The 272,903-nt window shown below is 49.1% G+C and overlaps 2 protein-coding genes across 3 annotated transcripts; both read left to right on the top strand.

Annotated features, from left to right (window-relative positions):
- Window positions 1-5,811: 5,811 nt before the first annotated feature.
- On the top strand, window positions 5,812-14,515 carry LOC144139668 (serpin A3-7-like). The gene is made up of 5 exons (XM_077671959.1): window positions 5,812-6,095; window positions 6,615-6,870; window positions 9,430-9,624; window positions 11,068-11,216; window positions 14,086-14,515. Exons 1-5 carry the CDS (start codon window positions 5,812-5,814, stop codon window positions 14,513-14,515), a joined length of 1,314 nt encoding a protein of 437 aa, XP_077528085.1.
- An 82,362-nt stretch (window positions 14,516-96,877) lies between these two features.
- Window positions 96,878-221,440, top strand: LOC144138158 (uncharacterized). Of its 2 annotated transcripts, XM_077670300.1 has the most exons (48): window positions 96,878-97,119; window positions 98,702-98,806; window positions 100,124-100,197; window positions 100,726-100,822; window positions 103,882-103,985; window positions 105,101-105,265; window positions 107,152-107,325; window positions 107,893-108,118; window positions 112,109-112,302; window positions 117,130-117,300; window positions 119,180-119,328; window positions 120,944-121,045; window positions 122,513-122,681; window positions 125,145-125,314; window positions 126,667-126,889; window positions 127,997-128,137; window positions 128,713-128,796; window positions 134,072-134,272; window positions 135,805-135,847; window positions 136,704-136,769; window positions 138,839-138,976; window positions 141,148-141,245; window positions 141,939-142,073; window positions 144,237-144,311; window positions 145,847-146,047; window positions 148,584-148,856; window positions 151,563-151,885; window positions 154,698-155,010; window positions 158,930-159,139; window positions 162,928-163,030; window positions 163,864-163,956; window positions 164,421-164,554; window positions 167,754-167,815; window positions 169,663-169,895; window positions 176,851-177,012; window positions 178,635-178,739; window positions 183,876-183,960; window positions 184,367-184,470; window positions 184,885-185,000; window positions 188,287-188,346; window positions 195,590-195,710; window positions 202,874-203,091; window positions 204,295-204,398; window positions 204,779-204,873; window positions 205,685-205,874; window positions 209,110-209,279; window positions 212,408-212,542; window positions 220,204-221,439. In XM_077670300.1, exons 1-48 carry the CDS (start codon window positions 96,975-96,977, stop codon window positions 220,641-220,643), a joined length of 7,299 nt encoding a protein of 2,432 aa, XP_077526426.1. In that variant the 5' UTR covers window positions 96,878-96,974; the 3' UTR covers window positions 220,644-221,439. The 2 variants fall into 2 exon arrangements, with proteins under 2 accessions (XP_077526426.1, XP_077526428.1); XM_077670302.1 differs by lacking the exon at window positions 120,944-121,045 and having other exon boundaries at window positions 220,204-221,440.
- The last annotated feature ends 51,463 nt before the right edge of the window (window positions 221,441-272,903 follow it).

Here is a 272,903-nt window from a genome sequence, read left to right as displayed (position 1 = left end):
CCTTTGTGTGCGTACATGTTTACATTCTGCTATCAGTGTGAATTTAGAGGGCAGACGGGGACGGTAGCAAAGAATAGATCCTCCTGGTCGAGTCGCAGATTCCCTGCGCCTTCTCAGTCCGCCTATAGCAGACGAGAAGCTGTAGCGACAGCTGAAAACTGAGTAGACTCATCCATCCTAAGAAAACTTTGTTGGCGTAGGGCAGCACTTGTGAGTACGTCAACGAAGATCGCATCAGTATAGTATATCTACTCGGAGACAAGAGATCAAACTTTATATTTGAAGCAGCCCACGTCCGGGGGGGACGTATTGCGCCGCATTAAGAAATCTGTGGGCCGGGGCTGACTGCCTTCTTGGAGCCCTAATGAAGAAGGCGATGATAATGATGATCACTGGATCGAGAATTTGAAGTTTTCGAAGCTCACATGTGTTACGCTTGCTGAAGCGGAAAATATACATAACTTTTATGTGTTCGAGAAACTTGTTTCCTGGTTTCATTATCTATTTTTTGATGAGCATTATCTGTTGTAAACGTTGGTCTGCGTTAGTCGCGAGTAACCAAAAATTCACTAGTAATTAAAGTGTCGCATCGGCACACAGCATACGCCAAAGTGCACAAGACCATTTTCTTCAAAACGAAAACACTTCATTAAACATTCCATCTTCAAGTTTTAAATGCACAAAATTCAACAAAACTTATATACAGTTACAACCTTGGAACATTTAAATAACCATAGGAATCATATACAATAACGGCAATTTTAAATCAATGTTTGCGTTGAATACAAGACGGAAAACCTTCACGGTTGGACTCAGACTTCACCACTTGTAACAGGAGAAACAATGACTTCCGTGTGTGCATTGATCAAAAACAAGTAAATGAGAGAAACTAGCGCTGTGCTAAAGCATGAACAAACTTCACGTTTCAAACGTCATCTTGAAGCTTTTCAAACTCGCAAATTCTCAAATTGCTTCATCAAAAGAGGCATCTCTCAGCAGGTCTTTTTAATGGACATGATTGCTAAAAAATGCAACTGCCCCTTGCCCAAAGGAGAGCGCAAGCAGCTTTTATTAAGGACATATTTGAAAAGGAGCGCTCGATCTCACAGTTCGTTACAGGAATGCTTAGTTACTATAACTTATTATAACAGCAACGGAGACATTTGGAATAAAAGGGTGTAATATCTTTTAGATGCGACTGCATCTCATTCACTCGCCTTGTCCCTCCATACGGCGTTGTTGTTGTCCGTCCACACCCCTCCCCCATTCTCCTCGCCGCGCGAGCTGCGCTCTCCGCTGCTCACCCTCTCTCCTTTCCGATAGCGAACACTCTCTCGCGAGGGGCATTGGATTGGATTCGATTGGCTTGGCTTGGCTTGGCTTGGAATAAAGTGGATTGTGTTGGCTTGTGTTGCATCATAGCCGCGCCACGTTGCGTCGTAGCCGCGGTCGTTCCAGCACCGGCGTTCCGATTTCGGGCACGTGCATAGACTTGATCTTCGCTGCAAATTGCACGGTGGTCCCGTTACTTCACCATCCACTACCCGTACACTTCAGCGACCACAAGGCCATCATCGTTAACGTTACGCCACGTGTTAAATAAAGAATACATCATACGCGTTCCCCACACGTTTCACGCAATTAGAGAATCAACCCAACGGAAACACCAAGTGAACCCCCAAGATGCGTCGCATCTCCACAGGGTTCCCTTCGCGGAAAGGTGGGGTAATTTTTGTTCTATAACATTTTTTTAGTTGGCGTCTCGCGCTTGTGTCCTCACACCTGCAACTCCAGTAAAAAAAAACTCGACCAATTCAGTGGAAAAAGACAAGTCGAGATTACACCATATATGCTTCCAATAATCGACTAGCTTTATTGAAAAAAAAAAAATCTCATCGCAAAGAACTTCTTGAGAATCGCTATATACTGAACTTTATTGCGAGGACTGGTGCACCGGGATTTCAGAGCCCGGATGACGCTTTTCTAAAAAGAGCCATGAAGATAAAAAAAATTCCGGGCCACCTCCACTCACGTGAAACCCGGGGAGGGGCCAAGCATGCAGTGTATAAGTGCATTGTTGGCGCCTTGGCGTTTTTGCCAACAGAGATGAAACCGTTGGGGGGCGCAGGTATACAGCTTTGCTGTGAAAGTCTCTTGTCTTTGAAGCACAACGAAGCGCTCCAGCGCGAGGCGTAAACGAGTGCCGTGATGTTTTTAGATCGCGTTACGTTCTATCGCGAGGTGTTTTAGTACCGTGACTACATGGGACGACGATTACGACGACGACAGGAGATGCCAACAGCCCCAGCCCCTAAGGGGCTTCGTCCCTAATACAACTTGGTTCAGTTTGGAAGAACTAGCCTTTGGTAATAACTCAGCTCCACTCCAGCCACGAAAGACGTGTTTTAACAACAACAAAAAAAAAATGCACGGATGATTGAACAACTTTAAAATTTTGCTTGTTCAGTGACGTGATACGGGCAGGAGTGGCGTAATATGGTTCAACACTAAAAACACAGTTATTAGCGTGCTGAATTCACGCCGGCATTCACGTGATCCAGTCAAACATAATCAGGGCCCCACTGCAATCGCTGAGGAGGAGGAGGAATAAACGGGCCTCAAAAAAAATTCCCCGCATTTCCCCGAGGGGAAGAATGTGAAAGTGCGAATGCAGGAGTTGAATTTGCGTGGTTCGGTAATGTTCGCGAAAGAGAGATCACACACACACACACACAACTACAAAGAAAGGAAGAAAGGTGCATTTATTCACAGACACCTATTTGTGTTGTCGTTGTACTTGATTGCTAGAGCGGATCTCAGCTTTGAAATTTCGTGTCAGTACTCCTTTAAGCGGGTGCATTAGCCCTTCTCACGCCCGATTCCTGGCCAATCCCCCACGTGGGTATGTGCCATGTCAGCGGCCAGGCAGCGCGCGCCCATCTCCCCCCGTTGCTAGGGAAGACGAGGAGCGCGCGCACCCGCAGCTATGCGGACTACGGCGGCGGACGATTCAGGCTCGCTTAAGAAGTGCATTCGCACTTAAAACAGTCCGCCCTGGGGAAGAGTCCTCGTTCCAGGACCCCTTGAGTCCGTCCGACTTCTTGGGCTCTCTGCACCAGCCAAAGCTGGTCGTCAGGGTCCGAGCTGGACAGTGCTCTCTCCCAGTGCTCAGGGGAGGGGAAGGGCAGGGGGGGGGGGGGGTTCTTATCACAGCCCCACATGATGTCATGCTTGATGACGATGGATTAAGCGACAGCCGCCAATCGCGCAATCAAGATGACGTCACAGAGAAATTGTCGGAAAGTGACCGGGGAGTAGGAACTGCGTCGCATGTTTTGTCTTGATTATTCCTTCGAGGTTTGCAATAAAACGGGTATAATTGCTGTAGGGGCAAAACAGTATTTTATTGTTATAGGGGCGAAACGGTCTTTTTATTTGCCAAACTTGTATTTTGTTTTTATTATCCCTTTAGGTTTTACATTGAACGTCTCTTGAGCTTAAGTAGTTTTACATGTAAATTCTGCCCTAACCCGTGTAATTTTTTTTTCATACGATCTTGGGGTAGGCATAAAACTCCGCCCTCGATCTCGCCTTTATCCACCGCACTTCTCCTTCCTGAGCTGTGACAGAACCTGACTTACAGCTCCGGCTTGGATGCTCGGCAACTCCTGGTGTCGATCGAGGGCTGAGACAGCACGGTCATCCCGTGGTCTCCTGGACTGAGGAATCACCCTCGCATCACCAGGCTCACAATAAAGTTTTTGAACAACAACAACAATAAATTTAAAATTTTAAGAAAGTGCTCAGCCTTTGGCGCACAATTTAATACACGAAACGTATAAAGTTTTAATGTTTTTTTTTTCAAGTATTAAACAACTGCGACAACAGTGAGTCATTAAGGAACACCGGATCAACTGTGTAACCAAACTGAATATGTCCTTATGGTTCCGTCGCTTTTGTATAGTATCGGCATCGCTCAGCGCTAACAGCGTAAGCACTCTTGCCCTCTTTAACTGGCGACACTTTTTCAAGGTTCTCCCTTCTCGCGTTAAAACTAATTGTTGTACCTTATCGTCACCCATGATACTGATATGAACAATGTAATTCCAGCCCGCTATACAACGGCATTTCAAGAATGGCGGAAGAAAGATAAATCTCAGGTTTATCGCAGAAGCATTCATGGCCGCACAAGTCAAGCGGCAGACAACACTAAAACAACATTGTAACCACTGGCGGATCCAGAGGGGGGGTCCGGATGTCCTGACCCCCTCCCCCCCCCCTCAATTTTGGAATTTATAACCCCAAGAAGCTGACCCCTAAGGTCGTAGAAAAAGTCTAGTTCATTAATTTTTTTTGTATTATTTGTATTTCGGGTTTTCCGAAATTTCGGCGAATAAAAAAGGCTACTATCTTCCCACTCCTTATCTTCACCGTCATCATCATCATCACCACTGACAGAAGCTGACCCCCCCCCCCCCCCTCAGAAAAAAAATTGGATCCGCCCCATATTGTAACGCGTTTGTGTTACCTGAGTGAACCGAAATAGTCACTATCGTTGAATCATTTAAGTAATACCCTGCGACACCCTGCACAGAAAATTGTGTTGCAGATTTTTCTCGGTACCCCCGGCCTTTTTTTATCATTTTCGACCATCGATGGGACTCATGAGAAACCCCAAACGCATGAAACAGCATGAGAACCCGAGTTCGTTTCCAGTGAGTGGGGGAAAAAGCGTAGGGCACGTCAGACAGAGGGTGCGTTACAATTTCCCCTTTAGACGATTTCGTTGTCGTCTTCGCGCTCCGTTCCAATTCGAACGAAGCAGTCAACGAAGACTGATTAGGGTGCGTTCCAATTTGCTCTTTAGACGGCTTCGTTGCCGTGTTCGCGGACAGTCCGCCATGTTAAGCCCCGTTCCAATTCGAACGAAGAAGACTGCTTCGAAGAAGTCAGCAACGATGCAGACTACCTTCCTGTCTAAACTACTAAGCGACGCCAGCGTCGAGCGACACCTTTTTGTGTTAATGTATGTGACAAATCAACTTGTTATTTTATTGAAATATTTAGTTTAGTTTACTAGTGGTGAACACGCTTTTGTTTAGTTTTTAAATTACATAATGCCTGTAATAATAACGGTAATATTATTTACGAAACCTGCATCTTGCGTTGCTCAACATTTCTGCTACGAGGCTGTCGTCTGTGTTGGTGGCTGCCATCATAGAGTTTGCTGACATAGAGTTGGCTACGTTCCAATTCGCGGACAGCTTCGTTCAAATTTGAACGGGGCTTAACATGGCGGACCGTCCACGAAGACGGCAACGAAGCCGTCTAAAGGGTAAATTGGAACGCACCCGGTGTTGCGTTTGGGACTGCGCGGACCGCGGCGCCGTTCCAGTTTTATTCCTTTGGCCGTCTAGTTAGACTGCTCCGTAAGCTCCGCGATTGGGAAAGCAGCCATAATGTATGCTATGCACTGATGATGACAGTGGTAGCTAGGTACCCATGGTGAGGATTGAACAAAGTTAAGGCGTAGAATTTCTCCCTTACTAATGATTGTGCTCATGATGCCTTCGATAAAAATGGCACTACGAACACTACGTGCACAGAGTTACCGAACACTTCAGTAGCCCTTGTGGAATGACGTCGGCCTTTCAGTAACGTCAAACCTAGAATGGTTTCGTACCTTCTGCACAACAAACTTGAAGAAGGTGAGGAAGAAGAAGGAGCTGCCACGCGACAGCGTCTGCGAGCGAGCGTGAGCACGCGACAAAAAAAGCGCAGGACGGAGCAGGTCGCAGCTTGCCGAGAACCATGGACAACGCTCCTCCGGCCATCACGTTGCTGGGCTGCCACATGTTCCGCAACCTGTTCGCCCAGTGCCCCAACGACAACGTGCTCGTGTCGCCGCACTCGGCCATGATCGTGGTGTCGCTGCTCATGGCCGGCGCCCAGCGCACCACCGAGCGCGAGATGGCCGAGGCCCTGAAGGTCAAGCTGCCGCAGTTCCACACCGCCATGCGCCGCATACTCGTCTTCGCGCCCTTCGGCAGCCCGCCGCCCGAAGAGGAGGACACCGTCTTCCGGATGGCCAACAGGTATACAGTGCGCCGCATGCACGGAGGAGGAGGCCATCGTGTCTCATACGTGCGCTCATTGAGAAGGTAGCCACAGTGCCGCGGTGGAAAACGTGCTCTGTGAGAAACAAGCCGGGGAAAGGTGTCACGGCACCGACATCATCAAGCTGAAAAGATAAAGGGGGAGAGAGAGAGAGAGAATAACGTTTAATCGCGATGTTACCGCGGAGACAAAAACGCTACTTTATGAGCAAGGTTGATACCATGACTGCAGTTCCGCCCTGGTATAAGTGAACCAATTTGGCCACCCGGCTGATCCTCTACGAAACAAGAACCAGGTCTGCCGTTTCTCCTGTGTTCGTTGTACTGGCGTCATTTCCGTGACGGATATGACTTGAAATCTTGCTGTATCCCGGCACAAAACACTTTCGCGTTAAAACCCTCGCGGAGCGCAGCGCGGTAGGAAAGCGCGTGACAGCGCGTGAGTAGGAGGAGAGCGCTGATCACGGGGGTCACGCGACGGCTGGGCCCCGCACGCAGGATTCTCGTCAACAGCAGCCTGTCGGTGAGCGACTCGTTCCGCAAGATCGGCCAGCGAGTGTACCGCACGCTGGTGACGCCGGCCAACTTCGCCCGGCGCGCGGCCGAGGAGCGCCGCCTGCTGAACACGTGGGCCGAGTCCATCACGGGCATCAAGAATATGATCCCGCCCGACTGCCCGCTGGACGCCGACACGCGCATCGTGCTGCTCGGCGCCGCCGCCCTGGACACGCTGTGGAAGTTCCCCTTTCCCAAGGTCTGTTGGTTCACGCCAAGGTCTCTCTCTCTCTCTCCCTCTCTCTCTCTCTCTCTCTCTGTCTGTCTCTCTCTCTCTCTCTGTCTGTCTCTCTCTCTCTCTCTCTCTCTCTCTCTCTCTCTGTCTCTTTCTGTCTCTCTCTCTCTCTGTCTGTCTCCCTGTCTCTCCCTCTGTCTCTCTCTCTGTCTCTCTCCCCCCCCTCTCTCTCTCTCTCTCTCTCTGTCTCTCTCTCTCTGTCTCTCTCTCTGTCTCTCTGTCTCTCTCTCTCCCTCTCTCTCTTTCTCTCTGTCCTTCTCTCTCTCTCTTTTTCTCTCTCTCTCTCTGTCTGTCTCTCTCCCTCTCTCTCTCTCTCTCTCTCTGTCTATCTCTCTCTCTCTCTCTCTCTCTCTCTCTCTCTCTCTCTGACTGCGGCCTTCTGATCTCGACCCTCTACGCCCACAGTCTTGTTCCTTCCATTGCATGCAGCAGCCTCCATCCCGCCTTTCAAATTGCACTCGTGCAGTCCCCTTACTTGCTCTGAGCTTTTCATATGCGCGCCCCAACCCAGTTTTGAGTTGAAAGTACAGTTGAACCTCGTTATAACGAACACTGATATAGCGAATTATCGGCTATAGCGAACAAAATACACACTTTGGTTGGTCACGCTTTATTTCAATGAGTAGGGTGGCGAGTTGGGCGAGTTGGTGTACTTGCATCTTGGGGAACAGCGCGAACTAACAGGGACACAAAAAGAAAGAAGTGGGCAGGACTAGATTATTTCAATGACACTTACTCTTTTATAACGAAACTGGAACCGTGAGAGCCGATCGCGATATCGTATATAACGAAAAAATATTTGACCGTGAGGCTAAGAACCTACTTAAAAAAAGAAACGGTAGTCCGCAACTGCAGAACTATAAAGTGCCTTTTGTTCGTAAACGCTAAGGAAAACTTCATCCTGCTTAGTGCTGTGTCGCCAACAGACGAAGATCACATCCTTCTTCAAATAAATAAGGCCGCAGGCCTGTTTTGTAAAGTGAACTATGTTCTGTTGTATTTTCACGTACTCTTCCGGTTCATTGAGCTAGAAATATAACAAGGAGAAAGGTAAGGGTTACCTTGTTTATAGTGGGTTCGAAGCCTTAAAAATGCATTTTTGAATCAAGTATTTTTGCGTGAACCGGATTGTCGATTCGGTATAGCCGATATTTACCTTTACTGTTCCGACGAATATCGGTTATAACGAACTAATTTGCTGTCCCGACACTGCTTCGTTGTAACGAGGTTCGACTGTATTCTACAGGTGCTTGCTGTAGAAGACTACATAGCTTGCAGCAAGCGCTCTTGCCCAGGTCGAGCTCCCTTCTCTCTGCTCATTAAAGTGTCCATGTTTGGTGCCTGTATTTTCGCGCTAACGTTGTCATCCTATCTTTAGTTTTCTCACCAATTCCTAATCAATCTCACCTTGTGAGCATTTCCTTATCATTTGCAGAGGCGACAGCCTCGGGCAACGGCGTCACCTCGAAACTCTAAATCGTCGGCGCTTCACCGTATACCTGCAGCGCCGTTATCCGCTCACTGCTGCATTTCAAATCTCGCGCCTCCGCAGTGCTCGCGCGCCGCCTGCCTGAAACTGCGCCAGCGGAAGTTCTGTTCTTTTTGTGCTTGGTTTAATTTCGTATGCTGGAGCTATTTTGCGTCATTTCGAATGCGTTATTTTTTTTCTTGCGCGGCTGGAGCCTTTCTGCGTCATTTCGAACGCGCCATTTTTTTCTTGCGCGGCTGGCTCGAGCCTTTCTGCGTCATTTCGAACGCGCCATTTTTACTCTTGCGCGGCCGCTTTTTAAGCTTACTATCGTAAAAGTCAACCCAACGAGCGTTCCTAGTTTATGAACGCGGGGGCTGCCTGTTATATACACAGATTTTGCCTAAAATGTACCCGCAGTTTCCTTTGCTCTAAACAACGGGGAGATGTATGACAAGCGCCAGCGGTTTACTATGCTCGAACGGCTATATCTATTAAACCGCGTGGTTTTCGAAGCCTGAGCGTGACCCCCTGACCACGGTACGTCAGACTCCACTTCGGTCCGTTACATCGCTGCGCAGCCTGAATCCGGCGCCGTTAGCGAGCAATACAACGACAAAGCGAGCCCATAAAGTGTTCTGCACTTAAAAAAAAAAACTTGTGCCTTGTCCCTGATGCTGGGCATGTGAGACAACAGTATTTTCAACCGAGGCAGTCAGTTGAGCAGTGGGAGGGGAACTGAACAACGCCGATGGCGAGAACCAGTGCAAGCGCGAAGGTGGCTGCGAGGTCCAACAAGGTCCTGGAAAAGGGGAGGAGGGTGATTCATTTTTAAAAGAATGAAGAAGAAACGGGCTAGGAATATGATTGAACACCTCAGGGGGTCGGTTCCCTGCATTTCACTCAGTACGGGGTGGAAGTAGTGGGATAAATAAGATAGGCTAGAGAAAAGCAAAGATGAGGAAAGAGTATAGAAGAGTCTCGCAAATGAACCGCCATTGCGCGCGCTGTGTGCTGCTGCTGTGTAACGTGCTCGTGCCGCAATTCGCACGCAGGTGCCGATGCGGCGCCCCTTCGGCAGCTGGCCGTCCGTGCCCACGATGGGCGTGACGGCCACGCTGGGCTACGCGTGCATCGAGGACCTGGGCGTGCGTGCGCTGAACGTGCCCTTCTCGTGCGATGCGTACACGGCCACCATCATGCTGCCCACGGGAAAGCTCGAGGACCTCTGCGCAAACCTCACGCCCGAGGCAAGACACGTATATATAGCTTGTATTTACTAGCGAGGCACGCATGCAGGCAACCATGTGAGTGCGCCGTCACTGGTTACGTCGGGCTCCGCGGGATGGCGGTGCTTGTCCGTGCTAAGCGCATGATTTGTGTTGGACGTTGCAAACTCTACCCCACCGAACGCGACGCCAATGTGAGTAATATAAGTAACATCTATGTTGACCCCACTGTTTTTGAGAATCGGGTTGAGACGGAGCAGACGACACACGCCGCTGTTTTTTTCTTCTTCGGCTTGCGGGCGTAGTGGCACAAGCCGCGCCATGTCTGTGGCCGTTTTCAGTGTTGCCGAGCGTATAAATTGACAGCTAAACTTTTCAATGAATACCGCCTATACTGCTGCAGGGGCAGGCTGCTATGTTGATTACCGTACACGCCAAGGCCTGCCACTGTGGAATGCACCTTCGGCTAAGAATGTATTAACGTTATGTGGTGACGTCATGGCGTTATAAACACTCGGCCTGTTCGATATCGCTCCTGGACTCGTCACAGGTATAATCCGAAGACTCCCGCATAACATGCCGAACAGTCCGCGATGAGTCCGGAGCCAATAACAGAAAGGTCTCGTGGCCGCGTTTACTCAACTGCGATGGAAGCGCAGCGAGCCCAGGGGCGGTATTCTCGTAACTGTCCCTTTTGAAAACGTCCCTGTTGAGTCCCTTTCATCGTGACGTACTTCCGGTTAAGCAATGGGCGTTGGCAGTAGATTTGCCGCGCTTGCGTTACGCCACTTCCGGTTGTTTGCTTTCAGCCAATCAGGGCTCGCCAAAAGGGACACTTTTGAAAGGGACGCAAAAGGGACAAAACTCGAGAATACCGCCCCAGTTTCGGTCACGTCGACGTATACATGGCACACTGCGGCACGGAAGTCGCGGCGTAGTCCCAACTTCGGCAGGCTCGGGCGCTTATGTCGCTCCTGCGCTTCTGTCGTTGCTATCACGACCAGTGTCGACGCGGAATGCGTGCTGACGTCGCCTCGGTCATTTCTTCACTTGTGCCTGGGGGCGCTGCATTCCGTCCGCGAGAGATTTCGCGATTGCGTGGGGTCCCCAGTGTATACGCAAGCACAAATAACTTCATTCAAGGAAAACGCGCCGTTTTTTGGCCAAAACAGGTTTCCAGCGGCTGCCGACGTCGGCAAACGGAGAGCGGCACGGCACGGTGCCGCTAGTGTGCACGTGCCTTTAGTAAGCCGTTTTACTCTCGGGTACTATCTCACGGTCGCAGCCGAGTGGGCAAGACTCCGTTGATCTACCAGACACAGGCTGGAATCGTGCCAGTGCCGGTGGTTCCTGTTCTTTATACTGTTATATTATTGAGTTTTGTGAACCGCCGGAATCGAAGAATTGCTGAACAGCTCCACTGTTAAAAGCGAGCCTCCGTGCACTGCGGGTCGTCCCACGCAGGTCCTGACGCGCGTGTTCGACGCCGTCAAGGAGCGCCAGAAGGTGCGGCTCGAGCTGCCTCGCTTCTCCGCAACCTTCGAGGCCGAGCTCACCGATGTCCTGCAGAAGCTTGGCATCCGCGAAGTCTTTACCGACGGGGCAAACCTAAGGTAACTGCCGGACTCCTCCACCCGTACTTGTCCCGAGAGAAATCAACTTATCGCAGGACTGTACGTCTACAGCGGTGCCATGATAGGTGTTTAGAGAGAGGAAACGGGCGTCTTGAGTTAGGGAGACCTCTGAGCTCAATTGAAGAGAAAGAAATGGAGTCGTGCTCTGTGCGCACTTTAACAAACTGTGATTCATTACTTTGTCACAAAAATCGGTAAAAGACGAAAGTGCTATGAAATCTACAGCTGAGCATGATTTTCGGGTAGGCGGCAGTCTTGTGGGTGCGCTTGGCGACCGACGTCTTGCTGGCGGGTCGTTTCGGCAAAAATGTACTCGCCTCATTTCTGTGACGGACATGACGTCACGAAAATCTTGCTGTATCCCGGTACAAAACACTTTCGTGATAAAATATAAAACCCGCAAATGAACAACCCTAAGTATTACGTAATCTTTAGTACTAAAGGTTGCTTCCCCGCAAGAAGACCGTGTGTGCAGGGGTACACCCTTTACAGGCCGCTTGCTTCGTTTTACTGGCGTCACTTCCGTGACGGATATGACGTACGCGAAATTTTCGTGAATCCCGGAATAAAACTTTCGTGTTAAAAAAGCCAGCTAACGGGTAGTAACGGGCTGTATTCGTTACGTTACTAATTCGTTACGAACCTAGCATTCCATTCCTGTCCCTCTTCGGTCAGTCCCGATGATGGCGATTGCGTCGTCGCACAGCGCCCTCTCTCGGTGGCCACAACTGGCACCACTCTCATGAAGTAAAGGGAATACCGACAACTCTATGGAAGGGTAAGCTGAGGAAATTAGGACGCAGATAATCGACTGGGTCAGTGCTAAACAGGAGCAGTTGGAAGTCAGTGGGAGAGGTTAAACAAGCTGATTATGATAACTGGCGCAATCGACAGGATAGTGTGACTGCACACGTTCAACAGTGCTTGTCTCTGCGCTGGTATATAAGAATTTTTTTTCGTAGCAGTTATACCGTTTTCATCGTCGTATCCGTGATTAGTGCAGAAATGTGTGGAATGCTCGCTTCTCGAACGCGCAGTTATTTGGTTGACTAGAAAGTCAATTCTAATGGCAAGTAAGTATTTACGGAACTGCACCACAGTAACAAAACTTGTATTATACACAAATTTAAATTTAGTGGCTTAAAGTAAATGATAGGACGGGCTATGCGGTGCATCGGAACTAAGAAAAACCTTACGGCTGGGCGCTTTTTCAGATGCGATGCATTTATCGGGTGCGACTTCAAAATGTACGATATCTCATGCTGCGATGCCATTAAAAGTCGCTTGCATTTAACATGACGTGATGTGGTCTGGAAATATGTAATGTCATGAGGTCTTCACAGCATTATGCGGCACTTAAAGGGGCCCTAAATAGGGTGGCGAAGGTATAAGGCTTCGAGCTTTCACCTTTTCCTCGCACCCGAAGCGCTGCGATGCTGCGTGCTGATAAGCACGAGCAAAACAACCTAGAGGCACTTGTCAGGGCTGAGAACATATTGAGTAGCGCAAAGAAACACACAAGAAAAAAAAAAAGGACACGGGACAGGGACAAAAAAGAAGACACGGGACCGGCGTTTGTAGCGCCTGTCCCGTGTCCTCTTTTTTGTGTGTGTGTTTCTTTGCGCTACTCAGTATGGTGTCACACCAAAACCACCACGCCCAGCAACAAGTCCTCCTGAACTTGTCAGGGCGCTTGCGCTCCGATCGAGGTACGCGCAACGATTGGCTGCTCTCAGTGGTTCGTCCGGCGTTTTATTTTTCTACCAGCCGGCGAGCGTGCTCCGCCTACTGCTGGCTGCGTGGCACTGCTTTTCGCATTGGCCACGCTAGCAATTTCACGTCAGTTTTCGCAAAAAAGGCTTAGGGTCGCCCCAGTTAATGGGTCCCCGCTTTATGAAGCCGTGCCGACGACGATCGCCAGTCCAATCTTTCAGCGCACTACCCCCTTTCACGAATTTGTAACCTGATTTTCAGCTAGAGTCCGGATCTGGCGGGGGGCGAAGAGTTTTAGCTGCCGCGGTGTGTGCCGGTTCGTGCGCGGTCCATGTCCACCGGGACGGCAGATGGTTACCGCGGCCACGTGCGTAGCCTTTCTGGCTGCAGAAGACTCTATGTGCTTGTAAACGATGCATTATATCAACAAACTCAGCTAAGGTCGTGTGACGGATAACGACGATCGACATTCGTGTCGATCGTGTCGCTCTCGTAAAAGCCGCCCCCGCGGCCGAAACCACCTGTGGCTTCTCATAGAGCCGTTAACACTGATTGCTGCAGCATTTGCAATGGAGCCCGCCAACAGCGGAGCCGTAGTCATCAGCGCGAGCTGCGCCGTAGAGCCTACGTCAAAGCTCCGTTGAATGGTACGCCAAGACTTCACATGTAACCAAAGAAAGAAAAGAGCGCTTATCTAGCGATAGCGCGCTTGAAATCGCGGCCTGAACTATTATTGGGCCCGTGAGGTTGCTTGAACAGTTACCCTTCTCGCTGGCAGGTCTGCTGGCATCGTCAGGTCTTAGTGTGTATCACTATAAGGAAAGTTCTGTGTCTTCTGAGCTTCAATGGTAATTATAAGGACGATTATACTCCTGCTTGAAAGATCGTCCGTAGCCTGCGTACCGCAATAAGCACACCGTCCCAGTGAAATTGATCTGACGTAACTAGTTACGTCATTTCTAGCGTCTGATCATTTAATTGCTGCGTATATCGGCGCAGTCAGATTTTCCTATTTTATTTTTTCGCGCCCTTTTCTGCCCCCCCCCCCCCTTCCCGGACACTTCCGCAAGGCCCAAATGGCACTTGGCGCAATGAAGCTAGAAGCACCTCACGAGAGCGGGCAATGGTCTCGCAGGACCGTGACGACCACCACGCCAGTGAGCCTGACGTGGGTGTTGCACAAAGTCCAGCTGGGTGTCCACGAGGGCATCACGCCCACGATTCCGCTGCCCGCCACCTCGGCCGCTTCTACCAGCGGGGCCACGGGCGGCTCCAGCAGCGCCCCGGGTGGCTCCAGCAGCACCCCGGGTGGTGCCAGCAGCGCCCCGGTTGGCGCCAGCAGCGCCCCAGGCGGCTCTGTTAGCTCGGTCGCCTCGAGCGGTTCTGCGACCGCCGCCGACAAGAGCGCTGCCGAGGGCTCGTCGGCAGCGGAAGGCGAGGCCTCGACGGCGGCTCCGGCCGACGTGGTCGTCGAGTTCCTGGTCAACAAGCCGTTCGTGCTGTGCGTGCGGAAGAACGACATCCTCGTGCTGCTGGCCAGCATTCAGAGAGTGCATGTGCCCTGACCCAGCTGCATGGCGCTGCTCGGGTCGGTGGGGAGGCAACGAGGTATGCTGGCTGTTCTAACAGAGAAGCTGTTTAGCAATTCGTTGGTTCCTGCGATTCACAGAACTCAGTATAACAATGTAAAATCACTGGCATCGGCATCGGCAGAATTATAACGTCTATCTGCTAGATCAAACAGAGTAAGCCCTCATTGACACTGCCGTCACCTTCTCCGTCACGGCACCGTCACGTCAAAAAAACGCGACGGAGACGTAAACGGAGTAAGGTTCTTATACTGCATGTAGCTCTCCGGCAGAGTACATGGTCGTCTGCCTAGTGATCAGTTTAGCCTAGAATTGATTGTGATTAATCTGAAAACTAAAGAAAATGGCTTAGATTTTTACGTGTGCTCACTCTTCGTTAAATTTAGCCGTAAAAATTTGTTTTCTTATTGGCTGGTATACCACGGGCGTGGTCCCGTCACGTTGACGGAACGGAAACGTATGAGCTCGGCTTCCCGTCACCGTCGCACCGTTTTCGGCGAGAAATCGCCCGAGAAACCGTCGCCCATGACGGAAGACGGTGCCGTGACGGTGGCGTGACGGGGTGAAAAACGGCTGTGTGAATGAGGACTAACCCCCCGTATTCTGAGTCCCTCCTCCACTCGAGCCTCCGCTCGAGAGGACCCTTGAAAGCGAGTTTCGGTTTCATAAACTAACCTCCACTCGACTGGCTCCTCCAACGGAGGAGCCGCTCGGCGATTTGGAGGAGCCGCTCACGATTTGGAGGAGCAACTCCAAGGTGTCGTCTGTGCTACCTTGAAGCAGCCCTCCAGTACTATTTTCAAGATGGCCGCCTACGCTCCTCTCGGTTCGAGCCGGCTGTGCTCGCTCGCCTCTTTTCCGGAGCATGTATCCCGCATTGACGAGGCATATAATGAAGGTTCAGGGGATTTCCGCACCGTGAATTTGCCATGTCAGCGCATAAGGTACGGGCTGAATACGCTTGAGCACTTCAGCAAGGGCGAATTCGTGTCGCGGTGCCTCTTTACCAAATCGGTCACTGCTGGAGCGGCCGAGGTGGCTGCCGAGCCAAACGCCGAGCTGCCGAGCCAAACGCCAGCAACCGCGGCCACCCACTGCTCCCTGCGTTCCGGCTGCTGGCTACGTTGCGATGTTATGGCGCCGGGACATTTCAAGTTGTGATGGGTGCCTTCGTCAACGTTTCGCCGCCGACAAGCCGCGTCGTCAGGCGTTGGTTGGAACTCGTAATTCGAAGCGTTGTGATGTTTTCTGCGACGGCGGGCGAGCTCCGAGATACGTGTGCGGACTTGTCTTTATCCTCGCAATGACAAGGTTGTCGCTGTCATGTACCGAAAGTCATCGCTCTGTAATGAAGGTGTCCCACTAACCTATGACACGGCTACCGTAAGCTGCTTACAGTGCCTATGAAGCAGACGATCGCCGTAGGGAAGCGTGCGAGCGTGTCGTCTGCTCCAAAGCCCAGTTTTCTTTTTTTATTTTTGCTTCGAGCCGCCTGCGCTGCGAGGCTCCGCCCCTCTCAAAGTGCCCGTCGCTTTGTGCTCGCCTGCTACGCGCTTGCGTGCTGTCGAAGGGGGACATTTCTACCGGGTTCACCGTGGTGCCTGTAAAACTACACACGCACTACTTTGTAATTTGAACATTATGTCGGCTTTGAGCTGCCGATAGAGGCGTGAGCTGAAAAGAACAAATAATTAGGCGCTCACTGTGTCGGCAATTCCGGTCTATGATATGCGCTCGTCACACATGGAAGCAAACCGCCAGCCCTTCCGCTGACATATCGTTATCTTGACTGTCATCCGGAGGGGGGGCCCTGAAACTTATAGTAATCGATAGGATCAGAAAGAACACGAGACACAACGGGATACGTGAAGACATGGAGCAGCGTGCACAAAAACAAAACAGATTTATCGTCTGCTACCGAAGTGTGTGTGCAGTGTGGCCAGACCAGAAAACAGTTATTTCTAGTTGTGTCCACCTGGTTCATGTTATTTTCGTGCTCCTCTCAACCATAGAAACTATTATTTCTTAAAACACCGGTATAATTACTTAACAAAAAATAAAAACATTAAAAAGTTATACTTCTTAAGCGTACTTTCATGTCTTGAATAAAAAAAATTGCAATAACCTCGCCACCAGATGCCTTTCGCTGCTCCTCCAAAAGTGCGATCTCGAGGGTGCTTCCAAACGAAGGATTTCCTCGGAGGGTCGGCGTCACCACGTTTATGAAATGCGTGGAGACCTCGAGTGGAGGTGTTGCCCTATCCTCCACTCGACGGAGTGGAGGAAGCACTTTGAGTGGAGGAGGGATTCAGAATACGGGGGTTACGTTAGAGTCAGTCGTCTTACCCACTCGGCTACTACCGTGAGAGGAATCACGCCACCCGCTCGACACAGAACATGTGATAGGGTACACGTTGCACCTGCGGGCGCCTAGTTTAGGTGTGCGCGTTCCGTTCATTCGTTCTGCTTCCGCGATTTGCTTCTTCGCCGTCATAGCAACAATAGAGTTATAGCAGACCGGAGAACCGGTCCCCGTACGGTGCCCGGTAGGCGACCGGCGCTACTGCGCGTGCGCAGTGTCGAAAAAACTGGTTGTGCGCATGGGCAGATGTACCAGGTACCATACCGGGACCGCTTCTCCGGTCTGCTATAACTCTCTAATGAGGGAATAAAGGTCGTTGCTACAGCGAAGAAGCAAATCGGCTGCAATCGCGGACTTAAACCGTCGTGATGGTCGTGGAGGTTGCGTACAGCTTCGATACCTTCAAATCGTACGCTTTAGTGGGAGCTTCCTTCAATTTTTCGATGCGAAGAAACGCCTTTGGTAATGGGAACATCCCTCAAGGCTAGATTTATCCGCTGTCAGAGGAGAAATTTGCCTCGTATCAACCGCAGTGTTGACTGCCTCTTGTTCTTCTGTGTCTACACTGTAGATGACTTACATACTATATTTCCAATGATAAACACCTTGAAAGGACCTGATCCTTTGCACAGTTAAACAGAAAGGCTTCAACCCCTACATCGCTTTATTTTTCTTTGCACGGCCATCGTAGATTGTCACTTCGAGTAGGACGTTGGATACCTGGTGGATTGCTGAGAACAACGTAGTAGTCATTGCGCTGCATGCAGTGTGTGAAAAAAAACTATACAAACTTTGATGCAACAAGTAATCCCTCATGTAAAATAAACTTCTTGAAATTCTAAATAGTTCAAAGTAAGTTGCAGGTAATTCTGCGGGTGATGGAAAACAGTGCAACCCATTTAAAGACAGTTATCGTAGATGAATCCTACCTCCAATTTTAGTCCCATTGAAAGGCGATGACTACGTGGATTTATTTTGAGGCAAGAAGATTAGGCAGTCTGCCGCGAAACTTAAGCGGGCAATATCTTTCTCATTTGTCACCGCCTCCTCACTTTCCAGGCTCTTCCTTCGGCGCGGGCCACGTTCATCAAGAATCACCTATCATCGGACCAAAGCTCACATCACGCCCTTTCTGATGGGCGTGATGTGACCACGAGCCTCCATTGACTGCCTCATGTGCACGGTCGGCTCGTGACGTCGTTGGTTTCGGTGGCTCTGCAGTGGATCAGGGTCACTCGTAGCGCACACACGCTGTAGAGGCCCGTGGCGTCACATTAGGGCTGGCAACAACCGACACGGCCACGTCGACGGTGTGTGAATGGGCGACGCTTGAACTACGCGGTTTTCGGCCCTTGGGGGTGATGAAGTGACTCTTGTTTGGTCTCGTTGTTAGTGGAAGATGGGAACATCATAGCCGTATTTTCGTATTATTTGTGTGGCTTGATTAAACGATGCGTTTCCTCCGATTATCGCCTCCTCGTTGGAACGTCCATGACGTCGGTGAGGGAGGTCCTTGTGGCGAAAATTTTAGGCTTAAGCAGACGCCAATTATTTTGTCAAATTTTGCTTCATTTGCGAATTGCAAATGGTCGGCCACGATCTTGTGCGTGCTCCTGTAATTTATCCATCCACCGGAGGTAGGCCATTCTTAATTAGCAAGGACGTTAAAGCTACAAATTTCGGTGGAAGATTTTTTCGTGGGTATACCGAACAAAGCGGCAGTGAGCAGGTGAACCGTCAGTCCTCACTTATTTACTGAACATTGCTAAGAAAATTGTGTGCTTGCACGTTTTGTTGTCACATAGGCGTCACACCCCCCTCAAACTGTGGTCGATAATGGGAATGAATGCGACTGTGTTTATCACAAGGTATGCGGGTAAAACATGAGTGAGTTGTGAATAGAAATGCAGCATGTTTCAAAACGCCAAAGCTTTATACGTTGTTACTTCGTAAAGCTAAACCTGTAGTGCAGAGCACGTGTTACCGTTTTGTGGCATTTTTAGCTTCATATTTCGCTTTCACCGACAGTCCTCCTCGGACGGCTTGGTGACGTCAGCTGCGGTGACGTAATTTTTGTTCAAGTATTTTGGCTGGAATACTATCAAGGGTGTTTTCTGTTGCCAAGCAACGCTTTATTCGTGCGCGAGTTAAGGTGGAGTACGGTAAATACGTCGTCCCGTTCAGAGCCAGTTCGTGGCGCTTGATCTGCGACTTTCTCGAGCAAATAAAAATTTAAAACCAGGCTTGAATTTTGTTTTGTATGTAATGTAGTGTTTTGCAAGTTTTTTGTGGCGAATAAATTTTCCCCCATTGATCCCTGTTCGAAGGTGCTGAAAAAAGCTGTAGAAAATGTCCACAGTTATTGCTCAATTTAAATTGCAATACATTAAGGGCAGATGAGAGAGAGAGCGAGCTAGAGAACAAACTTTATTTCCGCAGGACCTAAGTCCAGGTCCTAGCTTGAGTGTTCAATTCACGGGGTCCACGTAGTACTCCAGAATGTCCGTGCGGATCCGGTGCACGTGTTTGTAGAGAGCTTCCTGGGCAGCCTGGATGTTTACTGTCGGCGGGGGAGACAACCAGAGCTTCCAGGAGGTGATGGAGGCGAGGGATGGGTCAAGTGATGGCGGGGTGCAGTCCCAATAAGAATGAGGGATGGATGGGTAGGAAGAACAGGTGGGACAGTAAGGATGACCAGGGCGCCGATAGATGCGGTGAAGAATGTGATGGGAGGGCAGTGAAGAGGTTTGAGCTGGCCGAATGAGGCACGCAGCCTCACGAGTTAGACGGGAGGAGGAGGAGGAGGAGGAAAAACTTTATTGTGAGCCAGGTGATGTGGGAGTGGCTCCTCAGTCCAGGAGACCATGGGACGACCTTGCTGTCTCAGCCCTGGACACCAGGAGTTGCTGTGCATCCAAGCTGGCGCTGGTCGTCAGGTTCTCCCACAGCTCAGGAAGGGGAAGGGAAGTGGGTAAAGGAGGGAGGGCTGGGTTGTGTGCGCACCCCAAGATCATGTGTATGAGGGTACATGGGTTAGGGCAGAATTTACATGTGGCAGAGTATTGGGTGGGGTACATCCGATGTAGCCAAGTTGGGTGAGGAAAGGTGTTTGTTTGAAGCCTCCGGAGTATTACTTCTTCTGTTTTAGTAAGATGTGGGTGAGGAGGGGGAAAATGTTGTCTTGATGTGCGGTAATGTTGGGTGATGTCTTGAAATGTGAGCAGGGGAACGAGACTTGGTGGTTCCTCAGAGGCCTGGGAGGAGAGTTCGCAGGCTTGTCTATGGGCAAAATTATTGCCCGTTAGTGAGGAGTGTCCCGGGGTCCACACAATGTCGATCTTCCTGTTGGGGGCGTGTTGAGCCAGGAGGTTCCACGTAGTTGAGGCCACGTAACCGGATAAAAAGCTGCGACAGACGGCTTGACAGTCAGTAATTAGAATTGTGGCGGGTGTTTGAGTGATGGCGAGGGCCACAGCAAATTCTTCCGCGGCCCAGGTAGATGTGGTCTTGATTGAGGCGCAGGTGATGATCTTGTCTTTAGTGGTTGCTACGGCTAAGTAATGGGACGGATTGGAGTAAGGGCTGGCATCTGTGTACAAAACGTTAGGATTTTTTCCGTAGATTCGTTCTTGGGCTTGGCTACGGGCGTGTCGACGACCGGAGTGCAAAGTGGGATGCATATTTTTGGGAAGAGGGCGGACACGAATGGATTGACGCCAATTATGGGGAAGAGGTTTTCTGTCTGTGGTTTGAGGAATTGACATTTTGAGCTCCTGTAAAAGTGCCAGTCCTGTTGGTGTTTGAGTTAGACGGAGACGTTGACTGGAAAGATGACCTTCGATGAGTTCCGTGACCGAGTTGTGAATGCCTAATTGGAGCAGTTTAGTTGTCGCGGTGGACATAGGAAGGTTAAGAGCTTTCTTTATAGCTTTGCGGATGAGGCGATCAATGGCTTCCGTGTCACTTTTGCTGAGAGTGAGGTAGGGGGCGATGTAGATGACCCGTGATATGAGGAAGGCGCGGATAAGGCGGAGAAGGTCTTCCTCCTTCATGCCGCGATGACGATTGGAGATGCGACGAAGCATGTGGGTAATTTGAGTGAATACTGTGTTGAGCTTGAATAATGTCTGATCGTTCCGTGTATTGGCCTGGATTGTAACACCAAGTATCTTGAGTGAAGGTCTGGGACGTATAAGCTGACCATCGAGGGTAATTTGAACTGATTCTTTGTTGGGTGCAGGTGGACTTTTCCGTACAATGATGAGGTCAGATTTTTGAGGGGAACACCGAAGGCCAATTGATGAGGCATATTGGTTTACAGTGTCAGTGGCTTTTTGAAGGGTATCTTGAATTTCACCTAAAGAACCCGTGTCAGTCCAAATGGTAATATCATCCGCATACAGTGCGTGATGAACACGGGGGATGGCTTTAAGCTGACGAGGGAGGTCTAGGAGAGCGATATTAAAAAGCAAAGGTGAAAGAACAGAACCTTGAGGAGTGCCTCGATCTCCTAGAGTGATGGGATCAGATTTCACATCGCCTGCTTTGAGGATCGCCTGTCGGTGGGTGAGAAAATCGGCAATGTAGGAGTAGGTACGCAAGCCGCAACCTGTTTCGTTGAGACGGGAGAGGATGGCAGAATGAGAGACGTTATCGAAGGCTCCCTTTAAGTCCAATGCAAGAATTGCACGAGGTGAATTTCGGGAGGCTGGTATAAGAATTTCTTCCTTTATGCGAAGAAGGATGTCTTGAGTGCACAGATGTTTTCGAAAACCATACATTGTATTTGGGATGAGATCCTTGGCTTCTAGGTAGGGTTGTAGACGTCGGAGTAACATGCGCTCCACTAATTTACCCACACAAGATGTTAAAGAAATAGGACGAAGGTTGTCCAGATGGGGGGACTTGTTAGGCTTCGGGATAAAGCGGATCTCTGCTGTTTTCCATTGTGGGGGAAGTTTTCCAGATTTCCAATGGGCGTTAATATGCTGCAGAAGTTGTTCCATTGAGGCGTCATCCAAGTTGGCTAAAAGACGATAGGTAACATGATCCGGGCCCGGGGTGCTGTTTTTGTTGCATTCGGAAAGAGATGTTCGGAGTTCGTAAAATTGAAAATCTCGATCAAGGTCCGGATTTGGCTGGCCTGTGTAGGGAGGGGGAGTGAAATTTCTGGCTGTGTGGAGGTATTTATTTTCCAAGGAACGCATGAGTGCTTCAGAAGAGCCATTGAAAGAATGAAGAGTTTGGGTCAATGCTCGATGAGCAGCGCTCCTATTGGTTTGGGGGTCGATGAGATGCCGGAGCAGGTGCCAAGTTCTTTTGGTTGTCAGAGTACCTTGGAGGCTGTCACACAGCTGTAACCAATTTTCTTTGGAAAGGTGGTTGGCGTACTCTGTTGCTTGTTGATTTAGAAGAGCGATTCGGAGACGCAGTTTGCGGTTGTGCCGCTGTCGCTTCCAGCGCTTGGTGAGGCTCCGTCGTGCCTCCCAAAGCCTCAAGAGTTTCGGGTCGACATCAGGGGTGTGGTAGGTGATAGCCACGGTTTTGGTTGTTGAGTGTACAGTTTGAAGTAAATCATCAATCCATGCTGATAGGGGCTGACTGGGGTCAATAGGTTTGGAAGAATTTGCTTTTCTGAAGGCGTCCCAGTTGGTAAGGCGTGCCACCCCCAGCTGAGCATTGTACATGTGGTTTTTAATTGTTATTAGTATAAGCTCGTGATCAGATCCAAGGTTTTCCTGCGGGAGAAACCAGGAGACGTCTAGGGAGCCCAAAAGAAATGAAAGATCCGGGGTAGTATCCCTCGTGACGCTTGTACCAGTGCGGGTTGGTGAATTGGGTTGGTTGAGCAGCAGTAGATTAAGGTCGTCGATAACATTGGCCAGAATGGAGCCCCGCAGGTTTTTGTAGTGGTAACCCCAGTTAGGATGAGCGGCATTGAAATCTCCTAAAATAAAAAGAGGTCTATTTCTGGCGATTTTGATGGCATCATTGATCGTGGCTTTAATGTCGGGTGACTTTTGGGTAGGACGACAATATATGTTGAGTATAAATACGCTGGACTTGGCTCTGGTGGACGGGGACAGAAGCTCCAGGAGGGTGTGGTTACATCCGTGCTGTGGTGTGATGTGATGAACGGCTGATGCGGCCTTATTGACAAAGGTTAAATTTGGGTAGGTGTCGATTGATCCATACGATATGTACCCAGGTAATGTTATGCACGTGTTGGCCTCTTGAACGGCTATAACAACTGGTTTTTGGTCGAGGGTGCAGATGAATTGATGGAGAGCTGCTCTTTTTGTTTGATGCCTCTACAATTCCACTGAAGTATGGTGGTTAAGCTAGCTTGACGCCGTGTCCCTGGCATCCGGGAGGGGGGAGGAGAGGGCTGCATCGGAGTTACGGGCGTAAGGGAGAGCTCGTCCGTGAGCGCGAGTCACGTTTTTACTGGGGCGTTCGGTGCGAGGAGTGCTGAGGTCATAGGTGTGGTCTGGGGGAGATGTGGTCGGGTTGTGAATGCTGATTTCATTTCGGAGGGAACATTGATCAGCCCGTAGAGATTGGAGTTCTTGTTGAAGGCTCTGATTTTCTAGGCGGATGAGTTGAATTTCTTGAGTTATTCCACTTAGCTGGTTTGTGAGCTGGGAGAGCATATCATGAATTTGGGGAAGGGCCATTGATTCTGATTCTTTGGGAGGAGAACTGGGGGGTGGGTACAGGGTACGTGATAGGCATTGGGCGTGTAATTGGACCGAGGTAATTGGAGAATGATGGGAGAGGCCTTTGCCCTGCAGTGGGCGTAGATAGGCTGGTGATGATGATGCGTTAAAGGGGTCGTAAAGAGAAAATGCATTAGCCTTTGCTTAATTTTGTCTGCTTGAACAACCTTTGAAGAACATAAATCCGAAATATTTTTCCAATTGCTTCTGGAGTTTAGGAGCGACTTTGAAATGCTTGTTTTGAGGCGCATCGCCAGCATCGCAAGCGACCATGCGCGGATCGCTGGTCGGCAGCGCAACTAGCAGTGATGTCATGTTAAGAACGTTCAAGATTTAAACACTCTATATAATATTTTGTAAATCTGTGAACCCGATATTTTAAAAACAATGCGTCCTTTACTCCTTGTCATAAACAGTTTTCTATCGACGTGACCGGTGGCGCGACCGCTTTAGTTGTCTGGCAACCATTGTAGCAGAACTCGGACCCACTGGCTGTTTGTACGGTTTGTATTGAGTTTCCCTGCTGAAGTTCACATTGTGTTGCCGAATTCTCTTCGGAATCTTACCTTTTTCTTTCTCAAACGATCGACCCAAAACCGCCCAAGCAAAAAAAAAAAAAAAAAAAAAATGAAGTGCCCCGCTTGCGACTTGAACTTCCGGCCGCCGGGCCTGCATTGACGTCAGGCAATTCACCCACTCGACCACAGACGACAAAAGCGCGTGCGGCCGAAAACTGCGGCATAAAAGCCCACTGTGTATTTGTAATCCTGCACTCTGGTTTGTTTCTCTAATCAACCCGGAGCTTTATACTGCCAACTTACTGTTAAAAGCTTCTACAATAATTAGGCCATAGGGAAGCATATAAAATTAACAAAACAACGCTAATTGTTTATTGCCGGAAAGCAATCGAACAAAGGGATGGTGGGACTTGGCGACGTGCTGTATCACTGCTTCTCGCTAGTTATTTCTGCGCTTGAAGAGCAAAAATGAGTTGATTTTTAACCGGGGCACTTATCATCTACATCGCTCAACCGAATAACACTGAAATGCATTCGTCTACTTCAATAAAACCCATTATGAACGTAAACAGGCCCCATTGTTTACGCGGTGTGTGACTGATATGCCCTTTGTGAAAACCCGTTGCGTATATGCAGAGTTGGCTTTTCTGCCTCAAAGTTGGCTTTCCTGCAGTGTGTTTTTCCGACACCGCCACAAGTGAGACACACAAAGCTTCGCTTTAAAAGATCGCTGCGCAAGGAAATTCAAGCGAAGCTTTCTTTGTCCCACTGATGGATGTGGCGCAACCAAAGTGCACTGCAGGTATAAGCCAACTGTACACAATATCAGGGCTCATGACGACTATGGCAACACAAAACGCTTCCCGCGGTCGAAATCGAACCAGGGCCTTCACGTTATAAAGCCTATACCTACCCTATTGCACCATCATCGCTTTTACGAGAACTTAACAGCCATTTCCCGACTGGTTGGATTTTGCAGATGCGTTGACTGCACAAAAGTGTTGACCAACTGACAAAGCCAAGCTGGAGTGACGGCCAGTAGCTTTATGTCAGTGTTTGTCGTACCATTTGCAGCGTTTGGTTATTTTTATGTTGTACATGTGTGTCGAAGGCCGGCAATAAAAAAAAATGCCCCATCATCACATTCGGGTCGCTCGTTCAGCATTTAGTTTGGGTTCGTTGCGTGGGCGCTGGCTTTGGACTTTGGCTGGTTGAAGGGCAGTTAGCAGATTGGATTTCGGACTTTTTGGCTTGACTCAGTGGGCACGGAGAAAGATTTGCGTTGTAGCCATCTTTCTCCAGAGAAAAATCTGTGATTTTTTTGTGCTTTCGTCTATTTCATAGCCTGAAGGCTAAGTGGATACGAAGCGAATTCTACCCCGGATATAGTCTAGCAAGAAACGGTATTTATTTATTTATTTATTTATTTATTTATTTATTTATTTATTTATTTATTTATTTATTTATTTATTTATTTATTTATTTATTTATTTATTTATTTATTTATTTATTTATTTCGAGTTTTTGCCGCGCGGCATATGAGAGGCGGCTTAAAGATGGGCGGTGAGAAGAAAGTAGGAAGTCAAGAGAAAGCGAAGAAAGTAGAGAGAAAGGGGCTGCCAAGAGCACAGATGGTCCCGAAACCGGTAGGTTTTCGAGTCTACAGGTATGCATGCAGTCCAGTGGCGTGCCGAAAGCCCATCAGCGACCTGCAGTATTTATTTTCCTGCACCCAGCGGTTGTAGTTATCCGGTTTATCCCACCGGAGACCAACCTTTCTGAGCGCATCGTCTCGAGCTGTCCATGTTCCCGCGCACGTCCACAAAAGATGCTTGCATCAGCTTCAACCGCCGGAGACGGACACTTGGGACACGATCCTGGGTCGTCTTGTGAGTGCCCCCAAGTCCAAGTGACGGAAGGTGTGAGGGCCACTTCAGCCCGAAGCCTCCCGAGAGAAACTTCCTCCACCCGGGAAAATGTAGGTGGCAGGGAGCAGACACATGGCGGAATTAAGGCACGTGTGTCCCTTCTCAGGAGAGATTTCCGGGCTAAAAAACGGGAGCACGGATCACAAGGAAGGGGGCTAGGGGAGGATTCAGGGGGGGGAAGAAGAGTTGGAATTATGGTCCGCTAATTGATTCAGTAGATTCTGACCATGCCCCTGTACCCAATGTACACGGATCGTTAATTAGCTCTGATGTTCTGTGGATGCTGTGAATCTGCTGGCAGATCAGAGGTGTCTTCTTTACTTGCTGAGCGAGTTTGTGTATATATGCAACTCCGTGATGTTATGGAGTGCACTTGCAGCATTGACTGCGTCATGTGCAGCCTGGAGCTCCAGTAGCAGTGGGTCCGGAGTGTCGGTAGTGTAACAGCGCGAGCCTTTGATTTCCGGGTGCGTGGCACTGACGAAAACAGTCCGTCCACCGTCCGGCAGAAGAGCTGCGTCTGTGTACAGTACGCAGTGGCCTTCAGGGACTGTGGTATCGGAGGTTGGCGCTGGCTGGTCACGGCGACGAAGCTTCGTCGTCTTATTGGTTGTCATTGTCGTGTACCGCCATGGTGGGAGAACGTCTAAGGTTGAAGTGACAGGGGGCTCGTGACAAAAATGTGAATGAAGCGCTACGACCATTAGAATATGCAAACGCTTGAGCTTCCTTCCTTCTTCACGCTGGTTTATAAGCTCCGTTATAGTATTGAGCTGGGCGTGTTCCTGTAAGATGGGTATCGGGGTAAAACGAGGAAGTGCCGTGATGGTGCGCATGGCTTCTCTGTTTATAGCCTCAAGTTGCGCCCATTGTTACATGGTAAGTCTGTGAAATTGTGGCTGGTAGAGTAGGCACGGCTGGAGAACAGCACGTACGAGTCTTCTAGCCACCTCCGTGCGGGCTCCTCCACTACGCGTTGCAATCCGGCCGATCAAGTGCAAGGTTGTCGAGGAGTCCTTCCGTGCCTTTCGGAGCCAGTGAATACCAGAACCCGACTGGTGGATCAGAAGTCCGAGCACCCGCAGCTCTTCTTTGGCTGGTATGGCAGCTGAACCAATTTTAAGTTAAAAGTTAGCCATGGAGGCTAACATCCTTCCTGCCTTATTAGCCACTTGTACGCAGCACGACTTCTCAGCTGAAATTTCAATACCGACTGATTCCGCAAAGGCATGAATAACATCTAGGGCTTGCTGGAGATGACGGAACTGTAAACCGAGGTCGCGGTTTGTGGACCACAGTGTGACATCATCTGCGTAGATGAGAAATCTCACGAAAGGGATGTCTTGTAACTTCCATGCCAAGGGTGCAAATGCGATGTTGAAGAGCAGCGGTGCTAACACGGAACCTTGCGGTACCCCACGATTCGATGTAAACAGGCCGACCGGCTTCCCATCCACTCGTACAGAGAACGCCCTTGAGCACAGGAAGGAGTGTACCACTTTGGATACATGAAGTAGAATCCCTAAGGACTCCATGTTTCGAAGTATTGTCCTGTGGTCCACATTGTCATAGGCCTTGGAAATGTCGGTGGCCACCACGTGTCCGCACAAGATGGCTGTGGGGTGAAACATGCACGATGTCCATCCTCTGTACCTAGGTGCGGTCTAAAGCCAATCTGAGCAGGATGGTATTTCCTGTTGTGCTCCAGCCACCAGGATAATCGAGTGGCCACTATTCGCTCAAATATCTTGCATATTGTCGGTGTCAAAGAAATAGGTCTTAGTGCATTAATACCCGTGGGTGGTTTTTCCAGTTTGGGGATAGGCACTACCACGGAGTGTTTCCACTCGGGTGGAATGGCACCTTTCGCCCACACATCATTCAACGAACGGAGTAGTGCATCCAAGGCCTCCCCCTCCAAGCTCTTGAACAGCTCATACGGGATTTCATCATACCCTGGAGAAGAGTGCTGTTGGTTCTTCAATGGCCACGATAAGCTCGGCCATCGTAAACGGTTCGGTTATACCCGATTCGTCCAGTACCACAGCCGACGGAGGGGCGGCCGGAGGTTGTTGGTGGTTGGGAAAGAAACTCACGGCCGCTCTGTCCGCGAACTCCTCTGGGCTGATGTTGAGAGCCAGGCGAATGCTAGCTGATGGGTCAGCCAGGCTGCCACTCCTCTCCACGGCTTGGAAGGTCCGCCATAAGGCATTGTTTCCAGTGCCAGAGCCAAGGCCAGAGCACCAGTCATGCCAACGGTGATGTGACAACTGCTTATCGTAGCGTCGCGCTTGTGCCGCGATACGGTTTGCCGTGACACGAGCTTTGAGTTGCGTCGGGTGGCGATTAGCAAAAATCTCTGCTCGGCGACGCTCTGCCCAAAGTTTAAGGAGGTGCATATCGCGCTTCGGTTGATCCTTGTTCACGGTGGTATGTATAGTGCAGTTGGTGACTACGGACTGCAGCGTAGAACTTAGGTTCTTGGCAGTTAGTGAAGAAGCTCGTTCGTCAGAGCGGACTTCGTCCCAGTGAACAATTCTGACCTGGCGATGAAGTTTTTGTAACTTCTTTGTGTGCAAGCCAATCAATATTGGAGAATGGTCGCTCTCCCAAGCGTCTGGTTCCGGATTCAAAGAGGGATTCCCGGGGCCAAGCCACCACGTAAGGTCCGGAGCATGAGACCGAGTTGAAGGGATGATAGGTACGGCGGGAATGTTCAGTAAGGAAAAGTTCATGCTCGTGAAGGTGTCATGAACCTGTACTCCTCTCTTGGAGTCTTGCTCGTAGCCTATAAAGAGTGGGGGGCGTTGAAGTCTCCCCCTACGAGTATGGGAGTGCCTGGGTACATAGCCCTGAGGTGGTGGAGCCAACCCAGGTTAAGACGCGCTCTGCATGGCCTCCCATAAAAGGACACGAAAAGAAGTAATGTAAACTGCGGCCACCTCTTGCTGTTGGTTGCACCATTTCTAAAGATCGATTGGTGTTTGAGGAACACTACTGACAATGTATATTGCCGCTTTTCCAGGTGCATTGCCAGTGCGATTATCCGGGATGGAACGACTATGCTAACCAATGAAGTGAGGGAAAGGGCACAACTTGTTTGACTCCTGGAAAAGGAGCGCCCACACATGAAGTTTACCAGAGGGAATTTTGGTTTTTAGTTCTCCGAATTTGTTCGAAAGGCCTCTGCAGTTCCATTGCAGGATGAGAGGTTGATGGCTTGAAGGACATTTAGCCATGGTATAAGCTAGCTTGTATAAGTTGGGTCAGCTTGGATAGGGTTTCAAGTATAACTGTCCAGATGGCTGTATCATTGGGGGTTGTCTCCTGAGCATTGACTCGCATCCGTAAAGGCACGTTTTGCGAACCTTGAAGTGCATGAATTGCAGCCCGTTCTTTACAGCGACCAGCTACGCGTGCCCTCCTTTGGCGGAGGGTCTCAAGCTGCTTAGATAGTTGGGCTATTTGAGCATCCAGGTCTTCATCTACCAAAACAGATTCAGTCAACTCCCAGTTATCATTGGGCGTATGTTTAGGAGGTCTGTGCTTTTTAGGATCGGGCTTCCTCAGACTCTCCGAATACGAAACACCTATTGAAACAGGTTCCTCAAGATCTTCAACAGCAGAGCACTCGATGGTTTCCGGGACCTTGAAGCGATTGTTTAATGTAACCCTCACTGAATTGTTTTCCCGACGGCGAGCGCGGGCTGTGGCGCGCTGGTTAGTCGGGCACTTTGTCGACGTTATTTCGTGGTCATCAGCCTTGCAAAGCCCGCAACGATAGCGTGGCTTGCCATCGGCATTTATTCTCTCTGGGTCTACAGTTGCCTTCGGACAGATGTTTTGCTGTTGACCCAGTTTAAAGCATCTGTAGCAATACATGACTCGTGGCCGATAAGGCTTTGGGTGCAGTACACAGTCATTGTAGTAGAACCTTTCCGGTATAGTAGAAGAACCTTGTACGGACTAGGTAAGTCCTGCTTCTACCCATACTCCGGACATCCAGAACCTCATGTGTGGGGGACCTCAATTTGCGTAGAATGGTCGCAGGGGAGTCATTTCGGTCAAGGTCGTACAGGACGCAGCGCTGCACATTATGCCCAGAGGCAAAGTAAGAGTGCACTGTCACGGTACCATCGCTGGATATTGGTATGCTGGTAATACCACAGACCTTGTTAGCGTCATCCAGGCTGGCAAGGTGGACGGTTATTGTGTTGGACACCTTATGGATCACGAACCCCTGATATCCCTGGGTGCCCAGGCACCGGTCTATCACTTGAACTAATTTAACGGTGACATCAAACTGGTGGTCGGTTTAATATGAACCCCGAATGAGCGGTCGGGGGGGTGGGATTGGGTAAACAGCGGTACGAGAGCTGCTGCAAGGAGGAGCGGGTGCGGTGGAAGCACCTGGGGTGGCCCTCACCTTCTTAGTGGGCGGTGTATCCTGTGCGGGGACCGTTGCGTCCTTTGCGCAGGGTGCTGGCACTTCACTTCCAGGCACAGAAGAATCATAGTCCATCTCCTGGGTATGTTCGGATGAGGTGGCAGGCTGTTGAACCACGGGGTATCCCATCACTGGTTCCTGTTGTTGGGTCAACTGGGTGCCAGAACAGCTTGGCTGGTTTAGTGACGCTGAAGCTTGCGTGCAGAGGGCGGCCGATGTGTAGTGTAGCGTCCATTGCTGCCGTCACCGGTGAGCCATCCGGGATGAGGGCATGCCCGGCCACACTAGGCCTAACCGCCGGGCCAGGTCTTCGCCGACGCCGATGGGGCGGAGGCGAATTTTTGGCGTCGTCAGTCGGTACACGGGACGGAAGCGTTCGCCTGGTGAGCTGATTGGTCCTGTACGGACGAAATTTCTGTTTAGAGCGAGAGAAAACTGTGGAAGCCGAAGTAGCCACGTCTGCCGAGGTGGAGCTTCTTCTTCTTCATCGGAATAATCATCAGTGAAAATGTCTTATTGAATAACGAGGTCAAAGTGGGCCCGGGGCCAGAGAATTAAAGTTTTTTCTTATTGTTTTTTTCTTTGGGGTGGAAAGTTGCACAGTGGGCGATCCGAGGGGCGACAGAGGGCACTGTACACTAAGGTCTAATGGTTAGTAGATTGAAAGGATGGTGAAGTGCGGCGTCGTATGCCGCGACTTGCTTCTGACGATGGGAAAGTCTCCAGGGCATGTTCTAGGTCGTTAATCACGTCTGCTAGTGAATCAAAGGGCTGCGAGGTCATTGGGAGATGTTTTCTTAATCCTTACTTCGAAACGTGCGGAGTTGGAAAGTTTTGCAACACTTTCCTTCGCACTCGCTGCTAGCAGCAAAGTACAGTGCACCCCACGTTTTTCTTCCAATGTTATAAAAAAACATGCCGGGATCTCCGATCAACGAATTTGTGTTTCCAAGAAATACTGCAATTTTTAGACCCATTCTTCCGAATCTCCGGGAGTAGCGGCTATAATCCGGTAAGAAGTGTGCGAATTTAGTTAACGGGCTTTTGTGTGAAAGTGTGGGCGAATAATACAGGCTTCAGTCAGCAGTAAACACAGAAATATCGCTATAAACTTTACTAATTATGTATTATAAAGCAAGTAGCTTGGTACAACCACCACTGTAAAGTCAGAAACACTTTACTGTTATTTCAATTTCTACCTACGCCATCGCACAGTGACCGCAGCGATTCAAGGTTGCGGGATTATGTTAGTTTAATGTACGTACCTCTGGCTCCAGATCTGATTATGCGTACTTGGCTGGCAAAACGTCGCTGCTTGGAATGAAAGACAGCTGCAGCGTCGTGAATTCAATGTAGCGGTAGTTTAGCCGAAAATAAAGCATATGCAAGGTAGTCGTACTTGCCCTCATATTAAAAACACTCAGCATTACATGGTGGACGAATGATTCTCAAGCCTCGCGCCATTACCCTGAAAACCCCGAAACATGGCAATCATCGAAAGGGGTCACTGCCCATAAGTGGTCAATGCAGACGTTGATGTAACGCTTTGTTCATGCAAAACGGTCCGGTAATTTGTTTGTCGAATATCACCTTCAGTCATATGCCAATAAAAATAAGAAAAATCAAAGCCCCTTTCTTGAGAGCATAATCGCTAAAACGAAAATCTTTCTCACATGGACCCTGAGTCAAAAGTTCAAACTGCTTCTATTGTGTCGGAAGGGCGCAATTGGATTGTCATCGGCTTCATAACGCGAGCGACCCAGGGTCGATACCCACCACGGGAAGCGTTTTTTTTTTTTTTTCTTGAGGCGCTTGATGTCCCTTGCTGGGTACCCATTGTGCAAGTTCGCTGTCGTGCAGTGCGTTTTGGGCGCAATAATGATGGCTTATCGGCATGATCGTTTTGTAAAAACCATTGCGTAAAATTCGCATTCTTGCTGTACGGTTTTCTCGGACATTGACGAAGTCAGTGAAGCATGAAATCTTGGGTTCAATAGATAAAATAACGCAATTCCAAGCCATCTGACAGTGCGTAGCATCCTTTGCAGATTATAGTGGTGGTGTACGAAGGTTTGTACCCTCCAATGTAAAACCATAAAAATCAACGGAAGAAGTATGACGCACGACGCCACGTGGCAATGGGCACGTGCACATTGGTTGCCTTGAACATGTATACGGTGAAGGCTTCGGCAGGCATCATTCGGATATTTGTCTGCCCAGAATTTTGAGCCCCGGACTACAACCATAATGAACAACCACAATGGACAGTCACCCTCTAATTTTACTTAACTCTTTCGTTACGGCGGAAAAACGGCCGATTTTAAGTGCTTCCACAAAACGTTTTTTTTCTCTTGAGCTACTGGACACACGTAATCTTGCTATGCATGAAATTGTAGCTTATAGATTGCTCTTCCAAACACAAAGCATCAGTTTTGTTAAAAGTACAATTACTTACAGTTTATTTGTCAAGTAATCAGAAAAAAGCCCCCAAGAAAAGTATACTAAAAATACAAATCGGCACTTTCACCGAGACTAAAAATTATTTCAGGTATTTTAAGATATACAAATTGTTCCTACGTTCCTTGGCTATGATTCAATATATAAATCAACAGTCTACACCAAGTTTTGGATTTTTGAGGGCCCGTCAACCTAGCGCAACTGACGGCTGTGCCACGCCGCGAGGGCACTCAAGGGTGAGTGAGTCTATGTAAAATGTGCATCCAAGTACCGTACTTACCTGATTCTAACGCGCACTTTTTTTCCGGAAAAATAGGTCGAAAAATCACATGCGCGTTAGAATCGGATACGAAACCGAAACCGAAACAGCGAAAATTTCGTCCCACCCATCACCATCGCCATGTCAAGATGGCGCGGAAGCTTTTAGCACTTTTAGCAACAATTTTTCGCACGCAGGAAGCATAGGCGCCTAGGCTTTTCCATCGGAGTTCATACAAATAGTCAGATCGTTCCACTTGCGCGCTTGATAACAGCAATGGCAGCAGCGGCTCTCACGTGTTCAAAACGAGCGGTCGGCTGAAGCGTGCGCCTCTGGAGAAGCTCGCGGGATGGGCGTGTGAGGCGTGGGCCACGATCCCATCGACCATGGTTGAACGTTCGTTCAGAAGTGTGACATCGCGAACGTGCTTGACGGCACCGAGGACGAGATCTTGTGGTCAGCGGAGAGCGACGAGGAGTGAGATGAGTGAGATTACTTCGGGAAATAAATCACCCGTTTCTATCGCATTTGTTTTTCTTGCTCACACAGTTCCATGCGCGTTACAATCGGAGGTGCAAGTTTTTTCGGTTTTTTGTCAGGAAAATTGGGTGCGCGTTAGAATCAGGTAAGTACGGTATACTCTTTTGTGACCTCGCACAAAATCCTTATCAGTTCGGTGGTAAAAAACAAGAAAAAGAAATCGAGCGCTCTCGACAAGCATCGCACCTGAACCCTGCAGCGCTAATCTGACACGAGCGCAAGGTTATCTTGAAGGTGATAGCGCGATACGGCGCGGTGCATTTGGCAAAATATCCCGCCCGTACGTTCTCGAGACCCTAAACACAAAATCAAAACCGCAGTCGTCAGATAAGAAGCACGTTTTGTTTATAAATACAGCGCGGAGTCACAACGAAATTACCTGCCAGCGCTTGTTGAAGTTCGAGGCACCTGAACCGGAGCTTCGTCTTCCTAACTGAAATCTGAAGATCCCACATCATTGCTTGATCCCTCACTGCTGCTGGAATCAGAAAAATCGACAGCAGGAGCAGCCGAAGTGCTTGCTACAGCAGTCCGACTTTGCGGAGCGCGGCGCGAACCGAACGCCATTTTTCCTCCTCCTCCCCTCCCCCTTCGGTTCAAATTACTCTTGCTACGCCGCCACCACACGAGACACATAAACAAACGAAACCGAAATTGAAAGAGACGTTGCCAATGAACACACCAGATGGCGATAGTTGTCTGTGGAGCGCGGGTTTCAGATTTTGCGGGAGATTTAAAATCATCGGACGCCGGCTTCCGATCGCCTATGGCGCCGTCGTGAAAGAGTTAAGGTTTGAGCCCGAGTAACCTTTCTCTAATCAAGAATGGCGTTGATGCCTGTGGACTTGATTTCGGTCATACATATGTCGACAACCCCTGGTCGTCCTCGGGCATCACAAGTTTCTTTCTCTAAGGGCCGCTAAGACGTTTCCAATGAAGTGCTTCACAGGGTTTTCCTTTATAAGGCAACGCCACAGCAACCACCGTGACAGCGTGGCTAGACATCATGACAGCAAACGAGCAACGGCGACGAGGCGGGACCCTAAAGCGCTCTGCACTTAAAACTTCCAAGTCGTCATGGCAGAAGGAACAGCAGGCGTAATTCACGTTTATGTAGCTGAATAAATTTGAGACGCTAAACAACGGGGACCAGAAGAAGCACGTAGACACAGACAAGGTCTCCGTTGTTTAGCGCCTCCAATTTATTCAGTATGTTCAACCAACTAGCCCTGATCAGGCTTTTGCTACTTAATATTTCTTCTACATTGGGCTCTTTCCAACTACGTGTGTCAACCTCATCGCTTCGACGTCCTGCCAATCACGCATCCTATCACACTACCTCAAGCAAGGGATTGTGCCTCCAGAGGTTCGGGTCATTTGTTGCAGCTATGGCTTGGAGTCGTCCTGGGGACACGCGAAGAAGATCAAGGTCCCCGTTGTTTAGCGCCTCAAATTTATTCAGTATGTTCAACCAACTAGCCCTGATCAGGCTTATGTGGCTGATTTTGCTATCGCCAGCAACGATGAGCACCTAAAGCATATGTTTAAAAACCGAAGGCACTGTGCTATGATGGCCAGCGTTTTAGATAGAAATTCGCACCTCAACAAGCCGACTTGATATGGAATAAATGTGTACCAATCAAATTATCTTTACTCGGCGTCATCATGACCGAGTTTCTCAATTTTATTGGAGTGTGGATTTTACGAAAGGCTTGACAGCCCCCCCCCCTTCCCCCCCGGCGATAAAAGAACAATCCCGGGCCATCTCAACTAACGTAAAACCTGGGGAGGGGCGAAGCATGCAGTGTATAAGTGTATTCTTGGCGCCTTGGCGTGTTTGCCAACGGATATGAAACCATCGGGGGGTAGAAGTATATATCTTTGCTGTAAAAAATATCTTCTCTTTAAAGCACGAAGTCCTCTGGCACGACGCGTAAGCGTGTTTCCGTGTGTTTTAGTGCCGTTGCTACATGAGACCACGATTACGACGACGACGGGAGACGCCAACAGCCCCGGCCCCTGGGGGCTTCGCCCCTAAAACGGCTCTGAAATGAACGCCGTTTCGTTCGGTGTGGCTTCTATGAATAGTTACGTCACTTGAGCCCACACCCACTTCGCTGTGTGCGCTCTGCTGCACTAGAACTTCCTTGGCTTATACCTTTTAAGTTTTATTTCAAGACGCTTAATAATTTGCTGCCGACTTGATTCAAAACAATCTTTTATCAACGAGAACAAGCATGGATTTGAAAATTCCTTCACACTTTAGAACAGTGCAAACAAATCTGGCCTTGCATTGAGAAAATAGAGTCATTTGAAGCCCAAATCTGCAAGAAATCAGCGCCGTAATCTGGCAACACTGGATAACGATTGCGGGAGTATCGTTTCCCGCAGGTACTATCTCTGTACATGGAGTTTGCCACCTATATAAAAGCTTCATACAATAATCCTATGCGAATGAAATATTTAAAAAGCGGGAAACTGGGCGGCATCCTTTTATCCACAGTCCCCCCTTCCCCCCCCCCCCCCCCAAAAAAAAAAAAAAAAAAAATTATGCGCTACTCCGGCAGGCTAAGAGGACCAGTCATCCGCGCCCACGGATCCACTGACACCGTCCGTGTCAAAGCGCTCGCGATTTCGCGTCTGACTTGTCACCAGCCAGCGCCGGGAGCAGCGCCACCTGAATTCATCCCTGCGAGTATTCAGCACGACCGGGCATTCAGCGACCTCGCATAGAACGGGCCGCCTGCTCGACCGCGCATGGATTCAAAGCGCACCGCTGCTGAAACTGATCCGGCCTATCTCTCTGCAAGCACAACCGGCTTCCGCGACGTATACGCGGGCCTCCAGACGGACCACTGCGGGAAGGGAAGTCGGTTTTTTGCGAGTATTGTCATCGTGCCTATTCTTGACTATACGCACTGTATTCTATTTGCCGAAAGGAAGCGGGTACAAGAGGGCAGCGGGGAGTTATAAATGGCGGGTGGTGTTTGGAAACGTCACCGACTGCCTGTCATTCAGCTAAAACTCAAGTTATAGCAGAGCGGTAGACGACCGACGCTACTGCGCATGCGCAGAGGCGGAAAAACTCGTTGTGCGCATGCGCAGGTGTACCGGGTACCGTACCGGGACCGGGTCTCCACTCTGCTATAACTCGAGTTTTAGCTGAACCGTTTTTCACGGTCCGCTCCACTCCGATAGCAAGCGGGAGCGCCATTGCGCATGCGCGGCGCTCCCGCTGGCCGCCGGTACCGGAACAGGCCGTCCAAAACGGTTAACTAAAACCATCTGATAGAGAGCCCGCCTGTTCCGTTAGTACCGTGTTGCTTCCTTACTAAACATTTCTTTTACAGAGTCAGCACACGCGACATCCTCATAGAAGTGCTAAGCCTAACTTGACACTGGTTCCTTTACGACAGGAATATAACCTGAATGATGTGTGACAATTGAAGTGTGGTGACGACTGCAACTATGTCTCGCCATGACGCGGCAGCTTACGCCAGTATAAAAAGGCTGTTACGACGGGAATCGAAACATTTGAAACAGACTTCGGATATCCGTGTCACTCTGTTTCACCTAAGAGGAATGTCGGCATCTCTGCGCAAGCAAGTGCCTAATCTGCGTGGCATTGGCAATTAGGCCTGTATTCAAGTAGCTTCCAATTTTGTTGCGTCAATTTCTATTCTAGAGTTGATTTTTAGCAGTAAAAGTGTACTAAATTGAAAGTATCGTTTTCATCCAATTTTTATTTTAATCGGTTCCTCACTTGTTGGCAACTTTTGTTTTGTCTACATTGACACCCGAATGAACAGGGCTCAAGTTAGAGCTCCACAGTACGAGGGTTCGCCCATACATACGTGAAGTTTGAGCAGCTGCGATGTTCCGATATGTCAGGAGTCGGCGACCTGCCGACCGCGGGGCAGTATTATGCAGCCCCCTGCCCGACGTCAGAACCCCGCCCTTTCTGCAAGCCGACATCGCAGTTTGGACCTCAAATGCGGTTATAGAAGAACAAAGAAAGATCGTTTCCAGTTGGCATTGCCCCCCATCTTCACAAATGGTTAGATGACGTCTTCACTTCCTTTCTTTGCACAGCTCCAAAAAAGGCTATCACACTTCAAACTTCAAGCTTCAACCGCCAAAAATAAATGTTTCCGCGAGGCTCGCACTAAACCTGCACGTCGGGTGGGGTTGGGGGGAAATGCAGTACGTCAAGTTGAAGCGCGAACCAATAACGTGAACTGCGTCTAGTTTTTGGCGTATTTGAAAAAAATTTGTGGCAGTGACTCAGTGAGGTTTGTTTCACACGCACCGATCTTGCAGACGAGCCCCCTCTTTTTATGCTTTTAACTTAGGTTGCTTGTAACCTGTTTTTGTTTTTGTAATCTTGTAAGTTTTTTTAACACGAAAGTGTTTTATTCCCGGATACACAAATATTTCACTGACGTCATATTCGTCACGGAAATCACGCCAGTACAACGGAGAAAGCGGCCTGTAAAGGGTGCACCCCTGCGCACAGGGTCTTCCTGCGGGGAAGCAACCCTTATGAGTGAAGCTTAAGCGCAAATTGACACAGGGACGAGAAAGGGAAATGACACCGGCGCTTTCTCGTACCCGTTTCAGTTTGCGCATAAGTTTCACTCATGAATGTTCACCAACTAGCTCGGCTCTCCATTTTGCTTTAGCGACCTTTAGTACTAAAAAGTGCGTTATACTTAGGGTTGTTTGTTTTCGGGTTTTATATTTTAACGCGAAAGTGTTTTATGCCGGGATACACCAAGACTTCACTGACGTCATATCCGTCACAGAAATGACGCCAGCACACCTTTGCAGAAGCGACCCGCCAGCAGGACGTCGCTCGCCAAGCACACCCACAAGACAGGCGCCGACCCGCAAATCATGCTCAGCTGCAGATTTCGCTGCACATTTCACTTTCGTGTTTTACCGATTCCTATGACAGAGAAATCAACCACAGTTTTTTTTTGCTCGTAACCTACGTTCGTCAATTGCAACCTGGTGACATGCCTGCTGAAAATAAATATGATTTCTATTCCAGTTTTGTGCATTATTGTCGATTCGCCGAATGTTTTCTTTTTGCTTGAAACCCCCCTCCCCCCTGCTTCCGTTTTCACGCAACTCGGCCCTCACCCTCTTATGTTTGCCGATCCCAGTAATATTTTATTGCGTGAGAAATAGACGCGGAATTTGGGGACAGTTTTCTCCGTCAATCGCGGATGTATGTTGTTATGCGTGAGAAATAGACGAGGAATTTGGGGAAAATTTTCCCCCGTCAATGGCGGAGAGAGCCACTCAAGATCAGAGAAAGAGCGGACCATAGCATCGCGGCTTTCCCGCCCGACGCACGGTTTATTCCCAAAGCACCGTAAAATGGAGTTTTGTGAAGTGTAGGACGGAGTAAGCAGCAAGGGAGAAGGAATTAAAATGGTTAAGACTGGCGGAAAAAGACAGCAGCGACAGGCAGCCAATGTCGGTGCTAAAGCGAGCGCAGGCATAACCACCGAGAAAGTTGAAATGCCAGGCACGGTTGGCGTGGGGTGCGAGGGGCATGCGACAAAATCCCGGGACATCTCCACTGACATGAAACCTGGGGAGTGGCGAAACATGCAGTGCATGGGTGCATTTAAAGATCTTCAGTCTCTCTTTTGCTACACGGTGCGCGCTGATTGGGAGCCGGAGAAGCGCCGGTGGTACGAGCAATCGCGCGCTTGCTGAGGCGGTGGCGCCCTCTCTTGCGTTGAACCGGATTTAAGCAATTAAACGAGACAGACTGGCCATAAGTTGTCTTCGTGTCACATGCGGCAGCATGCTAAGGAGTAGGCTTTACAGGATGAAACGTGGCGTTTGAAACCAATATCGAGATGGAATTTAACATATTTATGCTTTTAATGAAATTCAATCCTGAATATTCCTGTATAATAAATTAGTTTAAATCATGTTAATTCATTTAAACCGGTTTTATTTTTTTACCATCGTTTGACAACTTGATTTCCCGTGACGACATGAGACGACGGCAGGAGACGCCAACAGCCCAAGCCCCTTAGGTGCTTCGCCCCTAAAACGCGGTGTTGCGGGCTTGTACAGCCGGAGAAAGGCGGGCTCATTGGGCGGAGCTTCAAGTTCCCAAGGGAGATGGGTGAGATGTTCGCTCATTCATTAAAGGAGTACTGACACGAAAATTTTATGTCCCACTTTTATTGCTTTTACCGATGCTTAATGGTCTGTTGAACCTGAAACAGCACTTTAAATACTTCAGCGCGCGATAATTCATTACATTGAACGGCCTGAAAATCGTTTGTTTCAAATTCCCACGCTTTCATCCCGAAAGACGCATATGACAGAATCTCGGCATGTCCTCACCGCTTTGTGCGGACGTCAAAACACTGCGGAGGACGGTGGGGGCGTTGTTTCGACCACGCCGCCGCCGGAGCTGAACGGCTGAGCTGCCTGAAGGTGCTAGGCCTACCATTGTAAAGGAAATTCGATGAACGCTTTCAATAAAAGTCTTGATGGCGACTTCTATTGCGATTCCGGGCTATATTATCGCTTCCTTTCCCGTGTGTGGAAGTTTGTTTTTTCGAACAGTGCCTTTCTGGGAAGCAGTTATGCCTGTAGCTCTGGCTACGTGCACCCGTTTGTGAACGCGCCGGCGTCCGCCCGCCGCTCGCGGGGCCGCGCGTGTGAAGTGACGTCACGAGTTTCTGACGAGCGCTGCCGCGTCACTTCTTTTGGCTACCCCGGGATGATGTCACGCTGATGTCCATTTGCTGAGTGCCGCTCCGCGCGCTGTTCCGTCGGCGCGATAAATGAGATCCAATTAAAGTATGTTCTTCGCGTCGCAGGCCGCTCATATTTCAGCCACGGTATTCTGCTGAGCAAAGTAAGCGACGTGTGCAATAATATTAACGCCGAAAATTGGGGTCAGTACTCCTTAAGATCGATCAATCAATCTTTCAGTAATTCTTTTGACAAATTTTCGACGAGATCACTGTAAATTTGCTTGTTTTAGGCCGACGGGCAAATAAGAAAGCAAAATTTTTACTCTTACTTCCCCTTTTTACAAATTTGAAACACAGGACATTCCCAAATATCCCCAAACACGAAATAACCGCTCCTTCTAGTCAACCGTACAGTTTTCGTCTTACAAAAAGTAAGGCTCCCAGAGACGATTTGTTCGCAAGATTCTCTTTCGTACTCAAGACTTAATTACAGCAGACATGACCAAAACTAGGCCGATACTGGGCAGGCGACGAATTTCCAAGCTTTACAGGTGCGCTTGTTAATTAACACCCTTGACAGGACTCTTTTTGCAACCCGTCAAGGTGGCCCGGTGGTAAAAGCGTTGTGCCGCATCGCGGAAGGTTACTGGTTCGATCCAGTCCGTGGCGGTCTTTTTCAGATAAAGGCGAGAAACAAAAACGCCCGTGTGTCGATATTTCGGCACAGGTTAAAAAATCCCCACAGGGTAGGGTACAAAGCATTTTTATGCGCAGCGTGCATTATGCGCGGCCTTTCGCAGGCCATGACGGCCTGATTATTCACCTGTCTACCCATCTGTATTTCTAAAGCTATCGCTTTTTTACATAGTTTGTGGGAAAGCGCGTAGACACGCGGACACTTTTTCATTGGGGTTTCTTGTTCTTGGCTCATAGGACGTAATGTCTCGTCTCTTTTCGTGTCGCTTTTCTTCTCGTTACAAGTCACTTTTTCTTGCGTCGAAAGAAGTATACAGCCTCGATCTGTCACATACCTCCGCTTAGAAAAAAACTGCGCATAGTTTTGGCCTAACAGTGAAATAAAATTGTGTTATAAAGCTCGCCACAGTACACTAAGTATGTAACAGGTGCATGCGACATTTCGTGGAACCACTGAAGGGTTCTCGCGCATTTAGCTTCTGTCGCTGCCAAGTTCTTTGCACTGAGTTGCAGCCTGAACGATAAACTCACAGAAAAGTTTCCTGAAGCCAACTTTTGCGTTTTCTGCCAAGCCGAGCAGAGTGCGAGGTCAGAAATTTTCCCGCAATGTAATTAGCGAGACCTCCATCCGTACGTGGTCCCATCAGTCGTAATGTATCACGGAACATGCACACTGTTGGCCGAAGCACCCTCGCTCTGTGTTCTTTTGCGTCTACGGGCGGCGCGTTTCAATAAAGACCCTCTTCCAGACAATGGTGCAAACGAACGGTCCCGGCAGACCTATCACTCCCCTGTGCTTTTCGTGCAATTAAGCAAGTGCCGACTCTTTTGCTCTTGCCTCCTTTCAGCCCGCCGCAGCTTTTACCTAATCACGGCGAACGGTTCTTTTCTCCCCATTTCGAAATCAAGTTAGTCGGATTCGCGGTGAGCGATTTTCCGACGTGGCCTGCGGTGAGAAAAACAGAACTCCCAGGCCAATAATTACCCTTTTCGGCCGTATTGACTCGTACTCAGTGGCGCCTATGGTGGCAGCGTCCTCATACTCGGCGCAAAAAGGGCGAAAACGCACTCTGCTCGTTCCGCATCGTCTGCTTACTTGGATATCACCCGTGGCACTTGCGCAAAGCGCCGGATGATGAGGTTCATTCGACGCTTCACTGCATTTGATGGCAAAGACGGACAATCAGAGGTGTATGGGGACTATAATTGCTGCTAATTAGATTAGCAAGATTCATAAACGTCATTGTGACCGCTTATTTCAGCTTCGTATAATTTTGTTATTCTTGAGTTTGCTAACTGTGCGGCTCCAATAGGCGTCTGCTGGGAAGTTTAGGCACTAACAGAATATTTTTGGTGCGATAAAAGTTTTTGGTTCTAAATTTTGTGGGAAATTTATCGTTGATCATTTAGAGCCATGTGTGATGACAAGACTAATGAAGAAAGAAATAATATTCCCACCTGTACTGGATGTGTACTCTTAGAGTAAATCTCGCAACACAAATTCTCGGCCTGTGTGTGCATGTGTGTGTGTGTGTGTGTGTGTGTGTGTGTGTGTGTGTGTGTGTGTGTGTGAGAGAGAGAGAGAGAGAGAGAAAGAGAGAGAGAGAGAGAGAGAGAGAGAGAGAGAGAGAGAGAGAGAGAGAGAGAGAGAGGGACAGGGATTTACCTTTATGTCCCTTACGTCAAGCTTATCTATATCTATTACTGAGGCGGTGCGAGGACATCGCACAGTATGCCTAGGTTTCATGTGAGGAGGGGAGAGGGGGAAAGGGGAAGTGAGGGAAGATTGGGGAACTTGCCAATACACCCTTCTTTCAGGGAGAGGCTTGTTGCGGTTGACTGCGAACGGAAAAGATTGACTTTGCAAAAGTAAAGCCCTTGTATCGCGGCACCACCCTTCCACAAGGAATTTTGTTGCCAAGAATACCTGACTGGAGGCTTTTTGTACAGACCCCCACGACCAAGGTAATTAAGGCCTTGGCCAGTTTCTAAATGAAAGCGAAAGACATACATTCATACCTATAGAAGAAAGTCCTGCCAAGAAAAGAGGTCTCCAATTTTCATTTTGCATTTCTCTGAGGATTACTGCCATATCGGCGCAGAATAGTCTAATATCATGTTATCATGTCTTAGTAATTACAGAAATATGGTTGCATGCAGATGTTCAAAATTCGGAAGTCGTGCCCTCTACTTATAAGCTTATTCGTAAGGATAGGGAATCATGAAGTGGGAAAAAGCTATCGCCGTTCAAAACAATATTGCTTTCACTCTTTTCGATGGCATTAGTGCCCACGAAAGTGTACAGTGCAAACAAATTTTTTGGCAGAACTATACTTCTGGGTGGCGCATACAGACCCCCTGATACTTCGAACGAATATTTAGAAGCCATGTACGACTATCTTGCAGAAAGACATAAAAAGAAGGAGACGCCGACAACAAGAGCAAATAAAACAATGACATTTCGGCCCCCCGAACGGGAGCCTTGTTCGCACTAAAAGCTGAGAAAAAAAGCAGAGTTTATGTAGGCTGAAGCACGGGACCTAAACACCTTGCGTAGGCAAGGGAGAGATAGCCGGCGGTGAGGCTCAGAGTGCTTTTCGCCGTCTGTACCATTACGAATTGCATTGCTCTCCTCCTCCTCATCATCATCATCATAAGTGCAGATGGAGCGTAGAGGTAAAGCATCCGCCTCGCGTGCAGAAGGACCGTGATTCGAATCCCGGTGGCGGACAACTCCCACCGGATTTTTAAAAAAAATCCGCGTATTGATGGAGTTGCAGAATGGGCTTGGGGTGCGGCCTGACCCCGGCGACCATTGCCGGTAACGCATTCCCTCACCAGAGCAGGATTGGCCACCCTAATGTAGTAACGGCCACAACCTCCCATGAATACACCAATTAATTCATTGCTCTGCTGAGCACTAAAACGCCGGTTCGATTCCCAGCCGCGGCGGCTGCTTTTCTGATGGAGGCAAAAAACGAAAACGCCCGTGTGTACGTGATCTCGGCGCACGTTAAATATCCCCAGGTGGTAAAAATTAACCCGGAGCCCTCCACAACGGTGCACTTCATCGCCTGCGTTGCATCGGCGCGTTAAACATTACAATCAATCAATCAATCAATCAATCAATCAATCAATCAATCAATCAATCAATCAATCAATCAATATGGATTCCAGATGCAGCCTAGAGGCGAAGTCTTTCTCGGTGGCGACAGCACGCGCCTTGCCCCAGTCTAGACGATGGTTAGACGATCTCATGGTTATACGATATCGCATGTTCCGCAAGGGTATTAACGGACACTTTCTCTTCTTTACGTCATTACAACGCCTTTTTTAACCGTCTTTAGAAATTTCCAGATTGCCCTATGTATTCTCGATAGACTGGGGCAAGGCACGTGTTGTCGCCACTGAGAAGGACTTCGCCTCTACAGTTTCCTGAAAACCGTAGTTACAGTAGCATTGGTTCCTCGTCGCTCTGTGTGCGGGAAGGAGCGGGCCACGCTGGCCCACATCCTAAAAGACTGCATAAGCGCGAACAATGCCAACAACGCCGACGTTCTCCCGCCCCACACAGAGGAGGCGAAGAGATCCAACGACTACGACGTGCAACGCAAGGCCGTCCAGCAGATTCTAGCGGCGGTCGAGAGGCAGCGACCGGACGGGCCGGAGGCAGAAAGGGGGAACCCGAGTACGCCGAAGACCACCGGGAGCGACTCTCGCCGCTAAGAAGACGTCCGGCCTCGTCGACCCAAGACTCCAGCCGATGAGGGTGGAGTAGGGGTTACTGCAGGAAGCTTAATAAAGTTGTTCTCTCTCTCTCTCTCTCGTCGCTCTGTATGGAAACAGGCATCACTTAGTGAGCATTGTGTTGGACGTAGTCGGTGATATAACGCCTCTAGCCGGCCCGGAAGTGTATCTGCCAGCTTCATCTTGAGCTCAGGGCAGAGTTCGCAGTACAAGTATTTTATCTGTTTTCACTACGCCCTTGTGACAACGGAGGAAATCTTTTAAAGCGAAAGCTTTCTTAGTGTGGCCGATGGCGTCCTGCCCAAAAACTGATGAATTTCCCCATAGACCGGTTGGTCGACTGAAAAGCTCTGATAAGATCTGTAGACACACTGCGCGTGCGCGAAATCGGGCTTCCAGTGTGCCAAAACGGTTACTTGAAAATGGCAAAAAAAGGAACGGTTGTAGATGAGACAATACAGTCATGGATCACGGAGAAAGAGCACAATTCTAATAATTAAGATAGTCCCTTTATTTTCCATCGGAAATTGATGGGTGGGAGTCCAAGAATTGCACGTTTAAAGGGGAAAGGTTATAATGAAGCGACAAAAAGTACAAGTATTACAAGTTGATAAAAAAAAAAAAAAACAGCGCCGACGCAAACCGCTATTGTGCAGCTGAACTCGACCGCTACTTACGTAATCGGCATTGATTGTTTGTGACTTCATGTGCTCATTGAATGAGACCTCCGCCTTATCCGCGTCTACTTTTTAGACTCTTTAAACGCCGCACACAGGCTTCCAGCAGCCGACACGGGAGCCGAGCTGGTTGGCCCGCCTTTGACGTGCTGCGGGGAGGGGCGGGATATAATAGCTACGTCGGGAGGCAAACAAATACCGGCGGGGGAGAGCGCGGGGAGTGTGCAGCGGCCGTAGCAAGCAAAATGCCCGTGAGGGGAAGGGGGTGGCTCGCTTTCAAATGGGAGAAGGGTGTTGGCGGGAGTCGGGGCGACTGAGAGGTGGGTGGCGGTGGTGGATGGGTGAGGGTTGATCGCGTTTCCCCCGCAGTCAAATGCTCCAATAAGTTTAGGGCCTCCGTTGCAATGCGCGCGCCCTTCGCGTGGGGACGACTTCATTGCCTGTCTGTCCCGGCACCTCGCCGGCTTCGCCGTGACTGACACGCGCGACGGAGTCCCGTCGTAGTGCGTACAGGACATGGAATCATCGCCCGCAAGGACGTGAGTTTTTTTCCTGACGTGGACACCCTACTTCTTTATTTTGCTTCCTCGCTCTTCATTGCATTGCATTGCATTGATTGATTGATTGATTGATTGATTGATTGATTGATTGATTGATTGATTGATTGATTGTAGGGTTTAACGCGCCGACGCAACGCAGGCGATGAGGCACGCTGTAGTGGAGGGCTCCGGATTAGTTTTGACCACCTGGGGATCTTTAACGTGCGCCGAAATCTCGAACACACGGCGTTTTTGCGTTTCGCCTCCATCAGAAAAGCGGCCGCCGTGGCCGGGAATCGAACCCACGTCCTCGTGCTCAGCAGCGCAACGCCTTAGCCCCTGAGCCACGGCGGCGGGTCCTCATTGTCTTGGCTGACCATAATAAGCACACGCCTGTGTAGATGTAGAATCAATCGCTATTGTACGCTTATTTGCTAAGTGTAGTAACATTTGCGGTTTTAAATGGGCAGCATCAAGCATTCGAGGCAGGGCTCGTTGATTTGCGCCCAATTACTATGCTCGCTTTTAGAGCGACTCTTCTTTGGTCGTAAGTGGGTAATGTAGTTACGTTGGGGTTTTACGCACATATATGCTCACGGGCTTTGAGACGCGCCGTAGTGGGTAGTTACGCCTTACTTTGGAACAGGGTTCCCCTAAAGGGGTATTCACACGAGAGAGAAATCCGCCGTTTCGCTCCTAGGAGTGCGCACCACGTGACCCCTACGTCACGGTTTCTCTCCGGCGCACCGCCTCCGATGGGAGATCGGAGCTTCTGCTCGCGAGCTACAAACCCTCCGACGCTCCGCGGCGGAGGCGGCGGGATTTCGTCTGCTCGTCGGGCAGCTGGCCGCGACTGAAGTTCTAGAGCGGTTGCAGGCACTTTATTTTTATCGCTTCTTAATACATTGGACGCGAAAATGCGTGGTGCACATGACAGGCGCACTGAGGGAGCCGCGTATACCACCAGCACGGGCGCTTGGCGAGCGGCGGCCGCGGCTGCGAAGTGGCGCAGGCCGGCGCCGGTAGCTCGAGCGACAGCTTGTTATTGCTCCCCAAGGCGCAAACAAAGCTGCGTATACGAGAAATGGGGTAATGATGTGATGGAAAGTTGCTTTAAAAATCGTCACCTGAGCCGCTTGCCAGAGCGGCGATCGAATATTCGCCGCAGTGTTAAGCCAGTATGCGGGCCTGTAGGTGGGCCGGTCGGCTGCTATTACGTCGCGCGCCGTTCTCTCCGCGCGGCAGCACCTGCATCGCGTCGACGACCAATTTTTGGTCGGTTGACAAGATCAGTACGTATGCGCTTAACAGAAATTGCCGCCGTCGCGGAATCGGCGGTGCTACGGCAGCTATGCTTTCGAGATAGGCGGCTGCAAACAGTGATGTCCGTCCGAAAGTCGCATCCTCCGTGTGAGCGAAGGAGCTAGCCGAGCGGAGGTCCGCCTGCGGTGACGTCACGACCTCCCTCGGATTTCTCCGCTGAAACGCTCCGTCGTGTGAATACCCCTTAACGTGCGCAGGAGCCTCACCCTCAAGGGCGTTTTTCGCCTCCATCCAAGGAAGTTTAACAGACGACCACTATGAGATGCGAAGTGCCGCGTACGCCGAATGTTATCGGTCGAGTTAAATTCCGTACTAAATCCTTGGATTGGTTTATTGACAATATTTATTTTACTCGCAGCTTTATCAAGAGTTTACTGATTCTCCTGTTGGTACTTGTTATGCCGTGCGGGGTCTTTATGTATGACAGCACAGGGGAGCGGGGATTTCCAGCTCCACGTGAAGTTATTATTGACTAAGTTACTTGCAGATACAAATTATTTTATCTGTGCATTTATTTTGTGGATGACATTTATGAATAATTCTAATTTATTAGCTTAAATTATTATTTCTTGTTAGTATTTGACCAGGCTGTAGCCAGTCATCCTCTGCAGATATATACTGTATTTAGTGTATGTACAGTCTTTGTTAAAAGTACATAGGCCACGTCAAAGGATTCTGAGCCAAAAATATTTAAAAAAAAAGCGTTATGTGCAAGTGCGTGCACCATATTTTAGGCCAGTAGGAAAACAAATGGGCTTTATCGGCTTTTTACGGTAGAAATTTCAGTCTCACAACGGATGAGGTATTCAGTGCTTAATTCCTTGTCGCCTATGGTAGCTGTTGTCATGGCCTATAAACTGTTCGCAAAGAGTGTGCCTACAGCCCACCCGCCACTCTCCTAGAGAAACAGATTTCAATCTAGCGGGCCATGCCTGAAAGGTGCTCACGCAGGCAAATTCTTCAAGCAACTTCTGGCGAATGCCTTAAAGTAGTGGCCTGTTTGAATCGGCATTATCCCGCGTCGATGAAGGGGAAGGTGAGAGGCGCGAAAGGATATACACTGGCGCAATTTACTCCACTGTTAAGCAAACATTTCGGGGTATGCTGTCAATCCTAATGTAGCAGCATCGGTGAAACTGTGTGAAACAGCCTTCGGGAATCAGACGAGCAATGTCGTGCGCAGTTGCGCAACTCCGAAGTCATTCAGTCCGTGCGACGGGTGTCCATGAAACGCTATAACAACGCGTCAATTTTAGAGAACCAAATCGTTTAATTGCATAAAAATAATCCTCAAAGGAAAAGCGAGAAAACCAGGAGTCAAAGAAAAAGCGAGAAAACCAGGAGGCACTGTTCGAGATTCTAAATTGTGTGCTGAATAAAACTGGACAAGTTGTCAACTTCAGAGCCGCTGTGGTAATCAGCCTTGTGCGATGAGAGAAGCCGCTGCACATTTCGGGGGATGAAATCACAGGGGACGGTCTTCATTTTGCTGTTCACTATAAAATTGAACATCTCAAACTATGGGCAAATCTAATGATAAACCGAGGAAAAATCAAAGAATCTCTAATTTTAAAGCGAAAGCTTTAGTGTTCTCACTGATGGCGTCTGTAACGCGAAAACGGGCGAAGTTAAAGAAAAAAAAAACGCTTCCCGCGGCCGGAATCGAACCTACGTCCCCTGGGTTATGAAGCCCGCATCTATCTGACTGCTCCAATAAAAAGAAAGATTGTTCCATTTTGACATTGTCGAAGCGGTTTGGATTTGGAGAGGGGGTTTGGATTTGGAGGACGTGCAAAATTAGGAAATCTTGCACCTTAGCGTGTAAAGACGACGATGATCCGTCACGAGAAAGCTTCTAATTCAGCCACCATCGTTGTGAGACGGAGGAGGGCCTAATTTTTAGGGGCGAAGCTCCTTAAGTCATGGGTCTGTCCATCCCTTGTGTCTCGTGGTACGTGACCGCCGCATGCTTTCGGAGATCTCGCAAAGTGGGCTGCGTTGCACGCGCAAGAACAGGCTGCAACCGGCAGCGCAAACTCGGCACCGGGAGCGTGAGCTTGTCTGTGTTCGCCAACGGAGGCGCGAGCGCACGTGCACTGCGAGGGGGAGATCACGCAAGAGGTCACGCCACGAACGCAGGCAGTCGTTCTCGGAGATCGAACGAGACGCAAGGACCTTTGCTCGTTTCCTCTCGTCTTGTTCGGGCACAAGTTCGCCCTAAATAAAAGTTCTTTCTTTACCATTGTGTCCCATCCTACGTGACAAATTGTGGTGGAGGTGCGGGGTAGTCCTCGATGGCGCGGGGTCTTTCACCAGGTCTGGGCCTGGGAGCATTGACTCCGAAAATAAAAGTTGATTTGTACAATGTACGCACACAGTCTTACGTCTTTCTTAATGATGTAATGGGCGAACTTTCACGGGAGAGTTACGGTTACCGATGATCTCCCCCTCTCGAGCTTCGCCCCACTTATCATCATTCATTCCGTGGATATGGCGTGATTTTTTTTTTCATTTCAGGTGCACGCATCTGCGACAGAAGTGATTTCGCTCATCGAAAGTCCTGCCCGTATCGCTGTATACAAAGTGCATGTTTTACGTGTAGCCGAAAGATTCGTTACTTTCTTCATTGTGATATCGCTGGCTCAAACTCTGGCAGTCAGGACAGCATTCAAGCTGGTGCGCAGCAAGACAGCGCCAAGCAGTGACCGGCGAGGTTATTTAAAGAAATCGCAGTAGTTGAACACCGGTCCTAGGCTGAACATTTTCCACAAATGCGTTTAAAAACATTACGCGTCGTGTTTGACGCCTAGGCGACCCACTTTACATGACTCGCACAATTTTGCGTAGTCTGTACTTCATGCTAAAGAGATGAAAAAAAAAAACAGGTTGTCTGCATGGCCAGGTAATTTGGTTAAATCTGTTTAAATGCACCAACAAATACTGGATAGCATGTGCTGCCTGCCGTACTCAGAATAGACGACGGCTACTGGATGAACACGGAGAAACTTGAGGAGGCATAAGTCCGGCCGATTCTGGCCCCAACACTGTCTACAATGACGTCCCTTCATGGAGACATCCAAGCATTCCTAACCCGACGCCCTGCACAGCACGCTGAGTAGCTTTACTCGCACATCCAGGCGTTGCGTGTATTTTGTACTTGTGAAGGTTTCACAACAAACAATTTCAAACAATTTCAATTTCAATTTCAAAGAATCCGCGTGGGGAAGCTCAACGTATTGTGACGACATGAGAAAGACATGGCGAGATGACTACAGCGCCAAGCAGGGCCCTCCGAAGACGAGAAAGCGAGGACATATGTGCATTCCCCGGTGCTTGATCTAATTATCCCGGCCGCCCATCAAAGGGACCCTGAAACCCTTGCTTAGCTTTTTTTTTTTCTAAATCGTAAATGCTTTCAGAACGTAGTCAACAAGCGCATGCAATACTCAGTATAGGGGCCCACAATTAACCTCAGCCAAATATTACTACTCCACGCCCACCAACTTACAACTTCTAAATTTTCTTAGGAGACTTCTCTCTTTTTCGTTATATTTGATCTCTATAGGCGTTCTTTGCTCGCTCGAATGACGTCATTCGGGCGATTTCGCGGCTATTCGCCGGCTTCCATTCATAATGAAACGCAGCAAAAACGCATTCGATAGCCCCTTAAAAAATCGCAACAAAAGCAAAGCATGCAGCTGCAAGGCGTATCTGCTGCGAACAACAAATCACGCATGTACCGCTGCGTGCTGGAGATAACTATAGCCCTCGCAGTGCTTCCAGATTCGAAGGGAAAAAAATGTGCGCCAATCCACCCTGTGCAGGTGGTTGGAACGGTGGTGCGGGGTAGCATGCCCTTGGTCTTAAAGGGACCCCGAAACACTACCGACAAACTCTTTCACTGTTTCATTCGCGTCTGGAAGCAGTGCGGAAGCTATAGTTATCGCCAGCACGGAGCGGCAATGCGTGGTTTGCTCGTCGCAGCAGACGCCTTCCGTTCCTGGTTTGCTTTTGGGCTTTTGCTTTTGTTCTACAGTGCCCATCGAATGCGTCGATTGCTGCAATCGAAGGAAAGCAGGCCAACAGCCGCTAAACCGCTGTAATGACGCAATTCCTGCGGTCGAAGAACGCCAACACCGGGAAAGAGAGAGAGAAAAAAAACTTGAGCAAGTTTAAGTTAGCAGATGGGCATAGAGTAGCAATTTTTGGCGGAGGTACTTCGCGACCCCCTAATGTAAGTACTGGATGTATTGGTTCTGCGAGCCAATACATCCTACGTTGTTCTACGTTCTACGTAGAACCTAGATTGGTTCTACGTTTTGCGAACATTTAAGATTTCGAAAAAGAGTCGAGAAAAGTGTTGCAGGGTCCCTTTGAAAGCGCCCTTCTCCCGCAGAGTGGTGCAGCAACGGCAGAGGCGACCGGCCTCTTCTCCTGCGGCGTCGTCCCTGGCGGAGCATGGCGAACTGCTCAAGGCGCTGCTGTACGGTCGCTGGATCTCGTGGGGCGGCAAGCGACCGCCGCCCGCCGTCGAGGCCACCATCCTGTCCACCGTGCCCCCCGGTGAGCTTCGCATTCCTGCTGTGCGACACATTTCCGAGCCTTGAAAGTGGAAATATTGTATTAATAAATATATGTGAATGTTTTATTGCAACGCAACATGTTATGTTGCCCCGAGTCATATTTATGATAACTTCTGATAATTCGAACTTTCAATAATTGAAACAAAATCCTACGGTCCCTTCGAGCTCGAATTATCGTGAGTCTACTGTATCGTGTTTTCGCGCGTATAACCCGCACCAAAAATGTGATAATTTCAGGGGTGAAGTAGAAGGTGTCGATTATATACGAGGTATTTCTTTTGGTGCAGCTTCACCGCAATGCTCCTTGGGCCGTGATGCCCATGCAGCAGTAATAACGACTAAGCCACTGTTATTCCATTGACAGTGATTGTTTCGCACACGCAGCTTAACACTATACCAACCTGTTGTAATCTTTCCTTTCAAAGGGAAAACCTAAAAAAAAATGTCTGCGGCAAGTCATCTAGTTACGTAGTCAGCTAGGTAAGCTCTTTTGCATAAACAAATGTTTCGTGTTGCTTGAGTTAGTAGCTTTGGTCCATCCTTTTATGTATAAACAATGCGGGCAATGCGAGGGGACATATTTGTTTTATTCGTCGACGGAAAGTGGGGGTGCGGGTTATAGGCAGGGGCGGGTTGTATACGCGCGAAAATACGGTATATACATGTGTAAAAAGAGTCTCAGGACACTTAAGCACTCCTTACAAGTTCTTAATGCGGCAGAGTGCTTCTTCGAGTGGGTAAGTTTACGTCGCAGCCAATGGAAATTGCAAAATCGGCCTTGGAACTCTGACAGCAGCTGTCATCGCCATTGGTGAATGCTACTAAATGGGTACGGAAGAATTTTGATCGGCTATGTTGACATCGCAGCCAAATACAAACAGCCTCTGACAGCAGCGGTAACATTCTGGATACCAAGGGGAACACATCGTTCGCGTCCTGCGTCACCCAGCGGGAGGGAGCCGAACGGGCTACCGATGGATAATGCAGAATATCCACCCAGTTTAAAAAGGTGAGTACGATGAAGAGTGAGTACAAATGTGAGTAGAGTACTCATGAGTACCGTACCCGTAAGTCAACATAGATGTGAGTACATTACTTAGGAGTACTGTACTCACGATTATGTTTACTCACGAGTACTGTACCTGTGAGTACTCATGGGTACCGTACACGCAAGTCAACATATTCGTTAGTACAGTACTTATGAGTACTGCACTCACGAGTATGTTTACTTAAGAGTACTTTACTCATGAGTACTGTACTCACATCTGTAGTCACTCTTCATCGTACTCAACATTTTTAACCTGGGTGGATATTCGCACATCATCATACTCACTCATGAGTTCGAGTACAAATGAGTCAACTCGAGTGAGTACGCCGACCTTAGTTGCTACACGGTCGACCTTAGTCGACCTTAGTGGCCGACCTTAGTGGCTTAGTGGCTACACGGCGTTGTGCTGCTGAGTTCAAGAACGCGGGTTCCATACCTACTCGCCGGCTGCTTTTCTGATGGGGGCGTATATCTATAGCGAAAACGCCCGCGTGTGTCACGATTTAGGCGCACGTTCCCCCATCCCCAGGTGGTCACAATTAATCCAGAGTCTTGCACAATGGCGTGCCTCATAGCTCATGTGTTAAACCCACAATCAATCAATCAATCGTATTAAACACACAATAAATAAATAAATAAATACAATAACACATCATTAATAAATAATTCATCACCAATTAATCATAATTAATTAATCAAATGTCAATTAATTAATGGTGAATCGATCAATCGAAGAACCCCACAATCAATCAATCAATCGCGTCGGCCGCACCCCTGTTTTTCTGCCGCCTTGATTGGAGGCGTCTTTGCGGCAAATTAGAATCCGGAACGCACGAAGCCCCGTGTTTGCATGCTGCCACGCCTGCCGAAGCCTGGCGAATATCTTCCGGGCCACGCTGCCAAACGAGAAGCCGCAGCGGGTACACTTCAGTGAGTCGCATGCGAGCGCGAGAGCTACGGGGAGGATTTGTGTCCCTTCGGCCGGCGCAGGGTCGCAGCGTACGCGCGAGAGAGCGATTCTCACGGCCCTTGAGCACGCGTGGCCCCCGCGGCTATTCTCCGCGCTATACCCACTTGAGCGATTTCGAGCGCCATCGAGACGCCGCAGAGACACGCTTCTTTTCTAGTGCTACCGCGGCAGCGGCGAGCCGGAGATTCGTCCGCTATAGCCGCCGCAGGCGGCCATGCGTGGGATCGCGCTACGATTAAAGTCCCTCGATGCTTACATGGACACTGCGGTGACCATCAGCAATCCTGCTGCATAAAAAGATCAGGAACCAAAGATGAGTTCGTTCCCGAACACAGTAGCGTTATGGCTAAAAATCCACTCAGATGCAACTCGACACAATAGAGATTAATAAAGTTTAGATTACACTCCTGCTTAATTCGGAACTTCGCCCAAAAAACTGTGAAACAGCGAAGCGGCGGTGCACGTCACTGGCCGCCTTCCGACTATATGAGGTTACTTCCGGTCGCTACCTCCCGGTTTCTCGCTCTTCCGGCGGTTCGGGAGTGAGCAGTGGGCGGAGCATAGGGTCAACTTTATCGACGTATACCGCTGTTCTCAAGCTAAAAATGCCGGAAAAAAGTTTACGGGCAAGAACTGACCAATGTATTATTAATTGTAAGAAGTAGGTTTCTACCCGATTTTAAAAGCGCTTCAGTAGCCCTTTGAATCTCGGGTACCAGCGTTATCTCTGCCAGGTAGAATTAGTGGGACGACCTAAAAGGTGAGTGCTTGTGTAGTGTTTTACATGTGTAGTGGTTTACAACAGCTTCGCTGGACATACAGTTTCGCAGGGCAGGATGGCGTCCATTTTTAGGGGCGAAGCTCCTCTTGCTCGGGCCCTGTCCTGTCCCTTGTTGCTGCTGTATCCGGCACATTATTGATGATTGTGGCAGGATCCCCACTGTGATAGGCCAACCAAAGATTGGCCGAAGTGGTCAAAACGTTCAACGCGTTCGTTGCTACCCAACAAGGAGAAGAGGAAGAAGAAGAGGTTGTCGTTCGTCGCCTGCGAGCTCCTCGTACTCCTTTTTTTTTTCTCTAAAATAAACCGGGTCACAGCCTAATTATTACTGGCAGCTTCTTGGCCAATCCCCCGCGTGGGTACGCGCCATATCATAAGGAACCAACCAACCAACCAACCAAGACACGTACCCGGGGGGGTACGCGACACAAGACGCTCTGCAGAAGGCGATGGCCAAGGTGGCTAAAATGTCACACACCGAATTCGCCAACTTACCTATGGAGATTCTCATCATCCCAAACAAGCCCTACATAATCACCACAAACATCGACGTCGTCGACGGGCTTGTCAACGGAGCGGTGGTAAGCTTGACGTGTCGAGTCTTTATAGTATGATGTGCGGACGAATGCTTCACGGTTTTACCGATAAGCATTTTAGCTTCGCCCCTCTCATCATCATTCACCTCGTGGAGATGGCGGGATTTTTTTTTGCCCGTTTATTCTTTTTTGTCTGGTTTGCCCCATTTTCTGATATCTTAGAAGTAATTGCTTTAACACTTAGCTTTACAATATGAAATAAGCCAGACACCTGCCAGGAATAACTCAGGAAGCAGAGCCAAAGAGAAACACGACGAACCGAAAAGCATCAAGACTAAAAAAAGAAACAATTTAAACAAAAACATAAAAACATAATGAACTAACCAAATCACAACGATTTAACTGACGAGCCCCTTTCAATTCGACGAAGCAAACTCAAGGCCCATGATACGCAGAGGCGCCGCAAGAATTCAGACGTATCAGTAGGTAGTTCTCAGAATTTCAGCGCAATTTCTAGTTTTCCCCCTTTTAGTTTTATTTCCGTTAGTTAAGTTTTGCCCCCAACACGGAAAACAGAAAACGATGCCTCTGAAACCAGTGGCCGAAAGGTCAACAGCACAAACTTTAATAAACAGTTACATGGTAGAAGGGTCAAATCTTGAAGCAACCAGTGAAAGGGCCTCGGAGGTAATGAACTTCCGCTGAGTTTCAACCGTCGCCTAATTGGTTGGATGGCGTGTTTCTAATTGTCAGTGCACTTCGGGGTGCCGCGTGAGCCCAAACTGCTAGACCTCACCCCACATCTGCAAACCCCATTGGCAGTACACGCGCGTGGTAAACGGGAAAACGCCACAAGTAACCGATTAGCAAAGCTTTAAAAAAAAGTGAAAGAAAACATCTCCACTGACGTAAAGCCTGGGGAGGGCCGAAGCGTCCAGTGTTTAAGTGTATTCTTGGCGCCTTGACGTTTTTGCCCACGGAAGTGAAACCATTGGGGGATAGAGGTATACAGCTTTGCTGTTAAAGTCTCGCGTCTTTGAAGTGCGAAGCACGAAGCGTTGGAAAATGAGTGTCCCGGTGTGTTCTCTTAAGTACGCGTTTTTGTCCACGGACATGAAACATTCCAGTGCGAGGCGTTGGAAAACGAGTGTCCCAATGTGCTCTTTTAGTACGCGTTACGTTCCAGCGCGAGGCGTTGGAAAACGAGTGTCGCTGTGTATTAGTACCGCGACTACATGAAACGGCGACGACGACAGGAGACGCCGACAGCCCGAACCCCTAAGCGCTTCGCCCCTAAAACATTGCCACCCAGCATTTTAGGAAAGAGAGGGTCAAGCCACTTGCCCGCGGTGCAGAGCAGATTGTCTGTCAGCCAAGCCTTACAAGCACTCGAAAAAAAAAAGTTGGAAAAAAAGAACGCCTCTCAACAACGGCAGCTTTCGGAGAGCGACAGTGTTTTCCCACGGGGCCCGCGGTCTTTCGAGTGGCGCAAGGAACACGGGCCGGCCGGCCGCGCGCCCATCGGCGCATTGTGTCGCGCTGACGCGGAGTGCGCGTTAAAATGCGCTTAGCCGGCGGAACCAGCGGCGGCGGCAGTAAGCGTGCACGGGCTACAAAAAAGTCCTCTCGAGTTGGCGACTCTTGTGTCAGGTTCTCCGTATACCCGCAACCACTCGCGTTCCTCTCCAACAAGCAGCCGCTCCTGGGTGCTTCATTATTACGGCTGCTTGTACTCGCACCATATGCAGGGGAGTCGTCACGAGGCAGCGAGAACTTGTCGTCGGGGCTCCGTTCAGCGCGTGCCGTTTTAATCGGATTCCGGGGTCATGTTGCGGCGGCTCTTTTCCCTGTGCTCCCCGTTTCCTTTCCTCCTCCCCCTTTTCCCCTGTCCCCTCCCTCGCGGCGGCGGACGATCTGCCGGCCGTGGCTTGTGTGCCTCGCGTGAAGAGCTGCGTTGTGCTCTACTCCGAAAGAAGCCGAGTGCAGCAGAGGAGGAGGGGCTTACGATCGGTTGGCCGCTTCCTAAAGAACCGTGGGATTGCATGAAGGATCCACGCAACGAGGGGGTCTCCTGTAGCGCCGGCATCGTGCGTCAGCAGCGCGCAATTACATTTCAACAGCCGTTGCGCGTAAGGAGGAGGCTCGACCTGGAAGTAAAGGGGGACGAATGCCCCAAAATAAGTGCAGGTACCCACAAACACGGCGGCAAATCAGAGCCGCAAAGGCCGCAGAAAGGCTGGCATGCGAAAGGACAGCCTGCTGCGGCTCGTTCACTCGTTCGCCATGACCGCCACGTGGCGTACGCCGCGCGAGAAAGCCTCCAGCATTCGCCGCAATCGTAGCAACACTTGCCCGGAACGCGAAAGACATGTCATAGCGCACGCCCCTCTAAGATGATGTCCAATTATTATCACTTCCAAAAAATGACAGAAGCTCACACTTATAGCAGCAGCAGTGATGGAGTAAAGGTCGTTGCGGCAGAGAAGAAGCAAATCGGCTGCAATCATGGTCTGAAACCTCGTGATGGTCGTGAAGGTTGCTTACAGCTTCGCTACCTTCAAGTCTTACGGGTTAGTGTGAGCTTCCTTCATTTCTTTGTGTTTGAGCAGCCAGTGAATTTTTTTTTTCCAATGTGCAGCAAATGGCCGAAAGGTTGTCCCACCACCTGACTACTCGGAGAAGTTGTCAGGTGGAGAAGTTGTCAGAAGTTGACTACTCGGAGAAGTTGTGTGGGGAAGAACTCGGCATCTGACGGTAGGGACACGAGGGTCGCCCAGCCAGTGGGAGAATGAGTTCTACTGGCATGGAAGCAGACGGTACCAATAAAGGCAACCGTAAGTGCTGAGAGTCCGGTGTAAGTTCCTCTGCTCGCGACGGAGATGAAAATGAACTCCTGCTTAGCCACGACGCTTCGGATGCCACTTTAGCTTTAATAGCATGGACCCAATACATTATGCGTTGCCTCGAAAACGCGTTAAGCACGAACTCCAGCTGTACAGCGAGTGGCAAAAAGCGCTGGTTACGGCCGTAAAAAAATTTAAAAGAGAGAGAGAGACCGAAACGATATTCACCGAGGCGTGATGGATCGGTCTCGAAACGCAAACCCAGCAGGGAGGTGCGAGAGAGCCACCAACTCCCGAAGTAGGCTTGCAGTTGGATTACCGGCGCGGGAGGGGGTCGTATTTAAGGATTAAGACGGATTACCGCCGCGACCCGACCTGGCTGACCGACACGTTAGAGCGACCCCTGCCTCGTTCCCGTATGACTTCTTTTTCCCACTATAGTGATCGACGCCAGTGTCTATATGCACTGCACCGAAGCCGACGACGCCTGGGCGCTTATTTATGTCCGCCCGTTATTTCTCAGCTGAGATGTCTTCATAAAAGCTGAACGAAAGCGTCCCGCGGTCGGTTTGCCCTATCCTGTTTAGCGGCTTTTTTTTTTCACAGTAACTTTCACCGTGCGCTTTTGCGTTCGCTACCCTTTTTTTGTTCTTTTTTCACAAGACGAATTACTTTCTAACGGGAAACGTCAATCACTTGCTATCGTAGCATAATCGCGAAAATAAACTCACCAATACGCGCTTGTTTGTAATCCCCCCCCCCCCCCCCCCACACACACACACACACACTTTTTCTCTTCGAAGACCGACGTTGGAAGTTGGCGGGACGCTTAACGCGAAAGCCAAAAACCAAGCAGGCTCTCGCGCGCTTTCATTATTTAAACAACTTGGGAGGAAATAATCTGTGAGCTCAGCCCTTGGCTTGTCCGGTGGGGAATGAAATATTAGGCACAAATGTTTTCCAGCATCTGCTCCCTTCGTTACAAACGTCGTTACAAGATGATAGTCGTCGGGCGCCCCTGTCACGTAGATCGATTCAAGCTTACCGCGTTCTCCTGCTCCACTATGAGCCTCCTCTACACTTTCTATGATGATGATTATTGATGATTCCTATTGGTTTCCCCTTTGAAGCGGGGTGATGACATGTCATCTTACCAAAAAGGACTAATATAACCACGTTTTACACTCTTGGTTTAATACTAGCGCTGCTTAGGGCAGGCACTAAAGCTTATTAGGCACAAAATACGTTCTTTTTCCTGTTACAGGTGGTAGCTGTGCTAGGCAATATTCCCCTCTCTGCTTTTCGTCCACCAGCATTCTAATCTTCTTTTCGTCCCCTCGACAGCCTTGAAGTTAACTTCCTCTGTGATACCCTTAAATCCTAGGGCTTCTGGAAGCCCAATATTCCCTTCATGTAGATTTGGATGGATACCCTCACATTCTAACACGATGTGCCGCATAGTTTCTGTTTCTTTTCCGCAGGCCACGCATACCCCATCATTTTGTGAATACTTCCCCACAAAGCTCTTAGTTCGCAGGCAACCTGCTCTAGCCTCAAAAAGCAAAGCACTGCCCTGGGAATTATCGTAGAAATTTTCCTTTCTCATGTTCATCTTCTCAGCCCTGTACATCTCTAACGATGTTTTACCTCCATTTTTTTCCTCCATTTATTCGTTTCAATCTACCTTGCCTCTTTTTTGGTTACCTTGGCTGTTTTGGATTCCCCACTGTTATTTCCGTATTTCATCGTTAGCCTTCTAGTCTTTCTTAACCACTGCGTGTCCACGCTTTTCAAGTATAGGTACCTAAAAACCTTAGCTGCCCACCTTCGTTTATCCATTGCCCTCAACCTCATCTCAAAGAATATTTTACTCTGAGCTTCTCTAACTTCAAACGACGCCCAGCCCACATCTCCCTGAACTGCTTCGTTAGTTGTTTTTCCATGCGCGCCTAAGGCCAAACGTCCTACCGTTCTCTGGTTTACTTCAAGGCCTGATAGAACGTCTGATTTTAAGCAGAGTACAGCATTCGCAAACGTGAGACCCGGAACCATTACTCCTTTCCACATTCCTCTTACTACTTCATATTTGTTACACCCCCACATAGCTCTATGCTTCATTATAGCTGCGTTTCGCTTTCCCTTAACCTTAAGTGGCTCCTCGTGAGTTCTTAAGTAGTTATCCCCTTCGTTTGTCCACACTCCCAAATATTTATATTCCTTCACTCTAGGTAATTCGCCTTGCTGGATAGACACTACGTCGGTGGTAGCGTCATTGAAAACCATTATTCCTGATTATTCTACACTTGCGGTCTACGCGCCACCTACCGGGATCTTTCATTACTGTTGAACAACTCTGAATGAAGCCAGGAGCTACAGTGGCGCGGGCGACAGCAGGCGACGGCGTGATTGTTTTTTCTACAGTGGAAGTAATATTTCATTTGCTATCGCAAAAATCAAGCATCCGTGTATTTTTTAATAAAGTAACACGGCAAATATCACTTCTGTATGGATTCTGCGCCTCAAATATGCGTAACGTTTTATTTTTGTTCAAGGATGTTGACAAGTATGAACAGTGCCACCAGATCTAGATGTTTAGAATGGTTATGGGTATATAAACGTCTTGTTCAACATTTGTTTCACTTTGGCCGGGCGGCTGAATCGAGAGAGAGAGAGTTGTGGTTGTTGGTTTTCTTTTTTTTTTTTTTTTTACGAATGCCTTGGTGTGGTTGTCGGTGTGTGAATGCGCGAACCTTGACAATCCATCTATAAAATGTTGAACATTTGGACTTGGAACGTTCGGGGTTTTAGATCGCCCTCCAAACAGCAGCAAATAATAGACCTCGCGAAACAAAACAGATGTGACATACTGTGCATACAGGAATCAAATATCAAATCTATTCAGGATGTCCAAAAATTTGAGACTCAGCATGGCCTTAAGGGCATCTTTTCTTTCCCATTGCAGAACTCTTGTGGAGTTGGCATAATAGTCCTTAATACATCCTTGCTGGCACATAGCCACTTCACCTTTGATACAGAAGGTAGAATAACAGTTTTGGACTTCAACTGGAGTGGTGACCGATACCGCCTAATTAATATTTATGCTCCCCCATACCCTTCCACTGGGAAAAACCTTTCCAGAAATATAGAATATCTGTTTCTCGAAAACCGGCATGTCATATGCCTTGGAGATTTTAATTGTGTATTAAACCAGGATGACAGAATAGGGCCCTCACATAGAGTAGATTACCAAGGACGGGATTTAAACAAGTTAATACTTCATTTTAATTTAATTGACGCACACGTACTCCTTCACGGAACAACGGTGCAGTACACATGGCAACAAGGAAGGACGAAAAGTAGACTAGACAGAGTCTACGTTAGCTCGGTTCTGGCAGACATTGTCACAGAGTGCGAAATAGTGGAAGCTGCAGCATCGCTTCCGCAAATCTCGGACCACAGCCCTGTGGGAATTAAAATAGCTAGCAAAGGAAACCCAAGCAATAATCAAGCCTGGCAGCTGGACACTCGCATACTATATGACAGGACATGCAAAGCCAGCCTAAGAAACAGAATAGCAGCGTCAATCGAAGGGAGGCAAGTTAACGACTGGGACTCGTTAAAAGTGGAATGGAAGACCCTCTGCATTGACGAGGGAAAAAAGCTCAGACACAGGCAGTCAGATGAGTTAACAAATATCTTAAAACGAATAAGAATAATAGAACGAGGCAACCCTGCAACACTGCTAATGCAAACCTACCTTAAAGATTTAAAGAGACACTCCAGATTAAGCAGGCTCTACTCCACCACTGCCGATGTTCATAGAGCCAGACAATCTCCTAGTGCCAACCCTGAAGTCTTGAGGTACGAACGAAACAGGCAGCTGAAAGCAGAAGCAAACAGGTCAAACCAAGCAAATCTCACACCAGGGGACATCGACAGGTTCATTTCCTACTTTCAGGAAATGACCTCTAGTGAGACAACCAGAGACATCGGTAGCATTACCTCTAGCCCCTACTTAGCAAGTCTTCCACAATTACCAGATGAGGACTTTGTACGCTTAGTCGCTCCGATTACATTAAAAGAATTAACAGAGTCAATGAAGCAACTCCACAAAGGCAAGGCGCCAGGAGTGGATGGATTGCCAGTCGAGTTTTACAGCACATTTTGGGACCTTCTTGGACCCTTCCTATGTGCAGTACTAAATGACGTTCTCACAACGCACACAGTACCCCGCAGTTTTAAACGAGGTAGGATTATCCTAATACCAAAAAATGCCGGGTCTTGGAACGAACCTACAAGCTGGCGCCCCATCACGTTACTGGGGACGGATTACAAATTACTTGCATCAGTGCTAACAAGACGACTGCAACTTACTTTGCCGGAAGTGATAACATCGTGGCAAGCCTGCTCAGTTACAAACAGGAACTGTCAAACCTTAAACATGTTAAACAGAGACATAATAGAGTACACCAAAACAAGACAGGCTAGAGGCTGGCTCATCTCTTTAGATCAAGCACAGGCGTTTGACAGAGTAGAACACAACTACATCTTCGCAACTTTAACACCCTTCGGATATCCACAACAGTTTATTAATATATTAGTAATCCTTTACGAAAACATGCAGAGTGATCTAGTAGTAAACAAGCAGGTAGCAACTAGTCTGAGCGTAACAAGAGGGGTACGACAAGGGTGCCCACTTTCCCCATTACTTTTTGTTCTAGCAATAGAACCGTTCTTAAAAAATGTTGAAAATAACTCTCGTATCCTAGGCTTACAGCTTCCAGGGAGTCAGACAGTTAAAGTAACGGCGTATGCCGATGATGTTACTTTGTATCTAAGGGACGAAGATAGTTTAGTGCATGCACTTAATTGTTTTGAGGAGTATTCCGTGTTAGCTGGTGCAAGACTAAATTGCACAAAAAGTAAAGCTTTAAGCCTAAGTCCATTAGAAAAACAACACATATATGGCATCCCAGTAGTCACACATGTAGAAATCCTCGGAGTTACTTACACGTCAAGCGGGGTATCACTTAAGACATGGCACCAGACACTTAAACAACTCAGGGAGGATGTAAACGAAGCCTTAGCTTACGACTTTCCATACGCGGTTAAAAGGTATCTGACATTAAATGTTTTTACAGGGAAAGTATGGTATATAGCCGGGACAGCTGCCCTTCCTCGATACATAGCGGTTAAAATTACATCTGAAGTATTGCGCCTGTTCTGGTCGGATAAAACAGCCCTGGTCAAAACCGGGAAACTGGGCCTGCCCAGACATTTCGGGGGGTGGAACATCCCCTCTGTAACTAATTATGCCGCGACCTATGCTTTGAAAAGTGTTCTTAGGGTCCTTGATCTGCAGACGGGGCATCCAGCGAGGCAGCTCTGTGTATACTTCCTGGGAGCGCAAGCTAGGTTATTTCCCCAGCATACTCCGGATGGGCCCAAGGCAACTCAGCCACCCCCATTTTACGCCAAAGTAATAGCAGCATATAAGAAACTAACCACACATAACTCACAAAGAGAAGTAGAAGATATGAGGAACACAGAACTGGCTCAGAAATTAGATGAGACGAGTCCTGAAAACCTAGAAGAGAAACAAAAGAACTTTCCTTGGCGCACGCTGATCAATGCAAATGTACCGGGTGAAGCCCAAGACGTAACATGGAAGTATGGGTGGTCAGTCTTGCAGACGAGAACGGTCTTAAGGAGATGGGGTACAACAACAACAGACAAGTGTGTGCACTGTAATCAGAGGGAGACAAATGAACACGCAATGGTCCAATGTACAGTCGCCAAAACATTTTGGCTCATAGTGAGTAGGGCATATAGACAACTCCGCATTCGGGACTTCCTGGAGGGCAGACGGTGCCCAAGAAACCCTCTAGCTGTGCTTATCATAACGATTGGTCTTTATGTACTGTGGATAAACAGGTATATTGCTGTTAAGCAATCACGCCCCCGACGTAACCAGTGGAACTTACTGATCCACATGCACACAAAACTAACCGAAAACCTGGAAGCAGAGCTCTTCTTCTTAGGGGAAGAAGAATTCTTGAGAAAATGGTCTTGTCCTTTCATTGAGGTTCAAAACGGGCGAGTGCACTTGAGCTGCACTCCAATACACGGGTTACGCTTCACGGGAACATAAAAGGAGGCTTATAAAAACGGGTGTGCCTGAGCCGCACTCCAATACATGGGATACATTTCAGGGAAATAACGGGAGGATCATAAAGGTGAGTGCACTTGAGTTGCACCCCATCGTACGGGTCAAGTTTACGGGAACATAAGGGGAGGCTTTTAAAAGGCGCAGGCGCCTCGGGCGGGGGAGACTCTCCTCCCGCACCTGTGCACTTGGCGCCTCGCTCTACTACAAAGTGAGCGGGCTCGCAAATGTAAGCCGCTTACTTGCGTTTTTACAGGTGTAAGCCATGTGGTGCAGATGTAAACCGCGTGATTTGATTGTGTTGCTACCGCCAAAGGCAGCTCCAATTGCATTATGTAAACAGAGGTCAGGTTCAGAGTATCCAATAAGTTTTGAGGCCCCAAATGGGAAGGTGGGCCAAATAAGTGTATGTGGTACAGTCAACAAACCAATGGTCGGTTTCTTTTGTATTTGTTTTTGCAGTTGAATGTTTTGAAGTTGCGTATGCAGTAAGGAAGACCCGAGTAAATGAAACGTCTTGTGTAAAGGGAGCTGGTGCTTGGGGTAGGGGAGTAGTTCCCCCTCCTCCCAGGACACAGGCTGTCCTCTCAGTGCACAATTTATGTACCAAGAAGTGTACGTCATTTGCATTCGTGTTCATGCAATGTTAGTTTTTCACTTATTTCGTATCTACTTTGTTAATAGCAAGGAGAGATGTCGTCCTGCAGTGTAACGGACGGACCGAGTATGTAAACGTGGAAAAGCGTAACCACGAGTGTTTTGTACTTCCTTTTGTTACAAGAGAAAATAAAAATTCCTTGCCAGGCAGGCAGACCAAATTTCTGCGTTCAGGTAGACTAAGAATGACTATCGTATTTTAAAATTCAGCCTTCGATCGTGCTTGTCCTACATACAGGGTGAACCGGTTGAGCTTGATAAAGAACCGTGTGTTAATAATATTTGCAGAAATAAATAATCAGAAACCAGCCTCGCGAAAGTTCTCAATGCCCTAAGCTAAGGGTAGTCGTTTTCTTGAAAAAGAGGTACAGCCACCGTCTGCCTCTGTGCCCGGTGGGCACGGGTTTGCATTTTCACGGAAACGAAATTATGAAAATTTTGGTTGCAAATTGCCCCGTCCTGTATTCCTCTTGTCTTTAGAGTTCGCCGCTGTCTATTGTTCCCACCTCGGTCCTTGCACTGTTTTGTTTATTGTTGGCTTAAATAGCTATCGAATCGTTCAACTTCACATGCTGCAGTTGAAAATTATGATCTGTGTTTGGTTACGGTCGGCAATCGTAATCTGTGCGAGTCGCTTTGTTCATCAATTCCTGCTAAGTTTGTAGAACTAATTTTTCGGCAAGGCATGGGTAGTGAATTTCGCTTGCGGGCAAGCAACACTGGAACACTTTCAATTCCCATGAAATAAATGCGCGAGTTATCATTTGCGCCAATATAAATAGCTCAAATTAACGTTATGCGCGTGTACGAAGCACACCATGCCCTGTTTGAAGTTGCAACCAACGTGACCTAACAAAAAGTAAGTGCTAACCTATGATGCGCAACACACTTCTGGCATCAGAAAATATGAACAAGACAGAAACAACTGTGCAGGTGTGGCAAAGTGTCCTAACACTTTAAGAAGCCGGCTTCTTAAATTCAAACAGAGAACATTGCCGTGTGCTCTGTTGGAATTGCCCAAAACAATGAATGGAGACTGGGTTAAAACAGAGTCAGTCACAATTGTGTTTAGAAGCTGCAGCTTGCACACAAATATCTTGGCTAGGCTTCGCGTAGAAGAAAGAAACCTGGCTTCCGTAGGTTATATTGTTCAAAATTTGAATTTTTGAGGCTATAGCTCGCCCAAGCTACACCTAGGCGATGAGGCGTGCCGTAGCGGAGGGCTCCAGATTCATTTTGAACACCTGGAGATCTTTAACGTCTGCCGCAATCTCGACGCACGGGCGTTTTTTTGCTTTTCGCCTCCATCAGAAAATTGGGCGCCGCGGCCGGGATACATACCCGCGTCCTTGTGCTCAGCAGCACAACGCCTTATCCACTGAGCCACCGCGGTGGTTCATTGTCTCCTGTTTACTCAGAGACACTGACAAATTAAAAGTGAGCATAACAATATCAACCACAATGCGGAAAAGCGAAGATCCCAGTTCGTACAGGTATATAGTTATGCCACGGGTTGGGCGTATTAGGAAACGCCTTCATCCCATTCATGGCTCTAATTGAGCAATACGATAATTAGGTTCAATTAGAAAGAAATACCGCAAGAAAGATACACCGCGTACCAGTTTATATTTGCGTGTTAAGCTTTTTATTTGGGTATGAGTGTACGTTGAACCATAAATCACGTGCGATTTCCCTGCAGCGTATGGCGGGTAGTCATTCCTATTTCGTACGCTATACCGTAGCAATTGACGCAGCAGCCGTTGGCCGAATCGATGTATAAAGGTTTCCATATCACGATACGAAACCTAGCGGGGCGTCTAAGTATAGTAATCAAGACAGATAACGGTAATGTAATTTTTTTTTTGTGAGGGGGGGGGGGGGGGGGTGCAGGTGGGGTTTCTGCAACGATAGCCCATCTTTAAACTTCAGCTTTGAATCACAACTAACGTGCATCGGACGGAAGCTTACAAATGGAACGTGCCATGCGCGAAATACGCCAGGACGCGGTGACCCATATCTCTCACTCTTGTCATGGGTGTGTGGGTGTGTGTGATTATTTTTTTTTTTACGGATATTGGTATAAGTTCCGCCGATTGCGGGCGGGTTCATGTCTTCATTTCTCGACGTCACCCGCAGTGTTACAAATGGCCTCGCCTGCGCCCACGTGTTCACCTATCTCGTCGGCATCGTCCTGTCAGTGTTGCAAACACTCCCCGAGTCTAAACGGGACCCGCTGTGCTCGGTGCGCAGAAGCGCGCGAGGAGAAGTTAGGGGAGCGAATTTTTTTTTTATTGATCGTCAGATGCGGGGTGGAGAAAGCAAACCTCGACTGCGACGCGCCCCGCCGCGTTTTGTAGGTCGCGCCACAACAGCGGAGGCCAGATGTGCGGTGGCGACACCCCGCGGCGGCAATCTGCAACTGTAGCGCATTCAAATTGGGGAGAGAAACCGCGCTCGTTACATAACTTAATACTCCACGCCTGGCCTTTCCCCACCACCACCGCTCGTTTTCTCCGCATATACCGCACAATCCGAAGCCCCCAGGAGAGCCGGAAAACCTGGTGTTTTTTCTTTATCGTTCACGGAACAGAAGACGCCAGGAAAAGGCCCCTCAGAAGTCGAGCCAGCTAACACCCTCGAGGGATCGGTAAATGGTGCAACGATGACGTCACACAACGCTTAAATTTGTCAAGCTCCCGTTTTTGCTTGCACTGCGCAGACTGGCTCAAATTAACACACTTTTCATCGTTTATCCGGTTGATAAGTCGGTAATTACTTTATAAATCCCGATAGAAGAAAAACTACCATGCGCGGTCTGCGGCGGCCGCACCAACTAAAGGCTGTGACGTCAGGAGGAGGTGCACCGGGATTGGACGATGTTCAAGATCAGCATTGAAACACGTTTCGGTTTCGGTTCTGTAAAACAACATGCTTGACATCCGACGTTATCGGTGGATGGGCATTCTCGATATCTCAATATTCGTTATACCGCGCTTCTGCCATGTTGTCGGCTGTAAAATGCCTAAGATAAGCCTGCCAGGACGGCTTCGAATCGTAGCAATCACTAGCCGAGACCTACGCAGTGGATGAACGCCTTCCGCGTCACCGCAGACGCTCAAATGCCATGCGCTTTCCCCCCATATTTGGAGCTTACCTCACTCATGCATGTATCGTAAAAAGCGTGTTCGCCCCAGGCCAAGGGTCTGCTGATTCTGGCCTACATGTGCCCACTGCCCGCAAGCAGTCGGTGCTTATGGCAACAGCACGCCAACGAGCACTTGCTATCGCGTCAGTGTCCGTCTGCGCGCGTTCTGCGAACTCACTCGTGGAGCAGTGAACGTCACGGCCCAAAAATGGTGAACTCAGAAAAGAAACCATCGACCGAAAACGAAAAAATCAACTTACAAAAAAAAATGTACCCTCGGGAATTCGAACTTCCGACCTGCAAAATAACACATCTAGCGCTCCAGACCACTCGGCCACGGGCCAGCGCTACCGGTGTTGGAAATATAAGGTGTATAATATGTAACCAGTTTACACTCCCTACTTTTACGCTGTACGGTAAAACTTTCAGTTGATTTTATTTCCTTAGTACTTCACTGACTCTTCTCTCGCCTTTTCCTAGTAGTGCACCAGTCATCGAAGCGTCGCATGTGCGCTTGTGCAGCGCTTGTGTGGAGCGACCTGTACTTGGAGCTTGATACAGTGTATGCAAACTAACAAACTAAAGAAAGGCACATTCTTCCATTCACAAGCGTGCCGTGGCTTAGTTTCAAGTGTGCGAACGAATTGCGACGACCCGTCGGCGGCCGACTGACTCTGTCGGAAGGTCGGCGAGCCGTGCAGTAGCGCAAGCAAGCCAAGGCATTTCCTCCTGACGTCACACGAAAACGCCACAAAAAATGGGTGAGGATGCCGAGAGGACAGCATTTTCGAATTGATTTTTCTACTAAATAAATTCGCGTAAACGCACTCTGAGTGGTCGAAACATGGCCTATGGACTCCGGACTACAATTTGCGCTAAGTAATTCCGCAAGGTTTATAAATCACTTCAGTGTCCCTTTAAAGTGTACTATAACACTATATGCTACAAAATGAATAAATAAGACCATGTAAGGCAACAAATAAAGGTGAATATAAAATACAAAACTTGTGAAGTCAATTGGTAGGCAGCCTTTGCCAGGGGCACTTCTTACAACAGGAGCTCCCCAGCAAAAATCTTCATCGCAAAATGGACCCCTCCGACCATCCTCGGACTACACACCTTTCTCTTCTAGTACTCCATTACACACGTTGACGTGTTTTGGAGGCGCAGGGAAAAAGCCTCGGAATGATAAATCTGTACTAAGGGCCGCCTTTTACCTAGTCAGTCCTCGATAGAGGCGCCACTCAGACGCCTGGAAAAAGCGCTGACCATAATAGAGCGCTTAAAATACCCCTTCAGGGGATCTCCCCAATGGTTCGAAGTGTTGAGCACTCTTCGTTCTATACTATGCACACCCCGTGAAACTCCGCCTTCTCAAGATTAGGGCGCGCTTGATCGCACTTGTACCATACAGCGTACAGAAGAGCAAGAAAGAGTCAAAGGGCTGGCAACAAAGCTGCAGTTAATAATAATAATAATAATAATAATAATAATAATAATACTTTATTAGCATACATATTCTAGGAGACCCAAAAAACAAAAAAAATGAATGCATTGAAACGGATGTCACGGGGCCATATTCAAATCAAATCAACCTTTATTTTCCTTGAGCATACAAAAGGAGGGCGCAGTCACAAGAAGCTGCACTACATGGCAGATTGACGAGGCAACTGTCCCTACACTCGACAGCAGCTGGCGACAAGAGTTTGTCGTGCCAGAAAGCAGCATTGGACAGTAACTAGTTACTAGTAACGCGTTACCGGTAACTACTTACTTTTTTCAGTACCTTAACTGTAAGTGGTTACTTTTAAGCTCGAGTAACTTGTAACTGCAACAGTGTTACTTTTTTACACAAAAACTATAACAGGAAATACCGTTATACTGTTACTTGCTTTTTTATATAAAAAATATTCGACAGACACACGTTAAAGCCCGACCTACAGATCCCGCGTTCCTCTTTTTTGGACTTCCTTCTTTGGCATTAACCTCTCCACTTTTCACCTTTCCGCAACACGGCTCCCTCGCAGTTTAAGAGAGGAGGTTGCTAAGATGATCCCTGCAGGATACCGAGGTCGGAGATCGGCCTTTCAGGTGATTTTTTTCAGGCTGAATAAAAAAAATGTGGGTAATCTTTGGCAGAACCTCTGAGCAGTTTCTTACGGACATGACCAAACATTCCAACCAAAAGTTTCAGTTTTGTCCCCTTACCGCGCAAAATGAGGATGCGGTGGCCTTGGCGCTCGTTGTCCCTTTGGTGTGCAGCCGTGCAAGTGGGCACCCCTCGCCAGCTGCGACTTGGCGTCTCGTCGGTGCCCGGATGCCAGGTGGGCGTGTTCGCCAGTGACCACATTCCCAAAGACACCCAGATGGGGCCGTACCCCGGAGCTGCCAAGCCCAGGCTCGCTCTCTGCAAGGACCCCACGCTCGTCTGGGAGGTGAGGTCAAATAAACGTTATTTGACTGAACTTGTCTTCAGTTCGAGAAGTTGGTGGGCGTTGGTGTAAATCCAGCGGCGACCGAGGCGGCCATCGCAATCAGGGAGGTCCGGAGCTCCCTGTCGTCGGACGCCAGTGCTTCTCTCAACTGCTCAGCTGTGGTGATACAGGGATACGGATTTTGGCGGCGCGCCCACGCTGTGTGGGATAGGCAGCCATTGAAGAACGTAAACGTTCCCGAAAATCGCGGAAAAATAGCCTGTGCCGAGCATTTGCGTTCATGTAAAGCTCAGCGAATTGTAATAGTTTCGTTTTGGTCGTTCTACGGTCGTGCGTTTTCTTTCGGCCATTGCGTTTTGATTTTGGCAGGAGTGTTTTCGCTTTCCTTTACTGCGTTTCGATGTTGGTCGTTTTCGCTTTCACTGATGTGAAGCTTCGCTACACTCCTCTTTCCAGAAGAAAGGCGTTCGTTAATTTCTTATTTACTTTTACGGGGTCGGCTTACTTACATATAGCGCCGGCCATTTTTCTTTTGGCCGGATAGCAACAAATACTATTACTACGGCGGTTTTTCGAATAACAGGGAAGATTTCAACTTAAAAAGCACAAATGTCGGCATTGTACTGCAACTAAACAGCTGTTCTACGCAGCGCCCTTTTAACGAGGTGCGCCCTACTCGCTTCGAGAGTACTTCAATAAATTTGCTTTCGTCGCTGCAACAAACCTTCGAAACCGTCGACCGTCAGCTGGTGTTTGTTGGGTATTGAGCTTGTATTTGTATCGTGTTGCAAGCCGCCCTGTGACTGCCCTATTAGGAAGGCCTCTGTGCAGTACAAAGGAACGCGGGAAGTAAGACAGAAATTGACTCAGGATGAATAAAGTGTTCGGGTGTCGTCCCAGTAATGATTTATTACACCCTGTATCGTCACTACAGTCGTTATTAATCAAGTAAACGCCTGAGACAAGCCGGGATTAGTAAATTACACCAAAACCTAGGCTTTGCAATCAAGTTTCTCTCTTCTAAAACTACAGCATTCACCCTGTTTTAAACCTGGTGGAACTGGCGTGAAATGTTCATACTCGAGTTTTCCGCCGTTGTAGGTCATCGACAATGCGAGCGGCCGCGTCTGCTTCTTCGTGGACGGCGCCGAGATCCTGATGCCATCGTGGATGACCTACGTGCAGTGCGCGCGGCACGAACAGGAACAGAACCTTGACATGCTGCTCCTGCCCGAAGGCAGCCTCTTCTACCGGGTTACCAAGGTGCGCTACTGCGGCATCTTTGCAGGCGAAACCTCTTAGCACGTGTCGGCCGAGCCGACAGAAGTTACGTTAACTCAGCGGTGTGAGAAAATGCCATTCGCCGTCTCAACTGCGGAGAGAAAGGAACAGACCGCAAGGTATAACAAAGGTAGAGCAGTGGATCATTCTTCTAAAAAAAAAAGGGTTGTGGCATTCACTAACGGAACACTAACAAGTTACTTGTCCCAGTATACTCTACACTCTTAATAAAAAAAAGGTCTTAAAAGGGTAGTAACGGCCGTACTTACCAACGTTACTTGGTACTTACTAACTCCTTACGAACCTTACTACCCCGCGGGACGGTATACCTCTGCCACTAGCAACTGCATGGTTAGGAAATCAACTGAGTGTAGGAAGAGGTATACACTAGATTAAGGTCATGCTTATGACTAGGTAATCCATGGCCAGTTAGTGAACGCATGTAGCTCAGAAAGGTGTTATCGCTAGCACTTTACTAGTGAAGGTAGTGATGCTTACTGCCTGCCTCATTTAGTAACCCTGACTATAGTGCTACATTTACTACCTCCAGTTACTAAGTACCTAGTGTATACTGGGACAAGTAACTTGTTAGTATTCCATTAGTGAATGCCCCGACCTTTTTTAAAGAGTGTAGGTACTTATTAACTGGAGGTAGTAAATGCAGCACAAGTCAGGGTTACTAACTGAAGCAGGCAGTAAGCACCACTACCTTCACTAGTAAAGTCCTAGCGATAACACCCTTCTGAGCTACGTGCGTTTACTAACAGGCCATGCATAACCTAGTCATAACCACGACCTTACTCTACTCTATACCACTTCCTACACCCAGTTAATTTCCTAATAATGCAGTTGCTAGTGGCAGAGTCAACGTACCGTACCGCGGGGTAGTAAGGTTCGTAAGGAGTTAGTAAATGCGGCCGTTACTACCCTTTTACGGCCTTTTTTAATTAAGAGTGATGGTGAAATAAAATGAGCTCATTTTTATATCCATGGAATGAAGTGGTGGTGATAGTCGGGATGTCCTGTTGCGAATTAAGAGCACTCAAGGGACGCGAAGCAGTAATGGGTAGCTGTTATATATACAGATTGCTTTGGGTCCTCTTCGTTGTAGTGGCTTTATTGAGTAGCGGGTGACTGCGCAGAAGGCGCGCAAGACGAGAACCGAGGAACGAGTCGAGCAATGTGGGGTTGCGCATCGCTCAAACAAATGTAGCCCGCAAAGGTGTGGCAGTTGAGCGGTAATATTCACGGAAAAACTGGTGCGGTACCAAGTAAACAACGATTGCTTTCAAACTGCGGTTCAGCATTGTTTTAACAAAAACGTTTTTAGTAGCTCCTTCCCCATGAACTTTCATGACCCCTACAGTCATGTGTAAACCCAGCACGCTATACGGCCAGCCAACATTCGGTGAAGCCAACTTTGCCACTAAAAGTCTGCATAGCTGCATTATTATGTACACATCTCAGTAGAGTCTTATAACCCGGGCCACACGTACACGAAAAATGGCATGAAGTGCTCAGTTTCTTAAGTTTTAATGCCATGTATTCGCTGCTTCATGCAAAAATCTAATGGCATTCCTTCTAATGTCATTTTTGCATTAAGGAGTTCCGCACAACTCATTCGCCTTCACGAACGCCTTAAATCTGCCTACTATCGAACGCGATGGGCACCAAATGAAACCAACGAAATTCTAAGCACCAAAGTGTTGATGCGAAAACGTAGCTGAACTTCGAAATAAGTGTGCACTCTTGGTGGCGAAGTTCTGAAGACGAAGTTCACTAAAACAGCGGCAAAAGGCAGAACGTGTTGGTACTCGTCGTTTTGAATTTTTCGTATTTGGCTACCGCTGGCAGGCGACGGCAGCTGCTGAAGCCACTTTTAGAAACGGCTCACATCATTATTGAGACAACACTATTTCCCATAACAGTTTCTTTCCCAAAAAACATTTCTAACCCTTGTGAGACGTTTTTCTCTACGTTAAAAACGTCTAAAATATGAGGTACTTTCTCTTTTTGGTCACTATCACCATCACGCCAAACACATTTAATGCCTTCGCGTTTTCGCGTGCAGCACGACCCGCCCAAATAATTTCATTCGGCATCTTAAGGCCTTAAACATTTAATGTCATTTTTCGTGTACGTGTGGCACGGGTACTTTCACCGCTGAGGTGATTATAAAGCTGCAAGTTTCACGTACTTATTCTGATTAGTCATAAATTAGCCACAGTTAAGTTATACAACCTTGCCATTATACATTCAGTGTGCTAAAATTCGCCGCATGTCATACCATGTACAGTTATTGGAATTCATATATAGATCAATCAATTGTGTAACCGTTCAACCATTGTTTAATATTTCGATCGATCTCAAGGCGATAAACTTATCGCTAAATTCTGCAAACTTTTTTACACTTAGCACCCGAGCCATAGGTCTCGGCTCTTGCTATATAGGAACTGTGTAAAGAAAGTAACGTATCAACGCTACTGCGTGACGCCTTCCGCGTCCCTCACAGCCTTAAAAAACGTGGTGCATTTACTAAAAGAACACTAACCAATTACTTGTCACAGCATTCACTAGGTACTTCGTGCTTTTACTAGCTAGCCATGCATAACATAGTAAAAACCTACATTTGACAATGTGGATCGGCTGAGCATTCAACACGGACATATCACACTTAGACAACAAATAAATTGAGCAAGAAAATTAACGGGATGCACGGGGAAAGGGAGTACGTACATCTGCTCTTCTTGCTTTTATACCCAGCAGCGGAATATCCTCTGGTAGAGTCGGTGGGCTTGTCGCAATAATAAAATATTTTCGCGAAAATTGTAGAGTTATGCATTTTAATGTGAGTATATACAAATCAGCATGTGGATTTGCAAAAACTTTGGGAGAAGTGCTGTAGTTAATATGTTCAATAACGCATGTAATTTTGTTACTATCAATGAATGTTCGTATTAAACAAGCAGCAGTTACTGAGTGCATGGTCTAGACTAGGAACGATAGCATTTAGGGTCCATACTTAAAGCAGGACCTACGTACTGTTCTGCATGGTAGTAAAGTTCGCTAAGACTTCATAAATACAACCCGTTACAACCTTTTAACACGAAAGTGTCTTATTCCCGGGTTCACCAAGATCTAACTGACGTCATATCAGTCACGGAGATGACATCGCAATAAAAACTTCGATTGACGCGGCGGCGCCGGGATTCGAGCCACAAACTCTTTCGCCGCAACGGGGGGTAGGAAACGCGCTCCCGACTGCACTACGAACTCACGCGTAAGTAGGGCGGTAAACGCGCCTTATAGCCTTCTTTTCAGATAGTGCTGCCATCTAGGAGAGGCGAAACAAGTAGTGCATCATGACGCTAATGAGCGTCGCCAGTTGGCGCCTCGATGCCAGCGCCTACGTGTACGGGGGACGCGCAGCGTAAGGTGCGGAGAAGCCGACTTGCAAATGTCGTGCTCGTGACAAGGTCCGCCGCTCCTTTCGCTGCAGCGGACCGTGTGTTCACCAAACGATTCGCTGACAACCCGTTTGGTTTCGTTCGCACGGACAGTCTACGAGTGCCTGTGGTTTCAGTCGGATTTCCACAGTGTTCCGTCGCCTGCAATTTAGTGTCTAATGTTGATGCGTCTAACGGTGCCATACAGACGAAACATAAATAGCGACGTGCAAGTTCATATCGATGCACAATAAACATTCTTAACTGCTCCTGTGAAGGCGCATTTGACTTTCGTGTTTTACCGGTTCCTATGGAAGGGGGAACAACCACATTTTTTACAAGCCTTTTTGTTAAAAGTGCAGCCCATCCACCCGGACGAAGAGCTACTGGTGTGGTACGACAGCGATCTGCCACACTACATGGGCCTCCCTGAGCCGCTGCTACCAGCCGATGTTGCACCCGCGGACAAGTTACAAGGTGACGCTCTTGTGGCCCTGGACTTTCTGTTGCGCTCGAAATTCCGCAGTGTGTAGACATAAGTTCCCGATTAAGTTCCCGCTTACAAATAAGACGCCAAGAAGTCGAAGACGGCCACGGTAAATAAGCCGGTTGCCAGAAAACCCAACGGAAACGCTACCGTTTGTATCAGTTTCGGGGAAACGACTTATTACCTAGACAGCGCTAAAGTTGTAGCTGAGAACTTATTCTCACACTTATCGCGTTCGGGCAAACGGGCCCAGAGCGAATTCTTATGAGGATTGAGGTTAGCTGCTGACTGTGAGCTATATTACTTGTATCCGGCATGCATAGCACCCTTGGTGCAATACATCCCCAGCTTTCTCGCTGAAAATTCAGACCGCTGAGGAGCCTATAGTAAAGCATTGCAGGAAAGTGATATTTAGCATAGTTCAAGGAGTGAACCTGGACATGAACACTGTAAAAAAACTTCGCAGAACTCTGAATAGCTTTTAATTCCTTTTCAAATGCTACATCCCCTATATTTCAGTGGGATGGTTACTATGGAACTAGGTAGGTAGGCAGTGGTTCGGTTGAAAAGGAAAAGAAATAGACTGGGAATAATTTTGAGCCCATCTGCTAGAACCCGGTTGAGCAACGTGCTTAGCTTCAAACTAAATTTTATCTTTGTGAAATACTTTCTTTTACACTAAATAACTGCGGAGTAATCTCTTCTGAAAAAAACTGCGATGAGCCGGAAAGCTGAACCTGATTCGGCCAAATTTCCGGCCTAATTGAGAAGATCCTGTGATGTATAGTGTGAATAAAATTCATCTTTCCAGGGCATTTTACCCTGAAATATCACCGTAACTGGTGGTGGTGGAAAAAACAGTTTTATTTTCGGAAGGAGAAACAAAGTTGGGGCATCTTCGCACTAGTGGCGCGCGTCGGAGACTGGCGAACAGCGAAGCTGGCGGCCCAACCTAGCTTATTCTTGGTTTGGCTAAGTTTATGCGTGGTTATGCTTGGAGGCTCAGACAAGTTTTTTTGCGTAATGTCGTCGTTAGCGGGGTGGCTTCGTTCATTTTGGCATTTATTCTTCTCTTTGCGACTTCGAAACTGCACCACTCGTCGCAACAAGTTCCTCGATGCCAACGGTGAAAGAAAACTAGGCCCAGTGCGTGTCTGGGTTACAAGTGCACGTGACGTTACGGGGGTAGAAGAGGTGACCCCAGCCACGCACAACTGTGATACTGCGGAAGCTGTGGCGTGTCTCACTCGTCTCCCCGTTGAAGTGTTTCGCTAAGAAAAAAAAATTAGCAGTGGCTTAGCTCAGCATCGCCAGGATATACGTAGCGTGAGCTAAGGTTCAACTGGTTATTCTTAGCTTTCCTGGTTGTCTAGGATTACCTTGATTATCATGCTTACCGCTGCTTCAATGACACACACACGGTATCCGCATTATGTGACACATGTATATTTATCAAGCGGCTCCGCGGCGCAGCGTCACCAATCGCCCCAGAGCTAAGCTGGCTCCACAGGCGCACGCCGGTGTTGCTGCGACGCACGAGCCATCGGTTCCACACCCGGCCACCCCTCGCATGACCATCACGTGGACCGGGCAGCCACGTGCGGAACGGAGGTCGGCGAAGACGCTGGGCGCGTGGGGTGTGTGTGAGAGACGCCGGGCAGCGAGCAACGTTCTGTGCGCCGTGGGACGTCACTGCTTTTCGCGCATGCGCGGCACGGCTCTCCAGGAGCCACGCGAAACTGCTCAACCTCGGCCAGTGTAGCTCACGCTACAAAAAGAACAGAAGTGTGAAGAAAGAGACGCAGGCCCGGTTGAGCAGAAAAGAGGCTAGTCGAAAGCGATTCGCGCCAAAAGCCTCAAAGAAACGAAAGCAATAAAGGAGGTGAAAATACCATATAGCAGTGAAGAAGTCATTGAAAGTTTCGCCAGCCTTTCACTTTCAAAGCACGTAAGCAGACATAAATGTCCCGAGAACTTTTTCGATAGGCAGCGCAACTCAAACTGTAGCAAAGAAAGAAGACTACACAGGGGATAGTGGCTTTTTCTACCTTTGCCCTTGTCTCAGTTGTGCTGTTTAAGCAAAAATAAAGTCATAACAACTCGCTCAACTTACCAAACAGCCGTCTACTTCACCTGGTGGTGACCATGCTGCACCTGTGGAAGCATGCCCACGTGCGGGATAGCCAAGATGGAATCAGTTCTCCCCGCACCATGCTAGGGTAGCCAAGATGGAATCAGTTCTCCTCGCACCATGCTAGGTAGCCTCCTTGGTAGTTTTCTTGCTTGGCTAAAGGCTTACTCTTTCAGATTGTTCATTTTCGCCCTTTATGCAGTGACGGCTTTCTCGAGAAAGGGTGAAGTGACTTCTTTTTTATACTTCAGTAAACGTTATATAAATGCGCGTGAATCGCCTTGCGTGAGGCGCATGAATATCTCCAGTTGCTTCACAAGGTACTGTATTTGAGCGCGTATAACCCGTCCCTGCATATAATCCGCACCCCCACTTTCAGCCCACCGGAAAAGAAAATTCTCGCGTATAGGCTTCACAAAAGCTAGTGCTCAAGCAACACATCACATACTATGCACACAGAACTGTGGTTTATTCCTCTGTCATAGGATTCGGTAAAACACGAAAGTGAAATGTGCTGCGAAATCTGCAGCTGAGCATGATTTGCGGGTCGGCGGCTGTCTTGTGGGCGTGCTTGGCGAGCGATGTCCTAATGGCAGGTCACTTCGGCAAAGGTGTACTGGCGTCCGTGACGGATATGACGTCAGTTAAATCTTGTTGTATCCCGGCATAAAACAGTTTCGTGTTAAAATATAAAACCCGAAAACGAACAACAGTGAATATAAGGTACTCTTTGGTTCTAAAGGTTGCTTCCCCGCGATAAGACGCCGTGTGCAGGGGTGCACCCTTTACAGGCCGCTTGCTTAGTTTTCCAGGCGTCACTTCCGTGACGGGTATCACGTCAGCGAAATCTTCGTGTAGCCGGGACTAAAACACGTTCGTGTTAAAAGCGTATATTTAGCAAGTAGAATACACTGACTCCAAGGCGAAAGTCACAATTCACTGCTCTCTCTACAGCTATCACTTGCGCCGCAGTCCTCACTGTTGTACACAAGGTCACCTTCACGGCACAACGCGCATTGCCGTGAAGCTGCACTAAAAGAAAAAAAAAAGCCGCATAATTTCCGCACCCATACTTTGCCACTAAAATTTTCGCACTTTTGGTGCGGGTTATACGCGCGAAAATACGGTAGCTTTGCTGTGAGTCAAGTTGTGAATCGAAATCGCCTTATCCCGTTGCAGAAAACGGTGCGGCCAGCGTGCGAGGTGGGAGCAGCGTGGGCGGCTACAACCTGTCTGCAGGCGCTGCGGTTTCCGGCGCCGCCCCCAGCGGTTCGAGTGGCCGGCTCAAGTGTGTGGTGTGTCGGCGGGGCTTCAACTCTCGCAGCAACCTCCGATCGCACATGCGCATCCACACGCTCGAGAAGCCGTTCGCCTGCAAGTTCTGCGGCCGCTCCTTTAGCCAGTCCTCCACGCTCAGGAACCACCTGAGGCTGCACACCGGTACGTTTCGGAAAGAACCCCTCTCCCCATTGCGTGCTGCATCTTTTCGACCCAGATAGAACAAAGTTTCTTTGCTTACCAAGGCTTGACGTCGGGCTAGTTGGGTACACATTATTGACACTAAGAAACAGCGCAAAGGCGGGGACGGAAGAAGCGACAAACTAGAGCGCTGACGAGCAACTGGAGAACGATTTAATACCGGAGAATAAATGCACGGAAGGAAGGAAGGAAGGAAGGAAGGAAGGAAGGAAGGAAGGAAGGAAGGAAGGAAGGAAGGAAGGGAGGGAGGGAGGGAGGGAGGGAGGGAGGAAGGAAGGAAGGGAGGGAGGGAGGGAGGGAGGGAGGGAGGGAGGGAGGGAGGGAGGGAGGGAGGAAGGAAGGAAGGAAGGAAGGAAGGAAGGAAGGAAGGAAGGAAGGAAGGATGTAGAAGAAAGGCAGGAAAGTTAACCTGGCTATAGCCTAGTTTGCATCCTGCACGTGGGAAAGGGCACATAGGCAAAAAAGAGAAAGGAAAGAATGAAGAAAAATTGGAGCAGGCAGGTATGCCCAGCTCTGAAGCACTAAACGTTCAACTTCATTGATTGCCACTGAAGGCTTTCAGTTTGTAGTCTGGAGTTCAAGTTCGTTGCCCGTAGAAAGCGTAAGAGTTCGAATGACAGAGAAGGCCAGTGGCACAGAATCTTCTCCGAAAATGGCCGCCGAGAGTCTAGGTTCCTCACTGCTGACGATAGCTTCTTTCTTTCAGGCTAGTAGCGTGGGCACACGGAAAACACGGAACACACAAGACGCAAGCATGCGCCCGTTCAAAAATAAGATTTAGCACCAATGCATGAGCACACCATCGATTTCACTTTTAGAACGAGAGGTAGCTTATCTAGCCAGTTGAATATGACTTGTACTAATAGCAGGCTTGTCACTTCGAGTTTGAATGATTTATCATTCATGCAAGCTTCTCTTGCATATTTGGTGCAATATCTTATCCTTAAACGGGGGCATGCTTACGTCCTGTGTGCTCCGTGATTTCCGTGTATTTATTCTCTGGTATTAAATCGTTCACCAGTTGCTCGTCAGCGCTTTGGTTTCTCGCTTCTCCCGTCCCCGTCTTTGCGCTGTTTTTTAGTGTCCTTTGCTTTCTTGCGACGTACAGATTGCCCCGCGGCTTAAGTGTTATCACAGATGCTGCGCTGAGGCAGTTTAGTGGTGAAAAGCGAGCTCACAGAGGTCAGTGTCACGCGTCACGTGTATCCACCGCTGGAGATCTAGAAGGTCTTACAGAATTGAGCTCTGTGCCCCAGAGGTGTTGCACGTATGCCGAAAGAATTGCTGCGGTACCAGTGTAGTTTAGCGAGAGCAGCAGAGCACTTGTTGAACGCACTCTGCGACATTATAAAGAGACGCTCGGCGGTCACCGCGAGGCGGGCGTACACGAGTGCTCGGTATTTTCCTGGTATTTTTTCCTGAAACGGCGAACTTACGGCTCGCAATACAGTTTCGCTGTTAAAATTGTTCTGTGAGCCTGTGTTCACCTGTAAGTGACTTTACTTCCAGTGAGTGCGTTATTCTGGTTTCAGGTGAACGACCGTACAAGTGCCTGGTGTGTCAACGTGCCTACAGTCAGCTGGCTGGACTGCGTGCTCACCAGCGCAGCGCCCGGCACAGGCCACAGCAGCAAGGCCCCGGGGAACCAACAGTCCGCGAGCGCTGTCGTGAAGACGCCGGGCCTCGGCGTCCCACTCCACCCCAACGGCCGCCAGCGCAGAGCCAAGCCGTGGCGCTCTGCAGACCGGCCGGAAGGTCAGCGGGAAACCCGCACCACAGCTCCATCCTCTCGGTCTAAGGAAACGTCAAGTGATGGCCCCCGGCAAAGTGAAGGATGTGGCTCACGTTTTCCCAGAAAGCGTCATGACAGGATGTCACTGTTTCAAAATCCTCATACGAACGCCATCTCTATGTCTACTGTGTAAAACATAAACGCTGAACTGGTCTTTTGACATGTGTTAAAAACTTACTTTTCTCTTTTATTATATATATATATATATATATATATATATATATAGAGAGAGAGAGAGAGAGAGAGAATCAGAAAATGGGAAATGAGGGGCTCAGTGAAATAAGACAGAAAATAAGGGTTGGCAGTCAAGAAAACCTGGGAAAGCAAAGGGGAGGTTTAGGTGGGTCATAGAAACCGATGAAGAATTTTTGCTTTCCCAGGTTTTCTTGACTGCCAACCCTTATTTTCTGCCTTATTTCACTGAGCCCCTCATTTCCCATTTTCTGATTCGCTACATGCTTAGCGAGGGCCTATATGGCAGTCTTGGTGCCAAAGGTAGCTTAAGAGGGTTCAACGCTGGTCGACCACTCTCGACATGTCGTAGACACTCGAGTCACGGCCCGGGGGTTAAAAGAAGGTCCCCTTCACCCCGAGTAGTCCGAGTGGCGCTGGCTACCACCCCCAAGTGCAGGAAACAAAGAATACCTTAACATAAATACCCGAGAAAGTTGTGGGGAAAGAGCCCCGCCGGTTGCGAAGTGGTTATCGCACCAGACCGGTATTCTGGAGGTCGTGGGTTCGGATCCCACCCGGCGGGCATTTTTTCACCACTTTCCTTCTGACTCAAAAAATTCTTCATCGGTTTCTATGACCCACCACAACCTCTCCTTTGCTTTCCCAGGTTTTCTTGACTGCCAACCCTTGGTGCCGTCGGTAACTTACAGGAGTACTGGCACGAAAATTTTATGTTCCACTTTTATTGCTTTTATCGATGCTTAATGGTCTAACGAACCCTAAACAGCACTTTAAACACTTCAGCGCGCGATAATTAATTACATTGAACGGCCTGAAATTTGTTTGTTTCAAATTCCCGCGCTTTCATCCCGAAAGGCGCATATGATAGAATGCCGGCATGACCTCACCGCTTTGTGCGGATGTCAAAACAGTGCGGGGGCCGGTGGGGGCGTTGTTTCGACCGCGCTGCCGCCGGAGCTGAGCGGCTGACCTGCCTGAAGGTGCTATGCTAGGCCTACCATTGCGGCGAAAATTCGATGACCGCTTTCAATAAAAGTCCCGATGGCGACTTCTATTGCGATTTCGGGCTATATTATCGCCCCCTTTCCCGTGTGTGGAACTTTATTTTCGCCAACAGTGCCTTTCTGAGCAGCGGTTATGCCTGTAGCTCTGGCTGCGTGCACCCGTTTGTAATGTGCCGGCGCCCGCTCGCCACTCGCGGGGCCGCGCGCCTGAAGTGACGTCACGATTTTTTGACGAGCGCTGTCGCGTCACTTCTTTTGGCTTTCACGGGATGATGTCAAGATGATGTCCACTTGCTGAGTGCCGCTCCGCACGCTGCTTGGGCTGAGGCCACCCCCCCAACCTGAACCCGGTGCCTCACCAATAAAGTGTCTCTCTCTCTCTCTCTCTCTCTCTCTCTCTCTCTCTCTCTCTCTCTCTCTCTCTCTCTCTCTCTCGTCGGCACGATAAATGAGATTCAATTGAAGTATGTTCTTCGCGTCGCAGGCCGCTCATATTTCAGCCAGGGCATTTGCTGAGTAAAGGAAGCGAACTGTGCAATAATATAACGCGGAAAATTGGTGTCAGTACTCCTTTAAGAGGGTTCACCGCTGGTCGACCACTCTCGACATGTCGTAGACGCTCGAGTCATGGCCCAGGGGTTAAAAAGAAGATCCCCTTCACACCGGACAGTCAGAGTGGCGCTGGCTACCACCCCAAGCGCTGGAAACAATTACCGTAACATTACCGTGCTCCCAATTACCGTGCTCCCCTCCACCGAGAAAGTGGAGGGGAGCACAGCCCCGCCGGTAGCGTAGTGGTCATCGCACCAGACGCGTATCCTGGAGGTCGTGGGTTCGGATCCGCGGCCATGTTTTTTTTCCCACTTTCTTTCAAAAATCTGTACCTGTTTCAACGATAATAAATGACCTACCGCATTCTCCACTTTACTTGCCGTGGCTTCCTTGACTGCCTACCCTTATTTCTATATAATTCAATGAGCCCCTCATTTCCATTTGTGATTCTCTCTCTCTCTCTCTCTCTCTCTCTCTCTCTCTCTATATATATATATATATATATATATATATATATATATATATATATATATATATATATATATATATATATATATATATATATATATATCTGTGTGTGTGTGTGTGTGTGCGCGTGCGTGCTTATGAATATCTCTACGCGCATGTACATATGTATGTTTGTATTGCATTGCCGATAGTTTTTCGAAAATCTGTTATTTATGATATCACTTTTATATGCACTAGAAACTTGCTCTTTCTGTTTCTCTTTTCATTTATTTCTTTTATTTTCCCAGTAGGAAAATACTTGTCTGTATAAAACTGTGTATGCTGCATCAAGACTATTGCATTTTATAAAACCGTACCGGACAAAATAAATTGGAGGGTCTTGGGCTCCGTCAAGCTGCAAATGTACAGCTTTTTCCGTATTCCTCCCTCTCTCTATGAATAGAAAAATAAAGATTTTATTTTATTCTATTTTATTTTATTTGAAACGGATAGAAAAGATGCTAACCATATTGTCGAATCCTACAAGTGTACAGCGGCGCCGGTAGGGGTACTGGAAGGCTCAAGAGACGGCCAGCGCCGACTCTTGTTGCAAACACAGAGTGCTCGGGGTCTGTTTACTGCTGTCTAGTTCAGCTCCCTCTCGGACCAGCTCATCCTCGTCGAGAGGGCAGCCGTGGTCAAGAAGCCGCATGGATTCCCGTGAATTAGGAACCACTTCCACATGATCTTCTATCTTCTGCTCAATTCTCACAATAAAAGTTGCTCTCTCTCTCTCTCTCTCTCTCTCTCTCTCTCTCTCTCTCTCTCTCTCTCTCTCTCTCTCTCTCTCTCTCTCTGTCTGTCTGTCTGTCTAGTGACACATGCTGCGATTCAAACATGCGAAATGACTCGAGTGGCGAAATAGATGACCGGTAGGGAAACGGCAAACTCGCTCGAGCACTAGTAAAGCATTGGCACTACCAACTGGCGAGTTCTAAATGGCTCATTAGATACACCTTGACCGTACCTACGTGTTTTTCAGCTATGTGTTGCGCAATAAATGATTGCGTGGTTACCGCGCCAAAAAAAAAAATAACAGTGGCTTAGCTCGGCTATGCCAGGATATACGTAGCGTTACCTAAGGTTCAGCTGGTTATTCTTAGTTTTCCTGGTTGTTTAAGATTACCTTGATTATCATGCTTACTGCAGCTTCAATGACACACTCACGGTATACGCATTATGTGACACATGTATACTTATCTCTGGCGCAGCGTCACCAATCGCCCCAGAGCTAAGCTGGTTCCACAGGCGCACGCCGGTGTTGCTGCGACGCACGAGCCATCGGTTCCACACCCGCCCACCCCTCACATGATCATCAAGTGGTCCGGGCCGCCACGTGCAGAACGGGGGACGGCGAAGACGCGAGAGACGCCGGGAAGCGAGCAACGTTCTGTGCGCCGTGGGACGTCATTGCTACTCTCGCATGCAAAACACGGCTGTCTAGGAGCCCTGATATATATATATACATATATATATATATATATATATATATATATATATATATATATATATATATATATATATATATATATATATATATATATATATATATATATATATATATATATATATATATATATATATATATATATATATATATAGAGAGAGAGAGAGAGAGAGAGAGAGAGAGGCTAACGGCATGCTGCGGCGCGAGGTCAAGGAGAGGTTGTGGCGGTGAAAACATTTATTGAAGTGAGATATATATCTGCAGCGTGTCAAATGCACGGATACTCGCAACGCTGGGCTCCTGTGCAAGCTCGTCATCACGGTTCACCTGATAAATTGTGAGATTCCTTTTTTCTGTGATGGCCTCTATGATGTCGTCAAATGTGAGGTCAGAGCAAACCAGGGCCTGGTCGTCCACCGAGACGTAATCGCCCGCCGTCACAACCGATGCTGCACCGCAACACGTAGTGTACGTGTTTATCGACTCCTCAGCTCCGTGGCCGAACTGGATGACTCACGGTCGTCGGCTCACCTATGAGCTGCGCGTTATACCATGCGTTCGTCAAGGTGTATTCGTCATCAAACAACAATTCGGCGATTGCGAACGCATGGATTTCTTCGTTAAACAGACAAATTATCCGTAGTGGTCTTCGATATAGTGGCGTTCAAATTACATAGAAAACATGGGAATCTGGCAGGGCCATGGCATGCTTCGTTGTACAGGCTATTTCGTAGCTGAAGTGTTCGTTGTAGCGGCGTTTGACTGCAGGTGCATCCAAGCGCGCCAGCGTCAGTAAAGTAGCACATCTTTCTACCAACGACTTGACACAGATATACCTGTCAAACATCGAATGATAATGAAAGCCGCACTACATAATCTTGTAAAAACATGTAGAGATAAAACCACGACTCTGTAAGGCACTTACTGCAATGATTAAACGCCATAAAGGTTATATACGCTTCCTAAAATTCAGAAAAAATGGAACCATGGCAGACCAATAATTTTGGGAACCTCTAACTAGAGCTTCCCAAAATTCCAGTCTTTTCAGCTTCATATTGACTTGGTTAACCGAGCCAATATGAATCTGAGAAGACTCCTTCCTTCGGAAAATTCCAACAGCATATTCCTCGTTTCTGAGATAAACAGCGCGAAAGAACGGGACAACAAAGGAGTAGACTAACACAGCGCTGTGTTAGTCTACTCCACTGTTGTCCCGTTCTTTCGCGCTGTTAATCTCAGAAATATGTACCAACTGGCCCGCCCACGATCCGTGTTGCAGCTAATAATTCTCGTACCTACGTGATACTAGCCACACTCTACTGGAAATCGACAACGAAAAAGTCTCCATTGACTGTATTTACTGTACTTCTTTGTGATTATCCATGTTGTCTATAGGTTGCACCTGGTAAGATCACTTTTTGCCCCTGTACATTTTTTTGGTGAAAAACGCTGTGTTTACTGTCGGTTCCGTTGTTGTCGAATGTCGCATCGTTGAATCTGGTTTTGTGGTGCAGTTTTAACACGAAAGTGTTTTATTCTCGAATACGAGAAGATTTTGCTGACGTCATACCCGTCACGGAAGTGGCGCCAGTACAACGAAGCAAGCGGCCTGTAAAGGGTGCACCCCTGCACACAGCTGTTCTTGCGGGGAAGCAGTCTTTAGTACTTATGAGTGCGTTATACCAGAGCATTGAAGTACTCTGGTTATACTTAGCGTTGTTCGTTTTCGGGTTTTAACTTTTAACACGAAAGTGTTTTATGCCAGGATATACCAAGATTTCACGGGCGTCATATCCGTCACGGAAATGACGCCAGTACACATTTGCCGAAGCGACCCGCCAGCAGGACGTCGCTCGCCAAGCGCACCCACAAGATAGCCACCGACCCGCAAATCATGCTCAGCTGAAGATTTCGCTGCACATTTCACTTTCGTGTTTTACCTATTCATGTGACAGAGGAATCAACATATTTTTTTATGTTATGTTCCCACTGCTCTTGTGTAAGCTATCACACGGCGTATGTACACAACAATCGTAAGGTTTAGCTTGTTTTAAGGTTTGGCGAGTTTTATATGTGTTTATGGGCTGTCTTATGCATGCGCATCCTATAAACGGCGTTTATTTGAAGCGAAGCTTGTATTGGCTGACGCGCCGTGGGTGGTGGCTTACGCCAAACGTTTTGCGGCAAAGTCAATTTATCCGCGTGCCCTCCGGGCGCAGTTCTCTCTCGCCGTTCACAGGTGGCGCGGGCGCGTTCCACTCAGCGTCGTCGCTCGCATCACGCCACATCACAAGTGTTGTTGCTCGCTCTCGTTGGGCAGTACACCTGTGTAGGCGACGCGGGGTTTGCTTTTTGCAAGAGCGGGCAGCCATTGAAAAACATAAGTGTTCCTGGTAATAGCAGCAGGATATACAATAACGGATACCATACATTTGCGTTAGGGTAAAGTTAAGTGAAATAGAGAGGTTTCGTTTAGGTCGATCGATGTTTTGGCGCTTTCAATGCGTTTTGATTTTGGCAGAATGGAATAGGTGGTATTCATTGAAAGTTTAGCTGTCTATTTGTTCGCTTGGCAACACAGGAAACGGCCACGGACATGGCCGCTGCACCACGGACATGGCGTGGCTTGTGCCACTGCGCCCGCACGCCGAAGAAAAGAAAAACACCGGTGTGCGTCGTCTACTCCGTTTCAACCCGATTCTCAACGGTGATGTCAACAGAGATGTTATCAATAGCACTCACATTGGTCTCAAGGCATTACTTTGCGTTCGGTGAGGTAGAGTTTGGAACGTCCAACACACAATGTGCTTAGCACGGACAAGTACCGCCGTCCCGCGGAGCCCGACGTAACCAGCAACCGCGCACTCATATGGTTGCCTGCATGCGTGCCTTGCCGGTGAATACAAGCTATACAAAGTAAGATTTTTAAAAGGGCGAGATGCAGCCGAATTGTTCGATCAACTTCAGCGGTTGAAGTGTGAAGTCTTTTTCGTTTATTGTTAAGACTATCATAGTTCTCATAACAGGGAAGGTGTAACGTTGTAGTTACAAGCAGAGTTACTGAATAACTCTGGTTACAAGGGGCGTCCACTGCGTTGCAGTGCTGCGCGCCGCCTTCCCATACTTGTGGGAATCGTGGAGAACCGCGACCTGCGATCCCGAGCCAGCGCGCGCTTCGGGAGAGACGCTTGTGCGCTGAAACCGGTCCGGCGCTCTGCTGGTTCGTCGGCGTCCCCCGAGAGATGGCGCCACCAATTTGTGCGGGGATAGGCGCGCGGGCGGCGCGAGCGTGCGCGCACGGGAGACGGGAGAGTCTCGTCGGAGACCCGGTCGGGGCGAGATCGGCGGAACGCGGCGGTGATGGATACTTGTGTCTCAGGTGGGAGCTTTGTTTGTCGCGCGCCGTGAGTGCCTGCCTCCCGTTCGCGGTCACGACCCTGACGGCGTGATTCGTGAACGCCGTCGAGCCCTGTGCTCGCATGCTTTGGGATTCCCCAAATAAACGGCTGTGCTTCGGCACTACTGTCTACTGTGTTCTCGTATCGGCGAACCTCGCTGGGCTGCCGTAGCCATGGGAGCCCGCGTGGTTGACACGCCGGGAGCTAGCGTGGTGGCTTACGCCAGGACTGGCTAAGGCCCCCGAGGAACCCCTCATATATCCCACATGGCGCCCGAACGTGGGTCTCGTATTCAGACGAATTCGAGGTTGCTAGCTCCCCGAGAAATGCGTTGCTGCAGTCGTAGCCCGTTACCCTTTGTCCGGAAGACTTCGGACGAAACGCCTCGCGCCAGTCGGTTGCAGGCAGACAGTTATGATGCCCGATACAGACGTGACGGCAAATGCGTAAACCTTCCTACACGCACCAGGCGGTGAGTCAGTAGGATACCTCCGAGCACCGCAGTCGCGGCCCGCTTGCGAGACGGGAGGTGCGTAGGCCTTGTTCCAATATGGCGGCGGGTCACCTTCCTCGTAGCGCCGTCTCCGCGCAGTCGCGCCGGCGGCGCCGGTTGAAGTTTCCCCCAGGCGCGGCGGACACTACCGAGCGAGGGTGCGGTGTTTGGGAGTTCGCAAGCCGCACGATGAGCCCGCCGCTACTGCGCTTCGAGTCCGAGGCGGAGTGTTTGCCGATTTGACGCCTGACAAAGAGCGAGGGGGATCGCTGAAGAATCAGTCTCCTCTCGCTGCGGGGGGAAGCGGGAGCAATGGGACCGTTGTCTCCGCGCTTCCGGAGTGCGTGCGTCTCGATGCCGTGAAGACTCCGCTCGAGATTGCGTTTAGGCAGTAAGAGCTTCGCGCGGCTCGGCAGCGGGCTCGTTGGTCGCGAGAGATCGCCAGTCTTAGTAAGAGACGGACTCTCAGGCGACCTATACCGGTGATGTGCGCCCGTAAGCGGTTGGCGCTGGCTCTACGGCAGCTTGTATTGCTGCGAGTGAGTTGCAGGAGCCCGCCTGCTTGATGCTGACGCTGCTTTGCCGACCAACGCACCAGGCCGAAATAGCTCGGACGGGCGTTTCGATGCCGACAACCCGTAATAGTCAGGCGAGCTGCCTCCAGGGGGGGGGGTGGCGGCTGGAGCACAGTTGCCGGACTCGTGATTCCGCGAGCAAGCGAACGTGCAAGGGGGCACCCTCGGGCATCTTTGTTACCCTATTTGGCGAGATCGTCGATAAGGTTTCCGGCCAGTCACAGGAGATTGCGGAGTCCCGCTGCTCCCCACTTCAAGTTCGGGAATCGTTTAAACTGGACGGTGAGAGCGAGACCTGCAGCATACGGATACCACCGGGAGCCACGCCAGTCACCACTGCCACGGACAGCGAGGATGGCCTGCTGAACCACCGGCGGGGCCGAGCGCGGTTCGTGGAGCTGCTACTCCAGTTGCTGCTCCGGCCTGCCGGGCGGCAGCCAACCGTTCGGGAGGACCTGCGGCCGAAGCGGCCACGGAACCCAGACGGCGGCGGTATCTGGCGCCTACGCGAGCGGCGCGAGCCTTCGGGCAGCCGCAGTGGGCGCGGCCGTTCCCGTTGCCGCCTCGAGCTGGGAGTGGGGGTCGCATCATGGCGCGACCCCGGCGTTCGTCGGCTGCGGCTGCAGCTACCCCCGGGCCTGCCAACCTGCTGTGCTGCCCAACCGCGAGAGACTTGGAACCATTGCAATGTGTTTGCGGGTTTGTGAGGCGAGCATCGCGACGGCGGCATCGTGTGGCGAACTTTGGTGTGGAGTGGCGTTCGGTGGCTGTTTTGCTGACTTGAGACGTGACGAGTGTGGTGCACCGTGGCGTCACTCGAGCTCAAGTGGCGTCCAGTTTTAGGGGGGAGGAGTGTGGGAATTGTGGGGAACCGCGACCTGCGATCCCGAGCTAGCGCGCGCTTCGGGAGAGACGCTTGTGCGCTGGAACCGGTCCGGCGCTCCGCTGGTTCGTCGGCGTCCCCCGAGAGATGGCGCCACCGATGTGTGCGGGGATAGGCGCGCGGGCGCGGGCGGCGCGGGCGGCGCGAGCGTGCGCGCACGGGAGAAAGGAAGTCTCGTCGGAGACCCGGTCGGGGCGAGATCGGCGGGAACATCGCGGCGATTGCGGATTCATGCATCTCAGGTGGGAGCTTTGTTTGTCGCGCGCCGTGAGTGCCTGCCTCCCGTTCGCGGTCACGACCCGGACGGCGTGATTCATGAACGCCGTCGAGCCCTGTGCTCGCATGCTTTGGGATTCCCCAAATAAACGGCTGTGCTTCGGCACTACTGTCTACTGTGTTCTCGTATCGGCGAACCTCGCTGGGCTGCCGTAGCCATGGGAGCCCGCGTGGTTGACACGCCGGGAGCTAGCGTGGGGGCCTACTCCAGAGAGCTGGCAAGGCCCCCGAGGAACCCCTCGTATATCCCACATACTACATCACCAAAGTCATGCGACCAACCGGAACAATACAGCTCTCACAAGCGTTTGACACCAATGACGTCATGTATAATTATAACTAGGGAGTTAGAGCGTTTAATGAACTAATTTTGTTTTTTTAACAAAGGCAATCATTTCACCACACGCCCTTGGGCTAAGGAGTTCATCATGCAAGACACCTCTAGCCCCGTGCCTGTGCGTTTAGACAACACTTCCTCGGAAGTAGATATGGATTCTGATAACACAGAAGAAGGTCGCTCAGTCGGTAATCAAGAACCTCAGACTTCAACCAACACAGCCTCGGACACTGAAATGGACCCCGGTATTACAGAAGATCACTCAGTTGAATCTAATCATCACGAGCATGACTTCATCGAGGTGGTTTCCCGAGCTCAACGTCGCCGGCAGCGCAGTGTCGCCGCAGGAAACCCTGCCGCACCCATGTCACCACCACAGACCAAGCAAGCCCCGGCACCCACAAGTAAGTCTTCCGTCAGGCCTAAACCATTGCCCAAGGACGATTTCAAACTAGTATTGCGTCCCCAGGGCGGACTCCCGCTTGGCAACATTCAATATGCTGATCTCTCCCTGGCACTATTGAACGCCATCAAGGTCACGTGGCGTCAGGCAAATCTGCGCCTCCGAGTGGACGTAACTCAAAACACTGCCACCATCAGTACTCCGTCCTCTGACGTGGCACGAGCTCTCAGTCAAATCAAACACCTAACCCTGGAAAACAAGCAGTACCCCGTCCAACTTTACGGCCTGGCCCCCGACGACTCCGTCAAAGGCGTCATCAGTGGGGTCCCGGTCCGACTCATTGAAGCAGACATTCTCCACAACATTGATCAGTCCTTGGATGAAGTCTACACAGTTCGAAGACTTGGCACCTCATCTACAGTGGTTCTGACCTTCGCAGGGCCCAGGGTTCCTTCACAGTCCGGCTGTACGGCGCCGAATACCCATGCTCTATCTACAGGAAAACTATCCAAGTCTGCTCTACGTGTCATACCGTCGGCCACAGAGCCACGGCTTGTCCTCGCCCAACCACTCCCGTCTGCCATAATTGCGGGATCAAAGAGCCTCAGCCGAACCACCCATGCTCGCCTACCTGTGACCTTTGTGCTGGCGCCCACCTGTCCGGGGCACCTGGCTGTCCTAAGCGTTATGCCGAACCGTTTGTTCTTCGACAAAGACGACTCAGACAAGACCATGCCAGCACATCTACTTCTCGAGCCTCCTCCCCATTTCGTGGCCGTCATCGAGACCGTTCAACAACTCCTTCAGCACGGAGACGCAGCCATTCTCGAAGCAAACAAGTCGCCCAGTCCCGGGATTCAAAGTCTTCACCCGAGACAGAGTCCAACCAGCCAAAACAAGTAAGCTGGGCCCAACGGGTGTCTCCCACAGCTCAACCCCAGTACCTATTCACGCCCCCTCAACAACAATCCGAGCACCCAACTGCCTGTGTTGAATGTAAGCGCCTTACTGAAATTTTGGAACAGCAAAACACTTTAATAGCCTCGCTCCAAGCTCGCCTTGATGCCCTCGAGAAAGCTGACTCCACTGCTAGCGAAAAGCGCAAGAAACCTAACCCTCCTAGTCCAACGCCAGAACCGTGTAACTCACACCCCTCAAAACAGACCCAACAGCCACCGCCACCACCGCAAATCCAAGACATGTTTTCTACACTCGCTACACAGCTGGCCTCCATAAACCAAGACCTTCACACTATTCGGGAAGAAAATCAGAAATTACAGCAAGAAATTGCATCACTTCGCACGGAATATAACACATTCAGGAAAGTCGTCGCCTCAATCAGCACTCCATCCAGTTCACTCGAGCAGAACTATGATCTCGGCCCCATCCGGCAGGAGAGGACTACAAAAGGTTCTTTAAGGAACCACACCCGCGCCGTCCCATACGCCCGAAACGCCGACAATGCCATCCCAGCTTCCTTACCTGATGGCGCGGAGACAGCCTAACCCACCTTCAACGACACTCCTACAATGGAATTGCAGAGGCTTCAAACAAAAAGCTGCGGCCCTTACTCAATACATCACCACCCTTGATTCTAAACCAGCAGTCATTGTCCTCCAGGAGGCGAATTCTCACATCAAGCTCCCTGGGTATATCCCCTACGGCCCGCCAAATAATTGCTCCACCCTCACACTAATTCGTAACACCATATCTGCAGTTGCACACGTCACCCCACAACGGGGATGTAATCATGTGTTCACCGAGCTCCTATCTCCATCGATCAAACGTAAATCAAGCCTCTACGTTCTGAACATTTATTGCCGCCCTACCCAAAATGCCCCCGATATTTCATCCACAATACGCGATGCCATCGCTATCGCTAAAACTGGGCCCCTACTTATTCTCGGCGATTTCAATGCTGCACATCCTAAATGGGGCTACACGTACAAAACAAAAAGGGGCGTCCTCCTGGCGCAAGCAGTCGATGATTTTCAACTCCTGCTACTTAATCAGCCCGGCTTACCAACATGAACGGGAACCAGCACAGCGAGGGACACTTCTCCAGACCTCTCTTTCCTCAAGGGCACCTTGGATGTACTATGGTCATTACCTCACGAGAACCTTGGATCTGACCATGACATTATCCAACTCACCATTCGCAATCATAATTACAACGTCAAGACAGGGGTCATCCGCCTCACCAACTGGGATGCTTTTCGCAAGGCCAATTCGTCGCGCCCCATAGACCCGGACCAACCTTTCACCGACTGGATTGATGACATAATTCAAACAGTCCGACTGAACACAAAAACCATAGCCACTTCTTTCCAGACACCTAGCGTGGATGCTAAACTTTTACATCTCTGGGAGGCCCGTCGAAGCTTAACAAAACGATGGAAACGGCAAAGACATAACCGCAAACTCCGCCTCAGAATTGCAGCACTTAACAAAGAAGCCACTGAATACGCCAAACACCTCTCCAAAGAGAATTGGCTTCAGTTATGCGACAGCCTCCAAGGTACCCTCACCACTCGCCGAACATGGCATTTGCTAAGGTATCTTATGGACCCGCTTTCCAGCAAGAATGAAACTCAGCGCTCTATTACCCGCACCCTACACTCATTCAACGGATCGGCCCACGACCTCATACAAGCGCTCACGGCTAAATACCTCAACACCTCCCGCCACTTCACCCCACCCCCCTATACGGGGTCGATGAACAATGACCTGGATAAGGACTTCCAACTGTACGAACTAGAAGCAGCTCTCTCCGAGTGCAACAAAAATAGCGCTCCAGGTCCCGACCAAGCCACTTACCGGCTTCTTGCCAATCTGGATGGCGACTCTCTCAATCATCTGCTCCACCACATCAATTTATGCTGGGGCTCAGGCCAACTCCCTCCCCAGTGGAAGACAGCTGAGATCCGGTTCGTACCCAAGCCTAATAAGTCCCCTCACCTAGATAACCTTCGGCCCATTTCTCTAACCTCCTGTGTGGGTAAATTGGTTGAACGATTATTACTGAAGCGCCTTCAAACTTTCCTAGAAAACAAGGGTCTCATTCCCAACACCATGTATGGGTTCAGGAAGCATCTGAGTACGCAGGATATTCTCCTTCGAATTAAAGAAGAGGTCCTTGCCCCGGCTACCCGTCACTCCCCGCGAGCCATTCTTGCCTTAGATTTGAAAGGCGCATTCGACAATGTGTCGCATTCATCCATACTATCCCGTCTAAATCAAACAGGCTGCGGCCACCGCACGTACTCATACATTGCTGACTTCTTAACTCAACGCCAAGCTATTATCCGGGTAGGAGATGTTCAATCTCAGCCTATTGCACTGGGTGATCGGGGCACGCCTCAAGGTTCCGTCCTCTCTCCACTACTTTTCAATCTGGCCCTCCTGGACTTACCCCATCAACTCGACGCCATCCCGCACGTTCACCACGCACACGGTGTAGTCCTACACCGTGATCACGCACTTTACGCTGATGACATCACAATATGGACAGACACCGACTCCATTGGAAAAATACAAGACTCACTTCAACAGGCTACGGATGTCGTTAAGAAATATGCCTCATCAGTCGGGCTTCAATGCTCGCCACAAAAATCGGTACTTATCGTCGTACGCAAACATCCCCCTGCTTCACACATTGAACCGATTTGCATCCACCTCGACGGCCATACCATACGACCCAGCTCCTCACTTCGAATTTTAGGCCTAATCATCCAGGCCAACACGCGTAATGATCAAACTTTACTGAAGCTCTCCAAGGCGTTTCAGCAAGTCTCCAACATGCTTCGACGCGTTTCGAACCGCTGCCGGGGCATGAAGGAGAAAGATCTCATTCGACTGGTTCAAGCTCTCCTGATTTCGCGAGTAACCTATGTAACACCTTACCTTACCCTCACCAAAAGTGACACAGAAAGCATTGATCGATTAATCCGCAAAGCTTTTAAGCAAGTATTAAATCTACCCATGAACACTTCGACGGCCCGTCTCCTACAACTTGGCCTCCACAATACGGTATCCGAGCTTATTGAAGGCCACCTATCAAGCCAACGGCTCCGTTTAACACAAACACCTGCAGGGCTAGCCCTCCTAAACAGCCTTCATATCACATGCCCGCAATCTACTGTCTGTCAGCCCCTCCCTGACCACTGGAGAAGTAACATCCAGGTTCGCCCTTTACCCAAAAATATGCACCTGACCTCCATCCCGGCCGCCGACAAGCCCGAAGCCAAGCACATGAGAATATTTATGGAAAAAGAACAGATGTCGCCTATATATACGGATGCTAGTACCTACCCTAATGGTCAACACAAAGTAGCCGCAGTCACCACAAAGGGCGCCCTCATTACCTGTGCATCAATCAAGACATCATCAACCTGGGTTGCCGAGGAGCTAGCTATAGCCTTAGCCCTCATACACACGAAGTACCCAATCATTATCACGGATTCCCAAGCTGCCTGCCGAAGCTTCTTAGCCGGGAGGGTGGCCCCTTCTACTTTAAAGCTACTTTTACCACACCAACCCAGCCGGAAAGTTAATATCATCTGGACTCCTGGCCATTCCTCCCTGACGGGCAACAACTTTGCTCATCAGCAAGCCTGCGCCCTTTCTCTCCAGGCTTCCGAGGAAGCCACATCGTTAATCCCGCTCGTAACGTATCAGGACATCACGCAATATTACCGGTCAGACAGACAACGCTTCCCTCCTCCTCACCCTGTACTATCCAAGGAAGAAGAATCGCTGCTCCGCAGACTACAAACCAATACCTTTCCTCACCCAGTTCGCCTGCATCGTATATATCCAACTCGATACTCTGCTGTATGCCAGTTTTGTTCACAACCCGGAACTCTAGCTCATATTATAATACAGTGTGTGTGCAATCCCAAACTTCCACCTCTCCGATCCCCTCTTCCCACCCCTGAGCTGTGGGAGAACCTGATGACCAGCGACCGTCTGGACGTCCAGCAGCTCCTGGCATCCAGAGCGAAGGCTCTCTGCTCACTTGATGGATTCCCGGACTAGGGAACCACTCCCACTTTAGAAAGCTCAAATAAACATTTTCTCTCTCTCTCTCTCTCTCTCTCTCTCTCTCTCCGACAAGCGAACGCGTGCGTCCCGGGAGCCCCCCAGAGACCCATGGATGACCCAAGGTGGGCCGAAGATTTACGGACGGATCAAAATTTTCTCGCTTGCCTGATCCTCAAAAAAAAAAAAAAAAGAGAGAGTCTATTCTCTTTTAAAGAATGGGTACAGATGCTGTAAATGTTGAGAGTCTATTTTATGAGTGAACCAGCGAGCACCACGGATTCTGAAGCAGACGACAATTTTACTAGCAGACGATGCTCTGCGCGTGAAAAAACAGACACCACTTTTAGCGTATAAAAATTTAAAATAAGGAACATCTTTCAAGTTTAAAAATAATTTATGATGCAAGAAAATGTAACAAAATAGCACAAAACATTTGTTATTTTTAGGCCAGGTCGTGCTGAGAGGTGGCCCTGTCATCATCAAAAGACCCGGATTTGGTTTTTTGTTTGCACACGGCGCGGGTGTTCGTAAATGAAAGCGAACGCTAGTTAAACTTTGACGTTATTCGCGGCACTAATCCTGCAGTTCGTGCCAGCATGATGTTGACCGACATATTAGACGCAGAAGAAATTCGGGACTTGTCTGAGGAATGCAAAAGGAAGTTTGAGAGCTTTGTCACGCGATGTGCCCAGACGACAGAGATGCTGCGTGAAGAAAATGCGCAGCTCAAAGCACGCTGCGGTAAGCCGGCGTTCCGAAAGAGCTAGCGACGCTTCTGTTTTTGTTCTTGACATTCGGAAACGTTTGTAGACATAACAGACACGATATTTAGGCACACATTTTTTGTTGCCACACAAGTAGGCGTTTTGTCACGTGGGCGTTCGTACTCGCATCATGGTGCTGCGTCTTCAGCGCAGTTAACACTAATTACGTGACAATTAGTGCGGGGAATAAATAGGCCACATCTTTCCAAAACTAAAGTTTTAGTTGTGTTAAAAGAAAACTTAATGGGCAAAACCTAGCGTCACGGCGTTCTTATATTGCGCCTAAACTTACATTTAGAAGTAAAATCGGCGTATTTCCTGCGTACCCATCATTTGCTACGAGTATCAAGGACGCAGTCGACGCCGTAGGATTGTCGCCTGTGCCCCTTCACGCGTTTGCATTTGAAGACGCTTCCAGCGTCTTCAAAGTTTCGTGTAACGGCAAGCGTCCAGTAAGCGTCGCCATTATTAATTTGCACTGACTCTGCCTAGTCAGTGAACGGAAACGGTTTAGCCGCTTCGGTAATGGTCAAGACACTCTCCCACCGCGAGCTGTGAGGTGGGAGATTTGGCGAGGGATACTAGACGTTTGACCACGTGACAACGTGCGAACTTCTGGACAAGTTTGCCAAACAAGTAATTTTCTTTGGTTGCGTGATTAAACCCAACGCGAAGTTTAATTGGCGAACCTTACTGACTCCGAAAGTACCCTCCACGGCAGTGGTTGCTACAAACGCTTCTTTTCTGTACTGTGGTGTGGCGAAAATACCACCGTACAGAATTAGCTACGGTAGGATTAGAATACAGAAACCACGTATTGTTGAGCAGTGTTCGTCGTGTGTATCAGCGAATTTGATGCTCAAGTTGTTGTTGGCGCGGCAGAGTAAAGTTGTTAAAGGCTGCTTTATAAAAGTGTAAACAAAGACTTGCATTCCTCCTCAGTCGATCCCCTCGTGAACATGTGGAATGGATGGGTTACTACTGCTTCCTCTTGAGGATCATTACACTACGTTGGTTGCACTTGTAGCTAGTGTAGGTCAAAAAAAGAAAGAAAAATAAAGGCCCACTGTTTACTAAAAAGTGTGCTGGTTGAATTTGCATCTTGCGTGCAGTCGTTTCCACATGTAAATTGTACTGTGTCTGTTGGCAGTGACATTGAGCTTTTTGCAAGATCACCCAAACTTTCCAAGCATCAGTTCATAGTTCTGCACAGTGGGAAAGCCTGTCGTCGCTTACAACTTTAGTTGATTTTGTTTTCATTAGTGAACCCTCACAACAGTGTCTTCCTTGCAGTGTTTGTTTAAAAAGCCTTGGCCTTTCATAATTCATGGCATTCATGGAGAGCAACGATTTTTGAGTTGCAAGTTGCTCTTGGGAAGACAAACTTGGCGCGATAAACTTATTGCAAGCAGCTTTTAGCCATGCGTAAGTGGCTTCACTGCTTCGGTAGAGGAGTCTGTCTGGTAGAGCTGGACTTCACACAGGCTGCATTACAGTCAAAATTGCTCTTACAGTGGGGTTATTTACATTTGTATTTGTCTTCTTTGTGGTCCGCACAGAGCGAAGCTCATTCCAACTGGAAACGGCACTCTCGGACTATCGAGCCCAGACCAGCACCCTTGAAGATGCTTGCAAGCAGGCCAAACAGCGAGCAGCACAGTTCGGTAAGTAGCCCGTAGCCACGTTCTCTACTGAAGTCTGTCGAATTGTATTTACGAGTGCAGTGTCTCGACATGATGCAGTTGTTGGTATCATATATCTTTGTGTACATTATCTGATATGTATTCGTATATTGTATTGCTACATATATAGGATGGTATATGATACCCTCACAAGGAGGCCTAGATTCATATGGTCTTATGAAGGTTTCAGGGAAAGTTTTGAGGGTTCGTGTTCTGCTGGAAGGAAACTGAAAAAAGTTCTTTGGGGAGCTTGAGTTCAAAGAAAATGGAGCAGATGGATGAGCGGTCACAGTCTTGAGCTGGAAGTAACACCTGGCATGGAAATCATTCTGTGAGTGGCTGCCGGTAGTTTGTGAGCATTCAGTGTGCTAGGCATTCTAACGATGTGGTGCACTGAGCTTAAAAAGCACTCAACATTAACCGAGATGTGGGACATTGTGGCGCGACATATAAATTTTTGGCTGTTCTTTTATATTGCAGGCAGGAATTACGTGTGCGGAAGGCATGTTACCTTTGCCTGACAGTATTTGTGGGATGCAGTTTAATTTCCTCTTCATGGTTGTCTTTTTACATTTGATGATAGTGCTTGTAGTTTGCGCTTTTAGCAGGCATTTCTGTCACTTGCTGATGACTGCTTGTGACATTCCATTGATTGATGTGGCCTTCAACCATTCAAAAACGTGTTTTATTTCCTTTTGTTTCAACTAGAATATCTCCACCCTTTTTCATTTTCATGGTCAGGCATTTTAGACCCAGTTCAATACCTGAGCTTCTAAAACTTGCCTAACTTAACAGCCATTATCGTGCACTCCATATTAGTGTCGCAAAAGGGTTGTTGAAATTCAAAGTGTGTTTTCAGTAAAGCAAGTATATGTGCAGCTGTCACAAATGAATTTCCTCTGTGCATTGGTTCTATTAGACTAGTTTAGCAATAAACTGACTGTTGTGAATTAGGCAGAAGATTTCAGAGCTGGAGTTAAGGAAAAGAAGTGGAGTTGGACTGGTAATGTGATGTGGAGGTCTCACGGGGGATTTTGGATGGGAAGTGAGTACAGACAAACATCAAAACTCAGCTGAGGAATGAAGTAAAATAGCTGGGGGACAAAAAATGGATTGTGTTGGGAGAGTATCAGAGCGGGGGGGTCTGTTGTAGATGTCCTTGGCCTGCAGTGGTGGACACCTGCAGGTTAAGGATGCCGATGGAACTGAGGGCAAAAACCTGTCTGGGGCAGAGAGTGCCGGTGTTATTAACGGTGTCTTTCCACAGTCTTTCCACAGTCTTCCAACGTCTTTCCACAGGGGCAGATCTTGACGCCTGCCGAGTGGAACTCGGGGCAGCCAAGGTGGCCGCTGCGGCTGCAAATGCAAGCTTGGTAGGTGGAACTACTGGGCCGTTGGAGTGGGCTTTCTCAGTTTTTTTGTAGGCTCCTTTCTTGAAAAACTTGGTGCCAAGTATTCTTTTCTTCCTGTTGTTTTTTTGTAGTAATAGCAGTAATAATCGTTGTTAGCTACAAAATGGGCTCTGGATGGTTTGCAGGACTAAATGGAATAAAACAAAAGCTGTGGGCCGTATGCAGGAATGTCTGCTAGCCGTTGCTTTTTTTGGGGGCTTTTTGTGATAATAAGATTACTAGCGAGAACCTGGGCTCTAGATGGCTCGCAGGGCTGAACCCTCTTGACGCCAACAGCTGTGTGGGAAGAGGGACCACAATGTCCCGCCAACCCGAGGAGGGGAGTGCGAGGAACACAATTTCTGAACACATTCCCAATGGCAGACATTGGGATCGTATTCTGCTTCTCACATTCCCAATCTGCAGCTGGTTCTCTGTTGGTGTTGCAATGTGCATAATGAACAATGTGCCTCCAGTGTGTCGCTGAGTGTGGCCTCTTCTGAATGGCAGGAGGCGACCAAGAGGAACCTGGAGCAGGTTGAACAGGAGAAGATTGAGCTGTTCCAGGCCATGGAAAAGAAGATGAAAGACCTGGCCACACTCGGCGGTACTTGTGTGCACCTGTTTCTCTCCCCTGTTGTTGCTGCTGTCTTATTCACGGGAGTGGAAGTGCTCTGCCATTTGCTCTATGCTGCTCCAATCCATGCTCCATCCTGCTCCAAAAGACAGAATTGCGCCGAAACTGCTCCGAAGCAGTGCCACAAGATGTGAGGCAACTGTGAAGCGATGTTCAACGCCAGTCGCATTGGGCAGGGAGCAGTAGGGACTCATTCCTTCAGCTGCTGTTCACGACGTGGCGCGCTCCCACGGACTCCTGAAAAAACTAACACTCGGAGCTGAGAGTCGTCACAATTTCCGTGTCTCGAAGTGGCGGCACCATTCCATGGGACTTGGGGTGTGGGTGATGCGCGAACTTTGCCCCGAAATGCAGCTTCACCACATGGCACCCTGCGATGCATGCATTGACACCAGCCGTTGTTGCGATCTCTCTGCTTAGTGTAAAAAGCAAAAAAGTACATTGCTTTACCGTTCAGTAGGACCCTTGCCATTTTATCTTATTGCGAGTGCACTTGGCATTTCAAAGGTTAGATTCCACTGTGCTGTTTTGAACAGGACAAGGTAACAGGCGATGCCCTGGCATAAGCGAGAGAAGAGATTAGGTTAAGCTAGTAGTTACCTGCAAGCAAGCAGCTCAGTAGGTGTGCCTTGCCCAATGCCGCCTCTTTCTTGCAGGAAGGAGGGGGGGGGGGGGGGGGGGCGTTCCCCTTCCAATAAGCCCGCTGTTTTCGCTTTAAAAAAAAACAAAAACAAGTTGATAAACACTGGTATGTTCGTTATTTGGATAAACGGAACCAAGTTGTGCGGTATTTTTTGCTTAGGTAAAAGCATGTATATTATTTGGTCAGTAGTGGGAATAATACGCTAGGATATTTTTAGTGCGCAAGCACTTTGGTGGCCGCTACTGGGGTTTCGCAGCGGCGTTGTAACCGAACAAACGATGGGAAGAAAGAACACTGAAAGATAACGCAGGAGGGGAGTGTCGAAAAATTTTGAGGGGGACGGCGTTTGCCTCGGCATTGCGAGACGCTCAGTGTGAGGGGGGAGGGGCAGTTGCTGAGCCCGCACCGGACACGCGTGTGAAAACCGCCCTCGGCGTCTAGTGGCGTCCTAGAAAGGAAAGCTAAAACCGGGAATTTATGGAAGCGAGCATCTTGTTCTTTCAAGTTCTTTCAAGTTCTTCATTCTGCACGTTCATCGGTCCTTCGGGTCCTTTGTCGTCGTCCTCGTTGCGTGGTCATCTGAACCACGTGACATTTGCGCGGGAGGTTCAAACACGATTTACAGCAGCGTGCTTGGCGGTGGCAACGCGCTGCGAGATAACGGCAGAGTAGCGCGCTCCGCCATGCGTTTGCTGATCACGCGATCACTTCCTGAGACATAGCTGCTATGCGCCTTGACAGAGAAGACTTCAGTTTGCGCTGCGCATAAATTTCGCATTAGAAAGTGCCCTAATCATCAGGCTTTTTTTTTTTCTTTGTTTTGTGAACGGAAGTTTTCATTCATTTTAATATCTCTGTAGTCTAGTCAGGTTTAGTTAGATTAGTTAGATTAGTTAGATTAATTGTTGCTGTCTTAGTTTTTTTTTTTTGTCTGTTGTCTCGTTTGGTGGAGAACAAAGGTAAACTTTCTATCTTAGGTGCAAGACAGACCATTTCAGATAGCTCTGGTCTTCTCCTGGTTGTTTCTCATGGCTGTAGTGGTGTTATTTTTCATTTGTTTGAGGTATACTTAGGTGTTGCTATTTAAAGCGTCGCTTGTCTCTAGTTTTTTCTTGGCAATTGCTCTGTCAGGTGGGATGCTTAAATTCTAGGGGCATATACTTTTCTAACTTGCCAAAATAGTGGTCTGCTCAGTATTGATCGACTGTTGAGTAAAAGCCATTTGTATTTTTGTTTAGCAGAAATGAAAAATCAATGGCAAATGGCTCCCAAATGCACTTGCACTGCTCCAAAATTCACTTTTTGCTGCTCCAAAGCTGCTCCAAAACTGCCCTTTTACCGCTCCAGAGCTGCCCCAAAACAGCATTATTCCTGCTCTTGAGCCGCTGCAATAGGGCCAAGTCCTCTTCCTCCCCTGTATTCATCTGCATTCTGGTTGGCTATGGAGAAAGAACCTTGGGCAGTTTGGTTTGGGGAAAAAAAATTTCTGGGGAAGAAAGGCCCCTGGTTGGAAAGTGTACTTTTGGTGGTTGTACACTTGCTGTTGTGGATTGAAGGAGGGCTGAGAGGAATGCGCAGTGTAATGCAGTGCAACCACAGTGTAGTGCAGGTGGCAGGCTGCTGCGCCAATCCCGTGAGCTTGTCCTCAAAGATAGAAGTTATGGTGTGGTGGGAATGAAACGTGGCTTGAGGAGCTATCTACTCTGGCTTTCTATTCTGCTCGAAGGTGATATGACTTGTGCCAGGTAAGCTAGGATTTGAAAGAATGCTGTAGGAGCTCTCAGTGTTGTCACAGAGCAGGAACAGTCAGTCACCAGCAGTGCACTTTATTGTTTCAGCTCTCTGGTAAATTTGCAACAAAAAAATAACCTACTTGTATTCAGCGTCAAAGTCTCTGTAAAAAAACCCTGTTGTGTTTGGAAACGAAATGCCTAGCATGCCGTTTGACACTAAGCACAACTCATGTCTCTACAACTGATGTGAGTTGAACTCGGTAAGGCTGTTTTTTTTTTACTGGAAAGTTAAAAAAAAAAGCATGCCCCATAAGGCATGTTTTCAGTAAAGGTAAGCTGTAAAACATGCAATGTGAAGATAGCGTGTGGTTAGTAGAGGCCTAGGCCATTTATATGTTTGTCTAGTTAGAGATAAATTTAGCCTACTCCTGGTGTTACAGTCAACACCTCGGCAGTTCTGGGGCTTCTGCAGCAATGCTTAAAGCTCAGAAAATGGTATGGCTTTTCTGTATTCCGGACACTACTTGAAGCTCTCTGAAAGGGTCGTTTGGGCAAACATCGGTGACTTTTGGTGCTTGCGGTGGGAACCGTCTACAATGTCTGACGTTACTTGGGAGCCCCTAACATGACGTTGCAGTGGCTTGCTGGTGCAGAGCGCGTGGAGTCGCTGCAAGTGGAACTTCGCAACAACCAGCAGCAGCTGCGGGAGCGGGCTGTGCAACTTGAAGAACTGAATCTGCAGCTCGTCAGTTCACAGGTGAGCTGGATACCTGCAAAGCCCTTGCTAGGATTCCTTTGTCCCTGCATCCTTTTTCCTAGAGGTACATTGGTAAAGTTTCTTGGTAGCTAAAGGTGAGAAAAGAGGAGTGGTAGCCAGGAGCAACCCTTTCTCACAAATGTGTGATCCCTACCACCTCGTCTCGCATGACTGTCACATGTGTGGTGGAATCGGGAGTGGTGTACAGCTTGCAGTGGGTGACCCTTCCAGTCTTCTGCTGGATGTGCCTTGCCGGTCTACCTGCCTTGTTGGGGGACTGAGTGCCCGTTGGACCGGCGATCTTGAAAGATTTTTGTGTCAGCTGCCGTCAAAGTTCTTGATGGCCGTTCGCCTCTAAAAATGCAAACGTTGTGCATTACACTGCTCATTTTTGGTAGGTCAATTTTTCTTGCCCTTTAACTCTGCTGTTAACCATGTGGAAAAGCTCGGCAGTGCACAGTCCTTGTCAAAGAAAAGTTAAGTCAAGATTTGGCTTGTTAAAAGCATGATTATTGTCACTTTCAGCTCATTTCTTCACTTCATATTATCCCTGGACTTTTTCTTGGTCGTCCCATCACGCTACTTTTTTTCACTCATTGATTGCCGAAGGACCCCCCTCCCCCCACAGTTTGCAAAGATTTAGGGCACAGTGCTTTTTTTTAAAGGCAGGACTCGCTGTTGGGGCACTTATCCAGGAATTTGAATTGTGCAATACCATTTCACTCTGTTTACATTAGTGAAGTGTGAAGCGAAATGCCACTGCTCCCTTCGCTGCCGAATGTCATGGGCATTGGCGAGGGAGGGGGGGGGGGGGGACACTTGCCCCCCGCCCCCCCTCCCCATGCAACACCAGACACCAGCACTTGCCCCCTCCCCCTACCCTCTCCATTACCCAGCGATGCTACGGGTTTGCCCCCCCCCTCAAGACAAAATTCTGCCGACACTTCTGTAGAATGTAGTTCCTTCTGTGCCAAAATGCAGGCAGTACTTCCAGCATGACGATGTCGGGGAAAAGGACGTACAGTCGTGGCAACTTTCCTTTGACCTAAAAACAGAGGAGGGGCAATGCAACCTCAGTGTCTTTGCGTGTGTGCCCCTCTTTGCAAACGTTGCAGCACGTGGAAAGGCGTCTCCGGCAGGAGCAGGAGCTGTTGCAGTCCCAGCTGTCGGACTTGCGGGACGAAGCCATGTCGTACCGACAGGAGGCGGCCCAACTGCGCCGCGAAAAGGCCGGCCTCGCTGTTGACCTCCAGGCCAAGCTCAACTCTCAGGAGGACCAGGTAGGTCCGCGCTTTCGTTAGACTGCGTGGTGCATGCTTGGGCTCCGAGAGAAAGTTTGTCTATATGTGCACGTGAGACAAACTGAACTCTCAGGAGGACCAGGTAGGTCCACGCTTTCTTTAGACTGCGTGGTGCATGCTTGGGCTCTAAGAGAAGGTTTTTTTTTTCTATATGTGCACGTGTCACAGCATCTCATCATCATCACCATCGTGATCATTGTGTTGTGAGCGGGCTTTATCTCGTAATATAACTGCACAGTAACACGAGTACACAGGAAGAGGCATATATAAATAAAGATGCAGCACAGACTATAAAAACTGATTTTTATGTAGGAAACAAGTAACTTATACTTACTTACTTTAAAGTTACTTGTTTCTCGAAGGAAAATCAATTGTTAGTCTGCGCCACGTCCTGTATTATATGTGCCTCTTTCTGTGTCCTCGTATTACTGCGTAGTAATATTATGAGTCAATACCAACTCGCCCAATTCACTGTACTTTGAAGTTTTATGTCCTCTGCAGAATAAGGGCCTCTCACATGGACTCCCAACTGCCCTCATCCTGTGCTGTCCGAGTTCACTCTTTGCCTTTACGTTTCCTTATCTCATCCCTCCATCGAGTTATTGGGACTCACCTACATCTAGGCTCATCTTTTGGTATCCCTTCTTAGTGGTCCTTACCTTAGTGGTCCGCCGATTGTCATTTCTCCGCATGACATGTTAGGCCCGAGTCCATTTCTTTCTCTCAAATCTGAGCTAGGATATCTTCCACCCCCATTCAGGTCCCTAACTCAAGGTACCCGATTTCAATTTCCCACCTTTAGACGTTAAGTGTTACCATTCTTCTTTCCTTGCTACATTGTGCCAGCATTCTTAGCCCTTTCAGTCACCGTGTCCCCATATGGAGACGCAACTTTCTTCGTCGTTTTCCTCGTGAAAACGAAAAGAGTTCATGCTGCAGAGTGGTGCGGCTGATGTTCGAAACCTACGGAAGGGAAAGGTAGCACCATGTGATGTGGAATGGCGGAAGCGCACTCATAAACGTCGTTTCAAAATAGACGCCACCAAGTTTTGTGGGAGCTCCAGTGTGTTGCCGTCCTGAGTTCTCTTTTACTGTGGCGTAAATGATTTATAAAGCCTAAAAACCCCCCTTTCATGTGCAGAAATTATTATTTCACCTCACTGTTTGTAAACTGCCTCACGATAGTTATTGTTTTTATAGGGAAAAGCAGGATTGAGTAATGGTGCCTCCGTATGAGGACGCAATGCCATTTGCGCAAGATGTATTCTAGAGAGGCTGAACTTTTTTTTCTTACCTCTAGACACTTGACACTGCTAAACCTCCAAGTATGGTATTTTTCTGCAGTGAATATAATAATTCGGGACTGAAAGGGTTAGCAAGACCCGAAGTTCCTGAGCCATGAGTCATCACTTTGATCATAGTGTAGTGATGAGCTTAGGACAGCAGCATGGACATAAGCAGCAAGTGCAAGAGGGAAGTTTTGTCCCCATAGATTTCAAGGTGCCTTGCTACCCAAAGCACTATCGTAACTGAGAATAGCTGAAAGCGCCAGTAAGACAACTCGCAAGTTCGTTTCAGAAGAAAGCCTGACCCTGCCATAGTTATGGCTTTTATTTAGCAGTGAAAGATACCTTAATTTGCTGAAAAATCTGTAATGAAAGATTGCATTTCCCTTCATTTCTCCGCGATTCGATGATCCCAACACATGGCTGCAGGAAGTGAGGCAGGCAAATGGTGTTATACCGGTAACCGAATACCTAGCAAATGCACGTGTGTGTATGCCTCGAACAATCTCTTGTAATTTTGGAAATCCTTTCAGGTTTCTTTAAAAGGGCAACCAGTAACCCCTCTCGTCCCGTGAACAGGTGCGCTCCCTGAATTCCCAGTTGGCAAAGTGTCAGTCGAGCACCCACGAGCAGAAGCAGCAGGTGGAGTCCCTCACGCTCCGCCTGAGGGAGGCTGAGGAGGGCCGTGCCACCCTCGAGGCCCGCTTCAGCCAAGAGCTGCAGGCCCAGGCCAAGCTCACCGACATGCACAAGGTACCCTCTACTGTGCTACCTTCCTTTCGAGTGTGGGAGTGTGGGGAGCCTGTCCTCAATTTGGCACTGCCATGACGTGACTCCGATTGGACTCCTTGAATTCAAATTTTGCTTGCGCTGCATACTTGAGACGAGTTACAGGGGCAGTGAGATAGACAAGTCATGCGTTGGTGCACGAACTTGCAGCTGGTTTGCTGCAGCTCACCTAAGTATGCAGTGCACGCTAAATTTGATTTCAGGAATACGAAATTGCCCCTCAACAGCCTTTGGTGACTTCTTGATTTTACTCCTTAGTTGTTTGACTCCCTTATTGATTTGACCTTTTTAACTATGACCTGACTCCTCAATGCAACTCTAATTTGACTCCAATTTCACTGTGATTTGACTTCCTAATTCCACCCCTTTTAACTTGACTCTGACTTGACTCATCAATGTGACTCTGGTTTGACTCTGAGTTGCACTACTCCGTTACGAAGGGGATGCCATTAACAGTACACCAATAGTCTCCCCCTGTTGTTCCTCTGCCAATCGCTCTTTTTATCTTGCTTGCCCGACTGTGCAATGCAGGAGCTGTCGGAGAGCCAGCGGGTGCGTGTGGACAAGTTGGTGGGCTCCCTGGAGAACATGCGGGCTCTCCTGCTGGAGACCAGGGACGCCGCAGAGGGCTCCCACCAGGCCCTGGAGGAGGCCCAGGTGGCGCATGCGTGGGAGTTGGCGGAGCGGGAGGCAGCTCTCGAGGAACTCCGTCAGGAGCTCCGGCTGGCCAATAGCCAGCTGCAGCAGGCCACGGGAGGTGGGTCGGGGAAGAAGGAAAGCGCCAGGGGGGGGGGGGGGGGGGGGCTTTTCTTAAGAGGGGACACTGGTCTTAAAACAACTTCTTTTAATTTTTAAGTAAACTCTGTCTTGCTGCTTTTCCCCTCACTGATTTTAAGTATGCCATTATTTTTTCGGTTGGTCAATTAGTTCCCAAGATAATTAGAGATAATGAGCCATTTTCGGTCCAACAATAGACAAAACAGTGTTGGTCATAAAAGTGTAATCTTTATATTTTTCAATACTATGAACCCTGGTGAGTGCAATAATCGAAGCAGTTTTTTGATGCATCGCTTGGAACTAATTATACAGCCCATTTAAACCTTGGTGGCACCAGTGGCAAGGAATCATTTTGAGGGCCCATTTCAAACACCGAAGTTTAGTTAGCTGCAAAATTAGTTCCAAGCGATGCATCAAAAAACTGCTTCGATTATTGCACTCACCAGGGTTCATAGTATTAGAAAATATGAAGATTACAGTTTTATGACTAACACTGTTTTGTCTATATTTGACTGAAAATGGCTAATTATTTCCAATTATTTTGAAAACTAATTGACCAACTGTAAAAGTAATGACATATTTGAAATTAGGGGGGAAAAAGCAGTAAGGCTGGCAAGTTTCACAAGGTTTACTTAAAAATTAAAAGAAGTTGTTTTAAGACCAGTGTCCCAGTGAATAATAATTTGCAGTATTATTCTATAAGGGCCTTGTGTTTAAAGTGTATATTTTAAATTGTTTTTATGTGTAGCGTGTGCAAAGTAGCATTGATGGTTTCATCTTTTCATCAGTTTTGTTTCCTTGTGTTACTTTTATTGCTCAGGTAATTTTTGAAAAAATTCGTAATAGATCTGCTTGAAATTATTACTGTTGGATAGCCCTATCCTTCCTCTATCATTTCATACATTACACTTTAGCATCAATCATTTTCTGTGGCAGGAAAAAAATATTTCCTTGACTACCCAAAAACAACCGATTTTTTTTCCACGGTCACGAAAGTGTTAGAGACAGCCAACCAATTCTTGTGGAGTGCAAGTCCTCTAGCTCATCTGAAAGCCAGTGTATTATATTGGGGTAGCCGCTCGGAATTTCTAAATGAACTGGCGGAAATAATTTTAACTTGGCACTGAACTTTCTGGAGTATGATAGGTGGTGCCGTGAATGTCTAAACGTGACACTACCGTGCGTATACAAACAGCGCCGTCGGTTTTGATGCGTGATTCAAAAACTGAATAAAGGAATCGGAAAGGCTGCGTCCTAATATTGTTTTAGCCGGGGACAAGTTTTTGAATTGCCGTGCAGCCCACTGTCAAAGTTGCCAGCATTTGCTTCGGCAATGTGCACAGACACAGACTTGCTTGTGCTGCTTCACATCTTGGTTGCCTGCTCTCTGCCAATCAGGACCTGCTCTAAAATGTACTCCTTGAAACGAACATGAAATGTACAAAACTGAGGATTCTGTCCCTGTTCTTATTGCAGACTGTGACGTTTTCCTGGCTTCTCACGCACGTCAAGTTGCTTTGTATAGATGATCATCATTGTGGCTTGTTTATCAGATTAGGGAGGAGTAGGATTTTATATACCACTCCTCATGAGTGCAACAGTGGTTGCTCCAGACTGCTCCAACACACTGAGGGAATGGCGGGACCATCCTGGTGGCAAAGGTAGTGAGTCAGTCGGGCAGAGTGGAATGACGGGGACTGTTGCTCATTTGGAAAGTACAGGGGTGAGACAGCTGCGCACATTGCGCAGTTTCGATACAACTTTGTTTTCCTGTGCCAGGATGCTCCAAAAGCTTGAAAATTGCGCCAACTGCTCCAAAACAGTGAGAGCCAACGATTTTAACGCTCCCATCAGTTTCAGTGGGGAAAATGCTTACTGACTGCATACATTTCCAGCACCCCCAAGGTGATGCTGTCTGTAAAGGTTTAATTTATTGATCATTCAATAAAAAACCCGCATAAAATTGTCCCCGAGATAGTTTTTTTGAAAGTGACAATGTCAGGTTGCACATGTTATATTCTGTGCGTTTTTTAAAGTTTTCCCATCGAAAACCATTGCAAAGTCCTGTAGAAAAAATACTTATGTGTACTGAGGCGACAAACTACTTGAGCAAGTTGATGAAAAAACGGCAATTTTCGGAGCGCCATATCTCCAAATCAGCTTTACTGGGCGCCACCATATTGGAGTGGTGAAGATTAGAAAACATGGCTGCCGGGCGAAGCAGTTGCTCGGGGTTCAGGCATAGTGCTGTTGGTAAATTTCTACCATGGCTTTGGTTATAGGGGTGGCTGGGTTTGCATTTAGTCGTTTGATCTGTTGCGGGAAGTTGCGCTCGAAAGACAGGAGTTCATCAAAAACAATGCGGTTCTCGCGAATTCACTGTGTTTCGGCCTTGAGTGTGAGGCATGGTGCGTGTTTGAAGTGAAATTTTGGGCTCATTGCGGTGCTATAAAACGCTGAGTTATTGCTGCCTTTGACAGCGATCATGCGAGCGGCGGGAATGGGGTGATCTATGTACACTGCAGAAATGGCGGCACAGGCTACATCGACGCAAAATGTTCAAGTGGTGTCCAATAGCAGGATGGGCTATTTTTGCACGCCAGTAATGATGGTTCATCTATCTGAAGCGAAATTTAATGCCAAAAGGGAGGTGGCTAAACATACCAGCATTACTCAAATTACTGTCATGGTGAACGGGCACCTTGGGGATTGAAATGGGAGGGCTGGTGGGCTGCAACGACTGTCACTTCGCTTTGCACAGCTTTAGCCGTGGCTCTACACTTGTGCGTAAAGCCGAGTCTGGGGTTACAAAAAAAAAAAAAATCTTTAAGCATTCACATGATAAGATAATAAGAATGCCTTACAATTGCTTAATTTTTCAGTTCGATATTCTCAAGGGTACTCCACGCTGTTTATGCATAGAGCCTAAGAATTTAAAAATGGTTTGTAAAAAGGTCGTGCATTTTCGTACCTTGTGATACTCTGGTAGAAAAGACTTTATTGAAAGGCTGTTTCAGTGTTATGTATGTTCAAAACCAATTAAAAAGTGAACCCTGAGTTGCCAAAAATTTGATACTTTAGGCTCCTAAGGTGACATAATAAATGTCGTTCTTCTGCTCCAAAATCGATATTTCACTGCTCCAAAAACTGCTCCCAAATCTGATTCAGCTGTCTCACGGGACCCTGAAGGTATGGTCACGACACTTCTCGCGTGGAACGGAGGTGTGTCATAAAGTGGAATGAAGCATGCAGTCACGGTACCTCTCATTTTTAAGATGTCCCAAGTTACAAACCCCCCACCTTCTACTTCCTCTTCCCACACTTGACGTAAAGGCTTCCTGCCACAATAAAGGCTACCTCCTCCACCTCCTCCTCATCAAAGGGGCAATGACATGTGGTGACATCTGCCGTCTCAGTGGTGATCAGATTAAGGATGCGGGTGTGTAAGGGACAAAAGAGAGAGAGGAAGGGAGAGGGGGAGAGCACATATCCATCACCTGTCATGATGGTGCACGTTCTAATGCATTCCTGATTGAAGTTTGTGCAAAAGTCAGAGAAGCAATGTTCAGAGCTTCTGGCTAAGAACGAGCGTTGAGCTTTTCATTTTTTTTTTTTTGGATTACACTGTCTTCGCAGCTTAGCTTTGAGGCAGGTTTCGTCAATCATCTCGTTTGCAACAGCACTTGTTGGGGCTCAACGTGATGCGGGGTAGAGTGGTATTACAAAAGTGTATTTATAGTACTCGTATACAGGTTGTTATGTACAGGAGACACGCAGTGGAAGAAAGTGTCGTGCAAGTGAGGGAAGGCATTACGCGCGCGTTACCATCAGCAGTGTCTTCTTCTGCCCTCTTTGATAATGATTACCGTGTGGCACATCACACGGAGTGTCCTCCTTGCGGGAAATGTAACTAACGCCCTGGAGCAGATGACAAAGGCTCGGTCGTTTGTGGCTCACGCGGCGTTTTCAGGTGGTGTTGCGGCCCACGTCTCTGGACTGGCCCAAGAGTCCGGTATGAGCCTCACGGAGCTGCTGACGGAGCGCTTGGAACAGCAGCAGGCACTTTGGCAGGCACTCCGAGAGCGGGACTCCCTTCAGCTGCAGCTGTCTGAGCTCTCCAGCGAGCTGGCCGACAAGATGCCCCTCATCGTCAGGAACATGCAGGCAAGTGGGACTTCCTTGACTTCCCGCTTCCGGTCACCTTCCCCTGGGCTCCCTCCCTTCCCTTAATCTTTTAAGGGAAGACATAGCTCTTAAAACAGGTTCCTTTAATTTTTAAGTAAACTCTGTTAAACTTGTCAGTCTCGATGCTCTTCTTTCACTGATTTCAAATATGGCGTTATTTTTTTTAATTTTTTGAGTAAGTCAATTAGTTTCCAAGATAATTAAAGGTAATTAGTCATTTTTGGAGGAACAATAGACAAAACAGTGTTAGCCAGTATTAGCCATGAAACTGTAATCTTTATATTTTCCAATACCATGAATTCTGGTGAATGCAATTAAGAGTACCGGTTTTTTGATGCACCGCTTGGAACTAATTTTACAGCTCATTACACCTTGGTGGCACCAGTAGTGAGGAACCATTTCGAATGCCGGTTTCAAACACCAAAGTTTAATGAGCTGTAAAATTAGTTCCAAGTGGTGCATCAAGAAACCGATTCTCTTATTGCACTTACCTGAATTCATAGTATAAGAAAATATAAAGATTGCTATTTTATAGCTAACACTGTTTTGTCTATTGTTCCTTCAAAAATGGCTAATTATCTCTAGTTATCTTGGTAACTAATTGACTTACTCAAAAAATAACGCCATATTTGAAATCAGTGGGGGAAAAGCATTGAGACTGACAACTTTCACAGAGTTAATTAAAAAATTAAAGGAGGCTGTTTTAAAAGCCATGTCTTCCCTTAAATGGTCCATAAAGATGAAAAACTCTGCTTAATTTGAAGGAAGCAGCCTTTGGTCGCTTCCTCAGCCCTATTTCAGCCACGAAAGACACCTTTTAGCCGAAAAATGCAAGAAACAATGGAACGCAATGAAATTTCATGCTACCGTGACGTAATATGGGCAGGAGTGATAAATTATGAGCAAGCATTAGAAGCATGGTTATCACTGTGTTAACTGCACGTTAGCGCTCAACTGATACGACTAAACGGGACTAAGGACCCCGCCACAATCACCCATTCCTGCTTCTTGGCAGTGGTTTAGGTCAGCAGCCAGCAATCGCACAAACGAGATTCTGTGATGCCGTAGAAAAGTTGCCAGGAAGTGACTGTGGAGCCGCCACTGTTTTATTTGTTTTCCTTAACACCTCCATTATTTGTTTGAAGTTGCTATAAAGTTGGCATTGTTATCGGTACAACACAGTCTTTTTAGTGAACCAAACTGGTATTTTGTCTTCACAGCGCCCCTTAAAGGCCAACTGCTATTTCGACCGCGCGAAATCACTGTTCCTGCATAGTATGACTAGAAAGACCGCGATGTACGAAGTATGACGCCTAAAATGTGCGCAATTACGCCGCAAGCGACCAGCAAAAATCGACGATTTTGAAAACGAAACTGGGCGAAACACGGCCATTACGGGCAGGCGGAAGTGACGTATCAGCCGTCGGCGCGAGCGGCCAGACGGCCTTGCCTGACGGTGCGAGCTGTGCGGACCGGCCGATGAGGCAGGCTCGGCAAGCCAGCAGGAGAGTGTGAGCGCGCGCGTGCGGGGGTGTGGGAGGCGCGGGGAAAAGCGAGCGCTTGTCCCACAAGCACGACACTATTCGTGCGCTCCGATAGCAGCACACTGTGTAGGCATGATGTCGCGACGACACTCGAAAAGGAGAGAAGCGTACGGTTAATGAAGCCTCTTCGGAGCCATGAAAGCCAGGCGAACCGGCGGCGCTTAATGCGAGTTTCCTGGATTCTCCCGCTGCGAGGCAGGCCGATCGGCCTGGACGGCTGGCATGTCACTTCCGCTAAATGGCTGTTTGCGCGACACGCCGGCAGGTGCTTTGTCGTCTGCCAGGGCGTTATTTTGAGTGCCTGAAACTGAATGACCACGCATTGCACAGAGCTACCGGTCGCGTCGCAGTAGTTCTCATGGTACCTACTACGCATTTCGAAGGCATTTAGCCAGGGTAAAATTTGAGTGCAGTTGGCCTTTAAGGCACAAGTCTTATCTGCCCCACGAGGCTAAAAACCTGGCATTGTCTGTCCTATGGTAAGTTAGCACTGGAGTTATAGGGTACAAAATTAGTACACCCAGTGGGGTACTTTGTACAAAACCAAAAAGGCAACATTTGTTTGTTTACGAGTAATCTCCATGCTTTTTTTTACCACTTTTTTACACTGTGCGCTTTCATGCTGCTGTGAATGAGGCTGCATGTTTCGTGTTTCGATGGCCTTCGAAAACTCTCAACGTAGTTCCAAGCTACTCCTTCGACTGTATTGATAGTTGAAGTGAGAGCGTTCTTCGCACAGACCGCAGAGGCACGCAGTTGGCAGTTAAACTCAACAGGCAGGGCGCTCAGAGGCCTTCGAAATGCCCGGGTAGCTTAGGTATTAGAAAAGTTATGGGTCAGTTAATGCAGCGCTTCAGGTGTTGCCTTTCAGCAAAGCAGTGGCCGTTGTCTCCAGTCACAGTGCACTTTAAGAGTTCATCTCGCAGTTCTATATTTTACTGCCCGCTGGAAAGGGCCATCGTTGGGATGCTGTGGCAGGCTTGTGCACTTTTCCTGCAATGCACCCTGTGCCACACTTTGCGTATACTGCGCTGTTGTTTACATTTTTCAATGGATGAGAAAGGCAAAACCGTCTTCTAGGATCCGTGAAGCACAGCTGTTGTTTGCCGCTTTGACTCCTTGGATCAGGGGGCCCCACTTTAGTGCCTCAGTTTGTTAAATTACTGCCTGAAAAACTGTACTGACAAGAGGCAATGCGGCTGGACTGACCGATGAGCGAATTTTACGTAAAAACACATGCGGATTGTATACTTTTCCTGGCACATGTACTTCAACGTGCTTCTGGGTATCTTGCTAAGATATTGCTTGTATTCACTAGCGAGGCACGCATGCGGGCAACCATGTGAGTGCGCCGTGATTCGTTGCGTCTGGCTCTGCTGGATGGCGGTACTTGTCCGTGCTAAGCACATGACTGTGTTGCACGTTAACAAACTCTACTTCAACGAATGCAAAGTATTGCCTCGAGTCCAATGTGAGTGCGATTAATAACATCTCTGTTGACACCACCATTGAGAATCGGGTTGAAACGGAGCAGATGGCGGACGCCGCTGTTTTTTTTTTCTTCGGCGTGTGGGCGCAGCGGCCATGTCTGTGGCCGTTTCCAGGGTTGCCAAGTGAAGAAATTGACAGCTAAACATTTAAACGAATACCACCTATAACATAACATAGCTTTGAGAAAAATTCAGAGCAAATAACTGTACACCCAAACAGGTCTTTTCAGCTGCTTCTTCACTCTTTTTGCACAACTTGTACTTTTTTCCTAGGAATTTTATCTCCCTTTGCACGCGACTCTTTTTTTTTTTTTTCTTTGTCTCAAACTCCCCTCACGGCACTTGCCCCATACCGTATTTATTCGAATATAGGGCGAGGTCTTTTCTGAAATCCGTAGTCTCAGTGTCATACCCCGCCTTATATTCGAAGCTCAGGATATATATAAATGGTGATTTTTTTTTTTGTTTACTCTAAACTGTACCCCCGACTTGTAATCGTAATCGAATAAATACGGTACTTTCTCTGCACAACCACAAGTACAAAGAGGGGCTGACACTGTTTGCAGTGCGCAGCTAGATGCATGACCACTTGTCCTTTCAGTGCCTTTCAAATCTCGAGTTTGTACAATGGCCAGGTTCTCTAATGTGCGAACTTCTGCAGAGGGGGAAGAGATGTCCTATACCATTTACACTGCAGTTGAGGAACTTAAAATTTTTGGTTGAACGAATGCAAGAAAACTGTTGCATGATTTGTTCTCTCTCCATTTTCTCTGCGTGCTTCTGTACAGCTAGAACAGGGCCTAGTGACTTTGGTTGCGGGAACAACGGTTTAACACAGCAAGGGTTGAGGTTGAAGAACACCATTGACGGGGGTGTTTGTTCTAAGTTGAACCCGTTTATAAGAGACACATACCGGGGAGCAGTTTCTGTCTCTTATACGAGATGTCTCTTATAAGCAGGGAACCATGTTTTCACTTACTAGTCAGACCCTAGTTCGATGTGGAGACCTTATGACTAAAATAAACTCAAAAGAATGCTACAGCATCTTGCAAAAGGTTCATTCCAATTTATGTTTGGCCCCCAGAATTTATGAAACAGTTCTGAATCTTTGCTTGCTTCATGCCTGTATTTGCACTGTTTTTTTACTGCCGGTTCTACAAGCTTTTTTTCCTTTCACTGTTTGTGGAAGATGAATCGTGGATGTTGAATTCACAAGCCTGATGAATAGCCGGAGTGTGCAGCTTCTTGCGCTGTGTGCTCTGACTATTCATTACGCTTGCAGGACTCAACATGTGCAATGCTTCTTGATTGGGAGCTACGTGAGTGGGTGAGCCCGCATGTGCGGTCGCGCTCCAATGAATGGCAGTAAGCTTCAACCACTTCTGTAAGTTGCATTTCCATTGGCAGGGCTTCTCGCCATCATTTCATAGCTGACTGAACCACAGTGTGTTTGCTGAAGTTGTAATAAATAGCGACTGCAGCCGTCTGTTGTCCACCTGTGTTTCCACAATGGAAGCAACTGCAATTAGCGACTGGTGGCACGGCATTTGAAGTTAAAATGTCCGTTACAAGCGAGATTATTGATTAAAGTTCAAGGATGACTTGTCCCTTATAACCAACTGTCTTCTACATCCGATGTCTGTTATAAAAGAGGTCAATTTAATGAGAAAGATAGGGCAGCTAACCATGTGGGTGAATAGTGTGTCTTATACCCGTTTGTCTCTTACATCCATGTTCCTTATAACGAGGTTCAACTGTATTCCCGGGCGCAGGAGTACGAGAGGGCGGTGTCAAGTATTGCGTGTCTTCGGGAGCAGCTGACGGGAGCGCTGGTGGAGCAAGAGCAGAGGGCCCGCGAGCGAGACGACGCCCGCTGTGCACTCGACCACGCCCAGCGCAGTCTCCAGCGCTGTCAACAGGAGGCTCAGGACCTCTCCCAACAGGTGCCGTGCGCCCCGGAGTTTCATACCAACGCTGTCACGCATAAAATGATGATTATGGCAAAGGCATGTTTATTAAGGGTGAGCTTGTGCCCGAACAAGACCCAAAACGAGAGAAGTCCTGCGGGTTGTTCAACCTCGGAGAACACTCTGTCAGCGTTTGTGGCGTGATCTGCAGTGAGTTTCTCCTTCACTCTGAAGAACGCTTATCGCGCCTCATTCAAACAAACACTTTGCCCTGTCGCGCCAAACTGCACCTAATTCATCCCACCCTGTATCAGTCCCCCAACTGCCCCGCATGTGGCTTGAAAGACACCATCATCTGTACCATGTGGGCATGCATCAACGATCCCTTCTCACTCATCCGTACCACCGAGCAATGGGAGGCGGCGCTGGGTAGCTCCGACCCGCAGATGCAAACAAGTCTAACGGAACGGGCTGCCTTGGTCACCGGCAAACTGCAACTACCAGTCACCGCCCCCTCCTAACTACGTATCGCAATAAAGTTCATCTCTCTCTCTCTCTCTCTCTCTCTCTCTCTCTCTCTCTCGCTCGCTCGCTTGCTCGCTCGCCCGCCCGCCCGCCCGCTCGCCCGCCCGCCCGCCCGCCCACCAGTGCACACGCATTCGCACCTCTAGTGGTGAGCACCAAAAAGTGCGCGCTCCCGGCACCGAGCTCTTACTGCCTGTTGCAGCCGGTTCTAGTGCGTGCTAACATGGCCCACTTTGCGAGAGATGCGAAGGCGTGCGGTGATATATACTACAGGGAAATCTGTCACAGCAATCTTGTCTTGTCGTGGGCGCTGTCGTAGCAGCTTGAGATGTTCCTTTCTCACTTGGCTTGGCTTGTTATGTAGCTTCTTCTCGCCCCTAAAGCCAAAATCACAAAAAGGGTACTGTATTTTTACACATATAACCCGCCCCTGCATATAACCCGCACCACACTTTCCGTCGACAATTAAAAAAATATATATATCCCCGCGTATTGCCCGCGTATTTTATACATAAAAGGATGGACCAAAGCTGCTACTCAAGCAACATTATGCATTTGTTTATGCAAAACAATTTACATAGCTGACTATGTAACTAGATGGCTTGTGCATACATTTTTTCAGGTTGGCATATTGTCAAGCTGTGTGTGCAAAATAAGCCCTGTCAAAGCTGACTATGTAACTAGATGGCTTGCGCATACATTTTTTCAGGTTGGCATATTGTCAAGCTGTGTGTGCAAAATAAGCCCTGTCAATGGGATTACAGTGGCTTAGTCGCTACTACTGCTGTAGGGGCATCACGGCCCAACATGCATTGCGGTGAAGCTGCACCAAAGGAAATACCTTGCATACAATCAGCGCCTCTACTTCACCCCCGAAATTTTCGCATTTTTTGGTGGGGGGGTATACGCACGGAAATACGGTAGCTTTTCTTTTTTTGTCTTGCATGAAGCTTCTAAATTATTCTTGACGGATGAACCTGTGGAGCTCCACTTTTCTATTGATAAAAATTTAACTTTTTACTATAATAATGTTGTTTTTCTGCAGCCACAGGCAACCTTTGAGCTTGTTTGCGAGCCATGCCAAGTAATGAATGTTTCTTTGCGGTTTACGACAGCACGCTCGCCTCAGCGCAGCTCGCCTCAGCGTTAGTGCCGGATTTCCCTCCAGTACATATTAGCATGAAGCTCTATGCTGTGCACATGGGTGGGCAGTTGCATTGCCAGACGCTGGAGTCGGGGCTCCTGCCTATCTTGTTCATCCAGTGGGTGCACTCCTTTATCCACGAAAGTATTGTGAATGGCAGTCCATTTCTGTCTAACGAAGCAACTTTGCTCCGTTGTGGTCGCTGATCTTGTGGAAGGATGAGGCAAGATGTTGGGTGTGTTTCAGGTGTGTCGGCTCCTGCAAGAGGTGGAGGAGGCGCGGGGTGGTGCGGTCGTGCCGTCGCAAGATCAGGCGGTCAGCTCGACCGAAGACGGGGCCGCGGCGCCCCCACTCACTGCGGCCGAGGTCATCTCGAGGCGACTGGTCACTTTCGGGTGCGCTCCTCGCTCTAGTCCTTACTGGATGCTTGCGACATGGCCGTAGTCGACATGAGGTTGTGATGATCAAAACTTCCTGAGGATTATCAGGACACAGCGCCCCAGCTTCTTGACATCAGTCTTCTGGTGTTTTTTTATGATAGGTGTAGTGATCCCTGGCTACGGGCTTACATATGTTGATTTTAAGTTTGGTTCAGTGGATCGCACCTTGTAAGTGTCGGGCTTAAAGGGGCCCTGCAACACTGCTGATAAAGACTTTGTCTTTTCTTCGTGCCTGGAAGCGCTGCGAAGGATATAGTTATGGCTAGCACAGAGTGGCACTGCTTTAATTTGCTCCTTGCAGTAGATGTGCCTTTGAGTTTCTGCTTTGCTTTTGTTGCGATTTTCCTTTTACAGTTGTCACCAAATGTATTTATTTGATAACCATTCGATTATCATAACCATTTGATTTGATTTGATTTATTGCTGCAACTAGAAGGAAGTCGGCTAATAGCAGTGACACCACTCAAATTACATCGTTTGAGCATTCTAACATTGCTAAAACCAGGAAAAAAAGAAATGTTTTGAGCAAGTTTTTCAGTTATCTGATAGACTTAGAGCAGTAATATTTGGCTGGAGTACTTGTGTCCCCCTATTCTAAGCACTACTCTAAGCTAGTTGTTTACGTTTTGACAGCATTTCAGAATTAAATTACAAAAGGGGTGAAAAAAGTGTTGCAGGGTCCCTTGAACAACTTTTTTTTTTGCACTTAAATGAACTTAGAGTGCAGCATCCGAAATTTTTTATCCAGTCAAAGCTGGCGTTTGGTGCAGAATGGGTTGTATACCTGTCTCCGAAGGACAGTTAATCAGTATGGAGGTATGTTGTGATGCACTGTCATAAACTTCCTGCTTTTTTTTTTTTTTTTTTTCAAACCTCAATCTTCAAGAAACAACTTCATTTAGCTTAACTGTTCTCAATGAGACCATTAGTCTCATAAGTGGGGAGTTATGAATGGGAAGGTAGGTATCGAAAACCACACCCAGTTATTCAAGATTGGCCGACGACATCAGTTAGTGACTTATACATCAAACTCTTTATAGTGGCTCCTTGACTTATACATCAAACTCTTTATAGTGGCTCCTAACGCGACTCTCAAACTTCGTGAAGCAGAAAGTGACCATGCATCTGAAAAGATGACGAAGCTGCTGAAACTGCCCTTCCTTTAAATACTGGTAATCAGTGGGGCTCTTCTCTGTGGCAAGAATTCTGTTATGTATAATGGAGTTGGGAGATTGTCAGTTATTTTGCAAAGGAATCAGCTCAAACGAACTTAGGGGGCTTAAACTAATCCAGAGCATGCCACTTCGCGTATTTCGTAACCCGCACCGTTTTTGCGTACCTTGGGTATTTTTCCTAATGAAGCACTAATAAAACGAAGGAAGGCTGATCAGTGTGACAGATACAGACTGGCAGATCGTTGGCAGGTTTTCTTTTCTTTTTTGGTAGCTCTCTTTAATAAAGGTTTAGTCAATCAATTAATCGGTCGATCTTGTTCTCTATTGGTCGGTCTCTGTCGATCTGTGCGTCTCTGTCGGTCGGGTCTGTCTGCCAATGAATCAATGTCTTGCAGGAGCATCGGGGAGCTTCAACAGAGGAACGTGGAGCTACTGGGGCTAGTCCGAGAGCTGAGCGAGCGGCAGGAGCAAGAGGAGAAGCAGGAGGCCGATGCGAGGTTCGCATATGATGATTTAATTCATCACCATCATTGTCTGCTGTTGGTTGCTACAGTAAAACCTTGTTACAAGAGACACTTGGTTACAGGGTACACTTGGTTACAGGGGACATTTGAATTAAAGCAGTTTGGTTGGTCTTCCTATGTCTGCCATGTTAGCAACATTGCTTGCAAGAGACCCTGGTTACGAGAGACAGATTTCTGGGGTCCGTTAAGTGTCTCTTGTAGCGAGGTTTTATTGTATTTGTTGTCCACTGCAATGTGAAGGCCTCTTCGAATGACCCCCAATGCTTCTGCCCTGCAAAATATGCTCCATATGTATGAATGAATGAAAAGTCTTTATTGTGGAATGGCTCTTTGGCCTAATAGGGGGGGAAGAAGGGTGTCGGAGAAGAGACAGAAACAAAGAAAGAAGAGAAAGAAGTGCGTACACACATGCGTGTACATGGTATACATTTGCAATCACATGCGGCGATCGATGCCTGCCTCGTGAGCGAACGCCCAGAGGGAGAGCAGGGTGTCGCGGCTGTTGTTGTTGGGGGTGGTCCATTGATGCAGAGTGCTGATGTGCGGTGGCAGGTACTGGGCACGGAAGTCCCGGTAGCCAGGGCACTCCCACAGCATGTGGGTCACTGTTGGGCACACTTCCATGGTGCATGTGGAGCAGCTCACTATGGGGCCCTGTTCGTGGTCGCCGTCGTCGCTGTCGTCGTCGGCAGCCCCGGGCCTGCACCGGTGGTGGGCCCGCCATTTGGCGAGCACGTCTGCTGTTAGTGCGGCCCCCGCACGTGTCTTGTGGATGAGGACCTGAGCCCCCCGTGGCAGTCCTCGGGGCAGTGGGTGGTGGTTGGTGGGGATGTGCTGCCAAAGGGCGCGCCTTCGCTCCCTCTTGGCTGCCATATGTATATCACAACAAATGATGATGATGATCACCATCATCAACACCTGGAAGGTGGTCTGCTCCTCACGTTAGTAGCATGCAGTGGGAGGAATGAAATAGGGATCAAAACAGCGGCAACTCGCCCTCAAGTGAGTGGGGAGCGGATGTGTTGTGTGGTGAAGTTGTGAGAATTGCGGCTCCCCTTTCTCAAGCGGGGCGACTAAAGCCGGGTTTCCCTATCGTTGTTTTAGTGAGGGATGCAGTGAGGAGCAGTGTGTGCGTGTTTGTGAGATCACGCATTCACCCACCACCTATTCACACATCCCACACCCGTTGCAATTTCAAGGGGGAATTGCTCGTGAATTTTTTTGGTCCCTCCTCCTTTTTTGTTTTCTCTCCGCCTCGACCGATCATCCCGCCCGGCATTCTTTTCACGAGCCTGGAAGTTTGAGTGAGTCTAAATGTACACGTGAACTGAAAAACTTTCTGCAGAGGATTACAGCTTGCAGCATTGACCGCAGAAGGTAGGTGGCACACTTTTCGGCACTCCAGCCTTTTACTGTGGTCGCTCCTTTTGGTGGATGCAGGAGCCGTGAGCTTCACGAGCGCCTGGAGGGGGCACTGGTACAATTGCAAGAGCTCGAACAAGAGCGCAGTCGGCAGGCAGCCATGGTGGCTTGCTTGGTGAACCAGCGAGACATGTATCGCACCCTGCTGGCTGCCAAGGGATACCAGGACCTACCCCTTGCGTCCACGGTAAGGGGCTGTGTTGACTTCGGATGAGGGTAGCTCGTATCCTTACGGCTGCTTGTTACACAATTCTAGATGAGTTAGGAGAGGCCTGCAGACAATGTTAGTGCTGCATGCAGGGCATTGGTTAGTTATAACCCTCACAGATGGCGCCACCTCCTAATTGTCCTAGTAAAAAGGCGACTATTACATTAAAAAAACATAACAGCTAAGAACTTGCAGCTTTGTGGTGTACAGAGAAGTGGGTGAAGTCAAAAGGAGGTTTCGATAACGCAGTCGAGAACAAAAAAAACCCTCGGCCTTTAAAACTATGTCCTGCGGTGCAAAAAAGGTGCAGTTGTGTGCGCCTCTAAGCTTCGGCCGTATGTTGTGCAACTTGTGAGGTGTACTATAGGTGGCCCTTGTTGCAGACGTACCACATTTGCACTATTCTAACGTGCCCCCGACTGTAACATTCAGGTAAGCTTGGTTGAAAAATTTCTAAAAATAATTTGACAGGTCGCGGGTACGATTCTTAGGCGCAGCGGCCGCTTTTCTGATGGAGGCGAAAAGCGAAAATGCCTGTGTGTTCGAGATTTCGGCGGACGTTAAAGAGCGCCAGGTGGCCACAATTAATCCAGAGCCTTCCACTACGGCCCGCCTCATCACCTGTGTTGCATTGGCGCGTTAACCTCACAATCGTAATGAAAAATAATTTGACGCCGATTCTACCGCACAGATGTAAAAGAGATGATACCACGTATCTCATGCAGCATTATATTTGGCGCACGCAACTGCGGCAGCCTAGACTCCTTGTGTTTCAGAGAACTGCTTATCCTGCTCCTGCTGGCATCAAAACTGGAACGGGGAATACTGAAAGTGCTTGCTATTTCTAGTTTATTGTTGTTCATAAATTTATAGACATGATGGGCTGTTGGTTTATTCGCTGCTACTTTGTGGATTCCTCGTGGTAGTCTTCAAGTTCTCGAAAACTGCGGTGCTCAGGGCCAGTAAAACCTTGCGTGAGAATTCGATCCTGCTTTGTTTATGCCAGTAGCGCACTCATGTCTTCAGGACGCCCAGTACGTGTGATGCCGCTCAGTTCTCACTGTCGGCAAGTAAAATTAACCTTGCACCTAATGGACCTTCATAGTGGTACCCCTTCGGACCCATAACAACTGAAACAAGGTGCTGATACTAGCTGCAGCAATATGTGCAACAGCTGGATAAGAATATGCGCTCTGGAGCAGCTGGAACAGCTGGAACAGCTGGATAAGAAGAATGCGCTCGTCCTGTCCTCTCGTCTCTTCGTCCTCGTCTTCTGCGCAAACTTATTCTTTCGTACATCATGAACCAACTAGCCAGCAATCAAGTCCTACTAAGCTGGATAAGGTATGCTTATCGGGGAATGGGTGTGCCGAAATTTACTCACGTAATGTTGGCGAATTGTTTTAGGGCGCCGCCCTCTGGTGTCCGGTACCTGGGTTTCGCGGGGGGCGGCGTCCGCATAACTGAGTGAACGAACGCAGCAGTGACAGCCGAAAGAAAACGGAGAGGAGCCTCTGGCGAAGGGTGAGGAGGAGGGCGGCAGGCACAGATATGGCGTCATCTCTCTCACTGCCTCTCCCTCACTCGTTTCATGCGTCGCCGGCAAGGGGTGTCCTCTCCCTGACACTTTCCCCAGACGCTGTTCCATTGACCGCTAATTCAAACCACGGGACATTTGCGCGGGAGGTTCAAACACGATTTGCAACAACCCGCTGGCCGGCGGCGGTGACATGCTGCGAGATAACAGCATTGTAGCGCACGCCACTGTGCGTTTGCTGATCATGCGATCATTTCCTGAGACATAGCAGCTGTGTGCCTTGACAGGGAAGACTTGAGTTCGCGCTGCACACAGATTTTGGTTTAGGGAGTATAGTAATCGCCAAAGCATTTTTTTTATTGAACTGAGTTGGATTTGAGTTGGAGTAAGTGTTTACAATGATGCTGCTGGCCACTTTGATGCCTATTCCGGTTTTGAGCTCGGTTGTAACACACGCACAAATTTGACGGCTAATTTTAGCAAAAAAAAAGTGCCTGTTAGAATTGTGCATATACGGTGCTCTTTCCCAGTTTTGGAGGTATGACTGGACTTGGACTACCCCTTGGCAGATTTGATGGCACCTGTTTATTTCGGGCAAAAAAAAAAATGTACGACAAAATGTTGAGGAACTGCCATCCAGGGATGCTGCGAACTTCAGAGCCAGCACTTCAATGCATTACGGAACAAAGTAACAAACAGGGAAGCTCGTGTTCTATTAGGTAGTGCCCAAAGCCTGTCCAATCTTGTCCAGTCCCCTGCTTAGGTATGCGCGAATGGGCTCGGGGAGAACGTAGTCTTCAGTGCGGCTTTGCCGCGAACCGCTGTAAAACAAGCTAAGCATTGTGGTGGGTTCGCCCTTGGCAAGATCTGAGGATTGCTGCTACCTTGCACCCATTTTTCTGCAGGAGAATGCAGACAAGTTAGATCCAGGACTAGCTGGGAACACCAAGCAGTCTTCTGACAAGCCAACAGGGTCCCAAGCCAAGCCAGGCAGGACGCAGGACGCCAATGCTGCTTTGGATGAGCTCCAGCAGGAGTTTGACACCTACAAGAAGGAGATGGCTGAGAACTACAGGTGAAGGCGGAAGGAAAGTGTCTGAGGGTGCAGTCTGATCCGCTATTGCTTCAGAAGCTTGTCGGCTCGTGCACCAAGCCAGGTAGCTTAGCTGCAAGAATCAAAGCGGGGCGGTTGCAGGCGGAAACGTCCCCGTGTGTGCTTTATCTACTGGAAACTATAGCTTTGCAAAGCTTGGATGTACGGTGAATCCCCCGATTATGCATTCATGAGGTGCGCGAAAAGCCGCTTCAGGCAACGGATCACTGCGGTCTTGGCAAACTCTCTTTAGAAAGAGTGCGTTCGATGCCCCAATTTTACAATGCAGGAGTGTGCACACAATCTGCCCCTCCCCCCCCCCCTTCCTTTTTTTTTGTTTGGTCATCTGTCCGTGTCCCTTTGATTTGTCATTGTTACCGCTCACAACTGAACCAACATCGAAAGTTGGGCTTGTTTGTGTTTTTCCTGTCCTATTTACTTTCCAGTGAACTGCTCGATAGTAGCGCCATATCTTTTTTTGCTCATAACATGTATTTTGCGAGAGCATTTATTGACTGCCCATGAGCTACTCAGAACTGTCCTGGGCAGGCAAATTGAAAGAGACCTTGTGGTGGCATCAAAGGATTGGCAGTCTCATGTGCAGAAGGGGACTGCACCCACTTGGCTTTTGGTGGATGGTGGACCAAACCAACTCCGTATTTTAAAAGCGAGGCAAATCGCAATTTTTAATGTCCGCAGTTGAAAATACGAAGAAATTGCAGAGCTTGCGCATATGAGCGCGGACCTCACAGCGACCGCCCGGCAGTTAAAAAAAACCAAGAAAATGCCAAGTGCTCGTGTGTGCGTGCCTCGCGACGACCACCCGGTGTTTCTGGTGCGTGTTTGTCAAGCCTGGGATACCCGCTTAGGGAGATTGGCCAAGATTGGCAAAAAAGAAAAAGGGGAAAAAAAAAAAACTCTTCAGCCTTCGCCGTTATCGTGGTAACACTTGCTCGGAACGAGAAATACGCGTCATAGCGTACGTCCGTCTGAGGTGATGTCCAATGATTATCACTTCTAAAAAAAATAAAAAATGAAAGAAGCTCAGACTTATGGCAACAATGATGGAGTAAAGGTTGTTGCGGCAGTTCAGGAGAAGGAAATTAGCTGCAGGACATGAAGGCCGCATACAGCTTCGCTACCTTCAAGTCTTACGCGTTAGCGTGAGCTTCCTTCATTTTTTAATTTTTGGCCCGTAACGCACCTGTTGCAAGAGCAGTCCTTGATTGCTCATAACCTGCTCAGAACTGTTGGGGCATTCCAATAAGTGTCAACTGAGTGTCGTCCGGGTGAACGGGACTGTGCCCTGCCCTTCTCTTCTTGGCTCACCCCAGGGTGGTGTCGGAGCAGCTGTCGGGTGCACAGGAGGCGTCCCTGCGGCTGCGGCTGGAGGCGGCCCGGCGAGAGGCGGAGCTGACCCATGTGCGGGAGCGGCTCGCCTTGGCCCAAGGAAATCTGGGGCCCCTGCAGCAGGAGGCGGCCGCCCTGCGGGAGCGCTCGGCAAACCTGGTCGACACACTGGTGCAGCATCAGCAGGCCCTGGTCACCCTTCGGCAGGTCTCTCTCTCTCTCTCTCTCTCTCTCTCTCTCTCTCTCTCTCTCTCTCTCTCTCTCTCTCTCTCCTGTCCTATCTGCTTTCTCCCCTGTCCTATCTGCTTTCTCCCTGTCTCTCTCTCTCTGTTCCCGTTTCTTCTCTTGCTTTTGCTAAGTGTTTCTTTCTCCCCTCACTCTCTCTCTCTCCCTCATGCAAACTGTGTTTCTCCGTCTTCCTGTCACTTGATTTGTTTTTTGCTTTGTTCTCCCCTCTTTTTCTCTTCCGCTTTCTTTCCCTTTCTCTATTCTTTTGCTTTCTATGTTTCTTTTTCCCTCACTCTCTTTCTTCCTCTCTCCTATTCCCTTTTTTTGCTTTCCCTATTTCCTTCTATCGGTCCTTCTCCCTCTTTTTATTTTTTGTAATCCTGTTGCAGCAGGATGGGGAGTTGGACAAGTTGGTATTGCAACATGTTTTTGGAAACAGTGCGTTATAACAAGACCGCTAAGAAAAAAACCAGACAGGACGAGCACTGCCCCTTGGTCTGTTCACTCCAGTTTGTGCTGCCTCGAGGTCCCTGTGCCAGTCAGCGTCAGTCAACTGTGTCAGACTGCCTTGACTCTCTGGAGTCAAGTTTAGTACTGCACTTGTGCAGATCTGTTGACACCTGAAACAGAGGAGGATGTAAGAACGGTAATTGTCTTTTGAATTCCAAGGCGGCAGTGATCGGATTCCCTGCCCCTGGCCTGTGCCAACATTGTAGGCTAGGGCTGTGCTGGATTACCATAATTACTCGTTTGCAACACACGCCCAGTTTCAATGATTCAAGAAAGAAATGAAAAAGTCCAGGGGAAGCATTGTGCAGTTTCGTTGTGTTCATCCTGATGGGTACCTGTGGCTATCAAGCTTCCTCCTCCTATGGGTAAAGAATGTGCACCAGGTGAAAGAAATGCAGCCAGAAGCATTTCCACCGCCGTCTGCGCCTTTTTCGTTTTTGTGAATGCAGTTGCACTGTGGGATGCGCCTAAGCTAGCAGTCTTGAGATTTAGTGGTTGCAAAATGTGAAGCCCCGAAATTGAAAGCTGTATTTGAAGATTCGTGAAGCTGAAGCAGTCATCTTTTCTCTTCCTTAGGAGTTGTCTACGTCACAGGATGCCGAGTCACGTGCCCAGATTCTGCTGGAGAGTGCGCGGGCCGAACGAGACCAGCTGCGTGAGACCAATGCGCGGCTGGAGCGTGACCTGGAGTCGGAGCGTCGCGAGAAGAGCTCCCAGGCAAGCTAGTTTCTTCACAGCCTTGCTGTTAAAAGGTGTAATGAATTGAAGGAACGGCTGATACATTGCATTGCCATTTGGTGTACAATCTAGCGAGAAACTGATCAACTCTGAGACAATGCCTGTTTTGTGATTTCCCCATAACCTGCTCGACCTTTCCTCGGGGCCACCATCTTTCGATGTGGATCTTCCAGAGCAATCCAGAGATAGCTTTGTATTGCTCTTCACATAATTTGTTGATGTTACATCATCCGATCAGATCATGCATTTGATTGTATTCGTTTGTGTCTAATGTGTTTGAAGTGTTTTATTGGCCGATGCGATTTTTTTTAGTTTTTAGGATTGTCTTGTACTGTTCAACTATATTCTGTACATTTATTAGTGCAGGAGGTCCCAATGCAGCCGGCAAACTATGGGACCTCCTCCTCTATAACACGCTATTTAAAAAAAAAAAGTTATGATGCAATAAAGCTGATTCTGATTGTGAACTGCGAGATGATTGCGAGTCTTTTGAAAGAGGATCGGTTCATGATTGCAGTGATGATGATTTGCCCCCCATGGGGATTGGCTCGCAGGCACGCATTCTGGCCAATCTGCAGACGCTGCAGCTCAACTTGGAGCGCATGGACGTGGAGCGCCGAGGCGCGGAACAGTCAAAGGTGCGTTTGAAACCTCGGAAAAATGCTGCTGTCACGATTTAGTCCCGCGTTCGTGAACCTGGGAGGGTAGGGGTACCCTCCAGCCGAGAGACGACATGCAGCGTGCTGGTGGTGACGGTGACTGACCCCCGAGCAGCTGTGCTCGGAGGTGTTTATTCCCCGGCCACACACAAGGTTGCCCACCGAGCCTGGTGGGGCCACTGAACTTAGCGGCCAACGAATATCAGGGATGGGGGGCACCACACACTTGTCACACCCCTCACCCCCAAGTTTGTTTGTCCTACACAAACACAAAACAACACCTGTCCCCCCGGCGAGTACCGGTCCGGAGGTCTCCGCAGTCTCTCACTCCGCCGGAGCACAGGTGTCGAGGCCGTTGTGGCAGCATTAGGTGCTGCCTGTGTCACACTCGCACCAGCTGTCAGCCTTCCCGGTGTCGAAGGACTTGCGCGTGGCGCCACAGTGGCGCGAGTAGCACCAGCCCCTGGTGCTGTGCTGGCAGCAGTCGGTGAAGCTGGCTCCCCTTGAAGGAGTCCTGGCTGAGGCAGTGCAGCGGGCCCGTGGCCAGGCAGCCCGGCTGCGCCAGCAGGGGCGCAAGCACCTACTCGGGCGTGTACGGGTCCCCGCACAGCATGCACAGCATCAGCCGCATGTCCAGCCAGGGCCCCGCGACCGCGGGCAGCGCCTGGTAGATGTGCAGCCGCTCGATGCTCTCCACCAGCGCGCACAGCGCCTGCTCCAGCCGCACGGGGTCCAGGCCGCCGCCGTCGTTCACGAAGGGGCACTGCAGGCTCTTGGCCCGGTTGATGCCCTCCTCGCGCAGGCAGTCCTCCTGGCCCGCAAACACCATGACCAGGGGCAGGCCATGGAAGGGCAGCCGGTCCTCCTGCTCCAGGTTGGCCAGCAGGGTCTTCTCGAGGCTCTCGCGAATGTACTCCAGTCCCGGCTGGCTGGTGTACACGCACAGGCAGCCGTGGGGCAGGGGCTCCGTGTGGAACGAGTTGTGCGGCAGGCCCACGTCGCCGCCGATGATACTGAAGTCCAGCGCGTACTGGGCCTTGTCGTCGAGCCGGAAACCCTGCGGGAGCACCTGCCGCATAGCCTGTGCCACCTGCTGGGCGCTGGCCCTGGCACCCAGCACCACCAGGTGCAGCAGGCGGCCGTTGGTGCCCAGCACCCCGCCGCCGTTGGTGCCGGCCTCTCGCCGGTGCAGCAGCTGCTCGATGACGCCGTCCATGCAGTCGGGCTGGACGGGGCAGTGCTCCCTCTGGCACCTCAATGCTTGCCGCCGTGCCGGTGAATGTCCCCACCTCGGGCTGGGACAGGGCCTCGAACTTGGTCAGGAGGCCGGGGACGTCTGCCACTGCATGCACTGCTTCCTGGTACTCCGGCAGCCTCACGCCCAACGCCAGGATCCAGTTCCGGCCCAGCAGCGTCGGTGACGGCCCCTTGGTCAGGTACAGGGGAAGGGTGGCCTCCCTGTCGCCAAGGCGGACGCTGACCTGGGCTTTACCCTCGACTTGGGCGAGCTGTCCGGAGTAGCTGCGCAGCATGACGCCCGACGCCTCGACGGCCACGCCAGGGAAGGTGCGTCTGAATACTTTCCCAGCCATGACAGACACACTGGCCCCTGTATCCAGCTCCATGGAGATGGGGCGCCCGCAGACTTCGACGGTCAGCCAGTATGGTGGCACCGGCGGCTGCACTGTGGCCGCGTGCCACATGTCGAACATCTGCGGGTCTTCGGCCACGACGTGAAGCCTAGCCGCTGCACCCGAAGCTGCTGCCGCACGCCCCTGCCGCCTACCCTTGCGCCGACTCCCTCGGCCGTGGGCTGGCGCGGAACCTGTGCTCGGCGCCGGCTGCTGCTTCCGTCCGTCCGCCGTCGTCCCCCCTCGGCACGCCCGAGCAATGTGCCCAGTTCTTCCGCACGCAAAGCACTCCGCTTGCGCGAACTGGCACTGGGAGGGGGGGTGGTCACCACCGCAGCGAACGCACCTGCCATGCCGTGCCGCCATCTTGTTCACCGCCGCCTCCGCCGACGGTGAGCCGGCCGCACGTGCTAGCTCGCCCGCGTCTTTGGCCGCAGCCTCCATCGCCAGCGCTGCCTTCACGGCGTCGTCCAGCGAGGGGTCGGGAAGCTCCAGGAGTCGCGTCTGCATGGCGGGGTTGTTGATGCCGCAGACGAAACGGTCCCGGAGCAGCGAGTCGAGCTGCTCCCCGAAGGCGCAGCTGCTCGCCAACCCTCGCAGCGCTGCGACGAACTGCCCGAGCGTCTCTCCGTCTCGGCGGCTCCGATTATTGAAGCGAAAACGCTCCATTAGCGTCGACGGAGCCGGGCTGTAGTGCGAGCGTAGCGTCGCGAGCAGCTCACCCAGCGACTTGTCGTGCGGCGTGGCCGGCTTGAGCAGGTCGAGCAGGAGAGCGAAGACGCGGGTCCCGCAGCTGGCCAGGAAGATGTCGCGCTGTTTTGCCTCGGGTGTGTCGTTCGCCCGGAAAAACACGCCGACTTGCTCCTCGTAGACCGGCCAGGCGGACCCTTCACCCTCGAACAGCTCGAGCCTCCCGTACAGCGGCATGGCGTAATGGCGGCTGGCTTGAGGGGGCGGTGTCTCGGCGTTCTCGGTGGCGGCGTTCATGGTGGCTTCGGCCGCTTCGCGGGCTTCTTCCCTCGTCGCCAGTGTCAATGGCGACGAGTGGCGTCAGTGGCGACGGATCCCATCCTCGTCGCCAGTGTCACGATTTAGTCCCGCGTTCGTGAACCTGGGAGGGTAGGGGTACCCTCCAGCCGAGAGACGACATGCAGCGTGCTGGTGGTGACGGTGACTGACCCCCGAGCAGCTGTGCTCGGAGGTGTTTATTCCCCGGCCACACACAAGGTTGCCCACCGAGCCTGGTGGGGCCACTGAACTTAGCGGCCAACGAATATCAGGGATGGGGGGCACCACACACTTGTCACAGCTGCGAGTGGTTTGATGAGTGTTCGTAGTGCAGGCATTGGAGAAAAAGTCGTTTAGACTCATGGCTGTTTACTCTGCACAAGGGCAGTGTTTCTCTGTGATGCCCCCTACCGCCTTTCAAGCTGGGACCTGTGATTATCGGGGCTTTGCGATCTGCGAGCAGCACAGATGTTCAGATTTGCGGCAAGAGATCCCCAGGTGGTCAAAATTGGTCCGGAGCCCTCCACTATGGCGTGCCTCATAGCCCAGGCGCAGCTGCAGCGCGTTAAACCCCCCAAAATTTAAAGATTAAAATGTAAAAAGTGCAAACAGGGATTGTGAACCCTTTGTGGTCCGTTGTTGGGCCCTGCCTGAAAACACAACATGGCCGTAGCGGTCCACTGTCGGGGTCCGTCCAACTTTTGTGTTCATGGTTAAATTTCGCGATTTTTCTCCCCGCGATGTATCCGCATTCCTTGTATACACGATGCGCCATCTCTTGATGGATAAGTGAACTTTTTTTTGCGGAAGTTTTCTTCTTTTTGGACTAGGGTGCAGTGCAATGTTCAGCACGGGTCTTTTGGATGCCAGAGCGTTTTCACGTGCGTACTGTTCCCTGAGAAACATGGCCACTTTCTCATTGCGTGCGTTCTGCAGTGGTGCACTTAGCGAAGGTAATGATGACTTCAGTGCAGAAGAGAACTGCGGGCCTGCATCAGTTAGCGATGACAGTGATGCAACAGAAGCGAGTGACAAAGACCACGTTGCGGTGGAGACATCACCGGGCGGATGATTACTCAGCGAGCAAAGCATTTTGCCGAATGCACACTCTACCCGCCGCGGTGGCTCAGTGGCTAAGGTGTTGTGCTGCTGAACACGAGGTTGCGGGTTCGATTCCTGGCTGCGGCGGCCGCTTTTCTGATTGAGGCAAAAAGCAAAAACACCCGTGTGTCTGAGATTTCGGCGCACGTTAATTAAATCCCTTGGGGGTCAAAATTAATCCGGAGCCCTCCACTACGGCGCGCCTCATCGCCTGCGTTGCGTCGGCGCGTTAAACCTTACAATCAATCAATGAATCAATCAATCAAATTGAATGCACACTCTGTTCAAATACCGGTAAAGGAGTTGCACACAGAATGCACGAGAAAAAGAAAATGAATGTCCTGCGAGTTTCTCTTGCACAGTTTGTGTTTTTCTTCACGGCGCCAGAAACTGGTAAAATAGTTGCGGACCGGAACGGCCGAAAGTGGGTGAAAGTTCTGGACCACAAAGGGTTAAGATTTGGGCTCAGTATTATGTGAGGCTTATGTTCAGCTTCTTGGAGCAAGTGAACATTCTGGCAAACAGTTCACGATTGTCACGTGAAACTTGGACCTTGTTGGCGTCTGTCTTGTGCCAAATGCAGCACCAACTGGTGAATCTTTTTATTCAAACATTTTGGTTTTTTCACGCTCAGTTTTCACAAGAATGCATAGCTGTACCATAGCCATCGCAAAGCGAGTTGAAACCAAGCCAAGGTCGCTTGTTCTAAATCCCGGATGTGCGGGGTCCGGCGTGGTGCGGGCATTCTCAGTGTTCTGTTCAAATTTACAGCTTTGTTTGTGTCTCTGGACGGAAAAGATGTGTGGCTTATTGAACTTTCTGAGTATGACATTCTGATACTTCAATGACTGTAGCACATCGAGCATGGATGCTTTTGGGGAATGTTCTAATTTTTTCTGGTGATCAGAAGGTTGGCCAGTGCTTTCCAGGTAGGGTTGCCACCTGCCCGGTTTTTGACCTGCCCGACCAGTTTTTTAGACAGCGGGCTGGTTGCCGGTCCATACTTGAAACCGGCCGTCATTGGCCGGTTTTTTTGGCCACCGTGCCGCGATTATTTATTTCTTTGGCATTTTATAAGCGTTAATTCAGCAACTACGACGATAAATAGGTGTCGGCAAGCTGCGCAACGACGCGCGAGCGGAGAAAATATGCAGGCGAGCGCGGGTGAGATGCAAAGAAGAGCTTTTAATGGACGAAGTATGTGCATTTACTTTTCAGTGCAGCACATTCAGAGCAATAACCGAAATTTGAGTAACTTTCAGTACAAATGTTGTGTTGATTCCTCTCTAGGAAAATGCTCAATGCATATGGCATTGCATGTCATAAAACATGGATTCTTTTTTTTTTTTTTTTTCAAATAAAATTCAGCCTCATAAATACCATGCCCCCGCCCCCTTCCCCCAAAGGGCCATTTTTTTTTTTCCTTTTTTTTTCCCGGAGAAAGGTGGCAACCCTATTTCCAGGCATAAGTTATCTCTGAAAGCCGTGACGCCCTTCCTTCTGTCGAAATCCAGCTGTCCCAGTTGAAGCTCCGGTGCGAGAGCCTCACACGCCAGCTGGAGTCCCAGTCGGAGCAGCAGGGGTTGCTGGCCGCCTCCCTGGAGCAGCAGCTGAGGGAGGCCCGGGAGCGAGCATCCGCGGAGGCGGAGCGAGCACGCAAGGCCGCTGATGAGCTAGTTGGTGCCTACGCGCAGCTCTATGAAGCACAAAAACAGGTGGGTGGTGCTCGGGTGTCTGCGTAGGATGGAACGGAGATCAACGGAAGAAACTGTCACGCTGACCTCAGAATCATCATCGTCATCAGCCTATTTAGGGCTACTGCAGGACGAAGGCTTTTCCCATTGACCTCTGCACCCGCTGCTTTCCTGCAGTGCTCGAGTCCAATCCTTGCTTCTGAATTTTCTTATTTTATTCCTTCATGGAGTTAAGGGAACATTCTTCCTTGAGTCCCGTTTCTTAGTAGCCACTCTATTACTCATGGTGGTTCAACGGTTGTCATTTCATCTCACTACATGACCAGCCCAAGTCCATTTCTTTTTCTTAATTTTAATTAATTGATTGATTGTGGGGGTTTAACGCGCCGACGCAACGCAGACGATGAGGCGCGCCGTAGTGGAGGGCTCCGGATTAATTTTGACCACCTGGGGATCTTTAACGTGCGCCGAAATCTCGTACACACGGGGGTTTTTGCTTTTCGCCTCCATCAGAAAAGCGGCCGCCGCGGCCGGGAATCGAACCCGCGACCTCGTGCTCAGCAGCGCAACGCCTTAGCCACTGAGCCACCGTGGCAGGTTCTTAATTTGAATTAACTGATACGTATCTTCCACCCAAGTTCGCTCCCCGATTCAGGAGGCTCGTTTCGTGTCTCTGAGTTCTACTCCCATCATCCTGCATTCCATGGCCCGTTGAGCCGACCTGCGAATCTGACGTTTATCTTTTTGAAAGTGTATTTGCACGACATTGGCCACTAAAAAATTTAAAACAAGAGGTACAGTAGCGGGATTACAATAGTTGTAGTTTGTTTTTTTTTTTCACTCTTTTTTTTTAGCAGCGAAGAGCAGGTAATGGGGTCATTTTACAGTTTTAAGCGATTCTGCAGTCCTGCTAGATTTGTCATTGCCTAGTTCACCATCCTGTCAACGAATTGACGTTGGCTGTCAACTGTTTCTGTCAGCTAGTCCCACTTCCTGCCAAGTTCAATTTTCTGTCAGCCCCGTCAATATTCCCAAGCTGATCTCGCACACGTGTGGTGCATGTTGGTGCCTCTAGAGTGGTGGGTGGGTGTTTGTTCGTTTTTTTTTTAATTTAGAATTTGGGATTTAGAAATTAGAATTTAGAAATTATGCCCCCAAAGTTAAGATTGTGTACTAAGGAAGTAATCTATGTACACCGTGATTGCACATTTTTGTGGGGCTCCTGAGAAACTTGCACAATTTGGTTTTCCACTTCATTATAGTTTTGATTAGAAGTGATTGCCTAACATTGCCAGTGGTGCGTGCAGATTGGCCTTCTTTATTGTAGCACGTTGGAGATGGCGCATTTCGCGGTTATATCATGTGCGGCATGTTTGAGGGCAGTGGTCAATGCTGAAAGATGGCCACTGCTTGCTCTGCTTTCACTTCTGTGGGGTTAAATAATAGCAAATGTCATTTAAAACACAGCCGTGAACTGATCGCTGATAGTAAAGCACACCACGAAAACTCGTTATTGTTGTGAGTGTGTCTTGGCGTGTCTTCTTTCCTTCCAGCTTTCTGAAAATCAGTCGCTTCGGGAAAATGCTGAAGGCTCCGGTGAGTTCCCCTTTTTTGTGTTTGGCCACGCTTTTCTGGTGGCTGTGGGTGTGGCTCAGTTGTGTTCTGCGGGTTCGTTTTTTGGCCTAGGTTTTCTAAGTTAATGGTTGATGGGGGATAGATTTATTATTATTATTATCATCATCATCATCATTGTGAGCAGAGAGAGAGAGATACATCAGAACAAGGATGGTCAGACAGGACAGGTGCTAGGCCTACTTGTGAGCCAACTTGCATAATCATGAGCCAACGTGCCCAATAATATGCTTCACAAGAGAACCCCCCCCCCCCTCTCCTTATTCCCCTGCTGGTGTATGTGAGTATAATGAAACTCCACTGCCCCCACATCAGAGGGCATTTAATCTTCTCTAGCCAAATACTCGTTATGTATATGCGATGCTAGATTGAATGTAGGGTGCTGCCAATCTGGTATTGAGGCTGCAAAGCCCTGCAGCTTCACTGCTGAGGTCGGTGCAAAGAATAATTCAATATTTGTTTGTTTTAGAAATGCCTTAACAATGAAGCATTTTTTATCTCTTTGTTAATTTTTTATCTTTATTGGGCCTTCTTCCTTCTTCTTGCCCCATTCCAGAAAAATTTGTGGAACGCCATGGCAAATGTGTTTTGGCGTTATTACCTACACAGCACAATAATTTGTTCTTACTGAACACTGAGCTCTGTGACTCACCGAGTCTACGGGGGCAGTAATTTTCGAGCACAAACACTATGTTTACTTTGCTAGTTTGGGACAGTGTGACGAAGGCTGCAGTTCAATTTTTTTTTCTTTTGAGGAGGGAAAAAAATGTGAAGGGATTTTGCAGATGATTCTTAACTCTCTACATACTATCATGTGCAGAAATTGAAACAGCGGAAGTCATTGCACTCAAGGGCCTGCTGACCAAGAGTGAGAACAGGGTCAAAGGTGGGTCACTTCTACTGCGTTGTCGCTTGTCGACGTTGCGACTTGACTTGCATAGCTTCTTTGCTAAAAGCCACAGCTGTGTCACAGTTCAGCCTCCATCACTTATCCAAGGCATCCTCCATTCATGACAGGGATGCCCCATGCAGATAAAAATTACGTGACCTTCTGTACAATTCGTGTACTGGTGGAAGGCCCTTAGGCCTAACCAGTATGGGCATTGAGAGTTTGGTGAAGCTCAGTGCCAAGACCCTTTCTCATGCCTTGAAAAGGTTTGAGAAGTGTAGGGAGGGTAGTATAAGGTTGGCGTACAAAAGGAAATGGGATGCATTGCCAATGAAGCAGCACTTGGAGAAGTGGTATAAATGTACACCTACATTTGCTCGACCCACAATTTCTACTTTTGTCTACACTATGAAATGATTTACGACCTTTTTGACTATGGCTAGCACCCTTACACCCTATCAAAAAAAAAAGAACAACACCCTTCACAAGGGTGTAGTTAATGATAAAACCCCATTTAAAAGGGTGCATTGTTTTGCTGGGCTGTAAGGGTGTTATAAGCAATAAAACACCCTTTTTGGGAGGGTTTTTTTTTTTTGCTAGGGTGAAAGGGTGTTATAAGCAGCAAAACCTTTTTAGGAGTTTTTTTGCTGGGGTGTAAGGGTGTCATAAGCAATGAAACACCCTTTTTAGGAGTGTTTTTGCTAGGGTATAAGGGTGTTTAAAGCAATGAAACACCCTTTCATTTTTTTCAGGGTGTAAGGGTGTTATAATCAATTAAACACCCTTTTTAGGAGTTTTTTTTGCGGGGTGTTATAAGCAACAAAACACCCTTTCTAGGAGTTTTTCTTTCGTGGTGTAAGGGTGTTATAGCAATGAAACACCCTTTCTAGGAGTGCTTTTATTAGGGTGTAAGGGTGTTTTAAGCAACAGAACACCCTTTCTAGGAGTGTTTTATTGCTAGGGTGTAAGCGTGTTATAAGCAGCAAAAAAGGGTGTTACAAGCAATGAAACGCCCTTTCTAGGAGTGTTTTTCTTGCTAGGGTGTATGGGTATTATAAGCAAGAAAACACCCCTATTAGGAGTGTTTTTTGCTAGGGAGTGTTTTCTTGCTAGGGTGTAAGGGTGTTAGAAGCAATGAAACACCCTTTCTAGGAGTGCTTTTTGCTAGGGTGTTATAAGCAACAAAACACCCTTTGTAGGAGTGTTTTTTGCCAGGGTGTAAGAGTGTTATAAGCAATGAAACACCCTTTTTAGGAGTTTTTTTGCTAGGGTGTTATAAGCAACAAAACACTCTTTTTAGGAGTGTTTTTTGCTAGAGTGTAAGGGTTTATAAGCAATACAACACCCTTTTTAGGAGTGTTTTTTTGCTATGGTTTAAGGGTGTTCGTTATAGACAGTGAAAATTCCCGTTAAAGGAGCCATGAAGAGAAAATACAACTTCGTTTAATTTGAAAGAACTAGGATTCATTATCTTACTCAGCTCCATTACAGCCACAAAAAATGTTTTTTAACGAAAGTAGAGCAAAAAGTATTTAAAAACTTTCAAATTTTGCGCCACAGTGACGTGTTATGAGGAAGAATGACGTCATACGGGCCAACAATAAAACATAATTTTCAGTGCGTTAACTGCACGTTAGCATTCAAGTGATGCGGTCAAATGGAACTAGAGGCCCCATTACAGACGTCCAGTCATGTGTCGTCGCGACAGGTCACTTAGGCGGCCGCCAATCGCGCAAACGAGGTTCCGTGACGTCATAGAAAAGTTGCGGGAAATTGGCTAGGGGGTCGCGACTGCTTCACACGTTTTCTTTAATATCTCCGTTATTTGTTCGAAGATTGCGATGATATTGGTATCATTGTTATCGGGACTAAGCAGTCTTTCTCATAAACCCAACTTGTATTTTGTCTTCATGGCTCCTTTAAGGGTTTATATCACTTTGCAGTGCACACTGGAAGTTCGTGTGTTTCTGGAAGTTCGTGTGGCAGGTTTGGAATCGCTTTGGTGACTGAGTGTCTCATTGTGCAGGAGTATATTTTTATAGACACCACTGATTTTATTTTCGCAGAGCTTGAAAAGGAGCTGTGTGTTGCCAAAGAGCACGTCGAGTTCCTGCAGACGGCGTGCAGCCAGTGGGAAGCACGCGCTGCGGAGCAGGACGATCTGAACGTCCAGAGCCGTGGGACCGTGCATGAAATGCTGCAAGGTACGTGTACCCCATACTGCTACCTCTGCCGAGAGGAGTTGTACTGAATGGGAGAAATTGAAACGGTCTATAAATCGCTTTGGACAAATGCGTTGCCTCTTTACCCTGTTACGGGGTTCATTGAACTGAGAAATGACAAAATGGTAGTTGTGTTTTGAACTTTCGGCGCGAGTCTCAAAGATGAGTGTGCGACTCGTCGGAGCAAAAATGCCAATCTGTGCAAAATTTCTAATGTGGGTTCAAATGTGAGCTGGTATGTGCATAAATTACTGTGTGGTGTCCCCAAAGGCCTTTCACTTTTCCTTCTCCTTTTCTTTTTTATCCTCGCTCAGTCTTTTGTCTTGCCAAAGCTAGCCACCCCCCTTTATTTTGTTTAGAGGGTAGCAGTTCATTGATTTAGACAGAACTGGCTTTGTGCTTCCTTCCATGTTGTTGTGAGTGTTTGGTGGGGGCTTTGACTACAAGCTCTACCGAGAAGGCACCAGGGAAGATGCGCCATGCAAGGCTGATTTTCTTACATGACAAACTCTGGCGAAAAAACTTCAGGCCTGTTCATCATCATTTTAGTTGACAGCTCCTTGCTCTCATGGCTTCACAGGTGTGTGTTGACTGCTGACTAAGATGTGCTCAGCCACAGCCCTCTGACCTTCAGGTGTCTAACCTGATTCCACCTGGCACCCAATGCAAATGAAATGTGTGGCTTGAACAGCACTCTGCAAGTTTAACTGCGCAAAGCAGAGAGAAAAAGACTATTGGAAGGGTAGCTTCGAGCTTTCACAGCTTTCAGAACCACAGAACTTTTTTGGGGGCGGGGCATTACCGCATACTTCAAGATGGCAAACCTAAGCTCAAGCCTTGCACTGAGGGCGCCATGCTCCATATGGTGGGGTGCATGCGATGGGAGGGTAAAGGATGAATGCTGTGCATGAAGCATAGTTTAACAAGGAAAAAAATAGGCAAGGATGGCGAGGCAGTTACGGATGGTATACAGTCGAGCCCTGCAATAACGGAACCACGGGGGAAAGCCGAAAAATTCGCTTTTGCGGGAATTTCGTTGCCGTGAGAATGAACATAAACAACACGAAAATCGGCCACAAACAGGATTTATTTTCTAAAGTTGACTATATTACTTTGCGAGCCCTACCTTGCAGCGACTTCACAGCTCAGCTCTCGCACTGCAAGAAATGGTTCACTGCTTGTCAATGTGTGCACCTAAGAACGACGGGATCCTGTCAAACGCATCCAAAACACCCGGGTTCGCCTTCTCTGCACGTTTTTCTCCTTGGCCCTCAGCAGTGAGCATGTCCGATGCATTCAAGCGAAGTCCAGCTTCTTATGTTGACAAACTATGCCAGGCAGTGGCACCTCGTTGTTCCAATGCTGTTCACAAAACAAAGTGAGCACTGCCTTGTTCACGTCCGGAAAGGCCACAGCCATCATTGTTTTGTTTTGCGCACGCGCGTGAAAGCGAGGCACCCTTGCTTTTCAAAATGGTAGAGCAAGCTGCAGGTGGTTCCAAACTTGTCGGCGCTGTTCTCCCTTCCTCCACTTGGGCCACTGACTTGGGCAATGGTGGCTACCTTATCTCGTCGCGATAAAAACTTCCGCTTTTAGGCTTGTGGAAGCATCTTGCTAAGAGCAAACATGCTGATCGTAGCACACGCAACAAACGTACACGTGCTGTTCAGTGGTAGCGGGCTAGCGTAGCCCATGCCAAAGCCGCGCCGTGATTCGCCATGTGTCGTCCCCTGGTGGGGTCGCTGTGAGGTGGCTGCTTCCACGGCCTCCCGCACCCACTTGCTGCACGATCTTTTTTGTAAACAAACTCAGCGGCAGCCGTGCAAGCAGGCTGTGGCAAAAGTTTGAGCACTTTTTCGACACTGTTAGCTTCAAATGGGTAGGTAAAATGCCAACCAGACTTCCAGCGAATTTCGTTAACAAGGGATTGCTTTCCAAAAACGTTCTGTTGCCGCGAGATATGAAATACATCGGCATCTATGGACACTCGCCGGGGATTCGAAAATACTTTTTTGTTGCCGCGGGAATTTCGTAGTCGTGGAATTTCGTTGTTGTAAGGTTTGACTGTACTTCTACAAGTACATTAGCTGCGCGCGAGTTGAACCCAGTGACCGTAATAAGCGACGACACTGAACCTCCTCCTTGTCCGTCAGCCAAGCAAGAACTGGAGCACAAGGTGTCCCAGTTGGAACAGGCAAACCACGAGCTCACCAGTGAGAAAGTCCGCCTTCTGGAGGAGAGCAAGACCAAGGTGGGTCCTTTGTCTTCTCATGCGAGAAAAAGTTGTGCTTGTTGCCGTGACCAAAAGAGGCACGGTGTGACCTTCGTTCACACGTCACAAACTTTGGATCTTTCAGTGCTCTGAAACCACTGGATTGTAACTTGGGGGTGTACACGTGCAATTAGCTCAGCTCGTCAGATGTTTCAAGTGTTGATTGTCTAGAGCAAGTCAAGCCCTACCCACAAGGTTGGAAGTTGGGAAGATGTGTAGACTAGCGTTCAGTTGGGGTGTCGCTCGTTTGCGGGTGTGAGCAGTGACTCTCACTGTGCACAGGCGGAACGGAGGAGAGTGGTGTAATTGTGCAATTTTCATACACATTTACTCTTTTACAAGAGCAATCATGTGAAGGTTCGAAAGAAAAAGGCTGGAACACACCATGAGGAGTGAACGACACATTTTCGCCAGGGCTATGGGAAGGTGTGCAGGTAAACCATTACAAACCCTCTCCCCAAATTGGAAGTATAGGTAGTGGCGGGTAGAGCGATAGTATAGGTAGATAGTATAGATGGAAGTATTGATAGGGGTGAGTTGAAGAGGCGCAGTGCGCATCGACACTTATTGCAGTGTTCACATTGAATGTCCTTGCTGAGTGATCGTTCGAAAGGTTAAATAAACCTTGCCTCTCGTTTTTTGAACATCATGAGCTGCTGCTTGCGTGTGCAGGTGAAGGAGCTTGAGCGTGAGCTGTCGGCCTCCCAGACTGCCCTGACGGCAGCCCAAGGCCAAATAGCCGACCAGTCTCGACGGGATGCCGAACACGTCATTGACCAGGATGCCCAGAGCACGCTCACCAAACAGGTTTGCTTCGGCTTTGGGTTTGGGTTTTATCAGGGCTGTGTCCAGCGCTTGGAACTGGGTGGCCATTGCTGGCCCGTGGATGATGCTTTGTACACCTTTCAGCAGGGAGCGATTTCAGGGGGTGGTTACTTCGTGAAACTTGCCAGGGTCGTTTTTCTTGGCAAAATGCTAGCTTCTGTTTGCCATAATTGTTGACTAGAGACGGGGCGGGTCATTGGAGTACAGTACAAGAGACACTGGAGTACCTCGTTACAAGAGACACTGTTACAAGAGACACTTGGTTATAAGAGACATTTGAATGAAAACGGCTTGGCAGGTTTTCTATGTTACCCATGTTAGCAACATCTCATGCAAGAGATTCCTTGGTTACAAGCGACATGTTTTCCGGGTCCCTTGAGTGTCTTTTGTAATCAGGTTTCACTGTGTTGCTGATCTGAAGGTGTTAGAGCATCTGAATGTCCTATGTTAGAAAATATAGAATGGTTTATGCTCTCCAATAGTCCGGCTCGGACTTCCCGAACTTGTAGCTGTTCAAGGCAGCGTCATGTCTACGCCACCACTGCTGTTGAAAGGGTTTCAGGAAATGCTGTCAAGTTGGGGCTCTGATTTGGAATAGTGCTGTATGCCAGATGCTTTGTGCTTGACATGTGTGCGCCTGATTGGATGCTCTATTTCTGATCAGAGGAACCCAATGAAATTGTTGTTTCTTTGGCGCCCTCACTGCGTATCTTGCATCTTGGGGAACAGCGCAAAATAACAGGGCCACAAAGAAAGAAGTGAACAGGACAAGTGCTTGTCCTGTTCACTTCTTTCTTTGTGGGCCTGTTATGGTTAAGTGGTCTATGGTGGGCAAGTACAGTAGAATCTCGATGATACGAATCTCGCGGGACCGCGAAAAATATTCGTATCATCCGAAATTCGTATGAACCAACACAGACCAAAAAATTGAGCGCTGAAAAAAGTTTTCGTTTATTTCTTTTCTTACTTTCGCGTGAACAAATCCATGATTTTTTCTGCTTTTTTTAAACCGCCACGTCACAAAGCAGTCCTTTCTGGAGCGCGTAACGCTTCGCCTAGCTTCGCGCTTGTCTCCTCACTCCCGGTGTCCAAGCTCGCTACACGCCGCAACAGTCAAGCGTGAACCGCATGGTGCGTTTTTGCACGCGATTCGCACGCCTCGGCTTTGCGCGCGCTGTATTTTCAAGGCCGCATTGACGATTTCGCGCCTGCGGTATCTCCTACCTCGGTCAGAAAAAGACGCTAGGTCTCTTTGATTTACAGTCTCGGACTCACCGCAGACTCCCCGAGAAGCAGTCCGGTATTCGATTTTCCCATGTATCCCTATGGCTTCGGGGAATCCTCAGACTACCCGCGGACTACCTCAGACTATCCGCGGTGAGTCTGAGATTATAATCGAAGAGCCCCGCTGACGACTTGAGAAACGCTTGAGACAGCCCGCTGGCTCCACCCGAGATGTTTAGGCTTAGCACTCCGGCAGATATTTTATGGGCGCTTTCACTAGCGGCGCGGATGGTGTTTTATAGTACCGTTTTCGCCAATGTTATCAGCTCCTTTACTGCACAAGAAACTTCGTGTCTGCCTTGAGCGGCATTTTAAAGAGCGGCTAGAAGCAGTTGCTCAAGCGGCCATGCCATTTCGCGGCCGAAGCCGCCGCCATTTTGCCGCCGCCGGCCGCGGCGCGCGCAGCGTGCGAGAGGTTTCGCGGTGCGCATGAGGCGTGCGGGGCGCGTTTTCGCGAGCAGAAAACAACAGCCCGGCCGTTTCTGGAGAAAGAAGAGTGACGAATGGGGAGAGAGAGCCGTCACTTGCTTGTTCGGCAGTCGGGCGCCTCGCCGGCTCGTTCGTATCATCCGCCGGGCCGCGCAGGTCCATTCGTAACAGCCGAAATTTTTCCCATTGCAAACAATGCAATTTTGCCGGGACTTTTCAGAAAGTCGTATCATCCCGAAATTCGTATCACCCAGAATCGTATCATCGAGATTCTACTGTACATGGCAGTACTAGTATGTTTGAGCGCTTTTGAAATTGGCAGTCATTCAATCCCTCGTTCAAGTTTAGACGTCTTAGTTCATCCATTCCTACGCCTGTGCAGCCTTGACACGTCAATCTTCTTACCTGTATTTTGTCTCCCTTCCCATTCAGGCTCAGGAGAAATACGAGCGGGAGCTTCTGCTCCACGCAGCTGACATCGAGGCCCTCTCAGCAACGCGTGCAGAGGTTGGTCACCCTTTTGTTCCTTATTTGCTGGCTACTTAAAATTGCCACAGGCCATGCCTTGGGATTCGTTTGTTATGTTACCAGCACCCAGTAGTCTTATCCTGTAATTCAAGCAGAGCACGCGTTTGCTTCTTCTGTTGTATGCTACACCGGGCAGTCTTGTTTGATGTGGAAAGGGTGTCACCTTGTCATCATTAATACTGTTCTTGTTTCACAATGTCCTCAACCTAATCAGATGTTTCTGGAAAGGAGACTGTTTTGAGATACCGTATTTACCCAATTCCAACGTGCAGCTTTTGTTGGGAAAAATAAGCCTCAAAATTGCATGCGCATTGGATTCGGGTACAAACCTAAAGTCTTCTTTTTACCTGCGGTTACATAAGTCGGGAGCGCGCTGGAATCGGTGGCACGTTGGAATCAGGTAAATACGGTAAGTGCACGTATTTCTATTCTATTTGTCATTCAATTCTATTCTATTTGCCAACGGTCGACTGTGCGTGTCACTGTGTTGACTGCTTCTTCAGTGTTTGTGCTTTTCTTCTAGTTCATTGTGAGCTCAAGCTTGCTCGAATGAACTTGATTTACTAAAAGAACCTTGCATTGTTCTCGACTGGTTGACTATATCGGGCTGCCACACGTAAGTCAGCTTAGTGTGTCAGAGAAATCTGTCCTACCTGTGTGTTGGCTTGCGTCAATGTTCAAGCCATTTTTCAGCCCTGCCCTGGCTTAATGAAGACAAGATACAACTTTGTTCAATTCGAAAGAACTAGTCTTTGGTAACTTAGCCAGCCTCATTCCAGCCACAAAAGACGTATTTTTACCTGGGAAAGTGCAACAAATATTGAGTGGCTCGGTGGCTAAGGCGTTGCGCTGCTGAGCACGAGGTCGCGAGTTCGATTCCCGGCCGCCGCGGCCGCTTTTCTGATGGAGGAAAAAAGCAAAAACGCCCGTGTGTTCGAGATTTCGGCGCACATTAAAGAGCCCCAAGTGGTCCAAATTAATCCGGAGCCCTCCACTATGGCACGCCTCATTGCCTGCATTGCGTCAGCGCGTTAAACCTTGCAATCAATCAAATCGCAACAAATATTGAAAAGTTTCAAATTTTGCGCTACAGTGACGTGTTATGTGCAGGAGTGACGTAGTATGTGCCAGTCCCAAAAATGTAGTTATCAGTGTGTTAACTGCACGCTAGCTTTCAGGTGAAACGATGAAATGAAACTAGCCCCACTACAATCGCCCAATCATCTTTCGTGGCGGTGGCAGAGGTCGGTGGCTGCCGATTGCACAAACAAGATTCTGTGATGTCATGGAGAAATCGCCGGAAAGTGACTGGGGAGGGGCCACGGCTTCACACGTTTTCTTTAATATCTCCATTACTTTTTCGAAGTTTGCGATAAAATTGGCGTTGTTGCCGTCAGGACAAGGCAGTCTGTTGAATGAACCAGACTTGTCTTTTGTCTTGGTGGTCCTTTAAAATTGAGCTTGGAAGGTTTTTCTTGTCGCGGGGTTTCAGCCTCTCTCTGTCTGACCCGTAGCTGGAGCAAGTGAAGCAGGAGACGTCGCGGCTCGAGCGGCAGGCGCGGAGTGCGGAGGAGACCCTGGCGGCCGCCCGGGAGTCGTGGAGCGAGCAGGAGAAGCAGCTTCTCGTGGAGAAGGAGAACCTGGCGAACAGGGTGGAAGAGCTGTCGCAGCAGAACACGCTGCTGTACCTGCAGTTTGAGACCCTCACCTCCCAGGTGGGTGCGGTCACCGTGATGACGAGGGACGCAGTGTCGTTTGCGCTGCTCTTGATTGCTGTTGTGGCAGAAAAAAAAGGGGGGGAAGTCAGCTGTGGGACCACGCTCAGAGAGTCTGCTGACTGCGGTGATAGGTCATCTTGTGACTTCATAAGGGTGCAAAATATAATCACCTCTATAAAGAGATGTTTTAGCGCCTTTATAAAAAAAACTCGTCTGGTGACTTTGTAAAGGTGCTGTTTTAACACCTTTGTAAGAGGAGTTGTTTTAGCACCTTTGTGAAAAGAGATCATCTGGGGACTTCATAAGGGTGCTAAAAAGGTGCTGTCTTACCACCATTGTGAAAAGAGCTGTTTCAGCACCTTCATAAAGGCACTAAAGCATGTACTTGTAGCCACCATGGTAATGCAAAAATCGGTGGAAATGGCATGTCGTTGCAGCCAGACTTGAGGGCTTATGTTGGTGGAGAGGCATATTACAGGAGAATGCTCATTAATGTGGGGTAGGGGAGGAAGAGGGGGACATCTTTATGATGGTTTGGGAGGAGGTGCCCTGGGCAATTTTAAGTTTTGCACCAGATTGAACTTGGTAGGTAGGTGGGTAACCCGCAGATAGCTATGACTACCTGTGTATTTGCATCTAAGCGAAGCACTAGGGTTTGCAGTTTTTGTGTTGGCATTGCCTTTAGTGATTATCCAGTTTGCTCCCTTTTTATTTCACACAGAAAAAAGGGGAACTTAAAAGACAGAAAAGAGAGGTTTAGGCAGGGAGGCTGACCACTCTGCAATGCAGCATGCAGTAAGTGTGTAATCTTTTTAAACCAGTACAGATTGTTTGAATTGGAGTCTTCTATGCCAAAGCTTACATACATCCAAGGCGCACCGTAGTGGAGAGCTGGGGATTAATTTGGACCACTTGGGGATCGCAGTACGCACCGAAATCTTGGTTCATGGTTGTTATTCTTGAGCTTAGGCAGCGCATTGCCTTAAAAATCAGTGAGCCACTGTGATTCCAGTTGAATGTTCTTAGTTCTGCAAACTCGTGCAGTGTGGCATTCACAGCTTGTGGGACCAATGCGGGGTATAAGGTTTTCTTTGCATGGATTCTTAACAGAAATGCACTTGCATGATCATGCTCAGCAAAATTTGGGCACATACTACGCATACAAAAGAACGGGCAAACGTAATGCGTAAAAGTAAAGTACAGGCAGGCTAGGAATATAACGATAAAGTGCACACTACAATATACAGTAGAATCTCGATGATACGAATCTCGCGGGATTGTAAAAAATATTCGTATCATTGAAATTTGTTTGAACCAACACAGACCTAAAAAACGAGCACTAAAAAAAAAGTTTTCGTTTATTTCTTTTCTTACTTTCCAGAGAAGAAATCCGTGATGTTTTTCTGCTTTTTTTTTAACCTCCATGTTGCCGAGCAGTTCTTTCTGGAGCGTGTAAAACATCGCACTCGTTTCCTTACTCGCGGTGCCTAAGCTTACTTCACGCCGCAACAGTCAAGACGTGAACCGCATGGCGCATTTTTGCTGGCGATTTGTGCGTGTTGACGGTGTGGGTGCTATTTTTCCAGGCCCGCGTTGACGATTCCGCGCCTGCAGCAGCTTCTGGTTCGGTCAGAAAATGATGCACGATGCGCGTGGCAGTGGGAGGAGCCTGACGACTTGTGCCAATGGGGAGGCTTGCACACAACGCTTGATGCAAAAATGCTCCATGCAATGCAATTCATGCCCGAACTGCATAGAGTGTTGCAATGCATAGTTGTGGCGTCTAGTGAGCTTGGGCACCGCGAGTGAGGAGACGAGTGCAAAGTTTGACGCACTCCAGAAAGGACTGCTCAACGACATCGAGGTTAAAAAAAAAAAAAAGCAGAAAAACACATGGATTTCTTCACGCAAAAGTTAGAAAATAAATAAACAAAAACTTCTTTTTAGTGCTCAATTTTTTGGTCTTCGTTTTCTTCACACGAATTTCAGATGATAAGAATATTTTTCGTGGTCCCGCGAGATTTGTATGATCGTGATTCTACTAGTATTAACAAAAATGGTTTAGGGTCACATTTCACTTTGGTTGTATTTGCTTTGTGGGCTAGTATCCTCCAGTAAATGGTGCCTGCTATTCGTACCGGACTGCTCCCCCTCACCTCCCGCATTGCTTCCTGTTGCTCTGGTGCACGGAGCAAGGATATATAGAAGGGGAAGCGCTCATTGCTCGGGGGCACAGGTGAGTGACCGTATAATGTCACAACGAAACCTAGCACGGACTACGAAGCTTGGCAGCCGCGATGGTGAAGGAGATACTAGCTACTGCACCTGATGGGCGAGATGATAGCGGCTGCAATTCACTCCACGGCTGTGCAGTGGTACGCCGATCGCAGCTGCTGCCCAATTTCTTCTCCAGCAACAGAAGATGCCGCAACTTGGGATTGTGACATTATCTGGCCGCCCTGTGAAGCGTTGTTTCCACTCCTGCCTTGTTCTTGCTCCGTGCTCTTGCGTGACTGGGAGAGTGTGTTGGCAGGTGGCCGTGCTGAAGCAGCGGAAGAGGCTGGTCGCACCGACCGGCGCCGACACGCTGGAGTGTGATGGAGCGGGCAGTGAGGAGGCGGATCGGAGTGGTGCGGAGCAGCTGCGTGAAGTGGTGCGCTTCCTGAGGCGAGAGAAGGAGCTGGTCGGGGCACGCGCCGAAGCTGCGGAGGCGGAGAGCGCTCGGCTGGCCGTGCAGTTGGAGCAGCGGTCAGCCAGCCTGCAGCAGGCGCAGCAGGAGCTTCAGGCCGAGCGCGACCGGGCACTGGTGAGGGGGACTCTCGCTGACTTTGTGGTGTTGTGTTGTAGTGTGGCAACAACAGATGAGCCGATCCTGGCCACAGTGGCTGCTTTTTAAAAATGGAGGCAAAAAGCGAACACGCCCGTGTGCTGAGATTTTGGCACGCGTTAAGGAGCCCTCCGATATGGTGCACTAGAAGAGAGAGGTGTGTCGTCCGGGGCTGTCCATTTTGGGATGGCAATTTCTGCTAGGGAGCTCCTGTTCTAAGCAGTGACGCTGGTAGCTGCTGCTTACCAGTTGGCTTCACAAGTTTTGTTTGTTAAGTTCATCTTTATTTATTGCCTTAAATAGTCTGAATTTTGTTTTATAAATCACCTTAAATAATTGTTGAGTTTGTTTAAAGTACCTCTAAGTAGTGCTGGCTATAACAGGAGTTCTCTGGGAGTGCTGGTGCTCCATACAATTTTTTTCAATGCAAAAGGGACGCGCATTCTGCATTGCTTCGTCCCCCAGCACAGCACACCTCTATCTTCTAGTACACCGTAACCCCGGTGCATTGTGTTGTACTGGTGCAGAGTTCCCCCCTGTGGAGGTGCAGGTTTTTTTAGTGCTCGGTTATGAAAGCGAAGGTTGGATGCAATGACGCGCGGGCTCTTCTTCCCCTAATCTTGCTGCTGTTAAGGGGCCTCCCAATTCTATAGAAGCTGCAGTCGACTTGCATTTATTAAACAAATGGGTACCGTTCGGCTGGTTGGCTGGCTTAGGCCATTTTTGCCTAACATACAAACAGTCCCTTTGATTACCAGTCCCGGTTGCCTTCGACTTGCATTTCTTGTCTACTGCGGGGACGCAAATTCTGCACCAAACTGCGCCTAAAGGAAGATCTAGCTACACCTTGCTGCATTTTGAGTTAGCTGCGCCAAACTTTGCTTTTAGCAATTTGCGGAAACGAAACTAACCACCCGAGCTCGTACTAATGTACAGTTGGGTGTCAGCAGTGTGGGCCCTACCCGTGCCTACTACACTCGGGTACTTAAAGGGGTCATGAGGGCAAAATACAAGTCTGTTTTATTCGAAAGATTTCGTGTTTCATAGAGCTCCTGGCGCTTGTCCGGCAGCAAATGATGCCGTATTCACTGAGAAATTTATCATATTAGGTTAAAATTTTGATTCTCCTGCAAAATCATGCATTTTCGGGACGTCAGCAATGAAGTCGTAAGCGCGCGTATACAAACAAACTTGCACTGCATGATTCGGCTGCAGCGCGGCTTGCCATCAGTCTTCCCAGATGGCGCTACCGTAGTCATGCATGGACTGTTGTCTGTCGTTGCTTTTTTTTTGTGTCCGTATTTGCACCTGGGTTGTTTTTGTTACTGTAGAAAGTAATCGTTTCTTGAAACATGGGGTATCCTCGACAAACAGGGTCACGTAAGACAACGTTGCTTACGCCAATCGGCCAGTGCATGTAAGGCAACTCGAAAGCGGCGGACTGCTGTGCAGCTAAAACGGGCATACTAGTGCGCGTGGTACCAACAACAGTACGCATCGGTACTTCTATGTTTACGTGCGCTTTCGTAACTTCCACTGTTTATCCCCCCATTCTTACTACTATAAAAAGAATGTGCCCTAAATTTAAGCACAAATAGCTCGTTCACCAAGCTTATAAGCTCTGCCCAATTAGCGTTTGCTTTTTCCGGCCTCCGCCAATCGCAGAGCTGGCTGGTATGACATCATAGGTTCTGTTGCCGGAAATGATCTAGTGGGTTGCATGGTCAATCCCTTTTTTCCTAATTATGTAGCGTATTTGGGCGAAGCTTTTGTTAAAAGTGGTGTCAGCGTGATTCTTACGAGGCAATCTTTCGAATGAACCAAACTTGTGTTTTGTCTGCGTGGCCCCTTTAATGACAACAGCATGGCAGCCGGAAGCTCCCCTCCGTGGTGCAAGGATCGTGTTACTGGGAGTATTTTGAATGTGACATGAGTCGTCTGCGTGATTTTTCGGACTTGGTCTGCTTATAAATTACGGAAGAAAAACGGATGATGTCACACATTAATACGACCTCATTTCAGAACGCGTGTGCGCGTTGACTGTGCGGGTCGGTCTCTCTGGAGCATAAGCTATTGCTATATAGTACATAGTACAGTACATAAGCTATTGCTGTTCTTAAGGTGGCACATGGGTCTTTGATCAAAAGCTTTATTTTTACAGTTGGGGTGATAAAAAGTGGAGGACAGTTGTAGTTTTTCATTCTGATTGTCGATATAAAATGTGTCTGTGCAAAACGACTACATTCAAATTTATTCGGATTTTTGTATTTGATTTTTTGACAGCGTTTGTAAAAAAAAAAACTGCTAGAGTGATGTGGGTGAACGAGGTACCTGCGAACTGTGCACAAATCAAGGAGTGCAATAAGACTAACAGCATCATTCTATCTGGTCTGTAGCAGAACTTACGACCGTTTGAAGTTTGGACTTGGAAGGCGGGAACCAGTTTTTCTGGTTCAAAAACACTGTCGAAAAATCAAATATAACATTCCGAATGAATTTGAATGTAGTCGTTTTACAGAAAAACACATTTTATATCTACAATCAGAATGGAAAAAACTACGTGTCTTGCAATTTTTATCACCATAACTGTAAAAGTAAACATTCTGACAGTTATGCCCCCTTAACCAGACCAGTGTGCCCCCTTAACTTCTGCCCGAGTGCAAGTTTCCACCTGCCCCGTCACAGGCGCACGCCACAAGCGACGCGCAGCACGCGGAGCTCTTGCGCAAGGTGGAGATGGTGGAGCTGTTGACGGAGAGCAACCAGACGCTCCGCGGCGAGCGTCTGGAGCTGGCGAGCACCAAGCGGGAGCTGGAGAAGCGGTGCGACCAGCTCGAGCGGGAGCTGGCACCCTTGCGGGAGGAGGTGCAGTCCCGCGTGGCGCAGGCCGAGGCCCTCCAGGCCGACGTGACCTCCCTGCGCGAGGAGGTGCAGCGCTGGCGGCAGCGCACCAACCAGCTGCTCGAGCAGTCCAGCCACGCCGACTCCGAGGCCGTCCACAAGCTCACGTGAGCGGGCTGCGGTTGCGGGGGATGTGTTGGGACGATGATGCATGCTCCCTTTTGAAGTGAAAGCCTTTTTAGGACTGATGGCAGCATCCTGTCAAAAAAGTGATGCCCGTACTAAACCCCATAGACCGGTTGGTCGACCAAAAAGTTATGGTAAGACCTCTGCACTCGCGGCGCGTGCGCGAAACCGGGTTTCCGTTGTGTTAAAACAGTTAGTGGGAAATCGCAAACAAGGAAGGGTTTTAAATAAGACGATACGTCGATCATGAAGAAGGGGTACGATAGTATACCGTATTTATTCGAATATAAGGCGACGTTATTTTTTTTCAAAACAAAATCTGTAATCTGTCATACCCTGCCTTATATTCGAAGCTCAGTATATATACATGGCGTTTTTTTTTTTTTTTTAACTTTTCAAACTGCACTCTCGCCTTATAAATGTGATTGCCTTATAATCGAATAAATACGGTACCTTTATCTCATATACTTTGTATAGGTATGCACTTACTAGTTCGTAGATGTGTTTACTTAGTGCACGAAAAATCATCGCATGGGTTCGTTCTTCGTCTGCGAGCTGAATCTTTGAAGGTTTGATGATTGATTAGACGCACTTTTTCAGCGAGGGTTTTGACGCAGTTTTGATGCAACAATGCTGTTGCGCCTCCCTCGACTTGCTTTATAAACGGATGGTAAAGGTTTTTTTATCTGAGGGGTACTGCATCTACAAATACCGTATTTACTTGCGTAATGAACCCTCTTTCTTTCTGGAAAATTTGGCATGAATTTGGGAGGAGGGTTCATTATGCTGGAAAAAAATTGCAAGAGATTTTTAAAAGTTGAAATTTTATACAATAAAGTTGCTAAGAAAAGCGCTGAACCATACCATTTTCGTAAAAACACGTAGGTAATTATGTAATGAAATTTGCATTTTATTTGCAACTCGCCATCGTCCCCCTTCGCCATGGAGCTTCCCTCCTCACTGAAGTCGCTTGTGGCCGCACTTTTGTTGTCGGTACCGTCTTCTGTGCCGTCAAGGAACTACAAAACTTCTTTTCCGACACCGGCAAACTTCCTTTGGGCCCACGAAACACACGGCGACCCCTGTTCACCGCCCGAAAACCTCTCGTTTTCGCCCGTAGCCTACACGCACTGGGTCAGCACTGAAGTGCCACACAGCTGCGCCATTTCCATGTGCAGCGCATTCTCCGCCACCGTAGTTTAAAACACCGCGCAGCAGGACCACAAAAAAAGGTTGGAACACAGCTGAACAACAAAACCACAAAGTGTAATGGCGAAGTCGCGTAACAGCAAGAGCAGAGGAGTGCGGAGTACGTTTGGTGCTTTGTTCGCACGCCGGCGGAACAAGATTAAACATCAAATAGCAAGGAAGGAGTGCGGAGCACATTTGGGGCTTTGTTTGCATGCCGCAACGTTTTTATGGCGCAAGGTTTGTTTTGCATTCAACAGGTGGCGCACCGCAAACGCGCAATTTTTAAATTCTAAGCCACGACATCTGCGCTCACGTCTCCGGCTACTGTGAGATTTGTTTTTCTTGGAATGCATTTTTAGCATTTCTGCGCGTACTGTAGCATGATATCAAGTTACTGCAATCGCCTACAGCATCAGCAACCATGCTTAAAATAAAAGCATACTTCTGCCGCATTTTTCATTCAGTGACAAAAAACTAAATTCTCAACAAGAAAAGTAGGGGGAGGGTTCATTACGCGAATGGGTTTATTATGCGAGTAAATACGGTATGTTGTGTGTGCAATGACTTCTGAAAGGCAATGTGTGCAGACTGTTCTGATGGTGCAGACTGCGGCACTTTGGTGACAAGGTGTGGCCTTACTGTTAAAGAGGTACTCATAATAAACAGGCGTACAACTGTTGCTCACTCCGAACGCAGATCTCATCATCGCATCCATGGGAGCACGGTAACACCTGTAACTGCCACTGGTAGAATCTCCAAGCAGAGTGGCTGCCGCATCGGTGTTCACATCTGATTGGGTTTGGTGAAGCAGAGGCAGGTTCCCCCGTGAGAGTGGCGGGCGCACATGGGAGATCAGTGAGAAGCGGCCCTCCTATGACTTGGTTCGCAAGTCACGTGGTCCATGCACGGCCTGCAAGGGAGCTAGTATGCTCGGAGCCATGCTGCTGGCCAAACGTGGCTGCCTCTACACACCAGGCACGTGCGGAGACAGGTGCCCACAACGTCTGGGGGTACTTGAGCAACAACGGCGATGTAATGTGAAGGGTGTGTGTATCCTCGGTATTCAATGGCGTGGAATGCATGCAGGCAACCAAGTGTGCACCGCCATATCTGTGGCCAAGCGTCTGTTGCTAGGCGACGTTGTGCGCGCGGCCCGCAGATCAGGCACCCCTCTTCTCCATGCAACCGTGTGAGTGCGCCGTCACTCGTTACGTCGGGCTCCGCGGGATGGCGGCACTTGTCCGTGCTAAGCACGACTGTGAATCACATGACTGTGTTTCACGTTACGAACTCTTCGCCGAACACAAAGTATTGCGTTGAGTTCACTGTGAGTGTGATTAATAACATCTCTGTTGGCGCCACAGTTTAGAATCGGATTGGAACGGAGCAGATGACGCACGCCGGTGTCTTTTTTTTTTCTTTGGCGTGCGGCCGCAGTGGCCCAGGCTGCGCCGTGTCCGTGGTGCATCGGCCATGTCTGTGGCCGTTTCCAGTGTTGCCAAGCGAAGAAATTGACCGCTAAACTTTTCAACGAATACCGTCTATACTCCACTGTCAGCATGTGCTGTTCTTTAGCGTCCCGTTGAACCGTGTGGCTTGCAGGGAAGAGAACGAGGCCCTCAAGCGAGAGGCCCTGAAGCTGAAGGAGGAGCTGGCAGCCGTCGGGCAGCAGCTGGCATTGAACCGTGAGGAGATGGCCGACCGAGAGCACCGGTTGGCCACGGCTGCTGCGGAGACGCAAGCAGCGCAATCCGAGCTGTCATCGCGGGTGTCCACGTTGAAGGGGGAGCTGCGCGAGGCCGGCGTGGAGGCCCAGGCAGAAACGGAGCGCCTTCACGCCGAGGCCGAAAAGTCCGCCGCCGAACTGCGGCGCTTGCGGGAGGAAAAGGAGGAGAAGCTGAGGACCATCATTCAGGTGGGTGCTCAGCTGTGGTGGCCTCGTCTATTGTTGCATGATGGGGAGGAAGAGAAGACGTGGATTGGCTGCGTTGCGCTGTGGGATATCGTGGGGTTCTTCGGGGTGACCTAGCCAGTACTCCGGCATCGGCCACCACGCTAGCTCCCGGCGGGTCAACCACACGGGCTCTTGAGCTTGCAGCCCAGTGTGGTTTGCCGATACGAGAACACGTGGATATTTTGAGGCAAAGTGAAAAGAACATAAAATATAAATGCCTCAGCCTGTGTCACTAGGTATAACAGGCTGTAGACAGTAGTGCCGAAGCACAGCCGTTTATTTGGGGACTCCCAAAGCATACGAGCACAAGGCTTGACGGCGTTCACGAATCACGCCGTCCGGGTTGTGATCGCGAACGAGAGGTAGGTACTCGCGGAGCGCAAGAAACAACAGTTCCCACCTGAGATGCATGGTGTCCGCCAGCGCTGCGCTGTTCCGCCTATCTTGCCCCGACCGGGCCTCGAGCGAAACTCTCCCCGTCTTCCGCGCGTGCACGTTCGTTCCGCCCGCACGCCTATGCCCCGCACGGACCGGTGGTGCCATCTCTCGGGGGCCGCCGATGAACCAGTGGAGCGCCGGACTGGTTTCAGCACAAGGTGTCTCTCCCGAAGCGCCCGCCGGCTCGGGATGGCGGGCTGCAGTGTTCCACATTCCCACAACGCGCAGGGTGTAAAACAAGCAATGTAGCCTTTTAGAATGTCGTCAAGACCTGCCCTAGCCTGCAGTAACACTTCTGCACCACTTAGCAGTCAGTTTGGAGTCACTTTAGGGTTGGTTTAAACCTATACTAGAGTCATTTTGGATTTACTTTGGATTTACTAGAAAATGGAGGACTGGGTGTCTTAGTAGGCTTTGAAGGCACTCTAAATATATACGCAGTGAAAAAGTGGTGAGAATTGGTATGTATCGATGCAGTGCTGAGAATAGGGAGAGTTAGTTACTTTGTTCACTTGCACAATGAATGCACATGAAAGCCATAAAATATTGAAACTTAAATATGTCGCGTAATTAGCGATCAGCGAGAGGCTGTCACAGAGCGGCAATCCTTTAACCTGGTTGAAGGGGCACACTGCGGGCCACTTTCTACCCTAGCTGCCCTTTCTCCTTCGTCTGGGCGAAGCAGGGGCTCTGCTATCTGCAAGCTTACTTTACCTTTTACGGACACATAAAAAGCACTCGCAAAGGCCCCGGCGCTGAGCCCACGCACCAGCACAGGAATTTTGTTGCGGCTTACACGCCTGCACCCACTGGAAAGGTCATTTGTGTTGGCGTTTTCTTTGTTGGTGCATGCGTACATGCATGTCTGCCTGCACCTTCGCGTTTCTCTAGCATGGTACCCTGCATACACCATCCTTGTTTTGATCTTTCTTGAAACCTGGTACAAATGTCTGTAATGTGACCCTGCATGCGGTAGATAGGTGCCTGAATTCCTGAATATTTGGATGTGGCCAAATATTCAGGAATTTTTGAGTGAGGAGAACATTCGATTTGTAATTTGGAATTTGAAATATTTGCACAACCCCTAATTATCAGTGTTTTCCTGTATCCTTACTTCTGCGCCTTTTTCTTACTAGTCGGGCACTGGGGAATATTCTAATTTATGCTGAATTTTTCATGAAGGTTTAGTTAGCCTAACAGGACACTTGTGATGAAGAAAAGACGTGAAAATGGAGAGAAAGAAATTCTGGAAGGTGCTTAGAACTTTCTGAGAATGTGGAAGCCAAGTTGTGTTGTTGAACTTTCTGTTGAACTTTGCAACCGCACCTGTTGCCACTTGATGATCAGCCCCCCTGAAGGGCACCCTCCAAATCTCATCCTGCTGTCTAGTCATCGCTATTTCCCAGTGCGCGTTTTGTCGCCCTTTCTCAGACAGAGCCCTTTTCCGACGCTCCTCCCACTTTGCCGTTTTCCTTTCCTGGTGCATGTTCCTGGGCTCACGCTCCCCAGCTCAACTTTTTTTTTGGACCACCTGTTTTCTGGACCTCACAACGTGCATGCTTGACCCTTTGATGCCCCAAACTTTATTACTTTGCTTAGACTTGTGAGAAGTTTAGGATCTAAGACGACTTCCAACATCACTAATAGGAAGTCAGAAAAAAAACAGGTATAAGCCAACCTGGAAGCGGTATCGTATTGCAGTGATTTCTTACATGACTCTTTGTCGTGCTTGTAATTAGTTTTAACATACTTTTTTCTTGCAAAAAATTGGGCCCATCTCCCCGCGAGGGGGACTCGAGTAAATGCGTCGCATAGGGGGTGGATGTATTGCATTAACGTTTAGTGTTTGGGGAGTTGGTGGTAGTGAATGCGTTGTATCAGCAGCTTCTCGACGTAGTTTGAATGAGTCAAGGATATAAGGCGCGTTCGTAGCCGCCCATTCTGTGTCGGCTTTGTGGCGCAGTGGGTAGAGCACCATGTACATTGCGTTCCGCCCGCAGGGTCGAGGGATCGAAACCAGGCGCCGGATAGTATTTTTTTATATATAGTGTAGGGGGAGGGGTGCGGACTACGACTACAGACGTCAATGCGGGTGACATCGTGAGTTACTGAAATGCTCTGCATTTAAAATTTGGTTCATTAGGGTGGACACTAGGGCACACTGGGCACTGGGAGACACTGGGAGACACTGGGCACTGGCTGCCCAGATATCACTTGAACAAGAGAGCTGCCTTGATCACCGTGATTTGTGGTTCAAGTGAAGACAATAACGTAAAGTTTGTACAGTCGAATCCACTTATAACGATACCGCTTATAACAATATATCGGATATAACGATGGACAACGATTGCACCGTCCAATTTTGTATGCTTTCTATGGTAAAATAACCCGCTTATTACGATGCTCCCGAGCCGTGATATCGGATATAGCGATTGAATCCGCTTACCGCGCGCGCCGAAAATGCGAGCTGGCGCCGGCGCTGGCGCCGGCACTCGACGGAAGCACCACGGAGGCCACGGAAGCACCCGACGATGAAGGGGTGCCACAGTTATGGTCGGCGCTTCACGAAGACGCGTCGGGTCTCGACGATTTTCTCCATGCCGACGATGGTGTAGAAACGTCCGAGTGCCTCAGTGACGAGGCGATCGTTGTGAGTGTGCGTGGTGCAGCGGACAGCGGTGAGAGCGACGACGACGACGACGCGGCTGAGCAGCCTACCCAGGTACCGTCATCGCACGAGGCCCAACGAATGATACAGTCCCTACGGGACTTCATTTTCGCGAAGGACCTCCCGCTCAGCTATGTGGAGCAATTAGATGCTCTCGAAAAAGATGTGCGTCAGCTTCGCGTGAAGCAGTCAAAGATGACTGACTATGGCTTTTCTGCAAACGAGTAGTTGCACTACCTCACTTGCATGCTAATAAAATGTTTTGATCTGTCTTGTGGCTTTTTTTTTCTCGACCCGCTTATAACGATTATCGGTTATAACGATAGGATTTTCTTGGCACTTGGATATTGTTATAAGTGGACTAGACTGTATCACTATCATGTGTAATAACAACGAAATTGCGCAATTTTGGTTACCTGTCACTAGCCCACTGAGCCACCCGGGCTCGATGCGAGTAATACTTGTAATCAATTTTACGCACACGGAAGTATCTGCTGCCCTCTCTTTAATTTTTGACGGTCCCGGGTCCTTTGTCTGTCGATAGATGGTGTTAATGTTGAAAAAGCCACAAAGTGAGAGAGAGAAAAAAAAATATTGTTTGAGTTGTGTTCTGAGCAACACTGGGCGTGAAAGGGTTAAAGTGGAGATTCAAAGCTTTCACTTTACAAACCATTGAGAGTATCACCCGTGACATCCACTTCTTTGCTACACATTTTGACATCGCTCTTGCGCTGTCCCCTGGTTCCCCCTCCCCCCGCATGCGCCACCACGCAGCTGAAGAAGATAGCGCGCCACTACCGCAGCCAGTTCGAGGAGGTCCAGCGAGCCAAGGAGGCCCTGGACAGGCGCTGCGCGCAACTGGAGGAGGCGCAAGGCAGGGCTGCCTTGGAAGGGCTACAGGCACGCTCCGAACGGGAGGTCGGCATGCGGACACTCCAGGAAGAGAAGGACGCGCTTGCAGAGCAGCTGGAGCAGGCCAAGGCCGTGAGTGCTGCGGGCAGTCCTCTGTTTGCGTCTCGGGAACCAGGTGTGGGCGCGGACTTGGTGTGCTCGGGGTCCTTGTTGAATGCCTAGGATGTGATGCCGACAGACGCAGACATTTTTCCTGAGCTGTGTACTCGCCAGGTACCACTGCACCGGGCGCACTTTCTTTCGGGTGGAGCGATGTTTTCATATAAACGCATTTCTGACTGTTTATACCACATTGGCTTTTTGCAGACCACTTCGTATTACCCATAACTGTTTTTTTTAGCTTTCAATATTGTCATTATGATCTGCCACGAACACTTTCACTTTTTAAAGAGGGCCCTCATACACCCAAGTAGAAAGTTTTTTTAGTATCATCTGCTATGACCCCAGTCACTTTTTAATTGGGGGCCTACACACCTTCGTCCAGGGTGTCTAGCGACCAGGAAAAGTCAGGGAATTTCGCGCCACCGAGAAAAGTCAGGACATTGTCAGGGAATTTCTCAATCAAGTAGTATCAGTCAGGGAAAACCACTTTGGGGCCTGCCCACAGTTTCAGAATAGGGGAAACCAGTGTTGGGGACCCCGAAGAAGTTACCGAACGTAACACGTTCGCGTGCGACGAAAGCGTGAACCGCATGAAACGTTTTCTGGTTTTTCTGCGAGCGAAAACTCGCCGCGCACGCCTGAGGCGCGCTGACGCCGCCACGAAAACCACCCGCACGGTGCGTGCCGAGCGGCAGGCGCCGGCAACATGGCGGCTGCACCGGCCGCGGAGTAGTGCGGTAGCTCCAACGACCGCTTCTAACCGCTCTTTAAAATGCTACTCAAGGCACAAATGCACTTGCTTGTGCAGGAAAGGAGCCACCGCAGGCACGAAATCGTCGACGCGGCCATGAAAATACCGCGCACGAATCGCCTGCAGAAACTCGCCGTGCGGTTCATGCAGCTCGCAGCTGGCTTAGGTTGCTGGTTGCACTTGCGCAGAGGGGCGATGTAGGTAGTGCCCAAATCGCACGCACAGCGTGGTTTTTTTTTCAGGGAATTTTAAAAGTCAGCGCTTTTTGGGAGCTAATCTTGAAGGAACTTCTTTCTTATGACATCAGGAGCCAGAATTACCTAATCAAAAAGGAACATGACATGGTTTAGCGTGAACTGCGTGGGGCGTTTTCTGCTCGCGAAAATGCGCTTCGCACGTACGCTCTGATGCTGCCGTGGAACCACCTGCACGCTGCGCGCGGTGCTGCCGGAAGCGGAAAATGGCGGCGGCTTCGTCTGCGAAGTGGTGACGGGAGCTCGAGTGACCGCTTCTAAGCGCTCTCTAAAGTGCCACACAAGGCATGCACGAAGTTGCTTGCGAGGTAAAGGAGCTTATAATGTGGGCGAAAACGGTACTATAAAACATCATCCGCGCCCCTAGTGAAAGTACCCACGCAATACCTGCCGGGGTGGTAAGCCTAAACATCTGTGGCGGGGCCATCCGGTTGTCTCAAGAGCTTGAAAACTGCCGCCATGAGGCGTGCGGCTCTCCATTGGCGCAAGTCGGCAGGCTCCTCCCACTGCCTCGCGCGACGCGCGTCATTTTCTGAGCGAGGTCACTACCTCCCCCCTTCCCCCCCTTTCAAAAACCTCATCGCACATCGCATCGCAGAAGCTGCCGCGCGCGCGAATCATCGACGCGGGCGTCAAAAAATCGCACGCGTAACGCCGACGTGCCCAAATCGCGTGCAAAAACGCACCATGCGGTTCACGTTGCATGTCAAACCAGGACAATAAAAAAAAGCAAAAGGTTCTCGCTGAAGCGCAACTTGAAGCTTCTATCCCGCAAGATGAAATAAACTCTCTGAAGCTGTAACAGAAGGCAAGCAAACCTCAAACTGAACAAACTGAAGTTAATCAAAGTGCATTTTGAGAATTAGGGCACTTGCAACAAATGTGTCTTTCCTTATGATAGAATGTGTTTTGCATATGCTTTTTATATGCTTCACGGACCATTTCCACAGAATGGCGCCTGTTGTATATATAGGTCAGGGAATTTCGTTTAAAATGGTCATGGAAAACATGGAAAAGTCAGGGAAATTGAATTAGGCAATTTGCTAGACACCCTGCACGAATCACTTGTAACAACATTACATCCATCAAGTTTGACCTAGCATCATCCAAATTGCGCTCTTTGGCCTTTGTTGCCCTTGTGCGACTAGACAACACACGCGGACCCAGAACAATTCTGAGAAGTCGGTGGAAAGTCCAGTATTGAAACTCTTTAGATGAAAAAAAAGAAAAAGAAAAGAACAAACTATGGAGCTGCTCTCGAGCAGTTTTGAGTTGTCCAAATTGGCTAATCGAATAGACCAGTTCTCATCTCACATTGTTCTTCTAATTGTTACACTGGACTCAGCAGGGTTTCAGAATGAAGAAAATTTTTTCTCTCACTTGAGAGTGAACTGAAGGCAAAACATTAGGCCTGTCTGAAGGGGGTAGTGGTTTTGTTCGAATAGGTTCAAACTGAGGTGGGTATTTCACTATTTCTAATACAAGTGTTCAAATTTAAAATTTATAGCTTTGGTTTCTTTGAGGAGAAGAAAAAAAGGCTAATTTAAAAGTTTTTGGAAACATTTCCTGTGGCTTGGTTTCTTAATGTTTAATGCTCATGCTCTGAGGGAATCTTGAAAGCAGTGGTTAAAGGAGGCCTTGTGTGTACTATGTAAAGCCACTGTTGCCAGGGTTCACGCAACACACTTATGTTAGTATAGTAGCCAATTGTTTTTTCGGATTCCAAAAATTTGGACTTGCTGGATATTCCGGACTTTCCCGAGGAACTGCAAGTTGTCCCAGAGGAGTAATGTGTATGAACAATGGATATTTCGGACAAAATACAGCCAGTAGTTCGATTTTCCGGACCAAATTTTCTGCGACAAAGCCATGGTACGACTCCAGGATGACGACATTTTGAATCGTCAGCCACTTGGCTGGCTTTAGATTGGATGGGGATTGGCTCGACTCCCGCCGGGATAACAAACTTTGATTTGGGAGGCCATAATATGATGTAATATGGTAGCTAGCCGTAATTTTGCATGCAGACTGTGGCGGAAGCAATCTCGAAAGCTGGAAGCGGGTCATACTTGGCCAGTTATTTTTTTTAGGCACCACTTTTGTGCGTGGAGCTAACGGACGACACGATCGTGCGCCAAGTGATTGCGCTGCCGCAAAGTGACTCTCACTCCAACGAAGACACTCCCGACTGCCCGCAACCGTCAGCGAAAGGCATTGCAACACTTTGGCGTTGTTGGCCAGTATTTTTGAGGAAAACGGGAAGCTAGCAGGTACGCAAGCAGATGTTCTCAGACGAAGGAGGAATTTAAGGCAAGAAACCATACGTGACTTCTTCAGTCCTACATAAATAAAATAAAATTCATTTTTGGGACTCGTGGTTTTTTCACACGCTCTTTAATTCGTACTATATTTTGTTCCTCTCCATGGCCAAAAAAATCTGTCTGTTACTGTAGTATGTGCATTCCGACATGCTTTCTTTAGCCGGAATGCCATGGATGATGGAAGGGTTTTCATTTACGCTGGCACATCATTGTCTCAGGCTTTAATATCGCTTAGCTTGCGAGCAAAAATGGTGGCGGGTAGTCAACGGCAATCAATTGCAATAGTAGAGACTGCGAAGGTGGTTTTTCCCGCGCAGTGTCGCTTGTTGTCGAGTAACGACACTGCCGTGTTTCTTTGGCACGCGCGGGGTTCATGTCGAGGCGTGTTCGTGGCGATCAGCGGTCGCACTCTTTTCGTGCACTTTGCTGCAGGCGAGCGCCAATCTTGCAGCTGAAAAGGAACGGGCGGTCAGTGCAGCCCAGCAGACGAAAGCGCTCCTCCTCCAGACACAACAGCGCAATGCTGACTTCAACGGTATGTGCCCCAGCCGTGCTCCTGGAAGCGGTGTTTCTTGAACAGAAAGGACTTACGATTTTGTCTCCTCTTTGGATGCAGTGGAGGATGAGGAAAGGGTAGATTGGAATGGAAACGGATTAGGGACCAGGGTCGTGTGGAAGACATTGCAGCTCAATTAAGGGAGAGAAGTAGCCTTTGGCAGGGCACCTAATATGGAGAGCTGTACCAGGGTGGCGGTGAGAGATGGGACTACAAGTAGGGGAAGACCACTAAGCGATGAATGGATCCAGACGGCGTGAGATAAGAGCAGTTGTGACTTCGAGAAAGAGGCCTTCATCCTGCGGTGGACATTTGAAAAGATGATGATGACTGCTACTGTATTTACTCAAATCTAGGCTGGCCTCGATTCTTGGCCGACCCCCGAAATTCAGAAGGTAAGAAAATAAAAAATAAAAACTTACCCCAAATGTAAGCTGAATGGAAAAAGGCATCGAACTGGGACTAGAACATGCACTCTCTTGCTATCTTGCTATCACTTGCGCCGCAGTCCTCACTGTAGTACACAAGGTCATTTTCACGGCACTACGCGCGTTGCCGTGAAGCTGCACTCAAGGAAAAACCCCGCGTAATAACCGCACCCCTACTTTGCCGCTGAAATTTTCGCATTTTTGGTGTGGGTTATACGCGCGAAAATACGGCATTCCCTGTTCTTGTTAATTCCTTCGGGAATAGACTCAACATGGTCCCTTGCTAATTTGTCCTCCAAGCTAGCTTATGCTTTTACCGACCTCCGTTAACTTGGGGCAGTGCTCTTGAGAAACTTGCACGTGTGTCTTCTCTCCATGCCGCAGCTGAGAATGAAGCCCTGGTCGCGGAGAAGCGGACCCTCGAGCAGAGGGTAGAGGACTGCCAACAGCGCATCGCTGCTCTGGAGCAGATAAACCGTAAGACTTACGTTACGTGTTCCTCTCGTCCCTGTTTTAGCGCCGATTAACTTTTAGCAGTATGTACCAACTCGCCCACATCAGGCTTTTGTTACTTCAAAAACAAAGCAAAGGCAGAAAACGGCTTGCAACGGTATGGTGGCGCCATCTAGGTTCACTAACTGTCAACAAAGCTTCGGAATCGGCTGCACAGCGGTTGGTTCCTGTGATGTCATGCGGACCACAAAAACACACGATTTAGCGGGAAAATAAAAAAACTAAATTGATTAATTTCTCAGTGAATAAAGCATCGTTTGTATCCGGAGAAATGCTGGGGGCACTGTCAAACATGAAATCTTTTGAATAAAACAAGCTTCTATTTTGTCTTCATGGCTCCTTTATTAAGTGACTCAAGAAATTCTTGCGCAGTTTCCCGGTCTGTTGGAAATATGTGGTTGTGTGTGTGCGTGTGTCCATTCTTGCAGAAGAGTGCACTCTTCGGGAGAACAACCTGCAGGTGCAGTATGAGGGGAAGTTGCTGCGCCTCAACAAGGAAGTGCAGGAAGCGTGGGGAGCATTTGAACGCTCCCAGTGCCATGTTGAAGAGCTTACCCAGAAGGTACGCACGCCTTTGGGATCGGGCTGTACAAGCTTGTAGTCTTTGAGCTGTTCGTGTTGCAGTTGTAGTTGGGAAAAGCAGCAGGGCTGGAACTACAGTACAACCTTATTACAAGAGACACTCAAGGGATTCTGGAAACGTGTCTCTTGTAACTAAGGTGACCCGCCGCGGTGGCTCGGTGGCTAAGGCGTTGCACTGCTGAGCACGAGGACGCGGGTTCGATTTCCGGCCACGACGGCCGCTTTTCTGATAAAGGCGAAAAGCAAAAACACCCGTGTGTACGAGATTTCGGCGCACGTTAAGGATGCCCAGGTGGTCAAAATTACCGTAATTACGCGATTCTAACGCGCCCCCGATTCTAACGCGCACCCGATTTTTGCGGCAAAAAAAAAACGAAAAAACTTGCACCTCCGATTGTAACGCGCACGGAACTTTGTGAGCACGAAAAACAAATTCGAGAGAAACGGGCGATTTATTTCTCGAAGTAATGTCACTCATCTCACTCCTCGTCGCTCTCCGCTGACCACAATATCTCGTCCTTGGTGGCGTCAAGCGCGTTCGCGATGCCACACTTCATAACGGACGTTCAACCATGGTCGATGGGATCGTGGCCCACGCCTCGCACGCCCATTTTGCGAGCTTCTCCAGAGGCGCATGCTTCAGCCGACCGCTCGTTTTGAACGCGTTGGAGCCGCTGCTGCCACTGCTGTTATCGAGCGCGCAAGTGGAACGATTTGACGGTTTGTGTGAACGCCGATAGAAAAGCCTAGGCGCATATGCTTCCTGCGTCCGAAAAATCGTTGCTAAAAGCTTTGGTGCCATCTAGAGATGGCGATGGCGATGGGCGGGACGAAATTCCCATTGTTTCGGCAGTTCCGGTTTCGTATCCGATTCTAACGCGCATGCGATTTTTCGACCTATTTTTCCGGGAAAAAAGTGCGCGTTAGAATCGGGTAATTACGGTAATCCGGAGCCCTCCACTGTGGCGCGCCTCATCGCCTGCGTTGCGTCAGCGCGTTAAACCCTACAATCAATCGATCGATCATTTAACTAAGGCGTCTTGTGTGTGACATTGCTAGCAAGGGGGAACATGGGAGAATTAACCTAACCGTTCTTGTTCAAATGTCTCTTATAACCAAGTGTCTCTTGTAACGAGGTTTTTCGGTATCTGTGTGCCCCGATTGGATTGTAATAAAATAACAATTAAAACTACCACCACTTGCAAAGTGCACGCAGAGACGCGGAGACTTGTAAGGAGCTTCAAGAATAAGGTGTTAAAGTGCCGACTCTGCTTGCCATGAGGAAGAGCTGAGGTGGTGAGATGTATTATTTTTTGGAGTACAAATCTTGCAAGAGCGAACTGTTTGTCATCTCCAAAGCACTTTGTGAGACTGATAATCTTATTCACCATTGCCTTGGCGCTCCTTGCCCTTGTCAGCCTTGCGCCATTAAACCTGAAATCAGCACCTTCTAGCACCTGCCCGCGTGTTACATGGCTAAGGTGCTCTTCTGCTGTGTGTGACATCGGTTCCGATGGGTTTGATTGTTCCTCAGCCTCTGCTGTCTAGTACCGTATAATGCGGAATATAGGTCGAGGCGGAATATAGGTCGACCCCCTTACCTTGTAGCCAAAAAATGCAAAAAAAAAATTATTGGGTACCAACCATTGTTTTATTGAAACTGTAACTTGTTTCGTCTCTGATTACTCATTTAAAGCTGTCTGAAGTATCGTCGGGCGACTGCTTCTGGCTCACTGTCGCCCACACAGCAGGTCATCCTTGGTGCAGTCCAGGGAATTGCTTATGCAGCACGTCTTAAACACTCGCAAGACCATGTCATCGTGAAGCGAGCACAAAGCATGGGACACTCGTGTGCAGACCGGAGCGACAGCCAGTCTGTGCAGGCGGTCAGCAAACATCTTGGGGTATCCATTCGTAGAGACATCGCACGGCGCTAGCGTGACAAAATTTGCCCCTTTGTACAGCAGCACAGGTGCACAGAGCAGCGCCCATGAAACGAGGCCTTCCGAGCATTGCATACTGAGAGCTTCCCCTTCAGCTTACGCCGCTAGCAACACTTCTTTTGGCGATACCGAACTGGCGCAAGGCGGACACGTCATTGGCCTTGGAAAACCCCCAACTTTTCTTTTACAGTAAAACCTCGTTACAAGAGACACTGTTACAAGAGACACTTGGTTATAAGAGACATTTGAATGAAAGTGGTTTGGTTGGTTTTCCTATGTTCGCCATGCTAGCAACATTGCATACAAGAGACCTTGGTTACAAGAGACACGGTTTTTGGTTCCCTTGAGTGTCTCTTGTAACGAGGTTTTACTGTAAATGCTGCTGTAAACTGGCACCAAGTGCCTAAACTCATTTTGAGTAAGAAGAAAATAGCACGCACACATTCACTGACAGCGAGACAACCAACAAAACAAAGATGGCGTCGCGTCCGATTGATGGTGGTGGCGATGGTGCTTTTGGGGTTTGAATGGGCTCGATGGGCTGCCGGTCGCCAGATGAGAGAGAGAAGAAACTTTATTTAAGAGTCGTTCGTTGCAAACTCCACACTGGACGGAGTTGGTTCCCTGTTCACGGGAATCCATATGCTGCTCTCGCCGCCTGGCCCCTGGTGACCAGTAGTAGCTGATCCTCCAGGGCGGGGCTGGTCAGCAAGATCCTCCATCTCTCGTTAAAGGGTAGAGTGGGGTTGGTGGGGCGAGACTCGGGTAAGGGGGGCGGGTGCTCCGGGCTAAACTTACACTCTCCTATCATGTGCTGGAGAGTGCCTAGTTTTTTACAGATTGGGCAAGCTTCTTCGAATTGGTTTGGGAACATGCGGTTGAGTAGACGGGGGTGCGGGAAGGACTCTGTCTGGATTTGCCGGTATATAGTTTGCTGCTCCTTGGTGAGTGCTGCGTGGGGTGCTGGTAGCGTCCTCCTGTCGTGCCTGTAATAAGTGGTTATTTCCCTGTAGGTAACCAATGGTTGCCAGTGACTGCAATATAGGTCGAGGGGTGACTTTTCGGCAAATTTTCCTGTAAAAAATCTCAACCTATATTCCGCATTATACGGTATTGTGCCAGGGGGAATACATTAGCCTGTCTGTGTGGAATCAGGGGGGAAGTGCATGGCATTTCCGCGCTCTGTTTTAACTTAGTGACCTGGCTGCACTTGCTTTGCCTGAAATGCTTGCGCAGCTGAGGCAGCAGCAGAAGCATTCCAAGCCCACCATGGTGACGGCACCCGTGGAGCGAGCAGGGTGAGTGTGGAGGCTTGTTCCTTTCTCATGCTACGCTCCCCACCCTGTAAAGTTACCGTATTTACTCTAATCTAAAGCGCCCTCAACTGTAACGCGCACCTGTTTTTCGCGATTCGAAGAAGGAAAAAAAAACGCAATGCCCCCGATTGTAACGCGCACTAGACTGTCATTATTTAATAGAAAAATGCCCCTTTGTCACACTTGGAACAAGTAAAGTTTATTCCAAACGTGGAACGAAACGAAATGTGCCGGTTATCGCCGGCAAGAGTCACCACGGCGACGGTCCGGGGCAGCACCGTCGCTGCCGCAGCAGCTCTGTCGTTACGGGTCTCTGAGCTGCTTGCTGCTGCTGCACATACTTTCCGCGAGCGGGTCTTCTATTTGGGGATATCACCCCCTCATTGGTCTGCTGAACCCTTTCCGTGTCGCCTTGCTTGTGAAAGTTTTTCCTTTCTGTTTGCACCAGTCCCGCACGCAAGTGTCCGGAACACTGAACGCACGTGACGCGGACCGATTTCTATCGCCTTCCGCGAACAAGGTTACTTTCTTCTTAAACGCAGCATCGTGGTGACCCAACTGTGTCTTCGCAGTGGGAAATTCCATGGCGGAAAGAACAGAGGAACGCGAAAAAAGACTATGCAGGCAGCAAAGGCAAACATGCGCCGACTACGAAGCGCTGGCTACGTATTCCGTAGTCAAGCAGCCACCTTGAAACGTCGATGGCGATACAGCGCCTCAGTTTTGAGTTGTACTCGATTGTAACGCACATGTGAACTTTTATGGAAAAAAGGTGCGCGTTAGATTTGAGTAAATACGGTACCTTTGTTATTCTGTCAGGGTGCTAAGCCAGCCAATCAAGGTCGCAGAAGGGAAGAATGCAACGGGGGCAAGTTAGAGCAATGCCAGGCAACTCCCAGGGGCATTAGGCATTCTCGGTACAGCTGAATGCTCAGAGGACGGCAGTATGGAGACGGGGTTACCGTGCATGTAACCGGGTTCCAGCTTATGTGGCCTCACCTACTCGTGTTTGAGCACGTTCAGTGTCTCCAAATAGTGTGATTGGGAATTAGCCAGGTACGATATCGACGGGCTGTCGTGCTTGTCAAGCTGATCAATCGCGCACATGTCACCAAGTTCAGTGTGCATTTGTTGGTAGCAAAGTGGTGGCTTAACCAATAATTGTCTAGAGCGAAGGGAAAGAAAACTAGACAAAAACTTCCTTGAAAAGCCTTATCTCTTCGAGTGCGTAGTACGGGAAGTTACAACCTAGGCCATAAACGGCAGCTTCAGCGGAAAAGGTGAGCTGCAGCAGAAGAAACTGGAAAAATAGCATTACCCAATTTATGAGGGCTCAGTCCCAGCGTTTGTTGCTGCCCTGAGAGATTTTTCATTGCAGTGTAATAGGAAGAAGGAAAAAAAAAAGTGGGACCAAACCAGCAAGGGCTTCTTGTAGTTTGTGGCACCAACATAGAAAGCTAGATTAAGGCATCCACATGCATGCTGTGGGGAGAATGCATTACAACTACATGAAAGGAATCTGTGCATCAAACCCGCCGCGGTGTCTCGGTGCTTAGATGTTGCGCTGACAAAGGGTGTGGATTTGGTCACTGCCACAGCAGCCGCTGTTATGATGGAGTCAAAAAGCGAAAACACCTGTGTGTAGAGGTTTCGGTGCACTTTGAAGACCCCGTTTGTTAAACATCCCTTTTTTTTTTTAAACAAGCCTTTGTAAACATCCCCAGGTGGTCACAATTAATCCTGAGCCTTCCATTACGGCACACGTCATAGCCTAGACGTAGCTGCGGTGCGTCGAATTCCCAAAATCTGAAAATTTTCATTCTGTGCAGCAATCACGGAGGCAGCGCTGCGGGCGAACCTGTGACTGCGAGTGTGCGGCCGCTGACTCCACCGCCACAAAGCGTGGTGCCACCGCTCCAACGTCAGGGACCGAGTGGGGCGCGCCTCACGGCCAGGATTGGGCCGCTCACTCAGGCCACCCGACTGGCCACCGTTGCGCCGACAGCCCCAGTGTTCACTGTGACCACTCCCACTACCCCTACCTTGGTGGCGAATTCAGAGGGTGAGCCCCACAGTGACAGTATTGTCATTAGTGTCTGTGGTTAGAATAGAGTAGAGTAACTTAGATCGGCTCAACGGGCCATGTAAGGAATTGGGATAGGAGTCAGACTTAGGGGCAGGAAACGAGCTTCCTGGATCGGAGAACAAACTTCAGTAGAAGATATAGTCGAACCCGACTACAGTTAAACCTCGTTATAACGAGACGGGCTATAACGAAATAATGGCTATAACGAGCAAATCGTAATTCCCCTTGAAAGTCCCCATAGAAACCAATGTATTTAAAACCTCGTTTTAACGAGGTAAAATTTGCCCATTACGGGATATAACGAACAAATTTCGTTGAGAAACAAAATTTTGAGCTAATTTTACAACAGTGCGCAACGCGGATTTGAGACAGTGCGCAACGCGACAACTGTATTTAGCAGTTCAAAACTCCCGCCACGCATCCTCCAGCGGCGCGCGCCTGACGCGCGCGAAGGTGGATGGCGCACCACGCGATCGCTGCGCCGTTCCCACACGTTTCCCACCCTCCTCTCGCTGCGCACGGCACACGGCGCGCATGGTTGCGTCGCCTCCCTCCTGTTCGTATCGCCGACGTCGCTGCGTTTTGTACTGTGTGCGTGTTTTTTCGGAGTCTTCAGCGTTATCTTTTATCGAACTGCCCGCGTGATACCAGCAACATGAGTGCGACCGGCGGGAAGCGAAAGCGAAAAACGATCACGCTTGAACAGAAGACGGCTATGATTAAAGCCGTCGCATCGGGCACGAAGAAGGGTAAGGTGGCAAGAGACTTTGACGTGTCGACAAGTACGCTGTCTACCATCTTGAGCAACCAAGATACCATCGTCGGCGCTGTTGCACGTGGCGTGAAAGGAAGCGCTAAGAGGATGAGGGCTCCTGCTTTTGAAGCGGTCGAAAGAGCCGTTTTTAAATGGTTTCTGGACACGCGGGCCGTGAATATGCCAGTGAGCGGCGCCTTGCTACAAAGAAAAGCCAGAGACTTCGCCTGCATCATGGGCTATGACAGCTTCGTCGCAAGTTCGGGATGGCTCCAACGTTTCAAGGAGCGCCACGACATTGTAGGGAGAGCTGTCTGTGGCGAATCGCGGTCGGTCGACGAAGCAGAGGCGACAACGTGGGCGGAAGAAAACGTTGGGCGGCTGCTAGAAACGTACAGCGAGAAGGACATTTTTAATGCGGACGAAACCGCTCTCTTTTTTAAGATGTTGCCGCAGAAGACGTTAGCCCTTAAGGGTGAGCCGTGCCATGGCGGTAAACAAAGTAAGCTCCGGATCACGGTGCTACTTTGTGCTAACATGGACGGTTCCGAGAAGCTGCCAGTTTTCGTAATTGGCAAAAGTGCATCCCCCCGCTGTTTTAAGGGGAAGAGGCAGCTCCCAGTGAAGTACACTGCCAACCGCAAAGCCTGGATGACCAGGGAGATTTTTGCAAAATGGCTTTGCGAATGGGACGAGAAGCTGACGAAGGAGAACCGCAAGGTGTGCCTTGTTTTGGATAATTGCACCGCCCACCACACAGCTGCCGTGCTCCAAAACATCGAGGTGCTGTTCCTGCCTGCCAACTGCACAGCAAGAATACAACCGCTTGATCAGAACGTGATTATGTCGCTGAAGGCAGGATACCGCAAGCGTGTGATCGACCGTCTCCTGCTCAACATGAGGCTGAAGCGGGAGACCGATGTTGACTTGTACGCTGCAATCGAGATGCTGCAAGCGGCGTGGATGAGTGTGACGGCGGCCACGATCGCAAATTGCTTTCGGCACGCCTCATTTGCCGCCGCACCAAATGCCAGCAACGAGCCGTTAGATGAGCCCGCTGTGCCTGACGGAGAAGAGGTTTCAGCGTCATGGACGGCCCTTCGTGACGCCGGTGTCGTGCCTGACAGTCAGTCGTTTTGCGACTATGTGAGTGCGGACTCGGAAGTGGTGGCAACGGAGCAGCTCACGGATGACGATATCGTGCGCGCTGTCAACGAACCGGACGAAACCAGTGACGATGAATCTGTCGACGAACGGGAGAACAACGTGCCGACGGCGTCGGAAGCACTAGACGCGGTGGACGTGCTGCGCCGCTACTTCGGCGCGCACGAGGGCGGCGAAGATGGCGTGAAATTAGCGGCCGCAGCTGAGCAAGCTATCGCACGCATCAGGAAGGTGCATCAACGTCCTATTACGGACTTCTTCGCACCGAAGTCTGCTTGAAATGAGTTTTGAACTGTAATAAAGTAGGTTTTGTGACTTCTCCTCTTTACCTCCGGAATGTGTTTATTTTACTGAGTACCGCCGTGCGGCGAGATGCTGTTTCGTCCGCTTCTTGTTTTAGGTAAGTACAATGCATAATATTTGCAGTAAATATCGGCTACGGCTATAACGAAATATTGGCTATAACGAGCAAATCGCGGCGCCCCTTCAATTTCGTTATAACGAGGTTTAACTGTATATCAAATCTGTTTACATCGATTTATCCTTTATATCGAACTATTTCTGGACATGGTACGTTTGGAATGAGAATATATAGCAAGAACTACGCTTATATCGAACAAAAATACCAGCGACATTTGATACTACCGTATTTACTCGCATAATCCTCACACTTTTTTTTTTTCAGAAAAGTCAATGCGAAGTTAGGGGTGCGAGAATTATGTGGGGAAAAAAAGTCTGGTGCACAGTGTTGCCAATTTGCCTCCTGCCAATGCCGCTAAATGTAGCGGTCGTTTTTTGTATATGTAAGCTCAGTGTTGCCAACAGCAGCTATTTCTTTTTATTTTATTATTTACAACGTAAACAGTCTCTTGTCGCGATCATGAAATTGCCGCCTTTGATTTCTGGTGCGCGCCCTATCTCGTCGTCGTCATGTGCGTGCCCTACCCCAGTAACGCACGTTGAAGTCGGTGACGCCGAAGTGCCTGCCTGAGGTGCGGTTGCCGTGTTCGATCGCGTACTCTATCGCTTTCAATTTGCAAGCGGCAGTGTAGCTGTCGTTCTTCCCCATGCCGAAGTGGCAGCAAGCACAAAACAAAGAGATCAAAAAGTTCTCAAAATGGCAGCAAGCTACCACCATTAACGCGAGTGACTCACTGACTGCTGCTGCTCAACGACGGGACCATGACGACGACGCGACAGCAGGCTGCGCGAACACCATCTAGTTGCGCGCACGCGAAACCGGCTCAAGGACAGTGTGAGTAGCGTGTTAGGGCGCCTGTTAGGGAGTAGCCATGCAGGTTGTTGGGGCGCCTGGATGGCCTTGGATACACAGCGCTCTTCACCGAACGGAGAGTCGGCGGGGGAGGGCGCGCGTTGGAGAGCGCGTGCACCATGCGGGTTTCACGAGCAGGCAACTTTTGCCGCTGCAAAGTTGGGGGTGCGAGGATTATGCGAGGAACCAAAAAATCCAAGTTTTGGTGGCTCACATTAGGGGTGCGAGGATTACGCGAGTGCGAGGATTACGCGAGTAAATACGCTATATCGAACGTCAAATGCCCCTCAAGTTGGCTTTCCCTCAGGACTGAAGAGAGATTCCGCTGGCGCACCCCTAAAAGTGGTTTAGCCCGGCCGCGCATGTGGAGCGGATGGCTCTTTCCCCTCCCTCACCTTGCTCTCGATATTGTGACTGCGCCATCACGCCATGTAGGGCGGGCCGTCAACAATCCCCCCCTTGCACGAAACTGTCCCGGCCCACCCGCTATGCTTTTTTTTTCTTCGTTCATTTTGCTCGCATCGTTCGCGCTTTGTGGGCTTTTTCGGCAGTGTAGTTGTGGTGGCTAGTGCTAGTGTCACTAAATAAAGGCATATTTAGTGGCTGTAGCTAGCGTGAAGCGGCCAAATCTGCCTTTTGCTGTGAAGCTGGCAATCGTAAATTGAGTTGAAGTCGGACGCCCAACGGGGACGGGGACATCCGGGGGTGAGAAGTCGGGCGCCCCCGTCGGACACGAGATTTCCGGGAACGCCTTGTCGAAGTAGTTTCTGGGCAGATGTTACCAAAGAAACCGCCCGAAATTGCTTCAAATCTGCCGGCTTGTGCGTACCGGTAATGACTGAAAATCATGAGGAGTGCAACGAAGCCACCAGTGGTGTTGCCAAGTGAGCTGTCGGGAATTTGCCGACGTCGTTGCCGGATCAACGGTTCGCAAGTTTGCGAGTGTGGATAATGGTGTCGCGACCATGGGAGAGTTTGGAAGACTACATTGCCGACATCGTACCGAGCGCAAGTGAAAGCGGGTGCAACGAGGAAAGCAACGACGATCCTTTGCCCACAACCTCCGAGGGGGTTGGCGCACTCGCACTAGTTTGGCGCTTCTTCGCAAATGCGAAAGGTTGCGGCCTCAGCTGTCCCTTCCGTCTCCTCACACATTGTGAAGAAGTGCGTACGGTCTTGGACAGCGAGGTTGTTCAAGCAGAAGAAGATACGGGACTAGTTCGGGTGAAAGTAAGGCAGTTTCACCATTAAAGTGTTTTTGTGGACACTATGTGCTTTTATGACGTCCAATTCCTTAGCTGCTTATATTGAATTATCGCCTATGTCGAACTGATGGGGTTTTTTTTTGCAAGTTCAGTGTCACCGGGTTTGACTGTGTCATAGTCCATGTTGCGACAGCGAGGAGACCGACACCCGCGTTACCAGATCGAACACCTCCTCCTGGTTCTCTTCTTTCTTTATTGCGTGCTCACGCGCATGCCCCCGCTGCCGCCCTCTTCGTCTTCTTCTGTGGTTGAGCCGCGAGGCGCATGGCGCTTCCCGCCACTGCTTCCCGCGGGAAACTCAACAGTCCAAATTATGAAAAAGGAATGGACTTGGGCTGAGAAAAAGGAATGGGCTTGTGTCCGTAGTTAGGTGAAATGACAACTGGTGGATCACCAGGGCAGCAGAGTGGATACTGAGAGACAGGACTGTAAGGGGAAGGCCAATAACTTGATGGAGAGACGAAGTAAGGAAATTTGGAGGCACAGAATGGACTCGTGCGGCGCAAGACAGGAGCGGCTGGAGGTCGATGGGCGAGGCCTTCGTCCTGCGGTGTACTTGGGTAGGCTGATGATGATCATGGTGAAGGAAAAGAAAGAACGCACAAGCGCTGACTATCAGCTGATGTTTTAATCGACAAACTGCAACTACGTAATACGAGAACTACGGGATGCACCGTGAACAAGGAACAGAAACAATGTTGCGACTATGTGCCATCCCAAAATCTGATCTTTCTAACCAGTTTATCGATGGCTTGCTCGCACATTCATTTCCCGTCTTACAAGTGTGGTGCATCATTCATGACATAGTCATGAAGTTGCTATTGTTCCTTGTTTACAGTGTACTGTGTGTCATGTGGTTCTTTTCAATATTCTACAGTTGCGGTGTCTTGATTAAAACACCAGTTGATTGTTGACGCTTGTGTGAGCTTTCCTTTTCTCCATCCTTGTGTGTCCGCACTGTTTAAAACAGGAAGTAGAGTAAATTTAAGGCCTCTCCCTGGACTTCCAATCCTTGCAATCGTGCATCATCTGAACCGCCTACCTCTGTCTCGCATTGGCTCTTGGCAGCCCTCTTGTGGCCGGAATTGCCTACATGCTGTCAGGCCTCTACATTACATGTTTGGTCCATATTCGCGTTTTCAAACTCTTAGTTTGGTCTAGGACGGATTCTACGAGAGTCCCGTACGTCTGCTACACTTGCCATGCTCCTTTCCGTGGCAGTTTTAGCTGGCATAAGTTTTCTTTTGAAGTACCAGGTTTGTAAGGGCATCCTCAATTACTATGTGGGGCCCACATGGTCGTTCATGGCCCACTGAGCACATGGTCGTAACAGCGCGTGTTCATGGGGCTTTTGTCGCGAATACTTAATTTTTTTTTTTGGCAGTCTGCAGTCTAGCTGTGCTTTCTTTTTTCTCGAAATATTTTATTCTTGGGTCACCCTCTAGTTACCTTCGTCCCACTGAATAGTCCATCTCGGATTGTGTGCTCCATGCGTCTTGCCGAAGTCTATTTTAGTGTAATCATTTCCCCTGTTTGCTAGCTTAGGTAAAACATGCAGTTTGCACTTCCTGTTGCGTTTTTGTCGTTTTGGGGAAATTCAAGGGCATAGCTGAATCAGGGAAAAAGGGTAATTTGTTGACAAATCTGCAAAGTTTGTAACGCAAGGCCCTTGTGCCACAAGTACACCCTTTGTTCAAATTTTGTGGGCCAATGCTAAGCCTTCTCGACCACAAGGAATTGAAAGAATCGGCTTGAACTTTAAATGTGACAAAAATATTTTAGGCAGTAAGAAAGAACGGTGTTTTCTCTAGCTTTCCTGCATAATAAGTTTCAGCCTCGCTCGGGACGTAAGCTTGTACATTGAATTTCTTGCAGCCTGCGCGTTTTCGGCTTGGCCCACAAAATTTTGACAAAGACTGTACATTGTTGTCACAAACATGAACCCTCCCATAGCTCCTCTTGAGGGGTATTTTTTCGTGGTGAAGGAATGTTTCTACAGAAGTCTGGGCCAAGGCAAACTTTCCAGCTCCGGTTCTCATGACAATTTTTGTTGTTGATGTTGTTGTTGTTGTTGTGCCAGGCCAACACAAAAAGGGGGAGGGGAACCTTGTTTTTGCGATGACAGTGTATGAAGAAGTATAACGCCGTGGAAAAACTGCCCGATACAGAAGTGGCTAGAGAAAGGAAGCGATTGCAATCCTTGTTAGCTTATGATGTAAACCTGTCCGCATGCACTTTCCTGCAGAGAATATTTGCACGCACGATGCCCCATTCCCCCCAGATTGAAGGGTCGTTTGCCGTTTGCAAATTTTTTCAACTGCTTCCTTGAAAGCAATTTGAGGAAATGTTTCACACTTACGGTGACAGGATGTCTGCCGTACATTGAGAACGCTCCAACTTATTCCCATGTTGCAAGTCAAAGAAGCAGAAAAATGTAATGCACGACAACCCCCTTTCCTCTCGCCTCTTTCCTAGGGATGCCTTTTGTGCCAACAGCCAGCGCAGCCACTGCGAGGGCGCAACAGCAGCCGGAAGTGCTGCCGTCAGTCATGGCAACTGTGGGGTCCTTCCAAGAGGCTACCGAGGCACCCTCCCCTGATGAACCCTTTCCTAGGACAACCCACACTCAAACACTTGGTGAGAACCTTTGCTCATTTGTGTCGGGTAAAGTTTGCTTCGCCTGCGGGCATAGGCGATGCATGGCCTGACCGTACGGAAGTAAGCGCGCATTGCTCCTAGCTGTGATAATTGCTTTTTAGTTGATGTGCAGTGTGAAAAAAATGAAGGAAGCTCACACTAACGCGCAAGACTTGAAGGTAACGAAGCTGCACGCAACCCTCACGACAGTTTAAGTCTGTTGCAGCCGATTTGCTTCTTCTTCACGGCCGCAATGACCTTTACTCCATCACTGTTTTTAAGTGTGAGCTTCCTTCATTTTTTTTGGAAGTGATAATCGTTGGACATCACCTTGGAGAGGCGTACGCCGTGACGTGTCTTTCTCGTTCCGAGCAAGTGTTGCCGCGATTACGGCGAACGCTGGAGTTTTTGCCAATCTTGGCCAATCTCCCTAAATGGGTATGCTTGGATTGACAAGCATGTGCCAGGGACGCTGGGCGGTCGTCACGAGGCACAACACACGAGCGCTCGGCATTTTCTTGGTTTTGTTAACGGCTGAGCGGTCGCCATGAGGCCTGCGCTCACGTGCGTGTGCTCAGCAATTTCTTGGTATTTTTAACTGTGGGCACAAAAAATTTCGATTTGCTAAACAGCTTTGACTCGTATTGTGGGACCTAATGCTCTTCCTCCTGTTAGCGTGTTACTGTGCATTGCCTCGCATGCTCATGCTTTTTGAGCCGTTGAATCCCGCAGCGGTATAAATTGTTTGCAGTCAGACCCTTGTGCAATATTGTGAGGATGGTGAAAAAGCATTGCGCTTCTTCTAACTGGCTTGCTGCAGAGAATGTGAACGGGAAAGCTGCAACATACTCAGCGATGCAGCAAATAAAAAGAATTCAGACTTCTGCCGTGCAGTGAAAACTCAGTATGGTTTGTTAGTTCACTTAAAATGGTGAATGTCCTTCTAAAGTGCGCCCAAACATAGCACATTAAAATTCTTGGCTTGATAGGTACTTGATTAGCTTTTTTAGAAAGTTGCTTTGGAATGAGCGTGAAATAGCATGGAGCATATGGAGTGCGGAATGTCTTTTGGTATCCTGCTTGTGCATTTCGTGTGCTCTGGTCATGCTGTATATGCGTAGATAAGGGTGCAGTGCAGAGTTGTCTCAATGTACACCAGCTGCGGAAGAAAAAAGCAGTCCGCGGTCGGCCCCCTGCCCTGGGGACAAACAGGCACATTGGCTAGCCTGCGATCTGCCGACAAAGGGGAAATTGTACTGAAGTGCTTGCGGATGCTGCCGTAAGTCGTAAACGGAGAAACCATGGAAACATTAGTGAACATTCTCTAATTTATGTTTCCTAGTTTGAGAAGCAAGCTTTATTGCCCTAATGAAGTTGTGTTACGAAGTAAATGTCTATCAAAGTTCAGTTTCTGTCTGCTAGGGGCTGCACCAGTACACGTGCCTTTCAGATACAATGAAGAAGGGGTTTATGCACGGTCCGGATTCTGAAGCGGTGCCTTGCAGAAGAACTCTGGGTGCGGTGCGATGTCTGTCATCGTGTTTTGCAAACAAAGTAGTTGGACAAAGAAAAAACGAAGTGAGCAAGTGGTGTTTGTTATTCTTTCTTGACATCCTGTGCAGAACCAGAGCCTGAAATCAGGGTGTTTGTGCCGACCAGTACAGGGACAGTTGCCGAAGCCCGATCCCCACAGGCATCCGGTTCAGGGGCGCTACCAGTTGCATCTGGTTTGTGAATTTGCTTCTCGTCGTACGTACGGGCAGCAGGCTTGCAACTTTTATGATCAGCACGATGATGTGCGTGTGGGTCTTTTGAAGCGTTCAGTTCTGCGATTGCTCTTTGAGTGAATGCTGTAATTTGTGAGTTGCATAGTGCAGTGGAAAGCCTGAAAGTTTGAGCTTATTTCAATTGATTGCTTATGCCAAGGGTTGGCAACCTGTGGCCCCCAGCACGTCGTCAGAACCCTCTCCCTCCTCTATCACTTCCTATCTGAAGACCGACATGCTACCGTATTTGCTTGAATCTAGGACGCCATCGATTCTAAGCCAACCCCCAAAATTTGGAAGGTCAGAAAATAAAAAAAACTTACCTCGGATGTAAGCAGAATGAAAAAAGGCATCGGACTGAGACTAGACCGCGCACTTTATTAAAAGATAGGGGCGCTTGTCGTAACATGTACGATGCTCACTTGTCGCCACCATTGACATCGCTGTTCTCTTTGTCGCGCGCCCTCTTCCCACAGCGCACTGTCCTCACTTCCATCCAGCGCGCTCGAGATGCTGCACAAGCGAAGGCCCGCACAATTAGCTCGGCTGGAATTTCGTCCCGTGCCGTGGGGACCCAGTTTGGTAGTTCGCAGAGTGAAATGGCTTGCTGCTCCCGATCGGTGCGAATCGGTGGTCTTGCAGCATCAGCCAGTCATTGTAATGCTTCCACAGCCATTCCATTCCCTTGGAGGCACAGTTGAAAAGTTCGTTCCGCTGCTTCCGCCATCGGCGCACGTTCTAATCATCGACGCTGAAGTCATGCTGTGCTTCGAGGTTTGAAGTTCTCTCCTGTTCTCTTGGCCTCGAAGACTGCCTTCCGCTTAAAAGCCGTGATGTAGTGGCACCGCTTGGTGGGTGCCGTTGTGCTGCGAACATGGGCACTTCTCGAGGTCACGCGGCGACGCAAGCAAGCAAGCGCGGAATGGCAAGAGCTGGATTCACTACGTTCAAACAAGCAAAATGGAGCTGATGGAGCACGCAAACCTGCAAGCCTATGGCTGCGAGTTGGCGTTGGGTGCCTAGCGGGGACAGGAAAGCCGCATCCTCAAATCTAAGCCGACCCCCCCACTTTCGTAAACGACTTTTGAAAAAAAAGTATCAGCCTTAAAAAGGTGCCAACCCCTGGATTATGAAGGCTTAACGCACCAATGCTACACAGGCAATTAGGCATGCCGTAGTGGAGGGGTCCGGATTAATTTTGACCGCCTTGGGTATCTTTAACGTGCTCTAAAATCTCGAACAAACGGGTGTCTTCACATTTCGCCTCCATCAGAAAAGCGGCCGCCACAGCCAGGAATCACCACCATGTCCTTGGGCCGGGCGAATTGTAAACATTGTAAACAATGTAAACAAACGGCCGGGAATCGAACCCGCGACCTCGTGCTCAGCAGCGCAACGCCTTAGCCACTGAGCCACCGCGGCGGGTATGTACACTGTATCTAGCTCCAAGTCAAGGTCGCTTCACACAAGCGCTGCACAAGCGCACATGAGACGCTTCGCTGACTGGTACGCCATTAGGAAAATATAAGGCCTCTTGAAGGGGGAGAAGAGTCAGCGAAGTCAATATAGGTACTAAGGAAATAAAATCAACTGATATTTTTATCGTACAGCGTAAAACTAGGGTGCGGGAAGCACTTTTTTGCGCTGGGCGAACAAGCACAACGGTCAGCAGCACGACTACGCATCTGCGAACGCTTTTCCGTCTGCGAAATGCAATTGCTAGACGTGAGCTATTGTGGAAACTCGGGGGACGCTTACTGCACGAGCGCAATACAACAAATAGTCACCTAAGCTGCTTGAAATACTAAAACTAAATAAAAGTGTAAACTGGTTATACATTATATAGCTTATATTTCCACCATCGGCATCGCCCGCTTGTAGCCTAGTGGTCTGGAGCGCTAGGTATGTCACCCGAATTGTTTTGCCAGTCACAAGTTCGAATCCCCGCGGGTACATGCTTTTTTTTTTATATAAGTTCACTTTTTAGTTTTTCGCTGATGTTTTCTATACTGGGTTCACCTTTCTTTGGGCCGCAACGTTCATTACTCCACGAACTAGTCCACAGAACTCGCGCAGGCTGGCACTGGCGCACTAGCGAGTTCTCGTTGGCACGCTGTTGCCATATGCACCGACTGCATGCAGGCAGTGGGCCCAGGCCAGAATCAACAGACCCTTGGACTGGTGCGAACATGCTTTTTACGATACAGGCATGAGTGAGGCAAGCTCCAAATATGAAGGAAAAGCGCATGCATTTGAGCGTCTGCGGGGACGCGGAGGGCGTTCATGCACTGCGTAGGGCTCAGCTAATGAATGCTACGATTCCAAGCCGTCCTGGGAGGCTTATCTTATGCATTTTACAGTCGACAACATGGCAGAAGCGCGGTACTACGATTACTGTGATATTGAGAATGCCCATCCAACGATGCCATCGGATGTCAAACATGTTGTTTTACAGAACCGAAACCGAAACTTGTTTGATTGCTAACCTTGGGCATCGTCCAATCACGATGCCCCCTCCAGACGTCACAGCCTAGTTGGTGTGGCCGCCGCAAACCGCGCATGGTAGTTTTTCTTCTTTCGCGCTTTGTAAAATAATTACTGATTAGTCAACCGGATAAACGATGAAAAGTGTGCTAATTTGAGCCAGTCTACGCAGTGCAAGCAAAAACGGGAGCTTGACAAATTCACTTCAGTGTCCCTTTAAAATGCGGTTGCCCGATGCACAATACCGTTTATCAAGGTTCGTACAGGTCCTTGAAAACCTTGAAAACCCTCGAAATTGAAAATTGAGTTTTCAAGGGCCTTTAAAAGCCTGGAATTTTTTTCATTCTCCTTGAAAACCCTTGATTTCTTTGCGCAACAAAGAGGAGACCCGATTACATGACCGCGTTTTCGTGGCTTATATCAGTGTGACATCGTACACTCTCCATCGAAAACATGCTTTTTACAATTTAAGGCCAGCTAGCTTGGGAGCACAGGTGTGCTGCTTTATACAATGGATCGTACGGAACGAAATCCCTGCATCGGACGGGACAGAAATTAGCGTAGGTCCCCTTCCAATTTTCTATACTGCTTTCTGCATTGCTTCATCCTGTTATTCATTTTGCATATCTTCCTGTTGCTGTGCCCCGCCATAACTATGCCCCACTACGTTTCGAACACGAACGGGGCTGGCACTTCAGGGTGAAATAGTAATGAGCACAGATAAGCATAACTCTGAAACTCTGAATGTGAGAACAGAGTGCGTCTAGCTCCTAAGCTTTCCTGGAATATTTTATTTTGACAGGTGTGATGGTGGGCAAAGCCAGTGGAGTCGTCAATCCCCCCCCCCCCCCTTGCCCCCCCAATGAACACAGAAATTTGAAAAATGAAAATGGCAGGGGGTATTATGTTCCTCGCTATTCAAGACTGTGTCTTTTAAGGGAATTTGCAGAGCTGGAAAAAGTTCAAGATAGCATGGCTTTTGTGAAGCTCCCTCAGTATTAGGGGGGCGTGGGGGCAAACTTGTCCACTTCCAAAGGGTGGAGCTGTTCCAAAAAGGTTTCTCTTGAGGTCATTTTTTTTTTTTAGATGTAAAGAAGCAAACGTTGAGCGTGTGAAAGCAGTAGCGAAACGTTAGTACACGTGCTTCCGTGCACCCTTGAAAATGCCTTGGCAGGCCCTTGAAAGTCCTTGAATATCCTTGAATTCTTGTCCCTGTATCCTCCACGAACCCTGTTTATAGTGCGGTGGTTTGGCGAGTCTGCCAATTGACAGGTAATAGCTAAGGGTCGCAAAAAGGAAAAAGCTGGATTCAGCCATCCGACAAAGCGCACGCTCCCTTCTCTCCTCTAACTTAGACACAGAAAAAACAAAACGAAAGAAAAAGGCGGCCTTTAGTTCGCGTGTTTCGTTTGCACTCCCGTGATAACCGCAACTGCCCTTGCTCTTGGCACACCTCTGAAGGTAGTGAGCCCCCCCTTTCTGCACACGTAGTAATTTGTTGCACTTAGAACTTTGTGCAGGTAAGCAGCAACACCCTTTCCCTTTTCGAACTTCTGGAGATCATGAGCCAAGATGCGACACCTGAGGTTGCCACTACCTGCGCATTGTGCTGATAAGCAAACCGCCTTCGGTGCCACGAACGCAAGGTGCAGATGAAAAAAGGAAAAAGAAAAAGAAAATCCAGCTTATGTTCTTACGCTAAGAAACTCAGCTCTCTCGAAACAAGCACGAAGTATAAGTTAAAGCCGCGCTTGTGGTTTATAAGAATGTGCAGCAGTGTCTGATGTGGAAAAAAAAAAAAGTTGAAATAAGGACCGTGCTTCTGTTTTTAAGTGGTGCTCGTTTGAGTGATGATAAACAAAGAATGATTAGAAGTTAGGTTGCGATATATGGTTGTATTTGTGCATGTTTGGTCCATAGTGCGGTACTGCTTGTAGTGCGGACTCTCGCGTCTCCCACAACATACGTTATAAGCGGTCTACACTGGGTAGTTAATGCTTGAAGAGCATTTGTAAGATCTCCTTTGTGACAGCTAGAAGCAATATTGGTTCTCCCACTAAGGGAGGGGTTTCTGCGTGTTGTGTTTGGAAAAGTTTGCCAAGATGCAGTTTTCGGTACTAGTGAGGTCATGATGTTAGTAACTTGCCTTTCTACAAAGTGCTTCATTGGGGTTGTGATTAAGACTGCATCAAACAGCTCCGCGATATATGGTGTGAGCCCGCTTTCACCTCTTTTTTTCACAAAGCATTTGTGTTTGGAGCAGGAGTTCGATGAATCGGGATTAGCTGTCTGTCTTTGCTGTGAAGCCACGGCAGAGACTGCAGGATGCCATAATGCTCTCTCTTTGAGGCTAGTCATGCTTGTAGCATTATTACCTAAGCTATAGCGTGTAATTACGTGTGGCTCATAAAAAATGCGGACTCTCAGCCAGTAATTACGTTATGCCCCTCTGAACTCAAACAGAACTTGCCGAGCAGTGCACATGGCCATACATGTAGTTTCTCCTTTCACTTTACGTTACTGTAGCATGACTTTTGCAGTACTCTCAGGAGAACGCACTAAATAGAAGCCCAAAGCGGCCGCTTGAAGAACAGGGTGCTTTTGCGTTTGCAGCAAATCCGTCAAGCCACGGCTCTTCGCTTCCCGATGGCTTCGGCTCCCACAAGAGGGAAAGAGACAGCGATCAGGCGCCCTTCAGGTGAGCTACCTCTTCTGGAAGAGTCAGGTTGACTTGCATGCTATGCCTGATTATGGACACGTACTGGGAAAATGGGGAGGAGGAGGGACTGCACCAACATTTCATAAAATTGGAATGATTGTAAGTGGTGGGTTTTTGTGAATTCTTTTTTTTTTTTTTTTTTTCCCAACGTGAAAGAGAATGTTTTTGGCTCCTTGAAAGTTACCCGATAGTTACAACCACTCACCAGGTACCAGGTTTCGACTTTCTTTTTCAACTCCTCAATGCAACAAGCTTTTTCAGAAACTGTTCCTTCATCACCGAGGACTTTTGCTACTGTGGCAGCTACATTTATTTTGTGTGGTGGAACAGATTCAAGGTCGGGCTAACGCTTCTTCTTAGTGACTGAGTAAAGATGATTTCGCAGTTCGGGCACGGGCAGACTCAAGAGGCTCAAGCCGACTGTGGCAGATGCAACCAGTTCCTCCACCCCGGATGCCACCTCTCTCAGGGCAGAGCCCACTGAAGGAGGTGCGTACTCATGTAACACGGCTTTACCGTACACCCCCCTGCCATTTTGGTTCACCCACCGCGGTGGCTTAGTGGCTAAGGCATTGTGCTGCTGAGCCCAAGGATGGGGGTTTGATATCAGCCGCTGTGGCTGCTTTTCTGATGGAGACAAAGAGCAAAAATACCTGTATGTCGAGATTTTGGCGCACGTTGAGGATCTCCAGGTTGTCAGGATTAATTGGGAGCCCTCCACTACGCCGCGCCTCATTGTTCGATTCCCTGATATCTCCATTATTTGTCTAAAGTTCAGAATAGACTTGTTATTGTCATTGTTAGTGGGACAAGGCAGTCTTTTTGGTAAAGCAGACTTGCATTTTGTCTCCATGGCCCCATTAATGTTGACGTGCTCTGCCGTTCGCGGCTTTCGCAACTCAGGTGTGCCCATTTCGGCGGCCGGATGTGTCGTGGAAGAACCGCAACAGTCCGACGACGACGATGTCATTGTCGTGGAAAGTGACAACGACGACGACCTGCAGGACGACGACCCAAAGGTGGGACGCCCAAGCAATTTTCTTTTCTTTTTTATTTCAAATTCAGTTTGAACCTCACTGCCTAGATGGCCTTTTTTTTTTTTTTTTTTAATGTGTGCTCATACACACTGGGGCTGCGTGTAGTTAGGGCAATGCTATAAATTGTGTTGATAGACCTTAGTGCTAGCAGAGTCCTTCAATGCTTTTCTGGTCATGAATATCTGGCGAAAGTTTCATTCGTGGACAAAAGCTCCCGTTACGATCGCCCCTATCAATGAGAAGGCTGGGCCTTCTCCATCAACAATGTGCCTACATTCTTTTGCTGTTCATTTCCACCTGTAAAAAACGCGAGCGAAATGTGCATATTTTTTTTGTCAGTTATTGTCGCGTAGCTTAGTTGTGAGATTGGGGCAAGACCATGTGTGTTACGAAGGCCTGTTGCAGTGTTCGTTAGTTGCGACAGGCACGGCTAGGTTTTTGCCTTCGGAGGGTGGACATTTGACGTTTTCGGTTTCTCACTAGCCTTTGATTTGTCACCTAGATGGTACGAGATAACTAGTGCCTAAATTAAAGCGGTATACAGCCCTAGGTGAGCTGGTGTGCTGAGCAAATAGGTTTACAAACCCGGCCTCTTAGCATGTTAATTTAGCGCTGCTGCTGCGTGATTTTGTAGCGAGACAATAATATAATAATAATAGCAACCTACAGTTTCAAAGTGAGCATGGACAGTAGAAAAAAAGAATGGCAAAGAAATTGAAGGAGCTTAACTCTCGTTATGGCAGAAAAATGACTGATTTTGGGTGCTTCCACAAAAATTTCTCTTGAGCGACTGTATAACAATGATATATGTGTCCAGTCGCTCAAGAGAAAATTTCAAGAGAAAATTCACATACAGTCACACTGTATGTGACTGGACACATTTATCATTGTTATACAGTCGAGCCTCATGATAAGGAAGTAGTATCGGGGCAGTAAATTTTATATCTGATATTCGCTATAACCGTAGAGGTAAAAATCGGCTCTAATAAATCGGCAATCTGGTTCGCGCAACAATCCTACATAAAAAAACGCCTTGATCTAGGCTTCGAACCCACTATAAATGAGGTAGTCTTTATCTGCCTCCTTGTGGCATTTCAAACTAAACAATTCGGAACGTGAGAACGGGAAATTACAACAGATCAAAGTTTGTTCGGCAAAACAGGCCGGCCTTTTTATTTACTTGAAGAAGGATGAGCCCTTCGCCTGTTGGTTTTCACAGGCTGTGCAGAATGAAGTTTTTCACAGAGACCACACAATAAAGGGCCTTAAGCTACTAAAAAACGGTTGTTTTGTCTCGCTTTTTTTTTTTTAATTTTGCTTTTATTGGGCTAGCTGTAGAGTGTTGAGCCTTGCAGGAACCACATTTCTTCGTTATAGCCAATATCGCGGGGCTCTTGGGGTTTTGGTTTCCTTATAAAAAGAATAGAAGTCATTGAAATGAAGCGTGACCAAACAAACTGCGTATTTAGTTCGCTATATTCAATGATTCCCTATATCCGTGTTCGTTTTAATAAGGTTCAACTGTACATGAAATCGTAGGTTAGTTCAGCAGCAGTTTTGTGAGAGCTACAATTATTCAGAGCTTAGTTGTCAAATAAACAAGAAAATTGCACAAAAAAAGTATAAACATCATAGAAAAAGGCAATTCTACTAAGCCAGAAAATTTTTTTTTAGGAAATCTGAAATATTCAAGTTGTTCCTATGTTCCTTAGCTATCATTCAGTATATGTTCAAGGCAACTTGTATGAGGAATTTGCTTTCTACTAAATGTCACTCAGTGCCTCTTTCTGGGGTATTTCGTATTTCGTGACTTTTGCTCTTCTTTGAAGGCATTTAACACGTCTCGGATTGGTGTGCGCACTAAGTCGTTCAACTTGCATTATGTGGCAGGGACTTGGAGCTTTTTGATGTAGGCAGTTGCGAAACTCCGCCTCAAAAAACTGCCCTTACCTGGACCCCCCCCCCCCCCCCCCCACAACTTTGGATCGTGCGTGCAGTAAAGCCACCATGGTCACTGCACGCACTATCCAAAAAGCACAGTTTTTTATTCAAACTGGCAATTTAATGTTTTAATGTTAAAGTTTGCTTTAAAGGTGAATAATTCTTTATTTTTGTGCTTTCAATGGTTACTCATTGGTTTTTTTAACTCCAGTGATTATGTGCGATTGTTTCTGCGTCTGTGCAACAGCCCCGACCTATTGGCACTTGTGCGGTTACTTGGGCGCAACGTAGGTCCGACCTAAAGTACTAAATTTGCAGTTATCGCTTGGCCTACAGCACACTGTTTGCCAAAATTCACCCAGTAGCTGATCAAATGGCCCTAAATAACCCTTTCAAGCTTGCGTAAAGCCATCAACGCGAATTTTTAACTCTTGTTTTCGCCGCCGGAAGACCGCAGATGACATGCAGTAGACGTCAATGCGCAAGCGACGACGCATCTCGCTGACCACACGGTGGCATTTTAAGGGTGAAGCCCTTTAGGACCCCGCAATGTGTGTGCCGATGTCTGGCGATGTCCGTGCGCAAGGGGCTTTACGGGCGCACAGCATTGTACGCCGTCTATCGAGAGCAGCGCACACTGTAGTGCCATCCGTGTGCCATCTGGGGAGAGCGCCGGTAACTGCAGTAGAAAAGAGTGTGAATTTCAAAGGGTAGAAAACTCAAAAATAAAGCGAAAACCCTAAACTATCTAACGATAATGCGCGGAAAAAGATGCCGTGAACGATGCCGAGGGTGCGAAGTACTGGGACGCGAATTGTCTTTCGTGTGGCGCTTGTCATTTACAGTGCATTTACTGCACCTCAAAATCATTTAAAACTCGGAGTGCATCAGCACGCACGGATGATGACGCTCATCACACAAGCAATACACAACTTGCGTCCCAGTGCTTCGCACCCTCGGCATCGTTCACGGCGTGCAGATGTGATTTTTTACACTGGCTTCGAATGTGCGCATAAAAAAACACTTGCATGGTTGAACACATTGGGTTCCTTCACCCAACAAATTTACATAAGCACCTAAATGCCATTTTTCGCCTAGGTCGTCGAGCAGCGAAGCACAATGTGTAGTTCCTTTTGTCACCAACAGATGGCGCCACTGTACGGAAAAAAATCCAAAACATTGGACCGATCCTAGGGCCGCATTTTGATGCATGGGGCCTATGGGGAGTTTCGCAACTCCATATCAAGTAACTCTGGCAGGGACTTACTGCAGCCACTGGGCACTTGGCTGCTTGTAGGAGCAATATAAGTCTGACCTTGCAATGCAGGTAGACTTCCCAGAGAAGACCGAGTCTTCCAGCATGGAGGAAGACGACGAGAATGAAGAAGTGAGCATCGCATGATTGTGCAGTGTGCACTTGAATCGTGCTGCTCAAAGAATTCAAGTGTTGATGGCGTGTTGATGGCATGTTGGTAGTAGTGTGGCAGCATTGTCAGGGGTTCATTTTGTCCATTGGAAAATTATGGACTCTAGCGGGGTGCCGTTTGTCTTCTCATGGACACGCCGTATCAACACTTCTTGCTGAAACAACTCTAGGAACTTCTGGCTGCGATTCCTTATTAAGGGGGGACACTGCTCTTGAAACAGCTTCCTTCAATTTTTAAGTAAACTGTGTGAAACTTGTCAGTCTTGCTGCTTTTTTCCCACCGATTTCAAATACGCCATTATTTTTTTAGTTGGTCAATTAGTTCCCAAGATAATTAGAGATAATTAGCCATTTTTGGAGAAACAGTGGATAAAACAGGGTTAGTCATAAAACTGTAGTCTTTATATTTTCCAATACTACGAACAATGGTGAATGCAATAATACAATCACTTCTTTTATGCATCGCTTTGAACTCATTTTACAGCTCATTAAACCTTGGTGGCACCAGTGGAAAGGAACCATTTTGAGTGCCCATTTCAAACAACAAAGTTTAATGAGCTGTAAAATCAGTTCCGAGCGGTGCACCAAAATCCGCTTGTCTTATTGCACTCGCCAGGGTTCATAGTACAGTGTAGACCATTTATAACGTAACCGCTTATAGTGCGGGACCGGATATAACGCGGGTTTTCGCGACCACCGGTTTGCCTCCCATAGAACTCAATGCATGAGCATACCGCTTAAGATGTGGTTGGCCGAAGCACAATACCGTTTATAGTGCGGTTTTTCGGCGGGTCTGCTGATCTACCGGCGCAGCTGAGGCATCGTTTTAGGGTAGCAAAAGAAAAAAGAAAGGATGAAATCGGCCATCTGACGCAGCGTGCACCCCTTGCCCTCCTTTAACGTAGACACCCAAATAAAAAAAAATAGACACCGTTTATTCGTGCGTACCTGATAACCACAACTGACCTTGCTTGATGCACGGAAGATAGCGACAGACTCCCCATCCGTGCGCGGCAAGTTGATTTTATTAATCGTGAACCGCATGGCCCGTTTTCGCGCACGAATCGTGCACATCTGCGTTGCGCGAGTTTTTTTTTTTTTTTTTTTTTTTTCGTGTTCGTATCGACGATTTCGCGCTCGCGGTGGCTTCTTCACGTGGCAGTGGGAGGAGCCTGAAGACTTGCACCAATGGGGAGACGCGTACCTAATGGTGGGAGATTCGAAGCGCTCCGAGCCGGCTAGCTGCGCCAGAGATGTTTAGGCTTACCACCGCGGTATTTTTTGATGGGCGCTTTCACAATCAGCGTGGATGGCAGTTTATATTCCACTTTTCGCCCACATTATTAGCTCTTTTCTTGCATGAGCATCTTCGCTTGCGCCCCGTGCGGCCTTTCAGCGAGCGGTTAGAAGCGGTCGCTGGAACTTACTGGAACTGCCTGCACCGCTTCACGGCCAGTGCCGACGCCATGTTGCCGCATCTTACCGCGCCGCCCACACCACGGCAGTTGTATCCGCGCTGGCGTGCACTGCACGTTTTCGCGATACCAAATCTACCACGAGGTTCACGCTTTAGAACGTTGTTGCAGATCAGCCACCGCTCTTTCCCTTTCCGAACATTCGAGCCGCGCGAAGCCGAAGATTTCCACCACCAGTACGTTGCGCTGATAAGCAGCTGCCTTCGGCATCGTGAACACAAGGTGGGGTAAACAAAAAAAAAAAATCCCGCTGGCGTTCTTATCACGTCTTGCGGCATCTGTTCATAGACGCTAAAAACGCAGCCATGGTCTTTCAACACAAACACAACGGAAGTTAAAGCCGCGCTCGCCGTTTGTGAGACTGCGCTTTTGCCCTGCAGCAGCGGCTGATGTTAAAAATAATACGAAATATAGACCGTGCCTTCGTTTTTAGGTGCTGTGCGTTTGAGTGATGATAAATATAGGTTGACTTGAGAGATAGGTGGCGATGTGGTTGAATTCGCGCGTGTTTTGGTTATAGTGCGGTACCGCTTATAGTGCGGATTTTTGCGGCTCCCGCGACATACGTTATAAGCGGTCTACACTGTATATTTGAAAATATAAAGGTTACAGTTTTATGACTAACCCTGTTTTGTCTATTGTTCCTCCAGAAATGACTAATTATCTCTAATTATCTCAGGAACTAATTGACTTACTAAAAAAATAATGGCGTATTTGAAATCAGTGGGGGAAAAGCAGCAAGACTGACAAGTTTTGCACAGTTTACTTAACAATTAAAGGAAGCTGTTTTAAGAGCAGTGTCCCCCGTTAATTTAAGCATTGAAAATTATTTTTTGGTGGCATAGTATATAGAAGTCTGACACTTGCACTATGGTCTCTATACGATTTGTAATACCCCAGCCGCATGGCAGATTTAAACGCACTGCTACACGGCCAAAATTAATGTCTTTGGCAAATGGTTAATAGTTAATGGTGTGGTTAATGGCAGTTGCGATGGGTTAAAACTTGTGTAGAGAAAATATTTCAGTAAGCACTACAATATTTTCAAAAACTGAGCGAAAACCAGGGTGCGCACAGGTCCTTGAAATCCTTGAAAACCCTTGAAATTGAAAGTTGCGTTTTCAAGGCCTTGAAAGTGGTGGAATTTCTTTGCCGTCCTGGAAAACCCTTGAATTCTGAGGGTTTTCACGGTGCTCGGCTGTGCAGCTCCCATTTTATGGCGGTTGAGCGTGGATTCGGCAAAATTCGGTGCGTACCGCTTTCCGTGACTTCGGGATCGCGAAGTCAAACTGGCCAAACCTGTTAAACTTCCTGCGCGAAAAAAAAGGCAAGCGTGCGGTCGCAGCGTGTTTTTTTGGCTTGCTTCGACTTCGGGGTTGGCGAGAAGCCAGAAGCCAGAAGTTGCCACAATGGGGCTAAAGAGTCTCGATGTCCTCGTAAAAAAGAAAAGTTGCGCCAGCATGGTTTTTTGTAACGAAAGGGCAGTTACACGAATCAAGCACGTATCATAACAGTTAAGTTTCTTTTGGCTTCGTCTTGAGCAGGATTTATTGGCAACCCATTAAAAAAGGCATTTTCTGTTGGCCACATTGTGCTGTGCCCACTCCAGCGACTCCGGTGCCTTTGCAGCGTTGCCAGATGGTGAAATTCGGCACAAGATCCGAAAAATCTGGTGAAATTTGGGGGCTACTGGTGTTGATGTACCGGAACGGCTACACCAGACATTATCTGGTGAAAACTGGTGAAAAATGTTGAGAAATGGCTTGTCACTTGAATTAGTCAAATTTACACCGTTTTGTTAGTCTTTCATCTGCAGGTGGCACCACTTTCTCGACATTGAGGCTTGTGGCCATGGAGGAAAGAAGAGAAAAGTATTGTTATTCTAGGCACTGTAGTATTGTTTCCGCGTAGTATTAACTCTATGGTTTCCGCCATGCTTGTGGCACTTGTGGGGTGGCCATAGAGGAAAGGTGGTAGCGCTACTTGGTCTTTGTTGTTGCATGGATTTGTCGTCGGCGGAGGGGGTGGAGGCGAAGGGGGGGGGGGGGGGAGGGAGGGAGGGCAGGGGGAGGGTTGTGTGGGGTTGTTGACTGGCGGCGTTGAAGGAGAGGAAATTTCTTGGTTGGTGGCCGCCCTCAGTGCACCGCTTCCATCCTCTTGTCATGAATCACTTTCTCGATCGGTGAAAACGGCGTTTGACGCGGCGAATAAAGTTGCTGGTGTAGCCGTTTCTCTTCGGGTCCGCGATGACGGCTTTTTCTTCCTTTTTACGTTCGTCGAGAGCCGAAAGTACAGATGACGTGTGAATTTAGGTGGTAAGAATCAAATTGTAGGTAGCTTCGGTATGGGTAGGTTTACCACTTTAAGGCTTAATTGATTTGCCTGTCTCTTCATCAAAACAAGGAGTAATTGTGTTTGTCTCTCTTTCCATGGTGGACTGAATTGCTGATTCAATCGAATTGAGGTGCAATAGGAAGTTGTCCGCTGTCTTTTTTTTTTGATGATACAAAAACAGTCATCTCCGCAGCGGAGAAGCACCTTGGGTCTGTCGGAAAATATATTCAAAAAGGTTTCCGCGCTGGCCCGCCGGCCCATATGTAAACACCGGCCCATATGCGGCGGCCCCGTGAGGTGGAGAGAGAAGGATTGAGGGAAAATGAAACCCATGCCCCCGCAGCGGCTCCGGGCCGCTAGGATCGCCACATTAGAAAACGAAACTAGAAAATGTCGCCTCAGAGCAGAGTTACTGGATAAGGTCCCTAGTGTAGCTACGCCACGAAATTTTCCGACCAACGAAAGGTATACTGCTTTCATTTTTCGCTGTAAGAAGGTAAAAAAGCCGGAAATACGTCATAGGAGCCATATTTTAGTGCTGGTGAAATCTGGTGAAATTTCGGCCAGGATTTGGTGCCGAAGCCCGTTTCCGATCTGGCAACGCTGTGCCTTTGTTTGCTGTCTTCTTCCCTCGTGTGCTTATGGTGCGCGTAGTGATCCAGTGATTCGTGCATTCAAATGGCATAGTTCAGAATAATGCCTGGGAAGTGTAAGTTCCAAAGCGCTTGGCTCAGCAACGACGATTATAAGCTTTGGGTTGCGGCGGATACATCAGACCCTCACTGCGCAAAATGCACACGCTGCAGAAAGACGTTCGACATCGCTTCGATGGGCGAATCTGCTCTCAGAAGCCACGCAAAAAGTGCAAAGCACCGTGAAATCATGCAAATGGCTTAAGGGTTTAAGGAAGGTGTTGGACGTCTTGACTATGGCAGGAAGACTGAGTGACAGCCAACGAGAAGGTGTACTGGCAGAATACACTGAATTACTGCAAGAGTCTAAGCACGAGCTTCGTCTGTTTGAAAGGAGCGTAAGCAGGCTGGATGAGTTTTTTTGTGACCTCTTGGGCTTCAATGCCTCATACAAAGAGCTGTGGAAAGCAGTCAGGCTGTTGCTTGTTTTGAGCCATGGGCAAGCCACTGTCGAACGGGGGTTCAGCATCAACCGCCAGATCTCCGTAGAGAATCTGAAAGGTTTGTCATACGTTTCACAGCGTATCATATGTGACGCAGTGGAGAGGGCAGGTGGGATTCTGAACGTTTCTATCTCAAAAGAACTCAGAGTAGCTGTGTCCGCAGCGAGGCAGCATTACAGTGCACACTTGGCATCGCAAAAGAAACAGTGCCAGGAAAACTCCCAGCAGACAAAAAGGCAGAGAATTATGGAAGAAGTTGAAGGCCTGCAGATGAAGAAAAAGAAGCTTGAGGCAGTTGTTGCCGATTTAACGGCATCTGCAGATGAATATGCAGAAAAGGCTGAAGCAACCGCTGACATCAAGAACTTGGTGAAATCAAACAGCCTGAGAAAGACCGCAAAAGCCAAGGCTGAAGAACTCAGCAGCATTAAGAAGCAAATAGAAAACAAACTTAAAGACCTGCCCTGAGCTTAAGAACTTAATCTAGTCGATTGAAACTGCAATCTAGTCAAATCGAGTTTAACGTGCAATAAGTTCAAGTGAAGTCACTTTTCTTTGTTCTGTTCAATAAAATGTAACGTGATTGATCTACCGTAGGGTTCTTCCATTTTTTGAAAGGTCCTTGAAAGGTCCTTGAAAAGTCCTTGAATTTTTTCCTTGAAAACCTGTACGAACCCTGGAAAACAGCTGAAACACCTTTACGCTCTTTTCAATGCACTTTATGCAAAGTTGCAGCAACTTATCGAACACGATTAAACGCTGCCGCCGCACCAGCATGGAGCGCATAAACAAATATGGCCGCTGATGCCCGCCACGCCGGCTGAGGCTAGCGGTTTTCTTTTTTACGACTCTGTTTGGCTTGTTTGATATAAATAAATAAATGACTAAAAAATATATGCATGTAAGTGTATTATAATGGTACTGATGCTTTAGTAATCTGTTTTTGGCGGGCATTCCCACCGAGTCTCTGGTGTCAAGATACCGTATTTACTCGCGTAATCCTCGCACTCGCGTAATCCTCGCACCCCTAATGTGAGCCACCAAAACTTGGATTTTTTGGTTCCTTGCATAATCCTCGCACCCCCAACTTTGCAGTGGCGAAAGTTGCCTGCTCGCGAAACCCGCATGGTGCACGCGCTCTCCAACGCGCGCCCTCCCCCGCCGCCTCTCCATTCGGCGGAGAGCGTTGTGTGTCCAAGGCCATCCAGGCACCCCAACAACCTGCATGGCTACTCCCCAACAGACGCCCTAACACGCTACTCGCACTGTACTTGAGCTGGTTTCGCGTGCGCGCAACTAGACTGTGTTTGCGCAGCCCGCTGTCGTGTCGCCGTCGTGGTCCCGTCGTTGAGCAACAGCAGTCAGCGAGTCACTCGCGTCAGTGCTGGATATCTCGCTGCCATTTTGAGAACTTTTTGATCTCTTTATTTTGTGCTTGGTGCCGCTTCGCCATGGGGAAGAACGCCAGCTACATTGCAGCTTTCAAATTGAAAGCGATAGAGTACGCGATCGAACACGGCAGCCACGCCGCTGGCAGGCACTTCGGCGTCGCCGACTTCAACGTGCGGTACTGGAGTAGGGCACGCACGTGACGCCGACGAGATAGGGCACGCGCCAGAAAGCAAAGGCGGTAATTTCATGAACGCTGATCTACGGGAGACTGATTACGTGGTAAATAATAAAATAAAAAGAAATAGCTGCTGTTGGCAACACTGAGCTTACATATACAAAAAACGACCGCTACATTTAGCGGGACTGGCAGAAGGCAAATTCAAATTGGCAACACTGTGCACCGGATTTTTTTCCCCGCATAATTCTCGCACCCCTATCTTCGCATTGACTTTTCCGAAAAAAAAAGTGCGAGGATTATGCTAGTAAATACGGTAATACATTTGCTGGAAGAACGTAGTCAAAGGGCCTCCGTGAACTCATTAGGCCCCTAATGTCATGTTGATTGAATGTCATTACATTTTCTCGTGTGGCCGCAAGCGAATGTCATTTTCAAAGAATGACATTCAATGGGAATGACCTTAAATTCGCCGTGTGGCATGGGTATTAGCTTCTACAATCACGCACAGTCATCTGTGCTTAAAGTTTGGCTTTGTTGTTGTGATCCTCACATCAGCTTGAACATCTGGCTTCGAAGGCGTAATAACAAATGCGACCGCTTCTATTGCTGTGGCGGTATTCTGTTGCGCTGTTTAACAAGCAGCTGCTCGTTCAGCATTCGGCCGTGACTTTGGCTTTGGCTTGCTTCCAGGGTACGGCTTCTACGGAAGAAGCCGACGGGCCTGAGGAACAGGAGGATATGGCAGAAACGGAGTCACAAGATGACACAGATGATGATGGCGAAGATGATTATGGGGAAGTTGAGATTGTCGGTGAGTGCTTCTGTTGGGTTGTGTGGCCGTGAGTAGTTAGATGATGTGCGTGGTGTCGCATTGTTCTTTGTATGACAACTTTCATTGCGGGTAAACGTGGCCGAATGTTGGGCTTTAAGGGGGGACGCGGGTCTTAGAATGGTCAAAAATGGCCAAAATATCGATTTTGAGAAAATCCAATTTTTGGAATTATTGTACCTTCAAGCACCTGCCTTCAAAATATCAACGCGAAATTCCATCGGGAAATACTCTAAAATCATGTTTTGAAACGCCTCGAGGGCCACGAAATGCCCAGAATTGGGCAAAAGTTGCTTCAAATTCCCGCGCGCCCCGCGGGCGAAGCAGCCGACCGATCGCCGCCATCTTGGTCTTGTTTTGAAGCTTGTTTCTTTGTGCGCATTTTGCGATATCTCAAAATGGCGTCGCTTGAGTAGAACGACCGGCCTTGCCAGTTTTCCGAAGGCACCTTCTCGGCCGCTGATTGGCTAGAGCGGGCGCGCGCGGTTTGAGTTCGCCATACGACCCCTCCCATTGGTCGGCGCGACTGCTGTCATGGCGGTCGCCATCATGGCGTCTGCTACGCGCGTCTGACGGAGTCCGCTCTTCTGGCGCAGCGCTCGCTTAGAGCAGTTTTTTTTTACAGTTTCTTCTAATTCTTCCATCGCGTACTTTCGTGAATGATGCCAGGAGACGTACGTTTGAAGAAGACGACCCTTCATGCGCACGGGAAGCGAAAGCGTCGTCCGCCTATCCCAAGGTCGCGTGGTGCGACTTCGGGCCGCTCGACTCCGCCGGATGAGAATCGTTCGCCGCCTCGTATTGCCTCGCCTGCCCCATCGCCTGACCAACAACCTCCGGAATCCATACCTGGTCCAAGCACGTCCTGCCGGCTTGACACGAGGTATTACACGGCGGAGGAGATCGCCGCGCGTACGGAACACGCGGACGAGGTCAAGCGCGGAACGGAGACTAAGTCAGCAACGCAGCGGAAATTCGACCTCCTTGAAGTGGATTTGGCGCACTCAGAGGAAGAATCCGGCACAGATTTTGTCTTAGTGGATTTTGCAATGCTGAAGGACCTTTTCGCGCACGTCAGGTGCGGCAAGTGCGGGCTGGCGGCGCCGGATTTGAGGAAGCCTGACCGGCAGTACGGCCTCGCCGTGAAGCTCGAGGTGACGTGCTCGATTTGTGAACACCGTGTGGAACGTTTTTCCTCGCCAAGGACTGAAGGATCTGGCAATATTACTCTTTTTGAAGTGAATATGAGGGCTTTGAAAAGTATTCAAAGCATGGGGAAGGGGGTGACTGCTCTTTCAGATTTTTGTGCTGGTATGAACTTGTCCCACAGAGGCCTGCACCACAAGACATTCCAAGCGCACTTGAGGAAAGTGGTTCAGGTTTGCGAGGACACTGCAGCAGCCTCTGAAGCTGATAGTGTGCGTGCCATCAAGGACTTGTACACCTTGGTCAGCCGCCAAACAACATAGATGATATGTTTGATGGCACGTGGATGACAAAGGGACGGTTGTCACACATTGGAGTGGGCTGCATCATTGGAGTGTACACCGGCTTGGTGATTGATCATGTAGTCCTCTCTAACTTTTGCTTAGGTTGCACCATCAGACCCAAAGCTTCAGATGAGGGCTACGAAGATTGGCTGGCAGACCATGAGTGTCAGCGAAACATTGACTGTGGTGCAGGACGCATGGAGGTAGAGGCAGCACTGATAATGTTCAAGCGCTCGCTCTCCAAGAATGGGCTGCAGTACACAACCGTGATGTCCGATGGAGATAGCCGCACCATGCACGGCTTGAAGGAAAAAGGCGTCTATGGGTTTATCCCCTGAGGCCAAGAAAGTTTGCCTTCCAGCTACATTTATTTTCCCCAAAAGACTCTTTTGAGGGCCAACAACATGATGCATTTGCGGAAAACGCACTGCGCAGTGTCCCACCCCTGTATCCTCTCAAACTTCCAGCATAAAAACCGCGAATGAAATAGCCTCACCAAAGAACAAAAAAGGGGGGCACCTAAAGCAATTTTCACCCTCACACTTTTGCCGTACACAATATTCTGGGTACCACAGTGCACTGTAATAGATGATGGCACTTCACGAAGGACTGTTGCAGTTTTCACGACGCCAGCAAGACACCACCAGATTTCACAACGCTAACAAAATGCCAACAGATTCGAAGTCGATAAATTTTGCTAAATTCCTGTTGGGGTCCGTTACTTGGCCTTTTGTACGGTATCTCCAGTTCTAGTTGACATTTTTGGAATCCAAAGACAGATTTGAAAATGGGAAGAACATGTCTTTGTTACTGGGAAATTTTGAAGCTACACTACTGATGGTTCATCTCATAACACATGGCCAAACTTCAAATGCAGTTTTCTCAGTTTCATATTTTTGGTCACTTCCCTCAGCCTTACGCAGCTTTTTGGAAACTTATTTTTGCTTCATAAGGTCAATCTTGGTACCATTTTTTTCAGTACAGCCTGAGGCAGCCGATGACATTCTTAGTTTTTCTGTTTAGGCTACGCATAAATGATGACTTGCAGTTATTTTGATGAGCCAAAATATCCAATACTGCCATTTTTTGTACTTGACATATTTTTTTAGGATGCCGTGACTTTAGAGAAAAACGAAGAATGTCATCGGGTATGGGAACTCTCTGGCTATCCATTCATGTAATTAAAAGCGACAAAATGCAATGCAAAAGTTCATTAAAGCTGCGTAAGAAATTACCTAATTGCGGTTTAGACTTTGTATGATAACTTTTGAACTAACAGCACCAGCTCAAATATAATTGCATATTTGAAATCTACAGAGAAAAGCACATCAGTGTGCAAATTTTCATAAGTTTCTACCCATAAATAAAAAAGTTAGTTTTAAGACCCTCGTCCCCCCTTAAGTAATAACAGGGCCGCCGAAAGCAGCGCTTCGTGGAACCCCCACTGTACTTATTCTAGGTTGTAAAAAATAGCCGTCATTAACATTGCTTTTTTCAGGGTGGTCTTGTGTTTCGAGATGCGAGGCAGTTGTTTGATCCATTCTGCGCTGCATCATAAAATTTTCTTTGTGCTCAAAGCCGTGGTTTGTGTTCAGGCGGCGTGTGCTGCGAAACTGTGCTGTGGCATTACAGTCGAACCCCGCTACAACGAACGCCGCTTCAACGAAATTTCCGCTTCAACGAAATATTTCCAATTCCCCGTCAGCCAGCCATAAAAGTCCATGCAACAAAGTCCTCGCCACAACGAACCATTTGTCAGGCTTGCTTTCGCTTCAACGAAATTTTCGATGATTTGGGCTGGGTTTGAACAATTATTTTACAATAAAATTAGCATAGCGCCAGCTATCTGTAACTTTTTATACATTCAGGACGCTTAGTTTTACCGAAAACATGCGCGGTGCGGCCACACCGCCACAAAAAAAACTCATAGGCGGACGCCATTGTTTGATGGTGATAACGATGTGGCTGGCCGTCTTTACATGAGGCGCAGGCCCGGTTCGCCAAGACGGAGCTACAGCCAATCCGTATCCAGTTGAAATCGCACAAATGTGCTCCGCTGCTGGCGCGGCGCCGTCAAGTATGCGTTGTGAGCAGCTGTCCTTGCCGTTTTCCTTCTACCATTGTTCATAGCCAAGAGCAAAAATCATGTTTGCGTGTTTGGTCTTGAAGCCGAGTCATCCTATCTTAGTCATGAGCGCGCAGTTGTGTTAAATGCAAGCGCGCGCGTCTAACCTGCCAAGGTCAGTAGCTGCCGCGCCGTGTCAGATGATAAGATAACGGCACTGCTCCTGCTACAAGTGAGAGGGGGGCTTCCGACGGCCTAGCAGCTATCTGCAAGTAATCAGCTCGGTGGACACGCCTTGTTGTACAGCAATACGTTTTGCGCCTGCATTTCTTCACCCCACTCCGCAACGCGTTCTTCGCGTGCAGTGAAAGAACAGATAACCATTGGTATGTTTGTTATCCGAATAAACATGACGTTATTGCGCGTCACTCCTTTTTCTAAACATTGTATTATGCTGCCAATGATGCGGAAGCATACGGGGCTATTTTTCTGGCCTTTCCGTGGTGTGTTGCGGCAGATTTCGCCTCAACGAATTTTCGCTTCAACAAAATTTTTCGCACGTCCCGTCAATTTCGTTGTAGCGGGATTCGACTGTATCACTGAAGGACTGTGCTTTTCATGCACGAATTTTATGCGTGGCTTTGCTGTATTCGCGATTCCGTGCCATTTTTCACCAGTAATGGCAGTCTAGGTTTGCTTGCGAGCATTTACAAAGTATTTCCCCCCCAGCCCGAAGGGATTACCGTATTTTCACACGTAGAGCCCGCCCCTGCATATAATCCGCACCCCCACTTTCGGCCCGACGGCAAAGAAAAAAAAAATCTTCGCGTATTGCCCGCACATTTGATACAGTGAAGGCTGCACCAAAGCTACTGCTCAAGCAACACATCACATACATTTAGCCAGAAAAAGCGTATATTTAGCAAGTAGAAGAACACACTGACTGCAAGGCGAAAGTCACAATTCACTCGTTGTCACTGCTCTCACTAAAACTATCATTTTAGCCACAGTCCTCGATGTTCCATTTGTGTTGTTTGTTTTGTTTCTTTGTTTGTTGTTGTTTTTTCCCCTTGTCCTCATATGTTTTGCGCAATTGCTGCCATGGAAGGCTTAGTCAGTGTTACTGCATAGGGACCGGGCAGCTGGACGGGTGGCGCCACCACTCGGCGCTGCCCTCGTCAGTGGAATGAGCCGGTGCATTGGACTACACAGCCTCCCGTTGATTTTGTCGTGTTTGCTTCGGTGCTTTGTATGTTTTGGTGGCGTTGTGAGCAGAAATGTGAGATGAAATGAAGTCTAGACAGATGTGTTGGGTTCTTAGATGCAGTAATGACTACGTAAACTTGTCGGACGCGTCTAACGTTGGGTATCGGCTGCAATGGCATGAGTGCTTTTTGCAGCGATCTGCGCTGGGCTCCACCCATTCTGAGTTCGAATAAAACTGCTATTATTAGTATTATTTTCTTCTTAAATGCACTAACGGCTACGCAAACTCATTGGATGCTTGTAAGGTTGGGGAAGGGCTACATTGACACGAGCGCTTTTTGCAGCGCTCTGCGCCTGGCTCCGCGCGATCTGAGTAGGAATAAAACTATTAGCAATATTAGAATTCATTTCCATCACTTTAAATTATCTTCACTGGTTTCAATGACTACGGTTTCCACTCCAGCCTTAGCGCTGGGATACCTCGATACGTGTGTTTTAAATAGAAAGGAACCTGCGTACGAGATGGATTACCGTGTAGCCGTAGAAATGTTGCGGTAGTTTACATTTTCTGTAACTGTGAGCTTTGTACCTTCGGTTTTGGTGAGCGACACTGTGACAGCATGGGAGCCTGAAAGCTGAAGTAGAAATCCCACGGTTGTGGTGGTCATTTTATCAAGAGACAAAGTTATCCACCAACTCGACAGCCCAAGCTACAAACTATCCCTCCTCCCCCTCCCGTTTTACCACCTGCGTAGAATAAAGGCTGGCACCGATAGTTAAAAAATGTGGCAGTGTTAACGTCAGCCGGTGTTTTTTAATGATTAAGTATTCTTTACAGAGTACCTAAAAAATCGTGTTATGCCTGGTGAAGACACCAAAAACGCGCGATTAGTTGCCTCAAATATGAGTGCATGAGCCCGAGTCCTCCACCACAGACACATTTCCGACACGCTGGAGAAAGTTTAGATTTGGAGAGGGGGCATGGAAGTTCAAAATTAAACAGCAAAATCATCTAGCCCTTCGTCTAATGATTATGATGGTTGAACACAAAGCTTTCTTCGTGCGAAATCGAATGGGAAATGGTCAAAGTCAAAGACGCTGCGATCAAAAGACCAAACTGCGTGCTGGTCAAATTCGACGCTTAACTAGTCAAAGTTTAAATCCAGAAAGCAACCAAGGAAACCCATACGATAGAGCTTTGTGATAAACCATCATCGTCGTTAGACGGAGGTGTGCATGATTTTTCATGCGTAGGTGGCAGCTTGTAAACCGACCGCAGCATTCAGTTGTGAAGCTGAGTGCAGGTTTCGGGCACCCTTCTGTCTTGCGTCCCTCAGCCACGCAGGAATTGGTTTTTGAAAAACCATTTACCAACTAGCCAGCAACCATTGCAATTGTTGTAAAGCAATGCTTCTCCACGACAAGCAATACCATTCTACTATCATGCGGTATTTATTCTATCAATGATTCCCGATGACTGTAGTAAGAGCATTTCTGTGAAATTAAACACGTTTCAGCCGTAGGTAATGAAGTTCCGGAAGCATCGCCCGTCACAATTTCTGTTTTGAGGTAAATCTTCGAAGACACCCCCCAACTTTGCCTTTCGCTTGTGTATGACGTCGACGCCGTTTCGTCATCAACTGCCAAAGGCCTTCGCCGCAGCATTCCTAGATCGGTTGCACACACCGGCTTTATGGGAGCATGTAGCGGCAATATACTCCTCGATTCGCGAAACTGCATGCAGGCATGAAAAAATTGCATGAAGCAACGAACTTTCACTTTCAGCTTGACTTCCAGCTGGGCGCATTGAGCGTCGTCTGCTATTTGTAAATACTGAGTATGGGCGTAAATAACACACAAGGCATGCCTCGTAAACGTCACATCCACACTCAAGATTTACCGATCTGAAAAATGCACGTGGGGTTACGTTCGCTTTGCAAGCCGCACCGCAGAAAAACGACAGAAAGCCATGCACAACTACGCTGCGCTGACTGCCACCGGCATTCCACTGACGAGCGGTTCGCCACGGGCGGCGCTGTTCGCTGAAACGACGGTGGTGCCATACAACGGCCGCCCGGTCCCTATAGGAGCTTCACAGCACAACGCGCATTGCTGCGAAGCTGCACCAAAGGAAAAACCCCGCGTATTATCTGCACCCCTACTTTGCCACTGAAATTTTCGCACTTTTGGTGCGGGTTATATGCGCAAAAATACAGTAATTGGGCCTCTGTGGCCATCGCAAAAGAAGTCACAGCTATGCCACGTTAGTAGACGATGCGCTGTGAACTGTCCTCAAAGTTTGCCATTTTACATGCTTGCGTTCCTCTGGGACTCTTGTCAAAGTGCTTTGTAAAAACCGGGAGTTCGCATTTGCGTGTGTGCAGACTTTGTGCAGGACGAGGAGGAGGAGGAGGATGGCGGAGAGGACAGGATGGAAGGGGAAGGAGAGGTGGAAGATGAGGAGGAGGACCAGACCCTCTCTCCTCCCTCCTCTGTTGATGGTGAGGATGAGGAGTCCATGGGCAGTGCTCCTTCCGAGATGATGGAGGAAGCAACTCCATCTTTGCTGGTGGCCCCCGTGCGGAGCGAGCGGCTTCCATTGGTGCGTCTTACATTCGCTACAACTTTCCCCGTTCACATCCGTAGCGAGTCGGTGGGGCTGAAGACGCATGTTTGGCTTCTTGCTCAAATCGTGGCCTGGTGTGTGTTGTTTGACACCAAGGATTGCATGGAAGGAAAAAAGGACAGAACTAGTGTGGTTTTGTTTGCATTTCTTTTTAAGTGCAGAGCACTTTAGGGGTTCGCCTTGTTGTCGTAGCTCGCTCACTGGACTTAAGTAGAGCCACACAGCATTCTGTCGTCACGATGTGGCTTCGAAGCCTTTTACAGAGGCTTCGAAAACCAAGCGGTTTATATAGCCATAAGCGTTTGAAACTCCTGAACCGCTGCCGCTTGTCATACACCTCCCCGTTGTTTAGCGCTAAGAAAACTGCTGGCACATTCGAGGCGAAATATGCGTAGCTAACTGGCAGTGCCCGCGTTCATTTAGTTAGGAACGCTCGTTGGGTTGGTTTTTACGATAGCAAGTGAAAAAAAGTGGCAGTGCAACGCCGGCATGTGCGGGAGGAAAAGCAGGCACAAAAAGAACAGAACTCCTGCTGGCGCAATTTCAGGTGGGGGGCGTGAGAGCACTGCAAAGGCAGGAAATTTGAATTCCACTGGGTGGTAGCAGTGAGCGGATAACGGCGCTACAACCCGTTATGGCGAACCACTGCTCTGCACTTCCTACAGTTTTCACGTTGAGTGGAGCAGTTTTTTCCTTGTCCCTTCCTTAGAACAGTTTGCATATGAGCTAATGTCTGTGTGGATTATAAAATAAATGTGAATGCTTGAAATATTTTGAGGTAGAAACACGCGAGGGGATTTATGTTTCATTGTAGGCTTTTCTGCAGTGTGGCTCGTGGGTAAGATGAAACTTGCAAGTGGTAAACTGGGAATTTAAGGCGTTATCTTGCATTTTATCTTTTTAAGATCCTTCTTGTGCCAGCTTCAAGACCTTCGTTCTATTGGAGTGCTTTTCTGCAGTGCCTTGTGGATCATACGTAACTTGTTAGAGGCAAACTTGGAGTTTCAGGTTGAGACTGGCTCCGGAAAGATAGTTTAAAAAAAAAAAAAAACTCAATGTTTTTACGAGGCACAGATCTGCTGTTGGCTGGCTTGCACGAGGCAGGGCTTGAGTTGCGCAGCTCATTGTTAGGTGTCTTTGTGTCTAAAGGGCGTCGTCAATCCTTTCATTTTTTTTCAGGGCCAAAGTGTGGCCGGCTTTGAGGATGGTGACGACGGCGTTGTGCCAAGCAGCCCAATGCTGTGTGTGCCACAGGAAACGGACGACCCTGCGGAGGCCAATGGGTGAGTCTGCGAATGTGTGCTGAAAATCCCTCCTTAAACGGTGGAAGGAGGGCTGTGACTGACATGTAGTAGGTGGGCGTTGTCAGATCTGATTTAAAGTGACATTCTTACTCACCTCTAGCGATGCATGGAATGCTGCATATTGGGCAAACATAACGCCACCAGGTGGGCATACAATAGAGCGAAAGTGAATTAGGCTGGGGAAATTTTTTGAAAAATGCATGGTGAAAATCAAGGAAGCTGTATCGTATGGGAGTTTGGACTTGGATTTTGTATCTCACTAATGATGTAGTGCGGTTTGGACGAGGGTTGAGTCAACATGGGGCAGCGAAGCAGTTTTACAGTTCCTGCATTCCTCGCCCCCACTGTTTCGTGTGCAGCTCGCCGCGTGCTCCCCACGGCGAGTTCGTCTTTGGCCCTGAGGGCCGTTCTGAACTCGAAGCATCCGACCTGTTGGAGCTGGCTTCACAGGAAGGTGGGTGCATGGTCACCTAGCATGCTTAAAGCAGCTCCGAATGTGGTCAATAAGCAGTCAGCAGCATAACTCAGTCACTGAATTCAGTTGACTTATCAGTCTTCAGTCTGCAATCCCGCCGTTTCCTGTTCGCAAAGTACTGTTCGAGGTTTTGCGAGGTACTCCGCAAAAGCGAACAGTTGTTGCCACTCTTGCTGTCGAGGGCTGGTGAGGGTGGTTTGGCCGGCAGTGTCAGATAAAGAAATGCGTATAACTTGTATTACAAACTGTGGACAAAATGAACCAATCCAGCGTGATGGTCAAGTTTGTCTTAAGTGGGCGCAGCTGTAGCCAGTCTTTAGTTCTTCTGGGACGGAGTGTGTGCGTTCTTGTGGAGTTAGTCAGTGCACACCAGTTACTCAACTCCCCGTAGGCCCCATGTATCGAAAGCCAGTCCACGGTTAACCCCCTGTGCTGGGGGCACAGAGGGGTAAAGCATAAGGCAAGTTGACTAGCCCGCCATCTGTCGGAAGAATGCTGAAGTAGCACTCAAGTGCTTGCTGCAAATACCGTGGAAACATAGGCATACAATACCTAGTGTAACGTTTTCCGATTTGAAAATGAAGCTTTACTTTATTGAGTTACATTAATAAGTGATTGTTTATATAGTTCAGTTTTTGTCCCCTAGGTGCCACGCCAATGTTTTTACCCCTCAGCCTTAGTGAAGGAGGGCTGCTTGGATTATGGAGCGTAGTTCCGCAACTGGTGTGCATATTGAGAGAGCCTCTGTGCATTGTGGGTGCTGAGTTTCAGGTTGCATTGCTCTTCGTAGGAGGTGTGGGTGTAGTTGAGGAGCCCTCGGAGGAGGAGGAGGGGGAGGAGGAGCAAGAGGAGACCCCTTTGGAGGGGGAGCCACTGTCTCTGTCGGAGGAAGAGGAGGGGGAGGGGGCGGGAGCTGCGAGTGAGAGCGACGCGTCATCGGCAGCTCTCGTTCCGGAAGCACAGGAGTTGGAAAGCCAAGGGTGAGTCAGCGGGCCCTTCTTACGGGAAGTGTGCAGTAGTCTCTAGTCTGTTTTTGTTGCAGCAAAGTACTTTGTTAGCTAGTCAGAGTGGAGGGCTTGAAGGAGCCTTGAAGACTGCATAACTTTGTTCACTTTGAAAGAGCTAGCCTCTGGTAACTCGCTTTGCTCAATTATAACCACGAAAGACATTTTTTGGGGGCGATGCCCCTTGGGGGCTGGGGCTGTTGCCGTCTCCTGTCGCCGTCGTAACCGTCGTTCATCTCATGTAGCCACGGCACTAGAACACCGGGACACTCGTTTACGCTTCGCGCTGGAGAGCTTCGTGCTTCAAAGACAAGAGACTGTTACAGCAAAGCTGTATACAACCCCCCCAATGGTTTCATCTCCGTTAACAAAAACGCCAAGGCGCCAAGAATGCGCTTATACAGTCGAACACGGATATATCGAACAAGGGTATATCGAATTATTGTCTATATCGAACTCATAAATTATCCCCTTGAAAATTCTGTGTAAAAGTATAGGAATTTGTACGCTTATATCGAACCGTATTTTTCCCAACATTGGGTATATCGAACGCCGCGCGAGCTGGAAGGTGCTCTTCGGCGGTCGCTGCACCCCTGATTGAGGTTGAGGAGGATGTGGAGGAATGCGCGGGCATGGCGAAGACTGGCTCGCGGAACTAATCCCCCCTACGGGAACGAATTTGCGCTTGCCCAGTCGGGCCCCGCTACCGGCCGCCGTTGCATTAGCGGACGGAGCCCGGTATGCTAAATCTTTCTAGGCACACAAGCCCGAACGATGGGAATGTGACAGTGCGAGGTAGGGATGCCCCGACTGCGCACGTCCTTTTCTTTTTTTTTTTTTTTTTTTTTTTTTTTTTTTTTTTTTTTTTTTTCGGCTGCGTACTCCCCGGCTTGCCAAAACAGAGTTTTTTTTTTTCTCTCTCTTTCTGGGTCTGTCTTCCCCCGATGTCGTCTCGGGAAAGGGAAGAGGGAACGAAGGCGCTGGTGGCCTCCTCCTTCTTTTGCATTTTGCTGCTGTTGCTGCTGTTTGGCGAGTTGTCCCGCATCTTTCGGAGATCACTGTTTCTCTCGGAGATGACCATCGCGAGCGCTTTGTTGGAGTCCGTTAAGAGAGCCTTGGAATTGTAACCTTCAACGTTCTTGTGGTACGTGCGCGCTGTTCTTTTGCGTGCGTGTTGTGCATGGTGTGCGAGGGCGCAGCGTACTGCTGGAATTTTCAAGTTGTGCAGCCTCGAGAAGATCGAGGCCAGCGTCTTTAATTTCATTTCCATGACGAAGAAGCAGGCCAAGATCAGCGATTTTTTTTTTTCACGGAAGTAAAGTGTCCTGTTGCGTCGTGAGTGCGGAATAAGTTGTCATTCTTGAATGCGACGATCGGTAAGCGATCGTCCGCCATGGGTGAGTTCTCAGAGCCCACATTTTTTTATATCGAATTTTTTATATATCGAACTATTTCGCGATCCCCTTGGAGTTCGATATATCCGTGTTCGACTGTACACTGCATGCTTCGCCCCTCACCAGGTTCCATGTTAGTGAAGATGGCCCGCGATTTTTTTTTTTTTTTTTTTTTTTTTTTTACAGAAAAAACTCAGCAAGTGTTGAATGATTTTCAAATTTTGTGCTACAGTGACGCAATATGGGCAGGAGTGACGTTATACGAGCAAGCACTAAACATCGCCACAAAGTGGCTGAAGAGTTGGCATTGCTTCATCTGTTCTCCTCAGTACCTTGAATATTTGTTTGAAGTTTGCGATAAACTTGGTATCGTTGTTGGGGCAACGCAGTCTTTCTAATAAATAAGTCGTATTTTGTTCTTCATGGCCTCTTTAAGAAATGTTTAAAGAGTTATTTATACTGCACAGACTAAGGCGGCACAGGATGGTTGGCCCTGTTGAAGCAATCGAGTCTCCTTCCTGTGGCATTTTCCCCCTAGTTTGCTAAAGCATTGTATTTTTTTTTTTAGTGTTCATTCATCAAACGTGTAGCTAAGCATGTTAGCTTAGCACTGTCGCATTTCAACACGACCACACAGATTGTACTCTAATGTTGAATTCCAATGGCAGATCCGGAGCACTTTCGGAGCAACTTTTCTGCTCTGTCTGGAGCAGGCGTGTTCCAATGGCAGATTGGGAGTGCCGTCACAGCCGAGATCGCCCTGTAGAGCAAGAAAAGTTGCTCCGCCGAAATCGACGGAGTCGGCCGGAACTCACTAGGCCGCTTACTTCTGCCACGTGACGTCGCCAACGTCGCCATCGTCTGCGCCCGGCCAGTGCACGCCTTCTCTGCCTCCTCCAGCCGCGCAGCGCGAGGTGAACGCGCCCGTGGGAACCAGACGATTTCGGAAAGGCGCGACGCAAAGAATCCTGGGGACTTGCTGTTCCCGTCACGGTTCAGCACTATGCTCCGGCGGGATCGGCTGCGTTCCAAAGGCAGCTTCGGAGTACCATCTCTTCGCGGAGTCGGCACACTCTGCGGTGGAGCACGGTGACCGCTCCGGATCTGCCATTGGAATTCAACATAAGCGAATTCTGGTGCCTCCGTGGTGTTGGCCGTGACGGCTTGGAAAGAGCCTTTGTTCTGTCGTGGATGGCCGGATGATGGGAGGTTGGAAGGAAAAGCGATTGGTTAACAGAGGCGCCTCGTGTGATAAGCGTGCTAGGTGAAATCAGTAAAGATCTACTCCACTTTCACAAGATGGTCATTGTAATTGGGTTCTGTCATCAAAGCCTCCGGGTCATCCGCAGAATGGCATTTGCCCCATGCTTAGCTGTTCTACATGTTAAAGATAGTGTAGCCAATGAGCACCTAAGGAGAAAAACTTTACCATCAGTCTTTAAGGAAAGTTGAGAGAAGCGCAAAAGCTTTCTCAAATTGAAACCTTCACTGAAAGTGCTTCTAATCGACCGTCAGACCTTCCAACAAAGAACAAACCTATGCGACGAGTAAACACATGTACGAGCAATCTGACATGTATACCGGTACGTTGCTTATGAGATAAAGGTATCGTACTTCTGTACTCCTTTTTCATGATCAATACGTGTATTGTCTCATCTAGAACCATTCCTTTTTCGAGATATTGAAGTGGGCGCGTTGTGTCACGCATGTGCTGTGTGTTCAGAGACCTTACCAGAGCTTTCCATTTGACCAACCGGTCTATGGGGAAGTGCAATCTTTTTCACTACTTGTCCATTTGTTGTACCACCTCGTGCCAGGCCCCCTTCGTCGTCAGCCAGCCCCGAGCCGATTGTGGAGGAGCCTTCGGATACCGAAGAGGAGGAGGAACCTGGCGAAGCGCCGAGTCCTCAGCCGGTGGTAACTGGTACCCGCTCACCCTCCCTTCCTGTTCCCATTGCCGGGGGCGTCGTTGCAGTCGTCGGCGAAGGTGAGCACCGGACCCCAGTCCGTCTTGCCACTTACTCCGTTGTCCCCATCACGTTCTTGATCAATCTGCCACGGTGACTGAGCGGCTAAGGTGTTGTGCTACTGAGCCCAAGGATACGGGTTCGGTTCCCGGTGGCGTATTCACAAACGATATCCCATATCGGCTGTCAAACGTGCCTGCTTGGGGCACGTTTGACAGCCGAAACCTGCCTAAAGCGGAAAAGCATCCTAAATGAAATACTAACTGGTGAAACCAACCTAAAACGAGGGAAACGACCCGAATTACAGCCTGGGTTCGTTTAAACAAAGTATAAGAAGCACGTGGGTATGTGCCCTTATGAGCCTATAGTTGGCGCCACGCATCATGGGCCTCTACGGGATATGGTTTGTGAATGCGCTTCCCGGCCGTGGCGGCCGCTTTTTAGAAATTCAGATAAAGGCAAAAAGTGAAAACACCGGTGTCTGTTTGTCAAGATTTCGGCGCACGTAAAAGATCCCCAGAGAGCAGGAGCAGAGTTAGCCTAGTATGTGCTATGTGGCACATGAAAGTGGTTGCACATGAGTAAAACAGGTGTGTGCCAGCCACAGAGAACCCTGATTCTGAGGAGGCTATTTGCTCCTAAAGACAAGAAATGAAAGCAAAGAAAGGAACGCAAACCGTAAAAACCCGCGTATAATACGGACCCGCGTATAATACGAGGTGTAATTCGGGGACAGCAAAATCAGAAAAAAAGTTTTCATCCGCATATAATGCGAGGTAAAGAGCACAGAAAACATTTATTTGCACTGCAGTTACCGTTCAGTCATTGTCAGTTCTCGCTGGCACTGTCTCCCGACGTCTGTTTAGTCATCGTCAGGTTCGCTGCCGCTGTCTCCTGAAGTCGCCTTGTCGGAAATGTCTCCTCACAGAAAGTGGTCCTCACCATCAAGGGCGTTCGAGATGCCCATTTTTTAAAGAGCGACTGACGAGCTCCTCTGGGATGCTGGCCCACACATCCGCGATCCAGCCACAAAGCACCGCTGGAGAAGCCCTTTCAGCCATCCAGTAGCTGTCACTTATGGGTCTCCTGACCTCATCCACTCTTGGTAGCAGGACCTGGTGCAATCTTTGAAAGGCTTGTTAATTCAAACGCCTAGTGGTTGCAGCTGGGAGGGATGTCATTCCTCCTGGAACGACAATGAGTTCGGTGCGGGGTTCGCGCAACAACTTCTTCACGGAATCGGCCAGGTGGCAGCGAAAGGCGTCCAACACGAGCACTGACGGGAACCCCCAACAGTGCTCCAGGCCGCCGACACCACACAGACTTTATCCAGTCTAGTCAAGATCCAGTTGCTTTCTCCACCCGCGAATGCTGCCTTCGGTGACGCCGAACTGCCGTCCTGCAGCGCAATTCCTGATGGTCTCGGCACATAAAATAACTTTTCTTTTAATTGCAGCCGAATACTGCCTTCGTGCACCCGACATCGTGATAGACTTGTGGTGAACGTCTCGATCCTTCGCATGGCCAAAACAATCAAAATGGCACCGGCTGTGAGAAGCAGCAGCCAGCTAACGCCACCGCAAGATGGCGCACCCTCCGCTAAAACCGAAACCGAAAATGCAAATTTTTGGCTGAAAACTTTGGGATCCACATATAATACGAGGCACAAATTTTGCATAGTAAAATTTGGAGAAAAAAAACCTCGTATTATACGCGGGTTTTTACGGTACAATGCACTAGCAGTAAAAAAAGGATTTGAGAAGTATCACCAGAAGAAGCCAGAATGCTTTTTGCCTTCAAAGCACATAGACAGACTGTTGGTCCTTTTGGTTTTCTGCTACTTCTCACCCACCATATTCATACCAGTGACCAATTGATCACCCAGTTGTGTGCGTACCACTCACTGATAAGATGAACAGACTGTTGCTGTAGAGACAGAACTGTTAAGGTACTGTTGTTGTTATTGTTACTGTACTGACATAACAGAAGAGTACTGTTACTGTGCTGACTATACGTAGATGAACTGTTACTGTACTGACAGAAAACTTTCCTTTGGCTGATAAATTTTACGCAAGTAATGCTGCGCTTAAGCTAATGTCCGCTAGAGTTAGTGAGAGTGTTTCACGCAAAGCTTGACTTGGTTATGCTTTTTTGCACAGCTTTAGTGTCGTGCAAAAAAGCCAGCTCGAAGGCACGTGCCACCCTGCGAAACTTGAAAGCTCGCATGTCACGCGGCAGAGCCAGCTTTTATTGCTCCGTTATTTTTAAATTTCGAATATTCGTAAACTTTGAATACGGAAATGATAAAGTTGCACTGTGAATCAAATCAGACAGCAAACACTGTTTGCGAAATATTTAAAGTTTCAAATATTCACACACATCTAAATTTCTCGTGCGCCGTCTTTTGCCATCACTAGGGTTGCCACCTTCCCCCCCCCCCTCCTCCTCCCCCCCCCCAAAAAAGGCCCTTGGGGGGGTATAGAGAATGTTGAATTTGCGCTAAAAAAATGTCACCTTTTTTGTCAGGCAGTGACATATATTGTAGGGGTTTTCTAGAAAGAAATCAACATGATGTTTGGACTAAAAGTGACTGCGGTTTTGGTTATTGCTCTGAATATGCTGCACTGAAAAGTAGCCGCACATATTTCTTCCATTAAAAGCTATCCTTTGCATCTGAACCGCTGTGGTGCAATTTCGTTGTGTTGTTCTTTAATTCCCTTCTCCATCTCGGGGAGCGCGCTCGCCCGCGTATTTTCTTTTCTCGCGTGTCGTTGCGCAACTTGTCAACACAAATTTATCGCCGTAGTAGTTGAATTAACGCTTATAATATGCGCAAAAGACAATAGCCGTGGCACGATGGCCGGAAAAACCGGCCAATGATGACCTGTTTTAGGTACGGACCGGCAACCGGCCGGCTGTCTAAAAAGCCGGTCGGGCCGGTCAAAAACCGGGCAGGTGGCAACCCTAGCCATCACTGTGGCCATCATTTTGCCAAAGTTTGCAGATTATTTTATCCAAAATGTTTATATTGCTTGTACGGTGACCAAGATGTGAACTCACACTGACATCCCTTGAAAGGGCATTTCTTCCTCTTCTCTTTGTTCGTTTGCATCTTCAAGATGCAACTGCGATTTTCTTTTTTTTTCAGGGGAGCCAGAAGAAGAGGAGAGGGAGGAGGAGGGGGAGTCATCATCATCAGAGCCTGATGCTTCTGATGTCGGACCAGCGGCTGCCATCTCTTCGTCCGATGCTCTGGCAACGACAGAAGAAGGCACCCCTTCGGGTGAGCTGTGATTCCCGCGTTCAGCCGTTTGTTTCTTTTAAGTGCGAATGCACTTTATAAGCGACCCCAAACCTTCCACCGCCGGCGGCGGCGGTGGCGGCGTCTGCAGTCCTCCTCTCCCTAGCAACGGCGTGGAGCGGAGAGGAGCGTCGGTAGCAACGGCGCGGTGACGTCACTTCACCACGTGACCGCGCTCGCTCCGCCTCCTCGCCGTGGCTGCGCGGGTGCGCGCCGCTCCTCGCACCGCTCATCGCGCCGTGACGTCATGGTATGACGTCACAGCGCGCCTCCTCTCCCCAGCAGCTGCCGCGCGCCTCTCTCTCCACCGTGACGTCACCCTCTCTCCTCTCCCCCTCGCTCGGCTGCAGCTGCCGTGCGCCGCTGTCCCTCTCCCCTTGCGCTCGCCTCCTCTCTCAGCCAGCTGGCTCGGCGCGCTCGGCGCGGCGTACCCCCCTTTATATGCAGCGATAAACTGCCAGACCTCCGTGGGTCGGCTCGCGCGCGCTCACGGGCGAATGCCAACGGATTTTAACTTTACTCCCCCTCATAGCATCACCCCGTGCATTCGCACTTAAGGGGACGTGCTCCTCCAAACAACTTTTTTTTTAATAATGAAGTTAGGAGGCTGAAATTTTCACAGCTTGTAGAGATTGAGCTCCTCTGGTCATATATGTAATCAGATTTTGGATAGCTGCTCCGGATAAAATGTTACGCAGCATGACTTTCAGAAAAATGGCTTTTTTGTGCACACTTTTTTTTATAGTAAAAATTTTTTCTGAAACTTTTAAAATAGCCTAGGTGGTTCCTTATGAACTGCAGAGTGCACAAATCTACCTGAAAAAGCCTCATCATCATTTTCCTTACCACGAAAAAAAAATGACTGGTAGTATGCCTTTTTTTGTTCTGTATATTTTTGTTTTATGACCGTCAGAAATATCTAAGGACACAAATTGCATAATGAACAAGATTTGTGCACTCTACGTGTTATAATGAACATCTGTGCAAAATTTCATCCTGATACGACAACTTTAAGTGGGAAAATAAGTGTGCACAAACTCAGAAAACGGACAAAAACAACAAGCTGAGAAAAACGCAATTGAAAGTTTATTTCTTCGGCAGATTCAGAAATTCTTGCTCGAACAACATGAAATTTGGTGGGGATACAGTCTGAAATGTCCACATTGAGGTACTAAAACCAGAATGCTCCTGCTGCATAAGTTGCACCCTCACGGTTTTTGCTGGGGTAGTCCTTGGTATGGGACCGTTTCACCAGGCTGCGGCAATGGCTAGCCTTAGCAGTCAGCTTGGCACACATCTGCCTGATCCTCTGCTGGTCACTTGCATTGCTTAGTCTGACCAGTTCTTCTGAAGGGAAGATTCCCAGTCCTTGGAGAACTTGCTCAAAGCTGGCGTGGCCCCTGTTGAACCACAACCCTGCGAGGGCAGTGGCAGTCTCCACTGCAGTGAACTGCAGGTTGTACGATAGCGTCCTGTGCCAGATGCGCAGTGCTGCTTCCGTCTCCATGGCATGGGATGAGCAGTCGACATTTTTTTTCACACACAAGAGGCATGAAAGGCTTGCCACACTTCCTCCTCTTGCTCATCAAGCTTTTGGTGGCGGCTACAAGTACAAGTAGTTTGACAGCACCTCAAAATCCAGGCAGGGACCAGTGTCAAAAGAAATGGCAGTGCCAACACTGTTGTGGCTCGTGTCTTTGCTTCTGCCAAGTACCATCAAAAATCACACTGAGGTCAGTCTGACCAGCTTGCAACGCAGTTACTTGCCTTGCTTCAGCAAGGTTGTCAGAGACGCCTTTTGAGGCCGCAACATGAACTTTCTTGGCAGTGTTGTAGAACGTCTATTGATGCTGTGGTTTTGGTAGACCAAGAATGGCACAAAACCTGCACAGCTGATCGTGTCCGATGCCAACCGCGCGTGCAGCGAGTACCGCTTTCACATTGACGGCGAAACTATCACGGGGACTTCCCCTGCAGAGTTCTGGTTTGCGGCCTCCGCGACCGACGGCGGCAGCGCGCTGCGACGAGTAAACAGAAGAAATCACTCCCGCAGCCACTCCCGCAGGGCACTTCTCGTTTTTGCACTTCATTTCCAGTACCGATGCGAGGCCCTTCCGCTTGTTCGCAACCTCAACTACGACGAGTTCGCACTTCCCGCACGGCGCCACTCAAGGTCAGTCAGAGCGCCGACTTCACAGATAACTGCACCGCTCCCGTGGCTAGCTGTCTCCTCACCTTGGAAGGCTGCCGACTTCTTCTCCGATGCGCTTATAAAGCCGATATCTTCGCTGATAAAATCAGCCCCGCCTGGTAGAGCCGCGCTTGCAACGCTTGCAACGCTTGAAGGCCCGGCGCCGTTAGGCCTCACGGTGCCGGTCGTGCCGGCATTGGCCGTGGTCGTCACAATGCTGCGCCGCTTGCGCTTTCCTTTGTACCGGCATGAAGTACGCTGCTTCCGGCGACAAAAGTCACGCTTCTCCTCACCGTTCACGATTAAAAACACACGATAAGGAAATAGAAAAGATAGCGCGAAGTAGCGAACGGAACGATGCGGGCGATGGCGGCTCACAAGCGGCAAGAGCCAATGGCGGTCCCGCTTTCGCGTCACGTGATTTAAATGCCCAGTGGGAGCTCGCAAAACAAGCGGGAAGGAACATTTTTTTTTTTTTTTTACGCGGAGATACGAAGCTGGCGAGCGGCTCAGTCGAGAGAAGAAGGCTTGATCTACCTCTCTCAAGTGACCGAAATGGCGGCGAGCCACGCTGCCGTGCGGAATAAATTCTCAAACCTGGCCGAAATTTGGCTTGATTGCGCGATTTCTTGGGTCACCGCGAGTCATTCAGACACATTTTTCACTAAGTTCTCGTTCGTATTTCGTTTTCATTTTTTTACCCATGAAAGAAGGATAGTCAAAGATGCTAATGCAAGGGAAAACAAAAAATCGGTATATTTCGAAAAAATCGCGTTTTTTCGACCCGCGTGTCCCCTTAATCATGTTCACCCTCGGGGAAATGCTTGGGAGTTTTTTCTCTGCAGTGAGTCCTCGTCTCAGCGTGAAACGTTCTTAGGCTTGTAGCCGAACATTGCGTGGCAGTGGCGACATCTTGTGCCCTACCCGCTGACTGGCCAACAGGCCTCAGCGCTGAACTGGCAAACAAATATTTCATGCTGTTTGCAAGTAGTGACATTTGAACCAGTCTGTCTTTCGTAAAGCATAGTCCAGATCCTGACGTAGCTTTGGGGCAAGAATTTGGGGAGCACCAGAGAAGGCTCGGTTGTGAAAAGTGGCACCAGCACCACCTCTCGCCTACCGTATTTATTCGAATCTAGGCCGGCCCCGATTCTAAGCCGACCCCCGCAAGTCCGAAGGCGGAAAAAAAAAAAAACTTACCTCGAATGTAGGCCGAACAAAAAGGCAGGGCCAGCGTTCACAGAAACAAAACACGTTTATTGAACATGAAGATGCGTTGCTGGAACTCAATCAGTTTCTCTTCAAAATCACCGGGCAACTTCTGGGCGATTGAGGTTCGACGGCGGAGGCTAAAGCCGAAGTGCTTCATGAATTTCTGTAGCCAGCCCCGACTGGCTTTGAAGTGTGCCCGCGATAAGCCTCGTTCCCTTAAAAGCTCCTTTGCTTTTGCCTGGAGCACTTCCGTCGTTACTGGAAGGGCAGCTGCTCGCTGCGTCTGAACGAAGCCAGCCAATGCCATAATTCTTGTGGTCCGGTGATTGCCAACCTCGTTGCGGCGCACGCAAAATCCTCTCCTGTTGCGTCCTCCAACGACGGACATTTTTTTCATCCACGCCGAAGTCCCGCCCGGCTTGAACGTTCGACGACAACTCCGCAGCTAAAACAACTTTTCTTTTAAAAGCGGCACTATAATGGCACCGCTTCTTTTTGCGCTGTCAAAACCAAACGCCACACCGCACGCAGGCCACTGTCCCACAGAACAGGGTCCGCACAATTCAAAATGGCGGCCTAAGGCCCTTAAAGGAGCCATGAAGAGAAAACACAAGTTTGGTTCATTCGAAAGATTGCCTCGTTAGAACCATAACGACACCACTTATAACGCAAACTTCGCTCAAATAAGCTACATAATTAGGAAAAACGGGAATGGTCATGCGACCCACCAGCTCATTTCCCGCAACAGAACCTATGCCGTCACATGGGCTAAGCTCTGCGATTGGCGGAGGCCGGCAAAAGCAAACGCATGTTAGGCAGGGCTTACAGCTTGCATAGCGAGCTAAATGCCCGTGAAACATACTGCACATTCTTTTTATGACAAAGAACGGTGGAGTAAACGGTTGAAGGTCCGAACGAACTCGCAAGCGTGTGCGCCAATGCGTACGAAACTAGCGCGCCGGCCGAGCTCGACATCTCGCCGTCGCGCAGACGAATTTTCGGGTTCGAGGCTCTTCGGGGCCAACGAACCGTTCCAGCACGCACAGCCGCGACCTTGCTTCGTATCGTAATCCCTTCACAGGAGGTTGGCCGTCATATCGCCAACCAGCAAAGGTAAAAATAGAAACGAGGGGAGTAAGGAACAGCAAGAAGCGACGAGATAGTGCCAGTCGTCGCGTAAGTTTCGAATGGTGTTGGTTTGCTGCTGTCGTTACGAGCTCGTTTCCAGTTTACAACCACTGAAAACTTCAGTTTGTTCAGCTACGGCAGGGACCCTTACGTTAGCTCACTCCTGGAACATGCTGGCGCTCGTTGCCGACTTCGTCAAATCGCTCTGACCTTGGGGAAAAAAATGCCGTAAACACCGCGCATTGACGCTCGTATCTTTCTGGTCGAAGCAGAGAGCTCGCGCGAACGGCTTTCCATACACGACACCGGCCAACTGGCATAAGTGATACTGCTACTGAAATTGAACTATTATTAACCGTAATCAAAATACGGCACATACGTACCAGTCTATATTCGTCCGTCGCGACGGGGCTGACGAGGCAGCGGTGCCGACGGCTGGGCGTTCGTCTGTTGTGGCTATCGCGGAATGGTCGCTTTCCCGTCCACCGCGTATCCCACAACTCTTGCCGCTCGTGCACTTAGAAGCATTGAGCGTTTTTGTGGTGTGAGGTTGTTAAATGCAAGCCCGAGCTCCTCGGCGAGAGTTTTGTTCTCCGGATCAGGCGATTCCATGACTAGGGCTGCGGGTGCACTAGGTTTTACTAGTATTTTTAAAATGGCCGCCGTCTCGATCGACTCCCGCGTGTGGGTGCTATATGGAGTCGACATACTAAGTATCTGTTTCATGGACCGGCTCTATGACGCCATTGTACACGTCACGGAATGTTCAATTTTAGCGGGAGATTTAAAATTTTGGCTTAAATTGCCTTATTTATCAGTGAATAAAGCATCATTTGCTTCCGGGAAAGCGCTTGGGGTACTATGAAACACCTAATCTTTCGAATAAAACAAACTTTTGTTTTCTCTTCATGGCTCCTTTAAGTGGCTACTGGCTCGTCTAGTAATGGCTACAATACTTTCTTTTCTGGGTGGCGCTAGCTGCGCGCCACTTTACTTGGAAATTGGCGCGTATTTCAAAATCCTCGAATCTAAGCCGACCCTGGAGTTTGATATATCAGTATTTCAAAAAAACTATCGGCTTAGATTCGAATAAATACGGTAGTTCTCCAAACAGTTCTAGTCGCAAAAGATGGGCGTAGAAAGATAGTGTCCTTGCTTGGCGAATTCCTTATTCATCGGAGTAAAGAATAGCCAGAGTTGAATGGAATTACGTCTGTGTTTAAGGAACAACACGCATAGCTGGAGTCGGTTTAACACATTCACTGCGTCGTGGGTCACCAGAGGGCCACGGCCTGTGCTCCTACGCGGCAGCGAAGTTACGAGCTTGCATCTGCTTGTGGATGCGATAACTTCATCACACTTGAACGCAGAGATAGGCTTCTCGTTGCATGAGGTTATTAATAGCCACAAGAATACTTTTCCGGTGTTAAATGCGGTGACCCACCGGTGACCCACGGCGCACTCTGAGAACAGCTTCATGCTGCGTGCGGTGTGACTCACCGGTGACCCACGCTCGAGAACGCTCCGTGTTGTGCTGCCGTCTGAGGTTTGACAATGCAACTGAAATATTGTTACGAGAGATTCTAACATTCGCTGTAAAAAGTACGCTAGATGTGCTGTGCTGAAGTGGGATTATCATCCAATGTGGGAAGACGAAGGAGACACTGACGGTGACGCGCGTGTAGTTTGGTCCCTTGCTTGCGCGGCGTTCCCTTCTGCCGTGCCTTTGGTAAACGAAAACTTGTAAATAAGTACTATAAATACACTTCTGTAAATACCACTCTACCCCGTATCAATACATACATATTTATTGCATTGGACATGGGGCGGCACTATTGTTGTTTTCAAGGAGCGGAGTGTTGTGTTTGTACCTTGTATTTTTTAGCTTTGTATCTTATACAGCTCTATGTAGCTTTGTGTCTTATAGATTTGGATCTTTCAAATAAATGCGCCAAACGCCAGGAGCAAAGGTATCAGCGCCATCTCTTCTGGAAAAAATGAAACGGGCACAGGCGTGTGACCCATGGGTGGGTCACTCCACACGTAAAACAAGACCTCTAAAAAGCATGCTGCAGTAGACGTGTTGAAATTCCTTAACAACACTTGTGGTTATACTTGGGTGAAGTGTTAGTGTGAACGCTTTGTGTGCAGTACAGTGAACTGTTCACTGTTGTCTTTTTGTTTTTAACAAACACCGTATTAGTTAACTTTTCGGATTAAACACGTTTTCTAAAACCCCGATCACCTATTGTTTCAATGCAAAAATACTTTAGTGCTACGAATTTGAGAATACCAAACTTACTCGGAATAACGATTGAGATGTGATTTCCTTCTGCTGTGGTAAGGACACCGCATTACTACGAATACATATTTCAGAATCCAGAAATGAGTAAATGTCACATCCATTTTTGATGGCGATTGAACGGGCGGGCTGGCAAACTTGCGTCAGCACTTTACATGGGATTCCATAGTGGTGCCTGGAATATTTTGCCAGTGATCTGTGCCTGTGCATGTATAACAGCAGCACCCTTGGCGACTAAGCCAAAGGGTTGCTTTTTATGGTGCGAAAAATTGCTTGGGGTGACAAAATGCCCCATAACTGTAAACAGTTGAGCCCCGGGTGCACTGGTCGATTGCCAGACACTCCAGTCTAGGAAAATTATGGACTGCTTCAGATAAAGTTGTGTGGCATAAATGTGTGTGCTTTATAGGTGTACAAGTTGAATGTCCTCTTGTCACACTTCATTTACATTGTTTAATTGTACTACTGTGGGTTTTTTTTTTCTGGTTTTCACAGTATGGATGTTTGAGAATAGGTAATACTTCTCCGCGATTCTCCGAAGCTTGTTGCGAGATTTTACTGTATTCGCGTTCCATTTTTTGACAGTCTTGCAAATTGGTGTGAAGTGCACATATTGATGCATCACAAATGTCTTTTACTTCATCTGTAAAAAAAATTGTAGGTGCAGAGGATTTTATTTTCTTTCCGGGGGGCTAGCTGCTAATAAAGTTTGATAGTACTGATAGGTTCTGGCACATTTCTCTCTGAACTCTCTCTTTCATCCGCTTGAAATGAAGTGGCGACTTGGTGTACCAACCTTTTGTGCCGCAGGTGTCTCTTCGCCGCCAGCATCATCGCAGCAGTCGGCACCACCCAAGCGACGGCGCATCGTGTGGGAGGACCCCGAGCCATCCTCAAGCTCTTCGGTGTCAGCGGGCGGGGCCCGGCAGGCAACAAGCCCCGCCCACATCCCCCTTTCCTCTGTTTCCATGCGCACCCGCTCGGCATTGGCGTCCGAACAGGCGCGCAGGGGACTGCCATTGGGGTCTAGTCGCAGGTTGCAGATTCGTGGAGCCCTGCCTCGGGGGCAAGGGGCGGGGTCACCGCGCAGAAGGGCGGGACTTCACGGCATGAGGGCGGAGCCACGGGGCCGAGGGGTGGGGCATCGCGGAAGAGGGGCGGAGCTCCATGGCCGAGGCAGAGCGGCACCAATGTGGAGCCGTGGCAGAAGGAGTGGCAGCCGCCCACCGCGCGGCTCACATTCCTTCTGATGAAAGGCGAATTTGACAGGTTGGTTGAGCTTTGTTGTGGCTACGACGGGTATGTGTGCAATATGTGTGATGGGCTCGGTGCCTACTAGTCGGTAACCTCGTTTAAAAGCACAGTGTATGGTTTCATTGCATCAGATTGTGCCAATAAACGTGGTGTTCAAGTGAGAGTCCTGTGGTCTTTCTGGCACCCTTTTTTTTTTTTTTTTTTTGCAAGTCATGCTGTTTGGCAAAGCATGTTTCAGGCAGGAAGGGCATAATGGGCAATCAGCTACTCTATGAGAGCAGTCTTGGAGTAGCTTTACTGAAGTGTGGGAGTGTATGTTGAATGAGACTATGTGCAATGGATGGGACAGCGGGTTTTTAAAATTGAAGAACAATCCACCAAAAGTGCCTCTTTAGAGCTGTTTGTTGTTGCCTTTGGGCAAACAGTCTGTGATTTCTAAGTGTTTTTTTAATAAAGTGACAAAATCATTGAGTGTTTTTTCAGTGCTGTGTTGTCTTCAGGCAAACAGTCTGGGTTGTCTGAATGTGTTTTTGTATAGTGAGAAATGCGCCAAGTACGGTGATTTTATAGCTGTATTTTAATTTATTGTCTTGAATGTCCTATTGTTTTTTTTTATAAAGTGACAAGTACGCTATGTTGAATTTATAGTTTCCTTTTAGGTATGATCTTTGTTGTTTTTTTAGTGCAGTGAGGAATGCCCGGTGTTGATTTTGTGGCTGTGTTTTACTATCCTTGCTGTCTGATTTGGCTGTGCTTTTTATTGTTTTTAAATAAAGTTGCAAAAATATCTAGCATATGCTCTTTGCTGGCTTCCTGCTAACACAGTGATTTTGCTTGCTCTTGTCATGGCTGCATCCACAAAGCGCAGTGTCCTAGCACAGTAAAAAAAAGAAAGATACAAGAATCAGGGGTCTAGAGAGATGTGTATGATGGAGTTGTGTTGTAAAACTAAGTCAACTCTTCCCAGCCCTCCCTCCCTTCACTTTCGGTTTGAAGCTCAAATTGGGAGCCTTGCCGCCAAATGTGGTTAGAAACTCCTTCGAATTGTAACTCTTGAAGAAGGCTTCACGTTAGGGTTTTCCCGTAAAACATTCTTGTGCATTACTGTACACTTGAAAGAAATACAGCCTTGCTGTTTTTGATTTCTCTGCTGTGATCGTGAACACTGGTGCGTTGGTGGAAATTTGGTGTAATTTAATTTGTTTAAAACCACTTCAAAATAGGGCTGTATACTGCGCGATCACTCACTTGATAACTGGTCAACTAGATCTTGCAGGCTGTTGTCAAATGTGGGCAAATGTTCTACTTACATGGCAGTAGAACTGCCAAGGCCTCCGTCGCGGACTCTCCTCTCTCAAAGCTCTCCTTTCATCAGAAATGCCTCAGCCGGACTTGATTCTTCTTCAAAACTATGATACCTATCACACAGACATTGCTGACGACCCAACCACCCTCAATCTCATCACGCTTATCACAAAACTGATCTATACCCCCATAGACCTTACTTCCTACACTGCCCCACGTTTCTATGCCCGTGGAATCCAAAATAAACCTGACCCCAATTCTGTTCATACCGTAAAAATAACCGTCTATCTTCACCCAAACAAACTGCTGCTCTGTCTTTCACCCTATTTTGCTTGCTCTCTACCCAAGGATCAGGTTACGCTGGTGCTGGGGGACTTCAATTGCCCCCATACCCTTTGGGGATATACTAAGGCCAGCGCAACGGGCTGAACCCTGGCCACTGCAATTAGTCGGGGCCGTTTGTGTTTCCTGTATGATGCCGCCTTCCCAACCCGCCTCGGAAACTCGGTCGAACGTGACACCTCCCCAGACTTGTCGCTCTTCCAGGGCAAAGGCAACCCTTTGGGGTCGCACCTCCGCGAAAATGTCAGAAGCAACCATTCCGTTATTGAAGTCCGTCTACCGTTTATGCGGGCCCAACCTTGTCTGGGATTTTGCGTGGCCCTCACCAACGGGCATCGTTTGATCCTGTCGGAGCTCCCCACCCTTGACCCAACTAATCCCGATGCTTGGCCTCTTTCCCTCCTCAGCAATCATGATACACACACCGACAGTCGATGCCCCAATGGCAGCAATGCCAACACCAAACGGCTTGGTCCCTCCTCCGCTTGCCCATTCAACCTTCCTCACAGGTCCACCCCGCATCCTCCTGGTGACAAAGTGACATCCTGACGCACTAGCCAAGGACCTGCGCTTACTCCTGTACCCCACTTGTACACACAACCCTGTTTCCGTGCTTCCATCCCAAGACTCCCCCCTTGACCAGCCTCTTAATTAAAGGAGCCATGAAGACAAAATACAAGTTGGGTTTATTAGGAAGACTGCTTAATCCCGATAACAATGATACCAATATCATCGCAATCTTCTAACAAATAACAGATATTAAAGAAAACGTGTGAAGCAGTCGCGACCCCCTAGCCAATTTCCCGCAACTTTTCTATGACGTCATGGAACCTTGTTTGTGCGATTGGCGGCCACCTAACCGACCTATCGCGACGACACATGACTGGTCGTCTGTAATGGGGCCTCTAGTTCCATTTGACCGTATCGCTTGAATGCTAACGTGCAGTTAACGCGCTGAAAATTATATTTTATTGTTGGCCCGTATGACGTCATTCTGGCTCATAACACGTCACTGTGGCGCAAAATTTGAAAGTTTCTAAATACTTCTTGCTTTTTTTTCATTAAAAAACATCTTTTGTGGCTGTAATGGAGCTGAGTGAGATACTGAATCCTAGTTCTTTCAAATTAAACGCAGTTGTATTTTCTCTTCATGGCTCCTTTAAAGAACTTCACAGGATGCAAAGTACCTGCCCGGTCACCCAGCTTGACTGGAAGTTCCTGTACGCCTGCTGTGAGTCGGTGACAACCTTGCAATTTCCCGGAATGGTGAGGGCTTGGGCAATTGCCAACTCTTCCACTTCTTCCACCTTTCTGATTTTAAACGATGCGCTTGGCAGCAGCTCGGCCCTGGTTGTCACCACCGCCACTGCTCTGGTCATCCCCTTGTTTTTGGAGGCGTCTGCGAAGACACAGTCTTCGCTGTCCAGTAGCCTGTGGAGAGCATGAGCCCTAGCCTCACGCCTGTCGCCATGGTGAGCCGGATTCATGTTATTTAGGAGAGGCCCGGTCTTGATTGCATCTAGCAGGGGTGAGACAGCTGCGCATATTGCGCAGTTCTGATACAAATGTGTTTTCCTGCGCCGGGCTGCTCCAAAAGCTTGAAATACGCAAAAATTGCGCCAAACTGCTCCAAAACAGTCTCAAAGCCAAGGATTTTAACGCTCCAGTCAGTTTCGGTGGGTAAAAATGCTTACTGACGGCATAATTTTCCAGTACCCCAAAGGTGATGCTGTTTGTAAAGGTTTAATCGATTGATAATGTAATAAAAAACCCGCATAAATTTTCCCCGAGATAGTCTTTTTGAAAGTCACAATGTCGCGTTGCACATGTTATATTCTGTAAGATTTTAAAGTCTTCCAATCCAAAACCATTGCAAAGTCCTGTAGAAAAAATACTTTTGTGTACTGAGGCGACAAACTGATGACAAGTGATGACAAACTGAGGCGACAAGTTGATGAAAAAACGGCAATTTTCGGAGCGCCGTACAACTTCTCTTTCCTCCATGTTCGGAACGACATCACGCGGCGCCGCCATCTTGGTGTGGAGAAGGTTAGGAAACATGGCCGCCGAGCGAAGCAGTTGCTCGTGGTTCAAGCAGAGTGCTCTTCACCAATTTATACCGTGGTTTTGGTTATGATCGAGGGTGGCTGGGTTTACACTTAGTCGTTTGGTCTGTTGCGGGAAGTTGCGTGACTCGAAAGACGGGAATTCATCAGAAACGTGGTGCCCGCGAAAATATATATATATAATAGTTCATCTATCTGAGGTGAAATTTAACGCCAAGAGGGAGGGTCTAATTGTACCAACATTACTCAAATTACGATCGTAGTGAACGTGCAAATTGAGGATTGAAATGGGAGGGCTGGTGGGGTGCGACGACTGTCACCGCGCTTTGCGCAACTTTTGCCGTGGTTCTGTGCGTGAAGCTGCAGTCTGGGATTAGAAAAATAATAATTTCTGCATTCACAGGATAATGAAAATGCTTTACAATTGCTTAGTTTTTCAATTCTATATTTCCAACGGCGCTCCACGTACGCTATCTTATGCATAGAGCTTCAGAATTTAAAAATGGTTTTTGAAAGGGCAGTGGAATAGAAAAACTTTATTGAAATGCTGTTTCAGTGTTATGTACGTTCGAAACGGTTTTTTTTTTATGTTTATGTCTGAGTGCTTTTTGTTACTCGCATGATAACGCCCATGCTTGTTTTATTGGTGCCGCCTTCCAGGCGTCGCAAAGCGTTGTCTGAAAGCGTTGAGTCATTGTCCAGCTCTGACCGCGTGTATTCCTTTCCGTGAGTGTTCCATTTTTATGTATAATTTGAGCTGTTGCTCGCTACAGCCCCAAGAAATATTGTTTCAACTTGATAACCTGCTTTCGAGTGAAACTTTTTGTCCTTCCACCCTGTAACGGCCCACTTCTGGGCTAACAGTATTAATAAATGAAATGAAATGAATGAATGAAAACCAATTAAAAATTGCACTTTTCTCCCCGGAGTTGCCAAAAATGTGATTGTTATGCCCCTATAAGGAGATATAATAAATGTCGTTCTTCTGCTCCAAATCAAGGTTCTTCTGCTCCAAAAACTGCTCCCAAATCTGATTAAGCTGTCTCACCCCTGATCTAGCCATTTGTCCACAAGCTGCTCTCGATCGGTCAGCTCCAGAACTGGCTTGTTTAACTGCCTTGCGTATTATTGTGTCCACCTGGCTCTTTTCTCCCTTGTTCATCGGGAGGTAATTTGTGGCGTACGTTATTCTTGACACCACAAAGGCTTGTACCACCCGGCGGATATCGCCCGACTCGGAATATACTCGGATAGCCGTTGGGCTCAGAAAACACCGGAAGTGGGGCTACAGTCTATGGTCTCTCTACCTCACAATATGCACAACCCTAGCATATTGCACAAGGCATATGCACTCATGCACACTGCGAGGAACCACCATGGGTTCGAGCTAGTTGAGCACGCTCACGATACTGAAATGCCGCGCCAAATCAACACCGCGCGATTTTTTTATTTTTTTTTCACTTAATCTCACTCCCACGCATGCACCAACGGAGGCGCCTTTTCAGCATGCCACACCTCAGAACGCGCCGTCGGCAGCGAGTTCGGAGTGTCGTCGCCGCATATCTGCGGGCGATGAAAAAAAGTTGCAGCGGTAGCATTTCGGCTGGCGTACCCGCAAATTTTCCCGCCATTTTTTCGCGGGGCTACCATGGTTGCCAGACCAGGACTGCCCTCTGTTGATTAGCTCGCATCATCCGTAAAGGCCGCGGATCTGTCAGCCCGCTCTGGTTACAAACCCCTGCGCGCTCTGTTCGAGTTCTCTAACAGATATGTTCTCGAAGGTGGAAGTTTAAAGGAGTACTAGTACTGACACCAATTTTCGGCGTAAATATTATTGCAGTTCGCTTCCTTTGCTCAAGAGAATACTCTGGCTGAAATATGAGCGGCCTGCGACGCGGAAAACATACTTGTGCACGAAGCCAGCGCTACAGGCATAACCGCGGCCCAGAAAGGCACTGTTGGAAAAAATAGAGTTCCACACACGGGAAAGGAAGCGATAATATAACCCGGAATCGCAATAGAAGTCGCCATCAGGACTTTTACTGAAAGCGGCCATCGAATTTCCGCCGCAATGGTAGGCGTAACACGCGAGGGAGCTCAGCTGTTCAGCGCCGGCGGCGGCGCGGTCTAAACAACGCCCCACCGGCCTCCGCAGTGTTTTGACGTTCGCACAAAGCGGTGAGGTCATGCCGGGATTCTGTCCTTTCGGGCTGGAAGCGCAAGAAACTGAAACGAACGATTTTCAGGCCGTTCAATGTAATTAATTATCGCGCGCTGAAGTATTTAAAGCGCTGTGTCGGGTTCACCAGACCATTAAGCATCGATAAAAGCAATAAAAATGGATCATAAAATTCTCGTGTCAGTACTCCTTTCAGTCTGGGGCCCTAAATGCAGTAGGTCCTTCCTTTGCCCTCGCAATCAGCTCGCGCTAATCTTGAGGTAACGAGGCCGGTTGATCAAAGCTGCCTCCCACGTCTTCATAGAAGTGGAACACATAAAATGTTTGAATTGTTCTCCCCTGAGCATACCCTCTTACAAAACTGGGTTGGGTGGAAGAGGATGGACGTTTCCTAGAATTTGACATAGTCTAGCTAGCTTATCCATCAGGAGCGCTTATGGCGACTCCTACAGACAAACTCTTTGGCCTGCCGAGCACTACTGCATCGCATTCACCCCTCGCAATTCCTCTCGCCAAACTGTCCACTCCGTGGGGACCATAGAGTTAATACTGCTGGTACTGGTCCACTGGTACACTCTATGTGGGCGTGCCCTCAAGATCCCTTTCCCTCCATAGTGACGAGCAGTGCATGGGCAGCTCGGACCCCGAGGTCCAGATACTTCTGGTCACCCACGCTGACAACGTCGCCGCCTGCCTCAAACCGACGGCCACACCGCTCCCGTGAACCCGGAGGGGCACTGACACAAAAATTTTGCATCTTGTTTTTTTTTTTTTTTGTTACGATAAGTAGCTAGTGACCTACTTATAACCTGTAGAAACCTCATTTGCTTCAGTGTGCGACGGTTGTTTAATTAGAGGCATTTTCAATGCGGCCAGTCGCAGTTTCGGTTTCAGCGAGTGCCGCGAAACGATGGATTTTGTGGATTTTGTGTGAACCACGACCGGCTTTATAAATAAAGCCGGTCGTGGTGTGAACAAAGCTGACCACGTGACCGTCGGAGGGATATCACAGTTACAAGAGCAGAGCCGCCGTAGCACTGTCGAATCCGCATCGACGGCAGTTTCTGCGAATGCCCCCCCGTGCTGATCTCGTGAGGCGCCTAATTAAAAAGCGACCGTGGATGTGACGCAGTCGCTGCGAGTGCAAATGCTACCGCGGCTAACGAACGACGCGCGCCGCTCGAGACGGTGGGTGGCAAGACGCGCGCTGGGAGCAGCCGGCCGGTCTGCCTACAGGTCCGCCTACAGGATGTGTTCGGCTTAGCACTGCGGCGGATATTCGAGTGCCGCTCTCATAAGTGGTGCAGATGACAATTTTTAATGCAACCCGCCATGGCATCATTAACTCCTTTCTCATGTAAGCCACCATGGTCGGGACTTGGGGACAATTTCGTGCAGCGGTATAACAAGCTATCACTCGAGCTACCTGCGCCGGCGTGGGCCACTTCGCGGCCGTGGCCGCCGCCTGCACAGCGACCGTGCGGCTTGCTCAGTGGGCTTTTCGTGCCTCCGGCGCGTTTCCGCATCCAATGGTAATAAATATTAGAAACAGAGTGCCTGGAATCCCTGTAGAACTTTGGTCGCGGCCAGCTGCCCGATGAGCTGACGAAATCACGGCGCCTCCGCCGCCAACGATCGGGTCGTTCGTTCTCGAGAGCAGAAGCTCCGCCCTCCGGCCCTCCGATTGGAGCGGCGAGCCGGCAGTGCGGAAGCGGCAAACACAAACTCGTGACGTGTTTGGATGTTGTTTATTTACACTTGCGCGTGGTCCTCTGCTGGCCGCTCGGTTGCGTTTCGCACACTTCAAAATTGATTTTAAATATGTTCTAGGCTGTATTCACCGCTGATATTTTGCAGATGATGTATATGTGTTCCCACCAATCTATCTCCGAAGTTATCTCGCCTTCAAAATTTTGTGTCAGTGCCCCTTTAAGGCTCAATAAAGTGATCTCTCTCTCTCTCCGATGTTTCCACCGAACGTCTTCACCCACATAGATTTGTAGATACTTATTAGTTCATCCTCCGCAGAATTACGATTCTTCGGCATTAAGACCAACTTATGGCACAGGGAGGGATAGTGTTTCTAGGCGTAAGATGTGAAGACGTTAGCGCTTTTCATGGAGGGGTGTGCGGCAGTCGTGGACGCCAACCCTTTTGTCAGTCTGTCCTGCTGTCGTCGTTAACTTTCTTCATTGTGGATGGGAGTATCTTACCAAAGCGTTTACGTATACTGTTCCTGCAGCAAACAGTCTAACTCTTTCGCTACCGCAGAAAATTGACCAATTTTGGGGGGTCCAAGAAAACATTTTTTTTTCTGCTAAAAAAATATTTAGGCACTAATTGCAGGAGCACAAAATGCAGATGATTTAACGGCCTTTCCAATAACACCAGTTTTTTAAAGGTTTTCATATATCATAGTTGTGAAAAAAAATATCAAAATCAAAAGTTTTGTCAAGTTGTCGAAAAAAATGATAAAAAAGGAGTTGTGTATATCAAACCACCGGTAGTAGAAAAAAATTAGAATATACATTTTGCAGGGAAACATTTCAAAAACACACCCTAAAAAAAATGTCGACTTGCGCGGAACAGTTTTTCAGATATAAAAAAAAAATGTTAGCACGCACGGTGCTCGTGTCATGCGGTGAAGCCCAACCTCTAATTCAAACTGTGCAATTTTGGGTGGTTCCTTGGAATAAATCTGGCGGTTTGACGTTATCAGAGGCACCAATTTGCCCCCACATAACGTAAAAACATCTTGTCAATGGCTGACTTTGCATTTACAGCGAGCACAATATTTGGGACAAGCACGCGATGCAGAAAAAAACATGCATGAAGTTGAAAACGGAACGCCGTGGCTGATGTTTGTTGTCGTTCACGGTCAGTTATCTCTCAAAACATAAAGCTGAGCTTTATTATCATCTTCTTACTCGCAATTGTAGCCTTGCTCGCAAAAATGAGGTACGATGAGCTAGAATCGTCCCCTGCGATCTTTGGCCGAGTAGCAGTCGCGCGCTAAAAAAGATCAGCACAACGAGCCTCCTCTATTGCAGCGCCACCTAACATTTTTCAAATGAAACAGTACAAAAACTTATCAGAGACTCCGTCCGAATAGACAGTTCAACTAAGCAGCAACATTAGACACCCGGATATACCCTCGCATGAAAACGAAACTGGAAGGCGAACAGCTGGCAGTGTAAGGCCGGTTTGAAGCGCTGTCCTCGGCGGAACAGATATCTGGCGACTGGGTGTGACCTTTTGACTTGCATCTGAAGTTCTTATCGCAGAAATCGGGTTAGGGTGGGGGGAAATGAGGAGCGGCGTGCTTTGTTCGAGGATCAGTCGCGGACGCTTCAGGCGCCATGGCAGTTAGCCTTGAAGTTGGGTAACTGCGTAGTTGCGCTAAATATGAATTTCGCGATGCAGAAACGAAACCGAAACTGTTGTAAACTGTTTGGGAATGGTCCTGGGGTAAGTAGAACTACCAGAGTACTTAGGACAACTTGCGCAAAGGCAATAAAACTGCCTAAAATCATAAAGTAGCTTTGCAACCAGGCACTGCTTGACATTTTCAGCCGATTTCTGGGATTATTACTGTCAGAGCGTGAACCTGACGATTGAAAATCGTTTGCTAGTTCCCCATTCACGCCCTGATAGCAAAAAACAAGCGCTGGTGCAGAGTAATTACGAGTTGCACGCATTCTTCGTTGGTAGCCTTGAGGCGCGATGACCACGCCCCTTTTCCACAACCAGGTGATTCAAAAGCGTGTCAAAAATCACGTTTCCGTTGCAAAAATGAAAACAAAACTGATTTTGAAAGGCCATTTTCTGATCTAACTCCGAACAGCTTTACTTGTTCGAGAAACGCCTGGAACGCTATGAAAAGGCGCTCCCAAAAGTATCGATCAAATTGATCGATTTTGATAGGCGCGGTAGCGAAAGAGCTAACGCCCTTTCAGAGTCTGTAATGGTGTTTACGCTTCTAGTCGACAGTTCCGCTAGAGGCATTGCCACGAGGATGGCTCCAACTCCCGCTTTTTCGTTCCTGTATGTAGGAGGGTCTCGCATTCACAAAGATTGCCAGAACAGTCAACTACAATTGCTGTCTCTTACTTTTGTAGATCCCGGAGTCGGTGTATATACTCTGTTCTCAAGAGCTTTCCTCGAGTAAACTTGGTCCTGCCATATCGCCTGTCCTTGCAGGTTTGAATCCATGTTTTTGTAAGGACGTTTTAATGCGGAGTTGCTGGATCATTGACAAGTTCGTGAAGGCGAGCAGTCAATCCCTTTACGTAGGGAGAGAGGGAAGGGGGGTCCCGCGGGCTGCAGCCCTGGTGCTATGAGAGCGGTTTCTCTGGTTTCTTCAAGTGCGTTTCAGAGATAACATATTCGTCATCATCATCAACAGCCAATTTACCCCCACTGCAGGACGAAGACCCCTACCATTGACTGTAACGCGGTACTGTCTGTTATGCGCTGCCCGAGTCGCTTCTTTCGCTCCACATTTTCTTATTTAGTTCTCCATCCATTTTAGTCCCTTCCCCCTCTACTGCGCCTGTCTCTGGATATTCATTCTATTACTCCAGTGGTCTGCCGGTTGTCGAGTTCGGCTCACGGTAAAGATCATGAGGTGCAGCAGTGGCGTAGACTTCTTATTTTTCCGGGGGGGCAGACCTGGAGTGCGCCTCCAAGCGGCGAAGGTAGAGAGGAGGAAGTGGTGGGGGGGTCCCTATGAGATGACACGTCATCACCCCGCTACAAAAAGGCTACCACTAATCATCATCATCATCATAATTAGGGGCACCTGCAGAAGTGAGGGCCTTTTACATTGTGTCGGCTAACTACGAGGTGTCCGCAAATAAGACGTCCCGCAAATGTATGAACCGTGAACTTCAGCGGTTTGACGCATCCAGTAGAAATTTCTTCAAACACGTGTTTTACTGGTCACATTTATTCAAAAATATTGCATGACTGAACCATCAGCACAAAAAACGAGTCGATTTGTTTTTCTTTTGATGGGCAGTTCAGGGCTAAAAAGAAAGGGACACGAGAAAGGGACACGACAGGGGCACTACGCGCTGCTATGTTCATTTCCGTTAAGAGCCCCCGAAACGGGTCTGACTTTGACCACTCATTTTTGTATCTGTGTGTGTGTGTGCCAGAGCGCCCGACACAAATTCGCTGCACCCGGCGACGTGCAGATGGCGGTGTTGATTCGCGCCTAGGTCAAACCGCCCGCGTCAGACGTGCCGCGACTTGCGGGAAAGGCGCCGCCGAGTCTGCTCTCCCTTTCCCACCGCGACGGCTGGACCAAATCATGCCTGGGACGAACTAATCCCCGCAGACACGAAGCAAGTAGCGCCTGGAGACGCCGCCACAGAGTCGCCTTCCCTTTCCCGGTCGTGGCGGCTCGGCTGACGCAATCACTTCGCCTCCATTCGCCAGATTCATACTGCGCCCAGTGATAGCTCCGACTGGAGGCATTGGAACTGCACGCGGCTGCAACGAAACCCTAGGGGTATAAACCCAACCCGGAAGCAGCGGTGGTGCGGTGGCATTTCATCGAAGGACGTGAGTTGAGAAGTGGTATCGCGCTTTTCTTAGCCATGTAACGCTCTTGCTGCCTTTCTATATATATTGTATATAAATGCTGCTTCAAATAACCGTCAGCTCAGCTACTTCGTCGCTATGGTCTACGCCGCGTCAATAGCGGACTGGGCAGGGCAACGTCGCAACAGTAGTGACTGAGCTGGGATGGCCCAGTCCCAACAGTGTATGTGTACGTGTTTTGGAGGCTTGGAGCGGGTATCGCTCGCAGTCGACGGCCGCAGTGCACCCAGTTGCTACCGGTGCTTGGCAGCCGGTACAGCACTGTCCAACTGCTCTGGCGTTCTTTGTGACCTCGAAAACAAAGTTTGCAGACAGGCTTTGTGAAGGCGTGATAGCTTGCACTGACGTCACTGTATTCCCGTGTTGATGCGCTGGTTGCACAGTGGAAATCTGCAGCTCTTGGTTCGAGAAGCGCTGATGAAGCTGAGAGCTATCGATAAAAAAATGCGATGGCGTCGTTATGGGCAAGAAACATGTTTTACGAGACGTTCCAAGACGCGAGCTAAAGGCAAAAACCCAAAGTCTGGCGTTGGGTCATATAAAACGGCCCTTTCACGAGGCCTTCCACAGTGCGAGCTTAAACTCGGCACAAGTTACTAGCGAGGAGTGGTCGCCCCGCCAGTAAACAGCAGATGAAGGTAGGGGAAGAACCACCACCGAAATTCCCTGTCGTCGTCAGCTTCATCATTACACGGTGGCATAAACGAGAAGCAGCGCATCGGGTTGCCATTTGGAAGCAAAACGCTCCTCCAGCAGCAAGATTGCAGGGCTGTTCGACGAAATATACGAGGCGAAGCAAGGCGTCACACGCGTTCGACTGGGCATTATGATGTCCGATTAACAACCCACAACATGCAAGGTGGGGGTATATGCCCATTTGTAAATTGACAGCACGAGGACATAGTCCTACCAGACCTCAGCAAAAAGTTTCAAAACGGGAGCCTAATAAAACCATGTGGTTGACACAAACCATGCAGTCAATTTGACGCAGAGCACGTAAACTAATTGCGACTGTTTAAATGAGCAATGAGCAGTTCCGCTCACGAACCGACTCCAGAGCATGACATGCATCTGTGGAAACTGGTTAAGACCGGAAAAGAGCGACTTCGGTGCGCGTAGTGCATGCATTGTGAGCAGCCCCCACCGCTTCCCCTAAAACAATTTGAATTAGGCAAGCGGAACGAAGCAGCTACGCGTTCCCAGGCCGCGCATTTGTAAACAAAAATAACTGCTCCAATCAACAGGTGCCGTAGAAACAGAGCAACTGTGGCCGCGCTTCTTACCGAGACCTAACCCCCTGGTTTTTTCCCTTTTCACCACGACACTTAGCGAGCGACCACCGAAAAACACTAACAGCGCCAAACAAGGACAGGCAAAGGAGGGAGGTGCAGTTTTCGTTGCCTGATTTTACCATCCTTGACAGTTAAGCAGCACAGCGCCACCGCTAAATGCCTGAAACTCGTATACGTGCGTCCAGACTTGAGTTTGGGATAGAACTTGTTTGCACTGCTGTGCTCACGAGTGCATGTACTCACGATTGCAAGCACTCGAAAATACAGTATTCATGAGTACTGTAATCATGAGTACGGTGTACTCATGAGTACCACATTCACCAGTACTCCTACTCATGAGTACTCATGCTCATGAGTGTTGTACTCATGCGCACTTATACTCATGAGTAGTGTACTCATGAGTTCTGTACTCACGAGTAGTGGACTTGCCCCTGTACTCAAGCGTCATCATACTCACTTTTTTAATCTGGGTGTGTACTCACTCATCATAGTACTCACTCGTGAGTTTGAGTACAAATGAGTACAAATGAGTGTACTCACGAGTAAGTGCGCCGACCTATGCTCCCGACAAAATGTCGCTTTGCTGGCGTGCTGCTGAAGCCAAGCTATGGTGGCTAGAAGGGCCACCCTTCTAGCCACCACAGCCAAGCGCAGCGCTACATTGTTGTCAACAATCCGCACATGAAGCACGTCTAACTCACCGTGAAGAAAAGCGACACGGCCCTGCGTTGCCCCCTGCCCATCGGGAGGATGGAACTGTCTTTCAAGGGCGGCAGTGATTCGCACATAGAGGAGATTCTGCAGGCAGGTTCTCAGGTCGTAGACGAAGAAGCTGGACGTTCAGGGCTTTCCTGCTCCCCTAATAAGTCATAACTGCTCCTATTACCCCCAAAAAGAAATTGTAAAGTTTCTCGATACATTAAAATTCAGATAGCGAACAAGCCGATCCCACAGGTCCCTGTCCTGAAAATATTGGGGATGACAATTCAGCGAAATCGGGCCAACACCCCATTTCTCCATAAATTGGAACAGCATGTCACCCAAACTACTGGGCTCATTAGGCGAATATCAAATCGTCGCAAGGAGCTCAAGGAGGCGAAGAGGATCCGACTGATCCAGGCATTTGTTATCAGTAGGATCACTTACTCACTCTCCTACTTGAACCCCAGTAAAAGTGAATTAGATAAAGTCAATCGCCTCATCCGCCGGGCATACAAAGCTGCCCTTCACCTCCCTCTTAATACGTCTACTGCCAGACTCGAGGGACTTGGGATACATAACACGGCAGAGGAGCTCATCGAAGCCCATTTGTCCAATCAGGTGGTCCGCCTATCGAAAACTCACACCGGGCATCACATTCTCAAACAATTAGGAATAACCACTTTTGACGACCTTGAAGCGAAATCTCCACTCTCTAGCGACATTCATTCTAATCTCACCATTAGACCGATCCCTCGCAACATGCATCTTACTCACAACGCGGGTCGTAGAGAACAAAGGGTACGAGCTCTACGCAAACGTCTCCAGGTACGACCTGATGTAGTATATGTGGATGCTGCCGAATATAGACACTACAATGCCTACGCCATCGCCGTAATTAATGACCCCGATAACCCCCACTCACCTTCCTTACCGTTAACTCTCCCCACCCAGCCACGGCGGAAGAGGCGGCCCTTGCGTTAGCACTCTCAATGAGGCCGACCCCATCAATCATAATCTCTGATTATAAAACGGCCGTTCAAAATTTCGCTAGCGGTCTAATATCAACGCTGGCCTTCAAAATTCTGCAACAAAATCCACCCAGTTCCCCAGTAGAGATTATCTGGACTCCGGCACACGCTGCTCTCAAGGTAAATGAAGCTGCCCACAATACGGGTCGAGGGCTTACGAACCCAGCCAGGGCCAGTCACTTTCCCTACCACGGGGCCAGATCTGCCAGGGACCGACTAGTCACGTAAAATGAAAAACTACCCATTACCGCCTCTCCCGCCGTAGATACCCTCCCGCCCATGTTCAACTTGACCTTTCCCAAGAACACACACGGCGTCTTCTGCAGACGAACACTTTTCCTGATCCCGCAAAACTGAACCTCATCCACCCTTTTATATACCCCTCCCCAGAATGCCCTGCATGCGGTGCCCTCGCCACCCTTCCTCACATCCAGCGGGGATGTGCGAAAGACCCGTTTCCTTCAATTACTTGTGAAGAGCAGTAGGAGAAGGTGCTGGGGAGCTCAGACCAAAAGGTGCAAACCGCTGTGGTCAACAGAGTTACCGAAGTCGCCACTCGGCTCAAGCTGAGGGTCACTACAGACCCTTAGACCAAACAGAACGCTCAATAAAGTGATTCTCTCTCTCTCTCACACACACAAGATCCCAACCCCTATTGTAAACAAAAGTTTACAGACAGGACGGCCAATAGTCCGATGTCGACGGGCGCAGAGCTGAGCCAAGCCCTTAAAAAATCCTCAGCCGGGGCCGGAGGGGGCTCCGCCCCCCCGTAAAGCCGTCCGGGGGGGGCACGAGCCCCACTGCCCCCCCGTAGTTGGCGCTTCTGAGGTGCAGGGTTGCCTTATATGCAGTCCTGATGATGGTGTTCATTTGATCTTCTTCGGTGCGGGTAAGTGATTAGTGACACGGTAGGCTGAGTGAAATCCAGCCCATGATCAGTGGCTCCATGACTCTTAACTTTTCTTCTCTCATTCCTGCTCTTCTCTTGGTTAGGCGTTTTGTAATTTGCACAATTGGTTACAGTGAAATACCTATATAAGGAAGGGCGTCAGACAAGGAGACACAATCTCTCCAATGTTATTCACAGCATGTTTACAAGTATTCAGAAAAGTTTATTTGGAACAAGTGGGAGTAAGGGTTAATGGAGAATACCTCAGTAACCTCAGATTTGCTGATGACGTTGCCTTGCTAAGTAACTCGGGGGACGAATTGCAAAGCATGCTTTCCGCACTGGGCGAACAGAGTATAGAACCGTGGGCCTGAAAATTAATATGCAAAAAACTAAAGTAATGATCAATAACCTTGGGACAGCACAGTGGTTTGAGATACGTGGCGAGTCAGTGGCAGTGGTACTCGAATATATGTCTACGACCCCGGATCCCAACCATGAGGGAGAGATAATTAGAAGGATAAGAATGGGGTGGAGTGCATTCGGCAGGCATTCTCAGATAATGAATGACAACCTACCATTGTCCCTGAAGAAGAAAGTGTATGACAGCTACAGCTTACCGGTACTCACAGCTACGGGGCAGAAACTTGGAGGCTCACTAAAAGTGCTCAACTTGTATTGAGGACGACTCAGCGAGCAATGGAACGGAACATGATAGGTGTAACATTGACAAGGAGAGAGCGGAGTGGGTCAGGGAACAAACGCGGGCATATTAGTAGAAATTAAGAAGAAATGGGTGTGGAGAGGGCATGTAATGCGAAGACAAGATGGCCGTTGGTCATTAAGGGCAACAGAGTGGATGCCTAGAGAAGGCAAGCGTGGCAGGGGCCGGCAGAAAGTTAGATGGGCGGATGAGATCAAGAAGTTTGCGGGGATAGCACAGGAGCGGGATAATTGGAGATCTATGGTGGAGGCGTAGACAGGCTGGTGATGATGATGATGATACGCACAACTGCAGGGTTGAAGGCCTTCCGCGCGCTTTTTCATTAGGCAGAAAAGATGCTTGTGCGAAGCGAAATAATCTTGTGGGTGTACTGGCAAGATACCCTTCATCACGCGGTTATTTTTTGTAGACTCCTAACGGGCATCGCGGGCATCAATAGCGTGAGTGCTCTACGCGCGGACGAGCGTTCATACGCAGCACAACGTGCGTTTCCCTAATGAATTTGAAGGTACGAAAATCGCTGCAATTATAAAAATTAATATACGTGCCGTTATTATAAACAAAACAGCGACGGGTTTTAACCCTTTCTTTCTAGCAGGTTCGGGCACGTATCTTAGCTGGATCATGCTAATCAATACTAACAAAATGCATAGGCTGGCTATAGAACAGCATTCGCGAACCATTCATTTATTTAATAATATATTCGCACAAGACTGTGATGTGGTGTATGATAGTGCATTTCACTGACGAGCTGTCAGCCAATTGATTACCTACTTTCATTTCTCTGTGTTCCTTACGTACGTACGCATGCAAAGTATCCGAAAATCAAACAAGAATGTCAAACAAGAAAAAAAAAATGCAGCAAGGGTAAAATTGCGCATTAAATTTAATTGCTATAAGGAGAGGGAGATTTGAGCAGAAGACAATTTGGTGCATTTCTTGCAGTGCATTTGTTTAATAAAACAACTTGCAAAACAAGCTCCCAAGCCTGTTCAGCAAATTGTACTCATCGGGAAAATCTGAACGAAAGCGTCCAGACGACCTTGAAAAAACTTCATACATACACATGAGTACAATGCAGGTACACATCACACGTACATGACCTCTTCAGAAGCACAACCAATGTTTACAATATCCACAACAAACAAGAAATCCTGAAAAATCGCGTTTGTGCATACAGGCCCACACCACAAATGAAATCTAACATGACATACAGAATATTAAAAAAATGCAGGGAAACTTGCACTCACGCGCAAGACTTTTTGTTGCTTTTTGTAAGCAACTTTAAGTAACTTTTGAAAGTTGCTTAAAGACAGCCAATTTGGTTTCAGCCCAGGTAGATTTACTGATCTAGCTGCGCTGTCTCTAACTGATTACATAAAGAAATGCATCAATTCGGGAAATTTAGTGGGATCTGTTTTTTTAGATCCATTTGACACAGTAAATCACCAAGTCTTGTTTAATAAACTTCAGTCCTACGGCATAACTAGGCCTGCGCTGACATTCTTTAAAAATTACCTACTTGACCGACAGTACACAGTATACACGCGGCAAATACCTTCTCTGCAATAAAATGTGTTAACCAAGGAGTACCGCAGGGCTGAGTTTTAGGTCCTTTGCTTTTCTAGTTTATGTATCAATGATCTTCCGGATGTTCTTAGCTGTTATAACTGTGGTCACTGTGGCACCTCAATGATCTTATGTTGAGCAAGGCCAGAGTGAGTTCGTCGCTTTGGTTGACGCCTTCGTACGCCACTTTGCAAACACGACTTATCATCTCTAGCGGAGGCTTTGGACGCCAAGCATATCGAAGTAGAGCAGCCTCTCCCCTCTCGGCAGTGGGAACTGTCCGCGCAGGCCGGGCCATGTGGAATCAATGATCCCCTACAGCAGCTTCGACATTCAAGCAGCTTCGACATTCTTCTACGATACAGAGCGCATGCGCATGATGACACGAGGACGAACGAACGAGGGGCGTAAGCTCTGGCGGGTCTCTCTCGTTCCGTGCAAGTGTTGCCACGATACAGCGAACGCTGGAGTTTTTTGCGGCCAGTGTTGGTCAATCTCGAGTGAGTATGCTTAGCTTGACAAACGTGCGCTCGAGACGCGCGTGCACGAGCTCTCAGAATTTTCCTGGGGGTAATAAAACTGCGGGCACCATATATACAAACGAATTGCTCAACAGCTTCGATGTTGAGGACGTCCAACTTCGGGCCGTCCAGCAAGCCCGGGGTGCGCAAAAAAATTCCCCGCATTTCCCCGAGGGGAAGAATGTGAAAGTGCGAATGCATGAGTTGAATTTGCGCGGTTCGGTAATGTTCGCGAAAGAGAGATCACACACACACACACACACAACTACAAAGAAAGAAAGATGCATTTATTCACAGACACCTATTTGTGTTGTCGTTGTACTTGATTGCTAGAGCGGATCTCAGCTTTGAAATTTCGTGTCAGTACTCCTTTAAGCGGGTGCATCAGCCCTTCTCACGCCCGATTCTTGGCCAATCCCCCACGTGGGTATGCGCCATGTCAGCGGCCAGGCAGCGCGCGCCCATCTCCCCCCGTTGCCAAGGAAGACGAGGAGCGCGCGCACCCGCAGCTGTTGCTATGCGGACGGCGGCGGACGCTTCAGGCTCGCTTAAGAAGTGCATTCGCACTTAAAAACACAGACCAGGCGACCCGCCAACGGGATGCTTTGGCGCTGTGCAGTGTAACAGCAAACCCTAAGTCAACGCCAGGACCACGTTGCGGCGCGTAAAAACCGCGACGTTTTGCAGGCATCAATCAAGTTATACTTAACTTAACGTAACCTAACTTAACAGCTTCGCTGTTTAAAAAAATTGGCCGAGTATCTGCTCCTTTCGTTGCAAATGTCGACGCAAGACGATAGTCGACTGGCGCCCCTGGCGAGTAAATCAATCCCTTCTCTTTCCCGCTCACCTCTCATGCTGTTCCTCTCGCGTCTTGTTCCTTCGCAGATGACACGCTAGAGGTTTGCTCAAGTCAATTTAAATTTACCGCATTCCACTGCTCCCAGTCGGGTGCCTCCACGCCATGGCGCTGCCGTACGGCGGAGATGCGCGTGAATCGAGGCACCCGACTACAACGTTTATAAGAAGCTCTATGTCGTGGAGTGCACTCCACGACATAGAGTTTCTTAGTAAATATACTGTAAGAAACTCTATGCTGCACGAGCGCTCCAAGCGGAACGCGGAACCTATCTAGTGGAACCTTTCGTTGCTGTGGCCGTTTGATTTCTTTAGGATTACGCCAGGTAGCGCGGGCAACAGCAGGCGACTGTTTTCTGCAGTTGACAGTAGTGTTAACTCTATGGCAGTTGATGCACAATTTTTTTTTGCTATCGCAAGAAGCAGGCATCTGTGTATTTTTTAATAAAGGAACACTGCAAATATCACTCATTTTTTTATTTTCGGCCTTATATTTATGTAATGTCTTGTTCTTGTTAACATTAACACCGGACTTAAACGTTTAGATTTGGCTGTGAGTATATAAGACTATTGCGCAGATGATGTTGATTGATTGATTGTAGGGTTTAACGCGCCGACGCAACGCAGGCGATGAGGCGCGCAGTAGTGGAGGGCTCCGGATTAATTTTGACCACCTGGGGATCTTTATCGTGCGCCGAAATCTCGTACACACGGGCGTTTTTGCTTTTCGCCTCCATCAGAAAAGCGGCCGCCGCGGCCGGGAATCGAACCCGCGACCTCGTGCTCAGCAGCGCAACGCCTTTCACTTTGGCCAGGTAGCTGAATCGAGTCAGACAGACAGACAGGCATACAGACAGACCAAAATTTTCACGTTCAAGTAGCCCAACAAAGACTACCGTCTTTAAAAGATGGAACCCAAAGCACTGCTAGCTTAGCTGCTTCTACTGACTGCCGGTTTGGCTTAGCAGACGACCCTCCAGCAGCCCCTCTAGCAAAGCGGTGGCGGTAAGGGTGCAAAAAAATTAGCATTGGCTTAGCTCGGCTATGCCAGGATATACGTAGCGTGAGCTAAGGTTCAGCTGGTTATTCTTAGGTTTCCTGGTTGTCCAGGATTAGCTGATAATCATGCTTACTGCTGCTAAAACGATTTCCAATGAAGTCCAATCCAGTCCAGTGACTGCTCCTTGCACATGCGCAGCATGACTCTCCAGGAGTCACGCGAAACGGCTATCAAGTGGTACCGGCGCAGCGTCAGACTTGGCTACTGCGCAAGGGAGGCGCACAGCTAGGCACGCGCCGGCGCCAGTGCGTCTGCCGCGGCTGTGGCGTCACTCCTCTGGAATACGCAGACCGGCGAATGTGCAGACCCTATTCCCTACACACCCGTACTCCAATTGGATATTCAATCCAATCTAGTCTCATCTAAATCCAATTCAATCCAAACCAAGCCAATCCAATGCTCCTCGCGCTTGCGCAGCATGGCCCTTCAAGGTCCACGCGAAACTACTCAACCTCGGTCAGTGTAGGTGACGCTACAAAACCTCTCACGCACACGTGGGTAAAGTGCAAAAGTGAGCCCGACGCTACTAGGTGAGCCTTTCTTCGAGCGACCTTGGTTGATGGATAAAGCTCACACCGGAGCAAATCAGCCCGTATTATTAACGCTTTGAAACCAGCAACGGAATATGCTGCGACCTGGCGTAGAAAACAAACCGGGAAACCTCATTTTGAAACACCAAACTCTACGTATTTTTCATGCTATTGTAGGTTTTACTGTTCTGTAAGACCCGGTTGTTGACTTATTTGTTAACAAATCTCGTCCTTTCATACACAGCCGCTTTACTTCAAGGCCAGTTTAAATCAGAGGAATGCTCCTTCAATTTCTTTCCTCCATGCTTCGAACTATTCAGCATTTCTTAGAAAGGCCCATTGAAATTTTTATAGTTTGAACTCTTTTTTCAAAAGTTAGTAATAGGCCTATAATAGGTGGAGTTCGCACATAGCGCGCAAGTTCCAACGCAGTAGCAACTCCGGAAGTATAGTCCGCGGCAAGAAATAATTAAATTCTATTGCTCCGAATGAATTTAAGGATTAAGACACAGACCAGGCCATTTTTTCAGATATATAACCTTAAAAAAACAATAAAAAATAAGCTAAGACAAGTTGTTGCTACCTGAATGCCTTGATAAAAAGGCAGAAGCGGCGAAAGATGACACGTCATCTGCTCAAAGTTCAAACGTGCCCGTTTCCTAGAATTGCGCTGGGCCACGTGACGCCATCTCCGAATTCCTCTTGCAACAAATACTGAAAGCAAAATATTATCAAATATTCCAGCAGTAAACATACGTTAACTTGGTCAATTAAGGTAACACTGGCAAAATCATACCTATAATCATTCAGCTCACAGTATTTGCAATTTTACTGCATTAACTGGGTAGCCTTGCGTCCTACTCTTCTTCTAGAAGCAAGGGCCTGATTACGGTTTCCAGCAATGACAGCGTTGGACGCTAAGTACAAAACTGCATGTACATTTCATCTTCACTGTGTCGCCACCATAATCATCACCATCATATTTATCATCATCATCACCATCCCCACAGTACGCAAAGGAAGAGAAGTTTCTGCCATGGGCTTGCTCATCCTGATGTACATAATGCTATCTGCACAGCTGGTTTCTACCGATCCGGTTAACTGCGCGACCCTCATCTTCGACACAGGGGCTGCTGGTTACGAGCTCGACGCAAACCTAACATTCACTATCACTGCTGGCGCTGCTTCCGGAGGTGCACTCGAGTGGATTGTCACTGCTCCAGAGGAGATCAAGGACATTTTCGTCGTAGTAGCGGAATCCATCGGCACGGCAGCTGTTCGCTCCCAAGGTGTCAGCAGCGTGGTGCCGGGGAAGTTCGTGGGCAAATCACCTGCTGGCAAACTGGAACAGGCGGATTGTGCGGCACCTTCCGGTAATACGACCGCATATCTGAAAAAGAAAGAAGACGTGAATGCCACAAGCGTCGCATTCCAGTGGACTCCCGACGTCAGTGTTTTGAAGCCTGTGCAAGCGTTCGTGGTGGTATGTGTTAAGCCTGTTGCACAGGGCAACATAAAATGCTCTAAAACACACAACGCTGCAGAGCAGAACGCGTCCCAGGTGGCCAGCGGTGATCCGGTGGAATGCGGGACCCTTGTTTTCAAACAAGGAACTGCTGGTTACGAGCTCGACGCAAACCTAACATTCACTATCACTGCTGGCGCTGCTTCCGGAGGTGCACTCGAGTGGATTGTCACTGCTCCAGAGGAGATCAAGGACATTTTCGTCGTAGTAGCGGAATCCATCGGCACGTCAGCTGTTCGCTCCCAAGGTGTCAGCAGCGTGGTGCCGGGGAAGTTCGTGGGCAAATCACCTGCTGGCAAACTGGAACAGGCGGATTGTGCGGCACCTTCCGGTAATACGACCGCATATCTGAAAAAGAAAGAAGACGTGAATGCCACAAGCGTCGCATTCCAGTGGACTCCCGACAGCAGTGTGTTGAAGCCTGTGCAAGCGTTCGTGGTGGTATGTGTTAAGCCTGTTGCACAGGGCAACATAAAATGCTCTAAAACACACAACGCTGCAGAGCAGAACGCATCCCAGGTGGCCAGCGGTGATCCGGTGGAATGCGGGACCCTTGTTTTCAAACAAGGAACTGCTGGTTACGAGCCCGACGCAAACCTAACATTCACTATCACTGCTGGCGCTGCTTCCGGAGGTGCACTCGGGTGGATTGTCACTGCTCCAGAGGAGATCAAGGATATCTTCGTCGTAGTAGCGGAATCCATCGGCACGGCAGCTGTTCCCTCCCAAGGTGTTAGCAGTGTGGTGCCGGGGAAGTTTGTGGGCAAATCACCTGCTGGCAAACTGGAACAGGCGGAGTGTGCGACACCTTCCGGTAATACGACCGCATATCTCAAAAAGAAAGAAGACGTCAATGCCACAAGCGTCGCGTTCCAGTGGACTCCCGACCGCAGTTTGTTGAAGCCTGTGCAAGCGTTCGTGGTGGTATGTGTTAAGCCTGTTGCACAGGGCAACATAAAATGCTCTAAAACACACAACGCTGCAGAGCAGAACGCATCCCAGGTGGCCAGCAGTGATCCGGTGGAATGCGGGACCCTTGTTTTCAAACAAGGAACTGCTGGTTACGAGCCCGACGCAAACCTAACATTCACTATCACTGCTGACGCTGCTTCCGGAGGTGCACTCGGGTGGATTGTCACTGCTCCAGAGGAGATCAAGGATATCTTCGTCGTAGTAGCGGAATCCATCGGCACGGCAGCTGTTCCCTCCCAAGGTGTTAGCAGTGTGGTGCCGGGGAAGTTTGTGGGCAAATCACCTGCTGGCAAACTGGAACAGGCGGAGTGTGCGACACCTTCCGGTAATACGACCGCATATCTCAAAAAGAAAGAAGACGTCAATGCCACAAGCGTCGCGTTCCAGTGGACTCCCGACCGCAGTTTGTTGAAGCCTGTGCAAGCGTTCGTGGTGGTATGTGTTAAGCCTGTTGCACAGGGCAACATAAAATGCTCTAAAACACACAACGCTGCAGAGCAGAACGCATCCCAGGTGGCCAGCGGTGATCCGGTGGAATGCGGGACCCTTGTTTTCAAACAAGGAACTGCTGGTTACGAGCCCGACGCAAACCTAACATTCACTATTACTGCTGGCGCTGCTTCCGGAGGTGCACTCGGGTGGATTGTCACTGCTCCAGAGGAGATCAAGGATATCTTCGTCGTAGTAGCGGAATCCATCGGCACGGCAGCTGTTCCCTCCCAAGGTGTTAGCAGTGTGGTGCCGGGGAAGTTTGTGGGCAAATCACCTGCTGGCAAACTGGAACAGGCGGAGTGTGCGACACCTTCCGGTAATACGACCGCATATCTGAAAAAGAAAGAAGACGTGAATGCCACAAGCGTCGCGTTCCAGTGGACTCCCGACGGCAGTGTGTTGAAGCCTGTGCAAGCGTTCGTGGTGGTATGTGTTAAGCCTGTTGCACAGGGCAACATAAAATGCTCTAAAACACACAACGCTGCAGAGCAGAACGCATCCCAGGTGGCCAGCGGTGATCCGGTGGAATGCGGGACCCTTGTTTTCAAACAAGGAACTGCTGGTTACGAGCCCGACGCAAACCTAACATTCACTATCACTGCTGACGCTGCTTCCGGAGGTGCACTCGGGTGGATTGTCACTGCTCCAGAGGAGATCAAGGATATCTTCGTCGTAGTAGCGGAATCCATCGGCACGGCAGCTGTTCCCTCCCAAGGTGTTAGCAGTGTGGTGCCGGGGAAGTTTGTGGGCAAATCACCTGCTGGCAAACTGGAACAGGCGGAGTGTGCGACACCTTCCGGTAATACGACCGCATATCTCAAAAAGAAAGAAGACGTCAATGCCACAAGCGTCGCGTTCCAGTGGACTCCCGACCGCAGTTTGTTGAAGCCTGTGCAAGCGTTCGTGGTGGTATGTGTTAAGCCTGTTGCACAGGGCAACATAAAATGCTCTAAAACACACAACGCTGCAGAGCAGAACGCATCCCAGGTGGCCAGCGGTGATCCGGTGGAATGCGGGACCCTTGTTTTCAAACAAGGAACTGCTGGTTACGAGCCCGACGCAAACCTAACATTCACTATCACTGCTGGCGCTGCTTCCGGAGGTGCACTCGAGTGGATTGTCACTGCTCCAGAGGAGATCAAGGATATCTTCGTCGTAGTAGCGGAATCCATCGGCACGGCAGCTGTTCCCTCCCAAGGTGTTAGCAGTGTGGTGCCGGGGAAGTTTGTGGGCAAATCACCTGCTGGCAAACTGGAACAGGCGGAGTGTGCGACACCTTCCGGTAATACGACCGCATATCTGAAAAAGAAAGAAGACGTGAATGCCACAAGCGTCGCATTCCAGTGGACTCCCGACCGCAGTTTGTTGAAGCCTGTGCAAGCGTTCGTGGTGGTATGTGTTAAGCCTGTTGCACAGGGCAACATAAAATGCTCTAAAACACACAACGCTGCAGAGCAGAACGCGTCCCAGGTGGCCAGCGGTGATCCGGTGGAATGCGGGACCCTTGTTTTCAAACAAGGAACTGCTGGTTACGAGCTCGACGCAAACCTAACATTCACTATCACTGCTGACGCTGCTTCCGGAGGTGCACTCGGGTGGATTGTCACTGCTCCAGAGGAGATCAAGGATATCTTCGTCGTAGTAGCGGAATCCATCGGCACGGCAGCTGTTCCCTCCCAAGGTGTTAGCAGTGTGGTGCCGGGGAAGTTTGTGGGCAAATCACCTGCTGGCAAACTGGAACAGGCGGAGTGTGCGACACCTTCCGGTAATACGACCGCATATCTGAAAAAGAAAGAAGACGTGAATGCCACAAGCGTCGCGTTCCAGTGGACTCCCGACGGCAGTGTGTTGAAGCCTGTGCAAGCGTTCGTGGTGGTATGTGTTAAGCCTGTTGCACAGGGCAACATAAAATGCTCTAAAACACACAACGCTGCAGAGCAGAACGCGTCCCAGGTGGCCAGCGGTGATCCGGTGGAATGCGGGACCCTTGTTTTCAAACAAGGAACTGCTGGTTACGAGCTCGACGCAAACCTAACATTCACTATCACTGCTGACGCTGCTTCCGGAGGTGCACTCGGGTGGATTGTCACTGCTCCAGAGGAGATCAAGGATATCTTCGTCGTAGTAGCGGAATCCATCGGCACGGCAGCTGTTCCCTCCCAAGGTGTTAGCAGTGTGGTGCCGGGGAAGTTTGTGGGCAAATCACCTGCTGGCAAACTGGAACAGGCGGAGTGTGCGACACCTTCCGGTAATACGACCGCATATCTCAAAAAGAGAGAAGACGTCAATGCCACAAGCGTCGCGTTCCAGTGGACTCCCGACAGCAGTTTGTTGAAGCCTGTGCAAGCGTTCGTGGTGGTATGTGTTAAGCCTGTTGCACAGGGCAACATAAAATGCTCTAAAACACACAACGCTGCAGAGCAGAACGCGTCCCAGGTGGCCAGCGGTGATCCGGTGGAATGCGGGACCCTCGTTTTCAAACAAGGAACTGCTGGTTACGAGCTCGACGCAAATCTAACATTCGCTATCACTGCTGACGCTGCTTCCGGAGGTGCACTCGGGTGGATTGTCACTGCTCCAGAGGAGATCAAGGATATCTTCGTCGTAGTAGCGGAATCCATCGGCACGGCAGCTGTTCCCTCCCAAGGTGTTAGCACTGTGGTGCCGGGGAAGTTTGTGGGCAAATCACCTGCTGGCAAACTGGAACAGGCGGAGTGTGCGACACCTTCAGGTAATACGACCGCATATCTCAAAAAGAAAGAAGACGTCAATGCCACAAGCGTCGCGTTCCAGTGGACTCCCGACAGCAGTTTGTTGAAGCCTGTGCAAGCGTTCGTGGTGGTGTGTGTTAAGCGGGTTGCACATGGCATCATAAAATGCTCTAAAACACACAACGCAGCAGAGCAGAACGCGTCCCAGGCGGCCAGCGGTGATCCGGTGGAATGCGGGACCCTTGTTTTCAAACAAGGAACTGCTGGTTACGAGCTCGACGCGACCGTAACATTCACTATCACTGCTGGCGCTGCTTCCGGAGGTGCACTCGGGTGGATTGTCACTGCTCCAGAGGAGATCAAGGATATCTTCGTCGTAGTAGCGGAATCCATCGGCACGGCAGCTGTTCCCTCCCAAGGTGTTAGCAGTGTGGTGCCGGGGAAGTTTGTGGGCAAATCACCTGCTGGCAAACTGGAACAGGCAGAGTGTGCGACGCCTTCCGGTAATACGACCGCATATCTGAAAAAGAAAGAAGACGTGAATGCCACAAGCGTCGCATTCCAGTGGACTCCCGACGGCAGTGTGTTGAAGCCTGTGCAAGCGTTCGTGGTGGTGTGTGTTAAGCCGGTTGCACATGGCAACATAAAATGCTCTAAAACACACAACGCAGCAGAGCAGAACGCGTCCCAGGTGGCCAGCGGTGATCCGGTGGAATGCGGGACCCTTGTTTTCAAACAAGGAACTGCTGGTTACGAGCTCGACGCGACCGTAACATTCACTATCACTGCTGGCGCTGCTTCCGGAGGTGCACTCGGGTGGATTGTCACTGCTCCAGAGGAGATCAAGGATATCTTCGTCGTAGTAGCGGAATCCATCGGCACGGCAGCTGTTCCCTCCCAAGGTGTTAGCAGTGTGGTGCCGGGGAAGTTTGTGGGCAAATCACCTGCTGGCAAACTGGAACAGGCAGAGTGTGCGACGCCTTCCGGTAATACGACCGCATATCTGAAAAAGAAAGAAGACGTGAATGCCACAAGCGTCGCATTCCAGTGGACTCCCGACGGCAGTGTGTTGAAGCCTGTGCAAGCGTTCGTGGTGGTGTGTGTTAAGCCGGTTGCGCATGGCAACATAAAATGCTCTAAAACACACAACGCAGCAGAGCAGAACGCGTCCCAGGCGGCCAGCGGCGATCCGGTGGAATGCGGGACCCTTGTTTTCAAACAAGGAACTGCTGGTTACGAGCTCGACGGGACCGTAACATTCACTATCACTGCTGGCGCTGCTTCCGGAGGTGCACTCGGGTGGATTGTCACTGCTCCAGAGGAGATCAAGGATATCTTCGTCGTAGTAGCGGAATCCATCGGCACGGCAGCTGTTCCCTCCCAAGGTGTTAGCAGTGTGGTGCCGGGGAAGTTTGTGGGCAAATCACCTGCTGGCAAACTGGAACAGGCGGAGTGTGCCACGCCTTCCGGTAATACGACCGCATATCTGAAAAAGAAAGAAGACGTGAATGCCACAAGCGTCGCATTCCAGTGGACTCCCGACGGCAGTGTGTTGAAGCCTGTGCAAGCGTTCGTGGTGGTGTGTGTTAAGCCTGTTGCACAGGGCAACATAAAATGCTCTAAAACACACAACGCTGCAGATCAGAACGCGTCCCAGGTGGCCAGCGGTGATCCGGTGGAATGCGGGACCCTCGTTTTCAAACAAGGAACTGCTGGTTATGAGCTCGACGCAAGCATAACATTCACTATCAGTGCTGACGCTGCTTCCGGAGGTGCACTCGGGTGGATTGTCACTGCTCCAGAGGAGATCAAGGATATCTTCATCGTAGTAGCGGAATCCATCGGCACGGCAGCTGTTCCCTCCCAAGGTGTTAGCAGCGTGGTACCGGGGAAGTTTGTGGGCAAATCACCTGCTGACAAACTGGAACAGGTGGAGTGTGCAGCACCTTCCGGTAAGACCGCATATCTCAAAAAGAAAGAAGACGTGAAGGCCGCAATCGTCGCGTTCCAGTGGACTCCCGACAGCATTTTGTTGAAGCCTGTGCAAGCGTTCGTGGTGGTGTGTGTTAAGCCGGTCGCACAGGGCAACATAAAATGCTCTAAAACACACAACGCAGCAGAGCAGAACGTGCCCAAGGTAGCCAGCGGTGATCCGGTGGAATGTGGGACCCTCGTTTTCAAACAAGGAACTGCTGGTTACGAGCTCGACGCAAGCATAACATTCACTATCAGTGCTGACGCTGCTTCCGGAGGTGCACTCGGGTGGATTGTCACTGCTCCAGAGGAGATCAAGGATATCTTCATCGTAGTAGCGGAATCCATCGGCACGGCAGCTGTTCCCTCCCAAGGTGTTAGCAGCGTGGTACCGGGGAAGTTTGTGGGCAAATCACCTGCTGGCAAACTGGAACAGGCGGATTGTGCGACGCCTTCCGGTAATACGACCACATATCTCAAAAAGAAAGAAGACGTGAAGGCCGCAATCGTCGCGTTCCAGTGGACTCCCGACAGCAGTTTGTTGAAGCCTGTGCAAGCGTTCGTGGTAGTGTGTGTTAAGCCGGTCGCACAGGGCAACGTAAAATGCTCTAAAACACACAACGCTGCAGAGCAGAACGTGCCCCAGGTGACCAGCGGTGATCCGGTGGAATGCGGGACCCTCGTTTTCAAACAAGGAACTGCTGGTTACGAGCAAGATAACACGATGGCGGTCGAATTTTCCATTAGTACTTCGGGACATGCCGTCAAGTGCACTGTCAAAGGCAAGATCGACGACATTTTCGTCGTGGTGGCGAAGTCTCTAGGTAATGCAAATCCCGGCCCAGCCGGAGTGACCTCTTTAGTAGGGGGAATGTTCGCCAGCGCGTCGCCTAGCGGCAAAGTTCAGCAGCAATATTGTACTCGGGCATCCTCAACTGCCTCCACAGTCTACTTGAAGAACAACGCTGACTTAGGTGTCGAAGAGGTCTCATTCGAATGGAAGGCCAGTGACTCCACATTAAAAAATGGCCGAATTCGAGTGCAGATGTTCGCTGTAGTTTGCGTTAAAGTGCCTGCTTTGAAGCCGAAGAAATGCTCGTTGATAATGAAGTCTCCGGAGGTACAAGTAGGGCCACCCGACGAGCCCTTCAATCACCGAATGCGGCGGCGGCGGCGTCCCAGGAAATCTGGCAGTGGTCGTGCATATCTCATCGACATATTGATGTCCGCATTCGTGGTCGCAATCACGTTGGTTCTTGTCGGGGTGCCAGGCGGCCGCACTTTTCTTGTGGTCGCTCTTTTGTTGTGAAGTTAATCCCGCGCTTTTATAATTTAACGATTGAAGAATTGTTTCTCTTTTTTCACGGCACTGTATTTAGAATAAATGCTGGATCCTCTTTCGCTAACGCCCAATTCTTTCATCATCGCATGAATTCGCGATGTCACTTGGCAAGCTGATTTCGCATGAAAATATTTTGTGCTGTGGTAGCATCCGCGCCGTATATATGCGCGTATTGAGGTCTCTTGAAACGATCTCTATTTTGACACGCTGCTGACGATATCGCCATGAAGGTACCGAAATTAGTCCGTAAAAACACGAATGTGTGCTTTGCATTCTAAAGGAAGCGTAATTAAAATTAAGGTTAACCTCAAGTAAACCAAGTAATGTTATCTAAAATGGGGTTTAAAGGCGATGGTATTTGCCTCCACATTTTTCACGTGGGAGCGCAATATTTGTTCTTATTGTGCAGCCAGCCTTCAGATAAACACTGGATCCCATATCACGTCATGGACGCTTGCGCCCGGTCGATCAGTGGAAGCTGTGTGGTCAGTGAGGAGCTCGACTTCAAAAAGAGGAGGTTGGGGAATGGAGGGGGAGGGAATTTTCTGAGATTAATTCGGTCGCCCCACTTATGTGGTGGAGTGATCCTGGCGTTCTACGAAATTTGCATTCAGCAGCGTACTGTTCCGAGGACATGAGGTTTAGTTTTGTTTGTGGAGGGGCGTTGTTGCGTCTTGTAGCGAGTTGTAGCGACCGCAGTCTGCTGGTCTTCGACCGCAGTCTTCGCTTCGTCGAGCCAGGACTAGGGGAGAGCTTAGAGCAAACTCAACGGGTTTATTTACATTTTTACAGTGAGTTGTCGAGGTGAAGACAGAAGACAGATCTTGGCGGGCCGCAGCACGCCCTTTTTGTTGACCCCCGATACCTAGTTCTCTAGGTTGGGGATCCCCAGACAAAACAATGCGGACCAATGGTGACGTGTAGGTTCCTCGCTGTGAAGCACCGCCCTCGGGTAGGGACACGCCTTGCAGGTATGTCGGCAGATGCACGGCACACACACACACACACACACACACACCCTTGCCACTCGTCAGGAGCCTGTAGTAGACGGGAAGAACCGAAGACGCGCGGGCGCCGCGTATCCTTTTGGTGTCTGCCGCGCGCTGCGTTCCCAGGGAGCCTAACAGCACAGATTAACAAGGTTCGTGGAATCACTCCGGGAAGGGTTAATGGCTTGACCCTTGCCACTCCTTCACTGGGTCCCATTGTCCGGTCGTCGCCGTCTGGGCTTTCACGCGCACACGCGTTCAGTTGCTTAGGCCGGGGGAAGACCGGCGGCTCCTTAATCCCTTTTGGGGCAACAACACTCAACGCCGCTCAAAAGCCGCTGTCGATCAGTGGCCGCCGCGGCGTCGTGTCGGCCTCCTTTCGTTTCCGTCGACAAGCGGTGGGGTGGTCGACCGGCGGGCGACTGACCCGCGCAAACATGGCGCCAGTGAGTCATAACAGCTCCTCCGCCGACGGGAAGATCTCGGACGTCGTGTAGTATCAGCTGCTCGACGGGAGAGATCACAGTAGCAGCATTCTTCCAGCACCATTGAAACCACAAAGACCAACCTCCCCGAACCAGCAAGCGCCGGCAATGAGTTTTCGGCAACCAGGCTGCTCTTTCAAAGGTGCTACAGTGCACCTACGCTTTTTTTTTACATATGGCAACCACACTAATACCAGAGTCCTTCAATTGAAAGACTCTGCTAATACTCTTGCTCACAGCTAAAAACGTAGACTGAATTACTTAAAACACTACTCAAAATCACTACAGAAAAACGTTCCTCAACTGAAAACAAAAGAAAGCAAAAGCGAAAAAGCTAAAAGGCTCTGCTCAATGTGTCAACATTGGCGTTGGCGGAACCCTTCTTATACTTCACAGTGAAGTTCAGCTCCTGAAGCGCAAGGCTCCAGCGTAGTAGTCGCGGATTCTTTCCCGACATTTGCGACAGCCACGTCAGTGGGCTGTGGTCAGTGACGAAGACAAAAGAAGTTCCATAGAGGTAGCAGGACAATTTTTGGGTGGCCCACACATTGCAGGTACGTTCTTTTTCTGACGCACTGTAGGCCTCCTTGCGAACCGAGAGTTTCCTGCTGGCGTACAGCACAGGGATCTCGTTCCCGTTCTCATCCTCCTGGCAGAGTACTACTCGTAAGCCTCTGTTGCGGGCATCGCATTGCACAGTAAAGGGACGATCATAGTTCGGTGCATGCCGTACGGGCGAGTTTACAAGAGCCGTTTTGAGGCCTTGGAAAGCACCCTCCATTTCTGGTTGCGGGAATTCGCTAACCGCCTCTACTTTCAACTCGTCAGGTCGCCTCCTGCCCTGCCCTACCACATGCCCTAGGTTCCGTACTTCGGCGCGAGCTAGCTGGCACTTAGCCGGCTTCGCTGTCAGTCCAGCGTGTGTCAAACGTCTAAGGACATCGCTAAGATGGTACAGGTGGTCTTCCCAAGTATTGTAGTACATAGCAAGGTCGACTAAGTAGAGAACAGGGTATTCTTCAGCCCCCTGCAGAACTCGGCTCATCAGCCTTATCCCGCACTTATCCAGGAAGCCCGCGGTCAGTACGCTGGTGAACACTGAGCCCGGGTCGCACAGTATCTCCTGAGGAAAGCCCACTCTCGAAAAAACAGACAGTAGTGCGTTAACTACTTCTACTGAGCTTTGCTCCTTCATTGGGATTGCCTCTGGAAATTTGGTTGCTAGAAAATCAGCGGTAAGCAAATACCGGTAGCCTGATTTTGTCGCTGGGAGTGGTCCCACAACGTCTATTACCAGCCGGTGAAAGGGCCCTGAAATGAGCGGAAGAAGCTCAAGTGGCGCCTTTCCCTTCTCGTGCGGTTTTCCCACTCTCTGACAGGTTTCACACGCTCTTACGTGGTTCTCAGCCTCGGTGAAGCATCCTGGCCAATAAAACTTTGTTAAGAGCCTAACTTTGCTCTTCCGAGCTCTTAAATGCCCCAACCGACCAACTCCGTGACAGAGATCAACAATGTAATGCCGATACTTAGTCGGAACTACAAACTGGTCAAACGTGCGACCTTTTGCATCCTGGTAGTGGCGGTACAAGATGCCATTTTTGACGGGAAAACTGACATTCTTCCTCGCCACCCCTTCCCTGACGGTGTTCCACATCTCCTTAAGGCTGGGATCGCTGTTTTGCTGCTCGATGAGCTTGTCTCTTGTCACTTTCCCCAGTACATTGCCTAGTGATTTTGATACAGGCAACACGAGCAGCCCCTCTTCCGTTTCCCCTTCAGCTATATCAGCGCTAGTCTCCTCCTCTGATCCCTCTCTCTCTTTTCAGCAGGTGACGGGATAGTAGGCTCCGCTGTGCTGACTCCAGCTGGTGTTGCTGTACGCCCGGCGAAACTCGGTTCTTGCCGCTCTAGTTCGGCTGCTAAAGCGCGTGCTTTAGCTCTAGTCAAGGCTTGGACTGTTCCCTCGTGAAAACTTTTCCCTTGCTCTCTAAGCAGACGGTCGGTCCGATTCGAGAACAAGTAGGGGTATTGCGAGGGCAGCTTGTCTGACACCGCCGCTGCCGTCTCTACTTCTCCGAACGGCCCAGTGATGACTACTCGAGCTACCGGGAGACAAATGCTTCCATCTTCCAAAAGCGGCTTAATCCATGCGCACTTGCCGTTGTGTCTGCTTGTGCCACATAGTCAGGGTGCACCAGATCAATGGTTGCCCCACTGTCTCGTAAGACGCGGCATGGCTTTCCGTTCACTGTTAGGTTAAAAAGGTACGGACTAAGAAGCTCCTCGCTAGTGGCAGAGTCACAAGTATACGAAAGGGCTGGTCTGGGTCTACGACAGCCTACGGCAATATGACCGACCTCCTTGCATTTGTAGCAGGTAGGTGGTTGCCTAGCGTCAAAAGGACTCTTTTTGGAAGAACTCTCCGAAGCCTTTCCCTCCTGTTTGTTTTGTGATCCTTGACTACTTGCAGCGAAGTCCGCCTTTTTCTGTGCCGTCATACCTGCGCCAGCCCCCTGCTTTCCCGTCCAAGGTTTTCCTCTATCTCCCGCTTTTGCTGGAGGAACCCCGTCCCTTTCTCCCCGGCGTGACGCGTACTCATCAGCCAAGTCGGCAGCTGCCTGCACTGTTACTACTCCGGCCCTATCTTGGATCCAGAGCTTCATTGGCTCTGAAAGCTTAGAAAAAAACTGTTCGAGAGCCACTACTTTTCGAGAGCCACAACTGTTCGAAAGCCACGAGAGCCAGTGGCTGGGGATCCCCAGACAAAACAATGCGGACCAATGGTGACGTGTAGGTTCCTCGCTGTGAAAGGTATGTCGGCAGATGCACGGCACACACACACACACACCCTTGCCACTCGTCAGGAGCCTGTAGTAGAGGGGAAGAACGGAAGACGCGCGGGCGCCGCGTATCCTTTTGGTGTCTGCCGCGCGCTGCGTTCCCAGAGAGCCTAACAGCACAGATTAACACGGTTCGTGGAATCACCCCGGGAAGGGTTAATGGCTTGACCCTTGCCACTGCATTCTTCGCTGTGCTGCCGCCTTCACTGGGTCCCATTGTCCGGTCGTCGCCGTCTGGGCTTTCACGCGCACACGCGTTCAGTTGCTTAGGCCGGGGGAAGACCGGCGGCTCCTTAATCCCTTTTGGGGCAACGACACTCAACGCCGCTCAAAAGCCGCTGTCAATCAGTGGCCGCCGCGGCGTCGTGTCGGCCTCCTTTCGTTTCCGTCGACAAGCGGTGGGGTGGTCGACCGGCGGGCGACTGACCCGCGCAAACATGGCGCCAGTGAGTCATAACAGCATTCAGAATGAACAAGGCAAAAACTCTCTCTTGCTCTGTAGAGGGTGTGGATGGAGAGGGGGAATAGCGGAAGACCGCGAGCGGCCGGGGAGGAGGCACCGTCCCCCTCTCTTAGCAGCCAGAGCACGTCATGGGTCCCGCGGAAACCCGGCCGTCCAATGGGACGGCAGGTCAGCTGACATGACCTCATTCGGGACGTCGCAGGGAGCGCGCAGAGGGACTGGACGAGGCGACCACCAGACGAACAGGAGCCTAAGGAACCGGCTCTAGCATCAACCAACATCGTTCACCGGTAGCGCCGGAGTCAACCGACTCGGCCTCTCAAACAACGCGGGACCTATCGACTTCGCAGATGACGGATGCGCGAGGGTGGTTTGGATAATAAACCACACCGAGGATTACCGCCCGTTGTCCTTGCCTCTTGCCTGCCTCTCCTTTCGGCGCTGTTGCCACGGAGGATTCTACGAGTGTTACCAGAGTCCTTCAATAAAGCATCGAAGTACTCTGGTGATACCCACGCCACATTTTGGCGCCCCTAACGTGGGGCCTCGTCTGCAAACGCAGTTGAGGCGGACAATCAGGCAAGATGGCAAGCAACGCCCGCGATTGGTGCGACCTGATGATGTTCGCCGGCCAGGCCGCGGAAACCCCTCATCGGCCGACGTTCCCCAAACCACCAGCGAACGCAAACGTCAGTCGAGAGCACCCCTCCCACGGCCGAGTCACGAGCGCGGAGCGCGCACAGTCGTCCTCCGCACATTTTCGCGGGCACGGAAAGCAACTGGCGCCAACCGGCACCGGGCGCTCGCCCTTCAAGTACGAGGCAGCGCCTTCCCCGGCGCGCCATTGCACAAACGCAGCGAGCACTCCGCACCAATCGGCGCTGTGCTCTACCAAGTTGCACGGGATGCGCACTCGACAGACGCCACGGCGCCGCGCCCGCAATGCTGATCCAGTCGCCCCCGCAAACGGTAAGTGAGCGCACGGAAGGGCCAGCAAACACGGCCGGTATCGCAACGGCACTCGCCAGCACGATACAGCAAGCCCTGCAGGCCGTACGGCCGCCCAACCCCCGCATCAACATGCCGGTTCCTACGTACAGCGGCTGCAGCGACCAAACGGGCGCCGACGCGTTCTTGTTGGCGCTGAATCGCTACCGGCAGCAGCGAGAGCGACGTCCTGAGCACTCGGCCTGCTCGGCCTTGGTGGGGGACGCTGCGCGGTGGCACGTGCAGATTCGGCTGCACAGCGGCCACGTGGGATGAGTTTCAGGCAGCGTTCAGCGAAGAATTCCTGCCGTACGATTACGAACCGTGGATGCGGCGGGAGCGGCAGTGCGTACGCAAGCTCCGGAGGAGCCGCTGCTCGAGTATGTCCTAGCGATGCAGGAACTGTACGAGTAGGCCGACCCTGAAGCTTCGATTGCGGAGCGGGTCGACCGCGTCGTCCGGCAGAGCCACCCAACCTGCAGCTGCCGCAATCTCAACGAGCTGCCCACGGAAGCGCGGCTTCTCGCGCGTATCGGCCACCACCGCCACCGGGAGAGTCGCTCGAACCCAGCTGCGCCTGGCACGGAGGCAACGGAGGCGCGTTCCTCGGCCCGGCTGATCGGACAGCCGGGAGCAGCAAACGCGGCGCTCACTTACACCGAGTGCTGCCTCCGCACCCATCCGAGCTGCGAAGCGCCGAGTCTGGACGCCCGGCCTTCTCGAGAGCCCTGCGTGGTTCAAACGACCGCTCCGGCAACTACCGGCACCGCCGACCACCGCAATGAACGACGACGACGCGGGGCCTAACGGCCGCCGAGCGCCGTAGCAGCATCGAGCACCACGGCGGAAAATACGGTGTTGGCCAACCTGGTCACATAGCTCGCCTTTTTCCGTCAGATCAGGGAAACGGAGCGGGCCGCCGGTGAAGGCCCCAGCGGCTGCACCAGCTCACGCAGACGTCATCACAGCGCCGACAGCCTTCCGAGTCGAAATCCCGACTGATTCTTCTGCGCCGTTCATCGACCTCGCAACACGGGCGCGAGCACCTCTCTCATAGGGGACGAAGCAGGAGTTTATGCAGAATTTCGATATTTTTTTTTTCAAGGGGGGGGGGGGGGGGGTGTCGGTTGGATGTTTAGGGGGTTGTATAAATCCCTAGGCAGGGCACTTGTGGTTGTGGAATCTTTTGGGGGGAGTGTATAAATCTCTGGGACGAAGTCGTTCACCACCTCAGGCGAAACGCCGTGGGAAGCCCCTGCAGCTCGCATGCGGGGAAGCGCGGGTCGGGCGGCGAAGTGCGCATTCGGTGGAATCAGCAGATGCGACGAATGCGCTTCGTGCACTTGCCAGGGCTCACGATCCCGGTCACCTTGGGCAGAAACGTCATGGCCAAAACCAGCATCGTGGTCGACATCGGCATGGGAGGCTATCGGGACCCCGCTTACGTCACTCGTGCCGTTCGCCGAGCCGCCGGCGTCACACCCACGAGCGGCCGCCCGGCGGGCGGCTCGTAGCGGCGGTGGAGCCACCGCCAGCTCGGGAGGAACGGATCTTGGCGAACGCTTGCGAGCTGTCCATTCCCGAGCAAGATCGCGTCCTGTCACTGCTGGGTGAGCTCAAGGTGTTCACCGAGCAGCCAGGCTGTACCAACCCGGTACAGCACGGCATCGACACGGGTGAGGCCCAGCCTTGGAAATGCAATCCCCGCCCGGTAAGCACCGCCAAGCGGCAGGCGACTGACGCCGCGTTGGACGAGTTGCTCAAAGCGGGCATCATTCGCCGCTCCACGAGCCCATGGGGATTCCCAGTGGCGCTGGCGAGCAAAAAAGACGGTAGCTGGCGTTTGTGCGTGGACTACATACAGGAGGCTGAATGCAGTCAGCCAGAAAGATGCACACCCCTTCCCGAACGTGGACGAAATCGTCTCAAACCTTGGGGGTGCTAGCTACTTCTCCATCTTGGACGCCAGCAAGGGATACCTGCAGGTCGAGATGCGACCGGGCGACGAATGCAAGACGGCATTCACGTGCCACCGGGGGCTGTATACGAGTTCGTCCGCATGCCTTTCGGCTTGTGCGGAAGTTCGAGCGAATTCCAACGGCTGATCGATCGGGTGCTTGGAGATGCCGAGTGGCAACACGCACTCACCTACCTGGACGACATCGTCGTGTACTCCCGCACCTTCGAGGAGCACCTGAGGGACGTTTTGGGGAAGGGGGCACAGGGGCGTTGCTGGCTAAAGTTGCACCCGGGCCCAGATAATTTGTCACCCCCGCACATATACAACGCAATAATTATTATTTATAGTAATAACAATTCAACAACAACGTATCGTAATATTGTTTATTATTATTATTATGGTTATTATTGTTGTTGTAATGTAATAATGATATCACTGTTACTATATTATAACTTTACGGTGGGGATTCAAAACACGTATGTTTCATTTAGTTACAAATGTACAAAAGACCTCACAGGAACTGAATTCTTGGGCTTCTTCCCGGCCGCGGCGGCCGCTTTTCTGATGGAGGCGAAAAGCAAAAACGCCCGTGTGTACGAGATTTCGGCGCACGATAAAGATCCCCAGGTGGTCAAAATTAATCCGGAGCCCTCCACTACGGCGCGCCTCATCGCCTGCGTTGCGTCGGCGCGTTAAACCCCACAATCAGTCATCAATCAATTCTTGGGCTTCGAAATGTCAATATAGGCATGCATAATATTGCCGCGAACTAGGCATTGGGTTTGTTTGTTTATGTTTTGTTTTTAGTGCCCGGCTGTGTTATCTGTGTCCCAAGCGAAGCGCAATTCCATTCTTTATTTTTATGCCGAACAGGTTATCTCATTCTGATACGGAGAGCGTTTCGCCCTAACGTCACTAGCCTCGAATAATCATCTTTGGTCTACAATGTTCTAGATGTTAATCGACGGTTGGAGAAACACTCGCGCCGAAAGATAAAAGCCTGCAGAGCAGACGCCGCGGCATTCCGATCGCCGACGCTCGCTTGCGTACGTCACTTTGCTGACTGCTACTTCGCCGCCTGTGTATTCTTTGAGTTGTTAGGGGAGCACAAGTTCACTCCAATAAACTTGTTTTCCTTGAAGACGACTGAAGACACCTGGTGGAGGCGCTGGGTACATTCACCCTCAACCCTCTTCAAGTCGTTGAAGCAAGCCCAGCTCGCGCCAGCCGCCGACAGCAAGGCCTAAAGCCGGAGTTTGGACTACTGCCAGATAAATTGAAGGCGGAAGACGTCACGGCCGGTGCCATGAACAACGTATACACGATGACCAACATCGAGCCCTCCTGTAGTTTGGCAGCAACCCCGGGAACCACTATCATTTCATGGATCACCTATATATGTATACGGAAGATCCTGAGGAATGGCTGGAACCTCTTGAGAGGGTCCGAACGTTTAACAGATGGGATGATGACGAAACACTCATGCAAGTGTTTTTCTACCTTGGAGACTGCGCACGGATTTGGTTCGAGAACCATGAACGTACGCTGACAACGTGGGAGTTATTCAATACCGAGCTCTCGAAAACGTTCACAACTCTGGTACGCAAGGAACGGGCCAAGCAGCTGCTGCAGACACGCACGCAGCATCCCAATGAAAGCATGCTCGTGTTTGTTGAGGAGCTGAAGAGACTTTTTCACCGTGCAGACCCAGAAATGACCGAAGAAAAGAAACTAAGGTTTCTGATGCGATGGGTTAAGTAAGAGCTCTTCGCGTGCCTTGTCCGCAACCCCCCGAAGACTGTGTCCGAATTTGCGCCTGAGGCGGCCGCGTTGGAGAAGACGCTTGAAATACGAACGATGCAGTACGACCGCCCAATCAATGCGCTGGTTTCGGAGACGATTGGTGGCGGTGCTATGAACTCCGACACACTACGCGACACCATCCGTGCAGTGATGAGGGAGGAGCTGCGGAAAGTTTTCGACGACGCCACAACCTCAAGTCGCTTCCCTGACTGACGTGATCCGCGAAGAAGTCCAACACGCTTTGGGAACTTCTATGCCATCCGAAGCAACCCGCAAGCCACAGGCTATGACCTGCTCTGCGGCTGTTCGTCGACCCCGCCCTTCTCCAACCCGTCGTCAAGAAGCTCCGCCGTCCACCATGCCACCGTCCGCAGCCAAAAACCAGACGCCCAGGAAGACCGGCGTTTGGCGAACCACCGATAATCGTCCGCTTTGCTACCACTGCGGAGAGGCCGATCACATCTATCGTCGTTGCCCATACAAGAGAGTCGGACTGCGTGGTTTCTCCGTCGACGCACCTCGCCCCCTCCCTGGGCAACGACCACGTGAGATCGACGACTACCTATCTCAAACCAGCCGTGGCCCAGCCCGTTTCAACCGTTCGCCGTCGCCCTACCCATACCAATCGCCGAGCCGCCGTAGCAATGCTGACTTCTCACGTGGAAGGTCCCCCAGCCCACGCAGAAGAAACTAAAAGCAGCAACTTCGGGAGGTAACGTTGCACAACGGCGGAAAAATGAAAACCTTCCAATGACGCATGATTCACGACATACCCCGCACCTCCACCAGATGTCTCGATGCCAAAGAGCCATGGACACATCACGTTTCAAATAGTCATGGACACGGTGCTAGCTGGCCTCAAGTGGCACACCTGCCTCGTATACCTCGACGACGTTGTGGTATTCGCCCGGACTTTCGACGAACACCTCGCAAGGCTGGAGTCTGTACTCGAGGCCATTCGTACATCGGGGTTAACACTGAAGCCTGAAAAGTGCCGTTTCGCATACGGGGAACTCAAGTTTTGCGGCCACGTCATCAACGCCGCAGGAGTACTGCCTGACCCGGCAAAAACTTTATCCATAGCGAACTTCCCAAGACCCAAAGACAAGAAGGGCGTGCGAAGATTTCTCTGACTGTGCGCATACTACCGGCGCTTCGTCGCAAACTTCGCACGCATTGCAGAGCCACTCGCGCGCTTGACGAAGGATAGCCCCCTTTCAGGTGGGAAAACGCCCTAGAAAAAGCATTCTGCGAGCTGCAAAAACGGCTGCAAAACCCGCCCGCGCTCGCTCATTTCGACGAAAACGCCGAAACGGAAATGCACACGGACGCCAGTGATGTAGGCTTGGGTGCTGTCCTCGTCAAAAAGCAAAGAGGTTGCGAGAAAGTAATCGCCTATGCCAGCCGTGGTCTGTCGAAGGAGGAGAAAAACTACTCAGCCTCTGAGAAAGAGTGCCTCGCTATTATATGGGCGATTTCAAAATTTCGCCCATACGTGTATGGTAGACCATTCAAGGTTGTGACAGACCACCATGCCAGTGGCGTAGCCAGGGGGGGGCTGACCGGGCTTCAGCCCCCCCCCCCCCCCCCGAAATTTTTCCGGCCGTCGCCGTGCTGCCTGTATGCCTGGTACGTCGCCTGTGAACAAAGCTGCATATCCTTCGAAAGTGCCACTAATAGAAGCATTCACGACTCAATGTCGGCCCTACGCAATTGTGTTTACACAAAACCAGGGCCGGACTCGACTATTTTTCCGCGCTGCGAAAAGGGAGTCGAGTCCGGCCGTGACAAAACGAAGCGCCGGAAGGGTGCGAACCGCTGAGGAATGATTGCGGAGGGGGCAGCCCCGAAAGCCACGGCGCGTTCGGGTGAGCTCAGCGCACGGGACGCAAAAGGCATGCGTTGTATCTCTTTGTGCGAGACATGTGGCAACACAGAGAATAATTGGCCGGCTGAGTCGTTCTCAGCAGAGGAGATAGACTCGGCCGGGGAAGCAAGGAGTGGTCCGCATTAACTCGCGGCAGAAAAAAAGGGGGACCGCCGGCCATTGATGGTTGAAGACTGGTACGATGCAGGCCCGAAAGAAAACAGACGATCTTTGTATGTTAAGCAGAAGAACGTGCAAGCGGCGGTGGCTGACCACGGCCGCTTCACCTCCTAGAAAGGGGGAGATCAAGCGGCCATGGGCACACATTCAAGACTCCTGCAAGGTAACTGAAGAATGCGATGGGGCTACGTAATGGATGAAACATGCAGTTTAGCTGGATGAATGTCGTGCGCAGGCAGAGGGCCTTTGCGAATGAAACACACAGCGAGGTATGCCCCTCTTCCTCGCGTCAGCCCTTCATTCTTTCTTTTTCACGTTTCTGTTGAGCCCGGGAGGGTTATGTTGGAGTGGGCTCAGATTGCACGCACTGAGTGTCCGCTTCCGACGGCGATGTTGCGACAATCACTTTCACCCCTGCGATTAGGAGCTTTGTTCGGCGGTATTCTCCCCTCCTAGGAAACTGGAGAACAGCGGGTCGACAAAAAAGGCGCGCTGCGGCTCCCCGAGCCAGTCCCAGACTTTATCCTAAATGTGAAGGTACGACGGCCACCAGCCCTGCCACAGGCAGACGGCGTCGCGACAGCAACAACGATCAGATGGCCATATTCTACCTCGATCACAACTAAAGCCCTCCATTGCGTCCACGGCCGCTTTTTCTCTGGACTGCGGCTGCCCAGAGCAGTGTATATTCAGCTAGGGGCCTGAAACACAACGGCAATATGCCGCGAGGATAGAAGCGCTCCCGGTTTTGAGAAGCTCATGTTACAAGTGCCAACACCCAAAAGAGGCCTCGAATTGTAAGTCATTTTCTTGCAATGATTAATCCTTGCATGATCACTGATGTCTTTTGGCGATGGAGGTTGCATTGTACGTTAAGTTGTGCAATGCAGATCAGTTATGCATTCTTTGATACTTAAATAATCATTTCCTTATATTTACACGATGCCACAGCACCTTGTGTCTGCGAGCTAAAAATGAAATGTGTATCTCGTTTTATTTTGAATGAAGTATTTGCGTTTGAATTGGTCGTTGAAAGCGCCCACGGTGGAGCGGATAGGTGATTTTAATGAGGGAAAACGTAAATTGAACTCCTGTAAACGCCTAGATATTTTATTATGCACGAAGTTTGAGAAGGTTACTCAGAGTGTATCGGGACAGCCTTAGTATCAGTACATGAAGAGTGAAAAATATATTTGTTCTGGCTGCAGTTTTAATAGTTTGCTTTTGCTGGGACGAAACTCCATGTGAGGTAGCCGCTGTCGCATTGTGTGCGCGTTATCGGGACTTTTGTTACCGCGTTTCACATCTACGCGTGCATCCACTGCTACACCCAATTTTAAACCCATAGCAGCGAGCACAGCACAAGTGAAGGACCTTCGTACTGGTGGCGAAGAAACGAACGTGCCTTTATGGTAGAATTTTCTTTTAGCTCTTCCTGGCCTTCTTTGAAGTTCTGTGGACGCAGGAGTATCGTTCTTTCAAGGCTCAATCGGTAGTGCAAGACAACAGAATTTCCTAATTAAATAAACGGGCTACAGACCGCAGGCCCTCTCAAGAGCACCAGCACACCTCCGCCCTCCTCCTCCCCTCTCCGCCCCCCCCCCCAACACCTCCCCCCCCCCTTCACATACGGGTGCGCGCTGTTGTCTTCCTGAATCCACAACTGCTACGTATACATTCTAAAATATTGCATGAAGGACATTTTGAGCAATCGTCAGCATTTCTTACGTAAGCGAAATGACCCAGGAATTAACACGGTAAACAACTTTGCAATTTTTAGCCAATCTATCCTGTCGTAGCCTGAAACCATGCTTCAGTTTCAACATCACGGTCGCTGTCAACCAAGGTAATAGTTCAACTGTGTCATTACTGTCGGCTTAATGCTGAAGCATGGTAGTCTTTGGTCTTTCTGTATGCGGGGCCATGCCAATACGCATATTTTCTTGGTGCACTCCGGACAACAAAATGCTGACTTGTTTTGGGCATCGCACCATGCCCGAAGGTCATGCTGGCTCAGCACAGCTGCCCAATCCTCCGTTTTCTGATGGACCAAGGAGATTCCCAACATAATTTCCATTTCCCGCGTCTCTAACGAAAACAACAAAACTCCTGTGCGCCCTATACATTCCAGCGCCGCCCATGCTCATGCACTGATACGTTTTTATCGTTTAAGTTTAAAACCGGCATGCAGTGTGCACTCGGCTGAAAAATGGCAGTGCACGCATCAGCTAAAAAAAGATGTCCTTTCATTAAAGTTTGAAACGAAAATGGTAAGACCGCATTATAACTCTTTCCTCAGATCTCACGACAAAATTCAAAACAGCAACATTTTGCTCAGATTGCACAGAACATGCCTAACCGCAAGAGTATGGTCAGACATCGTCGTCTTTGCGTTATTTTTTCTTGCTAAGTTCGATACAGCATCTAATGGTGAACTTTGCATTTACTTGCTCTACGTACCTCATCCGGGAGTGGTAACTAAATGGGGTGGCTGCTCCAGAAAAGTTACTGGATAGTACACGCCTTCAGGCAGACTATAGGGCATTTATGCACAAAGCATTGAAAACTTGACAGGAAATAATGCAACTATTTGAGAACACCAAGCTCATTACAGCAGACTCTACATTTGCGCTGTGCCGAAATGTAAACCAGATCCATTATGTTACAAAGCACAAGCTTCTCATGTCCGCCCGGAGACCTGATAGAAGCTACGAAATGGACTGCGTTGAGACTCAATACAGAAGTGCAAATTTAAACTGGCGTGACTTAACAAATACCGATGGCTGAATTATTCCGCTTTGCGTGTGGACTAATCCTGCTATGTTCGTGTAATTTTCGCCCTTAACAGCGCTGTTATTGCGCGTGATGTTAGTGTGTTTAGGGTTGATATTTGTTAAAACTATTGCTTGAGATATAACGCTTCTTGTATGCATAATTCATAGCCTTTCGGTTTTTAAAGATAAGACCTGCGCTACACATAACGCAAGTGCATAGATTCGATGTACACTGCACAGAATGAGCTCCATTGGCCTTACACTGGCCGCTATTGTACGGGCGTTTAATGAAAAACATTTTATTTTGCATTGTGGACAAAAACAACTAAATAAAACAATATAATTCTTACGGCCTACGCCATTGGATTGCGGATGTCACACTCATCATACTCCTCACGTTGAAATAAAGCAAGTAATTGCATGAAACTATGGCCGTTTAATGCAATGCCTGCACAAGGTTCCCGTGCGTGCAATGTACGTCCCGTATCACGGGCAGAGATTTGTACCACGCGGTCTGCGGATTTCCGCCCAGTTTACAACTTCAGCTGGCACAAATACAATCACAATCAATATATCATGAGAGAACCTTAAAGGGCCTTTTAAAGACAAAATACAACCTTGTTCAATTGAATAACAACTAGCCTTTGGTAACTCGCACAGCTCCACTCCAATCACAGGCGTTTTTTCAACCGAAGCAATGCAACAAATTTCAAAAAAATTTTAAATTTAGCTTTGCAGAGAAGTGATATCGGCAGGAGTGGTATATATATAGGCTAGCACTAAAACGTAGTTATGAGTGTGTTAACTGCACGTTAGAATTCAAATGATAAGATCAATGGAGGCCGAGGCCCCTCTACAATCGCGCAATCATGTTCCTTGGCGGTGACTGAAGTCGTTAGGCGCCAATCGTACAAACAAGATCCTGAACTGTCATAGTGAAATCGCCGCCGGAAAGAGGGCGGGGATTCGCCACTGCTTCAAACGTTTAATTTAATATATCGATTATTCCTTTGAAGTTGGCGATAAAACTGGTATCATTGTTATCGGGACAAGGCAGACTTTTTAATGAACCAAACATGTATTTTATTTTCATAGCCTTTAAGGGCGCTTGCAAACTACGTACCGCGCTTTTTTTTTCTTTGGAGGGGGGGGGGGTCGGAGAACAACCTTAGCCCCCCCCCCCCCCCCCCCCCCCCCCCGAACAAAAATCCTGGCTACGCGCCTGCACCATGCGGTGTGTTGGCTCGCACAGTTGAAGGACCCCTCTGGGCGTCTTGGGCGATGGAGCTTGCGCCTACAAGAATTCGACGTCACAATCATCTATAAAACCGGCAGGAAACACTTCGACGCCGACTGTCTGTCCCGCGCCCCCGTCGACCCACCACCTCAAGACCCCGATGAAGACAGCGCGTTCTTCGGAGTCGTGACGGAGAGCGACCTAGCCGCCCAGCAGCGTGCCGACCCCGAGTTACGCCTTATGATCGACTACCTCGAAGGACGCAACGTCGTCGTGCCTAGGGCCTTCAAACGCAACTTACCTGCATTCAGCCTGAAAAACTCCGTCCTCGTGAACAAGAATTTCAGCGCCGGAACGAGACGAATGATCTCGTCATCTCGGCAGATCTTCGTGACGAAATTTTGGAAGCGTGCCACGACGACCCATCTTCAGAACATCTCGGCACAACTCGCACAATTGGAAAAATCAAGGCGAAGTACTACCGGCCCCGCCTTACAACCGACGTCACCCACTACGTCCGGAGCTGCCGTGACTGCCAGCGACGAAAAACGCCGCCGACGAGACCCGCCGGACTTTTGTAGCCGATCGCCGTCCCATCGAGGCCCTGCCAGCAGATTGGAATGGACCTTCTGGGGCCGTTCCCTACGTCACGATCCGAGAACAAGTGGATTGTCGTAGCGACAGACTATGCGCTACGCAGAGACCGCCGCTCTTCCGAGGGGGACTGCACAAGAAATAGCCAATTTCTTCATAAACCAAGTTGTTCTGCGGCACGGCGCCCCTGAAGTCCTAACCACGGACCGCGGAACGGCCTTTACTGCGGAGATGATGCAAGGAATCTTACGCTACAAACACGGATCACCGAAGAACGACGGCGTACCACCCCCACACGAACGGACTAACGGAACGTTTGAAAAGACGATTGCAGATATGCTTTCCATGTACGTCGACGTTGAACATAAGACCTGGGACGAAGTGCTCCCATACGTCACGTTTACGTACAACACGTACGGCTATCCAAGAAACTACGCAGATGACACCGTTCGAGCTTGTCTACGGAAGACGGCCGACTACAATGCTTGACGCCATGCTTCCGCACGTAGAAGACGACGACGACCTAAAACGCCGACGTCCAAGGATACCTTCAGCGTGCGGAGGAGGCCCGCCAGCTCGCTCGAGTTCGTACAACGGACCAGCAGCTGGTGGATGCCGGGAGCTACAACTTCCGACGCCGAGACGCCGAGTACCACCCAGGGAATCGCGTTTGGGTTTGGACTCCCATCCGACGACGCGGACTCAGTAGCTTCTGCGACGGTATTTCGGACCCTACCAGATTTTACGACGTGTCGGCCAACTTATACCTACAAGGTGATCCCCGATGGTGATTCCGGAACATCACGACGACGCACGCGGCCCGACGTCTACCACGTGGTTCGCTTGAAACCTTACTATGCAAGATGACGGACTTTTTTGTCGTTGTTTGTTCGGACTGTCTTTTTATTTTAGCATCGGGTCGACGCACTCTTAGAGGGGGAGCAATGCGCGAACAAGGCATTGGGTTTGTTTGTTTATGTTTTGTTTTTAGTGCCCGGCCGCGCTATCTGTGTCCCAAGCGAAGCGCGTGTTCCATTATTTATTTTTATGCCGCACAGGTTATCTCATTCTGATACGGAGAGCGTTTCGCCCTAACGTGACTAGCCTCGAATAATCTGCTTTGATCTACAATGTTCATATGTTAATCGACGGTTCGAGAAACACTCGCGCCGAAAGGTGAAAGCCTGCAGACGCCGAGGCATTCGACTCTCGACGCTCACCTACGCACGCCACTTTCGTGACTGCAGTCTCACCGCCTGTATATTCTTTGAGTTGTTAGCTAGGGGAGCAAAGCTTGTTTTCCTTGAAGACAACTGCGTCGTCTTTGGCATCGTGACAATATACAACATGCGGCGCGAAATAGTTGTCACAAGAAAATAAACGGTGTATGCTACTTCAAAACAATAGGCAATATATCAGGAAAGTGAGCAGAAAAATAAGAAGCCGTGTGTTGTTTATGCAAACTAAACCATTCTAGATACACGAGGTCGGTTTAGGGCGCCCCAGAGGCCGACTGTAGTGCAAATCACCAACACCGGCCTTTTTAGTCAGTTAAGTATAGACAAAAATTCGAACAGTATCCCCGGTATTCAATGGAGTGGAATGCAAGCAGGCAACCAAGTGTGCGCCGCCATATCTGTGGCCAAGCGTCTGTTGCTAGGCGACGTTGTGCGCACGGCCCGCTGATCAGGCACCCCTCTTCTCCTCCATACAACAGTAGTATTAACTCTATGCATACAACCGTGTGAGTGTTACGTCGGGCTCCGCGGGATGACGGCACTTGTCCGTGCTAAGCACGACTGTGAAACACATGACTGTGTTTCACTTTACGAACTCTTCGCCGAACACAAATTATTGCGTCGAGTTCACTGTGAGTGCGATTAATAACATCTCTGTTGGCGCCACAGTTTAGAATCGGATTGGAAAGAAGCAGATGACGCACGCCGGTGTCTTTTTTTTCTTCGGCGTGCGGTCGCAGTGGCCCAGGCTGCGCTGTGTCCGTGGCGCATCAGCCATGTCTGCGGCCGTTTCCAGTGTTGCCAAGCGAAGAAATTGACCGCTAAACTTTTCAACGAATACCGTCTTACACAACGTTGTTGTAACTCTCGTGAGCACGAAAAAACCGTCAGCAGCCGAGCAAGAAGTGGCCAATAGCTATTTGCGCCTGCACAGGGTGCAATGTGGCAAACCGTAGCTGGGAAGGGGACAACTGAAGGTTGATACGCCGCAGCGAGAGAGTCGACACCAAGCGAATGGATGCTTGCAAGAGCACTGAAGGTGAAAGAGAGAGCCTGAGACCTCGTCAGGTAACGACACGACGGCATGTTGGTCGTCAGGGGCCCAGCTTTGCAGCCGCTGCGCCCGCTATTATCGTACAGACGCGGGCTTGTGGAAGGGTGGCCGGCAACGACAGGGCTGTTTAAAGGCAGCACGTCCAAGACGACTAATCCCTTCATTCGGGTAAATTTTCGCGTGACACCTTAATCCAATTAAGCTTGGAGGACCACAGACAGAGCCTGGTAAAGAAAGGCGGGGGGAGAAATCGAAGTTCTCCCAGCAACTAAACAAAAGTTGGAATGGCTTAAAAACAGCTTTGTACAAATATTGTGCCGGAAAATCAGTTTAAAATGTTAAAGAAAATGAGCTCCACAGAGGTTTAGAAAAGATATTTAAGCCAGCCTAGCTGCTTGTCCCCAAAGACAGCCTCTGTGGCTGCAACAGCATGCTGGAAATTTCTCCAGATTAGCATTTCAGAAGCCGAAATCACCCGCTTTACTACGAGTTTTACGCTTGAAATTGATAAATTATCAACTCTCTTTATTTCTTCAATCGTCGTTGTCTGGTTACCGAGAAAGGGAGCAGATAGAAAGAAAGCATTTAACGTGGAAGAGACGACTGGTCGCACACAAGTAGCCTTCGGCCCGTGCACGGCTGGTCGTGCATGTGAAAGTTCGTCAGCAAACATGTTGTTGCTCTTTGTCTTTTTGTATGCTATAGCGAATATTCTATCACACACTTGCAACTAAGTTGACATTGGAATCTTGGGAATATGAACGCAGTATAAATGTGCGGTTCGGGCTTACCAGTGAAGAGGCTGGGTTTGGGTTGTCGAGGTCGGAGCGCCGATACACTCGGCCACCGCAGCCGCCGGCCAATGGAGAAAATTATCCGAATAGGAGGAGGTCAATAAGGAAACGCTTGAGTAAAATATTAGATTCGTACGGGGCCGAGTGTATACGTCTCACGCTGGCTAGCAGCCGCCCGGTCGCGAACATCTCGAAATATTGTTGACAACGATTTCAGTCACGCCGTTGTGCATTCGACTAGCTCAAGACTTCTCCTAGACGAGTCTACCTGTTCCAAGTAGCTGAGGAAATAAAATCGCAACCTCCGGTCAAAAGTACTAACGAAGAACCCGGCGTTTCGAGGACCATCCCGGTTTCTTCCTCAAAGGTGGCTGGGGTCGCGTCGTCGCGCTGGTCACTCACAGAGCGCCTGGCGGTGCACGCATTCCGCGAGGGTACACAAGCGTGACGGTTCGGAGGGAACAATTTACGTTTCAGATGCAACGCATCTTATGCTCGCCCCTTCGTCCTTCCTGCGTCTGTCCGGCGTTGTCCGCACAGCTGAGCCGCTCCTCCTCTCCTCTCTCCGATAGCGAACACTCTCTCCCAAACAGCTGCGGGTTGGCGCAGCGCGCTCTCACTCCGTTGCTAGGCGCCGTTGGGCGGCGCTGCGCATGTGCAGTACTCTCTCTCTCTCCGCGCTCTCCTCTCCTTCGGGCGCGGTGAATATAAAGCGGCATGCCGCGCTCCGACGGTCTCAGTCGACGGTCGTCCGCATTACGCTTGCACTCTCTCGCAGTACTCGACGATTGCTTGATGCAATCGTCGAGCCCCTAACTGTGCACTTTACGGACCACAAGGCACTCATTCTCGTTTGCAATAAAGACCGTACCTGAGCATACGTGTACTGCATGTGCATTGCATGGCGAAAATGGAAAATTACGCCCACCTCCCCTTCGCGTGAGAATCCCTGCTATAAGCGTAATCAATACGATGGAAAACGCCAATGGAACCCCCCATGAGATGCGCTGCATCACACCAGGGTTCCCGCGAGGGGAGGTGGGCGTAATTTTAAATGCAGAGCATTTCTTTAACTCACGATGTCACCCGTTCTAGTTGTCCGTAGTAGTCCGCACCCCTCCCCCTACACTATATAAAAAAAATAATACTTACCGGCGCCTGGTTTCGATCCCATGACTCTGCGGGCGGAACGCAAGGTACTTGGTGCTCTACCCACTGCGCCACAAAGCCGACACAGAACGGAGGGCTACGAACGCGCCTTATATCCTTGACTCATTCAAACTACGTCAAGAAGCTGCTGATACAGCAGCAGCAAGAACAAGAACAACTTCAACAATGACGTCTCCCATCGACTCCCTCAAATGGGGGGACTAACTCAACCAGAGGCATCTAGACGTCGACGACGCAACAACAAAAGCCAGAGAAGAAAAGAGAAAGAGAAGAATAATAATCATACCCACCTGCTAATAAATGATGTCACGTGACCACGTAATTACGTCTCCTCATTTAATTACAATACAACAACCAACAGCAACAAGTGCAACAACATTAACGTAACGCAAACTACTTAACGTCGTGCGCCCCCGGAAATGCTCTGCATTTGATCGTGCCCCTCGCGAGGGGGATGTTTAGTTTCCTGCCGCAGCAAGAACCAGGCGGCCTCCTGCGCAGACATTTCTTGAAGTGCGTTTTGGTTACGACACGCCATCAGTGAGACCATGAAATCCTTTTTTTAGCTGCTCTCTCAAATAGCATTGAAAGACTCTGGTACGACTTAAATCGTTTTCTCCAGTTGGCCGTGGTTTCGGAGGTGGACGTTTCTCTGAAGTCTTTCCTGCGGTCTGATGTTTCGCAGTACCGGGCGTCATTCTTGCGCTGCGTGATTCGTTCCGGTGGATTTTTCATCTCCCCAATGCATACGGAGGGACACTCAGCGCAAAAATCTTGTGTACGACACCGGGAATCCTGTCCTTGGTCAGTCCTTGCACAGACTTTGACATTCTTTTCTAGCAACCTTCAAAAAGCGCTCGGCGGAACTCTTCGCCAGGCACAAAAACTGCCCCTCTCGCCCACCACAATTCTCGTACGGTCCCCCGACCATCTTCGGGAATGGGCAGCACTCAGCGGATCGAATGGTTGATGACAGGAAAGAGGGTGACATATCAGGAGTTTATGTTTTTGATATGCGGTTAATTTTGTTTCTCCGTCCTTTTCTTTTCTCACCCCCTACCTTTAAAGATGCCCCTACCAAAGCAATTAAAATATGCCGGTCATCAGCTTCTAATACTTCTTTACTTTAGAACTCCGTGGAAGCCCCCATATGAAGACAATGAAACAGAAAAATGAGCACGAGGCTATTCGCTTTATTTTTGTGGGCAACACAGAAAATATGCGAATGCTCATTTATCTTGCTGTGATCTTACACACAAGCATGAAATAGAAACACGTAGATTTACCTCAAAAACAGCTAGGTAAATAAAACAAATACCCACATAACTTAGCTTTCTTGCATAATTTGTTCATCAAGCTCCTCGTTCCTTGTTTTTCTAGTTTTATGACACCGGATGGCATGGGATACGCCCTTGCCATACATCTCCATCTTCGGGCAATCGCCATATTAGCGTTGCTGGGCACGAGAACGAAAGCGAACAACCTAAAAAAATGATGAGCCATCAACACCCGATTTTAGATCCTTCGAGATTGTTTAGTTGGTTGGAACCGCGGAACCAAGGAACCGCGACGGCAAACTGCCTTGGTAGCCTGGGCTGCCCCCTCCCCCTTGCGCGCTTCCCCAACACAGATAGTTAGCTCTTCAAAGCTGACTCTCATTTCATGTTTTCAGTCATACTTTCATTTTGTTGTAATTATTCGTCCCAGCTTCCTCAAGTTTCAATATTCCCTAGATTCTTTTTTTTTTTTTTTCAATTCATTTTCTTCTTGTTTTACTTCTGGAAATCTGACAAGCTAACCAGATCAGGGTCTCCGTCGCGTCACCGCAAGGACACCCGAGAAAGCTAAAAATGAGACCGTACACATCCTTCCATGTGCGAAAAAAAAAAAAAAGCTACGTAAAAAGCCGCCGAGGCCATATGATCAGTGTAAGAAGACTTGTTGGCCCTGAAGCATCTGCGTACTGTTGTCCGCCGCCCTGTCGTCCCATTGAAGAGCTACCTTAATTGCTCGCTACACCCCTCCTCGCGAAGCGGTCATACCGGCGGAACCCCGTCTCCAGAAATCGTATCTTCTTCGCCTCCGCTCACCCTACCGTCAATTAACTCTTCAAGCCGTGCTCATCAGCGACTC

Source organism: Haemaphysalis longicornis, unplaced genomic scaffold (assembly GCF_048455015.1).
Source record: "Haemaphysalis longicornis isolate Haplotype H1 unplaced genomic scaffold, Haemaphysalis longicornis Haplotype H1 scaffold_5, whole genome shotgun sequence".
Taxonomy (NCBI): Eukaryota; Metazoa; Arthropoda; class Arachnida; order Ixodida; family Ixodidae; genus Haemaphysalis; species Haemaphysalis longicornis.
This window is presented reverse-complemented; position numbering and strand designations above follow the sequence as displayed.

Excerpts from the sequence above, each read along its gene's own strand:
- LOC144138158 (XM_077670300.1), top strand. The coding sequence starts at position 96,975 with ATGATGTTGACCGACATATTAGACGCAGAAGAAATTCGGGACTTGTCT. Across the intron at positions 203,092-204,294 it reads GGAGCGAGCGGCTTCCATTG|GGCCAAAGTGTGGCCGGCTT; the intron begins GTGCGTCTTACA and ends ATTTTTTTTCAG. Across the intron at positions 209,280-212,407 it reads CGTTGCAGTCGTCGGCGAAG|GGGAGCCAGAAGAAGAGGAG; the intron begins GTGAGCACCGGA and ends TTTTTTTTTCAG.
- LOC144139668 (XM_077671959.1), top strand. The coding sequence starts at position 5,812 with ATGGACAACGCTCCTCCGGCCATCACGTTGCTGGGCTGCCACATGTTC. Across the intron at positions 6,096-6,614 it reads GTCTTCCGGATGGCCAACAG|GATTCTCGTCAACAGCAGCC; the intron begins GTATACAGTGCG and ends CCCCGCACGCAG. Across the intron at positions 9,625-11,067 it reads GCGCAAACCTCACGCCCGAG|GTCCTGACGCGCGTGTTCGA; the intron begins GCAAGACACGTA and ends CGTCCCACGCAG.